General features: G+C 39.8%; 5 protein-coding genes and 1 pseudogene across 14 annotated transcripts; 3 read left to right on the top strand and 3 right to left on the bottom strand.

Moving 5' to 3' along the window:
• The first annotated feature begins 24,767 nt into the window (after window positions 1-24,767).
• Window positions 24,768-25,854, top strand: si:dkey-246e1.3. Its single transcript, XM_039613956.1, has 3 exons — window positions 24,768-25,002; window positions 25,084-25,180; window positions 25,348-25,854. Exons 1-3 carry the CDS (start codon window positions 24,897-24,899, stop codon window positions 25,685-25,687), a joined length of 543 nt encoding a protein of 180 aa, XP_039469890.1. The 5' UTR covers window positions 24,768-24,896; the 3' UTR covers window positions 25,688-25,854.
• A 124-nt stretch (window positions 25,855-25,978) lies between these two features.
• Window positions 25,979-37,414, bottom strand: xpnpep1 (X-prolyl aminopeptidase (aminopeptidase P) 1, soluble). 2 transcript variants are annotated; one of them, XM_039613955.1, is made up of 20 exons: window positions 37,259-37,414; window positions 35,886-36,010; window positions 35,495-35,558; window positions 34,947-35,051; window positions 34,442-34,534; window positions 33,516-33,659; window positions 33,132-33,227; window positions 32,575-32,656; window positions 32,017-32,227; window positions 30,797-30,886; window positions 30,652-30,702; window positions 30,161-30,219; window positions 28,509-28,586; window positions 28,335-28,406; window positions 28,187-28,247; window positions 27,980-28,049; window positions 27,208-27,381; window positions 26,730-26,806; window positions 26,455-26,553; window positions 25,979-26,259 (listed from the first exon to the last, which is right to left on the bottom strand). In XM_039613955.1, the coding sequence occupies exons 2-20, from the start codon at window positions 36,000-36,002 to the stop codon at window positions 26,140-26,142; spliced, it is 1,863 nt and encodes a 620-aa protein (XP_039469889.1). In that variant the 5' UTR covers window positions 36,003-36,010; window positions 37,259-37,414; the 3' UTR covers window positions 25,979-26,139. The 2 variants fall into 2 exon arrangements, with proteins under 2 accessions (XP_039469889.1, XP_039469888.1); XM_039613954.1 differs by lacking the exon at window positions 37,259-37,414 and adding an exon at window positions 36,375-36,634.
• A 1,414-nt stretch (window positions 37,415-38,828) lies between these two features.
• On the bottom strand, window positions 38,829-56,173 carry cusr (Copper-only SOD repeat protein). 3 transcript variants are annotated; one of them, XM_039613916.1, is made up of 11 exons: window positions 56,082-56,173; window positions 48,927-48,980; window positions 45,310-47,374; window positions 44,695-44,794; window positions 43,261-43,335; window positions 42,979-43,083; window positions 42,045-42,177; window positions 41,810-41,924; window positions 41,456-41,580; window positions 39,655-39,735; window positions 38,829-39,408 (listed from the first exon to the last, which is right to left on the bottom strand). In XM_039613916.1, exons 2-11 carry the CDS (start codon window positions 48,964-48,966, stop codon window positions 39,293-39,295), a joined length of 2,955 nt encoding a protein of 984 aa, XP_039469850.1. In that variant the 5' UTR covers window positions 48,967-48,980; window positions 56,082-56,173; the 3' UTR covers window positions 38,829-39,292. The 3 variants fall into 3 exon arrangements, with proteins under 3 accessions (XP_039469850.1, XP_031583323.2, XP_031583322.2); XM_031727463.2 differs by lacking the exon at window positions 56,082-56,173 and having other exon boundaries at window positions 38,829-39,383; window positions 39,654-39,735; window positions 48,927-49,131; XM_031727462.2 differs by lacking the exon at window positions 56,082-56,173 and having other exon boundaries at window positions 48,927-49,131.
• A 112-nt stretch (window positions 56,174-56,285) lies between these two features.
• On the top strand, window positions 56,286-159,766 carry add3a (adducin 3 (gamma) a). 6 transcript variants are annotated; one of them, XM_039613386.1, is made up of 16 exons: window positions 56,286-56,445; window positions 74,174-74,211; window positions 124,113-124,357; window positions 136,869-137,007; window positions 137,594-137,745; window positions 138,595-138,675; window positions 143,063-143,212; window positions 143,651-143,794; window positions 144,645-144,743; window positions 146,295-146,471; window positions 148,338-148,595; window positions 148,829-148,933; window positions 149,681-149,767; window positions 151,241-151,364; window positions 153,964-154,056; window positions 156,719-159,766. In XM_039613386.1, exons 3-16 carry the CDS (start codon window positions 124,163-124,165, stop codon window positions 156,967-156,969), a joined length of 2,055 nt encoding a protein of 684 aa, XP_039469320.1. In that variant the 5' UTR covers window positions 56,286-56,445; window positions 74,174-74,211; window positions 124,113-124,162; the 3' UTR covers window positions 156,970-159,766. The 6 variants fall into 6 exon arrangements, with proteins under 6 accessions (XP_039469320.1, XP_031583317.1, XP_039469321.1 ...); XM_031727457.2 differs by lacking the exon at window positions 74,174-74,211; XM_039613387.1 differs by lacking the exons at window positions 56,286-56,445; window positions 74,174-74,211 and adding an exon at window positions 62,409-62,427.
• LOC116310628 lies at window positions 102,117-102,235 on the bottom strand (annotated as a pseudogene).
• A 33,192-nt stretch (window positions 159,767-192,958) lies between the features above and the next one.
• mxi1 (max interactor 1, dimerization protein) lies at window positions 192,959-224,687 on the top strand. Of its 2 annotated transcripts, XM_031727455.2 has the most exons (7): window positions 194,633-194,648; window positions 195,291-195,430; window positions 195,574-195,676; window positions 199,653-199,682; window positions 216,792-216,906; window positions 219,431-219,629; window positions 220,685-224,687. In XM_031727455.2, exons 2-7 carry the CDS (start codon window positions 195,358-195,360, stop codon window positions 220,846-220,848), a joined length of 684 nt encoding a protein of 227 aa, XP_031583315.1. In that variant the 5' UTR covers window positions 194,633-194,648; window positions 195,291-195,357; the 3' UTR covers window positions 220,849-224,687. The 2 variants fall into 2 exon arrangements, with proteins under 2 accessions (XP_031583314.1, XP_031583315.1); XM_031727454.2 differs by lacking the exons at window positions 194,633-194,648; window positions 195,291-195,430 and adding an exon at window positions 192,959-193,353.
• Window positions 224,688-273,319: the final 48,632 nt, after the last annotated feature.

Below are 273,319 nucleotides of genomic sequence, written 5' to 3'. Positions count from 1 at the left end.
TTAGACGCTTTCTCAACAAAGGGGTTTTTTTCTTCTTCTTTGAACAGAAATAGTTGTTATTTATCTAAATAAATTTGATTTGAATATACAAAGACGTGAAAACGATGACAAAGATTTTAAAAGGCAAAGATTCAGACAAACACACAATGAGAAAAAAAAGTGAATAAAACGCCACTCAAAATATAATGGAATGAAACAAACGATCAGCAGCACTGGTGCCAATTATTTCTGATGGTACATCTTTACATTAGTCTATTTTCCCCTTTTTCTCTTAAAAGTTTTCTCACTGCCCAAGATGTTGTGCTGCTACTAATGTTTCTGTCTTTTAAAACGATGCTAAAATGCTATTTGGTTCAATAGATGATACTGTTCTACAAAATAAGCCATTTTTAAAAACATTATTATTTCAAAAGTTTTAGCAGCAGCACAAGGCGCAATGTTGTTCTTACCTTTAGCAGAGGCACATTTATTCATGTCTAATATAAGTGGTTCTTCAGCAGATGTTTATTAAAAAATTATCTGATGACAAAGATTTATGCCAAGTCTCTTTTTCAGACTGTGAAGGAGCCAAGTTTGATATCAAAAGTATTAGCATTTGGATTTTTTTTTTTATTTTTTCTATTTTAAAAAGTCACTTAAAACTAGATATATAGACAGGGCTGTACTGCAAACCAGATAGCCAGCTGCTGATGGGCGGTAATCAAGAAGACAGACTGCAGAGAGGTAACCTGCTCCAGACAGTCATTCATCAAAAGGGTAGAAACATCACGACACTGTATCCCATGTTGAAGAGGTGGGCTCTGGTTTATGTTGCACACATAGAAGGACTGGTATTTGAAAGGAGCAACAAAAGAAACTGGAGCCACCCCCAGTTTTAGTCTTTACTCACTTGAATCTGCAACACGGTGTAGTAAATTTACATCACACCCCCAAAAGGAAAAAGACAGAAACCAACTGGCCCTAACAAGCAACTATCCTCCAGTGTGAGGTCCACAGGGTCCTCATTTAGAGCTTAAAAATGTTTATCAACTCAATCAAATTAATATTTTTGGACAACTGTGATTAGCAGGATGTTTTATTTTCTTACTACAGTCATGCAGGTTGTTCGGGTGTGTTTGCACGGAATGCACGAGGGTCTATACGTAAGTGTGTTGATTTAAGCGATCCTATCTGAGTCTGCATGTTAGCTTGATTGGATTTGTGTGCGTGTGTGCATGTTTGTGAATGTGTGTTTAAGTATGTGCTCTTGTGGGAATTGTTTTTAGTAGAATGAGAGAGGCAGGACAAACACTGGGTCTAGTTTATCTAGTATAATTAACGCTGCAGGAAATTTAAGCATGGCAACGAGAGAAGCCCAGTGGCTCATTTCAGTGTCTCCACTAATTTTCTCACTTTCATTTCAGCATTATTTTCATAATGTGTAATCCTGTGATGTGGATTGCAAAAGACTAAATGTGTGACACTGGAGCCCTATAGATGTTAAATGTAAGCGGATTTAATTAACATAAATCAGTAAACAAAGAGTAAGAAAAGCTATAGAGAGACAGAATGCAGAGCAAACCTTAATTTCCCCTGGGGTCTTCAGTCTATCAATGCATCTATTGTCTGTCTGTAGCACTGGTATGATGGATTTGACATGCTTATGATCTACAGATAAGTGGAATTTAATCTGCCCTCATATTCCTGTCCTGCAGGCTGCATGTCCAGCCGTTATCTGTCACACCACTATTGCCTCAGATTAAGGTCAGTTCAATGTTGGATTTGTTATGACTGCCAGGACAGTGACCAGCTTAGGTTTACACTATGGAACAAGTGATGTTAAGTGAGCTATCTGAACTTATCTTTTTTCCGTTTGTCTGTGTTTGGTTTAATTTAGACCTACTAATGCCTAAATGATGGCATTCTGTGAATCTGGAAAGCCTGAGTAGCTCAGTCTGTAGCTCAGCTACATCTTGAGTCAGATGTAGCATGTGAGCACCATGCTACGTCAAACTAAGTTAGCTAGTGAGAACCCCCAAATCCCTGTCCTGCCCAACTTGATTTCACCTGATGACCAACACTAAGAATATCCTGAAAGGTTTTCATTTGCACTTTGGCTGCAGGCATAACAGATCGTAAATCCGACTCATTCACCAATAGAAATAATGAGAATGGAGCAAAAATATTTTAATCTTGACAGTCAACATAGACACAAAGACCCACTGGAGAGAGAAAGAAAATTGAAGGGATGTTTAAGGAGGGAAGAAATCCCCTTTGTCCCATCTCATCATTTGGAAATGCACCTGCAAATAATGATAAAATTCTGCCTGGTGCAAAAGAAACAGCTGCAACAGACAGCTTCTGAGTTACCCCTGACCACCTGGGAGTGTCTGTTATAGATGTTACCTAGAATGTGCGATGAGACAGGGCTAATATGTCTTGCATCAGCTACAGCATGAGAGCTCCTGGCATGCCAAACTACTGTCTGATGCGGGACTCAGGGCAGGGGAGATGCTAGCAGTGAGTGGCCACAGGAAAGAAGATTTATGTAAATCTAACAAACTGTGATCTATAAAAAACTCACTGAACATAAAATATATTTTTTAAAATTTATTGTCTTTCAGCTCTTGCTAAAAAGTTAAGGAGCCCATCCATGGAGAACAGAATTTGAAAATGCTTCCAACAGCTGTCTGTTGACAGCTATAATTTTATTATAATTGTATAAATAATCTTATTACTGCTAACAAGCAGGTGCAAATAGAACCATAGTGCTTTACATACCTGAGGCCGTTGTGCTGAATAAACATGGCGCTGATTATCTTCAGCTTCCTGCCTGCTGCCAATTCAATCACAGCATGCTGATTTTCATTACAGGGGCAATTCCTCTTATACTGCAGCTTAAATATAATATTATAAAGTAAACATTCATTTTAAAATCCCTTAAGGTGAATATGTTTGGAACAGCTTTGGTGGAAGTAGTATAACAGGAACATTTGGAAACATCACCTCATTCATCCTCCTCAAGAAAGAACCTACAAAAGGAACCTTTAGTACTCTTTAACTTATTCCAGGTTTCAAGGGGGAAGCCATAGTACCACAACCAGCTGTTTTTTAAAAGCCTGTTAACCATCACTAGTGGGCTTGAGCTGAAATTGAAAATACCTTGCAATTTCATCCGGATAAGTGCAGCTTTAATTTGCTTTTATCAAGGCCTCGCCTCGATTAATTGTTTTCTCTGAGATCATACCGATCACAATTATACCTCTATAATAATCTTGTCCGTTCAATTTTATTAGCAGTGCCAAAAGGGTTGTGTAAGATTTACAGTACCAACCTTGCCAAAAGTCCAGCTGCTTTTTATTTCTCTGTCATGTCGGTTTTGTTTTGAAACTCAAAATACTGCAGAGAATAGTGAAATCAATACCTTATGGCCAAATACCGTCGTCATTAATGGTCGTGTTGTGTTCCTTCGGTGACAAAAACAAGATGTTAGAGGCAAACTGGGGTCTTGCACTTCTGGAAGACTTCAAGACACATTGGGGGTTACTTTCGGTGTAAGGAGACAGCATGAATCTGTAGCAGCCCATCTACGGTCTCAAATGAGAACTGCTAATAGAATCGCTCAAGCCAACTGTCCCTCTAATGGCATCTTCAATTACTCTGATAAGGAAATAATTAATGAGCCACTTTTCCTCCCTCTGAATTGTCCACATGTCTGTATTTAGGCGTGGAACTAGAAATGGGACCCGCTGGAGTACCAGGTTACACTGTAATTGAGCAGAAATAATAAACCCTCCTCAGGTTCGCAACTCCAGCCAAGATGCGGAGGTGGGTGGTGCTGCTGGTGGAGGGGTAATAGACCCTGCGCTGCATGGGTCTCCGCACTGACAAGCTGATCACGACATTCAGCACAAACGATTAGAGCAGTGCTTTGCACTTCTGAGGCATGCCGTGACCAAACTCTCAAATTGCCTGCTACAAGCTTTCTTGTTTTTCTAGCGCTAGTGCACTTTGAGCGGTGCGCTTGTGTCTGAAAGATGTGGTGGGAGTTAGGCCCTCAAAGGCCCAGGGTCAGTTCTGTTTTATGTTTGCCCAGAAGTGCTTGTGTAGGCCCCACTGTATTCAGGAGAGGTGAGGATCCATCTGTCTGGCTACTTATCCAGGGTTCATCATGTTTTATTATCCCTCCCCTTGTACCTACAGCCATTTGTATTTGTATATCCCGGAGACACATTTTATAGGTGCTTTCCTCTTCTTCTCTGACAATACAGTGACACAGATTCATGGCCAACCTTTATTTTCAAAAATGACTTTTGCCCTGTCTGGCTATGAACTCGTGGTGGAATTTTCCTTCTGCAACCCCATCTTTGACCTCGGCTTTTTAAAATAAACTCTCTTAGTGCAGTTAGTCATTATTTAGGCCTGCAGCAGCTCCGCACTTGTTGTTTCAGGTAAGTGTGAAAGGAGAGCAGTTGAGGCCAAAATATTCTCCTTTCACACAAATGCAACTGAGGCTGCATATTTATGATCATATCAACCAGATATAAATCTGTTTAATGTGCGTAAGCCATTTAGTAAAAACACCGGGCAGGTGATCTGACACACTGTATACTCAGAATTTCTCCCACTTAAACAGTTTCTGCCATAAAACATTACTGTAACTAAAATAAGTTTAACATGTTGGAAAAATAAGGAACGCTGTGTTGCTATAATACACTATTAAAGGTTTACTATTATTCAACATTAGTCAGGGGCATGTCACCGGTGCGCTCTTTTCATCTTTAAGCAAAGAAGACATTAGAGAGCTGAAGAACCCAACTAATGTAATTTTAAAAGCCAAATCTTTTCCAGTCCTTGTTTTATATGGCTTTTCAGCTGTTCATAAGTTGTGGTCATTGTATTTATTTATTTATGTACCTAATCATCAAATCTTTAGTGGGTGGCACTTCTGGGTTGCAGACAGGCCTAAGCACTTTGACTGTGTTGCTGCCTGTGCCATGCTCAGGATTCAGTGTCACCTGGTCCGGCCCTAACTATATGCTTTAGCAAAAAGGAAAGTTTTAAGCCTAATCTTAAAAGTAGAGATAGTGTCTGTCTCCTGAATCCACTCTGGAAGCTGGTTCCATAGAACAGGGGCCTAAAAACTGAAGGCTCTGCCTCCCATTCTACTTTTAAATACTCTAGGAACAACAAGTAGGCCTGCAGTGCGAGAGCGAAGTGGTCTAATAGGGTGATATGGTACCACAAGGTCATTAAGATAAGATGGGGCCTGATTATTTAAGACCTTGTATGTGAGGAGCAAGATTTTGAATTCAATTCTGGATTCAACAGGAAGCCAATGAAGGGAACAGGAGAAATATGCTCTCTCTTTTTAGTCCCTGTCAGTACTCTTGCTGCAGCATTTTGGATTAACTGAAGACTTTTCAGGGAGTTTTTAGGACATCCTGATAATAATGAATTACAGTAGTCCAGCCTAAAAGTAATAAATGCATGAACTAGTTTTTCAGCGTCACTCTGAGACAGGATATTTCTAGTTTGAGAGATGTTGCGCAAATGGAAGAAAGCAATCTTACATATTTGTTTAATATGTGCATTGGAGGATATATCCTGATCAAAAATGCATGGTGGAGTTTTAAGTTGCATTTGTGGATGCAGTGGAATGTGTTTGCAAACAATAGCTTCTGAAGTATTTGTGTTCTTCACTACACAATCATGTCTGAGATTTCATCTAGGGTTATGCACAATAGATGTTGAAATACCCTAAATCTTATATTATAAAACACTGTGCTCAAAATGTTGAAGATTTGCAACTTCTCCCCATCTTCACCCACTGTGTGTCTTTCAGACAATCATTTTACTGATTGAACTCATTGGGAAATGTTTCCAACAGGTGTTTTATTTTTAGCTTACACATAGTTTATATTGTTTTCTTGCACGTATCCCAGTGTTGTTGGATTTAAAATGTTTCCAATTAAAGATAGGGTTTAAAGAATTTGTAAATTGGGGCAGTACTGCGGTGCGTTAGTTAGTAGACCTCACATCAAGAAGGTTCTGGCTTCTAATCTGCTGACTAGCTGGGGCTTTGCTGTTGCATGTTGCACATTCTCCCTGTGCCTGTGTTGGTTTTCTCTGGGTACTCTGACTTCCTGTCACAGTCCTAAGCCATACATGGTTAGCACTCCAACACAAATATGCAGTACTTACCCCACCTCTCACCATCAGAGATGGGCAGTAACGCGTTACTTGTAACGCGTTACTGTAATCTGATTACTTTTTTCAAGTAACGAGTAATGTAAGGGATAACTATTGCAAAAACGGTAATTAGATTACCGTTACTTTCACGTAGGAACGCTGCGTTACTGCGTTACTAAAACCGTGATTTTTTGCGAGAATGTCTCATGACAGTGAAGTAAGCGAGTGCGACGTTCGTGACAACAGCCTGCAGATCAACTATGGGATAATATATCAAGTACGGGAGAGAGTATGAGCATGCAGCGTTTAAAGCGTGGAAGTACTGAACTTACTTTGAGTTTGATTCCATAAAAAGTGACAAAAACATTAGTGTCCACTGTTCACTGCGTGGGAAGAAAACTTCTTTTAAACCCCAAACTTCCAAGCAAGCACCGAAAAGTGCGCTACGACGTAATGTGAAATTCACAGAGAAACTCGCGGATTCTTCTATTGACCGCTGCGGCACACCTGCACCAGGGTAAACCTCCGCCTAACCCCTAACCCACTCCTGCTTTATAGGTGAAAATAGAGCAACAGGACCGCTAGTCTTTGATTTTATTTATTTTCTGCTGTGTTTTACTTGCATCTATTTGAAAGAGTGAGTGTAAACACAAGAAAATATTTTATTTTATGTGCTGGAATGTGCAGAAAATAGGTTTAAATGTTAAACAAATTTCTTCCAGTCAGAGAATGATGCATATAATTTAATTTTGCTTGATGCATAAAGTTAAAAGATTAAAACAAGTTTTAAAAAGAGACTTTTCCATTTGATTACATTTTGTATGATGAATTATGCAGAAAAAGTAGAATTGGGCTGAAAGATCTATCGCTTTATCACCTATTCAGGTTGTAAATCGTGTTTTTAAAAAGTAACTAAGTAAGTAAGTAACTAAGTAATTAATTACTTTTGAAAATAAGTAATCAGTAAAGTAACGGGATTACTTTTTGGGGGAAGTAATCAGTAATTAGTTACTGATTACTTTTTTCAAGTAACTTGACCAACACTGCTCACCATATCACAGCTGGAATAGGTTCCAGCCACAGTTCTAAATTGGATGACTGGAAGACAATGGATGGATGGAAGACTCCCAGCTATCTAAGGAACTATCTAAGAGTTTATCCAAACAGTCACAGACAACAGTAACAGTTATATTATGAGTTGTAGTACATTGATCCTATTTGTTAAAGTTCTTTTTAGGTACTTCGGTGTTTTCTGTAGATGTGTACTTAAATACAAAGTGAGTGGCATACCTTTTACACCGTTTTTCTAGCTATTGTTAGAGTTAGATTGTACATATAAATACAAGGTTAGTTTAGAATTCATAATGGTTTATTAAAGGTATATAAAATAGGGATAGGTTACATGCCTAATATATCTATTACTGCTGTTTTAGTCCACTAAAGCACCAGTAATAGATGTGTAATACACCAACATTGGCATTAGTTTACCTTTCTTGATTTGTTTTCCACTGATGTGTCATCTCTGCAGCAGAAAAGCATTTACTGGCACTCTGGAAACACAGATTCATGTTTCAGCAGCTGTCATCACAGTGATGATTCATATCGGTGGTAAATTTTCCATGAAGACAAATATGTGTTTGAGCTGCAGCAATTCATCATCACCGATTGTGATCAGATGAAGCACTTATAAAGTAGGATGACAACAGTGACTGTGATGTAATGGGAGATTTAAAAGGCTTAACAGAAGTGCCTCGTTAGATCTCTGAGGTATTCTTTTGCTAAAAATGTTGCCCTTTTAAATGACCTTGATGAATTAAACAGTTAATAATAACTATGTGAATGAATGTGTATGGAAGTGATATTCACATCCCATGTGTGTTCTGTTTTTCTACTGAGAAAAATTGCCATAAATCAATAGGAGACATCTTCTCTTTGCAGTTGACAGTCTAATTCGTCATCACTGGCCAGATGTGAGAGTGTGATAATGTGCACCTGGGCCTGGAGAAAGGATGATATAATTTGCTATTCGGACAAGTCAACCATCAAGTTAAATGTGGGTGTTCCCGTGTTAGATATGTTGCAAGCGGACTTGAACTACGACATCTACCACTTATACAATAGGCGGACAAACATTATTCGCTGAAGCCTAGATCATACTCCACTGTGGGCATGGATGCAAACAGCCAGAGACCCAGCAGCTGAGAAGTCATTCCTATCCACTTAAAGTTCGCATGACACAAGTTTCAAAAAAACTGGCAGGCAAGTGAACTTCCATACGAACAATCCTGCTCACTGGGATAATGGTGAAATTTACGTTAATTGGACCCGAGTAATCCCATCTTAATCAAGGCAAATAAAATAATATAATACCACTCAAGACAGCACAAGCTTGGTAACAGCTTATTAAGCAAACTGAGCCAACATTCCCCTAACGGGAAGTCTATTGCTTGTTTATTATAATACTTTTTTAAGATCTACCTCTACCTTCCCATTTGGATATATTACTTTTCGTATTCCATGTAAAAACTTTTAATATTTTAACATAAAATAGGAAATAATTACAAACACACAAAGTAAAATTTATGCAAATATTCCTGAAAAACAAAAACAATCAAAGGCAATACATTCAAAACAGTAAATTTATTATGAATATACTCTGGTTGTTTTTTGCTATATGTATTTTTCAATTTGCCATATATATATTTATTTATATATATATACACATACGTGTGTGTGTGTGTGTGTGTGTGTGTGTGTGTGTGTGTGTGTGTGTGTGTGTGTGTGTTATAATAGGTGACACAATTGCAGCATATTGTTACGCTTATCTAAGTTCTGTGCTGGTCAAAAGATGGATGTTGTGGCTATTTAAACTTGTGATTGAATTAATTAAATAACTTAATGAACACAGTTAATCATCTCAGCAAAGCCTGATTTGAAAGAGGCCCCCTCAGTTTCTCAGTTAGCAGCCGGATCTCCCGGAGCTGGAGCTGGGGAGCTTCATCACAGATCCCAGTACAGCTGGCAGAGACCTCACAGCCAAAGCGCCTCCAGTGTGTCTGATCTCTGGGGACGCGAACCTAATACCTCCCTCCCTCAGCTCTCTCCACGCTTGGGCGAGTACACATACTGTACCATGAGCCGCAAAGTATGCGATTTCACTGTTTGAGTTGGCTGCCGGCACCAAAGCTGTCTGCGCCTTAAGGAGGAATCTGCTGGCTCCTGTTAGAGAAGACAGGCATCACAGAGCAACTATTTTAAAAACCTTGTTTCTTTTGATGGAGCTACACATTGTGTATTCTGGTACAATGGAAGCATAGTTCACAACAATCACTTTTGTGCTGAGGCATTTCATATATGTTATGTCATGTGGTGCTGATGTTTATTTTAAGTTCACAGCTGTATTCAGTGAATGCGGCACTGAGGTCAATGTGTAAATGGGGTCATAGACAGTCTTTGTTTATGAGGTGTTAGGCCAAACACTTAAAGCGACGTGCTTGTGGTTTTGCATGTTTACTGCACAGTTCAGAGAATGCCTACACTCCAAAGCGATCCAGCGTGTTACGTTCATTTATAATTGAAAGATAAAAATCATGTAAAGACATGGAGAAAACTCTGTATATGCTGCTATAACGATTTGTTTTCATCTGTATTTGCACACTTTACTTTTTGTCAGCTCATGAAAAATAAAACATACTTTACATCTAGTGTTTCCACAGTGGCCCCCAAAACTACAAACTCTAAATAAATGTAATAAACAAACCAATGAATCTATCAATTTGTCTTTTACCACAACTTATTTTGTTTTCCTTGATCTCCAACAACATACTCTGCAATGCAACTGCCACATGTCTGAGCCTCCACGATGCTCAGACTTCCAGTGATCAGCTCATGCAATGCAGAGCTCGCAATTATTATGCATGTTATTTATCTTACATCTCCTTTTATATTTTATTTTCACAGGACATCTCAATAAGTCATCTGTGCAGCATGCTTCTTTGCCAAATGTCTGGCTTTGTGATTTACTGTTATATTTTATATATTCAGACTTTTTGTTCATAATTAACAGCTTCTTTACAAATTGTTTATTTTTATCTCCTAAGGTCAAGAGTCACAATGTAACTGGTGCCCAAAAATCTAAAAAGAAGGCCTGAAAAAAAAATCCAGGATTTCCCAAACTTCATGCAAATGATGAGCTTGGATGTGCGCTGGATTCTTGCTGTTTTCCCGTGTCCATCCTCCGAAAACAGTTGACAGGGGGAAAGCTAAATTCTTCTGACCGTGTCCATACAAGAAATCTGTATCTATTTTTGGGTACAGCTTCTCCATCCCACACATGTATGATTCCCCCCAGAGTGTCTGGTGACATCTTTTTCCCAGCGAACTCTGTATACATGCGTCCTGGGTCATCTTTATTTGTCATGTGGGTACTCCAGGATCAAGCATGTGGTTCCCAGAGAAAAAGTTTGCCAAGGCTTAGCGAGAAAACCAACAACAGCATAGTGTTTGCCAAAACACAAATCAGGAGGATTTAGCCTAAGACATCATGAATTTCCTTACCAGGATAGTTCACAGCAAGAATTATTTAGCAAATTAACAACAAGTCTTAATTGCGGAAATAGCATAAATTCTTGGCCCATTTTAAATTTCCACTGTAGTTCCACATCATGTCATATCGAATCATTTTGATTTGATGCTTGCTTGATATTGTCTCTAGAGGATAATAGTGGAAAGTTTCCCAGAAAAAAGCCTGGCTCTTCTCTAATAACATCTTTTGTTCTTCTCCAAAAATAATCATGAACTGTCAGACTGTGTTCAGCGTTGCAAAACGCCACAGAAGTGTCAGTAGTGACCACACTTTATGAGCTGTGTGAGTGCTTTCTATTAACTTTTTGAACAAATCAATATTAGCTTGTGATGTGGGCCAATATAGCAGAAAACAGTGTTCTTAGTTTGAACCTGCTTAGTGGAGTTTGTGCATTCATTCAGTCATGTAGGTCATGCTGACTATTAATATAAGAATACTAATGTAATATAATTAGCTTGGCCTTCATCGGTGTAGTCACTAGTATAGTTTTATTTCAGAGTGGTTCTCTCAGTTTTGCAAGGTCACAATGATTCAGTTGCTTAAAGCATCTGATTCAAATCTCTCTTTATTTGCACCTGAGAGACATTTGTCTTATTCAGTTGCTTGAAATGCTTTAAAGCATGTAGAAAAACATAAATGCATCATGCTTGGAATAGGTTTAAGAACTGGGTAGCAATACCTCACATTAGCACATCATCTTTGTTCTCCTTAGTTTCTAGTTTGCTACAATGGTGTTTCTGCATAAGATATTTGACTAAATTTTCTTTCTTCATGAGGTATACCCTGGTTTCACAAGATATCCTCAACAGCCAGCATGACCTTTGACTCCTAGAGTTAAAACTGACATTTTGTTTTAGGAGTATTTCATACAGTCACAGATGAAATATCTGATAAAATGCAATGCTTACATTTTAGTTTGGGCTTAGAGCCACCTGCATACAGTACGTTCACCGATACGATGATGTGAAGCTCCCCGCAGCACTGAAAAACAGCCTTCTGACGTCTTTCATTATGATAGATCGCCTATATTTTTTAGTACTGTTGCCAAAATCTGTTTTCTTGTCTGAATAAAAGACGACACAACTTAAATTTAAGCACTTGAAGACAGACATGTAGTTTTTTTTATAGATGTACAGATAATGATTAAAACAGAATAAGTGACTGACCCACATAAACAGTTTGAGACTGACCAAACATACTTTCCACTTTTTTTCCCATTAAAATATAGCATTTCAAGTTAAAGGTCATGAAAGTTTCGACATTTTCTTCAGCACTTCGTTGACATATCAATACATCATCTGCATAGCTCTGAGGTAGTCAGTGAGGCAGCAATAGATATATCTTGGAATAATCTTGATGAATGGATGTTGAATTTAAGCTGTAGCCAAATGAATCTGATGCCAAGTTGCTCTAAGAAAACCTTTTGTATGAGACGAAAAAAAGAAATCATATGTAGTTTATAAGAAACAGAAAATGCCCAGGCATTGATCTATTCATGATCTTTATGGTGATGAAAGAGGTCAAAAATAATTTATTGTTCTTTAATTGTAAATAGGAATCAACCATCGATTCTTTTTTACTGATTATTATTATTCAAGTTAATCTCCTGTGGGCAGAGTTGAGGCTTTTATTCAAAAATAGCATGCATTACACATTACTTATTCCTTTTTATTAATTACTTATTTACCTGGAAAAACCATTTTGTTACATTACTTGTCTGTTACTCAATAATAAATGCATCGTAACATAATTATTAAAGTTAACAGTCTATCTGTGCAAATGCCAAAGAACTGACGTTGTGTTAGCATTATAATGCAGTCGCCTCTGTCCTGGGTACCATCATGCTCTTGGTCTTTCGTGCAATAAACATAAAAGTTATTTTCATAATATTCATATCTCTACTCCTCAAAAGTTTAAGACCACTCCACCATTTTTATTCTCACTGCATTGGAACTGAAATCAGCTGATTGTAACACAAGTGTGGAAAGAAAACGCAGGGTTGATGTTTTTGTTTTTGTGTTACATTACTGCAGTACAGAGAAATGTAACCTGATTACTGCAATGCGCTAGTTTGTAGATGTATAGAAGCTGTTTTCAAATGTATGCCGTAAATGTATTATTTACACCCAGCTGTTAAGCAACAAGGCAACAGTTAAGAAAGAAAATATTTTCTCATATTAAAAACTCTGTAAGAATTTCATCATTTTAATGTCCATTTTCAATGCAATTTTCTTTTAAGAGACTGGAGTGTTTCCTCTCTTTGATTATTTTTTGTTCAAGAGGAGATTCATGTGTTTAAAGATATAATCTGAGCAGTAAATTGTCTGCTGGACGCATTAAATTCCTCCCTGCATTTTACAAACTCTTTAATTCCTTTAAATCATTAAATCTGACTGGGATAGCTTTTATAGAGTGCTTGAGTCTTTAGGCCAGACGAGCTGGAGGTCCTGGTCATGAATACACCCACTGGTTGATAAGCAAGTAGAAAAGCTAAAAGAGACACCCTTTATCCTGTATCATATTTTGTGTGTAGTTTTTTTCCTATAAATTAATAAGATGTTTAATCATTATTATCCTAATCTCATCTGCTCTGGTGTTTGTCCCTTTGTTTTTAATCTCCCTCTAAAACTTTCCAACCACATTTTTGTATGCAGGCATGGTGATATCCACAATTTCAAATTTGACAAACCTAAGATGATGTGACGTTACAATTTAAACATGCTGCTACATATTTTTTTCTTTCTTGCAAGCATTCATTGGTTTCCCATTCACGTCCACTTTTCTTTTTCACTAACTTGAGTTGCAATATCCCCATCCAGACAACAAGTTAGAACCTGAATGGGGATTAGTTGGGTCAAGTGGTATTGACCTCTGCTGAGTGTGAAACCTTGCAGAGCTGTCAGTCTTGCTGAACACAAAATAATGACACTGATTTACTCTGTATTTCTAAGGAGACGTCTGTGGCTTTCCAGTCAGGATTTATTTCTTGTCTCTAGCACCTATTGAAGTAATTGCATCTACTGGTGTAAATTCAGCTGTTGTGGAAGGTATTTGAAAGACTTCCAGCGTAACAATCAGAACCATAAGTATCTGACACAGAGGCAGTTACAGACATGTAGGGAAGTACATTTGTCATGAATGGTCATTTAATGATTTTGATCAAAAGTAAGAAACCTGGAAAATAGCAAGCAATAAGTATCGTGGGGGGAGAATTGTACATTTTCCTTCAATCTCAGACAGTAGTGGTTTTAGCTGAAGCCCTTGCCACTGAGTCACCAATCATAGTTTGACATTGGGCGAGATGCTCTTTTAATGCACTAGTGAGATGACTCTGAACATATTACAAGCTATGCTTCAAGTTTAAAAAATGGTAGTGTGAAGTAATGCAGAATTAAAGTTGTATATTTGAAAGATGTAGTTTTTCATCAAGTTATATGGATTTTGTAACCATGAAAGTTTAAAATGATTAAATTTAGGATTTCTATAGTTAGATTAATAGAAATTGAGCTCCCGTTTTTAAGAGCTATATTCAATTCAATTATATTTTATTTATAAAGCGCCAAATCACAACAACAGTTGCCTCAATTGTCGCCTATATTGCAAGGTAGACTCTACATTAATACATACAGAGAAAATCCCAACAATCATATGACCCTCTATGAGCAAGCACTTTGGCGTCAGTGGGAAGGAAAAACTCCCTTTTAACAGGAAGAAACCTCCGACAGAACCAGGCTCAGGGAGGGGCGGGGCCATCTGCTGCGACCGGTTGGGGTGAGAGAAGGACAACAGGATAAACGACATGCCGTGGAAGAGAGCCACTAATTAATAACAAGTATGTAGCATGTTAATAGAAAACCTGGGTTAGAATCAAGGTTAAGAAAAGTAACAACTACAAAGCAACCAACAACTAATATGCCTGCTCCAACTTTAGTCTAATTCCTCTCACTTTGGCCCATGTTTTATTTAACTTCACATGGTCAGCGTTTCTTTAGACGTTAAACAGGTTGCTGAAAGGTCAGCTGCGAGATTCAGCCGACAGCATATTCTCTCTTGGAGTGCACCGCTCATTCATCTTTCTCCGCATTCATAATAAATGTTTTGTTAACTTAAATGTGCGATGTTATTTAGATTGTTACTTCATCGAGTGACAAGAACACCACACATTTTCAAATACGTTTCCAAAAGTCATCTCATCGAGCAATCATTCAGAACAGATAACACAGATATTAGACGTGCCACGCCCAAGGAGATGTTTAAGTCTGAGACAAATATTTTTGGAAACCTCCGAAAAATGTAAAGAGAAATATCACAAGCAGGAAAAAGCCGTATCCTCTGTCACGCTTGTCACATCTCCTTTTGTGAAGTGCTTATATATTACTCTAACATGTTAGAATCTAAAGTTGCTTTGTCTACTGTTGTTGCCTTCCTATTCTCTGCTCCATGGGATGGCTCTCTGGCCTCTGCAGCCACTCTAGATCAGGCTGCTTTAGGCCAACAGCAGCTTTGGGAGTAGCAGTTAAACTACCCTCCCTCACTGCTTTGTCACACATACAAAGATAAATAGATGTCTGATGGGGTTTTTTCAGATAAGAGGACTGACTCAGTGAGACCCTGCAGAGCCTACACATAAGTGAGTGACTGGATGCCCGGATCGCTAATAGACATACCCACATTAAGGATGAAACTACACTGCACACTGGGCAAGCTGTAAAAGACCACACAAGCACTTTGGTCATTAAGGTAAACTCATGATAATGACAAGAGTTTGCTTTAAATATGATATTTTATTTGGAGTAGAACTCTAAAGTAGGCTGAATAAGGGTTTCCGACACTGACATTTAGCCCAGCTGGATCAAATGCAGCAGCACTTCCTCAGCCAACACATGCAGTAAATGAAAAAATACCTTTTTCTAGTTTTAATAAGCCAACTAAACTGAATCATTCACATACAAACCTTAACTTTGGTACATATTCTTCTTCTTCTTTTTTATGTTCACTTTTTTTAAAAAGCATTTCCCCCCATTTTTAAAAAGATTTTGAATAACTTTATATATGCCCATCAGTTAAAAATGATGATTTAGTAAATGACCAACTCCCCCTCGTCATCTTTTACCTCAGTCTGTTAAACATGACAGGATATTTATATTGCAAACTCATGTGCAGTTTTGCAATCCCTTTTCCCACTGTGCGATACAGGCAGAGGGAGAACGGGAGTTCATGGGAACTTTTTTCTTTCTCTAAACTTAATATGTGACTAAATTAACACAAATGGCACAATATGGTGCAGACCATATGACTAAAATATACTAAAAATAAATCCCCGCCCTGCTTTTCAGTTATGATTGATTAGACAGCTGGAAAACGTCCCTCAGACATTACAGTAAATAGAAACGATGGGTTTGATGGATCTGAGTCACTTATTCTCATGTTACATGAATCAGTAAATCTCTATAATTCAGTTGTGATTTGCTCTTCTATGACCTTGAAACAAACGCCCGCTTTTATTATCCATCCTCTCCTCTTGCCATACCTCCCAGAAGCAGTGCTTTACAAACATTAGCAGACATTTCCTTCCCCTTTGTGACAAATACTTAAATTCATTCAATCTTTAAATTAAATTGAGACAAATTTCTTGTCATATTTACACACTAAATTCCCTCCTGTTGCTGGATATCCAGGCTTTTTGCTGATCCATAATAGATACTGAATCCGTTCAGAGAATTCAAAAACCAACACAAAAAGTGTCTTGCAGTTTCCAAACAGTCTCCAAAGTCCATTTGCCAAACTGTATTTACTCCTGGCAAGCAAATGATTAGTGCTGGATATTCTCAGAGATACAACAGGCTCCTGGTGTCCAGCCAACAGTGTATTGAGGTGGGATGAGACTAAGTAATGAGCCGTGGGAGATGGACTGTCCATCTCAGTAATGCTGAATTATGAGCTTGGCTTGGTGATAGTTCCTGATTTGAGTGATAGAAGTGAAATGCAAATGGTTGTTCAGTGGTACTCCCATGGGATTTTTTTTTCAAAGGCCTCGTATAAAACTACAGAAACTATTCTCGGTTACTTGGTTGCATCATTCCAATATCTGCGATATCTGATATTAGCCTGATAGATGCATAAAAAGTTAGACTGGCGTTCATATTGAAGTGATCACTAAACATTGACAGCAATGTACCAGCTGATAGCAGGGGAAGTAACACAGCACAGAGGAAACTACATGATGACAGCAGGTTTTCTTTGCATGTTTGCAGTAGTTTTTAGTTCTAATAGTAAAAGGTGGTCAAGTAAGTTGATGTAACCAAAAAGCTCTGACGATTATGCATTTTCTGGACTCTCTCTCAATTGCCTGCTGTGAATCTACATGATAAAAACTCACCATATTCTAACTACATGTGTAGGTCTTCTCCACACATAATCTTCCTTTATTTCAGGAGGTGGGTGCACAGTGAGAGCAAGGAAGGAGACACTAGCCCAACCTTAAATAGCTGCAAATGGAATAAGTGCAAATGAACAAGGTGACTAACGTACAGTTCATACATCTTTTTATTTTCCCTTTTTTTAATCTTGGATGTTTTAATTTGTTACATTTTGTTTTACAAAGTCTAAAAAGCGGGGTTTAAGTGAAGCCTGATACTGCCTTAAAAATAAAAGAATGATTTTTAGTGTCTTCCCCACAGTGAGGAAATCAAAACTGGTACTGGCCTTGTACTTGGACTCAGCAGGTACACGAAGCCAAGGTATTAGTATCATAAGTCATAAGTAAAAGAATGTTGTAAGCCAAAAAACAATGTTGAATAAGCAATTTTTGCAAGATGTGTAACATTTTGCAAGAAATCAGACGGCTTACAGCGAGCTGATCGAAGCTTGTTTTCCGAACAAGAGATTAATGAGCGTCTGCTGTATGCTAATTTTGTGTAAAGCTAAAACACATGGTGCGCACAGGTGTTTTCATTTGTCTTCTGGATTACAACACTTTGGACAGAATGGGAAGCATATTTTCCCCTCACATTTTTCACAAATCTGACCACAGGAGTCTTTATTTACTTAAGCCAGCCAACATATCAAGAAACTATTTCTGTATTTTCCCCGAGTTCTCACTTGTTTCTCTTCTCTTTGCCTTGTGTTTCTGTGAAGCAAAATTATGAAGCCCCAGAAATTTACCAAATCTTACCCTTTGAAATGGTAAGAATCTGTACCACAAAACCAGCATCTCTACACCCGGCTTATATCTCATTAGACAAAGTAAGTAAAGACACCTGTGTGCACAGGAACACCTTAAGACTCATACAAAGAAATGTTTAGAGAAAGCACTAACAGTCTTTAAAGTCAAATATGAAACCTGTTACAGATAAACATAAAAAAAAAAACTTATATGTAAACGAATCATTTCTTCACTGTTGATTTTGTTTGATTAAATTTTGATTGAAAACACACTTTTACATAATGAGAAATGTGCAGACACATGCCATTTCTTATCTGGTGACAGGTTTTTTTGCTCATTCTCATGCTCCTGCTGGCACAAGCTGTAGCCTCGCCTGAGTTACTGCGTGATCATCAAACCTTTGACCGCGCCAGGAGCCATGCAGACTTGAGAGCAACAGATCCCTGAATTAAAGTGGAGATTTGTGGGACCCTTGCATGATATTGTTAGATATTAAGAGATTACATACGGTTTTATGGCCAAATCTTGTTTTATATAAAAGAGAAAATAAATGATGGAGAGTAAATCTCTGTTGTAAATCTTAAGGTCTTTAAGCATGGAGATTGTGAAACTTAGAGATTACTAATACTTTCTATTACATATGTTTTTCTTCTTGGTATTCATTACAAAAAGCCTGTGTTTCTTATTCTTCAGTCCACTAATGTCTTTGTTAGCTATTTGTAAACAAACTGAACTTTGTTGAACTCAAAGCACATTTCCTGCGTAGTGCAGTAGGGGGTCAAAGGGCAGACAAGGTCAAGGAAATAGTGTGTATGTAGTTTTATGACTCATGCACAATTCATGACCCTCTCTGTGACACCACTTGGTCAGTTTCACAGACGTCCACTGAGGGCCACGGTATCCTGTATTCAGCTTTAATTGGACAAAACGGTGATGACAGCAGGCATCTTTAAATCACACATTTAAAATTCAGTCTCCAGTCTTTTACATTAGTATGAATCTAACATGTGTTGTAAGATTAGGTTTGATTAGGTCAGGTTGTCTTTGTTTTCCTCACAGTCAAAACAGGTTCTTGCTTCATGCCCAAAACGGCTATCACAATAACAAATTTGGGCTCAAATTCAACTTTCAACCCTTTTCACAGAACAGTAAAAACATCTGACAGCATTGCTGTTGTGTTTGTTTTGGGAATGATCAAAAATGAGCGTCAGTATTTGGCAACAGATTATTTCAGTTCATTCTTAATCAGCACAGACACTGAAGTATGACCCAGGACTTCATGGGAAACAGTTCTCATGCTAATTGACTGGACTCATAAATTGTAAATCAAATCGACATTAACAAAAACAGCTCAGACTGAAATAATAAATACACATACACGTCTTCATTAAAATATCTACAAATTTTATGCTCTTGTAAAACTTACATTAGGTCAGTATTTAAAGTTATTAACTACTAACCACTATATCGATCATATTTGACACTAAATCACTTATAATTTTAAGATTTTAGATAGATAGATCGATAGATCAACAGGTAGAAATATATATTCTTTTCTGCTTGTTAGCGTATAAATAAAGACATTTCATAAACCAATGTATGCTATTGAGACTATGAGCCACATATTTTTACTGCAATTTTACTGTATGCATATGGTACACTTTAACTAAAACTACATGACATAGAACATTTCCTCTCCTAAGTGATGATCCATGAAAAAATACAAACAGGATTTTTTACAAAGAATTTTAAACGGTGAGTCTTTCACCATGTACAGAAGTCATCATACTCAGTGGCATGACCACTGATTATTATCAGAGATATAAAAACACAACCAGCATACATTATTCAGCCTCTGTGCATTAACGTGCACCTCCAGAAGTTTAACTGACAAGTGTAATAAATCAAGTCAGGACCTTCCCGCTGAACCACATCCAAAAAAATGGATCAGGCTAGAACGCTAATTCCCCACCAACCTCTGTATAAATACTGAGGGGGAGGAGGCAGAGGAGCACAGTGGGTGAGGAAGGGTGAGGAGGAGTGAGGCTGGGTGATGAGGGATGGTCAGGAATTCACCAGAAAGAGCGGGGAGAGTTTGACAAAGATTATAGGAGAGATGATTGATTGACTTGGATGAATTTTATGAGTCAAAGAAAAATATGAAACTCAGGATTCTACTGAAAAGTCCCTCTGTTTAAAATGTTAACCTCAGTGGATCCACAACATAAAAGCATTTTTACAGTCATCCTGGGCCTTAATAACATAAGTTCAGCCAAAATATAATCTAATTTTTGGCAATCAATAAGTTTAAGAAAAGAAGAGAGAAGATAACCAGTGCACAGGGGGGAGAAAAAGAAACGGGAGGAGAGGAAATGAGTAAAGGGAAAGGGCAACTTATTATGAGGATGTTGGGTACAAGCCAGTGAGCCTAATAACTACAAGACATTCAACAGGAAGGTCAAAATCTCACCTGCTCCGTCTCTGTAAGCTGCCGGGGTTAGAAATGCCAAAAAGTCAGCTAATGATAAGGGAACTTTAAGCGTGGGGGAGTAAACTTTCTGATGTAGAAAATGAACAGTGTGCTGCAGTGATAAATGAGGTGGTGGTACTGGATGGCCTGTGAACATGGGAGAAACCATTAACAGTGACATTAAATTTTTTATCCACTCATCCTTTCAGATATATGCCCTCTATAGCGCTTAATTTCTGTCTAGTCTAAATGCCATCACTTACCGTCGATCTGCCTGATGTGGCAAAGGCCATGAGTGTCTAAGGCAGCGCGCTAACACAAGTGCCTTATAAAATGAAATGGATGGAAGAATGCATTCAGGAAACACAACTCCTTGCATGCTTTTACTGACTGAGACGTGAGCGTTTATTTTTTATCAGAATCTGATATTTTTTTGCATTTATTTGTATGATTTTAATCACGTTTGCTTTATAGTCATGATTAGGTTACTGTCTTGTGATTCATGTTTAATCAAGCTAACTGTATGTTTGTTTTGTGCGTTTTAAAAGGTAATTTCCTAGTTAAAAATGTTTTATATGGGCAATATAAAATACTTTTGAGTAGTTTTAACAGAAACATTACATGTAAAGAGTTACTCAGGGATAGAGTTGAGTGCTATTTAGTTTGTCTTTCTTGCTGTTGATCTGATTATGCAAAAACTAACAGGATGAATTTCATGAAACTTGCCGGAGGTGAAGCATGGACGAGGGGAGAGCCCATGAAAATTTAATGCAGATCTGGATCTCTTTCCTTAAAAGTACAAAATAGGGCAGCGGCCTTGACAGAGGATGCGTTCTCCAACTACCCTGTACTTGATTATTTTTTTCCCTCACACATCTCTAAAAAGGACAACAGGCCAAGAGTTTAAATGAGACAATTTTAATCGGAAATCAGTTTAATAATGCGCAAAACAAAACCAGATGATTCACGTCTCTCTTTGTTGGCTGAGCATTAATCTTTAATAACTCAGGAGGCTTTTCCAGCACTCCAACTCAAACCAAGCACACAAACTCATCAGGATCATGCTATCATTGAATGCCTGGATTTTGCTCGACTGTGATAGACAGATTATTTAATTAGTAATGTTTGCCCTTTTTTGCAAACGCTAACAAAAGATGAATTTGTTGAAATGTCTCCTGTTTATAAGAGTAAGAAAGCATGAAGAAAGTATGAAAGTATCCTTTAACAAATGGAAGTTTATTTTTCACATAGCTACCCAAAGGTTAGCAATAGCTTAAAACATAGATACATAAACACACATAACGTTACACAGACATTTGGCGATATCCAACTTCTGAATTTGCTTTAGTTAGTCAAAATGAATGTAATGCATATAAACATCTCTTGTGAAAGGCTTTAAAAAACACGAACATCACCCCCCATCTGAAAATAATTTATTAGCTCAAAACTATGAAAAATTTAAGTTTTTTGGGTCGTACATTGTTACCAAATAGAAACTACATGTAAGAGGTATATGATATAATTATAATATAAATTACAAAACAAGCACATATCTTTAATATAACCTGAGTACAATGAAAGAAAAGCATTAAAGTTATTTTGGTAGTTATTCCTAACAGTTTCCTCCACAGTGTTAATATAGTTGTTCTGGGTAAAAGTGGGAAATATTTAGTTGGTATATTCCGGGCCTTATTCCCACGATAGTCACCACAAACAGAGTTAGCTGAAAATTGCCTTGCTCAAATAAACCATACCAACTAAATGCCACCCACATGCCCCTTAAATCAAAACAGTTAAACCCTGGAAAAAAAACTAAAATGGATGTGAACATTAAACAGACTTAAAAAGGAGGCTAGTAAACACATATTTGAGCCTCTGTGTCATGACATACTTCCTAATCAGTTAAATGAAGTCTGGCTTTGTTTTGCTTTACTGTGCACTGACTTGGAATATAAAGACCACAGCTGTCACTCAACCCTAAACTGCCAGGGCCAGTCTCAGTAAGTGATGTGACTGCAGGCTGAAGTACAAACAGACAGGCGAGGTCTGACACCTGCTGGAGAAGACGATCAATGCAGGAGTTCGTGGTTAGCCCATCGTGGAAGTACATTTTTTAGAATTCAAACAATGGGAACTACTAAATGCTACAACGCTGCCCTGAGCCCTAAAACACACAACTATCTAACTGTGTGGATGCCTCAAAGGCAACCTCTTTCCAGCAGAAATTCTGCTGATTCACCTCTTTTCAGCACAAGGTTCTGCTTCTTTACTCTTTTCAGCAGAAATTCTACTGATTCACCTCTTTTCTGCAGAATTTTCAGTTTTTCACCTCTTTTCAGCAGAATTTTAAGCCTTTTCACCACCTATCAGCACAAATCTCAGCATCTTCTGCTCATTTCACCAGAATTGTCAGTCTCTCCATATCTTTTTGTCTTGAGAATCAGTTTGGCTCAGTGAGATGAGTATCTGCCTTGAGACCAGAAGGCCCCGGTTCGAATCCAGCTCATAGCAACATTTCTTTTTACCTCTTTTCAGTACAAATTTCTGCTTCTTCACCTTTTTTTCAGCAGAATTTTCAGTTTCTTCACCGCCATACAATTTTTGCAACTTTTCATCTTTTTCAGCTATTTTCAGCAGACAGCTTCAGCGTTACGGCATCCACACAGCATTTTCGCAGGAAATGCAAATTTTTCTAGTTAATGTATTAGGACAGCAGCGTTTGCATGAAGTCCTTGTTTGACAGTGCAAACTATCCACCATGTTTCAAATACCAATAATTTCTTGTTTAATTCGATATAGCACGTTACTATATTTCCTGAGAACTAATATGCAAAAAGATTTCTAGAAAGATCATTCAAAGAAGTCAAATTCTCAAAAAGTTCATGTGGCAGATCGTCTCATCAAAGAGAAAGAAAAACTGTTTTAATTGGATCCTTGGCTAATTGCATGATAGCTCCCATGGCGCTGCACGGTGAAGTGAAGCATAAGAAGAATGCTGTCTTTGTTGCGTTTTTGCTGGCTTTGGCTCTGAAAACACTTTGGAACCATTCTGCCGTGGATCCTGACAGTTTGTGGAAACAGATTTTAGTTTAGTCTAATTGGAGTGTCGTGTTGTACTGTACTACCGTCCTCGAAACACGCAAAGCCAGGAGTGACAATACGTATAACAGACAACAAGATAAGGAAATCAGTGTCCCTAATTTTGGATTTTGTCTGAAACGTCGCCTAATTGCCACTCCTAGTGCTGCTCTGTCTTTGCTTGACTGCAGGACTGGAGCCGGTTGTCTGGGCAGGTGCCCTGCGTCTGATCAAAAGTACCACAGCAGCACAGGATCACAGTCATCAAGCCTCTAAAAATACCCAGCTCTGTGCCGACCACCTTGCCAAGCTATATTCACCTCGAAGGATGTTGAAACATATTTATGTTTTCCTTTTTTCCCCACTCCTCCTGTAGACTTCCTCACCCCCACTGCATGGGGCATCCTAGGCTATCACCATCCCAGCACAGCCTGAACTTCTCACCACCATCTGGATTCAAATAAAATACTTATGTAATCTGACACCTGTTCTCTGTAACACTAGAACTCATTAGATTCTGTACCTATACCTCAGAAGCACTAAATGTTCATTAACCATTGAATGTGCAGTGCTCCTCCGTTTCTGCCCCATTGTTATGGTGCCTGCTTTCAAAAAGCAGACATGGTAACAGGAAAAACACTCGTTTAACTTTTAACAACCAGTGGGTGGCGCCATGCATCTTTTACATACAGTCTATGACGTGAACATATCTTTACAGATTTAATTAAAAGTAAGATGGAATTTCTAATTTGCTAATTATTGAGAGAGCGTGATAAAGAGAGGAGAAAGTCAACAATTTCCTCTCTTTATATTATAAAAAAAGGATTATCTTTGACTTTTGAAGGTAAGGAAGGAGTCTCAGAACTTTGCCACTATTTCTGTGACTTTTTATGGTCTAAATGCTTACAAATTAAAGCTAAATGGATAACAAAATGCAATTTGAAACACGTGCAATATTATATAGTAAAAACTGTGAAGCACCTTTTGTATAATAATCATCCTTCCGCAAAGGAGCTATATATATTCTGCTATAAATTACCATGCTTTCACTGCACTGCACATTTAAAAGTTACTTCATTTGCTTAATTGCTTTGCTTCCTCTTTCAGTGGTGGAAGCTTGAATCGTATAAGCTCACTGGTTCTGGGTCATCACCCAGAGCTTATTACAAACAGTATAAAGGGATCAGCATCTCCCTCCCCTCAGTGTCCCCCAGAAACCTGAACAGAATAATGAGCAGTAATCAGGGGAGTAGCAGAGAGGCAGAAGAGGGGGTCTCCAACTCAAGGGCTGACAAAGAAGGGGGGTTCTCCACAAAGACTCAGTCAAGCTGTTGCAGTCACATGGGCAGAGTTTTTTTCAATAAACCAATGAAAAGAGTTTTACAGCACAGCCTCGAGTCCTTGTTTTGGATGCCAGTGGCAGCAACATGAGTGAATCTGCACAAGACATAGTGCAGACGGCAGTGAGCCTCCACCTGAACGGCACCGCAGCTTTGGAACAGCAAGACGAGAACATGGACTCCGACCTGTTTGGTATGTAACGTTCTTCTGTTAATTTCTCAGAACTCTTATCATACAGTTTAACTGTTTTCCCCTTTGCTTTCTGCCACCCAGATATCAAAGTGTTTAACGTTGTGATGATTACTTTGGCCTTTTGTATACTTGCCATCACTGGCTTGTACTGCATTGCCGTCTGCCACAACCGTTCCAGGTGAGGCTAATGGACTAAAGCATGTTTACAGATATGTGCAACTCCTAGCTTAATGGAGGTAACAGCTGAATGAAACTGTATATTTGTTTAAATTAAAACTGATAATCTTAAAGAGTGACCAAAGTAAAGTTACATGTCAGTGTAATTGCTACTGCTTTGTTCAACAGACAGTCAAAAAGAGCACAATTATACGAGAGCGCAGTGACCCGAGGCGAGCCGCAGAACCCCGTGGCAGTCAAAGCAGTGAAGAGATCAACGAGTTTCATCAACCCTCTCACCTTCTTCAGGAAACCAGAGGCACCAAAGGACAACTCCAGGATCTATTACATCTACAGTAACCCGCTGCCCGTAGGAGGGAAGGACGAAGATGAGGAGGGGGCCAGTAAACCCAGTGGGGTACCAGAGGCGCAACAGGTGCTGTCATTGTCTCACTCGTTTCAAGAGTTCGCCAGTGATCCCAAAAGTGGCGTCGTCCTGGACCCTCCCATATTTTACATGCAGCTTTAGAGGGTGGGAAACAGTTCTAACAAGATTAGCTAGAGGCACCTGACTCAGTCTGAAAGGTTTGAAGTTTGACACCTCCAACTATGTACAAACTACATCAGGGCACTACATCAGTTGTACGACCTAGATTCAGTCGTCTGAGATACACTCCTCAGGACTACTACTACTGTAGATTTCTTTTGCTCCAAAAGAGTCTGAATAATGTATTCCACATGTTTCATGAACATTCGGTATATGGTAATAGTTCATCAGAAGCTGTTATTTCCCCTCACAAAAAACAGTAATCATTTAAACTGCTTTTCACTCATCTTTAATAAAACTGCTGATGAAATGTGCTTTACAAAAGAAGCTGGGTGTGAGACTTGGAGAAACATGAGAAAATACAAACGATTATCACTGCAGAGCAATCAACAGTAATCCTGGGCAAAATGATTCGTTTGCACAAGAGTTGGTCCTCAGATGATCGGCTGGGTCTCTCTGATCAGCCAATCCAATGCCTCCTGCCTACCCTGCCTCTCCAACTCTGCTCCAACCACCTCCCGACACTTCCTGTGGTACTCATTCACCCAGTCCCGCTGCAGGAGAGGAGAGCCAAGAGTCAAACCACATATACACGGCATAATGTAATACAGGATTTCAATAACATTGTAAGCTGAGAATGTTCATATTCTTCCTACAGAATAAAAAGCTGATAATACTGGATGTGCAGAATTTGACGTTTTTACCACATACATATATAGATTTTTGTAATCCGAGTACCAAAGCCTTACCTCCTTCTGAGTGAGAAGCTCCGTATTCATCATTTTCACTTGGATGGGAACCAGAGTGAGAGGCTCAAATGTCAGACTACCCCTGTTTCTGTAGTTGTACTGCACATACACACAGAAAAACGAAAACATCATTAATTCATATCATTATTTTGCTACAATGAAAGTAAAGAACATCTTAATGCTTATAGTGATTATAGATATTTAGAGAATGTGTAAAAAAATGTGTTTGATCCACTGCATTTCTGAACATCCATTTGACCTGTTTTAACACCTACTTTGGGCTTAGCTGGTACAACAAGGACCACATTTTCCAGACGAATGCCAAAAGATCCATCTTCATAGTATCCAGGTTCTACAAAAAAACAACACACACAAATTATATACATCTACCAAAGCTCAGTTGGCTATTTGCATATTTTTTAAAAAGATTTCCTTTGAATCTCTAGAAAAACTACAGATTCCTCTTTAAACTTGTGCACTACTTGGATAAGCAGATATCTCCAGAGGAGATGCAATGATGTAGCAGTTTTTGACTGAAAAAAAATAGAAGGTTAATGGAAAAAGTCAATTAATTATTGACTTTTGTTTCATTTCCAGTGCACTCGTGGTAGTTATTGTTTTAGCTCTTTCCTGAAATTGCTGCTGGGGTTTCTCTGAATAAATGGACATTTATTAATAGAACAACCGCTCTGTAAACACCGTAAATGCAACCGATTCTTGATTTTATGATCCATTACATACAGTAGATCATACCATCACTGACAATCATGCCGGCCTCCAGCGGTTCATCTGCAAAGGTTTTGTAGCTGATGCCGCAGGGCCCCTCGTGAACGTTGAGGAAACAGCCCACCCCGTGACCTGTACCGTGGAGGTAGTCCAGCCCAGACTCCCACAGGGCTGCACGGGCAAACGAATCCAAGAGGTGGCCTGGTAAAGGAATAGAAGTTTGGATTGTTTTCTACATTTCAACACAAAAATTCAAAGGTCTTTTACTTCTGTGCTTGTGCATGCCAGAAAGAGTGTATTATCATAAAATACTGGTGGCAGCCAGTGGGAACTCTTAGCCTCCTAGTAGAAGCACCTAAGGTATGAATTTTGAAATCCTTGTTTTCCTGTTAAGATTTTCAGAAAACTTGACCTTTGACCTCTAACCTTGAGATCAAGTTCAGTGATATTTAAACTTATTTGAGATTTTTAACAGATGCACCTATGGCATCAATTTAACCTTCCATGTCGCCTGGCAGGGTGACAGCTCATGGCTTTTTACGCAATATACATGATTGTTCTCTTCCTTTAGCGTAACACAGTTCAAGATCACATTAAAGAAGCTTGATTGTCACTCATAAACAAAGTGTTTATCTTGTAGAAATAAAGCATCTGCATTCCTGAATAGACAGAACAAGTACTAATCACTGTGAGTCATCTAGACCTTTGTTTGTCATTTTGGTGTAAAATCGTCATTTTTAACATCAGTGTACTGAAAACAACATCAGCATAGTCTTAAGGACAGAGCTGACTGCTGCACCTTTTGTTCCATTGGGGAAAATGGCGGCACTGACAGCTATGTGTCCCTTCAGTACGTAGGTAAAGCATTCCTAGGAGGAAAAGAACACACATATTACAAAGATGCATATAACAGTTATTATAAATTAAACAGTACTGAGTCAACCTAAGCATAATTCAATTCAATTAACCGGTGACAGGATTATTTTAAGCAATCACCCAAACTTACCTTCTCAAAAGCAGACGGTGTCCCGAAGTGCATGGTGCGTGTGACGTCTGTTGTTCCATCGCTGCAAAACACAGAAGAAAGACGTAAAGAGGTAACTGATTATCGTAAAGACATCTGCTCTGCAGTACTTAAAAACAATCTTACTTACACGTATTGAGCTCCAGAGTCGATGAGATAAACTTCATTTACGGTGAGGGTCCTGTTGGTTTCAGGCAGTGGTCTACAAGCAAAAAATAATAATAAATCACAGATAGAAGCTAAAATATTAACAACTATGAATTAACAAAAATGACACAAATACAGTTTTTATTCACCAACTGACCTGTAATGTATGATCGCTCCATGTGGACCAACACTGGAGATTGTTGGGAAACTGAGACCCACAAAATCTTTCTGCTGACTGAAAAAAAGACCAAGAAAAGGGTAAGCATTAATGACAGTCATCATTATATCATGAGACATATTGTAAACGAACAAAAGAATATACTGAGGCCTGTTTCTGTTTCTTGATGACAGCTTTGGTTTCAAACGGTAGTCACATGGAATAGTTTTTAATTACTAGTTAAGTGTTGACTGACAAATTTCTTCTTTCTAATGTGTTTGAGATCATCAGGTTTTTTGTTACACAGCAAACAGCAACATTTTAATCAATAACAACTTCTCCACCTGCTTCCAGCGCTTCCTACTTGCACCTCGGTGGGAGGTTTATATGAAACACTGTTTGCCATATTTGCACTGTTTTTGCTTACTATAGAAAAGGCAATTGTGCCATTTATTAGTTTTGATGTCTTCTACACTGCAAAAAGCATTTTTTAAAGAAATATGAGACTTTCGCTTTTTTTTCCTGCAGAAGGGATAAAAATATTGCAAAAGCTTAAGCGGATTAATATCAGAATTTCAGTACACTTTGTTTTCCTCCTATGTCCAGTAGAGGGAGCTGTGACCAGTCTGTGCTCTGCACACCTTTACTCTGTTTGCAAGTTTAGACAGAGGGCTTCAAACAAAAAGCACACAAAACACAACAGAAATAAAAAGCAAAACAAAAGGCTCACAAAACAAATACACCAAACCCTCACAGAACACAAGAAACGTTATTTTTGGGAGACAATAAAGTGACGGACCAACCACGGAAGTGATGAGCTCACAGTAAACATCTAACTTTTATCTACACCATTACATTAATCTTGTGATTACAGCACACATTTTCTCCCTCGCAAAACCTCCGCTTCTTTTTAGTATGTCACAGTGCAAACCTTCACATTTTTGGGCAATTTCGTTTTTTCCTTAGTGTTCCTTTAGTGCGCTTTTGCAGCATTTTTCTATTTCTTGCTGTTTTCTTACATTGGTTTGATCTCTCACGGCCACCGTAAGTTTGCATCAGTAGAGGCTCACTAACAACATTCAGTGAAGGTGCATCTGTTTTGCGTACTATATGGGTTAGGGGATAATCTACAATAAAGGAGTTCATTAATGCAATTTTTTTCCACAACCATCTCATTAAAAAAACCCAAAAAACCCAAAATGTTTAGTGTAAATTTTGCCCATATTTAAACATGACTTGTCTTGTTTTGAAAGGGCTTCATATTGTGATTAGATTTTACTTTTCCATAATATTGGCATTTATAGGAAAGGATGAAGAATTAAGAGAAGTGAAAGGAGTTTAGATTTTAGTTTAGCTTGTAATTAAAACAGAATTGGCTCAGTTTCAGATAAGTGACAATAACTGATCTTAATCCATCCATGTGATGGTAGACAGAGCCTCCTCTTTCTGTTAAAGAAAGGTTTGTGCTCTATTTTTACTTTACCATTTAATTAAAAACTCTTTCATTTGCACAGAGTTACACTTGAGGGAGGATGCAGATTGGAACTGGACCAGCGTCTCTTAAAGACATCCTTTCCGAGAAAGAAGACGTTGAAGCTAAACTGGATGAGCTTGATCAACGTAATTTAAACAAAAAGCAAAACAAAACACACCTACGTAATTCTTCTGCCTTATCAGCAGCAGATATCTCAGTCACAGTGCCTTTTGGAATCTGTAAAATAACAAAACCAACACTTGTGAAATTTAACAAGGAGACAATGAGGAACAGTTTGCAGCTAATAACAAAAGAGCATCCAACCGCAGCCTTCCTACACTCACATTGAAAAAAAGAATTGCAAAAAAAACGTGTGTTTCCTGGAAGATAAGTAAGTGAATTGTACTATTAATCAAAAATACTGTGAAAACCTATATTATAGAGGGTCTTTACCTCACAATATAAAGCAACCTTGAGGCTGTTGCTGTCATCAGGCGGTATATGAATTGAAATTAACCGAACTGAATTGAAAATTCCAGAAGTGTATGAATGAAAATAAAAACAAACAACAACAAAAAAAAACCCTTTCTTTCAAGCCCAGGTAATACTCTTCATTCACAGACTGAGGAATTTATTCTGTGTCTGTGCACAGAAAAATAATGACGATACCTCCTTTTCCAACCAAGCGAAGAATTCACAAAGGGCCACTGCATCCTTGATCTGTTGGTTAAAGCACAATCAAACGGTTTATAAAAATATTATAGCCATAATAATATGTTGTACACTACATATTTCAAAGGTCAATGATTCTTACATGGGCCATTTTCATGCCTTGAATCTCTGTGGCATTTTTCACAGCTTTGGCGAGACAGAGTGGAGTGTAGGGAATTGGAGTTCGGTGAGTCTAAAAATAAAAATTAAAAACCCATCAGGAGAAAACATTACATTAAAAAAAAATGCATCTCTTTTACCACTTTTAAATATATTTATACTAAATGAAAAATATTTATTGTGTTTTGCTGTATTTTTATGAATGTAAAGAACCAGTTTCATATAGGCTAGAGCAGATTCATGTTACATATTAAGAGTTGTTAGTTTTGCTAAAGTTACAGTGTATTTTTCAAGTTTTACTTGCTAATGCAGCTGAGAAAATGAGTATTTCTACCAGACACTTAAACGTCTGTAATCTTATAGGTCTCTGTCCTCTGAGAATTTGAAACAGCATATTTTCAAAAATCTGACCCAGTAATTTGAGAATGTGTTGTCTGATAGGCACAAGGAAACAGACAGTGAAATCTGACAGACAACATCTCAACTGTAAAAAAAAAATAAAAATCTGCCATTTACAAATAACTACTGAGTCACAAAGTCTTCAGGTATGCCATCAACCACTATTTAAAGCAGACACTACTTCTTCATACTTGTGTAAACGGATACGGGCTAGATACAGTCCAGTTTGTTTTGTTTTTTTATCTTCATTATCTTCTTTTGTGAACACCAGAAGTCAACTATTAGCCTCTAAACATGAACCATTTATATATACAGTGAGGAAAGTGCTGAATTTACGAGATGAAAGTGCTTCACAGAATGTCAAGGACAAGACTGTAGACCTGCTTGAGGCTGGAACTGTTGGTACGATTATTCAGAAGTGGACGACATACAAAATGACCATCAACCACGCTCTGTCTGGAGCTCCATGCAAGACCTTGCCTCAGGGGGTGAGGATGATTATAACAAAGGTGCATGGCAAGGATGTCTTACTGCAGTGCCTGGCAACAAGGATTTCTCCACCAAGTACTAAGTTGTGTTTTGCTTGAGGATTGAATACTTATTCCACTAGCTGACACGAAAATCAATTTATAACTTTTATGTAACGTGTTTGTTTTGGATTTGCTGTCGATATTCTGTCTCTTCCTGTTCAGATGAAACTACCACATGAACTACAGCATGTTCATTTCTTCATAAGTGAGCAAACTTACAAATTTAGCAGTGAATAAAGTAATGATTTCCCTCTTGATTAATCATTTCTCTCACCTTAGGAATGACCTGTGTGAGAGCACAACTGGCTTTATCGCAGATCCACACTTTGTCCTTCGGGCCAAGTGCAGCACAGATGGCCTGGAGCTCAGTGTAGACTGACTCATACGGAAAAGTCTGGATGCTCAGCTCAGGTTTGCTAGGGGAGTCCAGCTGCAGATGCTCTCTGACTGCAGGGTTAGAAAGACGCTTGAGGTCCACAAAAAACCTGCAGAGAGAAAAGGGTTGTTGAGTGAAAAAGTGAAATGCACAGGAGGAAACCCTGTTCCTCTGGCTTTGGGAGGTGTAATCGTGCCCTCGACTAGGTACTCCATACATACAGTGTACATATCGTAATACATATAGTATAGAATCTGTTAGCATACAATTATTTTTTAGATGTTTTAAGTGCATTGTGCAGTATAATTTATTAGCACTAACAGATGTGATTGCACCAAACACAATGTAAATGCACAATAAACTTTTCTCCCAAATTGTACAACTACTATCTAAGTTTTACAGTAAAGCACTGTTTGTTCAAATTCATAATTACTGATGCATCATACTGGCCATCACCTTATTGTATTCATTCCCACAATGGTATATGCAAAGAAAACTGGGTTGTACTCAATGTCTGCCCCACGAAGGTTGAAAAGCCCTGAGAAAACAAAACAATAAGACAGACAGATTTAAAAATTAAACCAAACAAAAGAAAAAAAGAAACAAACTATTCTTCATTCTATTATGATGCATCACATAGCAATGAATACTTTAATTCTCATGAAACAATGACTCAGTATGAAGTGGGTGGTGTAAAATATCATTGTTATTATTAAACTGTCATTCATCCTTACAGGTTTCATCCCTATAATCTACAACTATAATCAGCTGGTTGAAGCCATCCAGCTTAAATGCTACCTGATGACGATCAAAATAAGTCTTCAGCTAATAAACAGGACAATCAGAAACAAGAGCAAATGAAGCACAGTGAACACAGAGGCCCTCGAATCTAGAGGGACACTCGCACATGTGTCCTCGTGTATCAAAAGTGCCCACAGTGATATTTAAATTATGCAGAGTGAAGATCTTAACTGAACTGCACTCAGAAGCAGGATAGGAAAACTTAACCGTACAGGCAATCTCATCCAGTGCTGTTGCAACAAACCAGGTGATCTTCCTCTCTGACATCTTGGCTCGCAGCGCTGTGATCTTGTCTTGCCAGGAAATACCTACACAAAGCAGAATTAACACAAGAAGACAAGTTTGTTTCATTTGAGGCCCGTACATCTAGCTACTGAAAACTGGAAACGTGATTAAAAGGGTACAGTCGCTATTAAACCTGTGTCCAGATTATGAGCATCAGTGTTAACTGCAATATTTTCTGCACAGTATTATAGTGCAAGTGGGATTTCTAAAAATATTACACAATTTGTTTCAGACAAACACCTAATTAGCTACTATTAAAATAAAAAAAGACTACATGTAAAATGGTTTTAATGCTATTTAATTGCACTAACCAGTGTAGTCTAATCCCAGGCTGCGGAGTTGTGTGCTTGGTCTTTCTGGTCGGTCCGGCCAGACGGCATCGATAAGGTTATCCTGCACTGCTACCAACGAGTGGCCAGCACTGGACAGAGCCTTGAACATGTTCTTCCATTGGTCTGAAACACAACAGCAGATTTCGTAACATGCACAAATACCAAATAAAAAACAGAGTGTTACGTCATGGAGGCAAAAGTGTCACACTCTGCAGTAATCCCAGCAGATCAGCTGATCTAAATACTCGCCAGCATTCATACAAAGCTACAAATCCAACCGGCTAATCTCATATAGGCCATGCTGCTTAAGTCGTTTTAGCCTACGTACAGTTGTTGTCCATTTGCAAGCTGCTTGGCAACCCACATCCACCCATACTTGTCCTTTCATTCTGTTTCTGACAATTCAGATAACTTCACTTATCTCCATGTGGGCATTAGATAATATCTTATCTGTTGTCAACCATGCATGCTGTTCTATAGTGTGCTGTTAATACAAATTTGAAGTTAAAAATAAATGACCATCAATGTAAACAATATTCTTCTGATTATACAGATCCTAACAGAATTGTAATTTATTACCAGAAAAAAAAGAAGCAGTAACGGCTGATTTGTGGGTCTGAAGTAGAGACACTGCAGGATGCCTGACTCTACAACACAACGCAAGTGTATTTGTCTGAGAGCTTACGAATTCCTCCATTTTTTGTGCAATGCAAGTTAAAATCTAATAAGATGAGTTGGAAATGTTCAAATCACACTAGCTCTATATTCATGTGATTTTAGCAAGACATGCACCCTTGTTGCATAGTGCAATATTTCTGTTTACCTGCTGCAGCATGAGCAGTTTTCCAAGTAAAGCTTGCAATGCTAATTCACTGAACTAACATGAATATGATGCTGTAGCCTACCAGCAGCAATGATCCAAGGATCTACTCCCACTTTTGAGTTCTCAGGAAGAACACTGATCAGCCAGTCTTCCTGTGAGGGTGTCTCCTTCAGCCCTGTATATGATTATTAAAATCAGTTTATGACACCTTCAAGACATGCAAATGTATAATATAAATTACTCATACCAATGTGAAACACAGAATACTTAAATGTATGTGCGTCCACACTCAGTGCAGACACATAGTTTCTAAACTCAAGTTTTTCCAGTCTTAAATTAGGAAAAAAAAACAGTCTGACTTATTGTCTAGCTGTGATTCAAGCCTTATTACTCATGCTGTGACAGATCTTAATGTCCATGTTGTGCCTGTGCAGCTGCTCCATTAGAGAGTCTCAAACTTTAGAAGCACATACAGTTAACTATACCTTTTAAAATGAGAAAAAAAACAACGATCAGTTAGTGTTTCTACTTTGTGTAAATTACTGAGAGATATTTTTTCATCACTCAAACACCAAGGTGGACATTACCCATCTTCATGAGGGTCCAGTTGTTGTCCATCTGCTGGCTTGCTTGCAGGAAGTATCGGCCATCAGTCCACATTGCAGCATGCTGCTCTGTAACGATGGCTGTGCCTGAATGGCAAAGTATGCAAGAAATTTTGTTCAGCACTTTCTTTTGGCAACTTGGTTTTATTTGTACACTAAGCATATCTATTCATTTCTCAGAAGCAACATATAAGGTTTATACCTCTGAGATGACAGCAGTGAATAAGCAGCCTGAGAAAGACTGAATTCTTCTTCTCTTGTGTAAAACTGTGGTTATGTCACGGCAGAAGGCTAGATTTCCAGTGTTTTATTACATTAAAAAACCACCTTCCTTGAAAGTTCACAGCCTTTAATGTGAAAGAAAACTACTTTGCAACATGAGACTATGTGCATAGTGTTTTTTTTGTTCTGCTTTACCCTTAACAAACTAGCTTAACAAGCTGAGTTATCAAATGTTCCAGACTATTTACAGCGAAAATGATTGATAACACCCACACTTGCACTGGGAATCATGTACAAGCAATACAAACCTGCAGAGCCGTCGAATCCAGAGATGAATTCACGTCTGCAGTCACACGGTGCAATGTATTCACTCTGAAAGTCACAGGGACACAGGAGAAATCAGCTTCATTAACAATCACTGTGAAGTGGCCATCCACCCAACAAACATTTTAATTGCCACCAGTCCTGTGCATGAAGAAGAAAAGGGCAGGGTTAGGAAGTGTAATGAGCAAAGAGCTACAATCAGTTGCAAAGGTCACACAAGACCATGAAAAGTGAATTAAGAAGTGAATTGAGTTCACAGTGAGAAGGGAAATTAGAGGAGTGAGAGAAGTAAGAGGAGCAGCTGAGAGATTTTCCATGTGTCTTGCTCACGGGTCATGTAAACATATTAATTGTAGTAAATGCGATTTGATTTACCTGATGTGCATCTCCAGATGGGATTATGTAGGCCTGTATAGGCTCAGAGAAGTATTTACAGTTCTTCATTGCCTGACGGAGCTGCCTGAGCAGTTCTCCAGTTATCTTTGGAGACATGGCCTTTTCTGAATGGCAAAGGAGATATGTTTGAAAGAAGTCAAGAGAAAACATTAAAATTAAAAAAAAAAAAAAATTCTACCTGCACAAAACCTTTACACTGGTATTCTTAAACATATTTTTAAGTGCTACCACAGACCAACAACAGCCTAACACCAAGGTCTGAATGAAAACATACATAGTTTAAAAAAAAAAAAAAAAAAAAAAGGAATCTCAAAATGCATAGGTACATCTGTTAGGCTCTAATTTCTCGTCAAAGCACCGATCAGTGTCCAAAAACACTGATCTCAAGCACTGACACACCAGTACTCAATAGGTAAACAGATATGCTGGTACAATTCCAAAACACAGATGTGGTTCTTTAGAGATTACCTGACTTTTCGGATGGCATGTTGAACTCAGAAGACTGAAACTCAACAGACTGACGACAACCTACCCAACTATTCACGTGGAGCTCAAAGTCACAGGCCACACCTGGACCTTTATTCTGCTGCAGTATGCTGAATAAGCAACTGTTACTGAAGTCAGAGTTAAATATTAAAAGAATAAGATGGCTGGATTGAGGTGGCATTTGTGTGACCCTTTGCACTACAATAATCACCTACAGCAGTGGAATCCCCCATCACGCTCCACATTCAATGTGAGGCTGTGTAAAAAGAGTCCACAAACCGACCAATCAGGTAGCAGTATTCTGCATTGATGAGGTCTCCTATTGGCTAGAAGCTCAGCGTGCGGTTGTTGTTTACAAGTTGACATGAAATCAATCAGCTGCATTCAGTATCTGAACCACTAGCTAGTTAATTTTCTCAATAAAACCCAATTATTGTATCTGACTGTGTTTTTAAAAAGTAATAAAACAGACAAACGCAGAGTCTGTGGCCGAGTTTTCCATTGAGGCATCACTTTTTTCCCCCTGAAAAGGCCAAACAGAACAAACAAATAACTAATTCATTCCGAGTATCGGCGATGGATTTACTTGTGGGTGTGGTAGCACACCAGTGGAATACTAGGAAAGTTGCTAGCTAATTATCCAGCTTTACAGCTGAAAGGAAGCGCTTTTCTCGCCGCTTTCATAACAGACAAAATACTACAGGCGTGGGCGGACTGGTTTTCCTCATTTTGAAAACAGTCCACAGCCTTCTGTACTCGCTCTGAGCCGCCTTGAAACAAAACGCTAGCATTTCAATCCGCAGCTAGCGACCATAAAACGGTAAAGTAGCCCCCCACATGCAGCCAGTGAAATGCTGAATACACACCCGGTGGTTTCGCCTTGAAAATGCAACACTCAGATTTAAAATCGAAGCACTCTTTTAACCAGCTCGGACCTTGTGTTAATTTACAAAACAGGAGGCTGCCATTTCGTTGTTGACGTTTGCGGTCACGTGACTGTGGCTTCTTCCAGTAGACGTAGCGGGATCCAGACTCGCCTCTTCCTCTGTGAATAATTCATGCACTCTCTACTGCAAACACATAAACGAAATACCATTTCATTAATATTTAAGACCGAGTCTACGCAGTAGATCTCTGAGAGTGCGAAAAGAAGCAAAGTATGTAAAGTAAGTGAAAGGCTACATGTGAGACAACTGAATCCAGCACACAAATATGCACGACATAGTTGATCAGCCTGCATCTAATATATCATCAGCTCACGTCATTTCATTTCAATCCCTTTGGTTTTAAGTTGTGGCTTTAACATGTGTATTTCTTTATTGCTAGTTTTAAAGATTTCTATTTCCGTTAGGGATTTAAATTTATCGATCTTTATCATTTTTCATATCTTTGTACAAGAAAGTTGAATGTTGAATAAAAGAGTGCGCACAGGGTGGAGTGTTTGCAGATGAATCTCAGGGGTGATTTGTGACTGAAGAAGAAAGAGTGATAGTGGTGTTTTACAAGGACAAGACTAGAAATGAGTATATCCGAGGGACAGGTCAGGTTGAGTGGTTTGGAGACAAAGTTGTAATTATTTGGGTATGCTAAGGATGGATAGTGGACATACTGGACGAAGGATGTTGAATATGGAGCTGACATGCAGGAGGAAAAGAGAGACCTCTGAGAAGATTCATGGATGTAGTGACAAAGGACATACAGAGGCTTGGGGTGACTGAGAACAGAGATCCTAGGGATAGCGTGAGGTACTGTCATGAGATGCAGATGATCAGCTGTGGTGAGCTCTAAAGGAAGCAGCCAATTGAAGAAAAAGAAGAAAATCATTTTTACAGTCTTGATGCCTTTTTGTTTATTACATTTTCTATTTGTTTACTTGTTTAAGTCTGTCTATCGATTTAGTGTTGCACTATATAAATATGTCCTGCTACAAGCTTTGTGTTAGCTCATGCTTTGTGCAGCATGTGTGTGTTGATATAATGTATATTATTTTGGTGCAATCTTTTTAATTTTTTACCCACATAGATGGAAAGTTGAGGTTGCTTGTATGGCCTTTAAACTGTTTAATATATATATATTTTTAAAAAGTGTCAGCTTCTGCTCTTTGTGTTAATCATCTTTCAGTTTTAGTAGGAATTCATGTGGTTTTTGAGCCAGACAGTTCACGTGACGCTCACGTGTTGATGTCTGTAAACAAAAATTCATCAAAATGTGGGAAACTTTCTGAATGTGTGGAAAAGGGTGAGGAAATGGGTGGAAAAGTGATATGCACTTTACCTGGACACCATGTTGATGAAAGGAATAACACTGCAGTCTATTTAATCTAATCGTTAGACATTTTGCAGCTAATTGGTTTGTTTTGCTGGAATTAATTGAAAAGGTTTAAAAATCTTATTTTGCAAATCTTAACAGAATTACTGAACAGCTAAAAACTGCATCTGCAATTTAAACACATTTATTCTGGAAACTGACAAGGCATCCAAACATTATTGTATTTTATTCACAATTTTCAAGATATACACAAAATTTCACATGGATATTTGGAGAGTGCATACATGAAGAACAAAGTCTGGAGGCCAGAAGATACAATAAAACCACCCACCCATTTAAGAAACCAAATGACATAAATAGAAAAAAAATCTAGTTTGCAGAAATTTCTAAACATTAAACTCTTACTTGTTACCTAATAATTGTAGGTAACAAGGCTTATTTTTACATTTATATTTTATATTTTTATAAAAGTAATGAAAAAAAGGAAATTCTTCATTGACTGAAAAAAAATGTCAATGTAACAGATTGTGTTTATTCGCTTGATGATCACTGTGCCATTTGACATTCTATTTACAATCTTTTTAAGGTCGTGTAACCCCACCGACGGTGCAAGGTGTGGCTGAGTCTCCGAGCTATAAATAAGTTGCTGAAGGCAGCAGACAGGCGAAGGCGAACATCAAGCCACGAAGAAAAGTCCATGGCATGAGGGCTGGACTTGCACTTGGACTTGGAGTCGGACTTGTACTTCCTAATAAGAAATTAGAAAGGCATTCACAGGTTATTTGAATGACTAAGAATGATCACTGAAAACATGAACTGCGAATGCAAATATTAGATTTTTACAACCGACAGCAAAAAGCAAAGATGAAAACTAGCACAAAGAGACTTGAACAGGCAGAAACTGTTGGCAGTCATGCATGACTGCTCATCACTGCTTTTGTTACCTCCTAAAGTTCAGGTTTTCAGGTTATTTGCTGGGCTGGTGTGCACTTACTTGTACATATGTCAGACTCTCTGAAGACGCCCATTTTCTCACTGGTTTTGACAGAGCTCAGCAGGTCAGTGCTCACATTCCCTTTAACATACAGAAAAAGTAGCAGTGCTTACTTACACATATACTAATGTACTTAGCATACTTAGAGCTTCACTGTTTTGTTATACTTCATAGAAACTGCTGGATCAATGGGTTATTATGAAATGTGAATCTCTGACAAAAGGGATGCCCTTTCAATATTTTGGCTTGAATCAGAAAATAATGCCATGCGAGCAATTTCCGTAAACCAGTTGAAGAAATTAATCTTTTTATTCTAATAAAAATGATCCAGTGGTGGCCTTGTGCGGAATTTTTGGAATAGTAAACTCTTCACCTTTTAGGAGACCTCGGAGAGTATAAATGCCTGTCCTGTGCTATAGTGTGTGAAAGCTGCCTACAAATTCTCCTCTGTTACTCCCTGGGACAAAGGAAAGGATAGAAAATGAGACTCCCAGACAGTCAACTCCAGTCTCAAATTACTTTTCATTATTCCAGGTTTTCTGAAGATTTTCAATACCCATTATTGTTCATTGTATTGATGTCCTGACAAAAAGCTTGGCCAGCCTAAAGCACCTGAACATGGATGCTGTAACATTCACACAAGACTAACATTAATCATGATAATAGGAGCAAGGGAACACTCGGGGACAGAAGCATATGACTCACACTGCCCCCTCATATATATAATATATACATATATTATAAAATTATAACATATATCAAATAATATCAGCTAAAAATATGAAATGTATTATGTATCTTAACCAAACAATAACTCAGGTTTGATATATCAGATATTTACAATAAAATATGATTAAAAATGTACATTTGCAGTCTGACGTTTGACTGTTTGAAGCACGCAATGCTATTTGGACCAAAATATCTTCATTAAATTTTCAAAATAATAAACGTGCCCTGGTAATTAGCTGGCCTGTTTGATAGTTGTCCATCAGCTAAATGTCTCTGTGGTCACAATAAAGCAGGGAAAAGCGTTTCAGCTTTTTTATTCTAAATCATCTCATGAAGCAGAAGACGCATGTCAGGAATTCCCAGAGTGTGGCTTAGCTTTCCAGGGGAACGCCTGCAAAACATGATTGCCAGATAATTCATAACAACCAGGAAATGCTTTATACTGCATTTGCATAAAACGCACCACAGATTACTTCTTATTTCGTTTTATTTACAACCGTCATGTTCTGGCTAAGGATCGAGTAACTGTTGGTGCGACACCGAATTCCTTCACGATACACAAGTCGGGTATAAATCAAAAATAAATGCTAGAAGCACGTTAATCCATGATTGACATTGTCAATCTTGGAGAGTCTGACACACATTGACCCAAAGTATTTGAATTAAATTTTCAAAATAGTAAAAATGCTCTGGTAGATCACTCTTATAGCCTGTTTGAAAACATCAGCTAAAGTTCTCTGTGTTCATAATAAAATAATCATTATTGCTGTGGGGAAAAGTTACAGTTTGTCTTTATTTCAAATCGTCTGATGAAGCAGAAGACATGACAGACAGATTTGAATTCCTAATATACCTTGCCAAAGACACACCTTTAAAAGACAACTGTCTGATATTACAGCCTACCAGAGACTGTAGTGTGCCTTGTATTTCTTCAATAAACTTTAAATTTTTATCAATATTCACTGAAAAATTTGTATTAATATTGACATTATGACATCTTCTCACATCATTTGTGTTGTTCTTTTTTTTGGTTGCCAAAAATGGAATTTGGATTACATTTTTTCTGCCTTACCAGATATCATGAAGTTGACTTGCTGACATGTTCCCCCAGATACAGATTGAGGAGATGTGGGCAGGATAGTAACTCTTGCCAGGTTCATTTGCAGTACGTCAGCTACCCTGTTTCGGAAGTCATACCTGGACATAAAGACACCGACATCCACTTTAACGTCATACAAACACTTGAACTCTACAACAACAACTATTTAATACAGCATTGATGAAAGTGTTATATAGTGCACTGTTTACAGAACAGTTTTATAGAACGTCTACACAAATGGCCTCCAGCAAGCAATTAAAGTGTCTTGAGTGATTTAGGATGACATGAAAAGGTATTCATCATGCAGTATGTTGTAATTACACTCACCGGCTGAATGTAGTCACATTGGGAAACGTCTGCGCTGCTGATGGGGATTCAGGGAGGATGTTGGCACAGGCTGTGATGTTTTCTCCATTCTTCAGCACTAAAGATCTGAAGACCACTAATAACAGACACAAAACATAACGAATAATTAGACTTAACAAAGTAAACTCACTTCTTTGGAGATTTTGAAGTTTTGTATTTGCTGTTATCACTGATCACATATGGGGACTCATTTCACCTGTGCTGTCTCCGGAGAGGCGAATAATGCTGTCAGTATAGAACTGTCTCTGTGTCAGGCTAACCATGCCGTGTCTCACCGATATCTCCCCCACCACGCAGCTCAGTGGGTTTTCTAAAGAACAGGTGGAGTTCTGCAAGTGGAAGCGAAAGAAAGAAGTTATTTGCACGTTTACCACAATTTTCGAACAGTAACCACAGCTGGTTTTGTTCCTGGTTAGGAAAAACTTGAACACTGCCTTTTCTACAATGAGTCTGAGTCTAGTGTTGTGTATATAGTATAAATACACAAAAAGGACTCTAGCAAGTGTTTAGATTTGAGATGAAGTTGGAGGAAGAGGAAGAGAGACGTTAGCAATATTCTCCAGTTACTGACCAATTGCATGACTGGTCCCAATAATGTTCATATTATGTCTTATACATATATTATATGTTCACATGTAACCATTTGGAGAAAAACATGTAGAGATTATTAGATGCACACATGTCAATCATGTTAGGATTACAATTGTTTAGGCAGGTTTAAGTTTAGCATGATCCTTTGCAAAATCTTTTTCATATAAGCCAATAATTTGGTCATTGAGATGATTTATTTTTGATAATAAGTGCAGTTTTTAGTGTATTTACACTTTAAACTGATCATCTTCAGGGCAGCCTTTGAATCTTAAATGCAGTGAAATTACACGTTTTCAAACTGAGGAACTAAAGAAACTTGTAATTAGACTCAGACTGGCCCCTTATTGCAATATGTGTCCCCAAACCGCCAGGAAACAGACACGCTTCTGGACTTCCTTCAAGTAACTTAAGGTCAAACTACCTGGCCAACCCCTTTCTTCTTCCACTTTTTTCCTTTCAGTTTCTCATTTCTTAAGCGTGTTGTTTCTGTTTTATTTAGTTTTTGTATCCTTTTTACACAGATAAGATTGTGATCTCACCATCGATGTCATGTTGAAGGGATTGAATGTGTCTCCCACACTGTTGCACCCGGTGTCATTGGAGCCAACCCGATTAGTTGTGATGAACAAGGACGCTGTAGATTTCTTCAGTTTGGGATAAAATACAGATGTGAGAATGATGTCATTCAACACATCTATCCTATTAAAGGCTTAAAGAGAGTTTCACACTGATGGGTGGCAGATGAACACTGAGTTTTGTGATGATGGCCAATAAGTTTTTTTTTAGTTGCATGCATGTAGATTATATAAAGCTGTACTTACTTCCCCTGCAGATGACTTAAGGTTCACCTCCAGAGTAACATCGCTGCTGCTCCCATCGAGGAACACCTGCTGTCGCTGGGATGAGAGAAACAAAGTGCTTCAATTAGAAAGAAGGAATCTCATAGTTCAATCACAATTAAACACTTGCTTTGGTGAAACATGAATGCCGTTAAAATGAACCGAGTATAGATTTGTGGATATTGCTGTCCACCTTTTAGTGTAAAGGCATTTCACACTTTCACATTTCATTTCATTTTTCTTTTGATTCACAATGAAACCACTCTGCTTTGTTGAAGAACAACACTGATTACTCAAACTGCCTACTTCTCTTTAATCATATAGGCTGTTTAGAGATACTACAATCTCTTCTCTCCATTAGTGTAGTGCAGAGCTCAGTATGGGGCCTCTGGAGGGCAGCTGCCAGAGACAGCTGTTCCCTTGGTGAGCTTTTTAGTTTGGTGAAACCGCACGTACCATTAGCCAGCGGATAGATGCTAAGCTAATGCTCTCGTCCCCTCTTCCTTTTGCTTCCTGGTGCAAGCCATCGTAGGCATAATGAATTCTGTCCAGTGCAGCAGAAATACACTGTCATGTTTTTGTGGCAGCTTGGCTCCAAATAAGTTAGCAATGATAAAGAAACAATTGTTCTGCTCTTAGGCTATCAGATATATTATACCACGACTCATTCACTCATCTCATTCAATTATAACTTCTTTTTTTTCCTCTTTCAAACTGGTCTTGATACAGTATTTTACACACTGCTAGTAAGATTAGCAACCTTTTATAAGTAGGTAGCAGTTAAATACACTGCTTTAGATGTGGTGTATAGATGTAGATAAGAAAAGCTGCTGTCTTTCTAAAAGAAGGAATACATGTTTTTACATTTCAGCCTTTTTTGTTTTTACAGAGAAACTGGAGAAAAAAAGTTTAATCCTCTGTGGGAAATCCTGCCTGTGATGTCATTTGAGTCAGTATCAGTGTGAGCTAAAGATTAGAAATGTAAAACCTTTTGTTAAAATGTAAAATCCAAAAGAAGGGAGCTCATGAGATTAAAATTACATGTGCCTCACCTCATCTTGAAGCCATTAGTAATCCAAAGGAATGCAGTGTTAAATGAGTGTAGTACACACTCCCTAACTGGTCTGATTAGATGGCAATTGATTGTCCAATATCAAACATCAAACTGATTTTTTTTTTTTACATTTGTTGCAACACATAATTGCATGGTTTTGTTTTTTTTCCCTTCAGATATGTTCACTTGTTAAACACTTATTCATACAGTAAATCGGAGATTTGTAGCCATTATTGTTTTGTGAGGAACCATTTAGTCACAGAAAAATAGAAATTATTGAAATTAATAGACCAAACAAAAGAAAGAAAGAAGATGAGAAACATGAGATGAGTACCAAACACTTTATCTGTAATGATTCTTACCAGTCTAACTGTCCCGGTCACTGTACCATTAAAGACAGCCTTGGCAATAACCCATTCACCATCTGTGAGTCTATCAGCCAAGATGTCGGCACACCTAATTCTGTAAAAAAACAAAACAAAACAGAACACATAAACAAAGAGAAACACAATCAAGGTAAGAAAATCCTATCATGTTCTGACATCTAGGAGGATCTTCAACAAAGTATTTTGCTGAGTAATTCTCTTTAACTGAAGGTTATCTTTGTCATGGCACAAAACAACAGGAAGTTATGTCCTTAACCGACATTTTACGCTGGTGTCCTCAAAAGACTGACACCTTTTTGTTTCTGTGCCAGAAGTCGGTCTCTCAACTTACATATCTGGTTATTCTGCATAAGGATTTACAACTAACACGACCTTTCACTTGTTGGAGTTGTCCCAGAAGATAAACACTTCCTTTTTTTGCAACAGATACCAAGTATTTAAAAATAGAAGATTAGCTAACAATTTTCAGAAAAGCGATGATGTGGTATCCTGTATATGACATTGTATTTTTTTTTCCTCTTAATTTTGTGCTGTGTTATGTTCTTTCGTTCTCTCTGCTAAGAACACAAATAGTAAAGTACACATTCTCACCTTGCTCCACTGACATTGTGAACCACCAGTGACCTTCCCAATATGCTGTAGGGTCCATTCATCGACATGTCAGGGTCCATGTATACAGCTCCAAAGTTGTTTTGATCATTAAGCGTGCCGAACTTCCCGCTGATGTCTCCCATCTCATACTGGTCCACAGTGCCAACTCCAGGAGGGGGGGACTGTGATACGTTCCAGGCTAGTGGGTTGAAGTGGCCCTGGATGTTTGCATTTGAACAGGGCTCTGCACTGCCAGGTATGAGGGGCAACACGTGAACATGATAACCACTAGCTATGGAGTTCAGGCTCATTAAGGAAACATTTATAGTTGTGGGACCTTGTGGCACAGCCCGGGAGAAATCCACTTGTCCATCAGAAACTCCAGGGCCAAACCATGTACCTAAGCTAGCTTTGGGAACTTGCACCAGTGTGACATTGGCACAGGCTACTCTTGGCCCGCCTCTTTCTGCTTGATGGATGACCACAGAACGGCCAATAATGCCGGGCTTGGGCACCCAGGAGGTGACATCAGTGAAGAAGTATTTTGCTGCCACTACCGTTAACGTGGTTCCAAGATCAATGGTACTGTGTTTGCTGGCGAGGTCTCCCACCTCACAGGATAGGGGACCAGATGGGTTACAGTTGAGGGAATAGCTGGCATCGATGCTGACGTTGAAGGGGTTCCAATGACCTCCTGTTGTGGTACAGCGGCCTTGATCATCATCCCTCTCTGAGCTGATGGGGTAGACGTGAACATGCCAGTTGTGGTTTTTGGTTGGTGTTGTAGGATTTCCGTATGCCAAATTCACAAAGATGGATACATCAGAGAGGGGGTTGTTCACCAGCTGTGTGAACCAGACCTCACCAACCACAGGGCTTGAAAATATGGCTCTGCCTACAATTATCTCGCCAGGATAACTGATACTCGTGCAAACATACCTCGAACCATTTGGTTGGTGAATGACAACTGAGCGACCTACAATGCTGTTCTTTCCAAAAAGGGGAAGATTGAAGTCTGTGAATGTCATGTCCACCATATTTTTGCCTGAGATGTTCCCGTGCTTGGCACTGAGGTCACCCGCCTCATACATGTCATGTGTTGACCCTGGGCCTTTTGGGTAAGTTGGGCTACTTCTGTTCAAACTAAATGGATTCCAGTGGTCACCTATACTATCATTTGAACACCGGTTTGTTAATGACCTGACAGGAAAATAGTGGACATGGTAAAAGGCAACTTTGCTCTGTAAATTGGTCAGATTGACACTCAACAGTGTGAGATCAAAAGGGGAAGCCTGACGAAAACTGAAGTATCCTTTGATCCCATTCATGTTCACATCAGCTCTAACCTGTTTCACTGCCACATTATAGATCTGAGCACACCTGAAACTTGACCCCACCTTAAGGAAAAGAAACCCATTTGTGGTTTGGAAGCTACTGAGGTCCAGACGGGATTTCTGGAGCTGCATAGGGGTCCCGACCTTTATGGAACCCAGAGAGGTCAAAGATGCAGTATCTAAGTTTCCAAGTAGAATATCACAGTTTGCAGCAGTACTTGTAGCTCTATAGAGAGTGACATTTGTTTGTGAGGCATTAACTTGACCAATTGTCACAAGATCTGCAAGAACCCTGGAGCTGGCATTATCCATGTTATAACGGATATAAACGTTACCCGCGATGGGCCCATAGAACCTGGCCTGACTAGTTCCGAGGGTCTGACCTTGACTTACAACTGTGCATACTTTAGTTGCGTTACACGTTTGCAACGACAGTGAGAAGTCATCAAGGTTTGGTCTTTGCGCAAAGAGGCTGGACACATTGATGTTAGAATTTGAGGCAAGATCAGCCGTAAAAGTGAAGATGCTGGAGCCGATATTTTGTTCAGAACAGGGCTGAGCAAAGTGGCCATACATGACGGGAAACTCGCTGAGGGAAATGTTTACTGAACCACAGGATCCAGCCCCAGACACGCTGACAGTGGCCATTTGAGAGGTTGAGTTAAACTCCACCATCCCAATGACTCCTCCCATGTTCAAAGGTGCCAAAAACTGAACACAGGAAATGGAATCTGAAAAAGAAGACAAGGGGGAGCCAATTGCCGTGGCATTACTACACCTGTCAATGCAAAGCACTGAAAAAACAGTACAAATATCCTTAAAAACTTAAAAAAGGATTAAAAAAGAAATCCCCTCAAGACATATTTCAACCTTGACACGACCAAGAAGTTGATTATTTAATATACTAAGAAGTCAAGTTTCTAATCGGTCTTTTCTGAACTGTAGACTGGGCCGCATCTGATTTCCAAAGTAGCAGAAGATTTTTCATTCATGTCTTACAGAAAACAACCTTGGATAAAAGCTCCCTCTTCTATTACAAATTCGAACACAAATTCAGTTGTTGACTATAAACATGTGTCCGCCACGCTGACCTTTCACACTCTCACATTTTGTCATACTATAAAAACATCACACTTGTTCTGTATGTGCATTAGACAGAAACGAATATTCCACTTAAGGCCAGATTGTCTGACAAGGGTATGAAAAAAAATGAAAAATATGGGTAGATAATTTTGTTGGGAACATAACATTTGCTTAATATGTAGAACAAATTTTATATTCCATTTGTAGCAACATTTTTACCATATAGTAGAGAACTGCTTGATAAAGTGTTTATAGGTTGGTGTGCATAAGGTAGAAACACTGGTTCACATTTGAGTTTCTGTTCCCGATTATCTGTTACCACCAGCTTTCATTTCTTTAGTGTTATTCAGAGAGTAAAAAGTGGAAATTCTACTTTTACAATGTGGTGGCCTGGTATGAAATACCTTCTAGTAGCCCTATTTTGATTTCCATTTAATTCTAATTTTAAAATGACACTATATTGATTCACAACAAAACAAAATCACCCTCTTTATTAATTTTATATCTATGAGTGTAATGGCAAAAAACTAAAGGTGGAACTTTGGTGTAAAAACAAAGCTTCAAGTGAGTAGAAAATCTCCCATTATTTAGATTGAAGTGGTAAAATCTTACATTAACTGTACCATAACTAGTTAGTTTTAAGGTGTAAGTGTTGATATACCAGAGCAACAACAGATTGGGGTCTTTTTGCAAACCCTCTAAATATGCATTAAACACCTTACACCATAAGTAGGTAATCTTTTTGTCTGGATCACCATCCTGCTGTGACAAACATCTTGTAATAAGCCTGATTTTCTTTTGAAAATAAAGCAAGTGATAAATGGGGAATATGGTTAACAAATATGTATGAGTAATGTATGTAGATTTCTAATGGAAAATTTCATAACTAGTTTCAAGCAGTCAGAGTTTCACTTTAACATCCCCTGTAAGAGATGCAGCATACTAAGCTTTGATCTTGAGCAGCTCAGATATCTACTGGATACTGACTTAAATTAATCATTACAAACAGTTGCTGTTAAATGATAACTATTTTGCAACGTACTTCTAACGCAACACCTTTCTTTGAAAAACACTCATAAGAATACAATGTGCAGATTCATTAAACATGAGTTAAAATAAACACTAGGTTGCTCAATACATAAATCATTCGTAAAGCCATTTTGGCCTAACTGGATAAGAAGAAGATTAAAAATTACTCACCAAGCAAAAAAACCAGCAGAGTAGCCCTGAGAAGGGACATGTTGTCAGATGTGTCTAAAACACACAATAAACAGAAAATATTGAAAGTGCAGGTTTGGGGGGAAAAAAAGGTAAGTCACAGCAGAAGAAGTTCAGCAATGGTAAATTAATGGACAGACTCTTGGTATATGTGTAGGTGTGCTTTCTAAGAGTCTGTCATATGTGACTGGTTCTCAAAAGCATGCAGCCTCCCTTGCACTTCTGTTTATAAGCTGCAGTCTGTGCTCTCCCAGCCTCTGATTGGTCCTCATGTAGGGAACAGTGCCTCGTGCATGTGGGTAGGGGAGGGATGTCTGGTAGGATGGTTGGAGGCGGCTCACTTGATGATGTTCATTTCAAGCATAAATACAGGCGTTGGAAAGTACTTAATGGCCTTACTAATGTATTTCAAAATACAATAGTAAGCTCAAGAACTTTTTTTGAGACTTAAAATAATAATCTTTCATTGTGGACTGAGTTGAAAGTCTCTTAGTCACAGGATCCATTACACGTTGCTCTTCGTAGCATGCACCATAACATTTTTTAATGTCTCTACCTAAAATCATAACAAATAAATGCAGAATGAAAGAAAACAAAAAAATGCAGGAGGTTAAGCAGTTTTGTTTTATGTTTTTAACTGTTTTTTTTTTTTTATCGTGATGTGAATAACTTGAGCAAGAACAAAGGAAGTTTAAAGTGCCCAACGTTAAACTCACAGAGAAACTTTGAAGTCTAATCTTAAATGAGAACAACAGCTCTTTGAACACGCTACTGCTTCCACATTTTTTCTTTAAAATTCCCCTTTTGCACCTTATTTCTACCTCTTCCCTTTTTCTTCTTAAAAAGTATACAAAAACCAAAACTGCTACTCTGACAAAGTTCAGGGGAAAAACTGAATAGCAGAAAATAGCAACTTTATTTAAAAATAGCAGCTGAATGGCCCATCACTGTAAACTGTTACACTATGTAACTCTTTAAATATGTATTTTAGGGCCTTTGAAGTGGTTTTGGTCAGTCTCTTTGCTTGTTTAAATCACTGATTGCAACAGAGACCTGAATCACAACGTGGTTCTGTTCCACTCTCCGCTCATACTGTACACACAGGCGTGTCATTTGCACATGGATTCGCATGCAGAGAATAGGTAATCGTAGCTCAATATAGGCAACTGGAAAAAAGTCATGGTATTGTTAGTTGCAGTATACGCAGAGTAAGGTGAACTTCCCCACAGAACTGCGGAAGAAGAAGGAGAGTGAAATAATATATTAGAAGAACTTGAATAAATAAAAAAGTAATCTGTATCTTTCCTCTCAGTTAGCTCCATTTACTTCTGTGTGAAGAAGCTGTCTTAACTGCAAAAGGCCATGATGGACATGATTAAAACATATGCCACAAATAGCTCCCCAGTTATGTGTAAAAGATGATCATTTTGAAGCAAGCAGAATCATAGTGTTATGGTTTGGATTAGGCCATGGTTTCCCACTCAAAGCACTTCAGATTCATAAGACGTGCTACAAAACATGGATAAAGCTTTGAGAGCAAATATGCTCACTTGTGTCACTGACAGATAGAAATGATCTTAAAAAAAAGACTTTTTGCTTCTAACAACTACTTTACATGAACGTTACCTAATTTTATCTGTTCTACACACCTTAATATTTGTACACACACAGAAATGTTAATTTCTAAATTAAACACACGGAAGCTAACATTTCCAAAGGTAAATTTCCAAGAAGCACTCAGATACCTCTAAAAACATGTGGTGTCACATGGATGTACAGGATCTGGCACTAACGTGAAAATGACTTTGCAATCACTCTGAGAGTTCATTGTTACGTGCATATGATGGCATGAGGAAACATCTCAATGACACAAAGCAAGTCAAGCCTGCTTTAGATATGTTTTTAAAGCTATAATTGATTAAGCCAGCAGTTAAGCAACTGAGCCTACATTATTCACACCTCATTCATAAATTACTCTAGGTGGATGATGATGGATGACTGCTATGTAAATTTGGATGGTTAACATGAATTTACTGTCATACATCAAACAATGCTTTATATTTGGCCACAGTGTTCATCCACGTCAGAGCTCACGTGTTTTCTTGCACCACATGTTGGAAAAATTATTTTTGCAAGCCTGATCCGGTGTCCCAATGAAACAAAGTCACTTCGGATCATTTAGCTGGTGGTCATGAAATTACTGGAGGTAGCCATGAACGTTAGAACCAGACTATTAAGAAATCTGGGATGGATATGTTCTAATGGGAGTACAGGCTGTTATGTAGAGTATTTTTCAATTGTAAATTGAAACCGCAAAGTTCATAAGACTTAGTTTGAACATGCAAAAAAGGAAGCATGGATTACATGTAGGAATGTTGCAAATTAAAATTTCTAGGTTCTCCACATATAATATCTCCAACTTATACCATATCTTGTTTAAAAAGTCTGTTATTATAAAAATAAACAATTTCAGCCAGAACTATGATTTTAAGCAGGCAAAAACATGCAGGTCTGAAGAAATTTATGTTGTGTTACATTCACACTTTGTCAGTTTATGGAAGGATGAGGTGAGCCGCAGGCCTGCAGAGGAACCTCACAGTTAAATATTTCTTGATGCCACAGATCTTTGATTATGTTTATAATTCCAAGATAGATTAGTTCTTTTTTGACAGACTTGAGAAACAAAATAAAATAAAATGGCAACATCGCCTAAGAATGGTACCCCGATGTGGCAGGCCATGAGCTCTTTCGTGTACTGGAGGGCCTTTGAAGAGGTTCACTTGGCTTGCTTTGGTCACTGATTGCAGCAAAGGCTTGAATCACGACATGGCTTTGTCCTTTATACACAGGTTTGTCACACTCACACACACATGAATAAAATAAATAATGGCTACTAAATATAGGGAAAACGGAAAGAGGGCAGTCATAGCAGTTACTGTCATAGCAGCAGAGGATGGATGAGAGTGCAGTAACAAGTTAGAATAGCCAGAATAAAGAAGGATTCTCTATATCTCTCCTCTCACTTGACTGCAACAACTATACTTGTTTTTTTGTTTTTTAATTATAAAGAACTTTTGAAGAGTATATGAAGTTTTTTCAGTCCAGAAACAGTTCTGTGTTGAAGATCAGATACTCACTGACATGTTGTTGTAAGGAACATTAATATTAAAACATCATTCCTCACTCAAAAATGCTCAAATTCTGACACAAATAGAAATTATTAACACTGATTATGCTTTTGGAGGAAATTAGATAATTTCTGTAAAGCATTGTCGTGACTAACCTGAATTTTCTGAAAACATGAACATTGCCCAGTTGTGACCATCATACGCTAAAATAAATTTAAAAAAAAAAAAAATTATAACACCTTAGCAGGTGTTAAAATTACATCAATACAACTTCAGATAAACTACAAAACACTAAATGTATTTATATTAAATAAATAAATATCATATAATTATAAAATCAGAAGTACCATGTGCAAAAATCTGCCCCCTGACACAGTAGCTTGTAGAACTACTTTTGAGAGCAATACGTTTAGGTAACATCCATATTTTCTAATTGTTTCTTAGATGATTGTGGAGGAATTATGGCTTCACTCATCCCTTCTTTACCCTTCTATGCAACAACACTTGCTTCTCCAAATTTTTAAACATTCCCTTTAAAATTAACAAAAATATTCTCTCATAATAGAGCCCATTGTTAACACGCTGGTAAAATGCCATCATGTTCTAAACAATCTCCCAACTTCCTGTATGACGGGTACTCTTCCTGTATGACGGGTACTCAAAGTCACTTTCAGTATCACTGTGGTTTTATGATGATTGATTGACATACAGCGTTGTTTTGCTTAGTATGACAATGACTGGCAACGAATGGCTTTAGATGACTTAACAGATTTTTTTTTTTTTTTTGGTTACACAATGTGCAGCATCACTGTACTCAACTGCAAAGAACTGGATCATGCTTAGTGTCTTATGATTTTTTTTAATTTGCATTCGTTTCAATGCCTTATGAAGATTAATTTGAAAGCTTTTTATTTGTATCATTAATCCAGGGATTCTGAATGATTTAATAACAGTTTCAGTAATCCACGTTCTTATGCCATAATCGAAATTATGACTGAAATGTATTTTTCTTAAAGCTTTTCTCCAAATATTTCAAAACTGAGCTAGTGTTTAAATATCCAAAATGCATTTATGTGAATCAATGATCAATTAATATTCCAAATTACTAACATCTGCACCCCCAAAACTTTGCATGTTTTCACCGTGTTTTTTCTTAAACACACATGAGAAACATTTTTGACATGGAGGTCCATTCTGTACTCTGAATGTAAGTATCCTATTTGGATTGATGGCATGAAAAAGTGAAACTATATCATATGACTTATGGCTGTCCCCAGCACAAGAAAAATGTTTCTGCATTTGAGGAATTGAGAGTAATCTTTAAAGCTTAGATCCCACTTAAGGTGGAAATAAATATGGAAGTTTCTGGGCAGCAAACGGGTCTGACTGGAGGAGAATGATAGAAAGCGACATCTTTGTAGAGGTAGTCCATCGTAGAGGAAATAAAGGCTGGACTGTTCCTCAGTTTTGCATGTTGCCGTAGTACATGCTTAAAATTTGCTTAGATGCATAGATAGATAATGTAAAATTGAATTCTGACATTTGGAAAATGCAGTTGTTGAACATACAAATTGGCACTGAAAACATTATACTTAGCTAATGACACTTTACACCGGCTAAACTAGGAATGATTATGATGTTTTTCTCCTCTGTTGGTGCTGTTAGGTTTTATTTTTTTGATTATTTTTTCTCTTTGGGCTTTTTTTTAATTTTTTTTTTACCTTTATTCTGTAGCAGTGAACAGTAGAAAGAGGGAGAGAGACAGCATGAAGAGACATGCAGCGAAATACAAGTCAAACTGGAACCTGTACCTCATGTGATTCAGGCCTTTGGCCAAAAGTTAATTTAAAAAATATTTTATTCATTCTAGTTATAATAATACATGATGGTTCAGTGTAGACCCTTCTACTTGCCGAGAGAGCTCACAGTGATCACAATAATAGCAGTTTATGTGCCGCCGCAAGCTAATGCTAAGTCAGCCATGGAGCTACTCCAGCGCTCCACTAATAAACAGCTAACAACGCACTCGCACTGCGCTGTGATCGTGGCAGGGGATTTTAACCACGCAAACCTGAAATCTGTCCTGCCTGGATTCTTTAAAAACGTGAGCTTTCCGACAAGGGAAAACAACACACTAGACCAGGTCTACACCAACATCCCAGATGCTTACAAGGCCACCCCCCTGCCTCATCTCGGACTCTCTGATCATCTCTCTCTGTCCTTGATCCCTGCTTATAAACCTCTAATTCAAAGACAAAAACCATCTGAAAAATCAGTAAGAGTGTGGACCGTGGAAGCCACCACGGCCCTACAAGACTGTTTTGATAACACGAATTGGAGTGTATTTGCAGAAGGATCAGACTTGGAGGGCCACACATCTGCCGTACTCTCAAACATCAGCTTCTGTACTGAGAGTGTAACAACAACAAAGACTGTTAAAGTGTTCCCGAACCAGAAGCCATGGCTCCACAGTGAGGTGAGAGCCCTACTAAGAGCACGTGACAGCGCCTTCAAATCAGGAGACCAACAAGTCTACAAAGAGGCACGCCAGGTTAAAGCTCAGAGACATCTATACTGGCAGACTTCAGCAGAAAGCCAGCATCATCATCAAATACCCCTCACACCCTGGACACTCACTTTTCCCCCCCTTCCCTCAGGTAAACGCTACAGGTCCATCAGGTCAAAGACAAACAGACTCAACAGAAGTTTTTACCCACAGGCTGTCAAACATGCCCTACCTCCACCCTAATTGGAGGATAACTGCACTGCCAACACTCATGGACATTACACCTTATTTATAAATCGTATTTCTGTTTATACTTCAATGCAACCAACATTCCTACCTCTTTAAACTGTATTTATTATAACCTTATTTAGTATAGTTGCAACAGCACCCGCCCACTCAATGTGCAATATCATCCCCCCCACACACTTAATGTGCAATATCGCTGATCACACTGCACCTCTCAATGCACCTGCTAGTTAGATGGCATGTATGTGTATGCATATAGATGTAAGTGTGTGTGTATGTATGTATGGATGCATATATGTATATATACATATATGTATGTATGTGCGTGTATGTTTGCAGGTGTATGTATAACTTGTACATATCTTTCTTGTGTAAATGTAAATTTGTCTGTTATTGTGTAAATACTTACGCTATTGTGTACTTCACACACATGGAGAGATGCCAAACTGCCTTTCATTGTTCTTGTAACAGTGACAATAAAAAGCTATTCTATTCTATTCTAAACTGCTGTCGTGCAATGAGAGAACCAAACCAAAATTCCATCCTACTATATAAAATGACAAAAAGATAATTAATTCATTTAATCCTTTTTGCTTTTTGTCTAGAAAGAAATGAAGAGTGGCCTTTGTTGTTTGTATGTGTGTGTGTGTGTGTGTGTGTGTGTGTGCTCATGCGGGTAAAATTGGGAGCAGTTGTTTTACATTGATTTTACCAGTAGATGGAGTCAGCGTAGCATGAGTTATGTGTTTTTTTCTGCTGAGGTTACTGTTTGCTGAATAAGTTTTCATCCCATACATCAGACACACAGAGAGACAGACACCTATAGCTAATTAAGAATCACCAGTTAAACTAACTCCAAGCATATCTTTGGACTTTGGGAGGAGGAAAACATGCGAACTCCGGCTAGCGGATACAAACTTAGGACTTGCTTGCTGTGCGGTACTCTAAACCCAAGTACACATCATCATCATCATCAACTATCACGATAACTTAAACAGCTCCACGCAGAGTGCCAAAGGCAAGCTTAACATTACAGAACAGTACCATTTAAGTATATCCTACACACAATAAAGAGCAAATAAGTTACGCCTACATGTAACAGTATTCCCAAGAGACATTTAATTTGTTAATGTAGTATGCATGCAGCATGCGAATAATCTACAGGCACTCACAGCCTATTTAAACGTTCAAAATCTATTTTAAAACTAATGTTTATGTGATTAAACCGTGAACTGTGAAACAGCGTTTTATATTCACCTTCTGGTTGAATCAGGTCAAAATATAAATACTACACGTCAACAACAGCACGCCTAGATCACGTGCGCTCAGTCTCCTGCGAGGGATTTGCAAAAAAATGCACTGCCTACTTCAGCGCACGAGATGTCACTTCCTGCTATATTGTGAGCTGATGTCGTGTTTCCGCTTCAGCCGGCATATGAGCTCCACAGCATGCGTGCTGCCTGCTCTACCCGCTGGGAGCGGGTCAACACCACCTTACTGCCTGAACGTCAGTGAAAGTTACCGGACATCTGCTCGTTTGAGCTGAAGCTGAGCGAGTCGGGGACAAGTGCACGTCTGCAGATCTACTGGCTGCTTCTAACGCGAGACCTCCTCATTGCAGGTATTCACGTTTGGTGTATAATACATGTACCGTGGGTCTACACAGCTTTTCATTTATTTAGTTGTACAGTTGAAAACATTCTAGCTTGGGAGCCCTTTTATTGACCTTTTATAATTGTGATTTATAACACTTTCATTTTTCAGTGAGTTTTTAAAGTTGAAGGTCAAGTATGCTATAGTAGTACCTCCTGCACCTGCACTCAGTGTCCTGTATCTGCTTTACTATTAGGGTTGCACTAGTGTAAAAAAAACTGTTGAAATTACAACAACTAACTTATTCATTTATTAATAATTTATTGTTTGTTTTCTTCCCTTTTATTTATGCCTTTTATCACTTCATCGTCCAACATCCAGCCAGCTTGCAGCTGATGCGACATAAAAGCTTTTAAAACAAAGAAAGAACCCATTGTCATCAGTTAATCCAATCCTGATCAGCTAATTTCGGTCAACAGAGCCAATGTCTGCCATATGTGGAGCATCCCCAGTTTCAACATACAGTATGTGTTTTCAAAGATGGCTAATGCCTGTCTACACATATTTAGCATTTAGCCGGTTTCTAATACTTTAAAAGCGTACAACAAAATCCTTGTAATCAGGATTTTTTTCTTTTCATCTACAAAACGTTTCACATTGAGTCTGACATCTCCAAATCCAGAATGCGTAAGAACATTAAAAACAACTGACCTCAGGAACTACTTTTGAAAGCATTGACCCAAAGGAAATACCATACAAGGCCTGTTGTGTTTTTGTGTTTTTTTTTGTTTTTTTTAATTTATAGCTTAAAAAACAAGAGTTGTTAGCAAATTTTCATCAATCAAGACTTGTGGTTCAGAAGCAAATAAACCTTTTTTTTTTTTTTTTTTGCAAAACTGAACTTTTGCTCTTTGGATGTAAGTGGAAACAACAAGCTTCAGTTTTATTATAACTGGGAGTACCGCTTTGCCCACAGTAAAGCCTTTTTTGAAGTCTAACTGGGCAGCTCCTTCTCCTGCAGAAGCGCAGGATAAGTAAATATCGGCTAGTAAATATCTTTTCATATCTGGTTTATTTAAATAAACAGTGAATATCACTCACTGTAGGGGCTGTTCAAAATACCTGCCCACAGCCAATAACAGCCTATGTCACAGTAGCTGTCATGTGGCGAGGCTTGCTTGTTGAAGGGCAGTTAAAGGGTCAGCAGCTGACTTTATATTTCATTGCTCGCTCTCATTTCCCCACATTTTCCCCCATATTTTTCTTTTCCCCTTTTTTTTTTTTTTTTTTTTTTTTTTTGTTATCCTCAGAAGCCTGGAAGAAAGCTTCCTCCATCCCTCTCTCGCTTTCTTTGGCCCTTTATGTCACCCCATCTCATCAGCACCTCTGTGTATGAGATATTTCACAACCTGAAAAGGCTCTGTAAGGATATTTATTTCCACACCAAAGTCTGGTTGTCCGAACCTAAAAGGGACCCACACAAATATGATAATTGACTCCAAAATGCCTGGACTCTGACGTGCTTGATGTCGGGTTTTTTGTTTCTGTTTCTGTTTCTTCCCCTCTTTTATTTTGCTCAGTGGAGCTCTTTGAAAAGCTGTGAATGTTTGCCATATGGACCTGAAATCTAAAACGGTATTCCCCTCTTTCTCTGATTTACTCGGATCGAAGGGGCCCTACTTCAAAATCCTTCAGGGACTTTCTATAACTTAGCTATTTAACCCAGACCAGTGACTGCACAGAGGGGGGAAAAGCGAGCATATTCCATATTTATTTTTACTCCACCTCCGCACATCCTCTCTGATGCAAACTCCATTTTCTCTTGTGTTTTTTACTCCAAGTGTTTCATAAGGTCCTCATGAATATTGCAGTTGCTGGAGACTCGAGGGAGGGGAGATGGTGAGGTTTCTGTCTCGGTTCTAATGTTAGTTGACTGAAGAAGAGGAATATTGCAGATTATTGGGCTTTGACAGCTTTGCTTTCACACAACTCGGTCATGCTTTCCTGATATTGTTTTGAAGATTTCTGTTTTTCCTCCCAAATTTCCTTCCACCAGCACATCTACCTTTATTATCATATGGCACTATACTGTATGCCCTTCCTTGTACGGTGTTATTGGTGCAACATGGAGGTGATCTAACTTGATTTCCCCACCAATATGACTTTCAGTACTTCATGACTCATCGTGGTGGCTTCTGTCAAATGAATATGGGTAAAGTGACGTAAACCAGCTAGTGCTAGATAGTGGTGGAAAGCAAATTGGAGCTTGTTAACTAAACTTGCATTGGATCTGAATTAAATTCCTATGATGTTTACCTGTATTCTGCACACACAGTTACATTTACGTAGAACCTTTACGAACCAAGCAGACAGGAGTCTTCGGGTTCAACACAACTGCTGTCTTTCTGTCTGAGCTGATCTCTTGTTTCTCTCCTGATGAATGGTTTTATAATAACACAAGACATGACTGAGTTGAGTTAATCTTCAGATGAATGCTCAGGCACAGGAAGTACACTGTCCACTGTGGCGGGGGACTGGACTGACAGCCTCATAGATTAAGTGACTTAATAACAGAGTGGCTGTGACTGGTTGAGTGGGTGCAGTCTGTAGGGACCGTTAATGAGGCGTGTCTATAGTAAGTCTTGATTGCTTGGGAATGTTTTGTGGAAACAAGGAACAGAAAAACAAGGAGGCGGATATTAAGACTGAAGGTAATTGATGAATGTTTTTTATGTTAGGAGCTGCTTAGTGAGCACATGTTGGTGCACCTTTATTTCCTGGCCTTAATACCTCCTGCACACCTCAATGTTTTATGCAGTCTTTTTATTGCGCAGAACTACACAAGAAAAACGTATACGTGTTTGTGAGCCCAAAGCTATTTAAAATGCGTACAGCCCAGTGAATTTGAACCTGTCCAGAGGACAGAGATGACTTCATCATTACCTCACCCTGCTCTGCTAGAGGACTTATCAAAAACATGTGGCTCCACTCTCCCTTCTCACTGCAAATTGATTGAGTCTTGGACTCAAGTGTTTTCCTTTTGTTGGGGAATGTGTGCGTTTGCGCACATGCTGGCTTAATTTTATCATCTTGGATTTTCTTTTCTCTCTCTGTCATTCATTTGGCATGTTTCAGCGAGCTGCTCTGGGTTTGGTCAGACAGGATAGAGGCCCACAAGGTTGGAGAGGATGAAACGCCATGCCGTTCAAGCATGTGTATGTGTGTCTATTACAGCCAATGAGACAAGGTGGCAAACGTATTGCGGTGGCATCTTAATTTGACTGTATTGTTACCCAGGTGAACAATAAGGCTTTTTAGACTTTCAATCTGAAATTTAAGGCTTATTGTTTGTTTTACAGAAATTATTATTATTTGAGCTACAATGCTATCAGAATGGAAAATTGTTTTGAGTAGGACTGAGTGATATGATCAACCAGCCTCTCTGTCTAAAATCCAGTGTTATTTAAAATATATTTGTAATACAAATGGGTATTATTTTAAATCAACAAGATGAGCTTAGACAACTTTGAAATGACTAGGCCATTAAATACACAACCTTTAAACCTTTCAACTTGGGATATGTTTGTGTGTTGGGGGGGGACTTGTGGCTAGCTCAACTAGCATGAGTAGGCTAGTTTAATTGCAAGGATATTTGTCAGATACAGGAATTTCCACCCTAGTGCTTTGTTCAAGACTATTTGCCATCAGTAATACGAGGCCAAGTATCCATGGCAGCACATTCACTAGTCATGCTGATGAAAATGTCCCATTGATGTCTGTGTACAAATCTCCACTCGGTTTCAATGCCCTGTGGTTCTTTTCAGCAGTTGAACCTTATACGTTAAACATTTACTGGGTTACCACTTTAGGATACACACCAATAAAGTAGCAAAGGAAAAAGACTTAATGGAAAAGGAAAAAATGGCCAGCTCTATTATGGAGCAGGAGATTAACATTATCCTCTTCCATTCTCGATTTGACCTACTTTCCTTCGAGGGTTAACGTAAACAAAATAGCTGTTTTTTAGTCAATGACATCAATTTATTATCCAAAAATAATTTGCAAAGAACCCGGCAAACTACATTTTTGTTACGCTCAATCTCCGGCCTCAGTCTTCCATATTTTTATTCGTCGATTCCCGACTCGGAGGTCTCAGTCGGAGCCAAACAGTTCCTTGTTTTATGCCTTTGTGCATCCACTGACGTTGCTGTTTGATGAGATACGCATGTGGGCTGGGTGTTTAGATTGCACATTTGTTTGGTTGCCAGAAGTCCCAGCGGGGTGGGGTTAGAATAACCTTATTATACACTTGTGGGCGGATGAATCACTGAAAGCATCTGACCCAGCGTGGAGTCGAAATGACTTCTATCCAGCTTAGGGGAGGTGTGTTTATTATTATGTGCATGCGTGTTGATATTTACAGCATTAGTTTCACTGTATATTTTCTTTTGTGTGTATGTGTGTGAGGACAGGCTGGACATGGGGTCAACAGTGGGTCTACTGATGCAGTTTGAAAGAGTTTGCATTGATATTAGAGTGTAGGAAGTATGGCAACAGGGCCAGACAATGACCACTGGTGAAGGAGACTTTGAGCCAAATGAACTTTTGGGGCTCCTATGAACCACCGCCTGGTGGTCGCTTTATTAAAAGTCTCTCTATACGGGTCAAGAAGTTTCAGATCCCAAAAGTTTGCCGCTGGAAACTACCAAGAACCAAGATTCAATAAGTTTATTGTCATGTACACCGTAAAACACAAATGGTTACGCATAGCAATGAAATTCTTACTTTACAGGTTCCCTTCATACAACTAAAAAGAAACTAATAAATAAGTAAAACAGTGCTTTGTAGCACTTGTAGATTATGTAGCTTATGTGTGGGTGCAATCGGAATTTAAAGTGCAAGTAGTTGCAACACTGTCACAGAACCACACTGCTGTTTTCATTGGCTTGAGTGTGCAAGGTGTGGGGGTGTGGGCCATTTTCCCATTACTGTGCCCCCGAGGTTGTGCATGAATATGGAGATTAGATGAGAAATCTTCCAGGTCACAGAATCTACTCAATTAACAGAGTGTCATTTTGCATATTTACTGACAAAGGGAAGAAAATGACATGTCATCTGAATCCATTCCTCACAGCATGTGCATGTCAGCCTAATTGGAGCTTAATCTATGTGTGCGTGTGTTTCCAGTCATGTGAGTAGCTTCTATGGATGCCATCATTACGGGTGTTGATCCCCTTGCTGCCAGGGGATCTGGATAGGATGCAGTAGTGCTATTTCTGAGTATGACTAATAGCTGAAATTATGTTTTCACACACTGTGTGGAAATTCTGGGATCCAGTTAATAAACAATGTTTGTGTTTTTCCTGATGCAAAAGGTCCAACAATTATTAACCTAAACAACAACCTCGCTATTGGCCTGACTGGTACATCCCCATAACTCCTGTTCAAACAGTGCAAAATCACACAGTTCAGGCCTGTATGCAACAGAGACAATCGGATGATTTATTTATGTAGCCAGTATAAATATATATATATATACAGTGGAATTTGTTTCCCAGTTACCAGCTTGGTTGTTTCAAAGTCAGTTAGGTAAATTTTGGATTTTTGGACCCGTTATGAACTTGTCACTTTGGCCACTGTATTTGAATGTGGTATTTTTGTGGGCCATTTGGGTTCTGACAGTTTTCTTTAAATTATTTTTTGTTTATTCTTGGATATCATTTAACTTGTGACTTCTGTACTTTTATTTAAAAAAAAAAAAAAATGAAGTGAAAGTAAGTGTGTGAGAGAGTGAACTCTGGTTGGCCTCGTTTGTTTAGGAAACACACTTTATTGCCTCTGTGACCAAACAGCTACATTTACCACATCATCTGCTAGGCACGCCCTTGGCTTAGTTCCTCCTTGTGGAAACACACAGGGGCACACCACGGTATTGTCATATCACACACTGTGACAAATCACAGTAGGAGCACTGAGCTCAGCTAGCTGCAGAAACCTGGTGTTGGTGTGGGTATGTACTATACTGTGCTCCTCTGTCCTATCGCTATCTGGGTCAGCTTGTTTACTAAACTCTTGCGCTCGACTAAAATGCAGTGTCAGCACTGTCAAGTGTGGCCTTGAGCTTGTGTTTTGGCAACTGTTTGTTATTCTTAGTCATGCTTTAGTTTGCTATATTTGCCTGTGTGTGACAAGATGCGACATGAATCTGAATGTCTTCTTACAAAACAGTGCTGACGTTTATATGGCATACAGTGAGAGTTGTTATTGTTTTGGTTTTAATGACACTGAGAACCCCACACAGTCAGCACTGTGGTTTTCCTGCACCTGTGCTTCCCAGGGATCACTCATCAGTCATTTGATGTTATTTTAAGCACATGTGCAAAGCTGGTCTTAATGAAATTTTGTATTTAAAGGTGGCATTGGTGACAGACAATGAAGCAAATCCAAACTGGAATTCTTCTCATGCTGGATTACACATGGCCATGTCAGCCTTGTATGCATGCTGCATGATTGTTGTAATGTGAATTCAAAAGTGGCCAAAGAAGGCAGACGAATATTTTAAACTGCAGTATGCTTTCAGTTTGCTGGATCGATGATGCAGTTATGTAGAATTGTACTCTCGAGGTCTGACAGTTGTATAACTAGGTATAGTCAGATGTGCAACAACCTTGATCACATTATAGTGGTATTTACTCCAGATAATGTTTCAAGAATCAGGTCAGAAACCACCCAAAAAGCACCCAAATGACCCGTCATAAGGTGTGACGCAGCGGTATCAGCAGCATGACACGGAGAGAAGCTAAACGAGGAAAGGAGCGATATTAGGAGGGGTTGACGGATATGAACACAAAGAATGGTCACTTCATTTTTAGGAGTTACCGATGTTCAGGTTTCCCATTTTCTCAAACTTCTGTGTCTAACGTGTAACAGTGGAGCAGCATCACAGTATTGCAGAAGCTGTATAAAGAGTTTCCTATATTCTAGATATGCTGCCATGTAGCTACAGCCAAGGTGACTGCCACTTCTAAGGTGTGTAACATAGCAACAGCATTACGACATGTAACCACAACAGTTGCATGTTATTAGTCACCAATGTGACAATGGGGCGATCAACATAATTTCTGAAATGTTGCTAAGATGATGTCTTTCTTTCTTCCAACTGCTAACCAAGCCGTACATCGTTGGCTCCGTCACTTCAGATCCGTATTGTACATTTGTGTAATTTTACAAGTCTGCAATCTCCACAATTTAACTTTCAAACTCAAAAGCGGCATCTACCTCCACATATTCCATTGTCTGCTTGGATTTGCATAAACAATGATAATGTATTTGCTGGTGATGTCACTATGCCGAGCTCTATACTCACATTTATTTATAGGGTAGGTTGGGCATGCAGGAGTGACACCCGCTACACCTGCTTGTTTGCTGTGAATTCTCTGCACAGTTGCCAGCTCTGTTCTCACATGAGTTTAGCTGAACCTCATACACACTTTTTGCTAGGGATCCGGCAGACTGTTTCTTTTTCTAGCCGACTGTGTTGGACATCTGCCTTCTCGCAGGTAAAGTGTCGAAAAAGTTCCCACGTAGAAAAATCCCCTGAATGCCGAATGCATTGAAACAATGTGTACACGTCAGATAGCTATGAAAGGACTCACTGAAATTTAAGCAACAGCATATTTTTGCGTGTTTAAACCCTGGTGAACTGTCCTGGTGTAACTTGATGGAGGAAAAGAAGTTGAAGGGGAGAAAAACCAGTTGCATGTACAGAGGCACGTAGCTCATCACCTGCACTCTACCTTAAATCTGACAGTTTCCTGAAAGCGAATACTCGGTCAGCTCAGGCTATCATTAAAACAACTTTTAAGTTTGTGCCCCACAGCTCCAGTACGAATACAGTATAACATTTCAGAAGGTTTTATGTGCGCTTTGACGTCATTACTAAAGCTGGGACCTTACCTCATTCTGAACTCCCACCTCAGTCTGGTATCGAGGTCAATGTTTCTGCAAGACAAATCACGGTACTGTATGTACAGGAGCAGTGCGTTTTTTACACTGTGCTGTTGTTGCTCTGCATTAGCTTTGCTGGAGGGCTGCTGCATGTTGTTAGTGATGCATTCTGCTCACTAGCCCCGACAGCATGTTGTTCGGGTAGCTTGTGTGTGCGCATGGCTTGTGTGTTTGTTTGCACATTACACACTTGTACATGTTTGTGTATTTGAACAGCACATTGATGTGTATACACCTGGGCTCCCTTTAGATTTCATTGAATTTAAGTAAACTGCACATTTTTATGTTCCTGTTCTTGCTGCTGGTGCTTCTTACTTTTTAGATGCTAGTTTTACATCTTTAATTTTATAATTTGTCCATGGGTTTCTGAAATGGGTTAATACTAACTGAAAATTAAAAAAGCAAACAAGTATATGTATCTGTTGTGTTGCAGCACAGGCTCACCAAGTATCTGTTGTAGATCTTACTGGTTGTGGGATTGTTTGCCCGTATTAGTCTCTTAGTCATTATAGAGGGAAACCTCTTGAGACGGAACAGAAATAAACAGGCTGTCGCAAGATAACAGATTGCACTCCATCACATCCAGTGTTCGCTATATCTTATGAGTTTAAGTTACTTAAGAAGCAATATTGCATAATATCCTGTGTATTCAGATTGCAACATTGCTCTTTTATAAAGAAAAGATCCACCCTAAAGTCGTTAAGCAAAGATCGAGGAAAAGCTGCATTTATATTTCACAGCCTGTCAAGTCATGTAGATATGTCAATTTAGATTTGTGAGTTGCCTTGTTCTGTTTTTCTTAGCACAAATTTTATTTCTCATCACTAGCTAAGCCAGAATTATTGTGTTGCACCTTCAGTTTTAAGTATTAGTAAAGAAATAAGGATGACCAGATACTGTTTAGATTGTAGAAATGTCTTTCAGTAATAACATACAAAATCCTAATTTAAGTTGAATCAGTGATACTGGTGCAGAAGATGCATGATGATGTTTTACAGGTGGCTTTATCATTGTATCCATTATTTATCCAACACTAGCTACTTACTTTACTTAATGGCTGCCTTATTATAAAGGGGTTTACACAGCTTGTAGCTCAGTTGGTAGATTTTTATGGTGGATGCCCTTTATTGTGCAACCCCCAACGCATTTGTGTCTCCTCCCTGGACACAGTCCCTTGGGCATTGTGTATGCTAGGAGAAGACACTATATTGTGTGGTATAGATTGTGGTAGCATTTGGACATTGTTTTATAGTATAACTTTTTGTAAAGGGTTGTTTTTTTTTTTTTTTTTTTTTTTAAAGGTAATTTTCAGTTCAGCTTTTTACAGACGTAAAGACAAACAGACAGAGCACATGAGAGGAAGCATTTGGCGACAGTGGGAACGACAAACTCCCTTTTGACAGGGAGAAACTCTCACAGCACCAGGCTCAGGGAAGGGCCGCTTGGGAGTGAGGGACGGAAGATGGACTGTTAGAGAGCCAGAGAGTAACAATCGCTAATGAATAAATGCAGAGTGGTGTATAAATCAACAGTGAGTGAAGAAGACCTGTTCAGTGCAGCAAATCAGGGTGACCTGAACAAGTTTTATCAAAGTTGAGCCTAATCTGCTCTCCTGAATCCAAACTGGGAGCTGTTTCCATAAAAGCGGGGCCTGAAAGCTGTAGGCTCTGCTTCCCATTCTACTTTGTTCTTGTGGTTCCTAGGAATATTTTTCAAAGTACTCTGTTGGGATGATGTGGTTTTAAATCCGGTTTTAGGTTTAACAGGAAGCCAATAAAGAGAAAACAATATGGGGCAAAGATGCTCTTTTTCTAGTTCCCAGCAGTACTCTGAAGTAGTCCATGTTAAACTTTGATTAAATATAAAAATAATTTAAATAAATCTGTTTTTCCTTTAAGCATTTTAAACAGATGACAAACCGTTATCAGTTCTCACTCTCAGACACTGTTTCCACTGAGGATGTATCTGTTGCGGTCGAGAGGAGATACCCTATCAGATGTATGTGGTGTTGTGTCACATGTTTTGGACTCTTGTCACAGGATGGAAAGTATGGGAATGTTGTATTTCCTTTACCTCAGCAGAGGAAATCTCTGGCAGGGATCATCTTTTGTTCCATCCTTTCAGGATGGTTACTGATATGTTTTGGGTGTGAGGTTAAACAAACACAACACGTTCGTGTGATACCCGCAAACTGTGTCTCTGAGCCCTTGATGGGCCGGTAACACAGTATGGGGTTTCAAGAACAATAGTTTTTAACTTGCACAAGTGTCATTTGTCTTGTGCTCAAAGCAGTGTTGCTAGAGTTGTTAATAGTTTGAATCTCAATCTGTTTTATTGTTCCTGAAAAGTCTGTTTCATGGCCTGTGGAACATCACAGTAAGGGGAAATCATGACAAATCGATTTGTGACACATCTGTGTGGGAGTGAGTTTAACTTTTCAAGTCCAAAACATTTCCATCATGGACATAATGAGAGCACCAATAATTTGGTGGATGCCAAATACTTGCTGGAAATGACTTTCGCAAGAATCTAGAGGGGAAAAAGTTTTAAAAACTATTTTAATGCAGTTTAAAGTCTTTGATTATTTAGTGCAACAGGCTTTATGTTTTATGTATAAATGTGCTTGTAAAATTCCAGATTGTTTGGATATATATGTGGTGGCGGGAGAGATCAGGCTCGGTCATTTTAGTGTTGAGTTTTACTGGAAGTCTTTTCATTAGCAGAGCTTGAAAGTCTTGAAATGAAGTGTGTTAGAATTAGGAATGTCCATCTTACAACAGTCTTCAAAATAAAATCAAAAGCACATCTGCACACAGGCTGTAAGTTGAAGCTTAGTTGAACCTATTAGAGATGGGTAATGTTATAATGTCATGGAAAAATGCATCAATATAGTTAACTCATTGATTTGTGGAGAAATAATCTAATTTTGATGGAGCCAATATGACGCAGATACCTTGACTTTGGGTATCTGCTGATAGAGAAGACTGATCTGGTGCCAGTGTTAAATTGATGAACTATATTCCTCATACTGACAAACCGGCTGAAGGTCATTCTTTTCTTTTTAAGGGAACATCAGGCTTGAAGTTACTGTGCTAACTCTAGAAAATACATTTGTAACAAATGTATCCAGGAATATAAATTTACCAAAATGGTATTTAGTGGCTAAAAATGTACTAACAAATATTTGAATACCAGTGACAACAGACCAAAGAAATTCAGTGGAAAAAATACTGAAAAAGGTATTATTGTTATTCACCTAATTTATTTGCACTCTTGTTAGTGTGAAGCAATGAAGCTGATATCAGATGATATAATGATATTAACTGAATTGACGACAGCACATCATGTCCCATTAAATGCTTGCTGACAAGTGTTTAATGGAATATCAGCAAGAGTGAGAGCGAGCAAGAGCCGGCTCTGAAAGCATCATTAGGATCGGGCTTTCATTTTGGGTTAGCCAACTTGCAGTTTAGCTTCAAAAAGAATCATTCATACAAAGAAAAGCTGTTGATGTAATAAATATGAAGTATGTCCAAACTACTGATCCTTTGCAACTTCCTCCATGCTGTCGTAGCTGGTGCACAGCTGCTGATGCATGGCGTAGTAAAGACTCAATAGACCTGCCAACTTAAGACGGATATCTGTTCCAAGTGTCAGATCAGTGTTTTAACCAGAATGGCGCTCCCATTAAGTACTGTTTAAATGCCCTTGTGCAAGACATCGCTGTGTTTCATTTGAATGCACATCAGCTTCAGCTGCTGCACGGCCGAGCCTGACCTCTCGCCTAAACAAAGCGGAGAGTTTATCTTCTGGGATTAACAGTGTATCGCATTTTGGAGTTGTTATTGTTAATAAAATAAACTGTAACAAAAATGAGTGCTTATCGGGGTTGTATGCAGGATAGTTTTTGTCATGTACTTTGCCTGAACCCATCTTTCAGCATGACTCTCTTCCTGTTAAAGCAGCTGTCTGATCTGTTCAGATGGGCTTTGTGAGTGTGGCTGACTGCCAACAATGAACACAAGATGAACCTGAGCGAGCAACAGAGGGCTCTGACACTGCACAAGAACAATGGACAACATTTAACAATATTAGTCTGGAAAGTTTATCTTTTAAGTACATGAACATGATGATATCATTGGTCAGTGAGTTTCTTATTGAATAAATGCTGTTGTCGAGTCTTAGTGATGAAAAAGATGTTATTTAACACTGCATAAGCTGTTACGGGTTTGTGGTGCTAGTGTTTGGAGCTGTTTCGTAGCCCACACAGGATTCATCTGATGCTTAATGAAAACTGGTTTGCCTTGTGTTGAAGGAGAACTGTTTCGTTTGGGTGGGGCATGTTTATTGATGCGAGCATTCACATTATTCATTTTGATTAGTCAAATTACGAAAAGCATAGGTGTAGTTTAGTATAACTTCACTCTAGTATTTAGTTTTCATATCTATTTAGATTTTTTTTGAGGTCATGAGTCAGGGTTGTATTAAACTGACAGAAACCAAGGGGCAGCTGTGACTCAGGAGGAAGAGTTGGTTGTTTACTAATCTGGATATTCCTCCAGTCCTCATGTTAAAGCTTTCTTTTGCAAGATACTGAACCTCTGAAAAACACTCTGGGAAGTTTGTGCATGTTTGATTAAAAAGTATATGTAATAAACAGCAACAAAAATGAATGTGGGTTGTATTGAAGAAGTGCTTTCAGTGTTCAGCATGAGTGGAAACACATTTTTATCTGTACACTTTCTAAGAGTGGACTAAAATATATTCTCAATCATTTGACTAATGGAGAACATAATATCCAAAACAAAACACTGTTTTGGCATGTCTGATGTCATGTTTAGATATTGCTACTCCTGAAACATTTAAAATGGGCTTAAGTGATTTTGAAATTTTTACTTTGGTCAACATTTTAAGGAAGAGTGGGTTTCAAAAAGTACTTGTACTCTATCGTAGGGACAAGCATGAAGGAGAATATACTAGAGGCAAGGTCTGTAGTGAGCTGGGGTAATAGAGTTGGGTGAATCGTAGAAGTATTTTAGTAAATTCCTAAACTTTAAACTCATAACTCAGAGTGGGAATCAAGATAACACGCCACAAATTGTTTGCACATCTGATGTTTACATCAGGTGTGACGTTTTTGCAAATAGAAGGTGGAGAAAACTGTTCGATAGCTCAGGTTTTTTCAGCTGAACAGATTGGAAATGAATGACTGGATGTGATAAACGACTTTAATTATATATTTATTTTTTTTTCGTTTTTAAATGTCAACACAATAGTAGCACAGCTGTGGAAAAATTTATCCGTAAATTTATCAGTAAAAAGCAGCGTCTACAGCTGAAAGCTTCTGGGGCTTTCAGAATGCAAGGCAGCACAGAGGGACTCGCACCATCTGACAAACTGCTGTTGGAACTCAAGGAGAACAATTAAGAGTGAAAGTTAAGCAAGCTAAATGTAATATGTCTCATCTAATCTGATTTCCAGTGATTTAATTTGAGAATACTAGAGAGTAATTCAGTGTACTGTAATTAAATCAGTTGTAGAAACTGAAGAAAAGGTAAAGGCTTGCGTACTTGTGCAGCTTTGTTAACTGACTGTAAGTCCATGTGTGTTTACTTGGATAAATGGTTTTATGTCTTACATCTGAATAACATTTTAAAAACGATCATCTGCTGCTGCATCCTGCTGAACGCGCAGAGTTCTGACAGCCTGCCTGATCAGCCATCTGTTCTGAGACTGATGGTGAAAATAAATCTTAAAGCATGCCAGCATTTCCTTTAGGTTGTCCTCAGGATTTGACAGTTTTTTGCTTTGTTGTGTGCCCTGATCTCACGCTGTCTACTCCACTCACTCTTGGCGTTTTTTAAAATGTCAAACTCCCAATGTGGATAAATCGGGTCGATAGCTGTAGAGGGAACACCTGTCCTCTTCTTCATGAGTCTGAATTTAAAGACTGTCAGACTTTGAGGTTTTCACTCATCTCTCTAAGCCCTTTTGATAAAATCAGAGTAATGAGTTGTTGTGTAACTGCTGCAAAACTAACAAGTCTGCAAAGTTCTCTCTCATCTTGTCCATTTTTATTTTATTTTTTTAAGTAAAGAGGTCTTTGTAATAGTTGATGACCTGGAGGTGCTATCACTCCATTAGAAGTGACCTAAAAATGGTTAAAAACATCATTAGTAACCTCCCCTAATAAGGCTAAAGCAGTAAGTGGTTAAAACGTTGCATTTAATTTGTCTGGACTTTATGTAATAAGGCTAAAGGGGGTCATGCTGCGTGGTTGGACAGTCACATCCTCCTAATCAGTAGGGCCACCACAGTGGTCAGCAAAAAACGGTTATGTAACTGTCCCTGCATGTCGCCCAAGGAAAAAATGATTAGTATGTTAAGTGCAGTGCCGGGCATTGTTAATGACTTGAAGCAGTTCTTTCTGCTAGTTCCATTTCTCTAATGCAAATTATTATTTCTGCTGACGGTGTGAAACTGTGGAAGCACAATAACCAAGGTTTAGGTAAATCATTGGCTTTGCTGCTCTACTAGAGTTAGGGTAGATAAATACCGAGGTCTGAATGGAGAACCCTGGACTTCTGTCGTATCACTCAGCCAAAGAACTCGGTGGTCTGCTGACTTCACCATCGGAGCTGTGAAAGAGTACAGACTCTCTGTCAATGCTTCTCACACTTCTCATGTCAGTCCACACCTGAGAACTGGAGGAAAATTCCTTTCTCCACCTCCACTAACACAAAAAACATTTCAACCAGGTGGTTTCAATTCCTGTTTAGCCAGCCAACCTGGACAGATGTGTTTCCATAACTACTGTAGTAGTACTGGGGCTTTTTACATTTATACAGCCTCATGCAGTGCTCCAACAATACATATTTCTAGAACCAGCTGAGAATTCCAATCATTGTGTCCACAGTTAGGTAATCTAGACAGCAGGAACTCCTCTTCTTCATCTGAGACTGACAGTCCAACATTCACACTCGTGTGAGGCAGTGATCGACTCGCTGTATAAAATTTAACTTCCTAGGACCTGGCGTCTACATATGTGGACATCACATTTTGAGTTATTTAGACCAAAATACTCAATTTTGCTCTACAAGGGCCTGATATCCACTTACGAGGACATTATACTGCTACTGTTGTATTTTAAACGAATAGCCTCATATGCCAACACACTTGCGTACAGAAAAAGCCAACCACACATCATTGAAAGGCGATGATGCTATGCACAGGTCAAAGGCCGAATGGTTTTAACTGAACAGTAAGAGAAATAATCCAAGCAGAGATCTCTAAGAACTGTCCTTTACCATTTAGATTTTTCTGGAGCCAAACATGGCCATATTTAGACTAGAGGATAGAGCTGTGTTTCACAACCTTTTGGATGCACAGCACATATATTTCACATTAGAAAAATCATACGGCACACCAAGAAACAAAAATCTCACAAAAAGCATTTTCATAATTTTTCCTGAGCACCAGGTATTGCGGAAGTCCCCAGTATACCTGTTGGTGGTGTTGGTGTTGGTGGTGTTTGTTTGTTTTCTTTTGCTTTATTCTGACCAGTATTCATGGTAGGTCCTTCATCTGGATCGGAATTTTCCAGGACCCAGATCAGATCAACTACTTTTTCTTTTCAAATATTTATCTATTGCAATCTTCGCACAGTGGTTGGGAAACATTGGGATAGAGTACTAAGTTAGCAGTGCTTTAGTATAAATATTACTTGCAAACTTAGTTGGCATATAACACACAAACATGGGTACCTGTAAAGTATTACAAAGTAACTAGAACAAAATGTTAGAATTTCATTCATCAAAGTTGAAGAAAGACTTCTTGGATGGCCTGTACCTCATAGGAGACCATACTATTGGGTAAATAATCCCATACATTTAAAATTAAATTAAATTAAAACATCTTGATGCATGATCAATCATCCAGGTAAGGAAATTGGGGTACTCTAAAAGTTATTCTCAGGCCTACTTTAGTTAGTTACATGTTGATCTAAATAAGCACCGACCAAGCCTAAATGTTCCCAATGTTTTCGCACTACCTTGTTCCATATTTATGTTACACTTCTGTAATGTTTCTGATGTGATATTTTGCGTCACTCCCCAAATTCCCAGTAACCAATTGTCATTGGAATGGAATTCAGGCGCAGCACTTAGCAAAAACACATTTAACATGCTGTCAGTCTGCACTCGCGTTCTTCTACAGTGACCCGTGCTCCCCGGTGTTGACACAGTTGGTGTTTATGCAGATGACATAGATGTCTATCAAAGGCAGACCGTGTCCCTCAGGCCTCCTGCTGCTTGGTGTAGCCGCTATTACAGTACAGAGGTACAGCCTAGTCTCCATGTTGGAAACTGCTGACCGCTGTGACCTAGAACACACACTGAGAGCAGTGCAATTGCTCATACATGCACAATGAGTTCTAAATGAGCCACATCCAGAGATGGCCAGGGTACTACTGGGAAATGGTAGTGAAGGGATAATTAAAGTACACAATTAAACGTTTGTCAAAGAAGAGGGGGAAAAAACATTTAACATTTCATTTGTAGGGAAGCTAGTTAGATACAAGGTCAGGGACGTCTAAGTATAAACCTCTAAAAGCATGGAACGTAAACAGTCACCACAGCCAGCCGTGATATTTGACAGATAACTTTAGAGTATTTTTAATTGAATTATCAGCATAAAAAAAAGTGCAGCGGTCCAATTCAGTGTGAATTAATGAAGGTGCAGCCTTCTAGATAGCAGTTTACACGTGTCACCCGACACAGTCATGCCCTTAACTTTAAGCATCAACTGGATTCAAATCGGTGAATAATACATAAAGGCAACTCTTCATGGGCTTGAGTAAATTCACTAGAGACCCAAATCCATTTTTGTACCAGACGATAAAAGTATTAAATTCATGCATGGAGTTGAGCATTTTAATCGTAAAGTCTTTGGGGATCAATTGGCTTTTAAGGGCAGCCTCAAGTGGCCGTTTTCAGCCCCAGATGTTATCCCTTGCTACTAAGGCTGCTAAATCTAGACCAGGGGTCTCGAACTCCAGGCCTCGAGGGCCGGCGTCCTGCAGGTTTTAGATGGGTCCTTGATCCAACACAGCTGATCTAAATGGCTAAATTACCTCCTCAACATATCTTAAAGTTCTCCAGACGCCTGGTAATGTACTAATCATTTGATTCAGGTGTGTTGACCCAGGGTGTTATCTAAAACCTGCAGGACACTGGCCCTCGAGGCCTGGAGTTCGAGACCCCTCTAGACTCCAGAACTAAACTAGTTCTTGTTCTTCTTATTTTGATAATGTTTGAACTAGTTTAACAAATTGTGGCCATTCCTGTTGTTTTCCTGATGGAAGTCCATGACACATTTCAGATTTTAGCTAAAATTAAATGTCTTCTTTTTTTGTTTGGATTTTTGGAAGTATGTTAAATTACTCAGATGGGATAATGAAAAGGCTTCAGGCTTGAGGGGAAAAAAAGTAGACTATTACTTTATTGTGAGAGCTGTCTACCTTTGATTTTAGGTTTCGGTTTCATTCATTCCTGGCTAATTTGCTGTATTTGTATTTCAGGATTACAGACTTCATAAGCGCACAATGAGTAAATGTTTAAACCAGTTGCATGCATCAGCCTCTGTGTCAGATGTCCTCACCGCAGACTCACAATGTTTTTACTGAGTTTTACTGAACTTGGAGGTAGAAAGTAAAAAAAAAAAAAAAGTTTTTGTGTTTGTTTTTGTCCTAGTTGGCGAGACGTCATTACCTCGGCCAGTCCCCAGAGAGGTAAGAAATTTGACATCAGCATGCACCATTTAAGCTTCTGCACAAGCTTTCGCAACACCTGTTCACTGCATAAACACCACAGCGCTGCTTTGAGTATTATTTTACAACAGAACAGAGGATGGTGAATAAAGTCTCAAATGTAGTGTTGAGTGAAATGGAAAGTTCTTATTTTTTTTCGGTCTGTAGTCCAGATGTCTCCACCCTCCTCTATGGTTTTATCAAGGACAAAGGAGGTACATGGAGTGTAATACTGAAAGGTTTGTGGAGAGCCTTGACTTAATAACACAGCTTTGGTCAGTGGTAAACTTGTGGCCAGACTTTTTATGTGCTCAAAGTCATTCTTTAGAGAAAATGGCACCAGACCTTTCTCTTCTGCAAAGTAGCTCAAATTTTAATCGCCTTTAATGTGCATTTAGGCTGTTAACACATAGGCTGCTTCCACTTTTGGTGACTGATATTTTTAAGCCTATTTGTCACTCTTGTTTTTCTACTCCAGCGCAACTTTTATGTCAGTACCAGCTTTATAATGGAGACCTTGTGTTTATTTCGCTTCTAGAATTTGAAAATCTTACAACTAATACGGATGATTGCATAGGCTACAGTGCTAAAGCTTTTGCACTTTTTATGAAGTGGTGCTATTTCTTTTAGTTTATAACCAATATTGTTGAATCTTTTATACATTTAATTTCCCCAAAAAACAAAAGTCAGTTTAAAAATGTATTATTATAATTTTTTTTTTAATATATACTAGAGATGGACCGATCCGATATTACGTATTGGTATCGGTCCGATACTGACCTAAATTACTGGATCGGATATCGGCGAGAAATAAAAAATGTAATCCGATCCATTAAATATCAAAAAAGCAGCTCACAAAACTTGCGACACGGCGTAACTCAGCTCATAAACCGTAGCACGTTGCAGCAGTATGCGTCATGTGATAGAGCGGCTGTGTGTATTTGTAGCCTTGCTACCAAACCAGCATTTCATCTCCGAGGAAGTTATCCCAGAGAGAAGTAAAGCAAGTGTGTAAGTTCATCTCTGAATGTTTGTAAAGCATTCCCGCATTAAGCTTAACAACCAATATATATGGGCGACTGCCTCTCTCTCTCTCTCTCTCTCCCTCTCCTGCCGCTACTTCAATCGTGAAACTGCTTAACGATCAGCTGATCGGCTTTTTTGTCGCAAGTCCGTCTCTCTTCTTTGTTTTTGGCCCACTTTGCACCAGAAAGAGGAAACCAGCGGCTGAACAACAGCAGCACGTTTAAGCTTGATAAGCTGTTGTTAGAATTTATTTAATATTACTTTCTACACCAGGATCCTTTTCACGTAGCTGACGGCTGGTAACTGTGCAGGGGCCGATCTAGCAAAGTTTAGCCAGGGGCCCGATAGGGCATTAACAGGAAAAGGGGCACAAAGACATACTTTTCTTTCTTATTCTCATTTAAAATGTCTAGCTTTTAATAAATAATTATCTGAATCTTACACCCAAAGTTTTAATCTGATGTAAAATGTATAGAAGTCCATTACTGTATATAGTAACTGTTAAGTCTAATATACCCTAGTAAGCTATAGTACTTTTCCTTTGGGAAGGTACCATCTGTGCAGTCTGCAATTCTGTTGAAGAAAGATGTTGAATCTATTTAATTATTCTTGAAAAATAATTTATTTCTGTGCATTTTTTTTCGCCCTGCATCAAATTAAAGTTGATTACATCGATTAAGCATCATGAGGTGGAGGGTGGGGGTGGTTCCTATTTTTTTTTTTGCTGGGAAGTTGCAACCCTATTAGTTAGGTTGCTTAATATTTCTGCTAAGTACTCTTTAAAATACCAGAATAGGGAGGATGGAGTAGGTTTAAGTTTATTAGATTGATCAGTGTTGCTGAACTATGAAATATTTTGGGCGCAGTGTATTTTTTACATACAGGTATAACAGAATAGCTTTAGTGTTGTTGTTTATTTAAACTTGAGTATGAACTTATACAAAATGCAGCAAGATATTAAAAAAAACAGTTTTATTGATTAAAAAAAACACACTATATCGGATTCATATCGGTATCGGCAGATATCCAAATTTATGATATCGGTATCGGACATAAAAAAGTGGTATCGTGCCCTCTCTAATATATACAACTGTCCACATACTGAACACACGTTAGAAACTTTTCAGATTTTCCAGTTCAAAACCTTAAATATGATTCCTGGTTATAAATAAAGCTCGTGGTTGGTGGCTGCCGTTCTTCTGTTTTCAAATGATAATCTTAATGTCCTTGAATTTTGTTCTCTCGTTATCTCGAATAAACTTCCACTGTCCACAGAAGCCCACAGAACCCTTTTCCACTGCAAAATGGGTTTTGTTCAGTTTGGTCAATAATTCTTCAGGATGTTTGACCATCTTCAGAATTTGAAACTACAAGGCTTTTTTCCAAGTCTTCTGATGGAAGCATCGTGTAGTTTGAGTTTGTGGGTACCATATGGCAGTATTGCTTTTAGTTTGAAAGCCAATCCTGATCCAATAGTCACCAAATGCAGCTGCATCACAGAAACACAATAACTACACTGTGCCTGCGGATATGCCTGTGCCTGATATCGGAAACATTTTTGAATCTTTAATATTTATCCTTAAGTAAGGAAACCTTGATGCAGTTAATTACTTGGTGATTGAAAAACTAGAATTCATTCAATTCTAGGATTTTGACAGTACGATAGTGGATCAGATATCCGTCTGATACTGACCCACAAAGCTGGATATTGGTGACATGAGATGATCCATGATCCGATCTATTCATTTGAGTTCTTTATTCTGTATCTATGTCATCACTCAAAGCTGATGTAATGTGGAGGAAACTAACAGCAGAGCAGCAGTTTGGAGGCATTTCTCCAAATCCTAAAGATATTATTGGATCAGAACCAGTAAAAGCTGATTCCAGCCATCCATATCTAAGACAACATTTTTGTGTTTCTTGTTAATTATATTTAAAACATTTTCTTTGGGCTCGGCACTGTAACACTGTTAATCCGTAGTATGTTTGTGACTCATTGAATTTTAGGGAACTCCCATGAGTTTGATCTCCTAGCCAAAGTCTGATTCCTTCTTATCTGATAAGTGAAAGGATCTTTTTCTGTGTTTACAGCAGTGGTGTGCTTTCTGTTTTGGGCCCTTGACGTACGAGTGACACAAGATCTCCCTCCTCTCACTCTCTCCTCTTTCACTCTGTATGTCTTTACTTGATCTGTCTCTCGTTATGCACCTCACTCTTATCTTACCCTGTCACTCTCCCTCTTTCTCTGTCAGATATTTTTAAAGGATCTCTCTCAGACGTAGTTGGGCAGATTTCCCAGGGCTTGTGAGGTCAGAAGAAGTCAGCGTAGCTCTGATTGCTGGTGTGTCTCAAAGTTTTGCATACCAAGTCGTCTGCTGCTCACGTCTTAAGTGACACTAGCACTTGTGTCTAGTTCTTTAAATCCTGTATGAGAACATTTCAGGTCCCAGCAAGTTTAACTGCAGACACAAAAGTGCTTTAGAGTCTGTGCTTATCTCTGAGCACTGCTGGAGTCAGACTCTTGGATAATATTATCCACTATTATCCTTCTAAAACATGCATGTACATTTTGTTTTACATTTGCTTTCCCAAACCCATATTCAATGTCCAAGCAACATTTTGAGCAGCGAAAACTTTGTTTTGCATTAAAATTTGTTTAAACCCCCCCCATTGGGATAGCTCTTTTTTTCATTCTGATAATTCTCTTGTACCATCTGATTTAGTATTGTTCTTGACAAGGATTCAGCTCCAGTGGGAATCCGTTGCTGACAGCTTTGTGATTTGGACATATTTGCCATTTAAAGTGCAAACTGCAGCTAAGCCATCTGGCTAAGCTTCTAATGCTCCATTTATAAATTATACCACAATAGAAAGTGGATTAACGGCTGTCGATGTAATCCTTTAATGAGTTTCGTAGTGCTTTCTGCGATTTTGTTTATCCTGCAGCAGAAATTCAGAAGTAATATACACTATTGAACTGTATTCAGTATCTTTGTAATTGCATTTTCTTGTAATAATGAATCTGTTACTCAAACAAGGCTGAAGTCCAGGTTTTTGGCCTTTCCTGTTATCGAGCACAGAAGTTATTAACATTTTTGGCCTCTGGGGAAATCCCTCAAGGAGTAAACACTGGCATATTCCCTAACGAGTAAATATGGCAAACGTGTGGCAAAAGTACAAAATGTTACTGTTCTGTGTGTTCTTGCTGCTGAGAAGACATAAGCGACAATTAGCGTGCCTTTGGTGACGTATTTATCATCAGAGGTTTTTGGCGCCTCCCAGCTTTGAGGGGGAAAACGCAGCTTTTCAGTGATGTAATAAAGGAGGATGTAAGATCACTAGAAAAGATGATTAAAAAATTCAGCGATGTCACAGCACACGGCAGAGGAGACGAGCTATGAGAGACACTAGCCTCGTTTAAATTCTTGCAAATGTTAATAGAGGCTGTTGTGAAATGGGTGAAATGAAATGAAACTAAGGAAAATGGTTTTTAACTAATGTTTCTTGCTCTTCATTTGACTTATTTGTGCAGCAACTTTAATGCCTTGAGAAGTTTTTTACATCTGTCCTGTCTCTTTGTAAACCAATCTAATATGACTGTTTCTATGAGTGGCTGAAAGTCATAGAAACAGTTGGCATCTCCTAATAGTCGAGGTCTTTGTAACAACAATGACAGAAGTATAAAACCCAAGCTGCCCAATGAAGGTGAGTGTCAGCACAGAAAGGTTGATAAGCTAAGTAGCTCAAAAAAACAAAGCACAAGACCCGAGTATTTATAGGAGCAGTAATGCTAAGACTGAAAGTTTCCATGTGGACGTGGATTGACCAGTGTGCTGTGAATGGCACTCGTCTCCAGCAACATTTGATCTAAAAACATATTTTTGAAGATTGGCTCGTCCAAGAACTCATTGTCGTTTTTGTGTTGTGTTGTCATCCATCCACTTCCCATTTCCTCCTTTACATTTCCTTCAGTAAAGAGAGATGTACTCAACAATGCAGAATGGTAAAGCATGAGCAGCTTTGGATCAGGAAAATCTCCTCACCTTCGTGCGGTGTTCAGGCCCATCTGTGGTGCCTCACCCTGATCACAAAATGCACTGTGATATATTAGTCTTAGATAATTTTGCAGGGGACATGTCTCTCTAGTGGCTTGCTTAGTTCTGCGTTCCCTTTTTTTGGAAAGCCTTGGTCCACTGTCCAAGGATCTTGTAATTGCCCACTAAGGTTCAAGGAAGACTATACAGAAATATGGTTTAACAGCCTAACTTGGTTTTAAAAGTATTCCAGTTACTTTGTATTAATTTTGAGTTTTGTAGTTTTGGTTCATAAATATTGATCCAAAAACTGGCGAGCCATATACACAGACACCTACATTTAAATGATTAGAATTTACATTTAAATCCATCGACTTTTAGGGTAGAGTGCTGTAATCCTTACTTTTCTGCCAGCGATTGTAGCCGTCAACATGAATATTTTTTTTTTTTTTTTTTTAATTTGGACTTTGATGCTTAAAACTATGATTTCAAAAGCAAACAACACTTTTTTTGCTCTATTTAAAAAATGTGTAATGACACATCTCCTTAATGATGGACAAAGTTGAACACACATCCATTCTTTTTCCATTATTTCTGACACTTTCCCAGTCAAAGACAAGTCCAAACACATGCTAAGCTGGGTTCAGTTTAGAGAACACTCAGTGAATCTTCAGGATAAAGGAGGTTTGAATTATATGATTTTAACAATTCTCACTGCAGAGATGACCAGCTGTTATTGGGCACAGGCAGGAAATATAAACCTGCAAGCATTCAACCAAAGATGGATTTTATAAATGGTGGAAATTAAAAACCCATGCAGTTCTTGAGCTTTCAGGGAGAGTCTTTGGTGGAAATCACAAAAGCCTGGGCATATCTGACATGGATAATGATATAATGATGTTCAACCCAGCCCTACAGCATAGCGGGGCAGAGCTTACTACAATCCTCTTTTGGTGGAACTGTGTATTGATTTTTGAGGTGCTTGAATAGGTTTTGAAGTTGAGTGAAAAGACATTGTTGTAGTAGGTAAGAGATGCATTTTATTTTCTCCCTGTGACTTGCTGCACTGTCTGTTGGCATGGGCAGATTTGCGATGACCACGTTTAACAATATTAATCAAAAATGGTGTTTCCAAGGACTTGACACGCTGATTTATGGCTATGAACTGTTTTAATTATAATCAGAATGGGTGTCTCCCTGATGAATAACAGCTGTCTCTTCTGTGACTCATAAGTCCTGACAGCAGCCAGAGGAGTTGGTTGTTTTACTGTGTGTTTGTGCCTGTGCCTGATTGTGCATGTACTCTATTTGAATTGTTTCACAGCCAAATTTGATATGATTAGATAGCATCTGCTTTTTTTTTTTGCTTCTTTTTTTTTTTTTTTTTTTTTTTTTTTTTTTTTTTTTTGGTGCTAGTTTTGCTAAGATGGAAGAACAGGGGTCTGGCCTGATCTGGTCTGGCAGCTGTAAATGATCAGATTTATGGATGTCTGTTTGTGTGCCATGGTTTTGTGGTGCAGATCTCTGGTTTAGAGCCACATGATAGGTCTTGTAATCATCAGTCACATCCCAATGAAACGCAGGCTGGGAGTATGCGGCCACATCTTGACCGCATGCACAAATGCACATAGGAAATACAAATTAGCTGCCGTCAATTTCTTCATTATTTTGCTCGTATAGATACAAAAGCAGATATTTCACCAAGCATATAACACAGAGTCACAAACTGACACAAGTTCTGCTTTCAGCACTGGTGGCCTGTGGGGCTTTTGTAGTGCAACAAACAGCCGCTTTGTGCTTTGCAAGGATGGGAAAGTAGGAGCGCACTGACGCACACTTAAAAACACAAACACACATTCGTGCACGCGCACGCTCGCACACTGTGGAAGTGTCAAAGGCAGAGTGCAGTTCTGTCCTGCACAATGGGCTGTTTCATTAGAGCCCCCTCATGACACTAGAGCAGAAAATGGACTTGCAGTAAAGGGCGGATGAGGAGTCGGGAGTGTTACAGCTCAGCGCTCTGAGGTTGACATGACCTGACAGTGGTCAGGTCCATATTGGATAGATGGCTTCACTGACCTGACAGTCGATTGTAAATGGAAAAATGCATCATAAAATGCTTTTTGTTTGTGTGTCTTGATTAATAGATTCTGTAAACAGATGCATTAACACTCGTCTTGACCTTACTTGACTGGTAGCTGCCATCTTTTGTAAAATCATGTCAATTCCAGTGCTTCTAAATTGGGGGCTCTCAGTGTTTTGAAGCCAGTATAGCCTCCAGTGTGTTTCAATAGTAAATAGTTTTTTAATCATTAGTTTAGTGGCTGTTGCTTTTCTACTTGTACAGCTGTATTTGTCAGTGTAATTGACGGTCATTCTGCTGTGATTGCTAGAACAGAAGTAATATAAGAGAATGCTCCCAGGGTCTGCTTCTGTGGTGCTTTTGTGTGCCATGAAGCGTGGGTGGATGAAATGTATAGTACTGCATGTGGTCTTTGTTATGCTGCTGGACTTAGAAGATCTAGTACTAGGGGTTTCAATTTCTTTGCCCTAGTTCTGTTTTTGAAGTGGATTTGGTAAACAGTCAGATACTTTACGTCTCTCTCATCTGAAACTTTTTGTTTTATTCTTTGAACTGAACAAGGAGCGGACCTCCAAGCTGACAATAAATGTTAGAACTCTTTACTTTTACAGAGTCCAAAAGTAGAGAATTGCATTACTACAACTGGCTATAAAAGTACACCTTCCAAAGATGTTGTGTGTGGTTTTTTTTTTTTACTAGCCGGTCAATCCAATAGGCTCAAATTTAGAGGGTAGTGAGAGCCACAATTACAGATTATTGTCCACAACAGAGCCATACTTTTAAGTCATCGTACGTAAAACATCTGAAAGTGTTCAATCCAGTTTTTTTCCCAATAGCTCATCCGAAATTAATTTACAATGTGGGACAGATTTTAAAATGAAATAAAATAAGAGGTTGTTTTTATTTAATATTGTTGTTACTGAATCTGGCAGCTGGCAGTGGAAATGTGCCGTGGAGTGGGTGTTTTAAGTAACGATGTTTGGCAGTGCTCTGTGTTTGTCTGAATCTCTCCCTTCGTGTCGCCGTTGGAGTCAGACTTGAAGGCTGGGCCTCTCAGTCTCAGTCCTTTCAGTTATGGGTGAGATCTGCTTCATGTCAGAACTGCTCCCTCTGGACCGCACTGGGAGATGGAATTAAATTTTAATATTTTCCAGCAAATATTAAAATTTATGGGTTTTTTGCTATAGCTGACATTTTTTGACAACATGTTAAAGTATGTTTGCGTAATTTCATGGTAGTAATACATGTTTAACCGATCTGGTCTGTTAACAACATAGCTTTAGTGCTATTCTAAGAAGTCGATTAAACTGAGGTTCACGCTGTGGAGTTCAAGCCCCCGTCAAAATGTATCTTTTGACCGTAATATGCACCTCCTGACCTTGTGCCAGACGCGGACTCATTAGTGAGTCACCATGTTTTCTCCTGTCACATGATGTTGAAGTCAACGCAGGGAACTAAACGGAGCCCCCCAGTCCCTACCCCACATAGACCAAGAGTCTCCACACCTCATTCAGGGGGAGAAGGTTGTCTCAGGACACGGTTCATCTGAGTCTGTGAACAAACAAGGGAAAAATACATCTGGGTGATTAGTAAAGCAGAGTGCCTGGGGCCTATTTGTCAGCTTTAATTATAACAGTTATAAGACAAAAGTAATATTTTACTAATGAATAATTTATTAAAGGGTGCCGACCATATATGGCTAAAAGAGAAGAAACTTCATTGGCTTCTTAGGCGATTATTTTATGTTAAGCGATTATGCTGCTGATGCTTGTAGTATGAGCCCTTTCTATGCTTCGTTTTCTTGCCTGTGAAAACAGTCATACACAGATAATATTTTCCACTGTAGATGGCAGCTTTCTGCATTAATTATCCGAGTCGTTTGACAACACACGCCTCATATTTTGCTACGGCATACACAATAAATCCCTGTAATAGTCACTGCTTCGCTTTTTCTCAGCCATGCTTTATTTCTAATGTTGGACGCAAGCCAGTAGACCACTGCAGACTCTGCAGGTGAATCCTTGCACTTCCTCTGGGTTTTTCAGGGGATTTAAGCTTGCGTCAGCACTTGCGTTACTTTGGTACCCTCTTGGGTTTGCAGGGAGTAGAATGGGTTTATTTACTCAAGTTAAATTCTGGGTAGAGAGGTTCACTTTTTTTCCCCTTCTCTCTTTTTCTAGGCATTTAATCTGATTTATATCCATATTTTGTACTCGTTTGAAAAGAATGCATTCTTATTACATTCAAAGAATTTCTTTGTGATGCTTTAGTTATGCCAGTAGTTTGTACAGCCCTTGGCCAAAACTGTGTTGTTTTTGATGAGGAAATGCTGCATATTAGTCACATGTAGCAGTGGAAAGAACTGCTGATCATATCCAAGAATCATTTATTGTGGCTCAGGATGGAACAAATGGCAAATATGGCATTCCAGGACAATGTCAGCAGTGTTCTCAAATGCAAAATAGTGGTACAGATTAGAGAGGATGAAAAATCCTGAGAGTAAAAGCTTAAGAATACTGGTGGTGGACCTCTGATTGTGATGTTGGCAGGAAAAAAATGTTGCCGGTTTAATTCGATGCCATCAGCAGGTTTGTGAGAGAATTGTTAGTAGAAGGAGAGTACTGTCTGTTTCCTCTTTCTCTGTTTATCAAACAGTTGCTGTTAATGAGCTTTACATGTACATATCAAAATGGAGATTAATCTTCTCTGACCCTACAGGGTTGCTGGACTTCTGTCCCAAATCTTTTTGTGATTAACTGTGACAAAGTGAGGTATGCTTTGTTTCTCCCTTTTCCTTTAAGTGTAGATGGAGCCCTTGAAATGTGTCTCATCTATGCTCGGTCAGTGAGGTGAACTATTAGGATCATGGACATTCATGTAAACACGCTTAGCTGTCTGGTGGTCGAGTCTGCAGTTCTGAGCTGAGGAATATTACGTGCTAAATCAAGATTAATGGACTGATACGGACAGCCAAGCAATGTAGGGTTGGTCAGTTTATATGCACAGATGACAGATGTGCAAACACAGATACACACCAGCCTAGATTTACACCTTTATTCCCATGTTAGAGCCGTTCATGCTGCTTTACTCATGAGTGCTTAGTAGCAAAATAGCATTCACAGAACTAGCCATCAATCCCATAAATAAGGTAGATGTGTGCCCCTTTTTTTTTACCTACGGAGACTGCCGGGTCCTTACACAAGTGTTCAGCTCCCGCTGTGTTGTTTATTTTGGTGCGGGTACGTCCAGTCTGAGAAAGTTGTGGTGATGGATGTGTGGCTTATTGTGAGAAATGCGCATTTTTAACAAATGCGTGTATGAAGGCGTTCATTGCAGAGAAATGAATGCTGAAGATGTTTCTGCCACATGAACCATTTTAAACGCACTACTCCTTAAAAATGGTTTCCAGTGTGGGGATTCACTGCTTTCAGCCATGAGCGATTGATCGGCTCGTCCGATGCACAGTTTGACAAACGTAAAACCACACTCACCGCACAGACCAGCAGAGCAAGCAGGGAATCCCTGCCACAGAGACTGACAGCTGCATATACAGTAGCTTGCTGGGGCTGGTTCTCCCATAAATCCCATGCTCTCTGCTTGAATAATTGATTTCAAATTGATTTATAGGCTCAACTGGCTCATTTGCTGGACTTGTATTTTTGTTTCCTATAATTATTGTCTGCCTGGGTTTGCCAGCAATAAGGCCAAGGTTTTACCCTCCAAATGGAAGCATTTTCCACAGAAGCACCAATTAAATATTCATTTGGATTTGTTTGTTTCTCTGACAAACCATAAATTAGACACCCCAACAATTTCCTATACATGATGGAAGTTGAATGTCACACGAGGCCCATTTTAGCTCTGCTGTGCAGTCCTTAGAATTCGTCTCATGCATGATGCTTTTCTACAATATATATCTTAACAATGAAAGTCCTTAAAGGGGACAGATTAAGCATTTCCTGATTTTATGTCATGTGATCACTTTTAACCATTTAAGTGCAAATAATCCCAGTGACCCCAAAACTCAGGTTTTAGACTGCTTTAAATGCACTTTATGATGTGACTGAGCGGCTATCACAAATGGCCAACATGGCTCGCCAACCTCCCAGTCAAACTTTCTGAGGAGTAACCATTTAATAGGAAGTTAAATGGATACTATTATACTTCTGTTAAATCAGTGCTGTAGGTGTGTCATGACGTCAAACTCTTCTAAAGCCATATCATATCCTAAAGTGCACATCCTTAGAAATGTATCTACACGTTGGTGTCATTGCAGCCTGCACAGGTATTAATGTTTGCAATGGAATCTTCAACTTGTATAGTCTACTTTGTCGGCTCTATATGGATTCACCATAGAAATGAAACAATAAAGTGAGGAGATAAATGTTTTTGATAAAGAATAAACTGCACAACAGTCCAGTGTAACATGCTTAAGGGTTGTTTTGAACTGTCGATCATGCAAAGCTAAAATAATTGCGATGAAAAGGAGCATAATGGTTCCGTTTTAAAGATCTGTTGTGTGCAGTACATGGGAATGCAAATGCTCAGTGCAACAGATTCTTCACAGTCACGGAAGTCAGGATAGTGTGATGGTTAAGATGAGTCCTCATTTGCATGGATAACCCTGCCAGGGTGAAGTCAGAACATGAGCGGTGCAGGCACAGTACTTGTTGTTGTTGTTGTTGTTAACATCTCTCTCTGTCTCTCGCTCTGTCTGTGTGCGTCATCATTAAATATTAAGGATTTTACTTGCTATCCAACTATTCATTTAAAAGCCAAGGACGATTTGGCGCATCATTGTATTTCTAAACTAAAAAGCCATTTCTAAATGCCAGCTCCTCCCTCCTTTCTTTATATGATCAAATGCTCCTCCAAACTCTTTTGTGTCAAAGGAGATTCCTCACATGAGGAGGCAGTTGAGCTGCTATCAGAGAAAGTGCTGGATGTCATCAGGAGGATTAATGAGGAGGAAGGGAGGGACTGTGTAGGTGCAGGAAGGGGGAAGATTTGGCAACACTGGAAGTATAGGAGAGAGACAGTTGTGAATTAAAAAATAAATACAAATTAGTGTTTTAATAAGTTTCAAGGAAGTTAAATGGGGACTGGGAGGAGGAAAAACGGAAGGAGTAAGCTTAATTTATTGCACAACCATCTAAAGTTTCCATCTTATGGATTACTCACTTTGTTATCAAGTTCCAGGCTATACAAATGTTTGAAAGAAGGGATGGCTAAAAAAGCACCTTTTGGAGGTCTTGGACCTTTTTCCACAAAAGATCTCTGAAGCACCCCTGGGGGCGAATGACCCTGTCATCTCACCCCTCCCCCCCTTCCATAATCAACCCCTCCGTTGCTATCAGCCTCCTGCTGAATTCACAGAGCCCCCTTCTCTCTGCATGCTGGCCAGTCCTCTGCAGCTCCTGCAGCAGATGCGTCGTATTTTCTGCCAGATGTACCAGAGTGCCTCCTGCTTAAGTAGGGAAGAAAGAGCAACTCCAGGAAGGGGGGAGAAAAAGATGCTGTAGGAGGAGCGTGAAAGAAAGAGGGCAGACGACGCAACAGTTTTACACTGCATTCGGCTTGAATGGGAGAGGCGTGTTAGAGAGAGGGAGAGAGCAGTACCGGCAGCATACTCGCTGGAGCGCAGGTGGATCGCAGCTGTCTGAAGAGAAAGATTTGGCGGCAGCAGGTTTGTACTGAAGATTCTATAAAACTGTAGCTTTTTATTCCGTGTTTTTTGCACAGCTTTGTATGTTCTGTGACTGAATGGATGCCGTGTTCCCCTTCGTAAGAATGGCTGTATCACTGCTGTCCCTTCATGTTTCTGCTCTGCAGTTCTGTCATTCCCTAGAGCTGACCGCCGCAAAGGAAAGTGTGCGCATCAGTGTTAAACTCATGTTTTTGTTTCGTTTTTTTTTTTTTTTTTTTTTTTTTTATTAAGTTGAGGCATGCACTGTCCTTCTTGGTATCTTGTTCACAAAAGTTCATTACACATAAGGAAGTTTAAGAGGTATTCAGAGACTTGTCCGGCATGCTAAATGAAATAGCAGAGGCCCGATTCCCTCCTTTCAAATTGGGAGTTCTTTTACTGCGGAGAAGAATAGAGCTGGGAGCTTTGAATGCACCCGAGATGGCTTTCTGTGTGCTTAAGAGAGGTGCCGCCCTCTCAAGTGTCAGCATGCTTATGGGAAGGTGGTAGGGGGTAGGCTCATGTGCTTGTAGTTTGTAGAGGGGGCTGGGATTTTTGCATCTGGGCTGTATTGATAAGGCATGAGTTATTACCTTAGTCTCTTACATAATATGAAATTTTAGTTTAAGGTTAAGGATTTAAAAAGTTGCTTCATTTTCTTGTGGTTCCTTTTTCCCTTGAGGGGAAGGAGTGATACAGTCAAGTGCTCTCGTGAATCTCTTTTCATAGATATCTGTTTACTGTCGACTGAGCAGCGATAAGGAGCCATTAGGAGCTGCTTGTTTCTATTTCGGACTGTTTTTCCGGGTATTGCTATGAAAGGCCCCCTTTCATGGTTGGATAAATGACTGACTGACTGGGAAAACCGGTGGTTTTGTTGCTCTTTGCTCACTTTGGGTTTTTTTTTTTTTTTTCTTTTTTTTGTCTTCCCTGAAATTTCTGCTTACATTTGCTTCACTTCATTAGATTTATATAGCTTCAGGCATTTTCCGTGATCAAGGCATTGCCTTTTATTCCTCGAGGTTATGGACCATTTCTACTTGTTTTCTCTTTCTTCTCAAGAACTGAATCACAGAAATCTGTACACCATTTCAGATCAACAGTCTCTGATTTCAACACAACAGATTTTTTTTTATTTATTTTTTGCTCAAATGCTCTGCAGCTTATCCAAGAGCTCTCACGCTGTTTGTGAAGGAAATTTGGGGCCAAATTGAGTCATGTTTGTGCTGCAGTTCTTTTTGAGCTACGGTAAGATCTCAAGCTACCCGTCAGTGCTACAAAGTGTATGCAAATGTGAACTTAGATCTGCGTAGGTTACAAAGCTTAGAACTGACCTGCGTTTTGTCTTGTCCCTGACAAGCACAGTGACTTGCTGTCACATTTGTCTTTCAGTGCCGAAGTAATAAAGTCTGATTTACATCAGGAACACACCTGCCTCTGTAGTGTTACTGCATACAGCCACTGACTGTACGTTTCTTCACTAATCTCTTCCTGTTGTCTTCACTGTGGTACTCATTGCTTACATAATAGTGAGCAAATAGTCCTCACAGGTTTGTCTTTGTTGGCTGCCTCACCTTTATCGTCGAGGATGAATGAAAAATACTGTAATCCACACTAGGTGCAGTAGTGCGCACTGCATTGCACAACCTCAGCAGACAGTTTGTTTTTCGAAAATCATACATTTGGGGTGTCAAATGCTCTAATGCTTGATAACGGCCAAGCATGTCAAATCTTGCTTCTGCCAAAAAGAACATTTTATTCTCTTGGATTAATTTTTTTTTAAATTATTGAAATTGGTATTCATCCTCTCATCGAGCCTTAAACCAACATCAAAATATGCATTTTTAAACTTTGACTTAAAATCTGGTGAGTTCTTGATGATGAGGCTGAATGTGCACATACAAAGCACTGCCAGCTGCAGTTTTACATGCTGTTACTGTTGCTTTGTGGAGGTTTAACAGGAGCAGAAAAATGTTCTGCTCTGAGATTCACTTCTTCTGCAGAGGAGATTATTAGGTGTGTACACATTGTACTTGCTGCCATGGCGATGGCCTTGGTGCTCCAATGAATCCTGAAATGTCCAATCAAATATTTGTGCAGAGTTCATCTGCAGAAAAAGCAATAAAAAAGGACCCTTGCTGCAGGCTTTGTTTGGTCTCCTCTGAGGTTTCTCATTGTTTCAGGAATGACTTTGTGTGCTGGGCCCTTGAAGAAAATGTTGGTGCTTCAGGCCGAATGATTTGCAGTCCTTCTGGCCTTGATTTCCTCTCCCGAGGCATTTTTTTTTTTTTTTTTTTTTTAAATAATTTTTTTTTTTTTTTTTTGTATTCACATGAACTTGACACCACATGCCTGCTCTCAGGTCGAGGTTTTGAGATATAACTTGGTGGAAAATTGAGATTGATTTCTTGGTGTTACATCTGACTTATTGTGCTTTGACCATATAGTTCCCAAAAAACTATCGAAGAGAATTTATCCCCCATTGCTGAGGCTGAGGGGGTGAACACGTACTGTTAGCGAGAAGTATTTTCCTGGTCTCTCAATCAACCTCAGCGACCTCACTGGCTCTATTCCTTATGCTCTCTGTAGTGTACGTGCACGTGCGTGTGCATGTGTGTGTTAGTTAAAAAGCTTGGGTATTATTCCCACAATTATGTCATACAACATGGTTTCCAGCTGTTGGTGTCAGCTGAACTTAATTTTGCTTTCAAGAAATTCATCCCCAACCACAGTCCATGTGTTGTGTGTTTTTTTTTTTTTTTTTTGTTGTTGTTTTGTTTTTTTTGTTTTGTTTTTTTTAGGGGGTGATTTTGTGCATGTGTGCCTGGTCTGTGTTTTGTTCCTTTTTTAAAATCTTTGCCTTAACTGTTTATATGAAAGTACACACTGAAGGTCTGTGTAGTGTCACCTGTTGGCTTGCTCCATAAAGAAAATCAGATTGTGAGTAATGGAAGCGCTGAAGCTTTTTGGTCTTTTTGGAGATCATGATTAGGGTCTGATTGAATACTGCGTTCCAGCTCTAAATTAAACCAAATGTGTTTTGGGCTGGGTCCCACATAGACGGGCAAACACGTGAGCTGAAAAAATGGCTTCACACATTTCAGCTTGAATGCAGGTGCTCATGTAGTCTCAAAGCAAAATCATCTTTGAACCAGAAAAGTAAATGTGAATTTTTTTTTTTTTTGTTTGTTTGTTTACAGTCGAGAGCATTTAGGCACCACTGAGGTCTTTCAAACATTACATTTACATAGACAAGGCTTCCAAATCCTCAATTTCCCCCCCAGGCTTGAATTTTGATCTGTTGGATTTTGTTTACATGGGACTGACATTTAGTCCTCTCTCTCACATCTTCATTCCTGTTGCAAGCTTGTTACTCAATCAGATTGCAATAAACGCCCCCCAAAGAGAAAGATTGATGCCGTGTGGTTTGCTGATTTGCTGCTGCTGTTATTGTTGGAGTCATGCATGAAAGAAGTCCAAAGCAGAAAACTGCAGCACTCCAGCCTCTGAGTAATCCCTTAGATAATGACATCAGTTAAGTACCCTAAATGGGTTGATCTTTGCCCAGCAGTGGCTGGACCCCACTAACCCCAGGCTCCCATTTTACCCTGGCCACAGTGAGCTGAGTCTTGTGGGGTGAAACCAATAACTATTTAGGTTCTCCCAACACTTTTTTTACAGACTGTGCTAGTGAGGTCAAAGTTCATGGGAAAGGTTTCTGAAGTTGTCTTCACCAAGCAGCTGCATCCCCTGGCAGGTTAATATTAGATCTCATAGTTAAGGAGCCATATGTTACAGGGAACTGAAACTTCTGTAGTTCATTACTTTATAGTTGAGCCTTTGTTGAATCCTTACGACTTTTAAGAGTTTAATGAGCTACATTATTGTGTTTATATGTTCTGGGTAGTATTTATGTTAGCCAAAGAAATGCGAGGACAGAATGCAAAGCTGTAGCTCTCAGGCACCCGGGTTATACTGGCGGTTCTGAGTCAACCTGCTTTCTTGGTTAATGTGTGCGCAACAGCACAAAGAGTTCAAAAGCTGTAATTAAAGTTGATAGGTTGGCATTTAATACATTCAGTCATATTACTGCTCTTACTGTCACAGTTGACAAATAGGGCAGGTTTATATTGAACTTGAACAAATAACAAAAATATTGCTGTTTATGAATCCATCGATCTTTCTTCTCTCTCTCACATTGCAAATCTCAACATACCACAAACTACCATGAATGGCATTTTTGCCATCATGCATTTCAGTGCATAAATAGACAAAAGTATTGGTTAACTTACACATTACACCTACAGGAAACGCATGCCATGATGCTCCCAGGACACAGCTTTTGTGCTGATAATAATGCCAGAGGAGATTTTGGACTCTGCAGTTATTGAGTCAACAGAATGTTGGTGATTTTTATACACTGTTAACTGTCTTTTTGCACTCGGTAACCAGCCTCTGTAACTCTGTGATCTCTCACTGGCTGAGTTGCTGTGGTTCCTGCAGTAATAACACTTACGGCCGATTGTAGAATATCTATTTCACAAACTGACCTATTGAAGACTGGCATCCTATTACAGTACCGCACTCAAATTCAGTGAGCTCTTTAGAATGACCCCTTTTTTTTCATATGTTTGTAAAAGTAGACTGCATCCCCATTGCCACAGGTAAAATCAAAAGTCATGAGGTGTAGCTCAACACTTTTGTCCTTAAGCCTGTGTGTGTGTGTGTGTGTGTGTGTGTGTGTGTGTGTGTGTGTGTGTGTGTGTGTGTGTGTGTGTGTGTGTGTGTGTGTGTGTGTGTGTGTGTGTGTGTGTGTGTGTGTGTGTGTGTGTGTGTGTGTGTGTGTGTGTGTGTGTGTGTGTGTGTGTGTGTGTGTGTGTGTGTGTGTGTGTGTGTGTGTGTGTGTGTGTGTGTGTGTGTGTGTGTGTGTGTGTGTGTGTGTGTGTGTGTGTGTAGCTAGCTAAATTTGTGCTTCCTCAGTTGACTGAACCTCCCACCCGTTTGTGCTTTGATTTCAACCACATTCACTCTGCTTGGTGCCAAAGTACCTCACAGATGTGCAAAGCAGAGTGCTCCTTGTGTTTCCCTGCACAGCCTGTGTGGCCTAAAACTGTATGTTGTCTTTGTCTTGTGAACCTGATCCCAAGTGCAAGTATTGCAGCACCATCCACAACCGTCTGGACCCACTTAAGCACTGGACAACACAGAAGTTTAGAGGCTATTGAAAGAACACGAAAGAGCATAAAATACATTAAATACTGAAAGACACTGAATAAGAATACCTTTTTATCTTTTGTCTTTCTCAGGCTTTTGGAGATGATGTGCATCACAACATTTTTCCTTTTTGTGCTTCCTTACCACTGTTGACATCAGTTAGCTAATTTTGGCTTGTGTCATTAACCTTAAGATATCCCTACTTTTTTTTTTTTTCTCCTTCCATTATATTTGCTGACTGTATGAACACTACTGCCCTTTTGACCTGACATGCCTGATGAACAGTTTTTGTAGATATTGCTTCCCCCCCCCCCCCAAATCTGATAACTGCAGTTTATACAGAACATTTCTTAATTTTCTCTGTTGGCTGTGATGGTGATAACAGATTAAGGTTGAATCACAAGGACTATCATGTGTCTACACGTATAAAGCTAGCTTAGACTTGTATTGGTGTTAGTAATGCTGATCTTTAATCAGGAAGCTACCACTTGGTTTAAAACCAAAGCCATTTTTCTTTCTTTTTCTTTTTTTCCTGTGGAAAAAGTCAACCGGTTGAAAGGAGCTTCATTAACTTTTTATAGTAATGTTTTATGCTCTACTGACTATCACCATAATTGTTTACAAATGCCAGGTAATAAGTACTAATTTCCCAATACAGAATCCCTACCCAGAATAAAATCTCTTTACAAATTTGTCTTTGAAGCTCTGAGAACAAAGTGTGAATTTCACAGGAAAGGAAAGAGTGTTTTTTTTTTTTTTTTTTTTTTTTGACAGGTAGTTGGCTCTCCACATGTGGTGTTTGTCCTAGGATTTACAGCTGAGTGTAATGTGATGTGTGGCAGGTTGAGGAATTAGAAAAGATGGAGTGGAGCCCAAGAAGAATGATTTATAGATAAAATAGTAGCAAACAACCAGCACAAATTTATGAATAAATTTGCATCATATCCTAGGGATATGATGCACAGCACCCGCAGGACCAATAACTTGGACAGGACTCCAAAGCTTCCCACCATAAAACTGGTGGGAAGCACTTTTCTACTTTGAGCATTCAAGGCTCTTTACACAACTTGTCTCATTTACCCATTCAAACGAGCACTCTTTCTACTTGGGGTTAGTCGCTTGCCCAAGGATGCAGACTGAAGCAGCCAGGGATCAAACCGCCAACCTTCCAATTAGCAGATGAACTGCTCTTCGGTCCCCTAGGTGGGTGGCAGATTTGAACATAAGTTAATTGGTCATTCTAATGGTGCATACCGAATTAAGCTGGGAGTCAGAATTTGAGTTTCCAGTCGGAATTTTCAAATGAAATGCCTCTTCAACATGGGAAGTGAGCGCAACGTTAATGTGTGTGTTGATGTGTTAGCCCTGCGACAGATTGGCAGCCTGTCCAAGGTGTACCCCGTCTCTTGTCACATGGCAACTGAGTTAGACTCTAGCCTAGCCATGGCGCTAATTTGGATAGGCAGAAGAAAAATAATGGATGGATGAGTTCTCTGTCCTGGTAGATTGGCTCAGGACTCAGCCTTCCCAAGTTCCTTATTAAATCCTTTTTCAGTCTTCTTTCTGACCCTTTTTCCTACTTTTCTGCTTCTTAACTACAGCCTGGAAGTCATTTATAAAGTCAGGATGGGGTTTCTCCTGTCCAAAAGTGGATATATGAGTAGAGCACAGAGGGTAGAGACTAAAGTTTGATGTCCCACGCCTCCCATCAAGGGGATTGTGTCAGAGTGGAGCTAAAGAGCTCCGTGCTGGAACCAGCTGTGGGTTGATGTTTGGCTATAACCAAACTTGGTACACAGTCTCTGCTTTAGTAACTAACATCTGGTTCCAGCACTTTTTAACAGTGCGTGCACAAAAGTAAAATAAGTGGTAGTTCAATGATGTTGGTGTACTGACACTACACTTGTTTCCCATCCTTAGTGAATCCTGTCAGTCTTACCTCAGCTGTTAGTTTCTTTCCTCATATTCATTTAGTTTGTTGTAAATTAAGATTGGGAGATTACTGTGTTATACTGTCATTGTGCTTATTCATACTCTCTTCCACTAAATTATTAGAGGCTCTGCTTTTACGCTTTGTCAGTTCATGTTGGTTGTGGCCCAGGAGGTAGTGTCTGCTGTCAACCAATTGCAAGGTTAGTGGTTTGGTTTTCTGACAAGATGCTAAACCCCAATGCATCCACGTGAGCAAGTGAATGTTAGGGTAAAAATGCTTAGGCATATATAATGGCATTTCTTGTAGTAAAAACGTACTTCGAGTGCTCAAGTAGAGTAGAAAAGCACTATGTTTGCCATGTTTTAAAGTTTGTATATGTCGATATTTTTCAAACCAAAAGAAGTCCACCTGTTTCGGGGATATCAGAAAAAGGCTCAAGTGTTTGTGAAGTTATTTGATACAAATGCAACACTTTTATACATGCTAAACAATAAGGAATCGGCAATCCTAAAAGTGAAAACATTGAGGCATAAAGGTCCAACATTACAAGCCTGGGGGAGTTCTGTGGGTCCACACCCTAAAGACTACTAGACTTGAAGACTTAAAGTTAGAGAAGTTGGAGAACATATCCCAGATTCCTTGTGCGTGAGAGAGGATGGGGTCCTGAGAGGGAAAGGGGGGGAAGAAACCAAATGTGCATGTGTGATTTTTCCTGAATTTATGCAAGTATCAATTACATGGGTCAAGGGTTACAAACTTGGAGATGAAACAAGTAGAAGTGCAGATGAAGAAGTGGGGTGGGAGGTTGAACAAGTTAGATGGGCAGGAAAAAAAGACCACTTTGGCACGCATAGAGGGAGAAATTAGTGAGTGAGTTGGGAGCGTGGGTAGGTGGGAGGAGATGTTATGAATCTCCCCTTCTATTGTCATTTCCTCTGCAGCTGGTCCCGGGTTGAGAGGGAAAGAAAAACACAACTTGGAGGATCTGAAATCTAAACAGCGATCCTGCCAGTGGGCTGGGTGTTCCCCGCTGCCGACACATCTGTAATAAAACACATTGTCTGATTTTGTAATGTGGTGTTAATAAAGGTGTAGAACAGGTCTGACAAGCTAAAGATGTAACAAAAATCTGAATAATGAATAATCCGTTGTGCAAAGGAGAATAAATCCTTTTTAATAGATTAAAACTTCCCGATTTGAGTTCATGTGGGAAATGAAATTGATAGTGTAGAGTTCTTTATTTTGTGGAGTCATTTCATGTATGTACTCACAATTTTTGTGCTTCTCACTGTTTTAAGTAAGTCTCAATATTTAGTCTGGGAAGACAATTTCCTTAGATTTATTGCCCAGCCCGAGCCCTTCTCTCAGGTCAGGTCTGTGCAGCTCAGCCTGACGGTCTATGGTCGTGGCCCCTTTAAAATATAGCCATTAGGGATTTTATTATCTCTCAGTTAGCCTGTGGTGGTCTTTCACAGTAACACAGTTCTATACAAATCATAGTTGATTGTCTGTACACAAGAGATCACAGAGCAGAGTGAATGGATCAATTTAAACATGGCATTTGTTGAGACACCTGCTGCACGTCAAAAATGGCTATAATAACAAATCCTTTCAGTTCTGAATTTAATTTTTTTGGTCGAACTTTTTACATATTACTTGGGGATTTTTGTGCAGGTGTGAAAAATTAAAAACAAGCAGGATTTATATCTCTTCCTCTACAGCTATCCTTTAATTCTTCATACAACTGATTCTGTCACTTTTTGTGATTACAAGTGTGCTTATCACCATAAAACTCTGAGAAGACACCAACCATAAATGTGTCCCTTTATTTCACTTTGACTTTTTAAAGACTCTCAAAAGAGTCATCTATTTTGTGCACCAATGTTTGAGGCGGAGGAATGTAGCTGCAAGAAGCTGTTGATCGATGGGAGACACATAGAGGTGCTCTCTGCAATATTCCTGTTAGCCAAATGTTGAACCGACCGTTTTAGCACCGTAACATAATTTGGGGATTCTTATAAGAAGGACTGCAGGATTATGGGTCGCTGCATGCTGTGTGCCGCTCTAAAAAGTCCTAACCCTGAGCAATACACCGGGGCATTTAATATCCCCTTTACCGTTTTGATGCAGTACTTTGTTTATGTTTGTGTGGCGTAATACGAGTGTCCTAGCTCACATTTATAGCTTTTAAAAAAATCTGTTCCAAAATGTGCTGTTTCTCACACTGTATACTTTTAGCTCATGGATTTGTCCTTTACAACATCCCAGACTGGTTTCTTTCAAAGCTTCTTAGTGCTTCAAAGGATACTACTTGGCTCAGCCTCACAAAGCTCGTCATCAGTGCCGCTAAACTGGCTCGTTCAGAGTCCGCCGCTTCCCTCATGCTCCATGGAGTTTGGCAGGTAAAATGGCCAGAATTATGGAAGTCATTAAAATTCCTTGGGAACATGTGGACCCTTGTTTATTTTTCCGTCCAGGCGGGAGGGTGGAGGGCTGCCAAGATGCTGCACTGTCTATCTCTCAACAAGAAAGTGTGAGAGAGAAGAATGACCTGGTGGAAGATGAAGGAGATGAAAGAGGGGTTAAAGAAGGGGAGGAGGTGGAGGACACACAGGTGGTGGAACTGAGGGGATGGATGGAGAGCAAAAGTGATTTAAAGAGAGAAATGTAGGCGGGACAGTGAGAGAGAGGAGGGGGCACAGTCCGACAGCCTGTACTGGACGCTAAACAAAAAGTTTAACAAATGAACGCTGAGGTTTCAGTGAGCCGAACAGGATGAGGATTAGAGACGGATGGATTCGCACACAGGCTGCAGGCAGAAAAGCTGAGACAAAGAGGGATGTAGAAATCAAAGTAATGGTGGAATCTACCAAAAAGACACACAGGGGAAAAAATGTGTTTTTCTGTCTCCATGACACTATATATGAATTACGTGTACGACCTTGATAAATCCTTTCATTGAGCTTGTGTGTTATCAGGGTGGGAGGACAACTCGATGAGTAAATATGTACATTAGCACATTATCCACTGTGCTAATTCTTTTACAACCCAAACTAACATGTTTTTAAGACTATCCCTCACTTAACAAAAAAAACAAAAAAAACAAAAAAAAAACAAGTCTGGAAGACGGGTGAAAAATGCCTACAGCAAACTGTTAACTCTCACAAATCTCAGCTCAGTGTAAGGAATAACAGGAATAACCAGAAGTTGCTCCCTTTTAATTAACCCAAAGTATCATGGGATCAAATGGGAAGCATCATGCTTCAAATTACCAGAACTTTTACTATTTGTGTCAATCAAATGTGGTCCAGCTGCGCCCACAAGGCCTTTTTTCTTTTTTTTTTTTTTTTTTTTCTTTTTTTTTTTTTTCAAATAAAAATATTCTTATTTATGTTTTAGCTTACCTTCTGTTGTATGTATCTATACACATACACAGAAATGGTTATAAAAGTTTGACGAAAGCAGATGACCAGACCATCAGATCATCTCTCCCTTCAAATCCTAGACTTGTCATTCCACACCATTGTCTTCTGTTAAAGCCATATAACATTGTGGGTTGTTAATAAGAGACCTCAGATGGTGTCTCGTTTTCTGTGACCGGCTAGTTTCTCCGCGTGCAATACCCGGTCAGACTTATATCGCCCACCTACCAGTCATAAATCTTCTCTGCCTTCATTTTAAATGTGGAAATATCCTTTCATGCTCGTGTTTAAACACCAGATCCAGGAGGGACCTGCTGTGCTGGTGGGTGTTTTCTGTGATTGGTTAAGCAGAGAGGAAAGATTGAAAGGGATCTTGGTGCAAAGTGTTGCTCAAGAGTAACTGGCATTGCAATATATGTGTTGAGATAAAAAGAGAAAGGACCAGTCTGTATGTTCCATCAGACACCTTGTAAATGGAGTCAAGTCACTGCCGCATTGGCAATACTTGTCTTTTTCTGGTTCAGAGGTGCTACTTGGTTTTCTATCTGGTGTTACAGTGGTTGATCGTTGGGGATACTCCTGTATCCAGTTGTCTATATAATGGTTTAATAAACAGAGATGATGTTTAAGGAGTTTGGGAGACACCACATGGGAAGAAGGGTATCTGCTATAAGTCTCAGGGGATAAAGAAAAAGAAGGGAGTTGTGGAATTTTTCAGTGCATAGCTGTGGTAATACCCTGTGCAGCTGAAAAATGTATCAGTGATTTTTCTCCCCTGATCACTGGCCAGGAGACTGAGAGTGCAGCAACAGGCAGTCAGTGAGGTCACTCTCCATCTCCAGTTGTCTTTTCTTTCCCCACCTAACACAGGAAAGAAAGTGTCTACCTTCCTGCATTTGTTCATTTTTAACTGGAACTGACACAGCAATGTGGACCCTGGGGGTGATCCATGCATTTACCTGCCTCACCGACAAATCGGTGGCTAATTAAGTCGTAACATGAGAACTTGTACCTCCCTCCCTTTTACTTAAATGTCCTTTCCCAGAATGCACTGGCCTTTGACATAGATCCAGGTCTGGAATTACATGTCTGTAATGCCAGTTTAAATCATTACGTGGCATGTCTGCAAAGCTGACATCACATCTAGACATTGGTTCAGCTGCATTCCTATATAGTAAAGACATGAAGTAGATTAAAGTTGACTACTATACAATTTGCCGAGGTTGCCCTGAGCATGGGAATCATTCAGAAAATGTAAATAAATGTAATGATTTGTGGATAAATAATAATCCACATGTGATGATGCCCTAATCATCAGGTATTTCATTGATTTCATGAATTCATTCATGTTGAAGTGATGATCTCAGTTATATTTTAATGGTAAAATTAAAAAAAAAAATGTCAGTGTCTCGGTGAAGCCTGAGACTTGAAGCTAACCACCGAGTAACTTGACTTGAAGCTATGTCCACCTCTTTGTATACAGTCTTTGTTCATGACACAGGGACTAAAATAAAGGGTAGCCATGTCAAGGCTATGCCATTGGGCTTTTCATTTAGCTGTGAAGGGTAGATATTTGAAACTGGTATTTATGCCTTTCCCAGTGTTTTGAGCTTTTACTATTCTGTGATGCTGTTCACATATGGCTGCTGATACTAGTACTTAAAGTCTTTGATAAAATAATTTTGTCAAACAAAGTGACTCTTAAAATATTGGTCAGAGTCTTTTGGGGGCAGCATCTAATATCTCTTAGGGAAACTGACGTAAAATTCCAAGACAAGTGAGCTGAGCCAAGTGAAGTTGATGCTGATGCACAGTGACACTCTGTAGTTCCTGGTAACCATTAGCCCACAGCAGTTTTTCTTGAATTAATGTCTCAGTAGTCTTTATCCTAGCAGGCAAATAATCAGACATTTAAGTCTCAAGGTTGAAAAGATAATCCCTCATGTTTTATGATCCACCATCAGTTGTGTAATCCTTCCACTGCCTGGTTTGCTGTTGTTCTGCCATGCACACATCTACAGTGGCTTTAAGATGGCTGTCATTCGGTCCAATGGAATGCTCCCTATCTTTGTCAAGTCGACACTGACACGTGTGGTAGTGTTGCAGGCATGCTGCGAGTTGGCAGCATCTAAAAACCCTTATTTCAAGATGTGAAGCAGCTTTAAAAAAAAAAAGGAGAATTAAAAACACACACACACACACACACACACACACACACACACACACACACACACACACACACACACACACACACACACACACACACACACACACACACACACTGCCTTCTTGTTCAAATTTCCATTAGCAGAAGAGAATGGATGGATATCCCTCATTTCACAGACAAATATCTGTAATATCACCCATGAATGGAGATCTTTATATCTTTATCTTATACCAGGCTTTGCTTCAACCCTTCAGTTCGTCTACCATCTGAAACAAGCCATTTTTTTGATTGGTTGACCTTCCTTAGAAAGTTTGAACAGTATGTGTGTTGATCTTCTGTGCTCAAAGACAGACCTGTGCATCTGGGACAGGGAGACAGCTCATTTTACTTGGTGGGCTCCACACAGCCCACTTTGATCCTGAGTGCACCAGTTAAACTAGTCTTTCTGTCAGTGTAAACACATTTAACTAATCATATAATCGCTGAGATATTTTGCTGTTGGAAAAAGAAGTGCAATGTTTTTTTTGTTTGTTTGTTTTTGCATAACAAAGAAATGCTGCTGTTGTAAATGAAAGAAGAGTGTTGGTAGGACTCTACAGTTAAAAATCCCAAATCTCTGCCCTCCCTGACATTCATCATGTTAGTCCAGTGGGCCGGATTGGAGTCTTTGCTGGGCCAATTTTAGCCCCCGGGCCTTATGTTTGACACTCCTCATCTAGAATGACCATATTGGGGATATCTTGTTTATCTGTCTATTCTCCAACTTATCAGGGCCCTGGGGGAGCTTGAGCCTATCCCAACTACCATAGGAGATAGGCTCGCCAGTTTGTTGCAGGGCTCTATATATATCTATATAGAGTTCAGAGTAGACTGAAGCCTACGCTTTATGCTAAAAACTATTACACATGTAATGGCTTCATTGTGTGAAACTTTGATCAAAGTTTATTATGAGCATCCACTACTATGATACATCCCATTTAATGTTCTGGGCCATTTTAACAGTTCGTGGAACCACAAGGTTTGCATTTGGAAAAGCAGCCATTGCAGTTGAAGCTTAAATGCTCCTTCAAACCAAACAGTATTTCCCATAACATCCCCTTCACACAAAAAAACTTCTAAATCAGAAGCATTCACCCACCACTCTACGTGAAAAGTGAAAGAGAAATTACTTGTGGAAACTGTGAGAGAACTTGTAGGTTTCCCAAATGTACTTTAAATGGTTTGTTTGAATTTTTGTGAAGTTGTGTGTGGCTCGGGGAAATTGGAGTTTCACAGAAAGTTTATTTCAGCCCTCGCTCGGTTCACGCTTGCTCCAAAGTTTTCCTTCCTGATTGCATCACTAGGTCTCGGTCTCCGTGGTGACTGTGAGTCATGTAGGACACTGGTTGTCCGGAACAATTGGATCCTAAAACAATACAGCGCTTTTCTTTCAGCATCCTTTATGCTCATTCTGACGGGAAAGGATGGTAGCTTGTGTGTGAACTGGTATATAATTGGAAGCGCGAAGGGCGTGTGAGGAAACAGCTGGACCTACTTGTGCAAACACAGAGTAACGCTCATCCACATCCATAAAGCTGAAAATGACTGAGATCGTTTCATGTGAGCTCATGTGTTTCTGCAGAAAAAAAGTCCCTTGAAATTTTGCCAACTTAAATAAAGAATGTAGCTAAAATTGGATTAATATCCACTTTTTGAAATTCAGTTCCTTAAGTTACTGCCTTGTTTGCTGTGGCGATGTCTTTCTGCTATATTTTTATGACCTAAAAGTATGTTTGTGCAAATGAAAACATCATATGAAGCTGCTTGGGACATCATGTGAGAGTGGGGTTGGAAAAGTTGCAGTGTTCTCTCTATAGCCAGAAACCATAGAGCTTCTTCTGATGATTATTTTGGGTTTAAGCAAAGTCTGATTTCATAGTGAGTATTAATCATAATATTAAAGTCCTTGGTGTGTCATGGAAATGGCCCCCCTCTTTCATCCATCCGCTTCCGCTTACCCTTTTCAGGGTCGCGGGGGGCGCTGGAGCCTATCCCAGCTCTCATAGGGCGAGAGGCAGGGTACACCCTGGACAGGTCGCCAGTCTGTCACAGGGCCAGACAACCATTTGCACTCACATTCACTCGCACATTCACACCTAGTGGCAATTTGGATTATCCAATTAACCTATCCCCACAAGCTGCATGTCTTTGGACAGAGTACCCGGAGTGAACCCCGGGAGAACATGCAAACTCCACACAGAAAGACCCCGGCCTGATGGTGGAATTGAACTCAGGACCTTCTTGCTGTGCGGCAACAGTGCTAACCACTGTGCCACAGTGCTGCCCTTACAGCACCTGGTATTCCCAGGGAGTCTCCCTTACAAGTACTAACCAAGCCCAACCCTGCTTAGCTTCCGAGATCAGACGAGATCCGGCGTGCTCAGGGTGGTATGGCCGTAAGCAGGCCCCCCTCCTTGCTCTTATTTATTTTTTTCTAGGCATTACTTTCTCGCTAAAAAAAAAATTGTTTGGAGCGTCGCAAGTTGTACACTGTTTGCTGTTTGTGCAGATAAGAGCATGAACAACAGCAAGAAATAGAAAATTCAGTTTGAGATAATTGAACATTGTTGGAATGATGTGAGTGGTGACTGTGAGGAAGAGAGGGCATCTTTGAGGCCCAAGCTGTGGACTATTTTTCTTCCGCCTTGGTGGTCTAATTATGCGGACTCCCTATAGACCAGTGAAGCCCTTTGCTATGATTGAGTTGCAGGATAGTCGCTGATAACGGTCATTTTCATGTTTATTTGAAGTCGTCCCAGTGAAGCTTGTATGAATGAAGGCTGTGCTACAGTACGAGCCTGAAATCTCTTTGATTTTGGAGAATTTCCTACGATCAGCGACATAGCTGCAGTGAAACGAAGTATGCTCAGTGGTCAGAGCAATTAAGATGCGCACAATTGCACATGAATGCGTGCACTAGAATGAGACGCCCGCACACACAAACCGTGCCACACTCGGTCTCAGCAGAAAGTTATGACTTCTGGCCGTGTGTCGCTGTCCCTCCGCAGGACCCCACCTCCTGACAGGAAGTTTGTCCTTCCTTCACGCTCATGCACGCACACACAAACTGTATGTGTGACAGCAAGACGGGGAAAAGGGGAACACACTGAATCACTGCAGGCTACTCATATGGGCAACCGGAAAATGACAGCGATAAGGAAACGGAGATAAAAGGATGAATAGATTTAATTACACACCACAAAAGTGGGAAATTACAGATTGAGTAAAGATAATGGCTTCTAAGATTTTCAAACCCACGTGAACTTGATTTTTTTTTAAGTTGATTTTTGGGAAACTGTACAAACCAGAAATACTTAGTTTCTTTTTAAACTTGATTTGGTTCCTAATCTGCTTCATAATATTGTACAGGATAGCTAGCAGGTTATTCCCAAGTCCAGCAAAACAGCCACTGCTGGAATACCATTAAAAATCATGATTTTTGTTTGAAAAAGTGCCTTTTTCTTTAGTTGCTTTTTAGCGCACACACACTTTTTCTTGTGACAGCTACTCCAAATAAAAAAACAAAAAACTAAAACCCCTAAAAACCTTTTAATCCTCTACAAAGATAAACTTCTTTTATCTTCTTCCATGTTTTTGGACTCCATTGCATTTACGCTCAGATTTTGTTGACAACACTAGGAAAGGATCCCAGGGGCCGGTGCAGCAAGATGCCTGACCTCCTGGATGTCATCAGCACCCTTTGCTCCTGCTTTACTTTTCATGATGGATGCTTTGTATGACTTTGTGTCGCAACCCCTGAGGCTCGAGCTTGACAAGGCCGGAAACACTGAGGGACTCATGAACAAATACACACTCCAGAGGCTCTCTCTTTTTCCTCTGACAACATGTTATTGAATCGTTTGATATGATAAAACGGTTCACAAAACAGTGACAGTGGCTCACACTGAGAAGAGCTGCTTGTTTGCTTTCCTGCAGCTGGTTTCATGTGATACTTTAGTCTCTAGAGTGAGACCTTATCTTTATGTTTATCTTCTATATATAATACCCTAGGCATGTACAGGTTTGGTGAAATGTCACCCTTCACCTCCTAACCTTTTACCTTTTACCAGAGTCAAATGTTCTGTGATGGCAGGATGGACTTTGCAAAACATGGGAAAATGCCAAAAGTGGTCGAACTTTTTCTTTTCCTTTCAACCAGCAAAACATCTACATGTAAGGATTCTTTTAATCTGCGGATGTGGGTGTTTTCAACCTTGACTGACCTTGGAAGTTGCTAAGCCTCAATAAGTGGCCTTGACTTGAACACAAAGCAGCGTGTCTATTGTTGGTGTGTTCTCTTTCGTGTTTCTGGAGTTAAATGAAAATGCCTTTTGGGAGGCTGGTTGATGTGCGGTCTCTGTGTGCTCTGTCTTCGACCTGTGTGGTAGGATAGCATAAAAGGCTTTTGGGATACTGGTGGGACGAGGCTGTTTCACAATTCCTCAGCCTTCTTGTGAAACTCAGGCTTTCCAAATGACTTAACAAGAGAATCTGGTTTTAGATGTGGAGCTCTTAAGTTCTGAGAGTAGATTTAGCATTATGAGAATATGATAAATATAATTTAAGCGCTTTTATGTATATATTCGGTGCAGATGCTCCTATGAATGACACTTGGGAGCTATAAAGTGAAGCATATTTGACTGGATGTTTCATCTCACTTTCTATCTTACTTTTACTTCTGTTTTTGCTTCTCAGTCTTGGTTTCTCCCTTTTTCTTTCTGTTGGGGTGGGGTCACCACATGCACCGACTGTTTGTTTGGAGTTGCCATAGAAACCCGTGCGAGTGTGCGCCTGTTTGTGCGCTCATGCTCGACTGCATGTGTGTTTGTGCTGGTGAGATGGGCCTGCAGTTCTGCTCCGTGCATAATGACCTCATCCAGACACAGACTCTGACATATCGAATCTGTCTGCTTCCTTGGATTGTGTAATGGATAGTCCCCCCAGAAATGCGCGTACACAGGCACAGCAGCTCTGTGGTCGACGCCCACTCAGTGTTTTGCCCCGTTGCTTGACCACAGAAGAGTCATGTGGCTCTCAGCGACAATGGCGCAACTCCCTTTGACAACAGGAACAGTGCATAATTGCTTGATAATTCAATGCTCCATCTGTACATAATGAGCTTTATTTGAATAGACTTCAGTATCACATCTCTTTAGAAAAGGAGAAAGTTCACGAACTCGCAATGAACTCCTGAACTCTACTTCTTCTGATATATAATTGTACATGCTGAATATTAGTGTTTTAAGCTCTACTCCCACCTTATCACACGGGGTCAAGCTCCTGACGTGCCACAGCTGCTAATCTCTGACGGTGTGAAAATGTGGAACCCAGCCCCAGTGTTGCTGTGCGTTTATTATAGCTGGGAGTTAAGTCACTGGTAAGAAATCTTTTCCGTGTGGAAAAGAATGCTCCTCTCTGTGAGCGGAAAAGCTCTGCTTCATTTCACAAAGATTTCTGGAAGATGTATTTTCCCCTGAAGCATAAACGTACGCACTTATTAAAGGCCTACTTACTGATTTGCCATGTGACTGTGGCCTTCCATGAAAATCCTGTATTCACTGTCAAAAAGAGCTCATTCAGTAGCACTGCCGGGGTGCATTCTCTATGTCATGGATATTTGCTTTTATGTCGCTTGCTTAGTTTTTCATCAATTTTTGACTTTCGCCGTTCCTCCATAGCTGTTTCTAATAAAGCACGCAAAAATAAATCAGCCGCAGTTTGACGCACATGATCACAAGTAAGATTTAAAATGTTCAGCTTTTCATATGGGGGGAAAAATAGCTCGAGTTCTTCTCTGACAACCCTGTGAAAGATTGCCAGGGAATACACCTCGTATGCATCAACTGTCCATGCAGCACAGAAATGGTGAATAAAATCCCAGTTTGTTTCTATATGTTCATTCAAGCAAAATGTGTTTAGTCACCTGGTGCAGACAAAGGATCAGTCTGGTGTGAAGTGATTGGCTTAGAAAAGATTTGCATTGAAATTAACTGCTTAGTTTAATAGCAAAAGCACATTGGTCCACTTTACTATAAAGCACATTCAATTGATTTATCTTTGTCATGGTCTTATGTAATGACTGCTGTCAATGGCTGCTGTTACTGTGATAGCGAAACGTTCCTGCTCAGTGCTCCGCTCGGTTTCCCCTAAGACTGCCACTTCAAAAAAAGCTTAATTATCCGACTGAAATCCAGGACACGAGTATATTCTCGTCTTCTGCAAGGAAATCTATGTAAGCTACTGCAGCACAGAAAAAAATCTATTCAGCTGCTGTAAATATTAAAGGGGTGAAAGAGGATACAAGATGGTTTTTACATCCAAGTTTTGGTTTTATTGCCGTTTTCAATTTTTAAATAATTGGATATGTTTTTTAGAAAGCATCAGTTTTTTCCATGATACTGAAGCTATTTTCATGCTTTTGACCTAATCCTGCAGGCTTTTATGTGAGAACTGGAATATGTGACGTAGTCGCACTGACCATTAAACACACTGTAACCTGCCAGTTCTGTAGAACCAAGTCTGTGTTATGGCAGATTATTGCAATGTGAACGCGACAAGGTGGTGCAGCGGTTAGGGATGTCGCCTCATAGGAAAAAGGTCTTGACTCTAGTTATGCAGCACACAGTTGGAAACACTTTACACAAACCTTGTTGCCTCGTTTATATTATGAGTGTCGTAGCCAATTATTGGGGGAAATATGCAACGTAGCATACTACGGATACAACGTATCCCCGTATGAGCTTAACTGTGTGCTTCATCAGAGACTGGACACCCTGCAGTCGATGTTTGCAGACAGGCTAGTTTCCTGACAAACAAACAGGAGCAGTAAATGATAGCTGGAGGCCTCAGAACCGCTCTAGTGTGACACTATGTGATAACGCCACATAAGCGCTATATTTATTATCTAATGTAAATGTAAATAGATTTTAGTCATGTCACACAGCCCTACTAGAATGGTTGTCCCTCTCTGTGTTAGCCCTGGGACAGATTGGTGACCTGTCCAGGGTGTACACTTCCTCCTGCCCTGTGACAGCTGGGATAGGCTCCAGTCACCCCATAACCCTGAATAAGATAAGTTCCTCCAACACTGTCTGAACAATTGTATGTACAAACAGCTTTATGAATAGTATAACTAAGCCTGTTGACAGCTTTGGTTTTAGAACTGTTTGTCAGACCCAAATTTCTGAACCTGATTTTTTTTTTTTTTTTTTTTTTTTTTTTTTTTTGTAACCTTAGAAATCCAGAAATGCGACATTCACACACATGTAGTAGTTGACTGTGAGCATAACCCAAGTGTAAGGTTACAAAATGGAACGCTTGCTTATAAGGTATATTGGATTTGTCAGCTGTGTTCAGTGAGTTGGGGAAAAAGGGCCACATGAGAAATGTTAACATGTAGTTAAGATGTCGTACGAAAAGGCAGCTGCATCCTTGAGTTAATCATTTAAATGAAATGTGAACCCTGTTCATAAGTGGCCATAGTGCGCTGATGGAGCTGAAGCTGTGTACCGAGATTCGGTGAGTGCTGTGATTTGAATCCTAAGCAGGGGCCATTTATTTATAAAAAAAAAAAAAAAAAAAAAAATCTTTGTAAAGTGAATTTTGTTTTGAAGGCAGCAGAATCAGACAGTCCAAACAGTTTTGCCAGTCCCCCTCAATCAGGCATTGATGCCAGCGAAAGCTTTGAGAAAATGTCAAGTAATTCACACTAAAACTAATTCAGTGCACAGCTTGTGTTGTGTAGCCATGGAGCAATTCAGACCACTCTGCTGTTTAGCCTGTGCCCAACTATAAAGCCAGTGTCTGGCGGTGAGGACATACGGTAACAGTTAGCAGCTGAGACGCCCGGCCTTGGATTGTTATTGTTTGTGTGGGTGAAGCAACAGGGGCCCGTTAAAGTGTGTCTGTAACTCTGTCATTACCAGCTATAATTACAGGGTGATTAGCAGTCGTGTGTGTGTGTCTGTGTGTATGTGTGTGTCTTGTGTTATGGATTACCTTAATTTGGCATGTGATCTGTTTTTCAGAGGAATCGTACAGCATCCAGATTGGGATTCATTTATTTAATGAGATAAACTTTCTGTTACACAGGAACCAGTCGAATTTGTGACTGGCTGCAACACAATTAGGATGATGCTCATCAAATGCATTATGCACCATGCATCTTATTTTTATTGTATTTCTTGTTTTGTAAACAGAAGACTGTATGGATGAAAGAGAAAATGAAAAGCGGACCAGTGTCCCGAAAGAAGCAGCGGAAATGTGATTTAACAGTTCTGATCACAACTTTCAGAATGAAATGACGTTGAAAGCAGGATTGAGTGATTTGTGCTGAGTCCTAGCCTTGAATTAAAGTGACAGGCTTTGTATCCAGGGAGCTATTTTACTGCTGATTGTATGAGCATAAACTGAGTGGAGAGATGAATGAAGCTTGTGATTCTACCCTTAATGATTTTTTTTTTTTTTTTTTTTTTTTTTTTTTGACACAAACCTATCTATTGTGTGTGTATAAGCACAACTTTAAACTTAAATAAAAGACCCCGCTTTGGCGGCAGTGTCTGCTAGTTGTTATGCTTGAGGATATGCGTGCACACAGTGACGCGCATGTCCAGGTTTGAAGGTCTTTGTCTTCTTTCGTGTGACATGCATCACTGCTTTCTGTGCTAAAGGTAAAAGTAGGTGAGCTTCTTTTACCGTTTTCATTCAGAGGAACTGTCTTGTGGGATGTAATACTACAAAGCACCTTTGTGTCCCTTTAAAAGTTTGTTTAAGGAGCAGGATGTTGACTTCTATGTTTTAGCTGACTGACAGTCTTTGAATAGTCATGCTGCTGTGTTTGAAAGACGGTCTCCTGAGGTTTAAAAATGTAACACATGCTTTCAACCTGTTTTGACCTTTTTTTTTTTTATTAAATACATACAGTAACTAATAAAGTGTCTGCTGAAATTAAGAAAACCATTTAGAAACAAGCACCAGGAACACAACTATTAATCTCTGAATTCAACTGTATTTTATTGGTCCCCCCCAAAAAGTGGATTGCGCTAAAGTAGGGATCTCAAACTCGTGTTACATGCAGCCCCCTTTGATCCTGAGTGGGCTACACCGGTGAAACTCCCCTTTCTGTCAGCGTGAAGAGGTTTAACTAAGATCTATTTAAAATAAGAAAAAGATGAAATTTCAGAAGCATATGTTGGTTTTTCTTCATGATAAAGAATTTCTGCTGTTGCAAATGAAAGAATTGCATTAGCATGATTTAGACTGTAAGAATTTAAAGACAGTTTCTGTTAATTCACAGAAAAACACCCATTTCTATAGTAGAGTGTGGGGAAAAAACAGGAACTCTTGTGCTACTTAATTACTGTGCTACAGGTGGAACGTCCATGAAGTGGGTAAGCTGTTTATCAGGAGGAAAAGCTGTAAAATTTAAAATAAAATCAGGTCTATTATCACCCCAGGGCCTTATGTTTGACACCCTTGCTCTAAATAATTCAGATTTTACATAATACATAGAAGTCAACATCCTACATTCACTTAATTTCCCTAGGGATTAATAAAGTATTCTGATTCTGATTTTGAGTGCGGTACTGCAGTTGGATGCCACTGTTGAAAGAACTCAATTTGTAGAATTTATTCCAAGATATTTTACAATCGAGTGTTATTATTGAAAACTGGAGGCCTTGAATCTGCAACCTGAGGTTACAAAGTGGGGAAATGAATGCTGAGGCAACCAGTGTGTAAAAGTCAGCAACGCTGTGCTGACTCAATCACTGCAGAGTTTTAAACCTCCTCTCGCATTAACATCAGCATAAAAACAGTGGGCCGAGAACTTCATGTCATAAACTTTTATGGCTTAACGGCTCCTGTAATGTGTATGTAGGGTCAGTACTCTTATCCATATAGTCTATGTGGAAGCTCACATTTAAGAGGTGACTATATTCCATCCATTCATCCTCCTCCACTTATTCTTATCAGCGTCATGGGGGTCTGGAGCCCATCCTAGCTACCTTAGGGCCAGAGTACACCCTGGACAGGGAGGTGACTATATTAATACATATTTTTTCTCCTGTAGTGTGGATTCGAGGTGTGCATGGCATTTTGTTGTCAACAAGGAAGGGAAGATTTTCATGCGTGTGGATTTGAGGTAATCTGATATTCTGTGACTGTTAAGAGTGACGACAGTACACGGGAATGATTATCGCAAGTGTAGAAGCCCCAGAAATGTTAAACAGAGATAAAGACTGCATGCAAAGATATTACAATGCACCTGGTTGTCAGCTGGAAACTTATCACCTGTGCTTCTCACAGGTGTTACTAACATTGCTAAATACTGTAAATCATGACTAAATTTAAACTCAAAAGTAGTTAAAGACTTGTTTAGATTTCAACGCAGATGCCAGAAATGCTGAGACATTGAAATATGAGGCAGCTTTGTTTACTAAGGTTAACTGAAGTATTTCCAGAATCACTCTACAGGGAAACAAGAGTCGCTTTAAACTTAAACATGAGCTTTGGTTAGAAATGAGGACAGCCGAGCATTATTAGGTAAAGGAGGAAATTACCTCCATGTTCACAGTAGCTAAAGTGGCCATAACAACGTTTTTGTTTTTTACGGTCAATTCATCGTGCAAGTCGCTGATATTGATACGATCTTTTTCTTCAGTTAAAGTCAAATGTTTTGCAGATGACTCACACTGTTCATCTGGACTGAGCGCCTGTGAGCAGAGATGTAATCTTATCTGTGTGTTTAAATTTCCTCCAAACACTGAAGCTCCTAAGCACTCATGCTGTTCTGCCGTTGACCCGAAATAGCACATTTGACAGAGGTGATGCCTGGGCGGTGACTTCCCATTGTTGCTTCTAGGCCACGTTTATCCCTGTCAGTGGAGGAAACAAACTCCTTAAAATACACACACGGGCCCGCTGCTTCCTTGCTCGCCCTCTCTGCCTCCACAGAAGTTTGTCTCTACCTGAACCTTGAGGGAGAAGCAGGCTTCCCTGTTCACGCTCGAGTAGGTTCGTGCATTGGTGTATGTGCGTGTATTTCTTCTCTGTGCTAAATGACACAGCTGCTCAGACAGGCACAGCTTTGTTACCAGCGAGGGCTCCAGGAAGTGAATCTGAATGTGTCTCTCTATGTTAAACATTAGCTCTGCTCTTAATGCCTATTTACCCTTCAAACAGGGATTAGTGACTACTTATTATGACTCCTATACAAATGTAAAACTAGACTAGGGTTGCATAAACATGCATGTGAGTGATAACTTAATGGAGTTGTGTGTGTGTTTGGACACAGGTGACATAGTTTTGTCAAAAGTCTGTGATTCCAGTTTCACTCATGGTTGCTTTTAATAAGATGAATGTTTGTAGCTCTTTATACAGTGTGTAATGTATCCCATTTAATGAGTATAATAATGTGACACTTTTGGTGAAGACGTGAGATTAATGACTGGAATTTGCAGTTTGTGTCATCCTGCTGTTTGGACTTGTTTGTCAAAATGTTTCCCTTCAAGATGAGTATCTGATGTTGCACAGGAGCTGGCAAGCAGTAACTGTGAAGTAGTTTTGATGTTGTCCTGTGGCTTTATGCTTCCTTTAAGGAATTAATTTGAACTTCCTGACATGTGGGCAAATGGCATTTGAAGTAATGTCAGGGGGGTTTCCTTGTAACCATTAACTGTCTTATTATGTTAAGAAATTCCACATCCATCCTTTTCCCTTTGAGGAGTCTCCACATTAGTCTATTTCTATTTTATTGTGTGTGCGTGTGGTGTCTTTTTTTTTTTTTTTTTTTTTTTTTTTTTTCTTCTCCCTGGTCATGAGTTCAAATGTTTATATATTCTCTGGTAGTTAACAGCAGTGAAAGTGCCCTATTGCTCCTCTCCTCTTACTGCTCGCCGTTTGGTGGGAAATGCTGACAGAACGCTGATAGCAGGGCTTTGGCTGTAAATGGATACCAGCAAGCATTCGGCCCAGCAAACGGTCGGGCCCTCTCCTCTGTTGTGCTCCGTTTTTGTTCACGGCTTATCGCAGGATTCAAGGAGTGGATGACTTCAACAAAAAATGTAGGATTACTTGAGCACTGTAGTGTGCAAAGGACTCATTAATCTTTAAAGTTAATAACAGTTGTGTGGAGTGTGTTAGAGCATTAAGCGTTCTTTTAGATGTATAGGATTAGTGCAGCTTTGTTTGTCATGTCTCACATGACTGAACCAGAGGAAATAACAGTAATTTTGGTGTCCACACGGCCATAATTAGATGTTGTTCAGAGACTAGCCTGCTCTCATCACCCAGTGAGACATGTTGTTGATTGGGCAGCATCTTGAGTCTGTCCCACCTGGATGGTTCCCTCATTTGTACTCAGTGAAATGACAAAACAAAAGCTGTTTTCACACATGCACTGCAGCCCTGAACTTTGTTACCCGGTGGAAGTGCATTTAAGAACACAAACGTCCAAACAGTATAAAGCTGTTTTTAAAATGCCAGCTCCCTGGTACAAAGTCTGTGTGATATCCAAACACACCTATAGGGCATTATCCAGGCAGCACCGTGATCTAAATAAATGGATACAAATGATTAGATACCCATGCACGCCTGTCTGCTAATGACCAAGAAAGCATCGACAGACCACCCAGGACCTTCTCAGGCTTTTGGCGGATATGGACAGCCTCGTCAGAGGGAATCTGGAGACGGCGATTTCAGAGATGCTAGAAGTGAGCGCGACAACGTGCTATGCTAACGGCAATGTGAAAATCCCTTACATGTTAATGACTAACACGGTGTCTGTTTTGACACCATTGTAATTATGTTTAAACTTTCTTATGAACAATATTATCAGCATTCTGTCTGAATGACAGAAAGCTGATAACAGATTGTTTAAGCCAGTAGTCACAAGTCTGAAAAGATTATCTTCTGGTTTTGTAGTTAATCTTTAATAGTTGTATATTGTTGTGTTAGAACTCTGTCAGATACTCTCAGTTTTACTATTAAAGTAACTTGGATGCTTTTAAGCCTTTAATAAACTGCTCAAAACGTAAGCGTGTCTCTATCTGTAGTATACTGTTATCTTTATGCAGTTAACTGTTTGGGGTTTTGTGTGAAAGTGGCTTTATTCAACATTGTGCACAGAGCTTTTTTTTCACAGAGTCAGCTGTCTGTGCGCGTCCGTGTGTGTGGAGTTTGTAAAAGTGCTGAGTGATGCACCGACTTCCAGAAGGAGGGGTTGAGAGGGATCAGTCTCCTTTCTGTGCCAGTCTATACTTGGCATATTTACCGCACTGCAGAAGAGAATGCTGTCTTGGCAGTGTGAATATAACTAACATTTTACCAACTGGAACTGTTAGTATAGAGTAACAACATACAGGATAGTGCAAGGAAATCAAAAGATTGCAGTGAGATCCTTGATAAGGAAAGAAAGGGCCATTTTAGTGCATCTTTAAGTGGTTTCTTCAGATGTAATTTGCGAGACGCAGCTTTTTTGTCCTTTGCATATTCTTCTAGCAAAAGTGCTGCAGTGTAACAAAAATCTTGCTTGTATAGAATTATGCATATAACAGATTATAAATGGATAATACAGTTGTATTAAAGGATTTACAGCTGTGTACAGAGATGCCCAAGCTGATGTTGCTGCACTATTGTTGCAGTGTTACTTTCTCTTGACTCGGATTGCTATAAAGGTGTTTATTACTCTTAAACACTTTCTTTTAGATGAGCTGCGAAGGATTATCCTCAATCACAAATAAAAGGTCCCCTCCAGCTGCTGCATGCTAATAAAGGTATTTTCTGTAAGCCTTCTTCATGTTTTCTCACAGACCAGCATTGCAAAAATGTCCCCAGAGTACATTGTTGTTGTTCTTTCTGTAGAAGACAGTTTGTTGGGGAAAAGAAACTGTTAGTCGTGTGATGGCTGCTTGTTTGTTGGTGTAGGCCAGCTGCAGCCAGTTGAGCAAACACTCCAGTGATTTCTTCCACATGTATCTGATGCCATTTAAGGGAATCTGCCTATTATTACATGGCCAGTGGCAACCAGACACTGTGAGGAATATCTATCAAAGGGGGGGGGGGGGCAATTAATTTTCCCATGCGATCACATGAGAAACTGGGATTGTTGGGAACTGTCGAGCAGAATTGGGTTCAATAAACTGGATTCATTTTTGGTCAGTTTTAATTTTATCTCTGTATAAACTGCTCCTGGCAAGAGTAGATGCTAGGTTTGAGCAATTTGAACAAGTGTGTTCGGTTTAAGTCTGGTTTAAATCTGAGGTGGAAATTGAAAGGCGAGCAGACAGGTAATCCTCGCTGAGAGGTAATCTGTATATGGATTTGTTAAACTTCGTCACTGAGAATGTTTGTTCACATATGAAGGTAGATTTGAGAGCGAGAACGAGAGAGGGGAAAAACAAAAAAACAACCTTTTGTAGAGGTGTAGAGTTGGATCATGTTAACAATCCATTAAAATTTGGCTTGCATCCAACAAGATCCACAAAATCATCTTAATCATTTATTGACTGAAATTTGACAAAAGGCCTTGAGAAAACCCTCTGGTGTGTATTGTTAACAAATGCTAACTGTATAAAGATTTAAAATATAATTTCCCATTTGACCTCTGACCTTTCCTTCAAGGGCAATGGATTGATCTGAAAAGTCAAAGTGATAATAATGCTATATAAAGGTATTTAAAAGACATGTTACTCACTGCTATTGTTTGAATTGACAATACAGACATATAAGCCACTTTTCCATAAGTACCAACTCGGATTGACTGGTTTTCTATTACCATCCAGTACTACCTAATGAGTGTTGTTGTTGTTATAGCAACACGTCCGGTGACGTAATTAATATGCCACACGAACGCTACAACAAAGGGGGTTTTTTTTTCCTAGCCATTTCTGTCATTGCCGGGGTTTTTTTTTTTTTTTTTTGTTAAAAAGAGGGGGGGAAAAAAAGGGAATTAAAAAAAGTTGTTGTTGTTGTTGTTTTCGTTATTGTTGCTAGGCAGTTCCTGTTGCCTAACAACCGCGAGAGTAGCAGCTACAGCTGTGGTGGATTGCATGTTCGAAGGAAATGCATAAAATCTTCATTTTATGTTTGACTTTTTTGACAGCCAACACCACAGCCATGCGCTTAGTCCTTTTAGCCAACAACGATGCCAACTTTAGCTAATAAACAAGCTCATGTGACTAGTCTCATTTTATTTTGAAGGTACAACTATGACAGAATTTACATTGTAGATATTGTACTCTATATACTCAGTGGTAGAATTTAACTCTAATGTCTCAAATATTACATGTCAGTTAAAATCCAAGGTATCTATTTCTTTTTCATATCGTTTATACCTGTGAATGTCTCGCAGACAAATAATAATTGATGCGATCACTGTCTGAAAGCTTTAGTTAGTGTATATTTAAGCTTTTATGTTTCAGATAAAATGCAAGTCAAACTGATGTAGCAAATATTCTTTAATTGGATGACAAATTGTACAATATAATTTTCTTAAAATGTTAAAAATAACAGATCATTAAAGAGGCTGATCTTTTTGGGTCTAATAGGAGAGGGATGATACAGAAACATGACAGCCTTATAAAATACTTAGTTTATGAATGTACAACTTGTATTGAATGACAATAAAAGGATTAGTCTTCTTGTAATGGAAAAGGGGCTGCAGGAATGAAACATGGGGATTCCTTCATAAAATGTCTTATCTTTAAAACTGTCCATAAAATTCAACTTTCTTTTGTAAATGTTGTCAATACAAACAAATGATACTGATATATGGGTATTCTAAATATCACAATATAGTTTGCATTCAAATATCATGTCACATTTGACCTCTGATGCTCTCATTCAAGTTGACCCCATAATGCATTATATCTTTAAAGAAATTGCTCTAAAGCTTAGTAAAAACTCCTCCTTGCTTTCAAAATTTTGCTTGCATGACGTATACTTTTTGTTTAAATCCTATTTTCCAATGGACCTTATGGTTGGATACAACCAATGCGCCGGATGTTGCTCACAGGCCATACCGTGCCCAGGTCTGACCCATCTCGTACTCTCCACTGTTGTTGGAAAGATGGAATGAAAGATAAGTGCATAAATGGCCGATGCTGTTGATGCCATTTATGCTTGTACTGGTGCAATTAGTGTTCATTATTATGTGGTGTTTTCCCACTGTTTTATATGCAGTGCCAGCCAATGGAAACAAAACACTGGGACTTGTTTCCCTCATGGACCCCCACTTTTTTGTGGTCAGGCTCTCTTTTTTTTCTTTTTTTCCCCCTCTTTTTCTTTTTTCCAAAGAAAAAGAAAAAAAAACGTATTTTTCTACTTCTTTGTTCATTCCCTTGTGACCTAAAGTAGTCGGGAATACGCAGGAAGAATCAAGGGTACTGAACAGGCCAATCACAATTGGCCTGTTGCGGGCTGCGTCAGCACGATGTGTACTTGCATTTCTAGGGTGGTGCAAATCAAGTTACGGTGTAGGATTTCAGACAGGTGTGCGATTATGACGTACGTATGATGGTAGATTTCCTGGTAAAGGGTAATTCCCCAGTGAAAATAATGTATTGCACATGTCACCTTTTGGTTTTAAATTCAACAATAACTTGTTGAGATGCTTGGAATGTATTACAGTCTTACTCACAAATATTAATAACTTGTATACATTTAGCACATTAAAATTCTTCCCCTGTTTCTTTATTAAGCACATTTATTCGTTGTGCAACATAAACAAGCACCACATTTTCACCACTTTGTGGTGTGGTAGGCAAAAATTGTGCTTTAAAATGAAGTCTGGTGTAAAATCAAGAGGAAATTCTGATGTCACAAAATAATGCAGGGCTTTCATAAAGTTATCTTGTGGCAATTTTCCAGCTGTGAGATATCAAGTGGGTGTGGCTTGGCGTCTGTTGCAGCAGTGTTATCACCGTTACTCTTGCAGGAGCCTAAACAAAACTCCATATCATCTAAGCCATCAGGCGATCACAGCGAATGCGTACTATAGCCCTTTGTTACTCTAGGCCTCTCATGAAGGAAACTTCATGACATTTTGCGTAATGTGTGAGTTTTGTTATGATAGTGACACACTTTTGCAAGACTCAGCTGGTACTTGACGTGCCATTACTCTACCTTGTAACTTCTGCTGCTTTGTTGAAAGTTGATAGGGAATGAAAATGGTTATGATGCTTAACAAATTAATGTTATCAGCCGTTTATATTAATTAGCTAACAACATGTTAAGTGTAATGACTTGTAGATTACGCGTGTAATCCCAGAATGATGATGTGAAGATCAGGGCTCTGTGGGGGCCATGCCATCTGTTGAAGAAGGTCTTGTTCTTATCTTGAGGATGTGTCCTTATGACCCTGCTGTGTGCTTTGGATCACTGTTGTACTTCTGAATGACACCTTCCTGAAAGTGTTGTTGAAAGATCAGTCTCAATACCTAAAGTGCCTAGAACTATTTCAGTTTCTGTATATTATTCATATTTTAGGATTTTAGCTTCAAATGCATGTCTTCATTTAACCATACCTGATGTTGAGTCTCTCAGCTTATCTGCATCATCACTATGTACGTTCTTACAAGGTTAAATCCAGAGTAAGTGTGTGTAAAGGATCCATATGTAAATTTGCATTTGATGTGAAGCGTTGATCTTTTAGCAAACATTAGAATGAACGACCTGGCTGACAAGTTGTTGACATCTTGGTTGCCTGGATTGTTTGTTTATCTTCTGCATGGATGGCTTGTGAATTGGACTGTATTCAACTATTGCAAGAGGAAATGTGTGCCATGTGTTTCTCTGGTGGTTAAGTCATCTGTGGCTTAGCTTATTCCCCACTGGGAGGTTGAGTTTGTGGTCTGTGTTTTGCAGTTGTACAGCTTTAGTTTATTTCCTGCTTTGATTGCTCAACAGGTACAGAGCCGGGAGATGCTCCTTCAGCTGGAGACTGTGCTAATGTTCCCACTGTATAGGCTGGTAAGGTGTAGCGAAAGGCAACATTTGTCTGTTTTCTTTTCCATTTAAGACACATCTGTTTATCATTCTGCTAATCACTTTTCGTCCAAATGCTTAGCAGTTGTTTTAAGGCCAGATTTTTCTATTTTGTTCAAGTTCATAATCAGTATTGGTTTGCCACTTTGTTAAATGTACCTTTTGTGGCCAACCATCATATCAGTGTCTTCAATGGAAAATAGAGGCAACCCTGACAGTCTGCTAGCGACCAAAGAAATCACAAAGATGTTTTTTGTTTGTTTTTTTTCTTTTTTTGTGGACCACCATATACCTCTTTGTGACCAGTTTCACGTAACGACAGCAGTTAACTTTCAGCAACCACCCGCCAACTCATTCAGTCACCAACTGGGCGACTGATTGGAGTCTATTACAGAGTCTGCCAGATGTCTGACGGTGCTAATATGAGAATAATGTAGGGAAGAGTCGATGAGTTCGTAAAAAGTGTACGGGTGTATTGTGAACTTCCTTTTGCATTCTTACTGCACACAGCACCCACTTTAAAACTCAAAACACACCATCTGATGTTGTGTACAACCTGTTACAGTGTCCTAACCTGATTTTTTTTCTTTCTTTCTTTTTTTTTTTTTGTCACATTGTTTGGAGTTCATGCATGAAAACTGCTTTGGTGATAAAGAGAGACGGAAAACCAGAGGACATATTTTTCATATTCCTCACCAGCATAGAGTGAAGAAAGAGAAAATGCTTTGAGTGCTTTTGAGCAAGTTTAGGGAGTGTAGAAATACAAGATGTCGTCATGGCTTCAAAAATGGCTTTAAAGATACAATGAACAGCAACAAGTTTTAAAAAAATGTATAGGCGAAATGAGTAGGGCCTTAAGCAAGACCAAGACTTGCAGAGAGCTGTCATGTGACTGATGTGTTGACAGACGGATGACTGAATTATGGCATTAAATGATACTTTTTAACAATGTTCTTTTGTAAGGCTGTTGGTATTTGATTTTATCAGAGGGCCAGATAGCATTGATTCAATGGGGCAGAAGCGACAGTGAAAGGCGAGCAGTTTGTGCTGCAGCAGGTTGTGCGGCTGCAGTTATACTGCTTCCAGCCAAACTAATAAACACTGACCTTTAGTACAGTCGCCCAGCGAGGGGGGAAGGACAGCAGTGGGTGTGAATGAGAGACATAAAAAGAAAGCGAGCGAGAGCGGATAGTGGAATGTGAGGGATGTGAATGGATCAAAGAAAAAAAGAGAGGAAGAAAAAGGCTAGACTAGATGGAGAGAGAGAGAGAGAGAGAGAGAGAAGGCAGTGGAGGAGGGGAGGTGTGATTAGTGTGTGAGCCTGAGCTCTGATTGGTCAAAAAGCCTGTATGTATGCCTTTGCCTGATTCTGTGTGTGTGTTTTTAGCCAGTGGGCGGGGGATTAAGCTTGCATCACGTGGTCGCTTTAGCTTCTTTTCCACACAAACACACGCCCTCATTCACTGAGGGCACACACACACACACACACACCCTCTCACATACACACTCACAGCTGTTGATACTTCTCTATCTGATGAACGCTAGAGCAGCCAAGACGGGGAGACTGTAAGAATCTGGGAGAATCTGCTGGCAGCTTCACCGAGGAGCATTTATATGGAAAATCTGCAGGGACGCGTGGACAGACTGGTTTTCTGATCGCCGCCTGGCTCGCAGTTTCTGTTATTCGTATCCCGCTCTTTCTCTCTAGTCTCTCCCGGCTTCTTTCTGGGACTCACTGGTGGAATTTGTGCATGGGCACCAAGCAGCAGTGAAAAACAGAGACATGTGTTTTGCCTCAGCTGCCTACTACTACTCCCCATTCTCTCCCATTCACTGACCAAGTAGGAAATAAACACAAGGTTGGTTGTGCTTGCATTATATTTGTGTGTCGGCTGCTTGTGTCAGTACACCTGTTTGCATATTTTATATGTATTCCCTCTGTCTTATGGACGGATATGTTTTTGTTTCATACATCTGACTTGAGATCTGTTTTCTGTTCCCACTAGAACCGTGGGCATGACTCCAAAGATTACTATCCAAAAAACCGATTGGCAATTTAAGGGGAATTCCATGTTAGTGTGGCTGCCAGGGCGCTCAGGCATATATACCTCTGCACTGTAAACACGTCTGGCAATAACAGTGCAGTGAGTGTGAGCACCAGAGAAGATTAGCTCTGTGAAGGAAGACACCAGGGAGTGTTTTAGAATCCGTATAGATGAAGTATAGAGAGAAACCTATTAGTCTGAATATATTTGCAAGTTAAAATGCATCCACAGTCACTAGTTGTTGCTCTAAATCAAGATTTCATAAGAAACCATCAGCTTAAACTGATAGCCAGGCATTGCCCTGTGTCATGGGTAACGCTTGCTGCTGGCACAGTGATGGATTCAAGAGGAGCTTTCCTCATCTCATAGCAAAGCTGCTGGAGGATCATGTAAGCTGCTGAGCTTTTGGCTCAAACATTGTCCTTCAGTTTCACTGCTAGAGCTCTCACGCAGGCGTGTTTGGACAGGGAACGCACCTCCTTGTCTCTGTGTGTTTGGGTGTGTGCATTAGCAAAGTTTACGCTACAGGTCACTGTGTGCGTGTGTGTTCGCGCTGCTTTTTGCAGCACTCGGGGATATAATTAGCGGCGCACAGATTCTTTCCTAGTATTGTTGTTATTAGGTTTGTAACACAACCCAAAAGGTAGTTTGTCTATTTTTAGAGGTGGCAGAGATGTAGGCAGGCTTGCTTTGAAGTCCATCTGCCCCAGCACGATAAAGACAGTAGCTGCATGTGTGTGTGTGTGTGTGTGTGTGAGTGGGGAGCCCAGACAGTGTCACTCAGAATTTTAGGGAGTTTCTGCGAATATATATGTTTACTCATGGCTTTTTGCTTTGCTTCTGCCTTTCTAGTAAGTTTGCATGTGGTATACAACGAAACAGAGTGAGATGGATAAACGTGAAGCAGAGCAGAGTTAAAGGACTGGAGAGAGGTCTGTGTAGGCTTCTAGATTAGCTGGCTGTCATCAGATGAAGATGGAGAGTTATGCCTCGTCTCAGGCACTTGCTCTCCATTTCCAAATGTCAGAAGTATTAGTGTGTAATGGATGAGTCCTCTGTCTTAGAGATAAACATTGAGTTCCACTAATGGAGGTTGTCCACAGAACCAATTCAAATACAAGGAAGTGGTCAGTTGAACTGCAGCGAAAAGTCACGAACATGTAGGCATCCTTAATTGTCCTTTTTTTTTTTTTTTTTTTTAAATGTTTGCTGCAGAGAACCGATAGACGAGAACAAGTATTTTCATACTACACATAAATGAGCTTTTACATTAGGATGTAACTAACTGTAAAGAGTTGCTTTGATGTATTTTGGCCAGATAAGATATTTCAAGTCATTCTTTTAGCACTTTAAGTTACTTTCTGTCACTTTATACATGAAATAACATATTAAATACAGTTGTATTGTACAGTTGGTTTTTATGCCTGACCACTTATTCTTACCTGATAGTTAAGGCCAAGCTTTTTACTCTTTTTACTCGCTGCATTTGTTATGTAACTAACTAAAGTCACATTGAGCATTCTTTGGTTCGTAGCAGTGATTCGTGGCACTGTTTTATAAATGGGAGCTTTTTCATGGACCGCTTACCCTCAGATGAAGACATGTTGTCTGTTGGTGCTTCTAAGTGTGCAGATGGAGAAAAAGAGGAAGGGTCACTAAAGGTCTCGAGTTGAGAGGTTGTGCTCACCTCGGGTGCTGCGGTCACAGTCTAGTGCACATCAGTAAACGCAGCCCACCTCATTTATCAGCCACAGATTTGTGAAGTTTAGATCAACTGCAATACAGCGTTATCACACAATGCCACACTTTAATAGGCGTTGCCTTTGTAAATTCCAGTCTTTCACTGAACAAAGTTCAGTATAAACTGGCATCTTCAGTGGGCTGCATTCAAAAAGTGTAAGCATCTGTCATGGAGCATGAAATTAAGATTATAAATGTTGCTGGTATAATGTGAGGATCGGGTTTCATTCTTACTCTGAATAATTGTGCGTTCTCTCAAATGCGCACACACACAACCACCACCCCCACTGCTCCAACAACGTCGATTCCTCTGGATCTGAACAGACTGAGATGATTCGAGATGAGGACAATGATCTATTGACAGAGACTGGGGGAGGTGGGGGTGGGGTGGTGGAAGTTCATGCTGGGGACTGCTGAAGTTGTGACACAGCAGGGATGGGGTGGTGTATTCATGCATGTGAGTGTGAGTGGGGGGGTTGGGGAGTCGTTTTATTTTGGTGAAACTACAGCTGTTGCATTCAGCCATGCAGGGATTCCAGTCGGCAAACTTTATGCGTGAGCTTCTACTGTCAATCACACCTTCCTTAAATGCATTTCTTCTTTACACGTCTGTCAAGTTTCTCCCACATGGTATTCCTCAGAATAACTCCAGTAGAAGATATAGGAAAAGCTGTGGATATAAAGCACGGAACAGGACAGAACAGCAAATGCATCTTTATATCTAAGTCTTGCTCTCAAAACCTTTTGTCTTGGGCCTTTGTTGATCAGGCCTGTGTACAATTGTTCAGTAAGCAAAACAGTGCGGGCAGGAGGATGAATTCAATATCATGTTACATAACTCTGTGCTGCCCAGCTGCCTTCAGTTAAAGAGGATTTTACTTTTTGGGAGGCTTTCATTTGTTTTCATAGTATAAATCACAGCTATGGCAGGGAGATCAGGCAGACAAAGAGTGGTTTCCTGAGTTCCCAGTGGATTCTCAGAGGTAAAGACATATAGGAAATACTGATGTTTAATGGATATTTGAGTAAACGCACAAATTGGGTGTTTTTTATTTCAGCCTAGAGGTTTAGGCTTCTTCCTGAAGAGAAAAACCATAAATAAAGGCTCTCAGTCACACTCCAATGTGAGTGATGAGAAAGGAAAATATTGGTTAATTTGCCATCCATGTGTGAGGAGTTCGTCAAACTTTGTTTTGTGTGTGACTCTTCTATACATTGCGTTGCGTGCGTCTCATCTAATCTCAACCACCATTTTAATTGGCGTTTGACCTGAATGAGTGGCTTAGTGGCGTGTGTCAATCCTAATCACCGCTCAAACCCTGCTGTTTCTTATAGTATTAAGCTAAGATGACAACGCTGAAGTTGACTCGGTGCTGGCACAGGAACCTATACATTTTAATTCTGGTGCTGTCAGATGACTACTGGATTTAAAAAAAACAAAAACAAAAAAAAAAAAACAACTTGGGATCAATTTCCTAACCTTTTTTTTTTTTTTTTTTTTTTTTTGCTGTCATTCCTCTGTTGGCCAAGACACCATCTGGTAGCGATCCCATAAGCTCCGCCTCTTCATGATACACCAGCATCTTACCCTTTGGCACTATAACTGCAGCTGCATATGCTGACAAGGGCTCCTGGAAGATGCAGTATTTATTTATTTTTAAATCTCTGCTTGCATTTTGTTTTTTAATCTTTTGCATTAGTATTTTTGTTTTGACTTTATTGGCTTTGGCCCTTGGCCTGAAAGCAAAACGCTGAGGTCATTTTCTATTGCATTTACCAATTCCTGCATCCTGCAAAATGCTTGTCATGCCAGTTGACCTGAGAATGAACAGTGGGCGTAAACCACCTCAGCAGTCAAGGTCTTGGATGTCAAAACAAAATTCCTCCCGCCCCCGTTTGTATGCTTTGTTAGTTGATCTGTCAGTGCGACCTAACCAAGACCTACATGTAGTTGTGACTCAGCAAGTGAATGACATGAACTTCAGGATAGAACTTTTATTTACATCAAACCGTAGTAGAGTAGCACCTCTATCGTATAGAGATAACAGGGACTTCCTTTTCCTGTTTATGATACAGTGTGCCTCTGTGTGTTTTCATCTGATAAAAGAGAGGTGGTAGGCATGCCGTTTTCTTACTCATCATTGGTCTCATTTATGCTACGTGCCTTAAGCTGATTTTAAACATGAATGTTTGTTGGCATTCAACTAACTTTCATTGAAAAATATTCATGTTTAAGAGCGACAAAAGTATAAATCCTGTGATCGATACATTGGCACATTTGAGCTTTCGCATTTTTCCTTACAGACTAATCTCACTTAGATCTTGATGCTCATTTTATTTGCATGCTACAGCGTTTTCCTGGTATATTACCACCCTTCATTTTATGTGCATAAAAACCACAAATCACCTGAACATATATTCTTTTAAGGTAAATGTTAAACTCTCCTTGCTTGCCTTTTTTTAAAATTACATGATACGTGTCATGTAACATGTCAACCTTTCTGCTTTTCAGGTGACAGTCAGAGTGGCAGCCATAGAGCAAGCAAGTGAGGTGAAACAGGCATGAGTGCGGACAGCCATCAGGGGGTGGTGACCACTCCTCCTCCGGCTGGTGGAGGTAGTAAGGAGCGCTACTTCGACCGGGTCAACGTGAATGATCCGGAGTACATCAGGGCCAGGAACATGTCTCCCGACCTCCGACAGGACTTCAACGTTTTGGAGCAGAAGAAACGTGTCACACAGATACTACAGAGCCCCGTAAGTTAAGAGGAAAACGCATAATTTTGTTTCTTTTTAAACATGTTAATGTTAGTGACCCCTTAGTGCAAATTTAGATATTGAACAAACATTTTTTAACACGTTGAGGTTTTAAAGGCATTACTAGTGTACGTTTACCTACTGGGGGATACTGACTATAGTGTCCCTGCAGGTTTTAGATCTCACCCTGGGCAACATCTAGATTCTAGATGGATAGACATGTTGAGAAGGTAATTTATCCATTTAAATCAGCTAATCCCATCTAAAACCTGCAGGAAGTAGGATTGTATATGTTAAAACTTATTAATCCCACTCCGAGGAAGTGTATATGTTAAAACACAAAAGATATGTCACAGAGGTTTTTTGTATGTACATAAAGTCCAGTGTGACTAATAATAGATACACTGAATATTTTTTTTTTTATTAGGTATTTATCTTATGTAGGGTACTGTAGTGTGCAGCCTCCACTGTCTCATGCAGGTGATAGGTGTTGTTGTCCGTGAAGGTTATTAGCTCAGGTAACATCAGTCTCTCACACATCACCTCTGTGGAGTTGAGGAAACAGAGCTGGCCTTATTCACCAGTTTGAGTCGTTTCTGATCCTGCTTCATGTTGCCACCTACTCGGCAGACAACTAGATAAAAGATTGCAGAAGCCACAGCTGTGTCATAAAGGACCTGCACACCCCAGAAGACTTCAGCCTGCACAGAAGATGGAGCCAACATTGGCCCTTCTTGTACAGAGCTCAAGTGTTTTCCAACTGTTAAGCAGGTTGTCACCCAACACCTTAAGTGGCTGAATCCTCCTTTATTCAGTGCAAGGCAAATGTGGTGACCAGCCCATTGATGCATATTTTTGAAACGGATAATACATTTCAGGTTGCTAACTTGCTGATGGGCCTGATTGTGAAGCATCATGGTTACAAACAATGTTTGTAGTCGAGGAAGCTTTAAGCTGCAGGATTGGAGAATCCACTGACTGGCAAAAATATCTGCCCATATCTGCATTGTTCTTTTTATTCTAGGTTTTCAGATTTCTTGAATGCGCTGGCTATTAGTCTCCAAGGGCTGCTCAATTAATCGAATTTTAATCCCGATTACGATCTGGGTTTTCAACGATCATTAAAAATGACTGAGCCGATTATTAGCACCTCCCTCGTGCTTTACTCTCGCGCTGCTCCGTGTGGCAAATCGAGCAAACCTCTCTGCGTTTCGAACACGCGTCACAACAATTAAGAGGACCCGAGGGAAGCTCGGAAAGCTAAGCAGAAGTTATTTGGAGAGGAGAGGATAATGGCTGCTGAAGAAAGAATGCCGTTGGTTGAAAAGAGAGGTAAAACGACTTCAGTGGTGTGGAAACCAATGTTCCCTCTAAGCTGCGCACGTGCGCAATTGCGCACTGCTGGTACGGTCTCTGCGCACAGAAAATCTGCGTTGCGCACAAAAAAATCTAACCTGAATTGAAATTAAAATTAAACCTTTAACAATTCTGTTTTGCAGTGTTAGTCAGTAAGTGACTGGCTGCTCCTGTATGGGATTAGAACGATGCCACCTTATCCTATAGTCCAGCCAATAATGCGATTCACATTCGTATATACGCAGCTAATCAACGTCGTTGACAGGCTATGACAGCGTCCTTATGTGCCGACACCGGTGTTTTAGCTAGCAAAGCGGCGTGGCTGATGTGCAGTGAAGCCACATTAATGACAACGTGTACAACCATTGGAGATGTGAGCAGGACAGACGGAACAATTGACGGGAAAAGTGTGGACTTTATACCAGATTTTAAATTGTGTTGATAGGCCACGTAAAACCAGAGTTATGATAAAAATATGCAATGTTTGGTTTTCTTCCTGAATACTATCGTTGTTTATATTTATTGCGGGAAGAAACGGGAAAACGGCGTTTTATAAGGAAAACGCTCGAAAGCACTCTCCACCTGTGAGCAAAAACAAAACCAAAAAACCCCCCACCCTTTCCTATTGGTCGAAAAAAGTACCGTGTCGACCAGTCAAAAAATGATATGGCAACGTGGCATCTAGTTGTTAAGAAACGGGGGGAAGTTTTAGGAGTGACGGCGGTGTTCTGAGATGTGAGAGATTTGAGACGTTTAGCGCAAATCTTGTGTAGTTAGTGTGTAGTGTAGTTTTGTTGTGTGTGTCAGAACAATGAGGCGGCTGCTGAATGTTACAGGTGTTACAGCAGTGATACATCTCCTGTTGTCAGGCCTGCAGGTATCAGGCTGTTCTCTTTTATCTCATAGTGAACAGAAGTTATTTTTGGAGTGGCTCAAATAATTTGTGTGGCATCAGATTTGATGCAGAACAGCTGATTGTTCTGTAAATAGTTTGGAATGTTTATTTAAAAAAACGCCTTGGCTGCATTAAAAAAAAAAAATAGCTGCAAAAAACTTTGTTGTTTGCCAAACTGAGTTACTTTTTTGAAGTAGTAACTATATAATTAATTGCCCAACATTGGTCATTACATACTGTATTTTGCAGACAGAGTTACAGGACTCTCTCCCAGACCACAGACTCATACTCATAATACAAGTGGTCCAAGGGATCGCTCAGGGAGTTTGTGTGTTCGCTCAGACACATGAAATATTAGAGGGAACATTGGTGGAAACATTATGGGTTCGCAGAGTCAGACGTGGATCAAATATTGTGCAGTATTTTGAAGTTCACTAAACATAGATGTTTACATTTTTCATTTATTTTTTATATTGCAAACATTTGCACTGTAATCAGTATTTGCACACTATTTTATATTATTTTTTGACAATCTTTAAAGCCATTATTCAATATATTGTTATTGTTAAATAAATATCGTCAAATAATCGAGATCTCAATTTCAGTGAAAATAATCGTGATTATCATTTTTGCCATAATTGAGCAGCCCTATCTCCAACTATAAACATGAAAGTAGATGTCAGCCTATTCATATTTCTGTGCCCCCTGATAAATGAGCTGTCTGTTTTACCTGTTTGGTGCTTGCTGGAACATCCTCTTGCCTCCCACAACTGTGAACAAGATAAACGGATGTATTAAATGTCTAATACTTTGCCGAAAAAGAGTAAGTAATGTTTTTTTTCCTCCAATTTAATGGAGAACTTGTTTAAGCAAAGCAAAGGTTTCACCTCACTGACTAAATGTTTGTGTAATCGGTTCCCTTTTTTCTCCTTTGTGTCAGTTATTATTCCCTAATCAAGGGGTTTCAAAATAAGCTACAGCAGTGAATGCATCACATGTGCTTGTGCGTTCATGCTTGCCTTGGTATTATGACACTGGCCAAAGAATCACAGCAGTCAGCAGCTGGCTTTGCTAAAGCTTTAATATAACCACAAGCTGCCACACCCTCTTTTAAACTTACCGTTGAATCTCTTCAAGTGCCCTCCCACTAAGAGCACTCATGTTAGGTCAGGCTTTTTTAAGTAAACAACTCCTTGACACAAATTTTAGCTAAGACAACTAATGTTATCTGATTTGCTTTCCCTGGAGGTCTGAATTCTTAAGAATTACTGTTTTATAGTGCAGTTAGAGCTTTGAGCCTCCTGGCAATCACACACTTCATTTTATTTTTTTTAAATAATCGTTCATTGTTCTGGAAAGGTAAAGCACCGTGATATCTTATCTGTGCTGTATTTTATTGTCAGCGCCAACTTCAAAATGTAGGGTGAAGATTGTGCAACACAAGGAAGCATTCAAAAAGTTCAGAATCACAGAGAAAGAAGTCGTCTTTTTTTAGCTCTATTTTGCACGCATATATTGTTTTGTGCATTTTTGCGCATGAAATTTGTATGCAAAAATATCCCAACCGTCCTTACTGAGAAAACACAAGTTCTTGCAAAGACAACACACTGTTGTCCTATCTTGCTATTTGTATTGTGCCCTTTGAACAGTTGCATCACTTTGTGTGGAGATTTTACAACAGGGCCTTTCAGCCGGCACACTGGCGTTATTTACTTTGCGATATTGACTCAAGGCTGGTCTTTAGCTGAAATGTTTCACACTGTTTACGGTGGGACGCAGGTGCAAGGTGTGTACATGTGTCAGTATGCATTTGTACTTGGGATTACTTTAAAGTAACAAATGCACTTATTAAAGAGTCAGCAGGCACAGACAAATGATAAGGCTGGGGACAGGATAAAGTTAGACATGGCACATGCAATGAATGATGCAGATGCAAAACAACCTTCTAGAGAAGGAGAGTGATTGTGCACAATCCAGGAAGTGTCTTACCAAGCTGTTACTACCCAACACTGGGTAGTAACAGCTTGGTGGTTTGACCTGTACTTTTTTTTTTTTAAGCTTTAAATTTGATCTACATTCTGCACATGCTCAGAGTGGTTTTCTTGGCATGCCGTATTTTGTGACAGATGTCTGGAAGGGCAGTATCGCTGCTCCTGATTCAGGTTTCCACTTGATCCTCTGCTGGTATCGTGTGTGTGTGTGTGTGTGTGTGTGTGTGTGTGTGTGTGTGTGTGTGTCAGAGAAAGAGCGGGAGTACCGCAAGTAAGCTATAGGAGAGAAAATGACTGTCTACTTAAAACAGGGCCCTTAAATGCAGACGGATGCTGCAGGGCATTCTTGATCCAGAGCCGCTCAGGCCTTTTTGTGGTATGCCTCTGACTTCACTGCTGATACAGCCGCACTGATTTAGATTACTGAATTAATGGAAGAGGAGGTCAGTGAGAGAGCTGCCTGACATTATAACACCAGTGCAAGGCAAAACTAAACTCTCTAAACTAAAGGAATCTACTGTGTTGACATTTGTATTTTCAACATGTCTCTAAATGCTTGATTATAATTTTCAGCTATTTTTCTCATGTGGACATTTTTACACCAAATACTTTTTAGTATCAATCTTGAAAAGAGAGATTTTTTTCACTTGTAATACTTTTTATTATTTAACACCTGGACATCACAGGTTACCCTTCACTATTATTTTCAACTGCATCTAACTGTGGGTGTATGTACTTGTAGCTCTGCCTGTGTGCTACAGTGGTATGTCTGTACGGTATTCCTGCTTTATGCGGTTTTGAATTTGAGCCAAACAGCTTTCAGTCAGCAGTGACAGGTGGCTCCCTTTGGCTTGTATAGTGTTTGCAGCCTGTACATGAAGACAGTTAGTCTCTCAGTGCTTCTTTATTCATATTCAGCTGTAACAACAATAAGAAGTGTGTGTGTGGCACCAGCTGGAGACAGGCTTATCTCCATTTCTGTCTTCCTTCTTTCTCAGTTTGCACTTTTTCATTCAAGTACAAAAACCAGCTGTACATACTTTTTTTTTTTTTTTTTTTTGCTGTCCTCATTTCTCTTTCCATTTTTCTCTCTATTTGTTTTCATTCCAGTGTTATGGGTCTAGTGGCTGCTCCAGATTACATGTTTGTATTGCTCCAATGGCAGGTTGTATTTAAAGCTGGACGAATATAGACTAGGCAGGTCTGAATCAACTCAGCTGACTTGATCCACTTGCCTCATTCATTCAGCTGTGTTTACATTTAAAGTCTAAAGTCAAACCTTGAGCTGTTCAACCTATCCAGCTATCTACTGCAGAGCTACAACTGTGATTTTTGCTTGTGTGCGACAACGACGGGCATACCAGCAGTGTGACAAAACGGAGATGGCTGAAAAATGACTCGTCCTGTTGATGTGATGACGTGATATTTAAAGCACTTAAAGAGAGACACTGCCAGGTTTCGCCAGTAGCCTTAAGATAAACAGTAGAACATGTTTTTCCGCTATAGAACTTCTTGTTATTGTGTGTCAATCAGCTGAAGAGGGAATTGAAAAGGAAGATCTTTTATACTGTTTTTTTATGATTTACTTAGTGTTTTCTGTGACATGCAGTGATTAGAATTTGCCCCGAGGTGGCCTTTGAGGCGCCTTGGGGTGGTTTTTCTGTTGTGTATGTTTGCAAGGAGGAGTTTTGATTTTGGCTGCAAATCCACGCTTCATTTTGTCATGGCAGTAAAGCCTCTGTGTTTCCCTCTAACTGCTGACAACTAGGTTGGCATGACTTTATTTCCCGCTGTTGGCCCAAAAGGTTAAAATGCCATCAGAATTATGAGATTAAATCAGACCAAATTGAATTGGAGTTGTGCCTTCACACGCTGCTTCTGTTTTCATCGTCATCGCCTGTCTAGTTTCTCTTGTGTTAATTCTTTCCCCTCTCCTTTCATCTTCCCCCCCACTTCTCCACTTCTCTCCATCTTGTGGCACAGACTGTTCATCACCTGCAGAAATGATTTACTGATGCCAAGTGGTAAATTTACTCAGCCGTATTTGCACTTGTCCTGTGGTTTGCAGAGGAAGTGCAATCCCCTACATGCACTTTCCAGAAAACACAAGTGGATAATTTATGGTGCTTTAGGTTCTGCTGAGAACCCCCTCGTGTGAAGCAAATGTCATGCCTGCTCTCCATTTTCCCCTTTTCTTGTTGTAGTCCTGAAGGTCTCATTTGATAGAACATTAGTGGCTGAACTCACTCCAGAGACTCTTTTAAAAACCACCGCCTTTCCTCTCAGAGCCGGATCTTGGCGGCTGTGTTTCAGTTTGGCATTTCACAAGATCTTTTAAGTCTTGAACTTAGCAAAACTTCCAGCCGTGAAGCAGCGCCCTCAGGATTACAGAGCAACACGCTGAAGTGTTACATCCACTTTGTGTAACCTCAAAAAGAGAGAAAAAATCCTTTCGGTATAATCAAGTTTCCCCATATGGCAGCTTAAATCCATATATATTTTTTTATTTAGAATCAGATAGAAATGCTCTAGTCAAATTATTATGAAATAGTTGCATGATACTATTTAAAACTAGAGACGCACCACTAATAGTGATCTTATGAAGCTAAATAAAAGTGGACATAAACTAAAAGATTCCTGTTCTATAGTTATATTCTTCAGCTATACTAGAGTAGCTTTGCATGATTCAACTCTTTGTCCATCTGCTGTCTAAAACGAGCTGTTTTGGCTCCATTCTCTTTAAGGGCACCTTCTTTGAAACCCAGCTGTCTTCTGATTGGCTGCCCCTTGTAAACAAGATTGGACTGCTGCGTTCAGAGCCAGAGACTGTGCAAAACCTGTTTGCTCTAAATGCTCGGTTCCAAACTGAAGACCGAGTTTTGGTTTTCAAATAAATTTGTGAAAATTTGGTTGTATGGCCTTTAAATAAAGTTTCTTGGAATAAGTTGGTCTAGAATGTCTTTACGTGAAAATTACTGCAAGGGGTTTGAGATTGTGTGACGTTGCGCTTTCAGGTGATTGATGATATGCTCCAGGATATGTTCTGAGATGGCAGTTTATGTATTATGAAAGAAGCTGGATTGGGTACAGAAATTGTTATCAGCAGATCTTTTTAATGCACAGAGGATTAAAAAAAGACACTCAAACACTATTCATAGTTGTTTTCATACATCGATAAACCACCTTGTTAGATTGCAGTCACTATAATGCATTTCCTCTTCCCAATGTTTATTTCGCTGTCTGCCAAGTGTATCATCCAAGAAAGAAAGTGAGGGGTTTATGCCGAGTACGTGAGAGAGATGTTGCTGCCGTTGCTGTTGGGGAAAAATTTTACTGGTGCAGACTCAGAGGTTAGATGAGGAGGAATCAATAGCATTGGCAAGCTTGCAGGCAGGCAGCTGTATGCTTTGTAACACTGTCACGTTGGTGGCTTGAAGGAACAGCATTGTGCTGACATAACTGTAGAGGCTATGTCTGAAATTACAGGCCTCACCTGGCCTGTGCTTTTCTTTTTTTTCTTTTTTTAGATGGATGCAGTTTATTGCCAGCAACCCTGAAATTGCAGGTCATTGTGTTCTTTCAGTTTAACTGTAATGCAAGGCTTTTTATTTTTTCAAGGTGAACGTAAGCCTAACCTGTGACGGGGAATGAACCCAAGACAGTGTTTGTTGTTAATAGAAGACACTACACTACTTGAAACTTAATGTTCATCTTTTAAAGTTTGCAGTGTGCCTGATTCAAGCTATTTGAAGCCTTGTTTCGTGATGTTAATCCAAGCAATAACCTGTTTCGTATTGCACTCAGTTAAACTGTGTTGCAATGACTCATAGCAAACTGTAATTTTACATGAAGACATGAGCGCGTGTGTGTGTGTGTGTGTGTGTGTGTGTGTGTGTGTGTGAGTGTGAGGTAATGGTGAAACTATCGGGAGCCACACAGATTTCTTTGAGCACAAGCACAGACGTGCAAGGTCGACTTTGCTCCAACACACTCATTAAAAAGTCCCGTCTGTCTTTTCCACAAGATGACATCAACGGTTTAAACGTCACCTGCATCTGCAACGCCAGTTTTAACAGAAACGGTGGAATAACAACAAAAAAGTCTTTCTCTACTAGTCTAATCACACAAGAACACACAAGATCCTATTTAAAGAAAGGGGGGAAAAAAACATCCCAAAAGAACATGGTTCAGTCAATCTGCTGAAATATGTGCATGAAAAAGCACGATATCAGCCAACTGTCTTCGACTAATATAAAATAAATGCTAAATTAACATAACAGAGACTGGATTCTAAAGATCTGAAACTCCATTTGTGTTTTCCTACAGATACTTACGGATTGATTTTTATTTTTTTTTTTATATTCCCCACCCTCAGGCTTTTACCCTTCCACTGAGAAACTGGCCGAGCTCCAGCCCTCATGTCGACTTAACATTCTCAGGAGCGCTGCAGTTCAATTTTGAAAGATTGGCTGTTGGCATTTTGGAGCCGGCATGAAAGCACCTTCTCATTTCTCTGATTGGATCATATTTTTTTGTCTCTCCAGTAAGTGGAGAGACTTTATTTGCCTGGTTGTCTGTTGGTGAGTTTACTGAACCGATATAATCTTATTTTTTCTTAGGTTCACCTGACACTCACTCCCCACATGTCAAGGTTGTCAAGGTGGAAGGTGTATTTAAAAGATGAGCAGGTAGAGCTCTGTGGCTAAAGGGGACACTTGACATATGATGGTCATTTAGTTGTTGTGGAGATGTGGAGGTTTTGCTGAATATTAATGATACGATCCACTTTTGGTCCCTGGATTATTCTGTGGGAATCAAATCCCTGCTGTCATAATCTTCTTGGGAATGGCGAAGCATAAATTGTAGTGCGTGCGTGCGTGTGTGCGTGCGTGCGCGCGTCTTCTGCCACTTGATTGGCACAAATGTTTCCCATTTGAATCTACGTACTGAACAGGTAATTGTGCTTGTTGTAAATCTAAAGCAACACAAGAACCATGACTGAACCATGTTCTTTTGGGATGACATTTTTCTTTTAACAATGAATAGCATGTGGTTCTGTGGTTTCTTTGTGGTTCCAGTAAGCTCTATGAAGCTTTTCAGCTTGTTGTTTCTTTTGTTTTCTGGGTCTGCAACACTCTCACGTCTCTCTTGTTTCACCTTGCTCATTGCCTTGGTCTACATTGCTGAACATGATGGTGCATTCAGCTACTAAGGAGTCACACGGAAACTGGTTGACAAATTAAAGGAAAAACCAAAGTCCTTAACTCCTACAGTGTGTTGATCTAGCAGCTCTGTCATGAGAGGCATTTTGCTGGAATGTTTTGGGTCTGCCTGTCCCTTTAGAGGAAAATCATGTTCCTGGAAATCATTGCAGTGTTGGAATGATCACCTTTACTCTTTGAAAGAATTTGAATCCTGTATCCTGTTAGAAGTGGTCTCAAGGACCACTGCATGGATTTGATGATCAAGAAATGATGCCAATCGTATTCTCTGCCTTTTAAGCTGTGTTCACAGTGGAAGTGATTTGCAGTGAAATGTTGACCAGGGATCACAAAGCATGCGTTATATTTTGTGACTTCAAGTGACTACAGGAGAAATGACCACCGGTGACCCAAAGCGGGCTGGAGATGAGATAAACTTTACTCAACTTCCAGGCAAGCGATGGAACCAACTATCAATGAGAGTGCAGGAAACAGCTGATTAATAAATGACCTGGTAGTAAATATGTTAGAGCGTTACCTAAGCAACTGAAGACTAGCCGTCAGCTTCAAAGCAAAATGCAATGAGTGAATTCCACTGTGGAAGCATGTATAGTCAGTAGAGTAGAGTTCAACTCTGTATCTTTTTAAAATGGAAAAGGTCAGAAATGCAGTGTACTGGACTTATTATCAGCGTAGTGTCCAAGCACACAACTCTGGTGGGTATGTGCCAAGTGTTTAAATAGCTAAATGTTAGCCACTTCTAAAGAACGGTAGAATGTCAATGTCAAAGGTTTAACTGTACCAAATGATGGGATTTCTGCTCATGTTATGTCATCAGTTTCACAAGAACAACTAGTGACAAGCCCGCAGTTTGAGATTAGAGAGAACTTTTAGGCACAGACTGAACTTTGTAGTTGAGTCGGGAACACAGATTCTGCCGCAGTGATAAGTTTCTGAGCCATGGCTCTAATTTACTGTAGCTTTAGCACCATGACTCTAATGTCAGTCTGATTGCACAACAGTGTCCGAAACACTGACACCCAGAACAACAGCAACTTAAAACAAAGAAGACCCACCACTGTCAGACATCCGCAGCAGACCAGTTGCCCCAGCAACCTCACCACCAGGGATGGAGGAATGTCTGGCTGTAGTTCAGAACCAGCAGTGTCCTGACGCGGGGGGTTGATCCACATTTAACAAAAAACATTCGCATAACACTAATGGACCCATCCCAGTGTGGTGACTGAAGGGGAAAAGAGGAAGTTAAGTGTCAGTGATGTTTTTGTGCACTAATGCAGCTCCACTGGGAGTGTGTGGACTGTTGCATAAGTACTGAAATAAAGGTATCAATATTGGATGATTTCCTACTGGAGGTTTCATTGCTTGAAAAAAGGGTTTGTGGATTAACTACACTTTCTTGCGGTGCTCTTTTCTTTCCAGAGATTTCCACTGGTGTTAAGTTTCAATCAGGACTTTAAAGAGGCTTCATAGTGTTGTTGTTGTTATTGTCAGTGATGACGGCAAGGTCAATTGATTTACCTGATACACGGAAATATAAAGGTGTATGAGATGAATAGATGATGAAAACAACTAATTGATCAGGACAGATGTGTTTAGAAGAGACTCGGTGTTGAATGACACACACACTAAGAATGAATAGAAGTCAGTAAAGATGTGTCAAACATTTCTGATCTTTTGGTTTTAAAATAAGTTACTGCCCAAGTTATTTAAACCTTAAATCATACATGTTAACAGTGTCTGTGATTTATGATAATCACTTGATGGTATATCAGTAACAACTTGCCTTTTATTTGCAATTACCTACCTACAACACCTCAATGATGAGGCTATTTGGATGGCCAAGGTGTACTAGGAAAAGGTAGAAACAAAAGTTGAAACCAAAACAAACTAAAACACAAAATATGTTCTTGCTGATCAAATCAAATATCTCAAACTCAGACTGTCGGACTTTACCTTTCGTCAGCATGTGCTGTATACAATAAGAACATCACGTGTGTTTGAATGCCGAAACCCGCATGTACTGGTCACAGCTTTAGTAACGTCAGCAGGTAGAGAGGTGAGAAAGCCCCCGGGGAGAGGTTAAAACCTTACAAAGGTTATCTGGAGATAGAGATGGGTTTATTACTTCATTACTTTTATCTATACAGCCTAGCTGAATATTACCTGCAGTTTTAAACACCATCATATTTCAAACTCTGACATCTGCAAGAAGATTTATGACTCTGTCTGAATTTTTGATTTGTGAGCACTGTGAGAAAAATGCTGTACCCAGTAGTCCGTATTATGTCACTTGATCAGCTGTGCGTTTATGTGGTCTGCATAAGAGCTTGTTTAGCATATACTGTATTGTCTGTGGACTCAGCAGATGACTGTAGTCTGGACAAGAGGATTAGCTACAAACTAATTCTCTCCCAGTTACACCAAGCAGCCAATCAAAGCACAAGCAGTGAGCTAACCAGACGAGCAACCTTTCCGGAGCTTGTTGTGTATCTAGCCAATCTGGGCCCAGCTTCGTAGAGCGCTCTTAGGATGATTCAGATTGACACCCAAGTAGGATGTCTAATCTGTGATTAGCACGTCTCCCACGATCTTCCTGTCTTTACTCACATTCTTCCTGTCTCTTTGAATGTTCCCACATCTTTTTGCTCTTTTATCTCTCTGTCACTACTAATCCACTCCTTTCTCCTCCCTCCTATCTTCATCTGTCTCGCCATAGTCTTAGTTTTCTTTGTGATATTGCCTCACTTTGAGATTAATGCACCTGAAGTTCCAGTTTCAGTCAAATGTTTTGGTTTTGTGTGTGTCTCCCAGTTAAGCTGCATAACACCTGATTAAAGGCTCGTTTTCATATATGGGATAATATTTTTTTATTTTTTTTATGCAAGGCTTGATAATGTGCTAAAAGTCGCAACATGAAGATTAACCCGTAAATCCTTTTTACTGTTGCTTTTCTTAATTTGAGGGTTAGATTTGTAGTTCTTGACACATTACTTTCTCAGTTGGCTTGTGTCCCCTCTCAACCTTTTGTCTTTCCCTATCTTTCTCAGGCTTTTAAGGAGGAATTGGAGAGCCTGATCCAAGAGCAGCAACGGAAGGGGAACAACCCCACTGGCCTGCTGGCCCTCAGGCAGATCGCAGACTTCTTTATGGCCAGCACAGTTGCCGGTTTCAACACTTCCCCACTCAGTAAGTGGTCACTGTGCTCGTTACCCCAGACAACCAGACACTAACGCATGCCATCCGCGCCCAGGGTGCAATAACTTTGAACTGCACTGAAAAACAAAAGCACAGCCTCAATATTGGAATATAGGAGATCTATACACAAACATGAGCTTTGTGTGCTTAAGGGCATAAATACTCTTAGACAACCCAGCCCCAGACTCCGGAAAAGCCGTGCATATTTCCATGGGTTTTGATCCTTTGCGATTTCTGTCCAAGAGTCCCATATGTGAAGTCAAAGCCTTGGAATGCACAACTAATGCTAAATTAGACGTCAGAAACTGTGTAGCCTTTTGGTTTAGCTCATTTTTAAATATTATAATTAAAGACAACAAAAGGCATTAAAGGACTGAGTGCTGCTTGCATCACCCCACTGTGTAAATTAGGATTCTCATGTAGAGTCAGATACACCATTAGATACAAATCCAGATGCTAGCTACAGATGTCTGGTCCTGAATGGCTGTCACTGATATTAATACCACCTGATCCACAATCTGCATTTTTAACATTCCTGCTCCCCCTCTCCTTCCTCTCATCGTCCATGATCATTTAGGCCTGGGGATGGTCACTCCCATCAACGACTTGTATGGAGTGGAATCCACCACGATGGTGAAAGGCGAGAAGCTGACACGTTGTAAACTGGCCAGCCTCTACAGACTGGTGGACCTGTTCAGCTGGGCACACTTTGCCAACTCCTACATCACAGTAAGACACTACTCCAAAAGCACAGATGTACTGGAAATTCCCTATTATCTGTCTAGTTCATAAATTTAACAGTCTCCTGTATTATTTCCAGGTCCAAAGTCTCCCGTACTATTTCTGGGTACAAACATTGAGGGTCTGTTTGCAGAGAAAGCTTTTATTGTCATTTCAAGGGTGTTTCAGTCTAACAGTAATTGTCTCTAGGTTACAAAAAAATCTTTAATATCAGAACTTAAATACCTGGCTTGTCATTCACAACAAAGATTATTGTATCCTTTGACTTTCTACAGAAAACCGATACTACAGTTCAAAAACTGTCCACACAGACTTTCGTAATATCCTCTACTATTCTATGCCATTGTTTAAATGCTATATATTGCACTATTCTTTTTTTATTTAAGTGCCGTGCAAAATTCCCAAGAAAGTGTAGTAGTGATGACTTTACAAAGCCTCAATGCATTTTGCAATAATTTCTTTGTGACCACATCAGCTGATGGCTCAGCTGACACACTTATACACATACAAATGGCTGTCTCATATAAGGCACGCTATCTGAGCCACTTTAGACTCCCCATAGTGGCTGGATTACGGCAAACCACTCTGCAGTCCACTTCCACCCAAGTTCCTCCATTTCATGCTGTATCTGACTCCCTGTTGCCCACAGAAATGTACAGGGAGGTCCTGGCATGCATGTTTTAATTGCAGATATGACTGTTTAGTCCATATTTCAACTCTTCCTTAATTCTTTGTTATTCTAATGCAGTCCTGACTTGGGTCTGGTTTATTTTTTTTCTAACTAAAAGTAACCTTTAGTCCTAAATCGGTGTTATTCATGACCTTCTTTTCTCCTAGGGCCGAGTCAGTAAAGAGCAAGACCACATCCTGATCATCCCCAGAGGACTCTCATTTGCTGAGGCATCTGCTTCAAACCTGGTAAGAAACACGAGCCACTGTGGTCTCAGCCAAACACAGTTTCTTAACTACAAGTTCTGCCTGTTGATTTAATTTCTTGCTACAAATGAAATGCATCGTAAATGTCTGCGTCAGCATCCTTCTCTGTGTAACTGTACCAGCATTACATTGGATGGTAATGGCTTTGCATTTGCTTTTACTCAACTAGTGCTTTCCCATTTGGCTTAATCAGCCATTTACTTCCTTCACTCTGAAGAGGAAATTACCAGATGAACTTTGTTTCCAGTGCTTTTTGGTCTTCTCTGTGCATGAGATCCCACCGTCTCTCTCTGACTGTCCCTTTTGTGTACGTGTTTATCATGTTCTGTGTCACCGGCACCTCTCATGTTGACATTAGCCGCTCTGTTTCTCTGTCAGCAAACACTGTAGGTGGTTCAGTCTGTCTGTCTCTCCAGTTTCAGCTCTGCTCGACATACCACGGCGCTAAATGTGCAATAATGTGTATAATAGTTTGTTGGCAACCTCGTTACCTCCCTCTGTACATTTCAGCTCCCTCTAATTCACTTTCTATTTCGGTTTGTCTCTCTCTGTTTTGTTTTTCTTTCTGTTGCTCTTGTCTCATCCTTGTCGGACTTACTTCTGTTTATTTCTGCTTTTTCCATTTGACAATTTTAAAATTATGGAATTGAGAAAAACAGAACCAGGGTTCGCCTCAGTGTTCAAAACAAAATGCAAAAGTAGAAAACGAACTCATATCTTCAGTCGTTTTTTTTCGTAGCTTTGTTGTACTCTCCTACTTTGTCTTCGACACCTGTGCAAACAGATAAAATCCGGGATAATATACTGCAGGTGTGCTTCTGCAGCCAGATAGTGAAATCTGTCAGCACCTCGCTGACAAGCTGATTTCACTTTTTGACCTGCGAGAGTGGTTGGAAGGTAGTGATATAAATCTCCGCGCCTAACTTGCTACTTCCTCATAGTAAAGCCTCGTGGGTGGCTGAGTGGTTTGAACTTGTCCTTGTTGAACTCAGTCATTTTTCAGTCTGTTTTTAATTTAATAGGAGTTTGTTTGTCTTTTTTTGCTTTAGTTCAGCACAGACACTGTAAACTTCCCCCGAAAAGCCGCTTTATTTTCTTAAAAGTGAATAAAGTGCCAAAATTGCTGATAATAATTTCAGACAATAAATTCTCTTTGCAGTACAGGCACGAAACAAGCGTACCTACCTGAAACAGTCAGAACAGATTCTCTTCACTAGGTTAACTTTGCTGCCTCTAAAACCCGTCACTGCAATAGTTAACTAGTTCAGCAGACATGGACATTGACATGTCTTTAATTAGCACACAGTTTAGTACTGCAACAAAATAATCAGGTTAAAACTTGATATTTATTTATTTACCAGTAGTGCACAATATTTCCACTCACAGTATTTGGTGCAAACTAAACCATCCACTGTTTTCCAGGTTGCTAAATTACTTCATAGTAAAAAATATAGCTGCCATATATATATTTAATTCATTATTAAATTTGAGAAGCTTGCATTAATGTCAGCTCAAGGCTGATAAGTCCAATCAGGCTTGTTGGTTGTTAATCCTCCCAAGATGTATACTTTTCTGTTGTTCTATTAGCAAAAAGAAAACTGTAACCTTTGACGATGTTGTGTTAGTCTTAGTTTTAGCTCTGTTACTGTACAAAGTAACAGATGATACTCTTACCTTCTGTCGCTGGCTCAAATCATTGTAAAGTGTAATTAATCATGTCCATGATTGCAAACTCAATCAAACTTACTAGCCATAACTTTTACTAGAAGCCACAGAATCCTTAAAAGCAGTATATGGCAAACTCATTCAGCTGTGAGTATTTTTAGTTTATTTGTCTGGGCCACATCCATCTATCCTGTGGTCGGGCAGTAAAGTCGACCACAACACTGCATACGCTGAAAGACGGAACAAATTCGTGTAACCTGGCACTTCCAGATTTTCCTTAGTGTTTGTGTTTTGATGCCAGTCCGTCACTGCTTTGTTTATATCCATCCATTTAATCTCTCTCTCCACTTTCAGCCGACTTTGTCTTAGTAAGCTCAATAGTTACATGACTAAGTTCAAGAGTTTAGAAAGGCAAAGAAATTGATTAGGAGGAAGTCATCCAGAATAAAGTGTGTCAAAGGTTGTGTTGGGGTCAGCCTGCTGTAGCCTTTAAGAAAAGCTGTAGTGCAGTTGGCTTTGGTTAGTTTGCATCTGTCTCTCCCTGTCAGTATTACTCTTTGAGCTTTGAGGTGATTCTGAGGTCAGTTTGAGTTTGGAGTTGAAAAGAAAAAATGTTTGGTCCATCTGGTTGTTTTAGTTTAGTCTGAAGTCACAGCAGTTTCCTATTTCATGTCTCTAAACTTGTTATTGAAATTACTGTTGACTACCTTCACATCAGAGTCAAAAGGTGAGACAGTTACTTTACTCTTTACTTTACTCTTGGATTTGCTTAACCTGAATCAGGCAACTTTGAACCCTTGAAGGAATTCAGAGATTTCCTTTTCAGTTTCAACTGCCTGCTCCCGGCCCCACTCTCCTTATCAGCTTCTAATCCCCTCCCTACTATGCAGCTGCATCACATTTCAGATTCTTTGACACGTCCTTTGACTTATTGTTAAGATTAGAGGTGCTACACCGGCCATAAGGGCCTCTCAGTTAGAAGGGCTGAAGTTTGAAGGACGTGACGGGGGTGATCCAATAATGCACCAGCCATGTGACGTAACGGTGTTCGATCACACGGCAGCTGGCTATGGCTGTCAGGAGAGGGTGTGTGGAGACATAGATGGGGTTAGTTACTCACGCTTAGCTGGTGCCATTCACTTTCCTCTGCTGGAAAGATCAATAAATTCATCTGCCCAAACATCCATATGCCTTTTAAAAGTCTGAACACCACTCAGAATGCGTCTGACGATTTTCAGCCTCATTTGACCCAAAGATCGGAAACAATCTGTGGACTCTCTTAAGGTTCAAAGGAAAGAGACGTATTAACCAGTCGAGCTGGTAATTGCTCAGGCGCTGTATTGGCCCCGTGCCAACACAATATGGTTAATTTTCGACAATATTTTTAGTCATATGCAGTTTTCTGAGGTTAAATATCTTCTTTTACTGAATTTTCTTGTTTTACTAAAGAATGAATTAGTAGTGACCAGATCTAAAAGGATGTAAAAGGAAATAGACTGTAAACTATCCGAGTAGTTATAAACCTCAAGCAATAACCAAGTAAAACAAGAGTAGTGGCAGGTTTCCCATGGTAACACTTTGGTCTTACTTTAAAAAAAATCTGTTATATTCTCAGTGATTAATACTGGGGTGTCAAGCTTTCTGTGAGGTGAAAACTTACAATCCACACATCTCCAGTAACTTTGTGCAGTTTGTTTTTGTTATTTAATAGTTTTTTTTAATCCTAAAATACAAATGATCTGTTGCTACCAAAGCTAATGAGTAGAGGGACAGCTCTGAAGAAGCCGGGTGCGTTTTTAGTTTGAGTAAAATGATAATGAGAGATTAAAAACAGAGTTTGAAGGGTTGTTTTTTTTTTTTTTTTTAAATGTAATTCCTGTCCTTTAATTTTGGAAGGAAATAGTTTCCTGCTCCATGAACATTTTAAGGACCAAACCCCACACTTTTGAGCTGGCTCAGTTTGAACTGGGTGTGTTTCATGAGCCTCGGACTGGATGATGGATGCCCCGTTCCTGTTGTGATAACACACTCTTGGACCTTGTGTTTGAGGAGGGGGGGTCAGAAATGTGAGCAGGCTCCTTCTGGCTTGTATCACAGAACAACATGTGGTTAGAGTGATGCCAATTTTGTACAAGGTCTGCAGGCAAAGTTGTGTTTTCGGTTTGTTATTAGGTTTTACTGTGAGGACTGACATCTGCACTTGATTTTACCATTGCTCTTCCTCCAGGTTTTATATCACAGTCTCTGTGTCCAGTTATCAGTCTTTTTTTCCCCCCCTCTGGTATTGTACTCGCTGTCCCTCCAAGTCCTCTATATATCTTTTGCCTCGAATGCTTTTCTCTCCAGTCGTGTAATCAAATAACTGTTAACCAATGTTATGTTTCCTGGTAAAGCGTAAATTCATTTCCCAGAGACGAGCATACAGAAAGAAGGAATTGTTGTAATGTGATTTCTGTGCCATCATACTCACAGATGTTGGCTTATCTTTAGGCCTGCTTAGTTAACACTGCAGGGTTATAACCTGCTTGTGAGCTAGTTTTGTCTTGGGCATATTTGATTTCACTGATGTTGTAATGGTTTACAGTACATCGTCTCTCTGTGGCCCCTAAAGCCCTGCTGTATTCTCGGTACTTATTGCTTAAGTTAGTGTTTTTCAACCACTCAAAACAGATATCCTAAAAGCACCCTATCCTTGCCTCACCAGGTGAAAGTCAACATCATCGGGGATGTGATCGACCAGGGCTCCACCAACCTGAGGATCGATCCCGCAGGTTTCAGCCCCCATGCTGCCATCTACTCCATGCGTCCAGACATCCGCTGCATCATACACGTGCACACTCCTGCCACAGCAGCTGTAAGTTCACGTTACCACACGTTATATTATACCCAACCTTGCAAACCTCTCTGTAATGATTTCCCTGCAGATTGGTGCTTGATGCTTATTTTTTAAGGGGGGTGCAATTTCAATTTGAGAAGAGGTTTTTCAGGGTGGATGAATTTGAATAGTGAAGTGATATCCCTTAAAATTACCTTGACACCTCGACCAAAAGGGAATAATTATCTTTAAACGACTCTACAGCGCAGAAATGAAAGTACATTTTGCAACAACAAAGAGGCTCGTCACTGCAGTCATCAGAGAGCGCCAGAGTTTCCAAGCTTTCTTCCCACAGGAGCACCAACGAGAAACATTTGCTGCTGAACGTTGAAGAATAATGCAGCTATACAGCTGTAATCCACCTGTCAACGTTTCTCATTGCTGGCATGCCTCCTTCTCACCTTTCTCCTGCTTTAGGTGTCATCTATGAAGTGTGGTATCCTGCCCATTTCCCAAGAGGCGCTGATCTTAGGTGATATTGCCTACTACAACTACCAGGGCAGTCTGGATGAGCAGGATGAGCGCATAGAGCTACAGAAGGCCCTGGGGCCAACAGCAAAGGTAGGAGAAGCAAGGAAACTAAACATTGTGCAACATCTTCCATCACTTTTGCATAATTAGTTTGATTTGAAGAAAGGTTTTCTACCAGTATCTCTAGCTTCAGACTGGAGTGTGTTTGTCCCAGAGGGTTTGCTGATCTCTGCAGTCTTTCAGACAACAGACCAAAACTTTTAGGGACTTGGAGCAAATTAGGCCTATATGTTGGGGTAGTTCAAAATAATCAAGCCTGTTTTGTATCTCATCCCTTTAACCTAAGACAGGAAAACGATTCAAATACCAGGGTGTTTATTTCTAACAAGGAGCAATAGCAGGGCAGTCAGGCTTGCACATCCCGTTGAAATGTCAGCTGTAGTTCCTTTAGTTAACTTCTCCACGCCCTTATTTTGGGTTTTCTATTTGTCTTGTGTGTATGTCTTGCTTTCTGGCGTCTTTAAAAGAAATCACCGGTCAATAGAATTTAAACTGGAAAACATTCAGGGAATTCAAGGGAGTTTCCACTGCTTGTCTGTTGCCAGGTTCTGATGTCATCACTGAGTGGCCAAGCCCTTGTTGATACATAAAATCATAATGATTTCAACCTTTATCCAAACAGAAAATAAAGCTCTTGAAGCTCTTTTGTCCCCTGGGCTAACATTTTTTAAGAACTAGAGAAAACAGAGCTTCTGGACTCAAATCAGCATGAGCATGCGCATTCTCCATCAGTACTCCCATGACTTGGTTACTGGCTGAGTAAAGAAACTCTAACACCATCTAACAGTCTCATTTAGGACAAGTTAGAGAAATGGACCTGTAATGCCTCTTTGTGATCTGACTCTTCTGATGTTTACAATGACTTTTTCTGTGTGTCCAGGTTTTGGTGCTGAGGAATCACGGCGTGGTTGCTCTCGGGGAGACCATCGAAGAGGCCTTTCACTACATCTACAATGCTCAGTATGCCTGTGAAATCCAGGTACACATTGCAGAGCCAAGTGCTGCTGGTACCCAGTACATTCCTGCCCGACACACACACACACACACGCTCACACTCACACTCTCTCTCTTCGGCTTCCAAACACACGCATTAGTCCAGGAGGGCGGTAGCTTTCCTGCTAAATCTAATCTCCACAGCTGCTTTCACATTTCTCCCTCTCTATTTTAAGAACACTCTAACTCATAATCTCTCCCCATGTGGAAAATGTTGGCCAAACACAGCTTTATAATAAGGCTATTAGGAGTCTGATGAAGGGAGTAACAATCTGATGTGTTATTGTTGATGCTGGTCCAAAGCAGCATTAAGAGAAGGGTGGTGTTCTCCGTGGTTTTTTTGTTTTGTTTCTCATTAGTAAAGCTGAACAGAAGGTGATACATAAGATTTCAAAAGGTGAGAATTAGGCAGAATAAATGAATGTTTATTGACTGCATGTTCATTTTGAGTTTATCTTAAGTGTATATTCATATTTCATGTAACGTGTCGGTCTGTGTAATCTTTTCCGATAAGATGGCGATAAGCCCGGAGAGCGGTGGCGCGTTTGTTAGGGATTGTGGATTAGCTCAACTTAGCTCCAGCAGCATTTGAATTGGAACATAAAAATTTTTTTTTTTTTAAATCTCAGTGGTCATTCAGCTACTTCTAACTGCCGTGTATTTATCAGGGTTTGGATCTGTTTGTTGTGCACCCGTTAACACATTGCCAAACGTCCTCTTTAAGTGTCCTTTGGTGTCGAGCAGTGGATTCTTTGAGTCCTGTGGGTTGCAGGATGGTGGATCTTTTACTGGTGTGTGTTGTAGTGCACTGCTGGTGGAGGTCATTAGTGAGTGTCATTGACTTTGGTGTGTGTGCTTGGTTTGCAGCATCGATTAGGTGGGTTCTGGATGTCAAAATAACATCCACGTGAATGGCAGTACCCAAGGTTTCTTGGCAGAATATCAAACTGTAACAAGCAGATAAACACTGCCTACTTTCCTTGGTGGTAGTTTGGTTGTTGCAGCTGACTGCTGTGCAGCTGTTTCCCTTTTGAAGGGGCAGTTGTAGCAATAAGTGAAAATACAGCTGTGTTGGATTTCTGTTGTTTTGCTTTCTGTTCTCGCGTGTCTTCCTGTTCATTGGTAAATATGGTGGATTTTAGAGATGAACGGCTGTGCCCCGCCGCTCCACTGTAACAGCAAACCAAATCTCCTGATTGACTCTCTCTGGTCAAGCAAAAGAAAACATTAATCCATCCTGCAAAGCCCAGCCCAGCTTAATTTCTAGAAATAAATCCCCTCAAGCATGTTTGCATGTCATCTACTGTAAATTCAATGCCGTGGTAGCCGGAGGGGTCTCTCATTTTGGTTTTGCTAAATGATGCTTTTAGTCTGCAGGGGAAATGGTCAGGAAATTTGTTCCTGCTTATGCTCCTTTTAGATCGATGATCTAATGCCACACATGTATTATGAGGAGGAGGAGGGTGTTGTTTATTTTTGTGTTGCGTAAGCCACCAGCCATCAGTAGAAGCTCACGTCGGTCTCCCTCTGTCCTCAGGTTAATGCCATTTCTTGTGCTGGAGGTGTGGACAACCTTATAGTGCTGGACCAGGAGAAGTACAAATCACGAGTGTTCACCGTCGCCTCGGCGGCTGCTGTCAACATGGCTGGGCAATACAAGTGGAAAATCGGTGAGCTGGAGTTTGAGTCGCTGATGAGGATGCTGGATAATCTGGTAAGTGTATAAACAAAAACCTAAACATCAAAAGTAAAAGTTTTGTCAGTTTACCACACAAAACCCCTGAAAAATACACAAAGACCTAAATAAACACTTGCATAGTTATAAAATAGATATATATGACACAAAAAAATGCATAATAATCATATTAAATGATTTTAATCTTGTTGTGGCTTTGTGAAATCATAAGTGTAATCATTTATGGTTAAGTTAAAAAAAACCCATCTTGGTTTCACTTAACATGAGAAAAATCCCTGCTTCAAAACCAGGAGTAGACACAAATCCCTGGTATTGTGTGAGGAATGGTATCCAGTATGAAAGCTCTCTGTTACTGATTTATAAAACAATAATAACTGGCCTATATGGATTTCATCAAAGTGTTACATCTGGTGTTTAACCACTACGACACACATTCGGTCCAAGATTCGTTTTACTTCACCTTTCTGTTTGTTTCCTTCTTATTTCTGTTTCACTGATGATGGAGAACTATCCAGCTACTAGCAGTGGTGGCTAGTGCGGGTGAAACAAACAAAACTGGAAAAGGGCGCCACCTACAGTAAACTAAACTTTTAACGTGCAATGCAAAGAAAGCAGTACTGATTCCAATGCTGATCGCTGGAAAGAACAGCAAATGAAACTTAAAGGAAACGGAGGAGCGTTTTGTTACTACAGTGATAACTTTAAAAATCTGTAGTGGTTCAGTCCCTGGAGATATGCTGAATTCTTCTTCCTTGTCTCAGATTCTCATGCCTTTTGTCCTCCTTGCATCTCTATCCGTGTGTGCTTCGCTCGCCTGCTTCACCCGACACTTTTCACCTTTCTCCATGCTTCCCTCCCACCTTTCTCTCCCCTTTTCCCCCTCCGCTTTCTCAACGAATCACTGCCTCCCAGCCTGTTGCAACTTTGAATAGTTCATCTTTGTCTCCCTTCCTTTCCTACTCTCCCCCTTTACACACTTCATAAACGGCATTTGTGTCAGATAAATTCTTGGATTCAGGACAGGACCAAGGCACATTTGTGAGAAAGAGGGAGAGAGTGGGAGAAAAATCGAGTAGTTATACTGTGTCTCGCCAAACTGCCAGCTCTGAATATTTAGAAATGTCTGAATATAAAGCAGAATTTTGCAGGAGGAGATCACGCCAGCTCAGTTAGGTTGAAAGGTCGGTATCGACTGAGATGTGGGGGCTGAGATGAAAAGAAAAGGGCGAAAGACAAAAGAGCGGGACCTCGCTGTCAAGCCTGGTGTGGAAAACCAGCTGGAGTAAAAGACTGCACTGAGGGACAGGCGATGGGAATGTGAGAGAAAATGATGGTTGGGGATAAAGTAGAGAGAGAGAGAGAGAGAGAGAGAGAGAGAGAGAGAGAGAGAGAGGGAGAGAGAGAGAGAGGGGAGAGGAGAGGGGGGATGGAGAGAGAGAGAGAGAGAGAGAGAGAGAGAGGAAAGGAAGGGGATGGAGGGAAAAGGGTGAGAGAAAAAAGGGGTCAGACAGGAAATGACTCTAACGCTGTCCTCTGTGTTGCCAGAAACCCTGCAGTCAAAGCAGTCTTTCTTTTCCATGTAACTAACTATGAAACTGGCAGACCAACCAGCATTACAGGAATCAAAAGTCCAAGAATCAATGCTCATTTCTGTTGTTCATGTACTAAAAACGAAACCGATTGAATGTTTATTCATTTATAATGTCAGCTGAAAGGTCAGCTGTGAAATCAGTGTCATGATACAAAACGTATTCTGGAGCAGTAGTCATGGATTATTGGGGAGGCTACTGCTAGATATGACAAGGCCTATTTAAATGTATGGATCAGCACAAACCAGATAAAAGAAAGCAAACCCTGCATGTGATCCTCTGCGATGCCTTTTAGGGCTACAGGACAGGCTATGCATACCGGCACCCCATCATCCGGGAGAAACCGAGGCACAAGAGCGACGTCGAGATCCCCGCCACGGTTACAGCGTTCATGTTCGAGGAGGACGCGGATAGCGGTGCAACACGGCTGCCCTTCAAGTTTCTCCAGCAGCGGCAGCAGAGGGAGAAGACACGCTGGCTCAATTCACCCAACAGCTACACCAAGGTCAGCGTAGAAGGTGGAGAGGAGCGCTACAACAGCCGGACAACCACGGTGAGCAGTGTGAAGTTGGCAGGCAAAGTTAGTATGTACATACCCACAGTTACTGTGGACTGCTGTGTTTTGGCTGCAGTTGCAGCCCAGTGTTAAGAACAGATTGTACTAGATCACCATCTAGTGGCTAAATTGTGAACTACTTGGGGTTCATCATCGTCATTATTATTATTATTATTAATATTATTATTATATTTTTTGAAACAAAGTTTTCACCGGTCTTCTGTTAACAGTGGATGAAGGCAGATGACCCAGGAACCCCAATTCGTATCGAGGATCCCAATCAGTTTGTCCCTCTCAACACAGATCCCACTGAAGTGCTGGAGAAGAGGAACAAAGTAAGTAAAACTACCATTTTTAGCAGACGCTTTATGTTATCAACATGACGAAAATCTAAACATGGAGGGATATAAATTGTAGGATACAGTTTACTATTTTGTGCTGGGTTCTGTTTAAAAATGTGAGGATAATGGCACTTGACACATGATTAAGGATTAAACAAATCTCTATCATAGCCACATATGTTTAAGGAGGGCATAACGGCCACGATGCTACTTTGAAGTATCAGTTTTAGCTTTTTTTACCTTGCTGAAAGCCAAATGTGAGCATATCTACACCAGGGGATGGCTAACTAATGCTTGGTTAGAGCCATGCTAAATAGTAATAGTATTAATTTTACTATAAAGGTAAAAATGTTTCATTAAAGATTATCTAAAAATCACCGAACAAGAAAGCAGAAAACAGTCCAAATCAATCATTCAGATTAACAGCAGTGAGAATTTACAGCAGCCGCTCCCCTAAATTTAACATTTATAGTATCCAAGTAATTAGTTATAAAAATAATTTTAAAGAGTCATCTACTGTACTATTGTTGTCAAGAGTGTCTTGTATGAGTCGGCGTTTCAGTGCTTGAGAAAACGGCCACATTTGAACTGTCACTAAGAGCATCTTACAAAATCAGTACAAAATCCAGGGACTGAAACGTCTGATTGTATCAGGCATGTTATCCTGATTCCTGACAGAATGTTTGTGTTCACTTGTTTGGGTTATTAGAGTAAGTCACTGTGTGTTTCGTCCTGTTACAGATCAGAGAGCAGAACCGGCTTGATGTGATGTCATCAGGGCCGCGGTCTCAGCACCTTGCAGGCATCCCTGTCGATGAACCGCGAAAGGTGAGAATTCCCTCTTTCTCGCCTCTAAACCTCTTGTGTTCTGTGGAAACCCTCATTTTTAGAGAGATGATCTTCAAAGAAGAAAGTATCTGATGGTAAACTGCAGATGTGTAACATCTAACATCTGTTTTAACAAGACAAGTTTTCACAAAAAATGCATAAAGTTTAAGCAGTTAGATGCTGTCACTTAACAATAAATACTTTTAATTCCTCTTAAAAGGCACACCAGGGTACATGAAAAACAGTTTTTGCAGGATATTCTTCAATTAACAGAAAGTCATTAGATATTTGACGAAAATCCAGAATAGCTGGTGTTGATAATGATATAAAAACAGTTGAGGTTTGCAGGACATCTGTATCTAACTTTACGGAGAAATTTGAAGGTGTTCTCAGTTTTTCTGGCTGTTTAGAGATTTGTTTTTTGTGATATGATAGAGCTTTTCTGCATATTACCAAAATTTCCTAATCTTAATGACTTAGTAAGAACATTACAAAAAACTATACTTTATCCAAAATTGTTGGATGACTGCCAGTTTAAGCTACTTTAATGACATCTCTTGAACACTAGGGGGAGACAAGTAAACACATTTTTAACAGATGAAATGAAGCTCTTGACAGTTACACTTTACTAGCAAGGATAGAATGGAAACATACAAATTAATGGAACAAGTGAAGTAAAAATGTCTCAACTAGAAGTTGTGGTGCTGATGGTTTCGTGGTTTAATGTTTTGTCTTGAAGGATCTGGTGCAGATAAACGTTCTGGTAAATACCAACGTATGTTTTCCTGTCTGTGGTTGTTTTTAGTTTTTTACATTTATTTTGTTCATTTTATGATTTTAACACTTCATCACTCGTTCCGAACAAAAACCACTGCATGTGTCTGTTAGAGTTTTACTTTAAAATTGACAACTGTTTTCAATGCATTTGTTTAAAGTAAACAAAACTGCACTTATTTGTGAGAGTTGTTGAAGTGTGATGATTTGTTGGAGCATGAGTCTCTTTCTGACATTTTTAGGCACAAATCTTAGCAGAGATTTAAGCTCAAGTGCGTTGTGTGTGTGTGTGTGTGTGTGCACGAGTGTGAGTTTTTGTGTTATTTTTCTCTGGTAGTGTCTTATAAACACATCTTGTGTGGAGTTGATTAGATGTGGACTCTGTGATGTGGTTTTATCTTTACAAGAGCTGCCTTAGTCATCCTCTGAATGATTGTCATCCTCAGACACAGTGGGTGTTTGTGCCGTTTTTAAAAAAAATTATTTTTCTTTTAAGTCGGTGAGTTCAATCGTGACTAAAGAGACAGTGTTGTTTTCTCTGTGTGTGTGCGTGTGCATGTTTTTTTGGTATGTGTACCTTTGGTGTGTGTTAGTACATGGTTTGTTTTTTAAATTTCAGAGTGTGTGCAAGTGCCTCCTGACTATTTTCCTCTGTGTACGTGTTTCCCATCCTCACCCCTCTGCCTGTCTCCTCCCCAGCCATACGTGCCCACAGAGGAAGAGCAGATGGCTCCCCTGCCTCCCAACCCTTTCAGTGAGTTGTCAGAGAAGGAGCTGGAAGAGTATCGCAAGAACGTGGAGAGAAGGCAACTGGGCCTCAGCGGTACGGCACATACGCTCACGAATACACTTCTGTTAACAATCATCAAAGCTCACGCACACATGGCGAGATGAACTCGGACCCAGAGTTTTCTTTCCTGCTGCCAGCTGCAGACGACCTTACCAATCTGTGAAGGTTCATTAAACAACAAAATATTGAGCCGGGGCTTGAAACAAATTGGATCAATAATCAATATGCAAGCCACAATTTGAGCGCACACATCAGGAGATTAGTTTGAGCCAGCAAGAGGAATTGTCATCTGCTTAGCTGGATGCTGGCGTCTGTTTACTCCGGTGCAGGAAACTGATGGTCCTTTTCTTTTAATTTATCACTTATATCATGGTTTTGATACACAACAAGTACATAAAGTAAATAATTTTTTAAAATGCTGTTCTGTTAACCATCACAATCATCTTTAACAACCCTGAAGGAAAAACTAAGACCTCAAGAAAACTTGAATTTGAATTTATCCGGGTCCACTTGTATCTCTTGAGAGCTGAGTGAAATCGGTTTGTGTTGCCCCTGGATTAAAAGCTCATCAGCATCTAAAACTACCGTTGGTGTTTGAGTCATTAAAGGGGTTTTTTCCACGTTTTAAAAGACTTTAAACTGTGGAAAAAATAAGACACTAACTGCCAGATATTCACAAGTCCTTAAAATAAACAGCTGGAGCAGATTTCAACTTGAGCTTAAAACTAATCAGGATTTCTTAAAATTGGTTCTGCAATTACAAAGCCGTCCCCTTGGAGACTGATTAGTAAACAGCTCAGATTTTCTTTGTGCCCTCTCAGCACTCTGGTGGTAACAAAAGATTTAAATGATCTCGGTCTGTAGCACAGTCTCCCACAGCATGCACAGTACCAAGGGCACAGACGCACATCTATATACCTATACGTCTATATCTATATGCAAGGTCCATGGCTGCTTTCAACTGTGTTAACCTTGTACACACACACACACACACACACACACACACACACACACACACACACACACGTCAATGCTAATCATATTAGCCTTCTGTCCTATTATCTTTCAGAGAGGCAGAGGAAAAATCAATAGCGAATCAATATCTGGGGGGCCTTCTGTCACACTGGAGCACATTGAAATGTGTATTGTGTGTTGTGTATATTTGGGTAAGGGCATGTGTATGGATGGTTGCAAATGTTCTTCTGTGCATATGAAACATGGTGTGCCTGTATGTGTGTAAGGGGCCAGTGTGACTAAGATGGCAGACCGAACAGACAGCAGGTCTTCACACCCGCCACATGATCAGAGCCCGTTGCTATGACACTTTTGCCCCCATAGCCCCATGAATCCCCGGTGACCAATCTGGAGACAAGCTGGAGACCGTCTGGAAAGGCCTGATACATGCTCGGCCCGAGGACACACACACACACACACACACACACACACACACACACACACACACACACACACACACACACACACACACACACACACACACACACACACACACACACACACACGTTTATAGGCTTAGCCTGCGATTAGTTGTGACATGCATATTGTATATATTGATCATTTAAATAAACAGATTGATTATAATGCGCATTATATAAGAGAACTGATCAAATTGATCTATATGTGACATAGATATGTATGAACATATGTACAGATGCATATTATGTGCTATATGTTTCACATGAGGTGAAAAAAGCTCATGCAAATGACTACACACACTGAGATCATCTCATCTGAGGCTCGCACGCATTTTTATCTGTGTATATACAGAACACGGAGTACTATCACTGCACAGATCAGGCTGTTATGCAAACACGTCCTATACGCTGTGCTTGTAGGAGTTGTGAATGATTGTGACGACTGCCAGCTCAATGTGTAAGTCCGAATGTGCTAATGAATGTGTTAAAGTGATCTGGGAACGTCTTTCATTCAGACTAATCGGTGTTTAAAATGAAATTAAGCTACTGTAGCTAAGCTGTGTGGCAACACTATGTGCTCCTTATGTTTGGATAGAATTGTTTAAGAATCTATAGTTCAAAGGGGACGCATTATGCTTGTTTCTTTATCCATTTTAAATAAGAATATAAACTTTTCTTATAATCTCCTTATTCTATATAAGAGTGACTGAGATTTTTTTTTCTTTCTTGCCCTAAACTTCATTTTTCTGTATTTAAATGTCTCACAATACAAATACTTCCGTCTATGTAAATTATACGTCTCATAAAAGAAATTTTAAACTTTGGTGGTCTAGCTAGCAGTCGACCACAAGTTACCATCAAGAGCATTGTCCGTGTTAAGGTTTAGCAAAATGTTACAGTGCGTGCTCAGCCACCCACGGGCGGGGCCGGGGTGGATTGATGGCACTTTGATAGCTGGGTGATCGGCAGACAAGGATTTTGTAAATTTTGTTGAAAAACAGCTGTGCATGGCCTGATTCTAACATGTGTGTGTTACCACTAATCTGTCAACCTCCCCACCCCGTCCCCTCACTCCCTCCGGACCCTTCATCCCAAATCCCTCCAACCTCTCATCTCACTCACCCCTGCTGTCTTCCCTCTACTTCCACCCCCTACACCCTGCCACAATCCTCTCATCCAACCCCCCACCCTCCCTGCAGATGGCGAGCACGAGCTAACCTCTGACGATGGCTCCACTCTCTCTCAGTCTCTGTCTGTCACCCAGTCCCCACAAAGCACTTCAGCTAAAGAAGGTATCACTCACTCACAGACTGAATTGTTTCTCAGAATGATCTTCACTGTCTCGCTTTTTGACTTTAATGTCAGACGTGTGTTTGTGGACGAGCATGAGAGTGTAAATTTAACTGAAATAGACTAAATGCTTATTATGCAGTGCCTGAACTAGTTCATGCTGTACTAACTATTCTTTCATGTTAAAACATGGTCGTCTAATTCAATGAAACTGCAACAGCGTGCCCCATCACTATATTTAATACCTCTCTGGCTTTTTTTTAACAATACAAATTTATATTGGGTTATGAAAATGCAGCGTTGCCTCAAAGGTATGAATTCATATTTTATACCCTTATTATTATTTTACTATTGAGGGAGGTTCAGAATCAGAGAGACTTTATTTATCCCCAAGGGGCAATTAAGATACAACAGAGCAGTATGACGTTAAAGATAAGGACGGGGCATAAACAGGCAATAAGAATGAGATAATAAATACACAGAATATACAGTATATACACAGTTTTAAAATTAGCTTGTCCAAAGTTTTTTTTTTTTTTTTCAGAGCATTGGGAGAAGACATTTTTAAGGCCTTGAAGTCTCGTAAACTTATGAAGCATTCAGGGATTTCTGTGATTTCACAATTGGTCGCCAGAGAGTAGCTGCTTCAAGAAATGCTATCAATTTTGGCATAAACACTACTAATAGGCAATGTTTGCGTCCAACCTATGTGCAGAAGCAGAGAAGGTAAGGAGGTAAAAAAAAAAAAAAAAAGTTGGTCTGAAAACTAAATGTGAAGATCATTAGGGACCTAAAATGTAAACATTTTTACACCAAAAGCAAAAATCAGTAGTTTGATGCATAGTGAAACTATTTCATGGTTATATCAGCCCAGCACTTTTCTCTCATTTTATTGCTAAGATAAACTAACTCCCTGCTGATGAAAGCTCATACTTCCATTTTCTGCCAGTTATCTGGGTCTTCTACGGTCTAAGTAGTGATGCCCAGACCTCCCTCTCACCAGACAATGCTGGAGGGGGGGGGGGGGTTAAGCTGTCTACCGTGTCCTGGTCTGCCCAGAGGTCTCCTCCCTGTTGAACATGCCTGGAACACCTTGCCTAGAAGGCGTCCTGATCAGATGCCTGAGTCGCCTCTCCTTTTGATGTAGAGGAGCAGCATCTCTCCTCTGAGCTGCTCACCCCTATCTCTAATAGAGAGCCCAGACATTCAGAGAAGGCTAATTTTGCCGCCAGTTAAATATTCTTTTGGTCACTACTTACAGCTTGTGGCCATAGATGAGAGTAGGAACATGGATCAGCCAATAAATTGAGAGCGTCATGCTCTGCATCACTTCCTAATGATAGATACAAGACGGTGTTGATTTTCTTACTTGGCACATTCAGTGTTTTTTTATCAAAACTTCAGGGTTTTGTCGCAGTCGTTATAAAGACTTATCAAGACTGAATGTTCATTTGGTGTTAACATCACAGATCTGAGGGATTGGTAATGGGAAGTGTCACATCACGGGGTTTCTATCCTGTTGCTGCCCTTTGAATGTATTTCGTCTGTTAACACGCAAGTTTGACATTTGAAGCCATTTGGTGTGCCGCCAAGAAACGGCAGGATCATAGAGGTCTCTCTACAAGTCGTAAATAATGGCACTATGGGATTGGCTTCCTGTCCACTTCCTTCCAGCGCAAACACGCAAAACCACACAATAACAATTAACCTACAACGGCGCGCTCACTCAGGGGACCTATATTTTCTGACACAGTCACCATGAGGTCAGCTGTTTGTTGTGTTAAAACCAGGTCGATTGTTGTACAGCAAGCCTTTTAGTACAACCATCTGGTTTTTATGCAATGATGAAAATAACCTGAGAGGACACGTTTGGTGCGTAACATGAAACCAGCGCCCTGGATTGCTTAACCTGCATTTGCAGCACAGAGAACGGAGAGGTGACGCTTCCCGGCATGTTACGTGAACACCGATTAAGGCAGTGTGCTGTTTAAAGCTCCCATTCTGTTGGGTTGAAAGGAGGGCAGACTCTCTGGGCTATCAGGTCACTGGGGTTTTTACGCAGGGATATTACGAAATATGTAGAGCACGGGGACACTGTGTGAGCGCGTTCAGCTCAACAGTTAAATGGAACTGGTGATTAGTACATCCGACAGCAGAGCCTCGCATTCGGCACAAGAGGACATCCTGAGACACAATAAGACATGAGACATATTCAGTCTGAGAAAATATATTGATTTAATCAGCCATTTCTCCAATATGATAACATGAACATGCACCTCAGTGATGCTCATCCAATAGACACACTAGTTATGAGCTTACCCTTGGTGGACTACCACAAGCTGAAGATTCCTATTGGTGGAAAATGACTAGAAAAGATCCAGGGCTTTAATGAACTCCGTTTAACTACCAGATAATAGCTTGTATGCCAAAATGCATTGAATTTTTTTTAAGCTAAACATGATCGTGATGTAAAAAGCCATAGAATATTTTATTTTGAAAGAGAATGCCTTGCAGCTCATAGATTTACTCTACATGTATCCCTTCCAAAGAACACTTGAATCCAGGGAGCTCTTCTTTGTCGTGGGAGAATTTGTCACGTCTTGCAGATGTTGTGCCAGATGTTTCCACCTCTAACTTGTGTCTCGCTAATTTCCCTTCCCGCAGAGAACCACACAGGACTGATGAATGGTAAAAACGACCACGGGGACGTGGACGAGGAGCTGTCAAAGCGCGTGAGCCAGCTGACCACCAGCGTTGAGAGCGTGGAGATCACCGTGCGCTCCGGGGAGAAAATCGAAGAGGCCCTGTCCCCCGAGAGCTCGCCCTCCAAGTCGCCCAACACCAAGAAGAAGAAGAAGTTCCGCACCCCATCCTTCCTGAAGAAAAACAAAAAGAAAGAGAAGACGGAGGCCTGAGAGCGAGCGGGCAGCAGGGGCGAGGCAGACGGGGAGATCATCTGCATAGAAGAATGAGGGGCAAGCAAACCCCCGTTTTCTGTTTAATAATGTCTGTTTTTATTTTGTTTTAAATGTCCTTTTATGTTTTTAATTTTAATTGTTTTTTTAACAAAAGGTTTTATGTGCATAAGGCAGAGGAAACGAATTAACAAAAAATCTGTTTGTAATAAAAAAAAAAGTTTTCTCCTTCTGCAAAAAGACAAGAAAGCTTAGGGGTTTGGGGCGGGCAAGTGAGGCCACAGATTAAAACCGCAACAGATGTGGGGTGGCTAGGGCAGGTGGTGGGCTGTCTGCACACCTGACCTCCTGTGCAGAACTTTAACAGGGCTCCTTGGAAGTGTCATTCAAGGCTGTTTAGATCCTGAGTTTTTGGCTACTCCTGCGATTATTCCCAGGTTGAAAAATGGAACTTGAAACCACGTTGTTTTTTTCTTGCTTCAAATAATTGGAATGCAGCCTGAGTGTTGTAAAACTGCACACGTTCAAAAGAAACACTTTTCCTCCCCTTCTAAGACCTTCCAGCCCTTTTACCTTCTTCTTTTGTTTGTTTTTTTTACATCCCGGTCACCTGACTCTGCATACGGAACAGAGAGACCACATAAAATTTCAAGTCACACTGGAAAACTGGTCTCAGAGAGAGAAAGAAAACAGCCACAGGGTTTGTGTTGATTTATTTACTGTGAGGGAGGATCTCTCACGCTCTTTAAGCTACTGTAGGCACAGGCTTCTGACAGAAACCTTCTTTTCAGCTTGTTGTGGTTGAACTACAGATGAGTTTTAAGAGTAGAGACGGTGAGGCTGACAGTCTATCACAACTGTTATCTGAGAATATTTATGTAGCATTTTTTTCATCTTGTCCTTTTCATCTCAGTGTTGTTGTTTTTTTTTTTTTTGCCAAATTAATGGGAGAAAAAAACAATCTCATCTTAAGGAAGCATCTCTCTATCTCTAGTTTGTCATCTCATTTTTACTGAACACAAATTTGGTATTAGTTGACTGTTTTGTACTCATTTCTAAGCTTTTACAGAGAATACAGATGTTATGCACGATTTCTTTTTTTTCCTCTTTATTTTTTTGCAGCAACTGAATTTATTTGGCTGTCTTCTGTAGTGATGCCTGATTTTATTTTATTTTTTTCTCCTTTCAAATTATATTCTAATCTTCAGAGTACACAAAGTTACTATATAACACAGATATATAAAACTGGATATGTTGGCTATAGATTTTTTTTTTTTTTTTTCTCGTTAGCTATATATTTTTTATTTCATGGTGCAGCACTTTTTTGTGGTATATAACACATTTTATTTGCAAGTGGTTTCACCAGTGAGGAGGATCGTGAAGTAATTTGGTAAAAGTCGTGCAAGTAGAAAGCGAGGCATGGTGTCGGGGAGTGGTCAGGACCCAGAAAGTGAGTTGAATGAAGACGGACAGAATAATCTTTCATTGGTGTCACACGTGAGAAAATATTACCGCGCTCAAGCAGCGATGAGAATCATGGGTCATGGAGAGTAGAGCGGTGACGTCTTTTTGTTTGGTGTGTTTGTGCGTGCGTGTGTGTTTTTAAGCCATATTGTAATTTTTTTTTTCTCCATTATTTTAATAAGACAAGGGTTGTGATTCTTATCTGCCTGCTCAGGCGTCATAGACCCTAACAAGAACTCTGTTAAATCACCCCAGTGACTGCATCGACACCCCTCAGGCGCCCCAAAACTTTATTATTATTTTATTTTTTAAATTTTTTTTGCAGTGGCTACACTCACAGTAGCTACGCCTCCTTGCTTAATTTGCTTTATTTCCTCCAAGAACTGGAACATCATAAGGAGGTCATAGGACGTTTTATTTTATTTTATTATTTTGATTCTTTCCCGAGCCCGGTCATTATTTCAGCTTCTAAAGCCTTCCCTCCTGTAATTTCTCTTCTAAACACGATCCTGTTGTAACTGGCGGATGACCCACAGTTGAACTCAGCAAAGCCAAGTGTGATGGGTTGCCGCATATCCTCCCCCCTGCAGTTTAACCAGATGTACCAATATCCCAGCTAGCAATGTGAAGTATTGGATTTGGAGGGAGTGCGGGAGGGTTTAGGGGCACATCTTTAGCTGCGTTAAACGATAGCTTTTGGCTCCGGGCGAAGAACTGAGGTCACACAACTGAAAGATGGAGAAAGAGAGGTGCGAGTTTGGAAATGGAAGTGCTTATGTGTGTGTAGTAGACAGGAGCGGGGGAAAAGGACAACCTGATACTAACACACCATGTTTTTACCACTCAGATGTTTTTTGTTTTCTTTGATACATCGCTCCTCCAGGAAATTTCTGTTTTCATCCTCCATTTGTATCGCAGTACGCTTTTTTTCTTTTAGTTTGCAGAACGCATTAGGTGTTTTTTTTTTTTTTTTTTTTTTTTTGTTTTGTTTTTTGTTTTTTGTTTTTTTTAAATTAACCTGTTTTTTGCAAAATTGCTTCCAGATGAACTGAAATTGCATTGCATCCTTTTTATTTTCTCATCTGTTTTTGACTGTTTGCGCCTTCCTTTACTAATGTCTCCACCTCCTTTTTTTTTTTTTCTGTTCAAAACAAAAAAAAACAAACAAAAAAAGCAAACAAACAAAAAGAACGAGTTTTGCTTTGGCATGCCAGAATGAGCCAAGCTACTTTGTGACCTGTGAAAATCCTATATAAATGGTTATCTAATGGAGTTGCTTTTAGATGTAATGCTAATCTGTGTAAATTCACAAATAAAACTGTATTTTAAGAACCCGATGCTCATTTTTTTTCATGTTTGTGCTTCACAGTCCATATCATTCTTCAGCTTTAGTTTGACATAATCCATACACACTCATTTTACTTTAACATTTCCATGAACTTAGTAGTTCTGTAAGCTTAATGCTGCATTTTCATGAGGTTTCAGTATTGTAGAACGGCCTCATGGAAGAGGAAGACCTGTGCTGACATACAGGACGCTGTGTTGAGTGAGCATGGGTGGGGTGGGGTGGGGTGGTGGTGGGGGGACTCTGGTGCCTTTATCTTTAATCAAGGAGTGAATTAATATGAATGTATTTGTGTTTATAGTTCAAACTGAAAAATATGGCACTGAATAAATGTGCTTACAATGTGATAATCATCAACAGACCCAGGAACTCTGGAAGGACAGAAGTCATGATGAGAGTAAACACATGCATTGAGTCATGATCCCATGGCTATATAAAGCAGCATTTTGTAAGGGTTGTGTATAAGGAAATCTTTCCGTGACAAGATGTTGTGGTATGAATAATCCTTTTATTTTCACACGTGAAGTCTTATTACAGCGGATTTTTAAGGTCGTTGTTCCCAACCTAAGGGCGAGGTGATCTGTAAGTCACATGAGTGAAGACAAGTAATTTTATTTTGACTGTTGTAATGTTTTCCTCAAACTGGTCAATAACCATAACTATGCATCCTTGTAAATGCATCACACTGTCCAAATGCTTTTCCCTATAAAGACGATATTTGACGACCCGCCCTGTGGCCTTAATGAGTTTTGACCCTTCGGTGTATATGAATAAAAATGTTGTTTGACAGCCATTAAAATAGTTTCCAGGTTTTTCCAAAGGTAGCTGCAAAGGCAGAGACCACCCTCACTATCTTCTGATGCACACCCAATCAACAGAAACTGCTTAGTTCAGAAAAGGATTTGAAGGGCTTACTCCTAGCAGGCTGTCAAGGGGTAAAAAGTTAAAATAGCTTTATTATTCCAAACACTCTTTCCCTTTGAAATAAAAAAACAAAGTAGGTACACTACCTCCAATTCAAGCCAATACTGGTCAAGACTTTGAGAAGGGCTAGGGCTGCACTAATGTAAAAAACTGTTGTAATCACAACCCTACCACACAGATCCAGTAGTAGTGGTATACTCTGAGTCTGAATAATAAAGCCATTTTAAACCTGGATTCTGACTCATAGCCAGCAGTGGGTGAGTACTTGCATAGAAGAAGATGCAAGTGGACTTCTCACTTAATATCTCAGTAACTCTCCCCTCTCCCCTTTTATTGTCTGTTATTTAATAAAGTATAGTGTTCATATTGTAAACTACTTTTAGAATAAAATAAACAATGGAATAGGGTCTAATTTGGTGAAGGCCTACACTGTGATTAACAAGCCCTCAGACCCTCAGTAAGATTGGTCATGATGTGTAGGAGTGGGTGATGTAATGTGGCTACGGCCATCCTTTATATACAGGCTATAGCCTTTTTCACATGTGACCTCAGTTTGGGAGATTTACTAGAGTTTTTCTTTCATATGTATCATGCAGCATGAGATAATTTGTATCAGTTGCATTATCACTTCTGGGCATGCTCAGTTTAGGTGACAGAGTTGCCCAAGTAGTGTGTGTGTGGGAGGGAGGCACAGGGCACGTTTCCAAACAAATTCCCTTCACTATTCTAATAATTGTGCACTTTTAGATTTGAACTGGCATGTTTAAAAAAAAAGAAAAGGGTTTAATGTCTGATCCTGCTGTTTGTAACTTGTGTGTTGTCATACACATCTTTAGATATTATCTACAACAGTTCAGAGCTGCTCTAAATTTTTTGGCAGTGGCTTATGATTGGGAGTAATGTATGATATCATGGCCATATCTCCATAGCGTAGTGGTTTGCACTAACAAAGTAAAAGGTTGCTGGTTCAGTTCCAGTCAGAGACACTAATTCCCTTAATTCCCACCTGATGTTGTTGCAAAAGTCTCACCCTTGTCCTATATCCTATAAACTGACTTAAACGTCTTTAAATGTGTTCCTCTTCATGAAGTTAAAAAGGTTGGGAACCACAGCTTTAAAATGTGTTCTGTGTTGTATCACTTCAAGTGTTTGTATCTGTATGAGTTTTTTTTTTTGTTTAGGATGATTTGTTGTGTCTGCAAAACCTCATTTTACTGTCAAAGTTTTTTTTTTTGACACTTAAAGCCCAACTGGACCGTACCACGGCAAAAAGCCCGTCTCACGTTGGAGCCAATCAGTCACTGCACGGCATGGACTGTCAAAGCCACTTTGAGGGTGTGTGCACATGAGCAGCCACTGTGCCTTGACTGCATTTATATTTCAAGATGCAAACCAAAATATGCAAAACTAGCATCACAATAGTGTGTGCTAACTTCCCCGAAGGATGTCTCTCGCAGGTTTTTGAGAGTCTGCACATCTTTATGTAGACCTGGCAGCACTTTTTCCTCATCACCCCCAAAATATCCTTACTTTTTTTTTTTAAAAAAAATGTCTTATTTACATTTTTTTTCCTGCAACCTCAGATATTTTACCCAAGTTGAGGGGAAATGTATAATTTTGATGCTCAGCTGCTATAGATTGTCCACCCTGGGCTGCCCCTCACTTATTATGATGTCTACAGCTATTCTGCTTTTCAACACTTTGCTGGGTTTATATCAGCAACGTGAACTTCTCTGGGGAAAACATTACTTAAAAAAAATATACACTTGTGATCAGTGCTGGTTTACACTTGTATATTTGAGCCAGGTCGTTCAGTTTGGCACTTTAACGAATGTTTGAATGTTTCAAAAGAAAATCAGTTTAATGTGATTTCTGTGATGGAGAACTTTGAATGAAAATTGTTGTGTTATTCCAAGCAGGCTAACTCCAAAACTAAGACTCATCATGAACTGAATCTTTGCATCCAGAGAAGCCCGACAAAAGACACCAATAAGGGAGTGAGTTTGGTGTATGACGAGGATAAGACGAGGGAAACCGGACGAGCCGTAATTTCTTTTATCTCATGTCCTCTGTCTGTTATCATTTATATTTTACATGTTGCTGGCTTCCATAAAGAGCATTTAAAACCACTGTAACCCTGTCTTGGCGTCAGTGAATGTGAAACCAGTATACAGCACTTTATCTGGCAACGTTCCTGTTGTGAACAATAAATCTGTATGAGCGATCCCGTGACACTGCGTGTTTTTGTGTGTCTCGTGGTGGAGATGACACCATCTAGTTACTTCAGAGTGAGGTAATTGTTTATTCTTTACTTCTACTGAAAACCAGTGTAAGTGATACAACCATTGAATTTTTTCCGGAAAAATAGTCATGCATCTAATTTAACTCATTACGATAAGTAGAACATGTATGCTTTTTTTCCTGTAATGGGGAATATATTCTCTGAATTTCATTGCATATTGACTTTTCTTTCAACACAACCTTATAAATGTTGTTTGTTAAGAAAATAGGGCAAAACTAGAGCACTGATTACAGTGATGTAGAAAATTGACTATGATGTGTTATTGTAGGAGACTCTGCACCGGCACAGCGTGAGCTCAGAGGAGAGGAGGTGTTTAATGGTTTATTTTTTCTTAAAGGAATTTCCACTGACACGGCTGAGCTTAAAGCCAAAATGAAAACAATCTATAAATATGACTCCTCTAATAAATCAAATAAAGGCCCTATCAACAACTTACTCAAATAACAGGAAAGGACAGGGGAACATAGACATAAACACCCTGCAACAAACAAAGGAAAAGGACTGAACAAGTCTGATCTAGGCTCTTTTTTTAGTTTATGTGTCATCTGAATGAGAAGAGCCTCGTTCCTTCTGCCCCACTTCCCACTGCTGTAGTTTCAATAATTAAATGTTTTAATTTAATTTCAAATAATCAGTTATCCTTTTAAGTTTGTAAACCAGCATGGATACACACACTCATACATTATACACAGACCCATCCTGCTACATCGTGTTCAACACTGTTAAAGAGGTGAAGAGGGCTTCTCCTCTCCTCTCCAGACTGCATCCTGCTGTGAGTGTCAAAACAATGAGACTACTTGCGTCCAGATGGATGCTCTGCTAGGGGAGTGCGGTAACCATGATAGGCCTTTTTTTTGGGAGCACAGCCCACCCCATACACACTGACAAACACACATGCACACACAAGCACCCACCCCACCACAATATACCTAGCTAGACACCCTACCACTCCAAGCTTCACACTGACGACAGACTGCAGTAGTACCCAGATGCCACTGGGATGAATTAGCGACTGATAAACAACATAAGGGGTCAGTTAGGGCTGAGTGCAAATGCACACCCCTTGGGACCACCCACCCACACAGAGCCACACAGCTTCTGCAAACTGGTGTTAGATTTTCTCATGCAAGATACCTCTTGTATGCAACAAATTGTGACGATTTTAACTTTCTGACAAACCATTAAAAAAAATCACAATTTCTTATTTTGCAGTTTTTTCTTGATACAAATGCTCCATATATGCTTTAAAATAACTGTCTTTAGCAGGGTGGCCCAATTTCGAATTAAACGACATGTTTTTTGGAAACACAGTAAGAAGAAAAGGCTAGTTTCTCACTCTTCAGTATGTTTTCATTATATTTACTTGTGGTTATCATAGACGAATAGTCGGTCTTGCTGAATACTTCCTCATCTTCTTGGAGGATACATAATGAAATGTGGTTAAATGTCACATTAAATGTCATTGTTATAGTTTTATATCCATAATTCTGAGTCTACTTGAGTGAAGGTGACACAAATTTTGTCACGTTTGTGATACTTTGCATGCATCGTCCATGCAGAGGTCTTGAAAACAGTACAATAACAACAGCAGGTGCAGCCGTCTCCAACCTAGTCTTCAAGTAAATCTGGCCCAATTCCAGTCTGGCTCCCACCCCCCTCTTTCTTTGCTTGTGGAGGCCACACGAGAATGCTGAGAACTTCACACGAAATGCAGACCATTTAACCTTAACTGCAAGTGTGTTATAAAGTCCTCCAACACTAGGTCTTTGCCAATAAAGCCTCACTACTCACAGTTTGTAAGGGTGCAGTAACTGTTTCATGTTGAAACCTCTTGTCCTTCCAGATACCAGGTTTGCGTGTCAAACAGTTTGCTTTGAATTAAACACTTTGTAATGGCTTTCAGGAAACTTGAAAGAACAAGAAAGAAACAAAGAAACAAGTAGAATATCTCATGAAACAGTTTCATTCTGTTTTGTCAATGACTGGAATTAGAAGTTCTTCCTTCTGTTCATGTAAGTAAAAAGAGGCCATCCCAAAACTTAAAAATTTATACCCTAAGCCTTAATTCAAAGACCCGTCGTTAACACCAAGTGTGTGTATTCCACGCCCAGATAGACATCTTGGCTGTTTGTTGGGATCACAAAATTTATTTCACTCAGATGCAAGGGATCCATAGCATACTCGCAGATATAAAAAGTACCACACTCGCTCTAAATTATAGCTTGCAGTTGCTAAACTTAACTCAACTCATGTGACAATACTCCAGGAAATCACTACAAAAGTTTGAGATATAGTCTGGGACATAACCTCCACCCAAAACCACAAATTGGTGTGTTTACATTTGGTCTTCTTAAACAAACAAGATATAATGTGTTCATAGTGAGATAAAGAAAGCCGGCAGGCTGAGTTTGTTTTCCTCTCTTTCCAGACTTTTTTTTCCAAGATAAGCTAACAAGCTACTGGCTACACTTTCATATTGATGAATGTGGTGGTGGTGACAACATTACCATTTATCTTTAAATGTTACTGATTTTAATGCTGTTATTCAGGCTGCCAAAAACAAAATGAGTGGTCAAAGCTATCATCATAATATTTAGGGCCAGATTTAGTAACAGACAGCGCCAGTGTAAAAAATCTCTGTTGGTATCTAAAAGCTACTGTTGTAGTTTACCAAAAAGGCAGAGTATCAATTTTGTGACTGGAAGCCACATGGCTAATTACCTAATGATACCTTCACAAAGATCCACCTTTGGGAGTCGAAGGTTATATTGTTAATAGATCTTTCTGATCTACTACAGTGTGCTAATTTATATACAAATATGCAGTCAGTTCATTGCAATAATTACCCTGCAAGAGCAGCACAAATTAGTAGTAGTATCAGTAAGCTGGGGTTTTACACGGGCTTCTCTCTGAAAACAGCATGGCAATTAAAAAAATGACTAGAGGCTGAAGGAGAATCAATATGTTTATCATATAAGAGATAACTCTTCTGAATTGCTTGGGACTGTGTGCAGCTCTGATGACTGAGACTGAGGTGGAGCCCAGAAGTGAGCTGTGTATAAATGCCAGTCTGTACCAAATGTAGAAGAACAGTTAACATTATTTAGATTTTGAGCCTTTTTTTGTAGGCTGTGTAAGGTATTGCAGGTATTTATTAAAGTCATTATTACTTAGTTTCAGAGTCATACAAATTGACACAGTAAAAGAAAGAAAAGAAACAACATGAAAATTGCTCTGTGAGTGCACTGCTGAGAAAAAAACATCCATAGGCATTTTAAATATGTATCAATCTCTGTGTAGAAATGTAACAAAAAAACCCTAAAAACTGAAACAGTTTCTGTTCAGTTCTGCTCAGTTTCTATGAATACTTGTATTATTGAGGTGCAGAGAGGGACTCAGCTCTCAGCACTCTGGGTGACGACTGAGCGAAGAGCTTCAGAACAGAGTCAAAGTTTTGGCACTGCAGTCACAGTCACAGCTTTGAGTCATCCGCACGTCACAGTTAAGTTCTATTCCAGATAACATTTCTCCCTCTCATTACATTAAATGAAAGCTCCAACTATCACAAATCCCACAACTAAAGTAACACGTGGTTTTTTGTTAAATCTGGCATTAAATTGTGTGCCGGAAACATTAGTTTGTATTATTCCTGTAAATCTTCCAAAGTTTTGTGCTATGAAAGGGAAAGTCCAACAAATAAATATGCAAAAATAAGTGTGTCCACACCTTTCAGTCACGATACTGCACATCTTCATTAAATCCTGTAGCTTTTTGAAGTGAAAGAAGAATTTGCTGTGGTGCATAGTTTAGTAAATCTGGCCTGTGGAAACCACAAATCCCTTTCATGTATCTTTGTAATATACAATATTGAAACATCTGTGAAAATGGTAGAATTCATCGATTAATGGGACTCAGAAAGATTGGAAGTGTCTTAGATTACTGTCTGTATGTTACAGCATGTAGCGGTAAGTTTAATAAATAGAGATCATTATCTGGCAAACAGAAAAAAATAATGATGAAAACTACATTTATGCACATGACGCAGAGTCTAACTTCAGACGGATCAGATCTGAAAGTAATGCTCTGTGTTCTCCTGCACACCTACACATCTGTAACTCTGATGTTAACCCCGTGAAAAGTGGTGGAATTCAAAATTTACCAAAGAGTAAGTGAGGGGGGTGAGATGGCTTCAAAGTTAGAGAGAGAGAGGCAACTATCACAAAAGAAAGAGAAGCACATGCAGAGCTTGAGATGTTCTTAAATTCAGTCTAGCATTTGATCGCTTCTGCGCAGTTTTATCTTAATAATGTATGCAAACTTGTGGTGAAATTGCCTTAGAAACAAATAACTCAAAAGTGTGTGTGCATGTTTGTGCGCATGAAACCGATACTACTAAAACAAATGGCCCAGCACCTCTGATTAAGATGTCTATGACCTTTAATGAACTCCTTCTGCAAGCACAGATTCACTGTGATGCGCACGGTCCCAAAGGCCTCTGATCAACAGAAGTAATAAAATCTATTTTTCTCTACAGAACTGAGGTAGCTAACTAATCAGAGCTCCAGCAAAAGCATCCAGTGAGCAGCTACTAGATATCTCGATGAATTATACTGTAATTATATTGCGCCCGTGTTATTTAGCTTTTGGATTGAGTGCGTACACTAATGGTCCCCCCATAAAACTGACTTCCATCAGTGAGTAGGTTAAAATTGCAAATCAGTGTGTGTGTGTGTTTGTTTACTGTGGGGGCGATTATTTTGTGAAGTCACCGTTATTGATCAGGTTCTCTGTCAAACTCTTGAAGATGTATTATGTTCATTTTGCGCTATGAAGCAGTAAGGATCTCACTTATTGCCCCCTAATCTTCAATTCAGTGGAGCCTTTGGAGGGAGATTATAAATGTTGTTTGTGGAAACCAAGAAAAGAAACTCTGCTGAGGAGTATTATCTTGGTGTTTTATCATTGCTCATCCAACAGGAAACCCAGTGCCATTTTTATTATCAACATCCAAGAGTACGACGACACAATGTCGAGTCCTTGGCAATGGTGTGATAGTTAGGCACGCAGGCTTCTGTGGTGGTTGATATGCTAATGATCTTGAACTGGCTATGATAGTAAGGCTCTCCTTCCAGAATGAGCAATAAAGCAATAAAGATGAATGACAAAATCTAGGAGAAAGTGTTGTGGACCAGAACACGTCCCCAGAAGCTTCAATGCACCTTACACCCTCCCACAGATGTTCAGCTGGGCTGAAGTATAGTAACTATGATGGCCATAGCATATGAATCACATTATTTTAATATTCAAACCACTCACTGATCCTTTGTGCCATAATGGATGGAAGAACTCTCATCTTGGAAGTGACCACTGCCGTGTGAATAGAAGTGTTTCAGCAGATTGCTGCTCACTCACAACAGCATTGTATTGATTCGCAGCAACCCTTCTCTCGTGCTTGCTACTGGATCCCTTCACTGTAGGGGTCAAAAGTTCACATTTTTCCTTTAATTTGTCATTTGTCCGTTTCAGACTCATTAGCTGTCAAATTCTCTCATTTTTTACACTAGCTAGCCATCAGTCGTGCTGAGGACACGGGGCTCAAAGGTTGTATAGCTTTTTATCTATAAATGAGAAGCTGATTGGACTGATGCAAGCCAATTAAATTACTATTTTTGGCTGAATCCTAGCAATGCTAAGAGAGACGATCTTCCTGAAAGGTAATAAAGAACAGGACTAAAACCTATAGTTTTAAAATCTATGGCTTTTTTGCCCCCAGATGAATAAAGGCAAGAGCTTGGTCATACATATGTTATAAATACAATTTTAAACTCAATTATGAATTTCAGTGAAAGCCAACGAAGGGAGGAAAGAATAAGGGTGATGTGTGACCATCAGATAGTTATTGTTAACAGCCTATCTGCTAAAGAAAAATTTAATAAAAGGGTAAGTGGATACTCTCTTATATGCTCCTCCCATTTTGCCCCTGATGGAAATCTAATCCTTCATCGGTGATCAATAGCATCGTTTTTCCTCTTTGTTTGTTAAAGGTTTAAAGGAATAGTAACATGGGCTGGACTTCTGATCGGTATTTTTTAAAAGTCAACTTTTATTCAGTGCCAAAAACACATACTATGGGTTACTTTAAAGAGCATATAGTATTTCTATTAATTTGACCATGCACTGACCTCTGAGTACATTGATTCGTGGCAGTGCTATGCACTCAGCCATTCGTTAATATTGCGATAAACATCAATGTACTTTTACAAATGGGATGAGAGGAGGGAATGTTTGTGCATCTTCAGCAAAAAATGAAAGGAAGGCGTAGGGCTACTCATTTTGATCTATACTCCCTTGTCAACTACATACACCCATTACATAACATCCTTATCACAAGAAACCAGGGACACGGGAAGGAAGAGAAATGTGCTGATCTCGACTTGGCTCGGTACAGTGTTGCCTCGCTATGTAAGTTAAGATGAGGAGATTGAAAATGTCCCAAACTTAACTGGGCTGCACTGCTGGGTTGGACAGAAGTGGGATAAAGTCCAATCGTACTGAGTCTGACAGTCAGTCAAACTGACCCTGAGGGGGCGCTGGACTGGAGTAAATGCTGCTTAACTGGGCTGGACAGGACTACTGCCCTGGGAATAAAAAGCCTACTGTTAATTTATTGAATTATTGCTTATTTATTTTAAAGCTACCTGTTAATTTTATTATGTCTACCTGTATCTTTTTTTTTTTTTTTACCAGCTACGTTAATATTCTGAATACACTTAATATTCTCATTTATTTTACTCTTTTTTTCACTATGTGACTGTTTGTCTGTGAAAAGCACTTAATAGCTACATTTTACTTACTTATTACACCAAAAGGGACAGCCAATCAAAAGATGAGGTTAAATGATTATATGATCAGAGCTATAATGTTTACGATTCTCTTTAAATCACATGATCAGCTTCTTTTGAATCAGAATCAGAATCAGAATCAGAAAGACTTTATTTATCCCCAAGGGGCAATTCAGATACAACAGAGCAGCATGACGTTGAAGATAAGGACAGGGCATAAACAGGCAATAAGAGTGAGATATTGCCTTTTTATTTGATGACACAAGATTTTTTTTGTATAATTATGCACTTTCTCCCACAATAAGTAACTGCCAAATCTAGAAAATTGTTTCCAAATAAAGGATACAGAGTTTCTTCAACTTTTTAACATGTTTTAACATGTTCTCTTAAATGTAAAGCATTTTCCAAAGCAGCACTTTAAAGAAATAGTGCAGAAACTGTTAAAAGCCTCTTAAAGCTCTCTTTCTTGGGAAGTAATAAAGAGGTGTGCATTTGAAAGAAATTATACTTACTTAACTGATATGTTTGAAACACATAAACAACAAATTATGTGTTTAGCACAAATGATTGTTAATGATTGTTCCTAGAAATAAATTTTAAACCTCAAACAACTTTCCATCCCGCTCTTTCTGAAGAAACATACTGGCCTAGATTTAAACATATTCCAGATGTATTTTAATAATATGTTTTGGACATAAAGTCTCCTTAAACTAGAAGTTTCTGAGCTTCTGATGTAACTTCAAGGAAAGTTTTCCCTGCAAGAACTTTGAGGAATATCTTCTAATGATCTGTGTGGACTAAGATTTACTAGATTTGACTTTTACATTCTGTTTCAACCCTTTCGCTCCTTTCATACCCAGATATTCTAGAAATTAGACTGCTCCTCCTAGATAATTTGAACATGTGCAGCGTATATGTTGTTTGTCGACAGGGATATATCACCTCTGTGCTAAACATCAGGGTTAAAAGGCATCCTGGAAAGACAGTGATATACATGTTTCTGACAATGCCTTAATGGAGACACTGCATCATTTTCTTTTTGTCCTCCCTTTTCTCCCATCTTTCCTTTCTTCTTTCTCTATGTGCCACACCCCAGTCGAGAGAAGGGTCTGGGGGAGGAGAACAAGAGTCCTCTACAAAAGGGATGCATCTTCCATGCAGAGGGTCAATATGGTGCAACCAGGCTACTGTGAGTTGTGTCTTGTGGCCTGATCCTCCTCCTTTGTGTCAGCTACTATCTCCACAATGGAGCACTAATGGGAGGCTTGGATTTCCCTAAGTGACACTGATTAATGGCTGAGAAAGCAGGCACAGATCCTTCTCCCCCTTATCAGTATGAGCCCATACTTATCTAGCCTTGAAGTATGAAGTGAAGTAAATCTGGAGGAATGTTTGGGGTTTTTAGAAGCTGAGTAAAAAAGTCCTAAGAAGAGGAAAACTAGCTGTAAAAAGTTATAAAACTGTCACTCTGTGAAGTTTTTTAGTGATCCTGAGAGCAAACATCTGCACATTTACACACGTAACAGTGATAAAGCAGCATTAGCATTCATTTGGCGTTCAGCTTCTGGCCACCTGGTAAATGTTGTTTCAGTAGTTGTTCACATTTTAGGACAGTTAGGTATAGTTTTGCATTCAGCTCCTGAGGATAATATCTGCAGTCTGTAACCTACAATTTCTGTAAAGTGCTCCCTCTTTTTTCACCAGCTTGTTTCTAACTATGGTTGGACAGGTTTTCTAAACTTTATCAGGAAACAAAGCTGTCTGCTGGCCTTCAGCAGGTTGATGACAGGAATCAGAGCGATCTAAACCAATAAAGTCTTGGACTATAAGGCAGAAACAATGGGCTGAACAATGGTGAAACTCTCCATAGAGATGAGGAGCACTCAACTCAAGTGATGTGACTTTGTAAATCAAAAGACACACCTGACATTGCACCGAGTCATCCGACTGATCGCTGCAGCTTATCTTTACATTTCAGGGCCGGGGAACTGCTCATTTGTCTCGCTGGAACTTTGTGAAAGGAGCTTTGTAAGAGTAAAAAACCTTGTTCGTGTTATTCATCTCAGTGAATATCAATGGTGGCATTACTGAGAAACAGAAACTGTGAGGGTTTCATAATGCTATTCATTTCCAGCATTTGAGATGTGTGTTATGTACACACAGACACGATATCGTCCCCCTGGGAGCCACCAATCGTTTTGTCTGGCCTGGATCCCTCTTTTGTGTCTCTCTCTCTACACTCACGCACTCTTACCCTCTCCCACCCCCTTGGTCCCAAAACCTGATATTAAAAACGGATTACCGAAAAACAACATGGGCAATTTCCTGCCATCCTGAGAACTATCCCCCTGTTGAGAAGACTCAACTCTCCTCCCTCCTGCCTCCCCTCTCTATCTCTATGTGTCTATAGCCTGCCAGCAGAGATTTGGAGGGGTGACAACAACAGTAGTGGGGGATGGTGGGGTGAGTTTAGTGGAGAGGTACAAGTCTATTTCTTTCTATCTGCCTCTTTCGCCCCATCCGTAGTCTGCCAGCAGAGATTTGGAGGGCAACAACAACAACAGTGGGTGATATCGAAGGGAGGAGGGACAGAAGTGTGACTCCCCAGCGAACAACTCTCTGTCAAGAAGGAAGAAGGGAAAAAAAGGAGGGTGAGGATGAAGGGCAGAGGGGAGGAAATGGTGTTGCAGACAGAGGGGAGATATGAGAGGTGGAGAGAGGTGAAAGACTGCAGACAGAGGAGACTATGAATCAAGATAAACCTTCTGTCCAGTTGTATCTTCACGCTAGAAAGGAGTTTGAAGTTTTGCTTGAAATAAGGGAAGGGCATAATAATATGTATACCAAAAATCTGGCTCTTAAAAATTAAAAACGCAATATTGTACTTTTACATTGCATATAAATCACTCTAAAGGTCAGCTGCTGTAAAAAAAAAAATTTGTAAATGTTTGTGATTTCTATATTTATTGTGTCAATTTTAATACTTGTATGTCTCACAATATGATTTCCTTGTGAAAAGTCGCCGCTTTCATATTTTGTCATGGAAGTTTAAATTTTAAATTAAACACCAATAGTTTCATTCTTAATTTATGTGTACATACAGATTTACAATTTAAAATACATTTTTATTTATTCTTTTTCACATGGGAAGACTTAATGCTAAAATAAAAAGGCGCCATAAGATAAAAGGTTCAACACCATCATCCAGATGTTAGATTAATATATGCAACGTTCATTGTCTATTGTATTGAATAGAAAAAGAAATTATGGTAATCACATTTGCTAGCAGAATTTTCCCAATTTCACGCTTCCCACAAGGGAAATCATTTTCATTTGCCGATGAGACTAAAACCTCTCCACACAAAAACCGCTGTGTTTGATGTGGGCTCATGCGCAAGCTTTCAACTCATATCTGACCTATCATCCGCTCTGTTCACTCCGAGCAGTTTACGACACACATTAAACTCAGCGTGGAGCACAGTCACAGGTCACTTTAGATGTTGACCCTCATACCAACACCCTGGTCACTGCTGTGACCTAAAAGTGGAGTCAGAGTCTGCATGTTTACTTTTACATTGTTTTAACCAGACTTTAAGTGTAATTGCTGCTATGTCATGCTGTTGTTACAGTGCTTACAATGCAGTAATGCACTACAGTTATTGTAACTGCACATTGTCACATCACTTAACTGCAAAAACTTTACCCATTAGTCTGATTTACATTCACGAAGCAACAAACACACATGTAACTGCTGCAGCTGGTTACAGAACACTACCCCTCTGCTGTTGGTGTTGTGTGTGTAAGCTGTCAAAAAGTAAAAAGCGTAAGGGAAAAATGTTTCTATCATGTTTTCCTCTCTGTGCACTGCTATTCGGGTCACACTGGCCTCCATTCACTGGCTACAAACGAGGGCTCTGCGACTTCTCGCTGTCAGGCTACGCTCGGCGACTCTACACACACTACACGACTATAACGTAAAACCTTGTCTCATGCGCTTCTTCTCCTTTGTCCCATTATACACACAATGTTTTCATGCATACAGACTGAAAAACAATCCACCCTTTATCCCTCTCACTCTGCAATGCACACATTCATGTGCACAAATGCATACCGAATCCACATAGACTGAATAGCACATACTCAGAAATCTGGGTAAGTATGCATAAATGTTTAATCTAAATGGGCAAGTCTTACTCTTGTCTCAGTAGCTGGTTTCAAGAAGCATCAGACAGCCACGTGTGCACTTAGGCATACTCTAGTATTTTTATACTTTTGAGGATAATTGTTAACATACTGTATCCTAAACCCCAATGCCTGTTCTAACCCTAATCTAAACATCATTTTAATCTGAAACTAAGAAGTCTAAACTCTCAAACATCCCTTTTAAATATGGTTTAAAATATATTAAACCACACACTCACAGGTAGACATTTACACAACAGGGTTCATCCTTTGACCAATAAACAATTCCTTGACTTGCCAACAATCTTCTCTCCCTCCCTTCTTCTTCTATTAACACTCACACATCTACTATACTTTGTATACAGTGTATGGGGCAGCTGCCGTAGCCCCTGCATACATCCCACTATCCATTATAATGCACACATTGTGGTCAAATCCCCCTGGATCAGGAGTGGGCTGACAAGCGCCACTCTGTGCCTGAGGTCCCTCCAGTTAAGCCATTGTAAGCCTTTCAGTATCACAATATAGGCTCCCCCTTAACAAGGCAGGATATGGGTCATTGGGTCAAAGGGACTAAGTGCTGTGTATTACATAGGAATTATGAATTTGCCTCCCACTCCTCGTCCCTATCTACCACAGATAATCACCTGCAGATTATCCCTCACCGAATCCTGCCCTTAATCAAACCCCTCTTAGGGAAAGTAGACAATATATGTTGACATGTTTTTGTGTAGCCTAAACATGAGTGGGAAGGTCTCACTGTTAATCAGTATCCCAGTGGACCCAGGAGAGCTCTGTGAACCGAACAAGATGTCTGAGGTGGATTAAATGAACAAAACAAGGCAGCCTACTTTGGGTCAAGTTAATGAGGGTGACTGTGACACGAATAAACATGAAAACAACCTCCTTCAAAAGATAAAACAAGTATGTGAGATAAGAGTGAGGGAATGATAACTTTGGCTTAAATAGTCCCCCTTTTTCTTTCTCTATCGCTTCATCTCTGTCTTTGTCACTATCTGTGTTTAGCTAACCGTGGAGCTCTTGATTTTTGTGATACGTTATCTCTTCTGGAGGTTGGCGTCAGTTTTTAAAGAAATAGGTCAACATTTTGATTATTATTCTGATTTGCTGTCTTGTGAGGGTTAGATGAAAAGATGCTTACCACATGCCTCACGTCTACGCTAAAACCAGCTTAGCTTAGCTGTGCATAATGAATGGAAAACGGGCAAAGCAGCAAGCACGGCTTGGCCCAAAGCTGACTAAGTAACATGTAGCAAAAAGTCATCCCATCTATGCATTCATCCATGCACGATCACCTCCTCCAGGTCTTCCAGTGACACAACGGCGGCATTTCCAAACCAGGTGAGAGACCGAAAGATATAGTCTGATGTGTCCCAGGTAAACACCGGGGCATTCTCCCAGCTGGATATGCAAAATAGCTCACGACACACTAGTAGCAGTGGTAGCTCTATTCTGAACACCACCTTATCATGTTGGAGGGGTTTATTGTGATCCCAGGAGCAATTTGCCCTTGGTATGGTCTCCCAAGGCAAACTGGTCCTGGGTGAGTAGCTTGATAAAGTGCAATTCACAACACCTCTATGAAGGAAACACCAATGGATTGTGTTGCCTCACCTTGTTTGGTGTTACCAGCACTCCATCTTGGAGCCAGTCCTGGGAGAGACCTGCACATGGAAGAGTTTAAAAAACCCAGCCGTCCAACAGTTACAGTTACTTGCATGCATAAATCTGTTATTAAAGGGGAAATGAACTATAGAGACCTTCTAAAACATGCATTACATTACAGAGTGCTTCGCAGCTGAGTAAATCGCATGTTAAGGATAAGAATACATGTTCAAGCATTTAGACACACAGTCAAACATATGGTCAGTTAAGAAAATGCTAACCTTTAAAAAATGAGTTTTCAGCTTGTGGTCATACAAGCCACACATTCAGCTGAGATGATGGGCTAGGCATTACATCTCAAAAGTGGGATTCAAAAACAGGATTTTGAGAATTTTTTGAGGATTTGAGGATTTAAAATTAAGAGTGTGGAACAGTTAAGAGACCCTGATCACATCAGGTGTCAGCAGAAGCCTGGTCATTAGGCATTTATTTGTTATTAACAAAAAAGATTCTGAATTTCTCTGGAAGCTAGTGAACAGGTGAACTGCTAGCACAAGCTAGTTTTTGTTAGCTGCCTAGCTGCTATGTTGCAAACCCACTATGGGTTAAGGATGACTGAGACAAGCCCTGGAGCCCTTTTTTAAGCACATGCAAAGTGAGTTATAAATTAAGGTGGAATTAAAATTAAAACTTGTACTAAAAGTTCCAAATAGTTGATGTCAGAAAAAAATAATACCAGGGGTTCTTAGCAGATGCTTTGATACTGATGCTGGTAGGAGGGTCAATGTCATGACTGACATCTTTGGAGAAGCTTCTCGTGGCCAAACACAAGAGCCTCCTTTTTAATATGGAAGTCTACAGACTTACTTTTAGAAGCTAGCTTCAAGTGGCCACTCTAGGAACAGCAGTTATCTTCACTTCCACGTCAGCTTCTTTTTAAAGCCCTGGAGGTTGCTGCTTTGTAAAACTGCACGCCCACATGTCTACCCATCTTCCTGAAGATAATGACAGTGGATATGCTATACTCATTTTGTCAATTTTTTTCTTTACATTACAGTACAAAATTAAGATAGCTAATCTCTGTTAAACCAAACTGAGCACAGTCTGATCTCTTTAACTTAAACCGCCCTTTTTTGAGTATGGCCAGGTTGGCTCAGTCTGGTTCTCTCCCCCCTCTGTGCTTTGGCATTCCTCCTACCTTCCTATGTGACATATTGAGTGGTAAGGCTAGTGGGCCAGTGGTGAGTGGGCGTTGGGGTGTTGAAGAGGAGGTGAGTTCAGGATCTCTAAAACCTTCTTGTTATAAGCAACACCCCCCCCCCCAAGTCGGCCGTCTCTTTCAGTGGGGAACTGAAATGAACTCCATGGGAGGGCGTGGAGCTCCATTGCGGGCGTCTGCTTGCACCACCCCACCCCAAAGCTGGGAAGGGCCAGCCATCTGCGCCTTTGTCTAAGAAGGGGGGATAGCTACCCATTTCTTCTCTGCACACCCCTTCACACACATATATACAACCACAATTAGGACAGCCCGCAAAGGAGGGAGCGAATTAAAGATTTTCTTCAAGGTGGAGGCAATTCAACCCCTTTCTGTTTATCAGTCAATTCTACTCATCCTTTGCCATCTTACAGAAAGAAAGAAAGAAAGAAAGAAAGAAAGAAAGAAAAAAAGAAAGAAAGAAAGAAAGAAAGAAAGACAGAAAGAAAGAAAGAAAGAATTAGAAACAGTCATTTCTTTTCCTCTGCAGCTGGCTCTGTTCAGCTCTGTCCCTCCTCTCAGTTACACAGTATGGCATATCAACTTTTCCCTCTTCTTTCTTCTCCGCAGTTTCTCCCATCACACTGGCACACAATGGCAGGCTCTGTTTGCCTGGGAGTTGCCGATTGACTTGCCGAAATTGTTCACATAGCTCATTGTCTCTGCCCAGACTTTTGAGAGAAAAAGACCAGACACCCCTCCTCAAAGATAATGTTTGAATTAATCAGTGGAGCAATAACTTTCCATTAAAGTCAATTTTCACCAAAAAGTGAATCAAGACTCACAAATTTAAATATCAAACGTAAAGGCAAAACGAAGAAAGGAAAGTAAAACTTCCATATAGTGACAGCTGCACCTTAACCCATAATTCATTTTAATATCAGCGAGGAGCAGAATGGGCAAAACAGAGGAAAAAACGTGACATCTGACATGTAATCAGCAATGGAAATGGGATACTAAAGGGCCCATTCAACTTTTTTAAAAACCTCTTTGGGAGTAAAATATCACAGAGCATGGTTCATGACCAGAGAGCTGAACAATACACATCAAATCACCATTCAGAGGCTATAAGAGTGGGAGAAGAATAGAGGCGAGCCGTTTGCTTTTGATAAGGCGCAGATGTCCAATGGGGAGACATATTTAGACTGCTGAGGAGCCACAACGGGACTGCTCATCTATACGGCCTCCTGTCTGTGCTCTCTGTTCTGCTTATGTAGATGGGTTTGTCATTTAAAAATAAGCACAGCACATAAACACACACACCTTAAATATGTGCTTGCCTGGCACCAACAAGCTCAATGTGGCCCTAAAGTTCTGACTCACTTACTTCTCCCTCACCCCCATACGGCCCCATTGTCTGTGGACAACAACTCAGTGAATGGAAGACCTAGTTTTGGCTGTAGAGGTTGGAGGACCCCCTCCACTGCTCTTTCCCCTTGGCTCCTATTGTTTGGCTGGGCCTCTGCCTTGCTTGAGGCCCATCCTGGACCTACTTACCCAGAAACAACCAACTGCTAAGGTCACCCTATTTCCATTGCTGGTCAAAGGGAGAAAGGGGACTATTTTAGTGACAGATTTCAGTTTTCCAATGAGTTATTGAGATAGTTTTGGGGGTTTACCCAAGTTTTGTGAAGAACTTGCCTTGGCGAGATCATAGAAGTTCAGTGCTAGTACAGAAGCTTTAACATTAGCAGACTTTTAAAAAAATGTGTCATTTGCCAAACTAGAATGTGGAAGAATATATGCCATAGACAGCACGAAGGATGGCTGTAGGTACTGATTTGTCTTGGGAAGTCAGGTCTCAAGATGAGCATTTTCACAGTCTCTTCTCTGTAGATCTGATTGGTAAACCACATGATCATTGGCTGATGACTTGGAAATCATAAGTAGCCAATGAGCATATTGGCTCATAATAATTTCCTCCTTTTTATATAATATAATCCTCCTTTTTCACATTTAGACAAAAATTGTATAAATGGACTTACTGTTTTGCACAGTATTGATACCATAAACTCAGTAGCAGTGTTTACACAGAACCCAGGAAAGGGGACGTTTTCCCATAGACTTCTGTAGGACAGAAAGTCTTTCTGCAACCACACCTACTGGTAAATGGTAAATGGTAAAATGGCCTGTATTTGTATAGCGCTTTACTAGTCCCTACTGCACCCTTGATGGCCTTTAAAAAGAATGCAGATTCAAACTGTTTCCCCATTGGCCTAACTTTTTAGACAGTCTATGACGTTGCCACTCTATTTCACAAACATGCATTTGAAAACTACAATGCTCAATGCTGAGTCATTAGCAGCAGCACAGCAAAGTGAAGTTTTGCTTAGCGGGTGTAGTTGGACAAACCTGCAACCTAAAAATGACATATCTCACCTGCTTAATTTACACCTGGGTTTAAAATATAATCTGCATATGTTATCTGCTTAAGGAAAAACCTTGTTCGTGTCATGTGGAAATTACACTGGAAATGTGAAAAAGTAATCACCTCAGAATGATCATGTTTAGAGGTGCTTTGCATTTTGGCTGTATCTCAGTCAGATTTGAATATAATACAGTCTGGCATTGCAGGACAAATGTGAAAATGTGAATTAGCCTTTAACCCAGGGGCCCCCAACTCCAGGCCTCGAGGGCCGGTGTCCTGCAGTTTTTAGATGTGTCTGTGATCCAACACAGCTGATTCAAATGGCTAAATTACCTCCTCAACATGTCTTGCCGTTCTCCAGAGTAATGAACTAATCATTTGATTCAGGTGTGTAGACCCAGGGTGATATCTAAAACCTGCAGGACACTGGCCCTCGAAGCCTGGAGTTGGGGACCCCTGCTTTAACCTCTCAGTTCAACCAATCAGTACAATCAAACATGTAAAGCAGTGCCGAGTACTGCAAAAAATGTAAACAGACTCCAGCATGCAAGTTGGCATTTGTCCTTAATGTAGCTTTCCCTGCTATTTTAATTTGAAGAAATCCTATCAGTATACAGGTACCTATGAGATAACAAAACATCTGTTACTACCAAGTGAAAAAGCAAAGACTAAATAGATGTTGTCACCCAGCTAAAAGTTTCTGAACATTTTTTCTGAGACATTAAACCAAAACAGGGAGCAAAAAGACTCTAAAATACTCTCTAAACATGAGTGGTTCCAACTTTTTGAAGGCAAGGGTTTTTTTCTTTTTGTTTTGTTTTTTTGTTTTAATCAAATTTAGCCTTTTTTTCTAAAGTGATATTCAGACTGAGGAGCAAGCAATAATACATAGGACACTTTCATTTTTGAGTTTCAATTCTAAGTATAAAATTAAAATGTGTTTGTATTTTAATTAATAATGATTTGGAACATCTATAAAAGCGTTTTGATTTCAGGTCTTGCTGGGCAAAATTAAGTATCAGTTAAACACATTACCTAACCCTACGGGAATGAAAAAAAAAAACCTCATGAGGATTGATGACTGTGGTTAGTAGTGACACTTGATCCCAATCTCTATGGTTACCAAAAACACAACAAAAAGCATGTTGCAGTCTTACGTCCAACTGCATTACTCCTCTTTCATCAGCTTGTTTTCAAGTCCATGCAATCCCAGGTTTTCTCAGGCAGGAGTAACACAGCAATAATGGTAAATACATCTCCTCTGATAACCTGTATGATCCAGGTTTTGTGTAACACCAAATTTGTGGCAAGAAAGTCATGTATTTTACTTACAGTGACACTGAAATGTTAGACTTATTTTAGAATTTGGAAGCTGCAGTCATGTGTTCAAGGGTCTGTTTGTGCCAAAGGCCATTACAGGGTCTGGTGCGAACTACAAAAACTCCTGATCTAACCAAGACTTGCAATATTTTATCTAGCTGTAAAGTCCCAGTGATCCTGTTTGAGATTAGTGCACTGTGTGTGACCAGATTTTGTAAGATTATACAAACTACTTGAAGAATATTTAGCTTTTTTTGCACATCAAGCTAAAAAAACTGTAAGAGCCGCAGACTGTAATCAGTTGTTTCTAGACGCCTGGTAACAACTGTTAAATAATCCCAATAGGATTTGTGAAGTCAGCGTTTTAATTTACAATGTAGTAAGAAATCTTATGCATCAGCTGATCCAACTCACCACACTCCTTTGAAACCTGTTCAGTACTATGGAGTACAGTTATTCATTTCTACATTAAGTAGACTTTACAGTTAGGTTCATAAGTATTTGGACACCAAGTTTTTTTAACTGTTGTGAAACCCCAAAGTTTCTTAAGGCAAAGAAATGGGTCCATGGTCAAGTCAGTCATCCTATTTCAACCCAGTAGAGCATGTCTTCACTTAGAAAAGACCAAAAATAATGCAGAAAGAGCCGCAAACTTGCAACAATGGGAAGTGACTGCAGTAAAGGCCAGGCAGAGCATGGGCATGTAAAAATGGCTGTCCATTGTTGTAATGTTCTGTGAAAAAAAGTGCAAATCTTGTGTCATTGTCCAAATGTTTGCAGACCTAACTGTATTTTATTCAAACATGCACACTGTTTTTGAAACTAATTGGACATTAAGGCACATATTCAACTGGATTTCCACCATTAATTATATTTATAAACTAGAATTTATAATCAAAGCAATAGAATAAAGCAGTTTCAGTCCAGATACAGTGCTACTGTAAATAATATGGATTGATCATTATCAGAAGCCTTTTACTGATGTAGCAAGTTAACTGCATGCCATTGAGCCCTAAAAAATAATCGTTGTAGAAGTGTAGTAGTACTGGAGAGTTTTGGAGGACTCCTCCTGACTGTAGGCCTCTGAGGCATGGCAGGAAAATCACAGCCCTCACCTTTTGGTGTTACTCCAGGTGAAAGTTCATTGTGTTCATTGTATTAGCCTTACACTTGGTCACGTGTATTCAGACCATTCCTTAAGCCATATAAGTATGTGTATTATTTTCTGTCATCTTATGCTTCTTAAGGGCCTCATTGTCTTTCAGTGTACCGCTTAGAGACAGATATGGAAGCAATGTTTCTTACAGAGATTGTAGCCAAGTGTCTGCAGTTTTCACAGAAGTATTAAAAACACTGAGCTACACCTCAGCTACTGTGCCAGCCAGAAGTAATTCAGTCATCCGCTAAAGAAAAAGCAAAATAAAAAGTGTTGCTTTGCACTGAAGAGAAAACTCTGATTAGTGTTTCTTTAGGCATCATATTGAACAGACTGAGAGTTTTATCTAATCATTGAACTAAAACCCCTGTTGTCCCCCTCCAGTTTATGCCCAGATGATTGATGGATTTGTAAAACAAGTCTGAAATGTGAACGGCTTAGTAAAAAGTCAAGGGAACAAAACAGACGGCTGAACATTTCAGCAATATTTTGCTTATACACGTTTGGTTTATGTTTATAGTTTTTTTATTTTAGATTTTTGCAAATATTAGCCAATTTTAGATATTTGTGGGTGGGTCATTATAGTGGGGTGGCTAAATTTTTCGCCCGTTATATTTCATGGCTCTCTACCTTGTTCTTCCATTCAATTTAAATGCACAATAATAGTAGGAAGTGCAATCTATAGGATTCCAGTAACACATTCTTTGAATGTGCAAGTCTGTGTAGCTCTGTGATTTACATAAGAATGCAATGTGACAAAATCACTGGAGTTGTACTACCTCTCATTCTCACTTGATACCTTTATGTGTCATCTTTCAAAATCAAATACTGGATTTTATTGAGAGATGTTCCAGCAACTAAAATGCTTTGGCTCTGTATCCCTGTATCGGACTTCTGCATAGAATTGTTTTACAGATTTGCTTACATACAAATAAGTCACGTGCAGAGAAACACACAAAATTAAATCTGATGAATTTATGTATGTCGTATGTATATTAGGGCACAAAAAAGGCATAGTGAACAGACTGAAAAAAATACAATCAATAAATGAAATTTAAAAACTATATATATATAATTAGCTATTACCATGAAATGACAGAACATAGAATGGTGATTAAGTGCTTAATATAGTACATGCAGATGTATATAAATATAGGTGTGTTTTTATGGATTATTTCATGTGAACAGAATTCAATGATAGCATCATCCCAACAGAGGGCTTTGCTTACAGGCTGACTTGTGGTTCTTTTAGAGTGTCTAAAAGTGGAGTTTGGATATAGACCAATAAGGAAAAAAGTCCCAGCAATTTTTTTTCTGTCAGCTGGTACTGCATATAAAATACTGGCACAGGATGTTATGGTAATTAATACGTAATAAACCAGAAAAGCATAAATGCCAGCACAGGTTACATTATAGGCTCTACAAAGATCTACAAAGAATTCTAAATCAGGCCTCAGTTTATACTGCAATAGACTAATAAGCACTTCTTTTCCATTCACGTCTTCATTCCCCAGCTCAGGTGTTTATACGGCATTACTGCAATTCAGTCAATTGCATCTTTTCTCAACTATAGCCTGCACTTTGTCCTATCTCCCTTTGCTCTCCTTTTTTCTCTTTTCTTTCTGCATGCAGCAGATGGTTCTGCTGGAAGTTTCTTCCTGTTAATGGGGAGTTTCTCCTTCCCACTGTCACCAAGTGCTTGGTCATAGAAAATCTTCTGGTTGCTTTCTGATATTATAGGATTGTTACCTTACAATATAAAGCACCTTGCGGCAACTGTTGCTTTTAATTAATTCATATAGAATTGCATAGCAATAGCAAATTCATGCAAACTGTCTGCATCACTTTTATAGTTGCTTCCAGCCTTACTTAGCCAGTTCAGTGTGAAAACATCATTTAACTGTTTGTTAGCTGACAGTATCACAAAATGACAGTAAATATAGTGATGCTCATTTATGTCAACTCACTGAAAATTGCCTGCTAACTTTGGGCTTCACCATGCCTGACTGAACTCAGTAATTCAAAGCCCAAGTTATTACATATTTGTGTAGCTAATTTTGAAGAATAACAAAAGTAGTTTATCTTTTATTCGAAGCAACTGAACTGACAAATTTCAAAACTGAAACATTTACCATTTTAAACCCCTGGCAATCTGGCTAAATACAGCCATGCTTAAGTTCTGTCTTTCATCCTGTGGGACACCCACAACACACACACACACACACACACACACACACACACACACACACACACACACACACACACACACACACACACACACACACACACACACACACACACAGACTGACACCCCCAGGCAGCGTGCCCTCTCCTGCTGGGCTCCGTCTTATCCTAATGGGATTGCCATGGTGGAAGTCTCCTAATAATGAAAATAATGAAATCAGCAAAGACCCAAAGTAAGGTTACTGCTCCTCTCGCAGGCAGCATACCCAGCCAGACTGCACCCCCTCCCCACCCTCCAACAGCCTCAAAAAACAGACGAGAGGGGGGGGAATGGAGGAGATTCACAGACAGACCCCGGGGGGAGGAAGGTGGAGAAGTACGAAGAAAAGAAGGGAAAACACAAAAAGCAAAAAATAAGGGCAAGTATGTGAAGAGAAGATATGCTGTGCTGATGCTATCTTGTTCAAGCATGGACAGCTCATCTGATCAGTAAACGTGAGATGGATTTTATAAACAGAAAGGTCAGATTTAGCATACACATGTAATAATCAATGTCACCCCTTTTTCCTTTTTCTTTTCACCCCTACACTGGATATGCTTATATCTCTTCAGCTTCCCTGTTGGAAATGTGCTCCATAAATGAAGCTGGCTCGTCTGACACAGAACCTGAGAATGCCAGATATGAATTCAGACGAAATTACCACAGGTATTCAACCCAAAATAAAGATGCATTTAGCAGACCAGGCAGGGAAATAAACACAACCAAAGATGAGAATTGTGGGATGTGCAAGAAGAGGAATAGAGGATTTCCTCTGGGACAGGACACAAGAGCAGTGACAACAGGAAATCAGTGTGAAAATGACAGAAAGAGGATTCCCACAGCATGCCTTCCCCTGCCTCCTTCACTGTTTTCTCATTGCTTTTCTTCTCTCCTCCGGCTCCTTTTCTCACCTCTCCTTTAGCATCTTTGAGTGCGTGCCACCGTCTGGTTTCTCCAGGGATCTGAGGTTACTCATCTACAGCTGAAGGAAAGATGAGACCAATGGTGTTAACTGCGCCTCCTGTTTTGGAGGAATTAGACAATGCGTGTGGTGTTCGTAGTGTTTTAATTTATAAATTAATGACCTAAAACAACAACCGGGATAAAGGTTTGTGCTTGACAGATAATCTGCAGACAGCGTTTTAGATAATCAACGATGCTGGAACGTTTTTCATGGATGATAATTTACTTGCCATATGCAACAAAAACGTTTTTTCAGTTACACATTGATAAAGAAATGGTAACAAAAAACATGTCATAATACATAAACCCAATTACAGATTAGGGAGCGTTGAGTAAAACATCCCCCTTGAGCCAACAGGTGGATCTCAGAAGGAGACATAAGAACATTTTGGAGCTTAAATAAATCGCCAAAAGTTGGAGGATGTGTTTGGTGTATGATGTGAGGAGAGTAATACGTGTATTGTCTGTGCCTGATATTTATGCCCTAATATCTTCATAATTAGAAAGGAAAATTCTGTATTTAAAGGATAATGTGGGCGCGAAGTCACTGGTTACCACTGTGACAAAGAATCTGTAATCAACCTACTGTTTATTTCTGTTTGAGTAACATATAAAGAAACTAATAAACCAATACACAAAGAATTGGCTTTGCATTTTCAGTAAAAGTATAATTATCAATTTAAACACTGTTAGGTTCATTTCTGGAATAAACTGAATTTTTATGATTGTTTAAATTTGAACAAAAGTGGACGAAATAATAGTTTTTTCTGTGTTAACTTTATATAACACAAAAGAAACAGAATGTAGTTCGTGGTCCCTAGAAACCCACGGATGGTTTCTAGGAAGTGACCAGGAGGGAGTCATCACTACTAAGATTCCAGTAGCACCTGCTGGAGAGCACAAATTAATGCTATTTTGCCATTTACTAGTATAATCAGGCTAAACAAGGAACATAGGATGAGGTCATGTCTCTTCCTGTTTCTCGTCCTGTTTTTCCATCGACTTGTTTTGCTCGAGTCCCATTATTGCCCCCCTCCTATGCAAGTCATTAGCTCTTTGATTCCGCAGTCTCTTTCTCATTCTCCCTCTGTCCCGCGCACACCCTCTTTTTCTTCTCTTCCTTTGCTGTCTCTACTCTCTAATTTGCAGAGGAGACACACTGCCCCAAGGTCCCCCTGGATAATTTGGCAACATCCCACATCAGAGAAGCAGGGTAAAGGCGGGTGGCTATAGGGAAGGTTGTTTTAATATCTTCAGGGGCGTACGATGCTGCACCTCCAGTGGAGTCGCAGAGACAGCAGTCTGAGGCCCCTGTGGATAAATGACAGCTTAGCATGTGAAGTATTTTCTCACTGGTCTTCATTCCTGTTCTCACTGACAGCAGAGAATGAACATGTTGGAAGTGTGTCATTCCCCCCTCTCTGCCTCTTTGTCTATCTTTCTACTTAACTGGGTAAAAAGATCTGCGAGCATGTGTATGTGCTCTCTGTGCAGGTTTTATGTGATTCCCTTAAACTCTTAATGAGCATTTACCATCAGACTTCTCTCTGCTATACTTTATAGGGCGTTGCACAGGATGGTTTGTAGCAGTGTCTATATCATTCTGTGTATCTCACCCCTCCCATCGCTTGAATTCATGTCTGTACAGTGTTTTTGTTGCTTCCTCATCTTTGCGTGTTTTTGCACACAACTCAGATTTTGCCCTTTGTTTCAGTTCTTCGTGCAGCCGAGTTTGTTTGTTTCGCTCTCTGTTTATGCTGCCTGTAAAATGTGCAACAATGCATCTTTGGATGTATGCGTAAATGTATTTGTTTATATGCATTTTCTCATGTGGGCACTTGCTTTCCACTTTCCTGACTTTCCTGCTGTGGCTATTGTCACCAGTTGTCAGTGCCTGGGAACGGAGGTGAACAATGGTCATCAGGAGGTAAAGGGCAATTGCCCCTGGGAGGGGAGACACTAGTCTGTTGTCTGGTAGGTTTACGTTCCAGTTGTCAGTTCATCAGCATACTTGTGAGGGAAGAGGTGCTGTTAATGCTGCGTGTGTGTTCTCTCTAGGAGTGGCATTTTAAGATGTGGTCAAAATGTGCCCAGGGAAGAGTGTTGAGACAGGAAGTGAGAATTGAGACTGAGAGGTGTAGTAGTAGCTGCATCAGCATTGCTGATTTGAGGAAGAGGGTGGGGTGGGGCTGTATAATGTGTTGTTTTGATATTGTATCACAAGGAAAGGCTGAAAATATCCTGAAATGGAGATTATACCCAGGAAGCTTCCCCCCAGTGGCTGTATGGTTTGAGCAAAACAAAGGAAAGGCCTGACTGCAATTTTGATGGAAGACTATAGTATCTTGGCTAGAAATCCCTGACAAAGCAGAGAACCCCACAGCTTGTGGCCCTTTGGTAAATAAGCTCGCTGACAGTAGCATAGCCTGCAGTGTCAACATGAGGTCAGTAGAAGAAGCTCCTGAGAAAAAAAAAATGCTTTGTCACCCACACCCAATCATTTTCCTTGAACAAGCACTTGCTCTATCTGATGGACGATGTTTTGTGCAGGCAGCAATTATAAATGGGCACCTGTGCTAGCTGGCTTTCTGTTTGCACAGTGAGTTTTGTAAATAGATGTAACTGAAGCACAGAGATAGCTATTTGTTATGTAACTACGACAATTCAGCCCGGGATTTGCTGACTTGTGTGTGCGCGCGCGTAAATGTAAAGATCCACCATAGCTGGAGCCCATAAATTACAGTAATTGATCTCTGAAGGGGGAAAAGACAGCAAGGCACGACATGTATTTAGTGTTTGTGTGATCAGGCTTGACCTCCCATGGAGAACAAATACCTATTGTGGCTGATGAGGAGGAGACACAAAGGTTAAGAATGAGGGGCTCTGTCAGAGGTCTTGTTAACCACAGCAACAGGCCAAAACAAAAGAAAAACGATTGATTTAGGTTAGTGTTACACTTCCGCTCACACTCACGTTCTCGCCTACCACTCTCAGAAAATACCATGTTTTTTTATTGTTAGTATTTCATTGTACCTTTACATTCGACATACTTACAGCACTCTGCATTTTAGCCATGCACGAGTACTGTGTATCTTCCAAAACAGTTCTCTTCTGCTTTACACTTTTACTCGTGTGGAAACAGCATAGGTTGAGCTCAAATGGCTTCCCTTTGGTGAATAGGAAGCAAAGGGATGCTTCTGGTGTTTTGGAAAACTAACCAGACAAGAACACAAAGCTGTAAAAAGGTCAGCAGTATGAATAGCCACTCTTTAAATCTCTCAGCCCCAACGCTAGAACAAAAGTGTCACTCAGGAGGGCCGTGCATGTTCATTGTGAGGAGCTTCGTTTATATTCTCTCCACTCTCACATTGTCATTTGAACAATTTTCTTCCTCCTTATATTACTCTATGTTATTTTTTTCCCCTCTTCTCCACCAACTCTTCCTTCCTGAGTGCGGAGGTGCACATAGTGGATGTTGTATAATTACCCATGAACACCACTACCAGAAGTGGTCCTCCGAGAATGATGTAAATTGGTGACATTTATGAAAATGTCAGTGAGTTTTCATGGGAGCAATAAAGGGTGAGAGAGACCATTATGGTGTATCTTTATTGTGGCAATGCATTTAGCTTCCTTGTGTTGTGCATTTGAAAGATTTGAGAGTTTCATTCGGTCGTGTGCTAATATTACTTCAGTCCACCGAGACTCGGCGGATGACGTTGATTCGGAGATGATGCATAATGACTGCTGCAAAAACAAACTCTGAAATTTGTCCCAAGGCGAAGCGGGATTACGTCAGTGTTCAATATGCCTCAAAGTGTTTTCACATCCTCTGAAAACATAGTTACTTGTCATAAATTTTAATCATAGATTGTCATCATTGCATCATTGCATTTACTTTATCATCATCATCATATCGCTGTAGCTCCTCTACATTTAAATTCAGAATGCTAGTCCTGAATCAATCAACTAACTACAGTCAGCAGTTCACGCTTCTTCATAAGTAATTTCTCAGGTAAAACTTAGCTAGCAGCTCTTTGAGGCTCAGAGTGGCACTTTAAGCTTTTAATGCTAACGTCAGCATGCTAACATGCTCCCTGAATTTGCCATCTAAAGGCCCTTTAAAACCTCGAATATGTAATATTGCTGGCTTCATCAATCTGTTAAAGTGATAGCATTCTGACATTGAAGCAAAGGTTGGGATACCGCACTATCTCGTGCTGCTGTCTCATCAGTGTATGGCGATGGTGGGATAGAGAAAAAAAACAAAGGAGTCACTGAAGAAGTTGTTTTGATCCTTGGGCACATTGCCAGCATGTTCTCTTCCTGTCAGCCCCTTTCCAGTGTTACTTTTAAAATGTGTTACTTTGTCATTCTGTGAAAGATGAAATAAATAATGAATAATTGTAAATGGCCTGTATTTGTATAGCGCTTTACTAGTCCCTAAGGACCCCAAAGCGCTTTACACATCCAGTCAACCACCCATTCACACTTTTCTCTAACCACTCACTTTCCCATGATTGTAGGCTACATTGTAGCCACAGCCACCTTGGGGCGCATTGACAGAGGCGAGGATGCCGGACACTTGGCGCCACCGGGCCCTCTGACCACCACCAGTAGGCAACAGGTGAAGTGTCTTGCCCAAGGACACAACAACCAAGACTGTCCAAGCCGGGGCTCGAACCGGCAACCTTCCGATTACAAGGCGAACTCCCAACTCTTGAGCCACGATCGCCCCGGTATTGTACCAACACTGAGTTGTCTAACTTAGTATATTTCAGTCAATTTTCATTCCTATACTAGCAGAAGTTTTAAACTAGGAGCAGAGCTATCTTCTAAAGGTTACAGAGGTAAACAAGCTGTGCACTGTAGAGTCATTTCAGAGCACTTTCCTGTTTTGAGGAGGAAGATACTATTGAATGTCTCGTACTGAAAGACGTTCTTGTGCACCGACATGCCCACCCACCTGCTCTGGCCGGTCGCAGGCCACAGCAGACTCATGTTGCTTGGAGAAATGCACGCTTATTTGACTGGCAGAGGCAGTTCACATTCAAGTGGAAAGCAACAAAATTAGTATTTTATTCAATAAGCCTTTTACCATGCAGAATATACTGGCATCTTATCATTTTGTAATCACTAACATTTTGACAATTCTGTTTTTTCCATTTAGCTTTGTTTATATATATGTAGCTATATATATATATATATCTTTATCTTGTAACATAACGACCCTAAAATAGGAGAAAGACAATACCGATAATGAGATAATGCCCTGTCTTTAAATGCTTTCTCAGGGGGGGGGTCTATGTAACTAAGTAACTGTAATTTAATTACATATTTTTTTCTTAGTAACTTTATCTCCATTATATGTAACTAGTAACTTCCCATCACAGTCCCTTGCCTCTCCTAATGCCCCTAATTTATGAGCTGTGGTTTGTTCCTTAGCCTCGTAAAAATGAGTGTCTCTTTGAAAATGCCTGACCTCTGTTCCTGTCTCTTCTCTTGATGTTTATAGTTCACTACGTCTTATTTGGTCATAGGTTCTACCTTTAAAGTAAAGATCACGGGGTAGCCTTTAATCAGAATAATAGCCAGAAGAGGAGTGGTTTGAGTGTCTGTGTGTGGGGAGCTTCAAACAGTATGTCACAGGACGTACGTACCCCTAAGCAATAGTCTCTTTTCAGTCTTTACCTTCTCGCTGTTACCAGTGTTTCCTACTGGGACACATGACTCCCTTCTGCTTTGCAGCTCTTATCCTTCCCTAGTGCACGTGACCTGAATGGCCCAAACCTTCCAGAGGAGGAAAATATTATTATTGCGTCTGGAGCTTTTGATGCTATACTTTTCATGTCTATTGCTATATAAACACTTTGCTCACTGACAAAAAAGTTGCCCTGGAGCTATGCACTTCAGGAAGCAAAGACAGCATGAAAAGTAAAGCCTACAAAAGTAGGCCCAGTAACCTAAAATGTTAAAATCGGTCCTGAAATCCCAAAGAGGTTTTGCCAAGCCCTTTTGAAAATCCACACATTTTGTCATGTGCTGGCGCTGGCACCTTTCAAAGTCCAATCAGGATCCCTCTCAAATGGCTTTCTTTCATTCATAGCTACCCCTCGCAGAGGGTAAAGAGGTGGTGGGGCAGGGGAAAGGAGGGACCTTCAGAGATTCCCCCTTGTGTCGGACTTTAAAGTTTCTGCTTCTGTGAACTTTACATCAAACGATCACGGGCTGCTGCTGGCTCTTTGAAGTGGCAAAGTGAGGGGGTGTATCAGGGCTTCATACAGGCTTCTGCCTCGACATGTTCTGGTTCAAAATGGACTCTGCGGCAGTATAAAAACATCTTAGCTAAAGGTCTACTGAAAATGGCACAAGATCAAGGCTAAGAACTTATCTCTCAGTTACCCTTTCTGTCATTTCAGCGGGATCAGTGTTATACTAACACAGTTCTTCAAGCTCCTCTTTCTCACCTCTCTTTAAAGCTCAGATTTGGGAATTTGTGTGTGTTTTTATAGTAAATTCATCTTAGCCTTATCTTCTTGCAGGCCTACAATGCTGCAAACATATGCATGTTTTTAACATTAAAGAGTTAGCATTTATTGTAATCCCCCACTTCACTACAGTGTAATGTTTAGGACTATGGTTAAAAGACCTGGAACAATACCAAGGGATATAATGCAGAACTCAGTAACCAGAGGCAGTATGGCCAGCTATAGATAAACATGCTAGTTTGAGGGACATTTGGACATGTCATGTGGTTTGGTCTAGAGTGAGGGACCCAAATGCAAACTTTAGAAGCAAACTTGTAAGAACAAAAGGCACAGAACACTACAGATTTCAGGAATGACTACAATAGCTACAGAGGGAATATGCTAAGGAAACTGAGCAAGTAAACAGTATGATGCAACAAAGAACTGAGTCAAACTGAGGCCTTAAATACACATGAGGTAATCAAGAAACGTGGACATGGGAGGGTGTGGGGACACAGCTGAAGCTAATTAAAACAAGACCAGAAAGTAAAACTAAATATAAAAGTCAGACTACTTAAAAGTAAAACAGGAAGTGAGTCACTGAAAAGAATATAGAAAACTTGATATAAAAGGGAAAACAAGAGCTTATAGAAAACAAACTGTAATCAAGACTCAAAACCTAATGGGAACAGAAGGTGCAAAATACAAGAAAATACTGAAACAATTGACACAAATAGAGACTAATGAATAAGAGGAAATTAAACCCGGAGATACAACTAAATTAACTAAACTCAACTACAAAAAGCAACTGCAGCCAAACAACAACACGATTGATTACAAAAGAAACAAAAAAGAAACAAGAATACAAAGGAATAAATAATAACATATTTAATAAAAAGTCTGAGAATTCTGAAATCCTAGGCCATTGACCCGGGAAGATGACTAGACATGTTTGAAGCCCAGTAATCTCCAGTACTAATCTTTGTTTGGATTTACAGATGGTAACTTTCAGTGGGAGGTTCAGTTTGAAGTATACGTTTCGTCTAAACCATCCAAGTATCGCATAAAGATCTGGTAAAAATGCTGGTGAGAAAACAGTATAGGCATGATAAACACGCACAGAGCCTTATTTATTAAAATTTTTTTTTTTACCTTTTTATTTGCTTAAATAGCGTGGTCAGTTAAGAAAATAATAATTTCCTACTTCTTTGTAACAAATTAAAACAACAAAAACTATTTTTACCTTCAAATCAAGTTTTAAATGTGTTCTCATAGATTGACTTCTGTAAACAGCAGTAGAATACAATAAAAACTGTTAGTCCCAGCCCTGCTGCTGCTGTTTAAACTCAAGTTCTACTTATTTTTGTTTAATGTGATGCCATATAAAACAGAATTATGAAACTCTTATGTAATGTTGACATGTAAATATGATTGATTGGTAAACTGTCCATGGATGCATTATTCTGTATTCCTTTTAAGGGCGGGCACAGGGACCATGCGGAATCCTTAGACTCTAAGGGGCCGGGCTCCCTGTTTTCCCATGCACCATCATCTACTGACATTGGCCACTGCTCCACATTAAACACCCTGCATTCATAAAAAAAAAGAAAAGAAAGAAAGAAAAGAGACACCATCTGACAAGAGCAGCGTCCCCCAGAAGCTGCCTCACTGCGTATTGCGCTCAGCTCGGAAGCTCGGAAACTAAGAGGGGGGGAAAATGGCCAAAAGTGAGAGGCAAAGAAGAAGTTTGAAGAGTGAGGAATTCTTTTTTGATTCCGATGCGTCTCTCTTGGATCAGCAAGATTTCGAGATGTCTAGTTGTCCTTTCAATGACGTCTTCAACTCCAAAGACTCCCACATGGAGCAGATCAACACTTTTCTGAAAAATGTACAAGTTTTGCTGGAGGCTGCTAGGTTTCTTGAGAGCGCCGAGAGGAAGGACGGAAGTGAGTTTTATTTGTGTGCTGCGTTTGATCTTTTTTCCCCTTTGCATCTGAATTTCAGGAAGGAAAAAAAAAAAAAGAGACTTCACTGTCAACAGATTCAGACAACAAAGGGTTGAGTTCATTCAACTAAGCACCGCTGCCTGCAGTAAACACAGAATATGGAAGAGCACCAGACTGATTTAGGTGACCTTACTTATCGCAGTTACGGGAGAGGAGAAAAATATAAGCTTTCGTAATTTTCCGGACTATTTTTACCTGCATTATCTGCATTATCTTCGCGTAGAGCTATGTCACTCTCCACAACTCCCAACACAGGGATCTGTAATTTTTGTGCCTCCGTGCTGCATAGACAAAGCAATATGACATAATGATTAGGTGTGTGGGTGTGAATGTTGGCTACGATTCCGTTATAATAAATCTGACCACATTGCAGCGCCCTCCAACTCAGTTTAGGATGATGTCATTGTGCCCCCGCAGACTCGATCGGTGAAACAAACTGAAACTTTATAGATAAACGCCACGGCTATAGCTCGCGGCGTTGAATCGACCTTTTAGAAAATACCCGACCTTGCATGTTTATCACGTTATAAGAAATGATGCAATTATAGATAAGTTGGCTGATTGCAGAAAGCACGATCATTCAGATGGGTATTGGATTGGCACGTATCCAAGGTAATGACACGTTATCTGGGCAATGCACTATTAAAAACGACTCTTTATGATCATTTTCATGCTTTCGCTTTCATCTAACTCGTGACTTTAAAAGACCGAAAAGACGAATTTGTATATGCATTTTTCCGTGCACAGCATTTTTCGTGCAGAAAGGTCGGTCACGTTGGATGAAACGCGCTGCGAAAGCCTTTGAAGTGATATCGACTATAATAATGTAACGTGGGAAATTTTCTACAGAGAGCAGTTCTCTCGATTGTTTGCTTCCTGCTATTTTGGGGGGCGTGTCGCACTGGCTTCCACATGGCGCAAGGCTCCTGCGGTTGGCCAGAAGCGAGCTCAACCCTCGCCGCCTGTCAAAGCCTTTCCCCAATCGAAGTCACGCTCGATAGCAACGTCACGTGTTGCTGGGCCTGGCTACAGCCGACCAAGACACTCCTACTGTCCCAGTGAAGCATGGGATTTGTAGGGCTTTTCTGTAGGACTCGTAGTCTGGCAAGAAGATGGAATTATATGGATATTTAGTAATTTAAATATGAAAAGCAGCCCTAATTAACGACTTATTAGTTTTTTGTCATACAGTTATGACGTTGTCATGAAAAGGAGCAACAACGTACCTAAACGTCGTAAGAACAATAGTAAACACAATTTTTTTTAATAATTTCTGTTGATCTGTGCACTGGAACTCTGCCAGATGTATGTATTAATTTAAACTGACCTGTTGTAGTTGCAGTTGTAACATTATTACAATCGTGAATGATTTTCCAATCGATATATGCCAGTAAAGGTAGGCTAAATTGTGAAGTTCATGGAATGTTTGCGTTTGAGGTAAAATGGACCACATTCACCAAAATACTCGATTTCCCAGAATGCATTGCACTTAGGCCGGCCTCTCCCGCCGCTGGGTCCCCGCCTCTCAGCTGAGCAGCTAAGTAAACAAACAGGAAAGGAGAGGAAACGAGCTGCAGCACGCACTTTGCTGGTTCAGGGTTCCCTCGGGGACGTTTTATATTGTTTTTATCCAATTTTTGTAAAAATTTGATATCGTGTTTCGTAGAAACTTTTAAATATTTTGATACGCTTTCTTTTTCTAAGAGTGAATTCTGGCGAGGATTGGCTGTAGCTTGCTAGCTTGCGAACACTGGATTTTTTTTTCTTTCCTTCCCTTTTGGCGAAGGCTGCTCATGAGCCAGCAAAGGCACGGAACAAGGATATAACACGTCAGTTTTAATAATAACCGATGCACTGTCTTCCCTGTAATTAAAAAGTGAACGGTCGTTGCTGCTGCTTGCAAAGCTAGATTGCAACGTCCAACACAGCAAGCCTCAGGGAAGAATGACGGCTGTTCAGCTAATAAATATCCAGCGGTTACTGGAAGCAGCAGAATACATAGAAAGGAGAGAAAGAGGTAATAACGTTTCCAAATGTCTCAGTTGGCAGTGACAACCCTGTACTGTTTGTCGGCTCAAAAAGGGTGATTTTCGAAGTAGAAAGTGTCCCCCAAAAGAAAAAAGTGGCTAGTCAGTTAACCACCAGTTTTTCTTTCAACAGAGTGTGAACATGGATATGCCTCGACGTTTCCATCAAATCAGAACACAAACTACCAGAGGCAAAGGAAATTCCGAAATAAGAAGTTCAGCAGTAACCACAATAGGTAAGACACTATTCTCAATCATTTGTGTCATTGCTGGGGAAAAGTGTCTGTTTTCTTCTTCGTCTTGCTATTTATATGCCAGTAATGAAAGTGAAGTTCTGGGATGGATGACATTGTTGCAGATAGCATGTGATCCTAAACTGCTGCCAGCGATTTATTGCAGCGTTTACGCTTTTCGGATAAAGGGGCTTTCTATGTAAAGAGACACTGACATTTGAATAACAAAAGATCGATCCGCGAACTTGTAGAGACATTTATAGTAGCTACGTGCACGTTTGACCGTCAACACCGCTGGTTCGGTGGATTTGATGGGGGGCGGGGAGGGGGCAGCAACAGGGGCTCTGCTGGCTTTTCATCAGCTGATTGTCAAACGGACTGCAGTGGTCAAGGTTAGGGATCGTGGTGAAAGTAAAGACCTTTAAACGAAAAATGTCACTTAAGAAAAGAAATGTTGCAGTGACGTCTTCTACTTCTTCTATTTCTTGGCTAAACAATGCACAGACATTTTCCCGTGATTTTAAAATTTAGTAATTTCTTTTTTTGTGGTTGACTTTCTACATTTCCCCCTAATATGCATTCTCCACTTCACTGTGGGAGAAAGTGATATTTAGTCTTATCCCCTAAAGAGGAAATGTTTCTATTTATGGCATGTTTTATTTGCAGACACCAAAAGATGGATATCTGGAGCCTTTTATAGGATTTATAATATTTTGTATAATCACTGACTTGCTGGTTCATCTTTAACTCCATATTCTATTTAAAAAAACAAAGGTGCACAGTTTGCATAATTTCAAAGCTACTGGTGATTGTTATGGAAAATATGCTTAGTAACACTCACTGGTAATGGCTGCCACATAGATTAAGGCCCTTGTCAAACACATTACTTTCACTGATGGCAGGCACTTGTATTTAGTAACAGGAGTAGGGAGGATCTCCTAAGTTAAGACCCATTGGGTTTGTGTTTTTTGTTTTTTGTTTGTTTTTGTTTTAAGTTAGGCTGCTTACATTAATCTTTCCATCGACAGTCATACATCAAACACAAACCCCACTCGTACTCTTGCAGAGCTTTTTAATATTAATGTAAGAGAAGGCCACCAAACAGGAACTGCGCATTACTCATTGTGAGCGCAGAATGCTGCCTAGTTCTGCATGGCAACAGTCACGATCAGATATATTGTTAGTCTGACACCGTATTCATAACGTTTCATAACATTTAGTCTTGTGAGAAAATCCATAAGGACACATTAATGATGCTTAATGTAAAGTTGAATGCTAGAAAAGCCGTAAGCTTTCACAATGCATGCTTGTTCTGAAATCTGCTTCTAAAGTGGGACAACTTTGAGAGTCTGTAATCAAATTGTTTACGTATGCAGGAGAGAAAATGGAAGCAAGTGGCAAAGAGAAAAGATTTGGTTTTTAAATGCTTCGAGATGTGAAGAAGCACTACCAATAAAACTGCAGGGATAGTGCTTGTTGTTCCTATTCACAGAGCTATGTTCACAACTCGCCTATTGCGTTAACACATTTTGTATTAAACACCCATTCACAGCTTCATATTGTGATGTGGTTTCGTTTACTCCCATGGGGAGCTGCGCATCTGGTAAACTAAAAAAATAAGATCATTCGATGGGCCTCTTTCATTCAAAGATCCTGTATAGGACAGAAGCCGAGTGAGCAAAATACAGGCATGGTGCATTAGCCAAAGAGATCTACAACTCAGCCATCTTCTGTGTCTGCATTTTTAATGACAAAAAGAACATCATATATACCTAAGCTTCAGTCTCAAACATGTTCTTGTTTATTCCTTACTTATAAACACTCTAAGGACCCTTTCAAAATTAATGTTAAGATGACATCTTAGAGAATATGCTAATTTATTCATTATAATATTTACATTAATATTACATTTTATTTTAACACACTCTTAGTTGCTTGGTCCAGTTATATCTGCCTTCTCGGTAGCGTGTTGAGGCTTAAAGTGATGGGCTTATCTGAATCTGTCCTCTCTTGCCTACCGTTTATAGCAGGGCAGCTTTATCTCGCTGACCCACTCCCTGCATGCATATACATGCACACACATACGCGTACACATACATGCATGCCTGCCTGCAGAAGGAAGCATGCTGCTGTTCTGTGTGGCCTTGCTGTCACTGTCCAGACATGCAGATATGGGATTCAGGAGGCAGGGAAAAAGGATTGTGATGATAAAACCCACGTAAGTTGACTTAGGCCAAATGAAAGGCCATGCTGAGATATAGTGTGACTGTGTGTGCTTGTATCAGGGCTGACCTGAAACCTACCTCATTTTCAGTATAGTGAAATAGATCAGCTGAAGAGATTTCCCAAATGTAAAAAAAGAAGTTTGGGTTCACACAAGTTCCTTGGAATCTTGAATTTTAACATTGTTCCCTAAATTCGCTTTTTTTTAAAGGGAACCAAATGAAGATTCACATTTTGGTAAAACATTCAGAGTTTGGAAAGGTTACAAAGCAGGATGTTGGTTACCAAGCAACACAGATTCAGTGAAACCACTGTGACAGCAGATGACGCAAATTATGCACTCCAAAGTATTAATCTTCTGTTAGCATAACTATTGATCTGACTTTACAGATCAGACAGTTACAGAAATAAGCGGAGTTGGAGACAATGAAAATAATTACATGTGTGCAAAGAAGTCAGCTTTCAACACAAGACTGTGGCTATTCATTTTCCCAATAAAGAACTAATTGTGTGGCTGTTAGCTTATTTTTTATGACATTTATGGAGACCATCATTAAACAAGAAGATATTATGCTGTTTTAAATGCACCAGTCATATGGTTTTAGTTTGTGTGGCTGGCCTGGTGAAGAACACAGCCATGCATGACTTCAGGGCTAATATAGTATATAAAAGATGAAGGCATGCATGTGAGCATGTAGGCTCCTTCAGGTTTTAAGCAAATGGCCTGCACTGCCTGGATTTTGTTGTAACAGTAGCTACTCAGCCTGGTCATAGACCTTGTCATGTCAAATCAAATATACTGCCACAGTTGACTTACCATACTGTCTAGCATATCCAGCTAAATAAACAGTAATATATTCATTAAAAAATGAATTCCTCTGAGTCTAGGCCAATTTTTACAGATGGAACCGCAGCATTGGACAGTCGGTATTCCCTCTGTTCTGTTCTTACCTCTTGCTTGGTCCATATTTCCTGCATGCTTATTAACAAGATGGCAAGAAAAAAAAGCGTACTGCAGTATTGATAACCCACACTATAGAAAAGTGCTTGACCAGGTTGCATCCAACAGCACTCCCCTACCCCCACCTTTTTGCCCCCTGGGAGGAGGTAGAGTGCAGTTTGTGTGAAAGGGAACTTGGCCATTTAAAAATCAGGAGGAGGCCTTGTCTCCTTTCAGTATGTTTCCACACACAGACACTCTTAGGGACGAGCTGATTCACTTTAGATTATTAACAGAGCACTGAATCCTGGCTGCTTTTGTGTATTTGCATGCGCATGCTCCTACTTTACCAGGCACACACACACACACACACACACACACACACACACACACACACACACACACACACACACACACACACACACACAGTGTGAATATAAGTGTCTGCAGTGTCACATCCTCCCTTGCATTATTGAGGAAGAGGCACTGTACCACAGTGCATTCCTGGATGTCACGTTGACATTTGTTTGTGTAAAAGCTTCAGTGCACTGAGCCTAGAATTGGTCTAGTTTGAGATTAATTAATAAATCTGTTAATCAAATTTGACACTCCAATTCACCATTCACTTCTCAGCCCATGGTTTTCTAGCTCATACATATTTAGTATTCTAATACTACCCATGTAAAGTACATTGTTTTTTTCTGAAGGTGCCCTGTACCTTTATTTTGCTTGCTCATTAAAGCAAAATTGTACATTTGTTCTCGTTTCGTTTTTTTTAACAGCCTCTGCTTTTTGTTTTTTGTTTTTTGTTTGCAGGTCAACACATAACGAGCTGGAAAAGAATAGGTGAGTTGGCAGTACATCTTTAAAACACATTTCGGATTTAATCAGACCACAGACTGCAGGCTCATACATGCCCTACCCACATATAGCAAGTCTGTTATGACCTACTTCTTCATTTCCCCTACAAGGTTATGGCCTTTTAAGTAAACGCTTATTTTTCAACAGGTCTTTAAAGATAAAAGTACTTGGGTGGCCCAGTTGGGTTCATGAATTCCTCCTTTTCTTTTCACCTTACCTATTTCCACCTCTAATATGCAAAATCCTTCCACCTTTTTGTGTAACAGTGAATCATACACAGTTTCCTTCTCCACGTTTTTGCATATAACTCTGTGGGTATGTGTGACATAAACTTCTGTCTGAGCTCTTAGTTGATATTCAGTAATGGTTGACCAGTCTAGCAGTCAGAAAAGGGTTAAAATCTAATGAATGAACTTGCCATGTGACGATATTGGGCATGTTTGAGCCAATCAAAACACATTCTTTTGTGGTAAGCTACATCTTACTGAGGTTGTAACATAAGCATTTGTTAGTACTGGCAGGCTTTTTTTCCTTGCACGTTTATGTCCACACCCTCGTCCAGATTGTGGATACGTACTGCTCAGTTCAAGTGATTATATGCCATTTTACTCTGGCACAGCCTAGATCCATTCATTTTCCAGATCAAAGTATGGCAAAACTGTGCTGGTTAGCAGGGTTATGATCTTACTTTCCACCTTGTTTGTTACTAACAGAGAGGCATGATTTTGAAGCTGCATCTCTGGCTAGGCTTAGATCTTTGGACTATCATGTTAATTATTGTAAGCCTATTTTGTTCAGTCAAATAAAATACGGGTGCTTTTCTGTTTGCAGTCCAATGGTTGTGTGCAGTTTGTGTACACGCCCTGCAATTTTAGTGTGTAGCAGACATATGTTTTTCCTAGGGTATGATTTAAAAACTTAAGGTGAAATGAGATTTAATAAATGTATTATGTAGAAGCAGCAAAAATTTCAGCCCTATATTTTCATCTAAAGTTTCTTATGTTTCTGTACTGAATTACATGTCTGCATTTAAGTTGGTATCTGCAGTGTAGGAAGTGGTGCATTTAACCAGACTTTGGGTTGGGATGGTTTACCGCTAAGAGCAACACAGCACCTTGGAAGCCCTTATCAGATTGAGTTCACTACTAGGGTACTTGCTGGTGTTTATGCTCTTTATTCCATGCAGAGTCAAGCACTAGAGGCTTTTCTTTGACACCATAAGTAACAGTGGCCAGACTTGCAGGATTTATGGTAAATATATGGAAAAAAAAAAGCATGCCTTCCATTTCATTATCTCTGAGCGTGTGGGTACAATGAAAGGATGCGAGAGGCTGGATCCATTCAGTGTAATTACATATCACCTCAGCCTGTTTTTTCTCGCCATTCTCCCTGGCAGCCTTTTCTGAAAGGATGGGAACATTGGAAGGAGAGCCGTCCAGTGATCTAAATATAGACAAGAGTTGATGTCTCATCTTGGTGCTCATATACAAAGCCACACAAGGCCGGCCGGTCGACTGAATGGCCTCAGCAGATTGCAGCACCCATGCGGAGTTGCATTTTTTTTTCTTTCAGCGTTCCACCCCCACAAATACATTTCAAAGGGAAATAAAAGGTGCCAACTCAGTTGTTTGTTCCTAAAACACAGTGTGAAGGATGGATTTGTACATTCTTTGGGCTGATCTTGTAGTAAGGCTTGTTTCGGTGGCCATGGTCATTCAGAGCAGACTTGTATAAAGCCTATATATGACAGAATCACTGCTAACTATAACAGGAGATGCAGAATAGGCGTACTTTCCTATCCTTTTTGCTCTAATGCTTTTTTTAAAGTTTGAATTAGATTTGGTGATCTATATCTGTGTGAGTTTTATGTTTGTCCATTTGCTCCGATGTTTCATACTCCATGCTATCTTCTGTTTGCATCATATATTACTCCTCCAAAAAATGATTACTTCATAAAGTAAGCATCCTAATTGTGTCACAATAATGCTTAGTTTGGATGAACAGGAATCTTCTGACTGTGCTGTTTTTGCTTCCTTTAATTAAATGGCACAGTCTGTAGAATCCTCTGAAAAACAGCCTACTTTCTGCAGAGTATTGAATCATTAGAGATGGTTTGAAGAAATGCAGAAATAAGTTAACTTGTTTAAATGTTAAAAACGATTGACCATTCATTTGTGCATTTGAAAGCATTAGTTAAGTCTCAGTGTGTTTTCATTCGCAATACGTGCGTAATGTCCAGTGAAACTTTCTATCCCGTCCCTCCTCTTTTTCCTGGCTCCACTTTGCAGTCTTAGAGAGAGATGCAGCAGCAGAGCAGGCCAAGAATAAGCTGTCCTGTACCAAGTCCGGATACTGACACCATGTTTTTTTTTCTCTCTTCACTCTTGTCTTTGTTTTCAGCTTGACACAGTTAGAGTGGTGTTGCAGCTTAGTAGCAGGCGAATATGAGACTAATTCATATTTCCATTTGCAAAGAAAGAGAGTAAAAATTGAAATGGTAATCAATCCTTTTAGAGCACACTTAAAGTCAGAATCATTTATAATCCCCCTTTTTTTGCCAGAAGCTAATCCAATTCCCTTTAAGGACATGCCCCAATGTAAGTCATATGTATCGAGCATAGTTGTTCATCCAAGTGTGTCAGGCTTATACCATGATCGTGCAACAGAAGCAGCTTTCGTTCGATCTCAGCAGACTTCCAAGTCCTGTAAATTGGAAGCAGCTCCTTTATGGTCCAGCCTGGGTGGAGCTTTTTCCAACACTTATCAAACTTTTGTATCTACTGCAGGCAAGATGATTTGCATTGCATGGCTACCGCAGCTCTTGATAACCTGTGAGGCTTGTAGACTCAGTATGACAGCAGAGACGTTAGGACACGGATAAAAGGCACCGAAAGGGGGGAAAAAAACCACGCACATTCCAGATACTTACCGTGGGACCAGATAACGTGGTGACTCTGCCGCTTTGATCATGTACCTTCTAACAGCCTTATTTCACTTCCACATGTCACTGCTAAATTACACTCCCTTAGTAGGATTTAACAGTAAAAGGCTTGTATGACTGCATGTTGTGGTTCGACTGCTTTGATCTCATGGCCTTATGGTTATTAGTCATTTTCTTTAAAACGTGTTGATTATAAATTCAAAGTGCTCAGGTTAGTTGGGGATTTATTGTTGTGTAAAGCATGTGCATAACATTAAACAACTAAGAGGTTTTTTTTTATGGCTCAGAGTTGAATCTGTAGAGGCTCGAGCAGTTGTGGATTTATTATAGCTAGTAAAAGCTTGTTTTATTGATTAATAATAAAGCCATCAATCAAAATGTAACAAAACAAGACAAAACAAGAACCATTGCTTATCATGTGAGTTCCTCCTGAACTGCCACTCATCCATTTTTAATATAGTTCGTTGAGGCCAGGTCTGTAATGCAGTCAGAAAATTTTCCCAGGTAGTAAAAGCAGTGTTAGCGTTTCTTTTTGATTTGACACTGGGAGCTGCCTAACGCCGTTTTTATGCTCGCCATGTGGCTTGTGTCGCGGGTCTCTGGTGAGAAGTTTCACATCACATCCTGTGTTGCAAGACACAATCTTTGTGGCACATCGGCCAGTCTTGCACTGATCATGAGGGTTTTTACGGCCGTTATAATGATAATCCTGCACAGAAGCTCGGACACATACAAATACAAATGTTGGAGAAATGTTGGAGTAATTTGAAAACTTGAGTTTTTGGAAAGAACTTTGCAAAAAAAACCCACTTGCCAAGTCTTGGCTTCCGGTTTTGACATCTTCTCCTCCTTATCAATATGTATGACGTGATATTGTCTGAGTAGAGACACCTATCTTTTTGGAGAATACTGCAACGGCTTCTTACAACTTAATGGCAGTTATAAATGGCTCCATCTGTGCGATGATGGCACAGCGGTGAGCAAAGCGACCACTGCAGAGGGTATATTAGCACCTCAAAGAATGAGCTAAACACCTCTGAGAGTGATTCTGTGGATATGTTTATCAGAAACACCCTTAGCCATTAGAGGTTGGCCTGCCTGGCATGTAAGGAGTGTTTGTGAAGTCTGAATTTGTTTTGTCTAAACATGTAGTGCCTCATTTGCAGTCACCTTTTGTTTGTGTATGCGTGAAGTGTATGAACTTGTCATGAACTTGGTTGGATTTGCCTTTAGCTGTTATATAAACAACACCTATTATGACAATTTTCAGGCCAATATTTTATTCTCAGTCTCTAGCAGAGTGGGATCACATATTTCAGAGTTCAAAGGTTTTTATTAATGCAGTCCCCCAGTTTAGTCCCTACTTTTAAAGCCAACTTTCTTTTCAGAATATGCAGACAGTTACTGGCCAACAAAAAAACTGCTAGATCGATGACAGTCATGTGAAAAAACACCTTTGCTATCTCTGCTGTAAATTTTATCTGACATTGACATTGAAGGTCTTAAAGCAAACTGTAAACATACTAAATCATATTCATCTGCTCATGTCTGGGCACAAATCCAGTCCAAAATGTAAAAAGCATGTGCGGCACAAAGTTAACTGTGATTCAGCTAATCACAACCCATACAGCTATATTTTTCTCTATGTGTTCAAACTTTTCAAAGCTTTTCTTAATTTTCTAGTAAGGCTAGACTTAATTTCACTCTAGAAGGGTGTCACATTTTTTTAAATGGCACATAGCTTTGTTGCCACTGACTGCCCTCATTCATTTCTGGTCTTTTTAACCAGTGGGCTTGAAACACTGCACTGCTGTTCCAGCCTTTGGGTTGAATGAGCAGTCAAACATGAATAAGCCTGGGTTACTCTGACTGTGCTGATGTTCCTTGAAGAAAGCAATACTGCTTCACGAGTCCAGGGAGTGCTGCCTATTATCAGGCCCTGCTGCAGGGTCTAAAACTGGGACCATTTGTTCTGACCAACGTGACGACTTGTAAGCTTTTCTTGGCTCAGAAAAGCAGCTTAAGAGACTTGATCTTTGGTCTGGTGAGCCCAGCTAGAGCATGCACATGTGTTGAGGCATGTCACCTACCCTCTCTCTGAAGCCACTCAGACCCAGTTCTGAATAGTCGAGCTAAGCTTTGGTTTAGCCAACGATGGTATCTCAGTACAAGGAAGTTATTGAGAGGCTGATGGGATGAGTAGAGAGATTGGTCAAACACACCTGATTAAGGGAGCCTTAAGAAGCACGCAAGCCTTATATAAACTCTCAATGTGTGTACAATGAGCATTTCTGCCCTGTCAGTAGGACATAAGCCTGTACTCCGTTGGCAAACAGTCAATTTGTAGCTCTGGCTAGAAGTCTGCCTGCTCTACTGACTAGTGTGGAGAGTTCCCAGCTGCAATGAAGATGTTATTTTCTCTTTTTAAAATTATAGTTCACTCATAACACGATGAAAGAATCTTCACTCTTAAATCGTGTGTTCTGGAATGTGTGTATTATTTTCAGCCAACTATAAGACAGGCTGAGACGTTTGCTTTTTCACTTGTGCCACATTGGTAGCATAAGTGAACTGTTCTGAGTCAAGTGGAAGGAGACTGGATTAGGCTTTTCTGATTTACATATCAATCGCACCTGCTGCTGGGTTTCTGATGGTTCTGACAGTAAAGCGTTTTTGTAGTTTGGCATTCTTAGCAGGCCAGTCACATACATCTTTTGGGGGAGCACTTACCTTTTAACATCAAGAATTTGAAAAATCCACATGGTAGAGTGTTTTTTTTTTTTCTTTCTTTCTGTCTTTCTTTTTTTTAATAGATAAATGGAACCTTTTTACTGATAAGGAAACAACAATGAAACAAAGTACTGTTAAAATATGAAAAAAGTTTGCAAACATTTGTTATCACTGGCATGCTGCCAATGTAAGCTTGATAACTGTTGTAGCTGCTTCTTTAAAAGACTTCCTGGTCAAAAGAATAACCAGTTTGAATTATCTTATTACATGGGGTGCTATAATTATCTCACACCTTTATTACTATCTGTAATGTTCGTTTGCCATTGTTTCAGTATCAAATAATGCCTGATTGAAAGCAGGTCTGTAAAGTGCCATGGTCATGTTCTGGCAATCCTCACTGGTTTGCCGTCAGATAAGACCGTAGATCTTTGTTTCGTCCCGACACAAATGTTCTGTAGACAGGTGTAAAGAAGCCCCATACAGAGGATTATATGTAGGCACTTGAAGGCTTCCCCATCACTCACATCTTGTCTCGGCTCTTCTGACCCTTGATTCGTCTTATCTGGGCTCCTTCTTGTTGTGCCTTTATCCTGCAAGAGTACATATACACAGCACTCTGTGGAAGGATGGTGTGACCAAAAGGAATAAAGCTGAACGGATATAGACGCTTAGTCAGCAGGTTTAAGCCATCAAGCTATCCCCTCTCTGACTCAAAACCTGGTTTAATTTTCAGTGATTAAAATAGAAACATTTTCTTTTTATTAGTTTGTAGGTGTTCGGTCTTGTTATAGTACAGACTGTGTGTACACCCTGTTCTATAATACTCTGCAAAATGTTCCTCCTACACGTGTGTTTTTTGACCCGTGCCATTAACAAAACTGTGTTGGGCTGCTTGATTAGGCCACTTTGGAGAAAATGGATGAAGCTGGGGTTACATAATGTTCCAGGAAGAAATGTTCCTGCTTCCCTTCCTTTTTCCTGAAGAAGCTTGTTAAATGATCTGCCTGGTGACTTAGGATAGAAAGAGGTAAAAGGGGATGCTAGCTGAAAGTGCAAGACACACTCAGGCTAAATCTGACTATTGTCTCTATTTTTAGCCTCACAGCTGGGGAAAAAGGGGGAAAACACCACTGTCTTCTGACCAATCACAGAGGTTAATTTTTCACCAATGAGAGCAGTGTGATGGAGATGCGTAGGAAAAAAACGTCTCCGCCCTTTACTCCCTCAACAGCTGCCTCATGTAATTTCTCATCATCAAACCTGCACTGAAAGTCATATGAAATGCACATGTTTAAAACTAATGCATAATTTGAGTAGAATTGCATGCCACTAGCTGGATTGAGTGACTTTAAGTGAATTTAGAGAGTGAATTAAGCGAGAGAAACATGTACATTTTGCGCATTAAAGGTTGATGTAGAGCATTTGGCTGGCACAACTTCCCCCACTCTCTATTGGATGTATTAAAGCACATGAACAACTAAGGGCGTTGTTGTTTGACAGGACCCAACCTGCCCCCAGAGCCAACATCTGGTTGGATGTCCCTGGCTTTACACTAGGCCCATTTTTGGAGAAAAGCCATACTGGAGTCTTAATCCAAAGCTTTTGCCCTCACCCCTCCACTGACAGAAGGCTGAAGGGAAACTGAGGGTTGCCGATGGGTCAGTGACCGTGTATGCCATTGTGTCCGCAAGCCGAAGAGCAGACAAATGGAAAAAGAGGTGGGCTAATTTATTCTCTAGCTGTTGACATAGAGTCTAAATCTCCACATTGTCACTTTGAGTCAGTTATTATTGTCCACCATCAAGCCAAAGCCCAAATGCTCCCCAAAAAAGAAATGAAGGAATTTAGGCCATTTGCCAAAGACGCATGTATTGGTAGTATTTTAGATCAGGTGGTATCACTCTTTTAAAGTACACATAAAGGCAGGCCCTGCCCTCCATCTCCATCTCTCCATCTCTCTCTCTCGTCACCTCTGACCCGTCAATTACAACCCCCATCCCTCCTTTACCGTCCAACTTTGGCTCTGTTTCTGTGGCCATTTCGTTCAGGCCATCTAGTTGTCAGTTGCCTTCTTTCTGTTTCTCTCTCTCTACCAACCTTTGTCAGTGGACCAGATTAAAAGGCAGTGTGCACGTGTGAACTAATCCGTGCGTTAGTGATGGGTTACAGCCCCAGAGTCTCTTGGCCCAGCCACACAAAGAGCGCATCGCCCTCTCTCTATTCCAGCACGCTCAGCACGTGTGTGTATTTGTGCGTGAGCACGTGTTTATGTCTGTGGTTGCTGCTCGAAAAGGGTAAATTGACGCATTTTTTCTTTCATCCCAGTTCTCTCAAAGTGATTTGTTTCGTATCCTCTGTTTTCAACCATTTCAGCCTGTCCTCCATCTCTCCTTTGCCATGTGTCATGAATGTGTTTCAGCAAGTTTAGCATGAAACCAGCTGTGGTCTGGTCAACTGTGCTCCATTTTATTTACCAGTTGTGTCCTTTAGATTTGTGTCAGGGATTCTGCAAGTCTACAGTGATCTCTTTATGCATTTTATTTTTTTATTTGAACTTCCATTTGCATTTTATTGCCCTCAGTTTCCAGTCTCGTTTTAGCTCCGAATTCATATCCATATATACATTTTTATTGTGAGCTTACTGCCATTGGAAAAATTGTCTCTCTCTTTTCTACACCCTGAATCTCTTTTTTTGGGATTGAGGTCAAAAAAGCCTGAATGCTCAGAAGTTTTATTCCCACCTACCCACATGCAGCAATGCATTTTCACACCCTCTGCATTTAAAAAAAAATTGTTTTGTTTTGTTTCCTGTCATCTAACCAGACTATCGGTCCTGATTTGGCATATTTTGCATGAAGTTACAATTCTTTTTAATTATTATTTAACTCCTTAGCTGAGAAAAATCTTGCTGTATGTGGAAATTTTACGCAATTCCTTTCTGTTTATCAAATGCAGTGAAAACCTGCGAAAAATCAAGCTTGCTCGTAAGGCACTGACCACATAAGAAACTTTTCTAGTTAGATATATATCATAGACTCAAAATCCTGTTCATTGTGGCAGCTGTGCTTTTTATATATTCCCTGTCCTGTGAAAAAGAAACGGCTCCAGATTTTCCTACTGTTAAAACTTGAAGTGACCTACTGTCACTGTCCAACTGGGCAAACAAACTTTTCTAATACCAACTGGCTAAGATCAGTTAGAATCACTTCATATTTTTCTAACAATTTTGTCTGTCATAATCCATCAGAGATTATTGTTGTGATGCTGTGATTTTTGTCTATATTTACATAACGATGATGATCACCCAGAGAGAAAGTTGGAAGCAACATAGACGGTGTACACCCTCCTAGATAACAGACCACAAGAACAACATAACTCCTTTTCCAACAGTTTATTCACTGGTTAACAGAAAAATAACTTACAAATCCAGATATTAATTCAGTGAACTAATATTCAGGTTCAGCTCTTGATGCCACATGTGCGTCCAGTATGTATGTTCATGATGAATTTTTGGCCTTTTGTTTTTTGTTTTTTTTTTTAAAAGTACTTATATGGATGATCAAATTTAAGTTGAAAACTTGTTGGAAACCGAGTAGGTCTTAGTCATCTGCCATCACTAAGCGCAGTTGAATTCCACGTAGACCGCCGCTCGTTTGTGCCCATGGCCAGTTTCTGGGCAGATTACATACCTCCCCTTCCCCCCCTCACTCTTTATATCCCTCACCCTTGCTATCTCACTCTGACTCTCTACATTCATCCCATCTGTCCATGTTTCATAGAGGAGATGAGGAAGGCATCAGGCTTTCAGAAAAAAAGAAAGGAGAAAAAAAGCCTACAGTTGCTGTAGAGCAAGGATTGCTCTAATCTTGTGCGTGCCATGTTCGTGTAGAAATGTGGTGAACAAGCGCACGCATCAGCTATGGATAAAATATAACTTTCAGTCCACAGATCTTAATTTGTCGGTTGTGCAGTTGTTTCGCTTTGTTATAACCTCACAATCATATAGCTTTCAAAAATTAGTGGCACCAGTGCATCGTCAGTAGCTGTTAATGACTTCGTAGCACATCATGGACGAGCCATGGGCAAATGTTTAAACCATCTGTAAAATCATGAATCAACACAAGTTTTTTTTTTTTTTTACATTTAAGTAAAACCTTAAATGTAAGCTCATCTCCATCTGCACTTCTCATTTCCTTAACTTGCCATTTATAGCTCAGATAATAAACCTGTAATTGGCTAAAGCACATACAGCAGGCTCCAGTTTTGCAGCCAGGCTGGTGCCTCTTTGATTACTGTTCCAGTAGTTAAACTAGTAAATACTAGTATTTCGTAAGGTGCACTGTTCTGTAGGGTCAGACATCTGACCTTGGCTTCAGCTTGACAGCAGTCATGTGAGAGAGACAGATGATCCCACCTGAACAAACAAAAAAAGAGAGAAAGCCATAGATGGCATAATAGACAGAGAATACTAGAAGAGGTAACTTTAGCAGAAAACACAACCGTGGCCTTTGTGTTATTGCAGTAAAAGCCAATAAACAAAGGTGGTGAACAAACACGGAGAACAGCAGAGAACTGTTGTTCCTTTTTTGTTTTGTGTGTATCTGTTTGTATAACATTAGAAATGCTTGTGTTGTTGAGCTATGCGGGACACAGTTATTAATGTACATGTTAATGCAATATATTGTTTATATCTATTTGTTTTTAAGGTAAACTCCAATGGAACCAATATATCAGTAACATATACTGGTGACCGTAGTATCAGTAATCGACCTAGCTGACTGTTCCAGTGGTGGTGATGACATTGGACACCTTGTTCCTCTGCTGTGTAACATCAGTTGAGCACTGGGCAAATGTTCAAAATTAGTAAAATGAAGGGCTAAAAAACAGTTGATTAATGATAATGAAAAGTTACTTGTTTCTTTTACACAAAGAAAGGAATAAATAACAAAAAACCTAAATGAACAGACAGGAAAATTGTGTGTACCTGTGTCAGGCTTTGGCTAAAGTGTTCCAATTTTTGCATTAGTTGTTTAAATCTGTTCAGTTCATATAGTTACACCAAAAGTATCATGGGACAAATGTATGTCCTGCCATTTGATTAGAGCCCTGCCCCTATTCATTTATATTACATGTCGCCATCTGTGGTGTGGACCACGGTGCCACATGTGGTTTCACTCTGTATGCTCTGTGAGAAGGAACCTTGCGTGTGATTTGCCATAGTGGCTGGGCTGGGTAGCTTAAGCAGTAAGCATCTCACATTTGCTATTTTTAACCACGAAGTAATGGATTTGGAATGTTCTGGAAAATAATGTCCAAAGCACAGGAAGGGGGGAAAAAACATCTGTGGCCAAATTTTTTTTTTGTTTCGATTTAATTGCACTCCCCCTCAAAATAGATAATTTACTGTTGAAGTTGATGTAGTTCCTCAATGAACATGGCTTAGTCTACTTTAAATGAGGCTTTGCATTATAAAATACTGTAATCACTTCAGTAATCATTGACATCATGTGAATCACGATTTGTGGCTGCTTTAAATGAGTCTTGACACCGCAGATGGAGTAAGGAACAAAAGAATTGCCTCTAAGTCATATTTTTCCCCCTCCTTAATAGGGTGTTTAATGATGTCTTAATTTCCTTTCTTATGTCACGTTAAAAGATTTGCCACTGAGACAGTCAGTGGCGACGTGTAATTAGTGTAATAACTGAGCGAAGGGTCACATCCTCTCCCTCCACATGCACTAGAAGTAGGTCAGATTTTGTGTGTGTCTGTATGTGTGTTAAGTGGGTTTCAGAGAGTGGGGGATTTGCAAAAGAGAAGTGCATTGACTGGTGTCTGGGCTGGAAATCTGACACTTCCTTTAAAAGCATGTACAATAATTATGTCAGACAACGTAGATGGCCCGAGAAGTGATCCATTATTTACGTATTCACAAGTTTAGAATCTAGGGCAGCTACATTTTTCCCTCCATAACTCACACTTTGAGTAACTGTGTTGGTTCCAGAGGACTTTAAATGAGAAATAATCAGAACCAAAAGTGCACCTTTGAGATGTCATATTACAACTCTTTGCATTCAGGTGTTCAGTCCTTGAAGATCCTAGTTAAAGATGTGAACATTTAAGGTTTCATTAAAGATTCCTGTGTTTATTGAGGAATCCATGTGGTTAATACAAAGTCTATTATTTAATTCACATGCCAGTCTCTGCTGGAACTGAGGATGTGTTTAAAAGAGAATTTTTACTTTCAGATCATAGTCATAATATCTTCACACTTCTCTCATACATTGTTGAAACATTTCCAAGACACTGCAGTTCTGATTTCCTCACATTGCACTTGTCGTGTTAATCGTGTGGGAATAACAGGAACATGTCAGAATACGAAGGAAAGCATGCATACGCTGCAGTGTTTGTGCCCTTCATTGCTGTTCCAAAGGCAAGTGTTTTCTGCACGTGTGTTCCTGCATGGATGATACAAGAAAAAGGGAGGCGAGTGCTGAGCTACTGTACATAGGATGTGCGTAGGTTCTGTAAGAGTAATGGTGGGCAGCTCTTCCATACCAACGGGGAGCGCTTCAAAGTGGTTCTTTAAAAAGAACTCTGCTTCAGTCACATTGGAGGCAGTTTGACGCATTTTGACAACATGCGAAACAGCTAGAGGCATATAAGGAGAGCAGTGCAGAATTTTAAAGTATAAATTCTCATCTCATCAATCATGAATTTAATTCTTAATTTGCAACAATGAGAAGCATTTAAATTACACTCGGAAGTGTTGTTAGCCCTTATAAATAAAAGGTAAGTCTGTATTAAACTGAACTAAAGAAAGTACCAAAAAAAGAAATTAAAGTTATGTGATTATTAGGATAAAAAGGCAATGTTGTGCACGCGACTCACAGAGAAGCTAGATTTTGAGGGGTGCATATGAAAGAAAGGTGCAGTGCAGTGACCCAGGGCTGCTTGCTCACATGCCAAAGCCAAAAGGCAGAGCTTGTGCTTGCCTGCTTACCCATCTGGGGTCCTTCAGGAATACAAGACACAGTTTATACACCCAGACTTCCAAGCATGACAAACTTACATGCATACATCCCATGGAAGTGCATCACTGTCTCCTGAGTTAAAGGAAAGGCTGGCTTTCTAAGTGTTTAACCTGCAAGCTTTGTCTCTTAGGATTCGTCATGGGAGTGCATTCATATGAATGTGGATATGCATTAGAGGATATATATGTGTTGTTGTTGTTGTTGTTGTTGTTGTTTTGATTTTTTTTTTGATGATTTTTATGAGAGAGTGTGGCGGAAAACTCACTACCTAACTGTCAGTTCTCAGAAATTTCCCTCTATTGGACAGAACTAGGTTGTTTTGCTTACTGTCACTGAGTGATCTGATATCCCTCCTCTGCGTGACAGTTTGTACCACAGGTCCTGGTAGCCACGTGTTAATCTAATCCGCCACAGATGGAGAACTCTTCATTCAACCTACACATCGCCATGCCATTCATTAAACTCTGGAAGTGCAAAGTAGGGAATGATTTTCTTCGCTGGTTTTAGTCTACTTAGACATTTTGTCACTTAACAGATATCTGGAAAGATTCACAGTCACACAGTAGATCTTGTTAGTTGTTGTTCATCTGTTGTTTGTTGAATGAGATGATTATTTTTTGTTCGATTGGATTTATTAATATCATAGCTTGATTAGTCCATGTAACAAAAACAAGCACTCACTCTTCTGTACAGATATGGAAGCCTTGACTTTACCTTCATCTTACCTTAACATTATAAAATCTTCTTTTATAATATTACCCACACATACAAAGAATGACCTCAACAAGTGGTCATTCCTCTCAGGAGAGCTATTTAAACCCCATGCTCTTTGACCAGTGATTGCATATTAATGATCAAGAAACTGACCTCACAGCCCATTATAAGTTTATAACCTGCAGTCAGCTGAGACTGAAGAAGTCATTTGGATGAGTGATGAAATGTTTCTCCCACTGAAAACGCTACGTCCAAATAAACAGAATCAACTTTTTGTTATTTAACCCCCCACTGAAATTGACTCCACATCAGTCACCACTGAATCAGCCTGTGATCCTGTGATGTCATTTCCTTTAACCAAATGTGTTTAAGCAGTCCTTAGCTTTAGCAGCAGAGGACATGAAGTTATGGGGCTACACAGTAAATCCATAGCTGTTTATGTAACTGGCACCGGCCTTTTCTAAGAACTCTGGAAACAGAAGGCTCTGTTGCTGGTTACATGGCTACAACAGGGTGGAGGTGATACTGCCTGCAGCAAGCAGGTATTTATGGTCACAAGCCTGCACTCATATTGTAAGCTGTAAATGGCCTAAGCTCTTTGGCTGCTGGTCTACATGATAAACAAGCCTTTTTTAGGGATTAGAGACCTGCTCTGTTAGGCATCAGCAGTAGCCAGGAACTTATGACCTTTAGCCTCTAAATAAGACAGTTATACTTTATCCAGATTGACACATTGATGCAGAGGTCCTTCTGTGTGGGTCAAGCCACATTATCGCACCCTTCTTCAAGACCAGCCTCTTCAACAGGGCTGGTCATTGCAATCAGGATTGGAAATAAGTTGATGACACTGACATTCAAAGGTCATTTAGCTCTGAATTGAACACCTTGTGCAGGGACTGCGCCATATGCACATCTGCTGCCTGGTTAGGCAACATGGACTAACATGGTGAACCTGTCTAACATTATCTTTGCTTGCCTGTGGCTTTGGGGACATACTGCACAATCATTTTTGACACACTTCCCTGTCGAGGATGACACCTCCAGTTTGGCTTCCTATTACCAGCCTGTCCAATGTGATAGTGAAGAATTACACAATAATAACCCTTCTCAGTTTTGATTTTCACAGTTACATACTGCTCTTCTGACGCTCCTTGTTATGCTTTTTGGACTTCTTTGCCATTTATAGTTATCGGAGTGCTGCACAGTAAAGCATGTCATCCACCCAGAGATAAGAACACATGCCACACAGGCGTTTCACATGCCTGTCTATCAATAAGAGGCACAGAGAGGGTTTTGAATGCTACTAGCGATTGCTGTAGCTCGTGTTGAGTACATTACTAAAGGTGGTTATAAAAAGGTCAGAAGCAGGAAAGGACAGTGATGAAATAGGTGACAAACTGTTTCTCATCATCATCATAATCTCTTCCTTTGGTGTTTGAGGTTTTACGCTGTTTCAGAAAAAAATGTGATTTAGCAGCCAGACCAGTGACAAAGTGGTTTACATGCCGAGAAGCACAAGTTCAGTTATATCCAGTGATAGAAATGTGGTGATTGTGGTCAACAGAACAGTTCATGGTTTGGTTTGGTTTGTTTTTGTTTTTTTTTTTGGGGGGGGGGGGGGTTATTTTCATGTCAGTGGGTCAGGATGAAAGAAGGATGGAAGGAGTAGAGACTGGTTTTAAGTGGAGGGTTATCTGGGCTTGTCTGCTAAGATATTTTCATTTATCTCTCTGGGACTGGAGGAGAAAACTGTGGTCTCCGATGTCTGGAGTTTGTTAACTAAATGCCTAACAAGCCAGACAGACAGACCCACACATCAGCACTGTGTCCCGCTCTGCCCTCACCGCTTCTTTACCAGACAGCCGATGGCCATCTGTGGAAAAATGTTTGCATATAGACTAGGAAAAAGCAGTGAATGAGACGTGCTTACAAGTGGAAAAAGAGATAAGGTTTTAGAATGAGACTTGTGTGTACATGCATGAGGTTGGTGTAACGCAAATTAATATTTGTGCCAGCTCTTCAGCAACAGCTCCCTGATAAATAATATATTAGCATATCAGCAGAGCTGAAAACACACTACGCGCATAGCTCAGTTGATTTCAAAATGGTTCGACTGCAAACATGGCAAATTACGCTTAATGCCTTATTTCCACATAATCCAGTAATAATCCTGATTATAGCTTTGAACAAAATACACTGAACTCTAATCACTCTCAGAAATATTCGGCCATGTTGTGCTTTGTTGTACATCCTCGACGTCTCCCAGGTGCAGCTGCGTGTATCGCTCAAGGCTGCTGTAAACGAGTAGCATGTGAATAAGTGACAACTGATGCAGGTGCAGACGAGGGTTTGAGATGAGACACGCAGATATACATTACACAGATAAAGAGAAAAGGTGGGCTCTGCTTTGTCCTATGAATAGAACTGATTAAATGGACAGATGTCCTGATAGTCATCATGCAAACTCCCAGAATAAAAGGCTGTGTGTGTCTGCGTGTGTGTGTTGTGACTTCCTAACTTTTACTTACACAGCCTGAATCAGGGCTCCTCCTAGTTCACTCCCCAAACATGCAGTGTTTGTTGAAGCACAGACTCACGCACACATTACTGGCATAATGGCTGTAATGGCTTGCTCTTATGTTCTTATCAACACCATCCACACTGACCCCCACCCCTCACCCACACAAATACACATATGCACACAGACAGATATACTCTATGTAGCACTTACATGTATCAAACAGTCTTAAAGAGCATAGCAGAGAGCTGTCTAGCCCATCTTGCAACTTGGTGGAGTGAAGCCCTGCTCTGGTCCCTTCAGTTTGTCTCCTGTAAGCGTCCCAAGAGATCGTTTCTGAGTCTTGGTCGCTCCACTAAGTCTACTGCCTCCTAATGTCTCTCCACCTTTCCCTCCAGGCTAGCTGAAAGACAGCCCCTGCTAATGGAGCAGTGATTGTGTTATAGCCACAATTATCTCTTTTTACCTCTCAACTCGGGTCCATTAGCAGGATAGATAGTACCTGGGGCTTGTCTTCAGTCACAGAATAAGGTACTGTCAGGATGATGGACTACATGAGCTGAGAGAGGTCCTGGAAATGCCATTATACCACCACCATGCCTTTTATCGCCAGGTGAAACTTTTTGTAATGTAGGCGAGACAAGTATCCATACCTAGATATATTAAATACATACAGACGATAAACCATCTCGTTGTTGACCCGTAATTTTGAGATGAGCAAGACTCGAGCCAAATCTGTCACGGGTGGAGGCCGACACCCCAAAGACAACAGAAATACTGCCTACATCTAGTTACTGAAGCAAGGGTGTTACAGACGCAAGTCCATTTTTGGTTGCTCTTATTGAATGTAAAAGGAGACTAATTTAAATAGCTTGACATCACAAGTAAAGAGAGATGCCATAATTTATTTGTTAGGGTGCACTGATCCTCTAAGAGCTTTTAGACCTTTGATACATAGTTACAATGGGCTACACATTCAGTGCTTTGTTTAAAGAACTCCCCCAATCTGCATGAACATGCCTGAGGCTATTGAACAAGACAAATAACAACCACACTGTATTTCATGTTTTGCTGTACACACAGCCGCCCTGCCCTATTGTTCCTTTTTTATTTATCTAATTATGCTTTTGTTTCCTCTTTGTTACTTTTTCCTTTGTAGACGAGCTCACCTGCGGCTGTGTCTGGAGCGGTTGAAGGCCCTCATACCCCTGGGACCTGACTGCAGCCGCCACACTACCTTGGGCCTGCTCAACAAAGCCAAAGCACACATAAAGGTACATATGATTACCCAGCTCTTAGCTAAAGCTGGTCCTGTTTTTTTTTGTTTTTTTTGATAAACAGAACAGAAAAACTGCAAGCTTTAAGTCATAAAAAAGGACAAGTGGTGGTATTAGAAATAAGACTATCATTAAAATACTAGTGGTGGTGTACTTGACGGTACATAAATATTAGGCAACTTCATTTCTTCAGTATTAGATGCCTTTCTGAAGGTTTTTAAATTGAGTGGTAACCAACTGACTATGAAAACCTTATTATTCATTTGGTCAGAAAAAAACGAGGAGAAGAAAGGGTGCAAATTACCAAAGACTCACAAGTTGGTGCCTCATGATTTGTTTAAAAATATGCGAAGAGAGATTTTTCAAAGGTTAATGAGCATCAGTGCTCATGCAGAGCCAGTCCTGTTGGTGTCCTCTGAGAACCAGCCCCCATTTAGACAGATTTCTGAATGAGATGTCAAATAGTGTTGTGCGGTAAAGGATTTCAGTTGAACTTGCCTCACAACAGTCAGTCCGTTATGTATTTGGCCCCAGTAATGTGATATTGTCTTGGGTTCAACATCAGGCTTCTCGTGGTGTAACTGGTTCTAGACTGGGCACTCAATTACCGATCAGTGAGAAAAAGGTATTCAAAGCAGGTGCCAGAAAGAACCTTTTTCCAGTTGGAGATGCACTTAAAATTAACCCTGAAACACATTGCTAGTTTCTGAAACATATTTTCTTTAACCATTGGCTCAGAAAGACATCTGCATGTTTGAAAAATGCCATGATCAGGAAGGAAAATGGACCATCACACACTTTCACATGCAAAAGGCCTCAGAAAATGACCGAATGTTCACCTGGTGTGAAATTCTGTTCAGAACTTGTGGACTGGAGATAGATCACTGAATAATTTGAAAGGTGAAAGTATTAGGACATGTTGTGTCTATGTCATTCGTTACACATGAAAAAATATTTTGCTTGGAAAGACCAAACTCGTGTTTCCCTTCAATATTAAAACGAATCCACAGTAATTGTGCATGCAGTGTAACACTTCACACTTTGTTATCCACTTTAAAAGCAGGCATGTGACTGCCTGAGAGTGAGCAGTCTGTAAGGGGAAAGCGAGGCATAGCATGCATTCACGTAACAGACAGGGCATGTACAAAGGCGATATTGTTGTTGAGGTGGGCCTCCGCCAGCTCTGCCGCTCGCACTTCTGCTGCTGCTGTCAACTTGAGTCTCTTCATCGCTTATTGATGGCCTATTGTTTTGGTCTGTCGCTGGGAGTCACGCTCATTAATGTTGGCACCCATGACATAAGGCTGCAAGGTTACATCACAACGTGGCTGTATCGGGCCCTGCCACGGCCTTCATTTGTATCACAATGGTGCGAGGCGTAAACAAGCCGACACGGTGTAAACAAGACAGGTGAGGAAAATCATTTAGGGGTGTCGTGGCTCACAGCAGGAAAATCCGAGGGGACAAACTTGTTTAATTTGCTGAATACTAAAGAGCTTCTGGGGCATTGCCCATGTGTTTGTAGTTTCACACCCTTTTACGGAGGCTCGATGGCCATGAATTCTCTGGACAATTACCTTCTCTGTTCTCCCATGGGCTCAATCTGACACCACAGAGAGTTTGTGGGGCACTGGCGGAGTAAAGTCCGTTCAGTCTGTGCCCATTGTTTCTGTTAAGAGATTTTTACATTTACTTACTTTGATAACTTTTATTTTGCTTAAGTATAATTTCTTGTGAGAACATGATGTGCCTGCAACCTACAGATTAAGGAACAGAAGCATGCGTGACGAAGTTACAAAGTAACACACTCTCAGGCAGAGACAGTTCCAACCTGAAGCTAATATATCAAAAGATACTAGTTCCTCTTGTCTTATGGATAACGGCCACTCATGCGATAACCATATCTAGAGATGTTTTTCTATTACGTATGCTCCACCTAGAGATGCTGCGTAATCTATTCTCTGCTATAAAATAAAGAACGGACTGAGGCTCTGCGCGACTTGCCTGTGTCTTGCCACGCAGTAAGCCTCACCCATGTACATGCCATAAATTGAGTTTGTGTTTCTTGCTTCTCTAAGGTTTTTTCCTTTGACAGTTTCAGACATTTGTGTTCTCACATGAATGTATGAAAAAGGCCTGTTTCTTTGCTGGCTATTCATTTGTCTAACCTCTTTTCTCAAAATTATTTTTATGAGGCTTTCCTCTTGCTTACACACTTAACCCTCCTGTGCATTCTCCAGGGTATCGGCAAGCAATTAATTCATTTCCAACATAGTAAGACTTCAGAAAGTATTAACAAGCATCGAGTTTCTTTTGCAAAGCAGCTGAATGTCTTTCTTCCTTCCTGTCATAGACAGTAAAGTTTTTCATAACCAATGACCCCTAAAAGTCATGAATATGACTATTTAGCACCACACAATGTCTATAATGTCTTTTGGTGAAGACCGCTAATGCCCTGTCTATAGGTTTTGGTAACCACAGTTAACCTTTTTTTGTCTCTTCTTCTCTTTCACCTGACCAGAAACTTGAAGAGGTGGACAGGAAGAGCCAGTACCAGCTGGAGTCTCTGGAGCGCGAGCAGAGGCACCTTCAGCGTCAGCTGGAGTTGCTGAGTGGAGGCAGTGGTGCTGCAGCCCAGAACAGCCCAGGGGAGGGAGAGAGGATACGCATGGACAGTGTGGGCTCCACCCTCTGCTCCGACCGCTCTGACTCTGATCAAGGTATGTAAGGTGGCAGGCAGGATTTTTAATTAAGCAGCTACACGGCCATCAAAACATGTTTTCACACATGTACTTGGTACAATTTCAGGAGATTTTTTTTTTCTTTACATGTAGCACGCAGCAGAACGTACTCTGTGGTTTAAGCAAAGGAGCCTGGATAAAATGTGCAGCATGCGTGATGCCCGTTTGTTAGGGATAAATCCACAAGGATATTAGCTGCGCTCCACTATCTGCCATCACAAGGACTTTACAATAGGGGCCCAGCAGGTTAAAAAACAGCTAATTTCTAGTATGAGTACACTTGACATTTGTGCTCTCACGTGCACCTCTGTCATGACTGCAGTGCATGTGTGAAAACACCTAGAGCCTCCAGCTGCTGTCGGTCTAATTTTATAGCACTGAGGTTGGGTTGGTCAGAGCTCCTCTGAGACTGTATGTCGAGGTGCTGATGAAGGAGATCAGATTTAAAATGCAAAATGTTTCCTCAACTGAAGCAAAACCAACATTGTGTTCATCTGTTTGTTTGTAATGATGTCAAGTATGAGGCACATGTTTTCCTTTTTACTATATGTTAAAAAGTAACCTAACAGAGAAGCATTAAAGCCATCATTAGTGTATACTGTGTCACCCTGGTTGTGAGATGACAATTTTAACCACTGAAAATGAAACTGACTACAATCTCCTTTCTTTCATATTCAGTATTTTTGTTTTCATTGAGTGCTGTAGCACAAGCCGGACAACACATACTGTGTTGTCTTGTGTAAGATACTGTGTCATCATACACTACAGCATGTTGCTATATAAGTATGCCTATCTCTAAGATATTGCATCTTTAAAAAAAAAACAAAAAAGCCCCCAAACAAACAAATTTCTGGCACCACTGTTATCCAAAGGAGAAAACAACATGGCAAACAATATAAAATTTGAAAAGTTTCTTAAAACATCCAGAAATAAAGTATCAGCAAAGGATGGTTTTCTTAATAATCTTAAATAAAAGTGGAAATATGTTAAATTGATCTGTTCTTCTCCCCTTTCCTCATCTTTCCATCCTACAGAGGAGATTGAGGTGGACGTGGAAAGCACGGAGTTCTCCCATGGAGAGCTGGACAGTGTGAGCACAGCCAGCACCAGCGACCTGGACGACCACAGCAGCCTCCAGAGCATGGCCAGTGACGAGGGCTACTCCTCCTGCAGCGTCAAACTTGCCTTCTCCTCCTAGAGCCCCGCCCCACCGACGTGACCACCACCACGTTCCTGCCAAACTCGCCCGCCCTCCCATCTGTTATATCCATCCAGCCATGCCTATGAAACACACACATGCCCAGTCTCATCTCCGATGACTGGCACGCACCCAACTGATAGTGTTCCCCCTTTTGCTCCCAGCTTTTTTTTTTTTCTTTCTTTTTTTTGCCCCACCCTTCCCCTCCACGATGCTCAACCCACTTTCTGAGGCGTTCCAGTGAGAGCTCTTCCTCGCCTCTGAACTTTGAACCGCTCCGACCAACACTGACACCAGGTACCCAGACAAAGACTGCCAATTGGTTCAAATCTTATTTTAAAAGGAGGAGCAGAGACGTAGACATCTATGAAGTTGGAAGCCACAGCATAAAATTAACTGTTGATTTTTATGTCTGCTGTTTCCACATACCTTTAAATCCCCAAATTTGTTTAAAATTACACAGCCCTAAATTTGACTAAAATGCTCTTTAATTAATATAATTGTCTGTTTGGTTCTGTCTAATGTGGGTGTTTGTCTATATCTTATTATTCTGGTGTTGGGCCTGGCTAAATCTGGACACTGAGGCTGAACTTCGCCATATCTACACAGCTCGTCCCCGCAGCCCTGAAGTTCTTCCTCGTCTTATCGAGGGTTTTCTTTTCTTTTCATATTACCTGTGCTCTACACCGCAGAAGTTCTGACACTTGAATTGGTGCTATTGTGAAAGAAACCCCCCAACCAACCAATGGGGGAAGCAGATCAGATCCACCACTATGCTTTTAAAGCGAACAAAGCGCATCTGTCGTGATTGTTTCCGACCACACACGGAGGAAAACAAGCCACAAAAATGGAGGGAAAAAAATAAGAAAACATTCCTGTCGAATGTGGGTGCTCAGTGCATTTTCAAAGAGTGGAAATTGTAACTTTATGTGTGTGTGTGTGTGTGTGTGCGTGTGTGTGTGTGTGTGTGTTTTGTTTTGGTTTCTTTCCCCTCGACAAGCAGCTACTACAAGCTATCCTGCACTTATCTACTTTAGAGCTGTCCATAGAAATGGCACAAACCAAGAAGGAAGAAACACACACAAATACAACAAAACAACAGCAACAAGGGAAAAAAATCCAAACAACAAGCTTTGGAACAGATGTCCAACTTCTTTCCAGCAGTAACAAGCAATAACTCGTGTAGTTTTTTGTTTCGTCATTTTGAACTCCTTCCCTTTTTTTCTTCTCCCTCAAGACTCATGTGACCGTCCACATTTTTTTTTTTTTTTTTTTTTTTTTTTTTTTTTTTTTTGTACATACAGATAGCTTAATAAATAAAACTTTAAAAATGAGTTCAAAAAAAGTAGAGCTTACACATAGAACTATTGCCTCTGTTGCTGTTTGACCTGTGTTTATTGTGCATTTTTAAATTGAAAGTTTGGAACCATTTTTATCCTCCGATAAAATTTGCTGATGGAAACGTTCAAACGTTACCCTCTCTGTCCCCGCTCCCCGCCCCGAGGAGGTAAAAGGAACGATATCCCCGTTAGAAACAGTAGAATGACTTTCCATCCAGTTGTAAACAGCGATCCAAAATGGCATTTGTTGGAAAATGCTGACTTTGTTTGGCACTGTTTTTTTTTTTTTTTTTTTTTTATCAATTAGACAGTTTTTATTCTCTTGTTTGTGAATGGCGCTTTAAGTAAAAAGAAAAAAAAATATTATATGGCATTCCAATGGTGGTCAGGTGATCTGTAGAGGGAAAGTTTGAAGTGTTGGAAAAAGAAAACGGGTTGTATGATGTCAATGTACTCCACCCCAACTCCACCGGCATTAAGAATTGCACTTCGGCTGCAGTTCGCTTTGTTTTTCTTTACCACTGTCGTGTTGCGCTGCCAACCATTATTTTGTGTGTGAGAGAAAAAAAAATATCAGAATATGATGAATATTTATTCTGCAATCCCTCAAAGAACACAAGCAGTGGGGAAAAAGTTAACTTATTTTGTTTCTGTCTTATTTTACTCTTCTCTTTGATGCTTATTCCTCACTCCTTATTTTAAAAAAAATGTATATTTTATGGATTATTGTTAAGGGTTTTTTTTTTTCTTCTATTTTTTGCGGGGTGGGTGGGAGAGGGGTTAAAAAAATGTAGCCATTTTTTTGTGTTGTTTTCATTTTTTTGCTGTTTTATTCAATGGACACTTGAAATGTAATTGGCCCCTAAGCTGCTCCTAGTGCTGAGCCTCGCCTGTTTAGAGTCACCAGCCTTGTCCAGGGCTTACTCCCCAGCCACACACCAGGCCTGTGAGGAGCATCACAGACCTGAAACAGCAGCACAGGTTGAACCTTTATACCCATTCTGCTGTCGCAAGGTGACATGCTCTCGACTTTGTTTCCGGGTCTGTGCTGAGGGGAGCTAATTCTGCACAAGACTCACCCATAGCCAAGACTTTACTGGCAAATATTGAGCCGGCTGCTACGTAATAAAAGGGGTCTAAAACTCCGCTTTCCTCTATTAGGAGGATTGTAGTCTCTATTAGACTTGTTTTAGTTGACAAAATGTGTCTTACATTAACAACTCCTCCGACTGAGGATTTAAAGAAATAAAAACACAAAAGAACAAAACCTTTGGTTTCTCTGATGGACATCGTTATGGTGTAGAGTTTGACATGTACGCTCTTTGCGGAGCTCTGTTGAGGTTGTTGGACTTGGCACTAAATCAGAAAGTCACCACTTTTGGTGCTCAGACATTTAAAAAAAAAAATGCCAAAACCACCTCAGAACACCTCAGTGTCCTCTCTCTTTATCTCTTTCTCTCTCTCTGTGGGGGACAGTTTACATTTATTCTGCCCCGTTTTAAGTTATTACCTTTATCTGATCTTTGTTTCTGCTTTCTTCTTCTTATGTTGGTTTTATGAAACTGCACTGCTGACACGACAAAGGTCTCAGTGTTTTGCGACAAATGAATTTCTCTTCTTGTTCAGACCTCGATCAGTTCTTTGCAGTGTTTTAACCTGCTCACACAGTACACAATGTTGTGTTTTACTATGATGGGACAAACTGAGTGTTTATCACAAAAATGTGTGTCATTTTGTCCCACGTGGTAAAATGCTCAGATGCGAGATGATTCCAGGACGGGTTAAAAAAACAAACAACTAAAAGAACTGGTTTTACTGAGGCCAGGTCTGTCCTCACTCATGTGAGTCTACTGTGTGTGTGTGCATGGGTGTATGTATGTGTGTGATCGCTGTGTTCTTACTAAAGCTGAGCTTTAGAAAGGCACCTAGTCCATGACTAGTCTGCACAGATGTCAGTGGGCTGTTTGCCACTTTGATACTCAGTAAATATCACACTTCTGAAGGCTGTTTGTCATTTAAAAAAAAAAGACAAGCTCTCCAGTGTAAGACGCAAAAACAAAAGATGTTCAGTCCAGTGCAGAATAGTCCTGGATCAGTTGATTGAGAGGTCTGACAAAACATTTCTGGCCATGCTGCAACTTTCATTAGCATATCCTCATCACAAAATTGTATTTTTACTTCTGTGTTTAAGGTTTCAGTGGTGGTTAGGGGAGAGCTTGGCCAGAAGTGCACCAGCCCGGTGAAGTGGAAGTTGCAGTGTCCTTTGTAAAACCCCACTCCACTCTGGTGTCAGTCTCTCAGGGGGTTGATCTGAGCAAACGGGTCCACGAAGTCAAGTTAGCCCAACCAAACAAGCAGTCCCAAGTGCAGTAGGGAGCCCTCCTGTTGTTCTGAACCTGTGGCCATCCTTTGTAAAACATGCACTCTGATGATGATTCTAGCTGTGTAAGTTGATGATGCAATACTTAAAATAAAAACACCAAGATTTTCAAACCTGAAGGACTGAACCGAGCTTTTAATACTGTGAAATGTATCACTGCTGAATGTATTGTAAAGCAAATGGCTTATGAGAGGTTAAATACATGTCACTCCAAAGCATCATATAGTCAAAATACCTTTAAGCTTTGATACATATACATATATATCACCTGTTAATCACATGATTCCAAATGACCAAATGTGCACAAATCTTGACAAAGCAGCAATTTCTTCCACAATTGATGTGTCATTTTCATAATGAAAGAATGTCTCTTAGATGTGACTAAGAACATAAATGTCTGAAGCCCTTTATTGGGTGGGCAAATGAGTCAGAAGATGATTGTAGCAGCTCATAAAAGAGAAAAGGTCTTCTACTTAAAAGCATTTCTTTTAGATTTCTCTAATTGTATCTCTCTTCCATCCATTTAAATATTAATCAAACATCATAAGAAGCAATGATAACTCTGCTCGAACTGTTTATAGCTGACAGGCAAACAGGAACCCTTTGGGAAAAGGTTGCAAGAAGATTAGTCTACAATTTAATGAGTCACAAGCCGAAACTGACACAGCTCATTCATCTGCGTTGAGACCAGCTGAACCCTGAGCACTTCTGTTAAGCCGAACTAGATTATGTTGTCTCATAATCATCCAAATCAAAATCAGAGGCCTTTTTCCCCCCATGAGATTTCCCACCTTCAGGTTGATTATTTTCCTTGATAAATAGTCTAATTTGTAACTTGACTGCTTCTGTGTAGTAAACCTAATAAAATAGCTCTGTATATAGATCCTTCATAAAGCCTTTTATAAACCACGTCAAATTGGATGTCTTGAAATGTGCGACAATATTAATATGAGCTCTCATCATGCGAAGTGATTTTTAACAATAACTGTCAGAAAGTAAACTAGTTCAGTGATGCTGCTCAGCATCTCTTTTAGGGGCCATGTTTTTCCAAACTGTAGAGCCAGCAGCGTACATGTGTTATAAATCTGTGACATGATGTCCATGGTTTCACAGGAAATAGATTATGCCCCCCATCTGTAACACACCGCACTAACATCTGCTGCATGTATTATTATTCTTAGGAGATTAGAGCCTGTAAGAAACTATTCCGAAGCACGACTTCCCAAGATGTACAAAAGCACTGTGTAAATGTGATAAGAAGACGTTCTCATGAGAAAGTCTCTGTAGCTACAGATAATCTGGGTTTTGATTAGAACTCCACATCAGCGTTTACTCCCGTCGGCAGCGATGACTGTGTTATAGAATATAAAAGATATTTTAAAGTCAAACAACAACCTGGAAACTGTTGATGATGAAAGGACAAGTGTGTCTTTGACAAAGTAGTCAAATACAAACTCTTCACTTGCAGGTTTATTAATTTTTTTTAAATGGCTTTTGTAAATGCATGTTGAAATATAATGAATGCAATGCGTTTCAGCTGGTCTTGCATCGCAGTAAAGCTCATAGTTATCAGGCACAGTGTGTGTCACAAGAATGAAATTACAAAAAAAGAGAAGACTCATGTTTCTGCCCATCTTTTGAAAGACAGAACGTCCTTTCTGTCCTCCTTAAAGCTTTTGAACTAATCTGGAACATTATGATAAAGCCATTTTGTTGTCAGTACGGTATCTGAGAGGGAGCTATCAGTTTCATATTGTGGAAAATGCTGCCACCTAGAGGATAAAAGCTCAAAAATAAATAAAATTTCAAGTTCAGCTTTCTGATCCTTTCATTACACAAACAGATAGAATATATAATTTTGTGAAACAGCGCCAGTGCTACATATTTATATGACATTACATATCAGCACGTACACTAAAAACATACAACATGCAATGAACAGTATTATCTACTAACTAAGACTTTTTTTTTTACATTTAAACTTCTTTTCTTTTTTAAATAACTGGACGTGCGTACACAGTGGATTTTAAACCACACAGTCAAGATGTGACTGAAGTGAAGACTTTCAGCTTTAATTCAGGGTGTTTTGCTTTAAATGTTTACAACATATTAAAGAAAAATAGGACGATAATGGCCGACAGACACTACGGGCAAATCAGGTATTTATCTCATGTACGCATTACAGAGGTTACAGTGATGGCAGCTCATTTTAAAAATGACCAAAATTTCAAATAAATGAAGTCAGCCTAGAGATCGCAGTGAGCCATAATCTTGGGCTATACAGACTCTTCAGGCACTATTTTCTACTCTTGGATATTTATGATGCGGTTTAAACTCCGTGTTTGTGAGGGGCAGCCAATCAGAAGAAAGAAGACCCAGACGCTGTATATTATATTATGGTCAAATAGAAGCATGAAAAAAACAGCGATTTTGAATTCAGTGAAGTCGAGCATAGCACCAACCACCTGGTGGCACAAGAGGCTTGAAAATAAGCAAAAACATGGAAAACGTGAAATAGCAGCACTGTAACCTGTGGTTGCAGAGTTGATTTAATATGTGTGTTAATAAATGTGCATTGTCCCTTCTTTTAACAAATAAATGTATCAAAGAAAGAAAGATTTTATATCCTGTTACGCTACTTTCCGGCTTTTGTTATTTCTCTGGACCCTGGTATGGCCTGAATCTGCCTCTGCTGCTCTCTGTTTGATTTCCCTGCCTGTGACTTGAATGAAATAAACCTTCTTTGCACCACCATGCATTTACTCTTCCCTTTAGGTTAATAAAATAGTCCATTTTTAATAACTTTTAGCTACTAAGTCATTAGCTGTCATTATTAGAATATTAGTGAGGCTTTTGCAAGTCTTCTGGTATAAATGTTCTTAAATTTCCCAGCTTCTTAAATACCATCCACCAAGGTTAAAGGTCACCTTTACTTAACTATTGTCTCTTGTGCTCTTATTGTCCTTTTATTTTTATTGTTGTACTTCTGTTTTACATTGTTCCTTTTTTAATGGCATTTTCTTATTGTTAAGCACTTTGTGCAGCATGGTCTGTCTGGAAATGTGCTATATAAATAAATTTGACCTTGACCTTGACCTAACTATGACAGTGATGTTTGTAATGTCATTTAATATAAAACCTTGTGTATCAAAAGGCAACATTCTTACTTGCTACAAATTTTGCATTTCAGGCTTTAGAGTTTAACTTTCTTTTGAATGTAAACTAAAAACAGGACACAGAGAGAGCCTGCAACGAGCCTACAGTACTGAATCAACACCCTGAACATACATGTGTTGTTTCTGACATTGCTTTTTTGAACCACTGGGCTGCACTCAAGTATTAGCTATTTCATGAATGAGCACTTTGAGCCTCTATGTGAGACGAGGGCTACAAAGACTTTCTTTTACTGTGTATGATGGGGCAGTGTGTTGTATTTTCTGGTCTGATCTGCAGTAAAAATCACAGATTAGAGCATTTCTGAATCGATCTTCTTCCTCAGTCTACTTCATATTCTCAGGGAGATGATCTGAATTTCATCCTACACAATTTTCACCATAATTTTTGTTCATCAAAAGCAAAGTGACACCTTTGCAAATGATAATACAGTCCTATCAACTGTCATATTTTTTATGTTTAGTGGCTGCTAGTAAAAAACACTTAAATAGTTCAGTCCTCTATGCCGACAATCAAGAAACTAAACTTTACTTAAAAAGACAAAGCAATTGTGAATCAAGAATTAAAACTCAGTAGTTCTCAGCTCGCCATCGAACGAATATCAAAAAGCTGACTTTCCACTAAGACGAGGGTTCAGCAGTGATGAAAGATATCACGACTCAGTCATTATGTGCTGCACTTGAATCTAGATGGTGCATCAGATTTAACGGATTTCATCATCTGACGTAGTAGCCCTGGATGGTTGACCAGAGACTGATTACACCTGAGTCACCACGTAAAAGAGCCGCTGGTGCCGACAGTTTTCTGTCGTTCTGTAGCTGAGACTGAGTTTAAACAGTCTGTCGAAATGAAGCAAATATCCCAGAGACAGATGCTGGAATCTTATTTTCAGCCATTAACACCAGTTTGTCTAACATGTGAACTGTACGCTTGTGAATTTAAAAAGTGTGACTTTTGGAAGGCGTGGTTTTATTTCCAAGTGGCTTGCACTTCAGTCAAGGTCACGTCTTACTCCCGTAACACCAGAGGTCCTTAAATTCTGTGGCAAGACATAAGAGAGAAGGGTTGTAGTGAGGAATATCAAAGGAGGGGCTCTGCTCCACTTTCACTCCCCTCATGACTCATACTCTGGACCTCATCTCCATATTGTAGTTGTTCTTCACCCCACCACCCCCTCTTCCATTGCTGAGAAGCAAACCCAGGCAACCAATTACTGCACTGAGAGAGCACCAGTGGAAGTCCATGGGGGATTATGAGGAGGTAAAAGCAAGAAGGCCATCGGGGCTGAGTGTGTGGGGATATGTTGGGGGAGGGGTTGCGGAGGGGTTCCTCCGGTGATGAGCATGAGTCATCATCCCCACAGCGCTTGGGCTTCTGACATCACAGCAGCCTTATCAGAGGAGGAACGCAATTCCCCACAAATGTCTTTCACAGCTGATGGATGAGGCAGCAGGGGGCTGATAGCAAAACAAATTATGCATCATGTCTCTGAGGCATGCAGTCAAGACCTGAGGTGCGCTATAATAAGGAGACAGATGTGTGCGTGTGCAGCAGAGTGTCTGTGACATCCGTTTGACAGACAGTGAGGGAAATTGTAGTCGCAGGGAGAAGAACTGGTTTCGAGGCAGGTCGACGTCATGCCCAGACCAGGCTTCAGGGCACCCAATCACGACAAGCCCCTTTCTCTCTCTCGCTCTCTCTGTGCCTCTGCTGTGGGTTTATTCATGCCATCAGGATTAGGAGACCCAACAGGCACGTAGGTCCTTCCCTCAGCTCACGTAGTCCAGTCTTTTCGGTCCTCGGCCAAAGAACTGTGAAAAGCCTGAATGGAAAATTTGTGCATTGTGACCTGTGAGTCAGCCAGACAAATAAAATCTTCAAAAGGTGTCACAGAGAATCTCGCTAAGAGCTTGTTGATCAGGTAGATGAATCTGTGGGACGAAAAGAAGCTTTGACACACTGAGTGGGAGTGTGGATAGATTTCTGAACCGTGGCTGAACAGGAGTCAAGAAACACCACGAATCCTGTGATCCAAGCTAAATTTTCAGCACCGTTTATCTCCTGCAATTTTTAAAATGCCATATGTCAACACAGATCTGGATCAGCTCGTCTGCTTGGAAGCTAGGCTAATTGCTAGCTCTGGTAATAATAAGAAAACGATGAAAACCCATAACTTATGAACTTTTCTGTTTGCTAACAACCAGACAAACCAAACGGATCACATGGAGTGGAGGTAATAAATGTGAAAAAAAAGTTTCAGTGCAGAGGTGGAGCAACTAAATAACTCAGAGACTCAAAGATAAATAAACTTTATGCTTAACAGATGGAAATGCCTGAGAAGATGTGAACTGTCTGTAAGGCTGCTGGTTATACTGGGATTTTTAAAAAAAAGTTTCTTCTTGAAGGAAATTTACTTCAATTTAAGGTTTATTTGCACCTTCAGTGAAGAAACTGCAAATGGGAATTCTCTTTTATTGCGACTGCAGAAGCTCCAGAAGGGCTTTGTTACCTCTAACCTGATTCTGTCTCACTAACAGCCAAACATGAGAAACACTGCACTGAAGCTTTTTTTTTTTTTTTAGCAATTCAGCAGGTACTTCAGAAACCGTCGGGCCTTGCCAGCAGAAATCGAAACGAGAAGTGACAGCTGCTTCCGTCTCACCAGTGAAAACCTCGTTAAAGTGGGATCGTGGCTGGTGGACATAATCAGATCAGTCATCGATTTAATAACACAGAAGAAATGATCATACATCACTTTCTGGCATAAAGTCTCTTTTATTACCAGCCAGACTTGTATATGAATGCTTCTATGGCTCTTTGTGTCTGCTGAAATTTTAATTGAGAATGGCCTTCGCTTGAATTTCAGCACAGGAAACTGAAGATGCCTCGCATGCTTTCACATGTGTGAGACGGTGTTTTATTTCTGGTTGCTGTCTTCGTTTTCATGGAGCAGTTTAGAGAAAAAAAAGGTGGATGGAAAGGACGTTGTGGGGAATTTTCCTATCAGCGCTTTCAAACCTGCTGTGCTTTAAAAAACAGAAGGCAATCCAGAAATGTAAATATGCACCTATCACTCGCTGCATCACAAAGTAGAAGTCCAAAACTGATTTGTTCAGTTTCCTGTGGAACAAAGCATTTTCTAAACTGACACCAATATCATGTCAGTGTGTTCATGTTAAGAACTGTTGAAATATGAATCTGTTTTATGATATGATGTGCACACTTTGTTCCGGAATTAAATATTCATATTATCTCTCTGTCTCTCTGTTGCGCTATTTGTCTGTTATTATTGTTTTGGTGTGCATTGCCAGCCTGTTCTCGCTCTCAATGCAATTAATGCTGCTTTATGTAAGTGACAGAGCTGCCTCATTTAAACAAAAGGCAGCTTTTAATGCACCTGGCTGTAACATTAGTGAGATGGGGCTCTCACTCCTGACTTGTGATTTTTTCGGTGTGTGTGGTTAGTTTTGTAGTGTCTTCTCCTGAGCCTAACCATGTCCTGCTTTTGCCTAATCTAAAGCAGGGAAGAAGCAAAGGTATGAATGGATTCAATGAAAACTAAAGAAGTGAAAAGTGGAAGAAAAAAAACTCACAAAACACAAAGATTATCACAAGATGCAAACCTACAGTGGCTAAATAGCAATCTAAGCCACCATCATCAATCTGACTTCCTAACTGGGACTTTGTAGATCTCTAAAATTCGATTTTCCCTCATTGCAACCAGATTATAGTGGCCAGTAAGTCAGCCAGTGCCGAAGGATACCTTGTGTGTAATAGGGGGAAGCAAGTGGCAACTGCATAACAAAATTGCCTTTTCCCCCTTTTTTTTGTTAGATGCTAATCATACACCCCAGGAGTTGCCTAATTTTGAAGATGCTGGGCAAAGAAATGTCTGCATCATCTTCTTTAAGTTCAATAAACGTAAAGAAGTCCGGATGCTTTCCTTTCCAACCTCCTTAGACCAGGGGTGTCGAACTCCAGGCCTCGAGGGCCAGTGTCCTGCAGGTTTTAGATAACACCCTGGGTCAACACACCTGAATCAAATGATTAGTGTATTACCAGGCCTCTGGAGAACTTCAAGACATGTTGAGGAGGTCATTTAGCCATTTAAATCAGCTGTGTTGGATCAAGGACGCATCTAAAACCTGCAGGACACCGGCCCTCGAGGCCTGGAGTTCGACACCTGTGCCTTAGACTACGATGACCTGGATGACTGAGAACCTTCACATCTTAAATGTAATGAAACCAAATGACACCTGCCTCGTGGTGCTCAAAACTCCCAAAAAATAAAAATTAAAAACAGAAAAAAATGAAATGTCTCTTTCCAGAAATCATGTTATGAGCAGTTTCATGCACGAGCTATTTTCTTTCTACCAACACCTGCCAACGAAAATTAAAATAAAAAGCATTAAAGATAGATAAAATCTCATTTATCACAGGGAACATAATGGACACATTATGTGGTGGAGTGGACACAAGGTGAAAAATTGCACTTTGCAGCTTTAAAAACAGATCCTGGTTCAGTATTTGCCTTATGAGCATTTGTCCTGTCAGTGCAGTGTTGCTTCTATTCACGTCAGCTATCCGCCATCTTTGTCAGTGTTTCTTTCTGTGAGACTTGTGTCTGGTCTGGACTACTAATGCAGAGAAATGTAAATGAGCAGCAGAGGCTCGTGCATTATATGTACAACAGCTACCACTCAGTACCTTTATTTCTGTCTCACAGCGTGGTAGATGGGCAGCAATGACAAAGCTCCTCCTGTTGTGGGTCAGTAGGAAAGTCTTTGTCTGCTGGTCCCCGTCCTCCTCTTAACTCTCCTCTACCGTCTCTGTTTTGCTGAGCATCATCTCTTTAATGGTGATTGTTGCAAAGTAGCACTTTGCTGATGGAGTGATGTGTCATTTCCACTGCTGTGCCCCACACACAGGCACACAATTCCACATCGCTAACTACCACTGACACATGTGGGTGACACGCACACACACACTGCGCTGACTCCTTCACAATGTCACACAGACAGGCTGCCCTTGTTGAACACTCAAGGTTAGGTGGGAGTATTTTTGTCAAGCTGTCGTTACAATTATGTAACGGCTGACTGTCGCTTCTTTTTGCACCTCTCTATAAATTTCTTTTGCAATCACCTCATTCTTTTCCCCCCATCACGATATGTTCCTCATGATTTGTTCCTCTTGCTCTTTCACGTCTTTGTCTCTGTGTCATGTGGTGTGACATGTCGCAGTTTGGAGCCTCTGGTGAGGTGATGGCTTTTGGAGGAAGACTACAGGGATCCATACTCCCTGCCTGACTTATCCTTGACTGTGTCTCCTCGCCTCTCATTTTTACATTGCTCCTAATCCACCCTAAATGATTTGGTGACAGTGAAGCCCAGCAGTAAGTTGGGGCGGCTGCATAACATTTAAATGGGAAGGTCAGTCTTCCGTTTACTATGTATATGTCAACGAATACATTTGATTAGGGTTAGGTTTAAAGTTAGCTTAGCTTAGCATGGCTACATGAATAAGGGTGATGCGCAGAGCTATAGAAGCTACAGAGGGATAAAGCTGATGAGTAACAGTAATAGTATGGCTTCATGCCAAGAAAGAGCAGTGAGGTGTGTGGTTGGAGTGATAGATGGGGTTAAAGTGGGAGTGGATTACATCAGGGATCTGCTCTGAGTCACTTCCTGTTATGGTGATGGACAGGTTGACTGATGAAGTCTCTGTGGACTGTGATTTTTGCAACATTGTGATCTGTAGTGAGAGTAGGGAGTAAGTGAAAGGGAGCCTGGACAGGTGGAGGTATGCTCTGGAGAGAAGAGGAATGAGAGTCAGTTAAGATAAGATAAGATAACCTTTATTAGTCCCACACGTGGGAAATTTGTTTCCACGTTGAAAGGAATGAAAAGGGAGACAGTTGGAAAGGTGAACATGCATGAGTTTAAATACCTGGGGTCAAACATCCAAAGTAACGGACAGTGCACAGTAGAGGTGAAGAAGAGATTACAGGCAGGAGTGTGTGGAGACGAATATCAGGGGTGATTTGTGAGAGAAGGATAGCAGCAAGAGTGAAAAGGAAGGTTTACAAGATAGTAGTGAGACCTGCTGTGATGCATGGTTGGGAGACGGTGACACTGACAAAAAGCTGAACATGCTAAGATGCTAAGATTTTCATAGGGAGTGACCAGAATGGACAAGACTGGAAATGAGTACATCAGAGGGACAGTTTAGGTTTAATGGTTTGGAGGGACAATTAAAGAAGAAAGGCGATTATGTTTTGGATATGTGCAGAGCAGCAGCAGGAAAAGAGGAAGACCACAGAGAAGACTTGTGGATGTGGGAATACGGTGAGATTTGGCAATCCCTAATGGCAGCAGCTGAAAGAATGAGAAGTAGAAGGTTGAAATAGTAGTAGTAGAAGAAGAAGCGGAGAAGACAGCATAGCTGGCAACTTACAGTGTTAATCATACATGAGTTGAGTTTGGGTGCTTTAGTTTCAGGGTTTTGCCGTTGTGCCCGCTCACAATCAAGCTGCCGTGGCTGTCTGCGACACTGATACAAAAAAAACAGGGTTTTCCCACCTTGACAAGTTAAAATAATATAATATAGTTTATACATCTGCCAAAAGGGAAATTTTTCAGTGGGGAACTTTACAAAAACTGTTTAAAAAAATTACAGATAACCGTGACTAGTTGTAGTTCCCCTTAACTGTCAAGGGACTGATCATATTGTTCTCTAAATCCAGTCCTCTACCTGGTTAGCCCACACAACAGTCACATGACAGTGGCATCAAGCCGGTAAACAAAGCAGAGTACTTCATAATGCGCTGTATATGAAAGACGGACTTAGCTACTGGCATGTCACTTGTAGGCTTGTGAACATCTTTAGCATTATGTCCATCACCATCTTGTTTTACTGGAGCCTGATGTGGCCATATTTGAATGAGAGCCCGGGGTGCTAAGTTATAAGTTAACACTAGCAAGCTTGGTTAGCAACGTGCATCAATAGATGGTGGCATCACACACACATAAACACTCATATGTTAATTGGCGTCAGCAAATAGTCGTGGAATTAATTCACCAAACCTGGGGCATAGTTATGATTTTATTTGCTTTGGAAACATGGTCAAGATATCCAGGTAAGCAGCCATCACTCACCTGTAAATAAAAGCAGGCAAACCCTTAATAATGAATTATTTATAGGCTAATACATTTTTAAACAAGGAAAATATAAATTATTCATTATTTTTTCATTTTATTTTAAAATTATTGTTTTATTTTATTTTGTTTTATTTCATTTGATCAGTTTTCTGCTGTTAGTCTGGGTCTGGAGCCCAGACTTCCCTCTCCCACCTCCTCCACCTCCATGGGGACACCATGGTGTTCCCAAACAAGAGATATCATCTCTCCATTGTGTCCTGGGTCTGCCCCGGGGATCCTTCCCAGTAGGACATCCCTAGAACACCTCATCTCGGAGTATGTGTTCCAGGTATTTTATTTTGTTTTATTTTATTTTATTTGGGATGTAAATGTGTTTTTTCTGCTATAGAATTGGGCATGTTTACATGAGCGACTACAGGGACGGAGCCAACCTTGAGCGGACATTTGAAGATCTGCAGTTTCTGGCACTTTCAAACTGACTGTTTTTCAGCCCCTGGAGATTTCTGCTTAATGAAGACCAAAAACAGAAGTGAAAGAAAAGTGGGGAATATTTGGCTTGCATAAACATAAATTCACGTGAATGCTAAAGTCACTCCCTGTTTCGGTGTAAATGCACAGTATGGACAAAAGCACTGGGACACCTACCTACCTGCTCGGCACTTGCCATGAAGCTCCCAATGCACAGTTGTTGTGCTGCTCTTAATGCCAGAAGAGGTTTATAGCTCTGCAGTTACTCGGTCAGCAGAGTGTTGGTGACTTTTATGGACTCAGCACTCGGCAAACCCGCTCTGTAACTTCATATGGTCTGCCACTTCCTGGTTAAACACTTCCACTTTGCAAAACTGTGACAGCTGATCGCGGAGAATCTAGGAGGGATAACATTTCACGAACTGACTTGTTGACGTTTGAATTTAATGAGCTCTTAGAACGATCCATTCTTTCACAAATGTTTGCACCTTTTTTTTTAATTTAACACAAAGAACAAAATATAAAAAAAGTACAGCCAGTCTCCTGGTCTGTGTGCTTTCATCTTCTTTTTGTGCGACTGATGATGGACGGATTAAAACAATCAGTGTGTGTGTGTGTGTGTGGTGGTTTCACTGTGTAGGAGTGGGATAGCTCAAATGGACAAAAGTCTTATAGTCTTAAAGGGCAAGGCAGGCAGAGAGGACCGAGCCAGTTGGAGCAGCTGCCCTGGAGATGTCTCAGATGATAATCATCCACACTAGTGTTGTTGACTCAGACTTTTGGGGCTTGGCAGGAAAATTGTGCAACCACAAGCCAGTTTGGAGAGCGAACAGTGCATCATATCACACAATTTCTACTTTCTGCTGAAAGAGCGGAGATTATACACATGCTATGTGTTTTGTATCATTTTGCTAAAGTTGCATTTGTAAAATTGCAAGTGAACAACCTCACGAAAATAAATTAACAGGATTCACATTTCAGATGGTAAAACTGTTTTTGGATTTTCTGTTAATATAATATTAATATAACAAACTTCAGACTATGCATGGGATTGAAATCCCTGAAATCCCCCACAGAAGTTGATTTCTATTAAAACCACAAAAAGCTTAAACTTGCTAAAAATGCAAAAAAAAAAATTTCCACAGTGGTGATCACTCTGCTGCTACCTCACACCTGGTTCTGCTGAGGTTGATTCACTGGTAGTGCACCTGGTTTGATTTTAATGAAAACATTTCTATGAATGCAACTCTGTTTGCGGTGCAGTGAGTGAGTGCGGGGAGGTCTGATTACACCAGCAAATATGTCAGCACTGAGACAGGAACACATCATGGAAAGCGTCAGAAACACATCATCCGTCGGCTTCTGGATTTTGTGTGTGTGTGTGTGTGTGTGTGTGTGTGTGTGTGTGTGTGTGTGTGTGTGTGTGTGTGTGTGTGTGTGTGTGTGTGTGTGTGTGTGTGATTACTCATACGATGGGGACATGAATCTGTAGACACAGTCACATTGTGGGAACTCTTTTCACAATAGAAAATAAATAAATAAGTGATGACATTTCAACATAAAGACTCTGGTTTAAGGTCTGGACAATGTTAGGTTTAGGTTAAGGTGAAGGTAAAGGTTAGGTAAGTATTGTGAATGTTTCTGTTTGTGTATCCGAAAGATATCCAGGAGCAACAAAACGCATGTGACAATGCCTGAAGAAAGGATGTGGAGAGAGGATGCTGATGAGTCACCAATATTGTTGGTATGTATGACAAAACACACCAGGCACCCAGTCATGTCTCCATCTGCCTATCTCACTTTCTCTCTGTATATCTCTATCTCTCTTGCAGCTGGCTCCCAGAACCACTACACTCCAGACTGATTCGATGCAAGAGTAATGCTACACAAGTATAAAACAGGCATTTTCAGAGTGGCGAGCCATTGTCACCAAAGTACTGATGGGGCTTGCTATCAAATGTAACCTCTGAGGTTTTTATTAAAAGTCTCTAAGTATTATGGCAAAATCTATGATGGCTACAAAGCATGTTTTGGTAGGACTAAATAATTTCACACTATTAAGCATTAATAAGGTATTAGCAAGTACTTAATTCATCATTTATATAGCAATATTCCTCCTTAGTATGCCATTTATAAATGTAGATATGTTTATCCATCTGTTACTGTTGCACTATGTGTCTATCACTGCCACTACACCACTGTAATAATTATAATCATAGTCATAATAATATATCTCTAGTTATACTAAGGAGGTATATTGTTGTATAAGTGATAAATTAAGCACTTGCTGATATCTTACTAATAATGCTTAATAGTGTGACATTATTATGAAGTGCGACCCATGTTTCTACTATCAAATGCAGCCCAAACCAGATTTGATAATGACCTGGTTGTATTTCATTGTGGTTCAACTTTACTTTAATATTGCGTAATGATAAAAAGTTTAATTCAGCTGATATAACTGGCCCTTCCCAAGCTAATTTACCACATAGGACATCACAAAAAGACAGCATGACTGACTGATAACCTTAAAAAATGTCCCAAAAAATAAAACAACAGCCTAATGCTACTGTAACTTTAAGAGTGCCATGTTCAAGGCACTTATGCAGTCGCTTAATGTTAACAGCACAAGTATACTGGTAGAAATTAGAAGCTGCATAAATGGGTAATGAGCTCAATGCAATGAATGCAGCGAAGGTACAAACAAAGCAGAAGTGGATTCGGAGTATTGTTCAGTTCAGCGACATATTAAAAAGGTCATGTAACATGAGAGTGCGATTTTCCCCGAATAACAAGTCTGGGTAAAATAAAGTGCACTGTGTTTTACATCAGCTTTTCTGTATTAAGTTTCCTTTGGATATTAATTTAATTTGCGAGTTACAAAACTTCTAGTGATTTAGTCCAAGAAGGTGAAAAATTCTAGTGAGCAGGTTTTTATAATGGAAGATTCATGTTTTTTGTTTTCATCACGTTGTGCGTTAGGTCCTTAAATACACTCACAAGACACTTCACTACATACGCCTGTTCAGCTGCTCATTAATTCAAATATCTAACTAGTCAGTCACATGCCAGCAACTCAGCAGCATGCAGGCCTGGACAGGAGGGCCCGCTGAAGTTAAAATCAAGTGTCAGAATAGGAGGAAAGGTGATTTAAATCAGCGTTAAATGAGATTTAAATGAGTCGTTTGGTACCGGGCTGTGAGAGTTGAGGCTCGGGTGTGAAATTCATGGTTTTCAGGGTTTTTATCTGTTTTTAGAGTTATTTTTTTAATCATTTTTATCGTTTACTTGGTTTCCCTGGGTCTTTTCCCATGTGTTATGAATAAATCTTCTTTTTTGGGGTACTGGTACTGGTTTTATTTTGTTGTATTTATCTGCGACACCTTAAAGGCTGGTCCGTGAAAATATTGACGGACATAAACCGGTCCACTGATTTAAACGACTTTGAAAGTGGTGTGGTTGTTGGTGCTGGACTGGCTACCCTGCGTATGTAGAAACAAAATCATCTGTAGGGTTTACAGTTCTCGTTGATGCCAGGGGTCAGTGCAAAATGGACAGTCTGCTTTGAGCTGAAGCTGTTCTTAGCGGTCAACCAACAACTAGAAGCTGAGACTACGATTCACATGGGCTTCCCAAAATTCTGTTACCTGTCTAATGGATATCTGAGATATCTTGCCCTGTGACAGATTTTTGTCTAAGGAGTTTGGAAAGAAAAGTGTGTGGACTTCTGTAAGTTTCTTGAAGACGTCTTACCTCTCTAATCCAAGAAGCTTCCTCAGTTCTAAGAGCAACTGGTGTGGAGAGTCCCAGATCCCAGGGCTTAAAATCTGGGACTCCACCAATTGCTCTTAGAACTGAAGAAGCTTCTCGGATTAGAGGTGTAACGTCTTCAAGAAACTTCCAGATGCTTTTCCTTCTGAGTTTCAATGACCTGCATGACTGAAAACCTTTGCAGACAGAATGGAGAGTTGAAAGCTTGAAGCCATTCTCCCTTATATGAGCGGCTCAGGCTTCTGATGGTGGTGTATTGGTGTGGGGGTCATTTTCTTGACACACTTTGAGCTTCTTAGTACCAACTGAGCATCATTTAAACACCATAGTCACCACAGACAGTATTATTGTTGATCATGTCAATCCTTTCACAGCCACTGCCTACCCATGTTACCACAGTTTACCCTTTCAGCAGCATAAGGTGCCATATCACAAAGTTGAAATCATCTCAAACATGGCAGCAAGTTCAGTGTACTAAAATGTTCTCAATAGCCATCAGCTATCAGTTCAACAGAGCACCTTTGAGATTTAGTAGAAGAGGAGATTTTTTTATTCATGGGTGTGGAGCTGACAAATTTGCATCAACTGCCAGTGCCAACATGTTAATAGTGACCAAACTCTCTGAGGAATGTTTCCAGCAACTTGTTCAATTCATGGCAAGAATTAGGGATGTTCTGAAGAAATAAAGGTGTCCAAAACAAGATCAGGGATAAATAAATGACTGGAAAATAAAGAGAAAGTTGTAAGTTTTAAATGTAAATTTATGGCTGTACTTCCATAATGTTAACTTGATGTCGCAACAAAGAGACAACCTATTTATTTCTTACTCTTCTTATATTTATTGTTGTTTTTTGCACTGAATGGAACTGGAGCCTTGTCGTCTCGTCTCTCTATATACTGTATTGTATATAGCAGAGATGACAATAAAGTTTACTTTGACTTTGACTTAAATTCCAAGTCCAAATTGTTCCAAATTGTTGTAAATGTTCAGTTTTGTCCATGACAATTACCCAAGAACTGCTCAAAAACAAAAAGTAAAAAGAAACAGAAAATACCCCAAAATATATAAAAATATTTCAAGACAAACTAAATCAAATTGAGCAAAACAAGAACTGGAAACTAAAAAACACAATAAAACGTATTTGGCATCACTACAAAACACTGAAGGTAACTTAATGAGACTAAGAAAAGAACAATTATAAAATAATATAGTAACAATAATAATAAACACCACAGTGCTAAAAAATGTACTGGAACAATCTTTGATTTTTTCCCAGCGGATTTCTTGAGTGAGCTGATGCTGGCAGTGTTTTGCTTCACACAGAGGAAGGAGGAAACCGCAGGAATTCACCTGCTGTGGAGCCACTTTCAAATATTTCATCTTTTGTCATCTCCCACAGTCCCTGTAAGTGAAGGTGTCTGCCTTTATCGGCTGTATCGCAGCTCGAACCCCTCTATTAACATATCTTCACAGCAGATGACTGGTATGATGGTAGAGATGACGCTCATGTGAGGATAATGACTAACTCTTCCTCTTCTGTGCACTTAATCCTCGTGGATTGGCTGTAATACTGGAGCACGAGAACGATAATTGCTACGTCAACGCCACTAGCAGCAGCACCCCCACGCCACCACCGCTTACTGTAGAGGAGGGAACCTGTGAGCGCAATACAAATTCAGTGAGGCGTCTCTATTCACTACAAAGCCGCGAGTTTGTGGGTGTGTGTTGTGTTTGCACTTTGTACTGTATCTGTGTGTGAGTGTAGATACTGTACAACAGTTACTGTGTAGGTGTTTTACAAAGCGCGTGTGCGTTAGAGAACAATTGCATACAAACGACCCTTTGTTTGTCTGTATTTGTGTGAAAGAGCATCACAGACATCCCTTTGTTGTTTCGTCTTTCTTCATCTCCAGGCTTCTCGGAGTGACCGTGGTTCCCTCAACAACAACATAAACAACAACATCCTGTCGCTAGTCCAATTAGATGTGAGACTGTGACAGTGTAAGATTTGGCATGCCTGGCACTTGGCGTCATTCACACTTTATTATATCACACACTGCAACTAATGAGAGCACCTCGAGGGATGGGGGGCTGCATTCATAAGTGTGAAGGAGTCACGTTTTCATTTCCTTCATCTGCCTCTGATCTGCAGCGGTCTGCTTTCTCTCCGCCTCGATGCATGTGGCGCTCTGTGCCTCCCTGACTCTGGTCAACAGGAAATGAGGAGGGGTGAATCACACTGGGTGTACTGCAGTCTCATCATCACACGTCTTACTGAAGGCTTTGTGACAAGACTTGATCTGGTTTCTAAGAAGTCGCCACCACTTCATATTGGATAAACAAGTAGAGGAGTGACTTCTCATCACTTCTCTTTTTCTTAGGTCTTTTTATATTACTTTGCCAGCTAACTGGTGCACTGAGTAAGATCTGAGTAAGAGTAAATTGCCGTATATTGTGTCCAACAGAGCACCGGTTATCACAGTTATTACAGAAATGCTTTCCATATTCTGGTCATAGTTACTGGTCAAAGTACATTCAAACCCTCATATTTGGTCCTGAGTTGTGGCTGGTGATATATATTTGGACATCAATGAGACTTTTAGGTGTGTCCAACTAGAATGTGTCCAAAATATCGAAACAGGTCCAAAACATGGTGGAAAGATTATGACTCTCTGGCTAGCTTTGCTTTGACTGCTTTTCCTGCAACCCAGACTTGGATAGGTAGCAGGAAATGCCCTATACTTGACATGTATAGGTGTTATGTGCCCCATTGAGTACTAAGGATGTGGCACTTAATTGGATTCCAAAGGGAGTTTTCTCAGATTCTCATGTCCTATTAGTGATAGAATTTAATGGTGTCTTCAAATAGAAAGTGAACCAAATTTTCACCTCAACTCAATTATAAGAGTGAGACATTTGAATCAGGAAATTGGCCAAAACGCAGCATATCACCTAAGCTAATAATGAACAGATGTTTCCTCCATGCCTCTCCTTTTTCTTCCAATTTCTGTGTGAATGTAAAGCAGGTCCATAAAGCTGCACATGCATGAATTTTTCACACTGCTCTCACATTTTCAACTTATGCAGATGCCTTCCTGCGTCATCACCGTGCTTCTACTCACATTTGTCTTGTGAGCCTGTATGTAAATGTGCAGCATTAAAAATGTTTCTGACTCTATACACATAAGTACGCAGGTCCAGTCATCTGTTTTCCCATCGTGAGAACATTCATTAAGTAGCAAATACATAAAATGTCTAGATATCCATTTTTTCTGTGCACACAAAATGTTGTATAGTCTCCAAGTGCAACAAAGCAAGCAAGTAAGCTCACACTGCACTGCACAGTGTTTTGCATGGAAACAATTTTTTAACAGAAATGAAACAATTCTTCAATGATTTCAATGATAATCTTTCCTGTGAATATCTGTGGGAAGAACTGAACTGTTCACGTGCATTCATCCTGTTGTGTCTGATTACACAAACCAATATTATATCATTGATGATGTCACTGATATGATAATATTACCAACATGAGGCAAGCACACTCAGTACATTAACATGTTTAACATTTGTGCAATGAACTGTTTCTAAATGAGTTTTTGTTAAATTCACGATGGATCTTGAATAAAACCTGAACTCTACGTCACTCCTGTCAGATATTTTGATGGTGTTTAGCAGATATTTTGATCAGGTATCAATAAATGCTTTTCACTTTGTTAACAAGAAAAACGGCTACATTGACACTGAGATGACCCTGATATCCAACTGAGTTCAAAAAGTAGGATCAAAGCTGTTTTTAGGGGAACATTTTTGTAAACAGGAAAAGGGGGAAGATGAAACAAGATGGTATGCTGAGAGAGGAAGAAGTGCAAAACTGAAGTAGGGTTTTTAGTCCAGTGGGTGCACGCTGAGAGCCAGGTAGTGATTTTGGATGATCGGCTGAGTGGGTCACATCCTGTTGCATCAAGTCAATATGGGGTTGGTCGGCCAATCTGCCGTCTCAGTCCCCAACAGCCTGCCTCCTTCATCTGGTGTGACATCTGGAAGTGGAGTGACATACAAATGTAGCCTGTGTGTGAGTGCGTGGACATGCATGTGAGTGTTTTGACAAAAGAGTATGAGTCATAGCTTAATTATATACTAAAGCTTCTTCTTTGTGTATGCTGCTTCTCCCCTTTATTCTGTTTCTTTCACTGTTTCTCTCTGTCTCTCATTCTGCTTTTTATCTATCTAATTGGCTTAGTGTCTTTTTGTCTGTCTGAATGTGTGTCAGTGCCTACAGGCTTGTCACATTCACCACTTTTCTTTTTTCTTCCTCCATCTGTCTCTCGCTCTTCCCTTTTCCATTGTATTTGTGTGTGTGTTTATGCCTGCAGGCTCCTGTCTCTTCCTCAGTGCGTGTGCTTGTGTGTGCCCCTGCAGGACCCAGTATGTTTCAGTGTGTCATGATGTGTGAATTAAATACGAGATGGGGCAATAAGTGTATTCCATGGAAATGGCTGTCTGTTTTGATATATTTGGAAAAGTAAACAGTCTTCTTTGGAGCAGTAGCCAAAGATAAAAGTGGTATTGAGAAGCCAGCGTGGGCTCTTTCTTCTTTAGGCATAATTGTCTACCATTGTCAATTTTTATCTTTGATTCTATTCAGAAACAGAAACAGTTTTTAAATATAAGCTGTTTAGTGTGTGTGTGTGTGTGTGTGTGTGTGTGTGTGTGTGTGTGTGTGTGTGTGTGTGTGTGTGTGTGTGTGTGTGTGTGTGTGTGATGGAAAGTCAATATCTCATTAAAATTGATTTCTCAAATGACGTCATGATTCAGCTGTGACTTGATTTGAGGCGATCAGTCGCAAACAAAAGGCCTCTAGAATTAAAATAAGAGGCTGGGCTTTGATGCCTTCCTGGACTTGTCATTATACTTGCTAGTATACACTAAAGCGGCCGTGGGCAGGTGCACTACAATGCTGTCATTGATGACTTTGCATCAGGCAAAGTGAAGCAGACAAAGGCAGCGGTGCGGCTGTCTGATGCTGGCTGGTGTTGAATGGCTGCAGGGATGCAGCTGCTGGTGGGTTTGAGTATTCCTCATGTGGCAGTCTCCAAAGAAAATGTATTCTCACTGTCAAGAAAATATGTATTTGCGTCACCAATAAAATATGAGAATGAACAACATATTCATAGTATTTTCAAAACAATTTGGTAGTTGTAAATTGCTGAAATATGTCTGATTTACACTGTTTCCAGATCTCTGGAAACATTGTCATGCAACTGTTCTTTCTGATGATTATTCATCAGGAGGAAAAAAACAACCAATGAGGTCTGTTTAGGAGCAAAAATGGGGATTCTTTATGCTGGATGGAGCATGAGAGACAATACAGGGCCTAATTCTGTACCAGACCCTTTTACGCATTTTATGCCCCCTCTCTATCTCCACACCTTAGCTATCAAGCAGCTGGGGTGACCAAATCCCATATATATGTGGGGTAAAGTATGTCTGTTTGGGGTATGTTATTAACCAACCCAGTATCACGGCACAGTATGTAATAGACACGCTGGTCCGCCACATCAAAGTCACGCTTTGCCTCTCCTAACTGTGAAATGGACACCCATGCAGAAGTTGCAGCACCATCAGGGGGAGATGACATATTTAAAGCTAGTGTCGCTAGACGTAGGCTCCTACGTCAGGTAAAATTAAGCTAGGTGGCTAAGATGTATTTACAAGTAAATGTGTTAGTAATATATCTTTAAATGTTTGTTTTCTTGTTGGTTTGAAATAAAATATTGCCCGCTGGTGGTATTAAAACTCACTGCAACTTACTGCAACCTACTACAGCTTCTCCATTTCACGCTAAACAGATATCCACACAGTGGACCAGCGTGTTTATTACACACTTTGCCATGACATCGAGTTGTATTAACACAAAGAAACAAAGAATAAATCCAATTTAAGTAGCAAACATGAAAAACTATGTAGTTTTTCATATACAGTGTTCTTAATTTGAATTCAGTTTTCAGTTCAATTTTATAAACATAGCAGAAGCTGTGGTCTCGACATCGGCTGTGGTTCTGTCTAGTAATTAATTTCTGTGTTTCAGTTCAGTTCAATTCAATTCAATTGCAGCTATAGCACTTTTTGAGGTGTATTTCATGGGACATGTTTCCTTTTGAAACACAGAGCCAATCAAAATGTGGCACAATGGAGGAAAGGTGAATAAGGGTTCCAAATGCTGTGCAGACCCAAGTAAAGAAGAATACCAGGTCACCCTGCCTTACACAAAAACATATATGTATCAAGTAATCTTGTATTCACATCATCCTGGTGTGGTCCCATTTCCTGATTTTGTTGTGAGTTTAAGTCGTGGAAGTTACACATTATATTGCTGATTTGTGTAAAAATGACATCTAAAGAAGAATTTTCTAACTAAAGTCGGTCAATCGTGATATGCAGCATGTAAACTGGCTCCAGTAATCAAAAGTTTTTGGAAATCAACCAGAGTTTCACTTTCATTCATCATGTTGTTGTTCTGACTCGAGGGGGCGTTCGTATAAATTTTCCCAGTGGGGAACTAATTATTTTGAATTAATCAGACACCACATTGTTGCACTATTATTTTTTAATCAAAAAGAGGTGAAGTGCAAATGCTTGAGCTGACTGACAATAACATAAGTGGGTCTGCCACTCAATCGCTTTTTTAGAGGAAAAAAAGAAAGAACTAATGTTACAAACTGCATTTGTACTCCTCTTACTACCTTAAACATATCCCTAGCTTAGAGGTATCTGAGGTATGTAATGTGCTCAGATGTTTTCAACCTTCCACGTCTTTGTTTACAGCAAATTCTGGTGACGTTACTATGAGCTATTTACTATGGTATGTGGTCAAGCAGCCGGTATGTCATTGTTATTGTTTGTGTTTTGAAATAAACATTTATCATGCAACTTACGTAATGAGCCACACAAGGCATCTACTTAAGTGGTTCTTTCCAATGCTGAGGCGTACTGGCTCCACCCTGAGCCTCTTCTGAATGTCCAAGCTTCTCACTCTTCATTATTCTTTCCACCTGTGCAGGTCTGCAAGGGTCTACTTAGGTCTGAGGGAGCATGAGGGTGATTGTCAGTTTTTGTTTAACCATGCAGACTCATCCGGTGAGAATACAGATTACCAACTACGCACACGCCCCAGATGGTGAATTTCTAGCGAACTTCAAATAAGTATAACAGGAATGACAACTTGGTTTCTTGGTATCACCAGCTGTCTGTGTTTGTGTCCTCAACAGATTATTATCGAGGCTTAAGAGCGAGCCTATACTCTCTTTCAGGAAGCTCATTTCTGCCACATATATGTTATCTAATCTTATTTTTGTAGCTACCTATAGCTCTTGTCCACAGGTGAAGTAAAGAACAAAGATGGAGCAGTGCTCAGCTAGCTCTTCTCCACTACGGACCAGTCTCAGATATGTCTGCAGATGCTATAACACTCTCTGTCTTTCAGTGTCCCACTCCATGCTGCCCCTAATCATGAACAAAATCTCGAGATGCTCTAAGTCCCCCACTCGAAGAAGCAACTTATCCCCAAACTGGAGTAGGCTCTTCCCTTTTCAGGCTGACAAACGCGGCTAATTCACATTCCAGCCACTTCACCTTCTGCTGCAAAAAACCCTGGTGCGCGCTGGTAGTCACGACTCAATGAAACAAACAGAACCAAAGCATCAAAAGCAAAGACAATATCCAAAGACCACAAACCCAGAAACCATATGATAGTATAACACGAATAATGTAATCAAGATGATAATATGTGAATATATTCCAGCATAAGCACCGTGCTAACTAGCTTTCTGATCACAGCAAAACATCTTTTAAAACTTTTGTGCACATTTTTGGCTTGTGTATTTTCAAACAGGGCTTTCCCTTTTCATCACTAAAAGTATATTTAAGTATATTTTAAATGATCATACTTTTAAAAGGCACAGAGGATCCTTCTGAACCCAGCAGCGCCTGTGTCTGATGTCTGTTGCTCACTTCATATATCGACAGCGCTGGCAGGAATCACACCCACGTGTTTGAACGCACACGCAGTTTCTCCCTCTTGCCACTCTCGCACTCTATATTACACAGACTTATATACGTGACTGCAGAGTGGTTTGAACCACAGGTAAAGCAGAGAATATGTTTAGTGGTGTGTGATTCACCCTTCAATGAAAAGGAGAATGCGTATGTGTCTCTGATTAAAGCCTCTCCTCCTTCTCTTTGTCCAACTCACACCACCAACTTAACACTGCTTTTACACCTCTATACGCAAGAAGGAGCTCAAAATAACACCCCACCCTTCATCTTCCACTCCTTAAAGGCCGCCCAAGGCCTCGTGGGAGGTTGCAAAGCAGTGGTGGTGACGACTGTGACCTTAAGTGAGCTTCTCCAAGGAGAGGCTGAGATAACAAAATCATCTACCCAGCTGGAGGCAACTACATCTAGGTTTGAGTCATCAAAAGTTCCCGAGGGAGAGGGCTGGTCCCTTGGGGTGGCAGGCCAGATAGTCAGTGTTGCCAAAGACAGCACTGAATAGCAATGGCATCAGAATCTGAGGGCGTGCACTATACACACAGTGACTATACATAGAGTCATGGTTATGATGTTCATAGAGCTCACAACATCTGTGGTGTTGTTTTAAATCTCACCCAGCTTTGGTCATCCAGATCTGGAAACACAAAGCGGTTTCTCTGAAACGTTCATCTGCCATCCTACGTCCCTTCATTCAAGTTTGTCCCTGTATGCTTCTCCTAGACACATTAAAGCTGTATGAAAGTATGATGAAAATGAAATCGGTAGTCACACACCGAGCAAGTAAAAAGATAAAATCAATAAAGATCTAAATTCAATTTCAACTCAGTGGTATTATGTAAAAGTTTTGATACGCACAAAAAAGAACCCTCACACTTTTAAAAAAAAAATGATTTTTTTAGCTATACAAGAGCAAAAGAACACAAAAACATACAAAATATGGCACACAAAGTATTTAAAAGGGTTAATGTGACACAAATCAAGGTTAGCAAAAAAACACAAACACAGGTGACTCACAGAGAAGCCATGTGGATACACAACCGACACTGTATGAACAGGTATTTGATGGACACTCCTCTATCTTTGCTTCCGTATGCTGACAAACTTGATTCAGTACACGTGGCACGCCATTCCTCTCTTTTCCACTCTAGCTGTATTAAAGGTGTTTACTCACACCAGTCTGGAAAACAACTCATGACATCAGAGACAAAATATTCAGGTGTGAATATTTTCTATTAATCCACACCTGACATTACATAAAAAAATAACATTCCTTGGAATGTTTTTGTTGCATTAGAGTGTATAATGTAACAAACTTAAACAAAAAAGGCATCAGTAAATTGATGACCTACTCATTCTAGTAGGTCATTGGAGGACTCAGGGGAAAGAAAGGTATTTTCTAGAATCGCTGTTAATGGCACAAGGCTGTCACGCTGAGTCATGGATCTCAGCCTCGCCTCTACGCAGCACTCCCATAGCTTGTTATTGAAAGTGTCATCGTTTCTGCCTGCTGGGCATGAAAATAAATACCTCATGTGAAACTGAATTACTTCAGTGTTTATTTAACAGGAGATGTTGGCAGAGTATCTGTCCTCTTTCCAGATGACAGTCTCACAAAGTTTGGAGAGATGAAAAATATGGAATTAAATTTGGGGAAATGCGTATTTGCTGTTGGGTCAGCTGAATGATGAGATTTTTACCTCGTGGACCTTTGCATGCTAAATTTAAAGCCGGAGCCCAGAGTCATTTAGAGTAGCACAAAGATTTGTGTAAAAAGGTCGCTCTAATCTTTGTAAAGGTAACACTCAACCAGAACCTCAAAAGCCCACTTAACAACAAAGAAAAATTTACTTGTGATAAAAGAGTCCACTGTTGAAGTGCCTTAAACATGAATTGTTTCCAATGCTCTGAAGGGGATATACCATTAGGGGGAAAGAGAGGTCGGACTGTACTGAAATCTGTGAGGAAACAACCCTTGGCTCCCTTAATCTATGACCTCTGTAAACACCTTCCTGCACTTTACTGCTCTTTATCACCAGTTTCAAATATTACTGGATATAATATAATGTTAATTTTTTTAAATACTGCTAATAAAATAGAAGGAATAGTTTTCAAGGCGAAGATATTTCAAAGCTCTGGATGTCTTTTGTTACATTATCTGTCAAGATAATCCAGTACTGCTTCAATAACGTTAATTTCCAGGCTCTGAGGAGGCCAATCCACGACTGATAGTTTTCCATTGTGTGTTTTTCTGTCCAGGCATGGTATCTGCGATGAATGCAAAGCCACTGTCAATCGGTGATATTGCATCAAAATCTGTCTGTGCTTTTCTGTATTCATAATTAACCCCAGAGTCTAAATGAACTACTTCTTGTCCAGGAAGAAGTGAGAGCAACACTAAACAAAACAAGAACAAGCAGGATGGCATGCATGAATAAGCAGGGGGCTCGGCTGAGGTGGGGAGGTTTGAATGAATGCAGGCTCACCTGTACTGACATTTGGTGAGTAAAGCCTCAAAGAATTACATTCCTCATCCAGCCTGTGCATGACATGTTACCTAGCCCATCAAACACCTTCCTGCCCTCTTTGCTCTTGGAAGGGCATGCTCAAGCACATCTCGAGCAGGTGCCTGAAGGCCTTAGGGGATGGTCACTACTGGGTGGTGCCATGACTAGGTCCTGAAGGCATTGGCTGGGATCACTGGCTATTTAATAACAGCAGACGGGTGTCATTGCACTCCCAGGAAGCAGATTTATTAAGACAGGAGAGTAGGCGAAACCACAAAATAGAGTACCTGCAGGCCTACTCTATACCTCATAGACTGGCAGCTAATGGTCGATCTGGGATTGCTGGAAACAGATTTGAAGAGTACAATAATATTCGGTTGTGGTAGGCATCAGAGGTTATACTGCCACTGATTTTCACTCATGTTCTCGTGTAATTTGGCACATCTCAGCCAAATTTATACTTAAATAATAAAAGGTCAGTTTTAAGTGGATTAACAAAGAAAAAAACCTTTCTCTGAAAATGGTTAGGTATACGAACTTGAGTGAAACTGAGTGAAAAGCCAAACTTTGTGAAGAGTCTGACTCTCAAGTAAAATATAAGGAAATGAGGGACTGTTTAAGACTTTTGCACAGTACTACTTTTACGTAAGTTAAACTAACTGGACTGTTAAATGTCGCAAAATTAAGATGCTACCATTTTTCAGGCATTTGGCTGAGTTGTATCAGAAGTGGTTTTCCTTGCTTTCTGTTGCCACTGACGAGCTCCCCAAAGAGAATTTCCCTTGGCAGGCAGGATGTCAAGAGACGTGACCTAACCAGCACAATCTGCTCTTCCATCAATCTCTTGGCAAGAAAGTAACAAAGCTATTTCCCAAAAAGCAGAACCATTGCTTTAAGGCCATGGTTATGGCTAAGTAAGAAAAATAGAGCTCACAGAAACCTCAATGACAAATGTTTATTTCATGATTTCAACCTGCCAGACTTGAAACTGGAAACTTGCTACATCTCACCAAACCCAGAGCACTGTGGCTATAATTGGAAGAATGACATTTTCCAGGTGCTTTCCAGTGACTCCTTCACTTTCATGCTGCTATTTCCTTGAGCTTAACCTCTGTATATAGTTCTCCCACTTCCCAGAGAGAGCACATGTTTTATATTTTAAGATATCAGACTTGTAGAAAATTACTTTCTTAATCGCACCTGGTAGCTGCTGCAGCATAACCACATCCTGTGTTATTCTCGGCCAGTATTGTTGTTGGGTACATATTCATTATCCCACTGCAATCACGAACCCAGCATAAACAGTTCAATTGTCAGGATAAATTACATAAAAAGCTTTTTCCTGTAAAGCTAAAGCCTCACTGGAACACCAGCCAGCACTTCTCCACAGAAGGTAATACATTTGCTGCTGTATACCAGCTTTGTCACCATCATCCTCACTGACACTAGTCCCTGTTAACATCATCCTCGCAGATCGCACTTAGTTAAACAGCCAGGTGGGCTGCGTGCGCACACACCACACCACCCTCCCGCCCGGCAGCTCTGCATGACGCGAGTTGAGCTCTTGGCGCTGGGTTGCGGCCTGCTGGGAGGAAGCAAAAGCCAGAGGAATGGAGGAACAGATTGGGCCAGATTACTCACTGTTGTCTGACTCTGAGGCAGGCCTGTTTGCGCAGGATGTTGGTGGGTAAACAGGGAGATTCGAGGGCTGCGAGTGTTAGGGCAAGATACCCCACACCATGGCTGCTTCCTTCCCACCAGGATCCAGACAATACGACAGGGAGTGTTCACTATGTAATATGTGAATCAAGTCAGCTACAGAAAGAAATACACAGAAGCAAGGCTAACACCAAAAAACAATAATACATTTTATGTCACGTCTAAAGAAGCTCCCCTCTAAATGGTAATCGTATGGCATATCATGTCAACATGAATTCTCTCACATCCATTTAGGATAACAAACTTAAAACATAATATTTCATACCATAAGCCGCATAGGTCAAAATTTAAAATGCAAAGAATATCTTCATGCATAAAGAAATGTTTTTTACACTATGAAAAGTCACACACCTGTGAATTTTCACACTGTGTGACTTTTCATAGTGTGTTGAACCTGTTAGCAAAATGTTCACAGACTTCTTTCACAACACTCCTATGAACAGCTTTGCTCTTGCTCTCCCTGCTAATTGCAGTGACTCAGTTCAATCCACGCTTCCAATGAAACAACTGCTTCAAATATAATTTTGCAATTAAGCAGTGGTATTATGGTAAGTAAATAAATAATAATGATAAAGTAAGTTTTCCTAAAAGTCTAGTTTGACTGACAGTTTCAGTGAAACAGTGTGTTTTAGAAAACTATCCTCACTGATCCCTACACAAACAAAGACGTGTTTGTCTGTCACTATTTAATACCTACTAATTCTAAAGAAACTCAACGACACAAACATTAGGAGCATAAGGCTACAAGCCGACATACTTCTTACTAATTTACTAATCACACTGGTTTTTTCTACGCCCACGGAAACCTCATGCACACTCGTGTGAACTCTAATAGACGTTTTGTTGTAACAGTCACCACAGTTTTAGTCATGTTATAAATGGGGCATTCATATTTAACAACACCTTTTTATGCTGGGAGGCCCTGAGCTTTACATGATTACATAAATATACCCAGCAACCTCCAACAAACTCGTGAAAAAGAGTTTGGTGCTAGATTAGCCAGAGAGCACTGCGACTGTTGTGACTGATATTTAGGTTTCTTGCTGTATCTTGTCAACTGTGTGGCACAGGAGGTGGGATGTGGAGGACCAGGAGCAAAATAGAAGCGTATAAATGACCTACAAACAGGCTTACTTTTATTTAACTAAAATTCTTATTTATTTTTATTGCATTTTTAAGCATTTTTTCAGCTTATGGAACTATGCATTCACCCAACTATAAATGAAGATCTCAAAAACAAAAGAAAAATCATTTAGTGCTTAGTGTGTCTCCCAGTTTTTAATAACACAATGATTGATAACATTGTTTTAATAAATCTCTTCGGTGTGCATATTGAAATCCCTACTCCCCTTGGCAATCCAATATTAGTGTTAAAAGAATTATCTGCTTGTGTCACAAGACTGGGAAACATTGTTTATGTGTATGAATGTGTAACTTTTTAATATCAAATGTAACAAATTATTGCATCTCAGAATATAAATTCATATAAATTTAAATAAACTTAGATGGAAACAGACTCGGGATCAATTAAATTAAAATACTTTTTAAATGTGGTGATATTATTCATCTAATGTATTTATACTGCTTTTAATTTGGATCAAAGTGAGTCATATCCTGCTGCAAACTGCTGTCATTTAGAGTCAGTAGTTTCTCTTTTCTTTCTCCCCACACACAGGTGCGCAGCTGACAGGAAACAGCTGAAGTGAACATAACAGTTAATCCTGTTGACAACGAAACCTCTTATTACCGTAGGATAACAAAAAAGTTTACCAGGTAAAGAAACCAAGTATTACATGGTTCTTCTAGCTTCTCAGATAAGATCTCAGACCAAACACAATTAGAGCTGAAGTAAGCTAGCAAGAAAGAGAGACAAAGCATTGTCCTCAGATCCTTTCAGTACTGTCAGCTCAATTTGAGACACAGTTTGTAATTAAGTTGTGGTTTTTTTAATGGAAACAGAAGCTGTTGGTGTAATGTCATAAAATATGCTGACATTTCGCTCTTAGCTTCCTCCATGTTATGCTAGCTCTGCAGCAACTGCTGCAGTTCTCTTCCAAATAATGGATCAGTGCATTCTGAATGCTTTACTATATTTCACTACATTTTGGAGGTAAAAATAACGCTTTTTAATTCACTACATTTACGTAAGCGCTTCAAATACTGATTACTTTTCAACAGGGTGACCAGATACCAACAAACTAGCTTTGGGTAAACTAAGTGTGTTTGTCGGACATCTAAATGTTTTTTTATCTGACTTGAAAATACAATAACCTTTACATGATACTGGTCATTTAGCATGCACGGGCTAAATATATTTCCAATTGTCATGCTACATAAAGACAATAAGTATAAAGAAAGCTTAATATTGTTCTTATAGTCTTATGGTGCAATAGTTTTTATATACTTCTACATTCTTTTTTATTTGACTGCTCAGAATATACTTGCACTTCATTTTATTTAAGGTATTTTCCATCAAGCAGATTCTGCAAAACCTTGGTGACTTGTAAGTTTCCCTGATGAATAGACTGTCACGGTTCTGGGTCCGTCGGACCCAGTATTTTGAGTTTATTATATTTTGGTTTAATTTTGCATTATGGATTGTTTTCTTATTCTCTTGTAGTGCTTGTGTTGGTGGTGGCGATGATGGTGATGATTATTATTATTGGAGTTTCATGTTTCTGTTTTCGTGTTTTAGGAATTGTGGTTTCACTTATAGTTCAGTTCCATGTGTCATTTTCTGTCTGTCACTCTGAGTTCGTGTCTTTGAGTAGTGTTTCATGTTCCTGTTTTATTGTGAAGGTCTTTGTCTTATGTTAGTGTGTGCAGCTTGGTTCCCCCGTCTCGTTAGCCCTGATCCTCCCCAGCTGTGTCTCCCTCCTGTTGCGGATTCCCTCATTACCACCCTGTGTATATAAGCCCTGTGTTTTCCCATGCCCGGTGTCGCGTCGTACCCTCAGATTATGCCTGTGTGTTTTTGGTTTCTGCATTCATGTCATGTTTAGTTTTCACGTCAGCAATAAAGCTGTGGTTTTGATTCACAATTCTATGTTCGAGTCCTGCGCTTGGATCCTCCTCTCCGCCTGCCCGCACACAGAGCCCTGACATAGACAGGCTAATCTCATACTGATGATAATAAAAAACTTTCATTAAAGCGTGCCACTCAGAACCAGTCACAATGTGTGACATTGCCTTAAAATTTGGGACAGGGGGACAAGGAATAAAAAGATTAAAAATGCTGTGCACTCCCACACAGTAGTGGTTAACATGTAAGCCTTACATATAAAAGACACTTGGTTGATATCTGGGAGGAGACACAAACTCAGCCTTAGAAAGGGTATCTGGTGTTTGATTGTTGGTTACACTTGCAACCTGGACTGCATATGCACATATCACTTTGCATTCCACCTTCCTATCCACCACATCTTGGTAAATAAAGAGATCTGCACAAACCACTTAAAATTTCAATCAGTGTAACTTACTTATACCAATCATCACCAAACAAGCTTTAAAAACCCCATTAAAGAACAAACTCCACTAAAGAAGTCCACACCTGACCCAGTTAACTGCCATGAGACCTTTTCCAAAGCCCAGGGCGTCATTATTAGCTTAACAGCAACATACCAGTCATAGCTGAAGAGTGCGTCCCTTCGGGCGATCTGCTCTACCACCTGCCCTGACAAAGTGGGCCCGGTTTCCTGCTGCAGAGGAAGTTCAGTGTCACTTGCGGTGAGGACAGGAAGAGTACACTGGCCAACAGGAAACAGTCCCTTCAACAGGCTAAACAGTGTCCAAAGCAATGTTTGGACGACCTTTCTAATCTGCTCTTTGTTTGTGCTGAGTCCACAGGTTTGTTTTACAGATGGAAAGTTCCGAACAACTTAATCCTGTCAATCATTGTTAATGTATAAAAAGATTCACAGCTTTCCATCCTGTAGTGTTTTTTCCAAACAGGAACATTGAGCTGTCTTGTTGCTTTAAAGTTCTAAGCTGTCTTTAAAGCTGTGTTCAAACTATTTAACTGTATTTTAGGAGGCACTGTTTATTTTATATTATGTGAAGCATATTTTCTTGGAGGGGCCAAAAGCAAATAGGTTATTTACAAAAATTCACAACTTAAGACACTTTGCTTGTTTAATGCAGTTTACGGTGTTCTGGTCCTGGTTTTGTTCTTTTTGAAAAACATTACATCAGTTTTCACTTCAGGGCAATTCACCATCAAAAAACTGCCACTATTTTAGTACAGAATAGATATCTATTAATAGAAACTAAACTAAACTGAACTGTAGACTCCCATTTATTATTTATAATTGCCTTATTGTTAATTTACAATTTATTTATTTGCAGCCGCTGCTCTCTTGCGTGTCTTTATAGCAACTCAGTTTCAGAGTTGCCCGAAACATGTCAATAGCTATTTTTTCCTTTATTTAACAATTGTTTTTCTTTCTTTTTTCTTTCTTAGGCCAGGGTGATAACCAAGGTTGAATTCGGATTGATCGAAGGGTTGGCTTCATCCACACAGAGCACAAAGAAAAAAATCACAAAAACAAAACAACACAAAGACGTAGGGACAAACGCCTCAGACAATGGCCGCAGTTGAGATTTTTAAGTTCATGTAGTCAGATTATTATTACCATCGTATTCTTTTAATTTGGTTTCTTTTAATCACTATTTTCTCTCATCAACATTGAATACACAAGTCTTGACCAATTAATCTTCTCATTTCGACTAACAAGTCCTCCAACGTTGTCCAAAAGTTTTAAGTAGACTGTATCTAAAGGGCATTGCATTAAAGACAAGGTACTTAATCTTCCTCATCTCATACATTTGGATGCTGTCACAGAGTCACTAAATTCTCCCACAAGCCCGCCTCCTCAGCGGTGAAATCACAGTAAAAATACAGCAATCAGCTCACTGGAGTTTCTCCATGACCTCAATCATCACCACTGAGGTCAGCAGCATCATTACCCCTGCTGACAATGGCAGCTGCTAATAAGAGTGTGAAAGCAGGTGGGTGTCAGAGGGTAGTGACTCATTCGGCAGTGCCTTATCCCAACAGCCAGATGAAATGGACACCAGCTAAAAGAAAGCCTGGTGCGTGAGTGCCTCTGTATGTAGACATGAAGGTAGAAGGCTGCTTGCACGTGGAAGCAGCCACATCCGAAGAAGAGGAAGAAAGAAAATTAACTTATGCACTGTGACGTCGGGTGGAACTGACAGGCTCAAAAGAGGTGGAGCACACAGCAGGTGTGGATGGAGTGAAACAGGAAAGGTCCCAGGTAATAAGGGAAGGATATTTGAAATATGAGAAACAAAGTTCATTTTGGGAGGATGAATCAAGAGGAAAGGTACTTGCCATAAATGGGATAAAGTAGGCTTTTAAAGCCTCAGCTGTTACCGAGCAAGTGCTTAGTTTGGGGGGAAGGATTCAGTCTTCTGACTCACTCACTTTGTTCATGTATAAGGTTTTCATCTGTGCCACTGTAGCCCACTGTAGTTTGGGTGTATGGACTTTTTTTTTCTTCTAATCATCGCTTTCATATATTAGTCAACCTGAAAGTCACATTAGTGTCTCGAGGTGTGTGTGGGGGGGTATTTGTGAACGATATGACTATGCTTCAACGTCATCTCCTGCAAAATGCATCCGCATTAGCTACTTTGTATTAGTGCTGTTATTCACTGGCAACATTTAGTACCAAAACAGGAAGCACTGTGATGTTTATATACAGTAATGGTGATGACTACTTTCCAACAAGTCCAAGCAAATGATTTGTCATTGCTTCTTAAATGACCATGTTACCCCAAAAAAGCAATATGATTCATAGCAATCATAGGTTTAGGCACAGAATTACTTGGTTGGAGATCGGATGGCTATTTCTAAACTGGTGGAAGGTTGAATAAAACCTGAGATGTTTGTGGACACCTCCAATAAAAAAAAAATGTTTTGATTTTATAATGTACTGTTTTTTTTCTCCTTATTTAAGGCAGAATTATCAACATTCTCAAGAAAAAACAAAACAAAAAGGGAAAACAAGGAAAATCTAAATAAAAATGGCTTTTAAACATTATTATACGCAAATGTACATTTTTACAAAGTCTTCCATAAATGTTTGTCAAATGGTTTTAGCTGCTGTATCAGCAGATCAGTTTTAATACTTCACATTTTAAATCATAAAATAAAAATATCCCTTGCTAATAGTTGTCAAACATTTTCCTAATTTATTGTAAAAAACTAAACAAAACTCAAAGCACATGAACTAACCATTGTATGCTAAGTAGTTTTGAGATGACTTTGTTGTATCACTTTAGATGTGGGTTATGTTTTACTTGCATTTGTGTAAAGCATTTTTGAGTCTGATATACTAAGAGAAACACAGACTAAAAGGGAGTTTTTCCTTCCCACTGTCGCCAAAGTGCTTGCTCATAGGAGGTCATATGATTGTTGGGTTTTTCTCTGTATGTATTATTGTTGGGTCTACCTTACAATATAAAGCACCTCGAGGCGGCTATTGTTGTGATTTGATGTTGTATAAATAAAATTGAATTGAACTGAATATCTATAAAGATGCCTTTATGTGGCAAACTGTGAAACTTAATGGCTGTTCGAATAGTGGCAGGTGCTGGTTGTGTTTGAATACAAAGTTTCTATTTCTGCTCAAAGCTAAACTGTTGAAGAGCTGTCCTGTTTTTTGCTCAATATGGTGAAATAATAGGGCAGAAACTACAATAGCCTGCATTCAATAGATATTCATGCAGATATCTGATCTATATATCACTTTACAGCTGATTCAGGATTTTACTTACGTTAAAACTATAAACATAAATTGGGATACCACTGACCAGCCCCTTGCTTCCAGATCTTCTCAGTGAATTCCAATCTCAGGGTAAATTACCTTGCTAGCGTCTCACCCCACCCGTCTCCTCTCAGCTGGGAGATGTCTGCCTCCCTCGTCCCCTTTCATCAGTGCCAGAGGTCTTTGTGATAACAGACTTTAGCTCCGTCGCTGATTGAATTCAGGTGCACTGGCTCATTTCCAGGGCATTGATCGCTTCCTTAATGAACAGACACCAAGGAGCCTTTTGTATAAAGACTCCGAGCTTTACATTTATAGTGGTAAAACTCAGACAAACAAAGAACAACACTAACCTAGAGTAAATAGAGTAAATCTTCCTTAATTCACATTAGGAACGGAAGAACAGCAAAATGCTCAGAAGCAAAGGTAGATTATATGCCCATTATCAGGCAACTGGGGCTTGACTTTCAGGGGAAAGAAAACAACTTTCTGATCTTTCTTTCTGATTTTGTTACTATTGATATTGATCTTTACAGCAAGAAAATGAACAGCTGATCATTAGTTTGCTGTGGTTAAGGAAACTACTCTTAAAAAAAGTTCCCTTTTCTTTAGATTACAGTGCTTAACAAATGTATTAGCATACCATTTAATGTAAGGTTTATGCCTCATTGTCCTAAATTAATTGTATTTGTATTTACCAAAACAATTTTTATGTTGCTGTAATGGTTAATCCACCATTATGTGCAAGCTCTTTATTCAAAGTTATAAGTATTTTTATCTATTAATTTTAAAAATATATTGTTTTACAAAAAAAAGAGAAAAAATAGTAAATCAGATTATTAGGTTTTGATTAAATTTCCAAATTAGAGTTATTTACTTTCATCCTGAACAGAAAAATTGGTTTTAATGGTTAAATGTTATGCTTAATTAATTTCTGATGTCTCAGAGAAGTCCAGTGTGCCAGCTTAAATTTAGGAACAAAACGTGAATTCAGTTTATTATTTGCCTATTAAATAACAATATTTTTTAGTTTTAAACTCATTTTTGACAGACATAAGTTTTTGTTGTTTTTTTGTTTTTTGTGACAGGCAATTTTATAAATTTGTTAAGCACTATAAACAAACAAATGAGAATGTTCAAACATGTCAGCTTAAAGGTACAGCAAAGAATTTTGAGGTTATTTAATGGGTAATAATAAGATAGTGAGACACTATCTTGAATACAGTGTCCAAGATGCACATCCACCTAATCTTGTTTTATGCATGTGGGTCAAGACCAGCATGCTTATGTATTCCCGATAATGTTGCAATTTCTTATAACCAGCACATTAGCTATGCTAACCTTCTGTCTCTGGACAGCAGACAAGGAGGTGGCTAAACAACAACATCAGCTGGTTATAAGCTAACACTGGACAAGCTAATTTTATGTTTTTATGTATCCTAAAAATCATACTTTCCCTCTGATAAACAGTCTGATTACATTCACGCATCATATGACAGTTTATTTGTATTTAGGTGTCCAAGTCCAACAATATTAGATCCACTTCAAAGAAAGTTCCATGCTATCACAAGCTAACAGCAGCTAACGCTGGCAAAAAGATTAGGATATCCTCAACAGCTTACCCCAGCATTGCTGTCATTGGACAGAAGTGAGGATCACTGTCTCTGCTACTTGTACCAGACTCCTTATAACCTCTTCCAGAGTAAATAGACATGAACATGAGGTAAACTGACTGATTGCCTACACTCCTTACAGATAGACAGATTGGACAAATCTACTGATGTCTAGCTGTGTGATTTTCCAGACTTTACCTTTAATGTTGTGTTGAACCTGAATTATATAAATTTAGAATGAAACACTAGAAACTAAAGTCAGATATATTTTCTTCTTTTATGGCTCAAACAGCTTCAGTAGTGCTACATAAAAAACGTAGTGTGAGGCTGAACTGCTAGCTAAATTTCACTTCACTTTGTCCCATTAGTGCAGGTAAAACGGAAATACAAAGTAGACAGAGACACAATCCCACCTGACTAGTCACTACTGTGATGACACCAAAGCTGCATCTAGATGCTATTCTCTCATCCTGCTACAAATCAATGACTCAGAATCATAATCATCACTGCATTTCTCATTTAAAACTTCATGTCATTATATGTCAGAGGAAATGGGATAAGGGAAGTAAAATACATGACTTTAAAGGAGGTGAACAAAGATGACGGGATATTTCTTTGGTACAGGAAGCCATGCTCCCTGTAATAATCAAAGGATGCTCCCACACCATTAGTCACCATCATCCATGCTCTACAGCTTATTTTGTAAGAAAATGTTGTAAATTAGTTTTTTATGAGTGTCTTCTTTGTGTAAACTTATCTCACTGTTTTCTCCTTCTGTCAGTGATTTTCAATCTTCTCCAGGAGGTGAACCAGACTTTTTTAGGGAACATGCCCAAACAGTTTTTGGTAGAGTGGTGAGTAAGAGATCAAAATTTAAATTAAATCTATGTTGCAACAGATACACTAAGTGAGAGCAAAAGTTTCTGGTGTTACCGCAAAAACCTATTACAAAAAAACCTTTGATTTCTGCTGGACTGGCCCAAACCCTTTCTTCTTAAACCTCAAAGATAGGCCAATAATCCAGAGGTGCGTTGCCCAGAGTTTTATAATGCACTTTTCCCTCTGTTTCTGAAATCTTTTAGCTACTGGTCTCTTCTATCTTCTCTCATATTAGAGGGAGTCTGTCTTCTCTGCTACTGTAAAAAAGGAAATGACTGTGAGGGTATTCCCTAAAGACCATTCTGCCTCAGTCTCTACTGGTTTGTGGGGGTTGGTGAGCTTTTTTTCAACCAGCTGAGTCATCCGTGTCATTTTGATCTCAGTTAACCTGTTATGAACCTGCTTTAAAAAAAAAAGGCTGGCCTGTTTGTCACGGTCAAGGGTCATTTTAACAGCTTCCCATTAAAAGTATGTGTCTCACTTTGGAGAAAAAATTTAAAAAACAATATGTCCTGACAGAGACTATCATGACTTTTTGTCTTTTATTATATGTTTTCTGTTTTATCCCCAAATGATTAATTTGCAGCATAAAAGACACAGTATGTGCAGAATATAGCAGCTCGCTTGAATTTATTACAGGACATGTCCTAATCTATTTGTTAGAGTGACTGTTAACCCAAAGAGCTAGCCTCACCATTTATGTAGAAGAAAAATGTCCCACTAATAGTTCGGTTACTAAAAAGGGGGATAAAACACCCTTGTTTTTCTAAAAATGGTTTTAAGGTTTAGTACAACCTTCTTGAAAATAAGACTACTAAAGAACAGATGGAAGCTTATATTCCTTGTTGTTTAATGTCCACTGGAACACACCTTGCTTCATTTTCTGTTGGAAAAACAGGGGTTCATTCAGAAACTATAATTTATCAACAGTTAAGTGATTTGTGTGTATACACTTTTCATTAGGTTAGCCTTGCTAGTACTGGATTAGTTCCACGTTTACCTTCAAAACAGACTTAATTTTCAAGGCACAGATTTAACAAGAAGCTGGAAACATTCCTCAGAGAGTCTGGTCCATATTGACATGATACGATCACACAACTGCAGATTTGTCGGCTGCACATCCATAATACAAATCTCCTGTTCCACAGTATCCCAGAGGATTTCTGCTGGATTGAGACTTTCTGTCTATGGAGGCTATTTGAGTACAGTGAACTCAAGAAACCACTTTGAGATGATCTGAGCTTTGTGAGCTTAGATAATCTCAAATCATTTGGTAAATTATACTGCTGGAAGCAGCAATCAGAAGATGGGCACGCTGAGGTCATTATGGGTTGAACAAGGTCAGCAACAATATTCAGATAGGCTGGAGAGTGTAAACAATGCTATACTGATATAGCTCATCCACTTTAATGTTTTATATAAAGAAGAACATGTTGTATAGTCTGCATACCTTGGCTGTAACAAGTGTAACGACTAAGTTACTCTTGCCTTTCTCTGGCCATTCGCCTCTGACCGATGGCAAGGAATCTTAACCCATCAAAAACCTACAGCAATTCTCTTAGAAACAAAACGTTAAATGGTGCATAGTAATGATGGGCGGGGCAATGAGGCCTGGGTGGGATAATAAAGGAAATGAGGGAACTACAGCAAGACTGGCATGGATGTAATAATGAGCAACATTTTCTCTTATCATGTTATAATGAGCTTACTCTCTGCCAGCAACGATGTAACCAGATGCTTCTAGTCAGCCGGTAGCTAAGCAGCTAATGAATGAGACAGTTATTGTGGAGCATGAATGTTTGGTCCTGTTTTGTTTTACTATTATGAGCACATGACCATAAATGGAATTTAATTCCCCTGCAGCATCAGTCTTACAGCAATGGATCAACAAGGAGCAACCCTCACTGGACAGCATGAACAGATGATTTATTTTATTATTTACCTTGGAGAACTTTTAGAGAAACATGTGCTGCCAAAATGAATATACTAGCACGGATGTCAAGATGACCTCCATCTTTACGGTTTGTTTGTTAATAAAATCATGTGAAACCTTTTGTGTTTCAGCATAACTGAGAATCTTAGGTGCGATGTGGCCACTTGGCAGCTGTGATGCTTACGTTGTTTCTTCTTCTTCCTCTTGTAAATTGCTACCGCTACCACTCCTCATACTTCTCTGACCCACTACCCCACCCACAGTGTTCTCAAGAAGCAGCAGTTCCTCATAATTAAGGAGACGGGTTTACCAGATAAAAATAGCCCCTCATTATATCTGATGGAATGATGGAGGCCATGGGTGGGGGAGGGCCACAGTGATATAGGATGCTATAACTTTCATGTCGTCTCAAAAAAAAGGCTTTCCTTGAGTCATTTGGTCGAGGTGGCTCCCTTGGGAGTTCCAGCCAATATGAAAAGTGGAAAAAAAGAAAAATTGAGAGTCAAACATCCCACATTGCTTCCTCCCGCCGTCTCTGATTGGGGGTAGTTAGATGGAGACAGACAACGTATGAGTCACCAGCCCAGCCCCCACCTCATCTCCTCTGTGAGACTGTAAAAGAATGATATAGAAAGAGGAAATATCACAACCCAGCTGCCTGTCAGCAACCCTGATAATTCCACCAACTTCAGTGTAATGCATCGCGTCAGCTTAACCACAAATGTCACACTTCTATAAAAACTAAGCAGAATGGCCACATAATAAGCATGCATTATATTTTTGTGTATGCGTTTGTGTGCAGCGGCATGGTCCACCTTAAGAGATTATATTGTACAGTTCTCACCCACGCACTGATAATCTGTCACTGCACATTATACTAGATGAAATATGCTCCTGGACTGTGTTTTAGGCAGTAAGTTGCTGATAGTTCGGGTCAGCTTCTTATCACACACCAAATTTCTGTGTTGATGTGTACATAGTGCTCTTTGCACTTATGAAAATACTGAATAGCTATGGCAACCTTAATCTTCTAAACACTTCTACCTTAAAGGAAAACAAATATGTTGGTAATAAACATATTTGCATTCTTTACAGCTGTACTTTTCTTTACTGGAAGGAAGCTAACAACCAGTCAGCGATGAGAAATCAAAATGAAGTATGATAGAAAACATACTTCTTCTTTTTTTTTGCATTAATATATCAACAGCTATGTAAGCAGCCCTTTTTCTTAGTAATGCTTAATGAAGTTTTTTGTTATGCCACCATGATTAGTCCTTTTCCTCTGCCATTATCAAACTTATAATGCACAGTTCTTTTGTTATGTAGAAACTGATGCAGCAGAAATGGTGATATTGGCTTCATCTTTTTTTATTTTACTTCTCCTTTCTTATCAAAAACTGGCTTACATTTTACCCAAAATGCAACAGTATTGTGCTAGTAGTGACTCATATACCCTAGAGCCACTACAGCCTCAAGCAGAGCGTAGGAATCCGTCTAGAAAACAGACTGTAATTTGAGGCACAGTCTAGGTGTAATAGTGTAATTTTCCTTTAAACACTGGAGGTGCAGAGCCACAGCTGTAACCAACTGGGCGCCGGTGATGTGGATGTTACCGAGCTATCATCTCACCGTATTCAGAATAAAGACAATCCTCCCTGCAAATTTTATTTTGTTTTTTTATATTTTGTATTTCTGCGATGCATTGACAGCTGCTCCCAGTGATAACAGCCTGTGTTGCACTGATGCTTTATATACTGCACTATGTGTGTGTGTGCGTGCATGCATGGGAGTGTGTGTGTGTGTGTGTGTGTGTGTGTGTGTGTGTGTGTGTGTGTGTGTGTGTGTGTGTGTGTGTGTGTGTGTCTGTGACGGTAATGTCCATACCTACTTCCTGTGACGTGGGCGCTCCCCAGCCTTCACCCACTCCCAGCGCTCCTATCTACATCTTTCCATCCCTGCCTAGGTTTTTCCATCCGCTGAGCATGCAGGTGCGTGTATATGAGTCTGTGTGTGTATTTAAAGTGCAGAAGTGCTATGTGTAAGGTCCCGGTGAGTTTAATTCCAGCTGAGTGGATTTGGCTTTGTGCCTCCCACACAGGTGATGAGAGAATAGGATGGGGAGGCAGAGCAGAGTGAGGAAGCAGGCTGGACAACAGGGGATGAGGAAAGATATTGGAAGTAAAAGACAAAAGGGGGGAGACAGATGGAGGGGAGAGTTTGGGAATGACTCCTAAGTAAATGAGAAAAAAAACTGCACCTGTGAATGGGAAGACTTCAGATATTGCTTCCTATGAAGGTCAGGTCCTGTTTGCTTCTATGATGAGCCACAGTTCTTATGCTAACACTATTGAAAAGTAAAAAAACACCATTGCAAGGTTAAAAGGTTGCTTTGTGTTCGCTAACTTGTATTTTTCCAGTGGAATAACATTTGTATGTCTGAATACTTTCTATTTATGGTCGTTGTGTGTTTATCAGTGTTGTAATTCCATTCAAAATCAATCACAGTATTGTATTAGATGTGTTATTGTCAGTTTGGGTGAAGCTGACAATTTACTGGTCAGTCTGCATTCCTGCCTTTACCTATGATCATGAGCTACTGGCAGTGACCAGAAATATATGGCTACAGTTAGAAGCAGCTCAAATGAGTATTCCCCAAAGGGTGTCTGGGCTTACCCTGCAGAGTCAGGGCATCGGTCCAGTGACTTCACTTCCACCGTTGTGGTGCTCTTGCAGAACTAGTTTTGTCTTGGTGCTTTTTTTTGTTTTTGTTTTTTGTTTTAACTCAGCCTATATTTCAAGAGAATTGATGGTTGTGTTGTTTTACATAACATGTTGGAAATGTTGAACTATAGCAATCCTCATGGACATCCCTTTATTAAGGCTTTTCAAACCCGTCCAATACAAGGAGACCCAGGGCCAGACACAAGCCTTATTGGATAAATTGTCTCTGAGCTGCTTGGGAATCCAGCATGTGGTGTTGCACTGCTACTGAGATTCATCTAATTGTGGTCAAAACCGCTAATTGCATAACTCCTGTACATGACTACTCAGATGCTGACCTAAGTTAATGTCTGAAATACAAACAAATATTGTTATAATGTAAACGGAGTCTGTTTCATGCAAAGAGAATGCCACAACATTACTAGTAATTTCATTTTTCCACTTTCCGCTCTTTCGTAATTACTGAAGTTTTACACCGATTCTATAACTCAGTGAAAAATATTCCTTCATCTTTGGTTGTCAGTGACCTGAGGCCTCACTGCTTGCATATCTACAGCTACGTATGAAACACACACTGAGCTGCAGGTGCAGACATTCGGTTTCCGGCAGGAATACGCTTACACTTGCAAGGAAACACATTTCCTAGAATAACAAAGTTTGTTGTCTGCTTGATAAATATCCAGCAGCAGAAGGCTGTTTTGCCAACAAATCTGTTTAATTTACAGGCAAAACAGCCTTTGTTAGCTGTAACTGTACAGAAGATATGGAAGAAGGCTTCGGCTTGCCTAAACAACGACTTTCACTTCCTCTGCACTTCAAAGCTTCTTGAAATGAGTAAATTTAAATGAGACTTGAATAGACAACTTTATTATCTGAAAGTGTTCTTAGCAATTTTTTGTCTTCCATGTATTATATTTCTTATCAGAGTGCGAGTGAAGGGGAACTCTGACAAAAGCACAGCCTCCTGGGAAACACTCTTAAAAAAACCTATGATATTAAAAGCTTTCTTCTGCTTTTCACACAACGCAGGTTCTTTTTCTGTATTCGCCCAGTGATCCAGCTGGCTGACATAGTGCCACAGGCTTACAGTGATATTTACTGCCTCCTCAAAATAACATTAATACTGTCAGGCTAACCAGCTACTTCTCAGTACTCTGTGTGTTTATTTTTCTTCTGGCTTCCTTCCTCTTTCTCTTCTGTGACCCACTATACTGACGGGAAGGGAAGACAGATAACAATATAGTGAAATATACAGTTATTTATAGATGCTCAAATGAGTTTGAACACAAAGCTGAAGAGGAAGGCTTTGCAGAGGTATTGTTTTATATATAAGGAGGATGTGTTCAAATGATGGTGAACAGCCAAGCAGATAGCTGCAGTGTACTTTGTACTATTTTCACTGATTACAGGCAGTGAGGCTGGGTTACTGTCATATTTCTGCCCAAATGCTCTACAGCAAATTCACAGAAAGGGGGCATAATAACAAATTTAGAAAGAAATACATGTTTCTGGCACAACAACAGAGATCAGTTTTCTTTTGCTCTAAGAAAAGAAAGAGCCGATACAAGAGATTGCTCTTGTCGGTGTTACAAACATAGTCCAAGATTATTTACTATTTCTGTTTAATGTGAACTGTAACCAATAATACACTGTGCATTTCTGATTTCATTAACTTTTAACTTTTTCCGTTCTATCTAAAGAAGTAATAACACTCACATTCAAACTTTTATTGCCATTATACATCGATAATGAAACTGCAGAGCAGCTACACCTCCAGTTGCAAAAGCAAAGAACAAACATCCAGTGATTTACACAGTAGCTAAAAACAGAATGTGCTAGATATGAAAGGTGCTAAATATAAAATGTGTATGCAAGGTATGGTAATAAGGTATTGAGGTAGCATGCAGTAATTCTAGACAGAGGAGTATTATTGAGGGTACAGATATTGCGGATATTAGTGCAAACTAAAAACAGGACCACCTCGCCTGGTGGAACAGTCTGGGAATTATTATCAAAGAGTCTCTTTATAATTATAATCTAAGAATTTTTGATCAACAGTTACAGTTTAGGGTACTTAGTACTTGACAAGCTTTGGCACAAACAACAACGCCAACAAGAGTCCTACAACATGACAGGTTAAACTTTAGAAACGGCAGAGATCATGTTTATTTTGGCAACAATACCCAAGACCAAGTTGACTTTCTATGGAGCAAACGCAGGTCAAGTCTGGAGTCTGTTTACAGCCCCCTGTAAAAAGACTCTAGAATCACCACTGAATGAGATAGATTTACAATTGTCCTGTTTTTATTTGTTGACATGAAAAACGTAGAGAATAGTAATCGCTTTGTCTTTTAACTCCTCTGGCTATTTACTTTAAACTTGCTGAAAGAGTTTAAAGTAATTTCAGAAGTGAAATAACCTGAACTTATTGAACTGACTTGGAAAAAAGGTCAAAGAAAGTTTTCCCTGCTCTTCACTGCACAAGAGAGCAGAATGCATTGATTCTGCAACCCATTTTAGGTACAAGAGGCTGACTAGTGCACAAGCCAAAACAGGAAATGACTACACCTTTTTGTTTGGGGACATATTACTTTTTATCACGTGTTCCTGTTTCATCTTTTCTTCGAGTAACTTACTCATTTCAGTCTAGGAAGTACAGATAATGGATTTCAGCGCAGTAGTGTGCTGGGTTTCATGTGAGTCTGTGTAAGTGTGAATGTAAAGCAGGTGAAGAGCAGGTAGCCAGCTTTCTTTGATTACCATCTGTTGTGGTAGCTTTCACAGGTCTGCTGGTGGGTATTTTAAGAGATGCAAGAAGTGTGGGCTCTGCTGTAAACCTCCTCTTCAATAACCAGGTCATGCTGTGATTCACAGTACAGTACAGAATGTAATTCTGCTCTACTTGGACATCAAGTTGCAGCATACTGATAATTGGGCGTTTTGTATGGACACTGTGAGTAAAAAAAATAAAATTATCAGTTGGGTTTGTTTTTCTTTGTATCTCCAGCGTCACAGAGTCGCACAATAAAACCCCAGGCACCACAATGAATTCCCTAAGTTCCCTTAACTCTGAAGTATGAAAAGGGCAAGCCAAATTAGTCACCACATGAAGCGTCAATTCAGTGGAAATTTCACAGAAGATCAGGAGTGATTTTTTTCTTTTGAACAATCATTAAAGGTAAATTAGTTTCTGCTTATCATGCACAACAATCTGTCTCTCTCTCCCCTCCTTTTCCTCTGTATCTCTCCCTCTCCTTCCATGTCTTGCCTAAGAGTTTGGCTTGCCTCAAAAAGTCATGATGATCGGTGGTGGGTGGAAACAGTGGGTGAGTCAAGACTTTGAAGTGTTTGTGTGTGTGTGTGTGTGTGTGTGTGTTCAGCATGTGTCATCTGGGCCATCATATCATGACTTGAACCCAGGAATGCCAAACATTTCTGTTTCATACTGAATTTGGCAGCCGCTGCTTTACTGGAGAACTGGATGTGATGTGATTTGACTGCATGGTTACTCACAACACTGAAATGTGTTGTTGCTGCTGACTCTGAGTATTCTCTGCATTAACAAGAGCCAGCATGTAATAACATGTCATCAGCAACCCCAGAAATATTTACCAATACCACTATTGAGAAATCCTTCACTGTCAATGCTTCTTGCAAATAAGTCTTATAACACTTTGAAGATTCCAGCCAAATATGGTAACACTTTGTCTGTCTTGGAAGAGGGACCCTCCTCTCTTAACTAAAATAAAGAATTTAATTGTAGAGATTGTGTAGCTTTCTGGACCTAATATGCCACTTTGAGTAATAGAAATGGGTTATCAAACTATTATTTAATTCCCTGAACATTGGTATTCCAGTAACAATAACATTGCCAGTTTCCCAGTAAAAAGAAATACAGAAAGCTAAAATATTATAAATCTAAAAGATTGAATAGGACATTAAACTGAAAGCGATTCATGCAAATATGAAGCCAAATAATCCATCCTAATTTAAAAAAGCCAAATACCGTAATCAGTTACCAAGAAAACCATAAGAGTTCCAGCCTGCATTAAAAAACAGTATAAAAACACAGTAGTATAAAAGCTAATTAATTGTTTCAGGTTTACCCAAACCTATAGATCTAAACGTAGATAAAATCAATTCAGAAGCCAACTCATCTTTTACTTTTTCTTTTTCTTCTTTGGAGGTCACCACAGGAGATCATCTGCCTCCTTCTCATCCTAGCCTCCTCTATCTCCTCTAGCCTCCTCTATCTCCTCTATCCTCCTCTATCTCCTCTATCCTCCTCTATCTCTCCCATCCTCTTCATTTCCTCCTTCACAACATCCATTAACCTCCTCTGAGGTCTTCCTTTTTTCCTCCTCCCTGGCAGCTCCATCATCAATTTAAGAATCCAAATAACCTAAACTTTTAATTCAAAAAGAAAACCATAAGATCAAAGCAAAAAAAAAAAAAATGTAATGTTAAGTGTCACTGATTTATCATTCAGCAGTCAGAAATCCTCAGCAAGAAGTTCTCACATTTTGCACCACGTTGACATTCATAAGAGACCAAGGTGAAAAATATGAAGTTAACTTAAGATGAGTAAATGAGATTTTTGGGGGGTACAAGAAAAAGAAAAAGAAAAAGAGTTTGCTGATGCTAATGACGATAAACCTTTAAACTTAGAGTACTTTTTACTGTTAATGATTAAATGCAGCAGTGGGGCATACACTTTTTTTGGCTTCTGAATTGAAGCATACCAGAAGAAGTTTGAGAAACACTAGTTGATTAGTTCATTGTGAAGGCATTTTTTAATATAATTCTGTGGGTGGCATTACCAGAAGTTACCCTATTAAATTTCGTATTTTAGATTTAGACAAAAGGCCAATCTTTTAGTCACTTTGCTAGAAGAGTGGAATTCCAACCTGCTTTACTCCGTGGTCATCTCAGGGGGAGGTGAGTAATGTGGGACTTATTGGGAAACTGCATCATAATCTGGAGCCTCTGTCAGCAAACCAGGAAGCACCTGTGGAGCCGAGAAAGGAGGAAGGGTGAGTGGGGGTGAGAGGGGTACGCGTTCCTGCGAAGGCAACCTATTGTGTAGGAGTTCTTTTTAGATGTCACGTGCAAAAAGGGACATTCTGAACAGGAAGTAGCTTACCATACATATGCTGTCTGGCCAACACTTATTGTCCAGGGTATATATAAAAAAAAATTCTTGTGCAAGCACAAAAACACACACGACACAGTTCCGTCAACAAATGATGTAAAGAAGCATTTCTAGATCCCCAATTTTGGATTAGGCCTCACCAATAAAACAGTAAGAAATCATACTCAGTCACACTTAAGCCAGTCACTCTTAAGGTAGAACAACTGTTTTCCCAGAGTCAGTAAATCACAAAACAGTGCGGTCGGGTTACTGTAAACACATAAGGAAGTGGAAAAACCTCAAACCTTAAGTTCAAAGTTTAGAAAAGCATTGAACACCATAGATTGCTGACATTTTAAAATGGTGTACGTGGACAGAAAAGTCTATCACTGTGAAGATAAACACAAAACCATATGCCTTAAATGTTTTGTATTTCACAACCAACAGTCCAACATTCAGACAAACTAAAAAGCTAATCTCTTCAGCAAAATTCAAACTTGTGTCTTTTTAAAGTTATAGTACTTCATCCAGACGGTGAGTTAGATGAAATAATAAGTAATTTGTGAGGAGGAGATGTTCTTTCTGTTTCTGTTCCCACAGGTCTTCTTATCTTTATTCCTGCATTTATATTAATTAGTTTGTGTGTGTAATCTATTTTGAATCCAATTTTGTTGACTGTAACAGAAGCACAGTAGTTGTGCATGCTTTAACAATTCAATTAAACCTTGAGCATCAAAATTAATTCCGATTATAGGTCGCTGTGCAAGCAACACTGTGGTTTAAAAGCTGCCTGCCTGCTTCCTTAATGTATTATCTATAACACATAGCCAATTATATAGTGAAGCAGTCCTATTAGAGTGATATGTATGGACATAGACCATCCATGTGAGAGAGCAAGAGCAGAGCGATGGAAGGAAAGAGATGAGGAGAAAGGCCTCAGAACATACATCTTGTTTACCTGGCTTGCATGAGTCCACTGTTGTTATTTACAGCTACTCTAACAAACCCCATAATAAAATGAGGGCTCGGAAACGGATGGTGGGCCTCCCCACTCATCAGCAGTGATGTCACAAGCCAAGATTAGACCAGACCATATGGCACGCTGCCTGCTGTCACCTCTAATCCTCTGCCACCATTCCAGCATCCATCTATCTATCTATCTATCTATCTATCTATCTATCTATCTATCTATCTATCTATCTATCTATCTATCTATCTATCTATCTATCTATCTATCTATCTATCTATCTATCTATCTATCTATCTATCTATCTACCTATCTATCTATCTATGCTAGGTCCTTTTCTCTCTGTCATGGGGCACATAGAGATAGTTTTGTGTCAGTCCATCTGTGTCTGCCACTGCGTCTGTTTCACTGTCTGCGCGTTTGTCATATTTCTGTTGTTCACTGATGCTCTGTTTTGCTCTGTTTGTTCCCACTCATTCATGCAGCAGACACAACATGATGTAACACCTATTTGTTAGGTTCATTTACCCAAAGAGGCTCTCAGTGTCCCATCTTTACATTATGTACGGCTGGTTTGTTTCTGGATTTAAAAAGCGATATACATGACACTTGACTAATTTCTATGCTTTTCTTATCTTTAGCGGATTCAGAAAAACACCAGAGTCACCAATGAACGTATTCTTCTCCAGGGTGTTGGTTCTTCTTTTGCATGTACTCATACACCAAGTATGACATACATTCAATCCAAAAAGGTTTCAGTTGGATTAAGGGCTGCAGACAGTGACAGCTACATATTGAAATCCAAATGTGCAAACGTAAACAAAACTCATACACAGTCCTGAGCTGTGTGTCAGGATTGTTTGCATGTCATGTGAGGGTAGGCAGTGTGACGTTTAAACTTGTTAATTCATTTGTGGGATTAGGATTTTAAGACCAGGGATGTTGGGAGGATATAACGCTGGTTCACTGGGCTATACATGGTACTAAGCGGAAGTTAGAGGTTGTGTTTGTCAGCTACTTTGTCTGAGCTCTCTGTGACATTCCCCACATTGCTGAATACTACATGGAAGATTATTCTCACGTAGCCTTTAGAAAAAAAAAAGAAAGCGAAACTCTTCTTTAGGTATTTACAGTAGAGTAGGTGTGGTACTCATAAACATGCACTGCATGAACCATTTTCTTTTGCTCTTGGTGTAAATGTTGTTACTTGTAAGCCTTGTGATGAGTTATGTGAATCTGTTTTGCATTTTTTTCCTAATTGTTTGGCATATTTTTAAAACTACATTTGAAGCGCTCAGCTCTAAAGACCTACTTTAGACTAAAGACCTACTTTAGAGCTGCAGTACTACAGTATACTACAGTATGACATTAATGGAATGTCTTTAGTACGTCCATAGATCTGCAAAGACCCCTGCATAATGTCATAAGTAATCAACACTTTAAAAAAGTACTTTGGGTATAATAGTAAATAGTAGAATAATTTTTAAATAATTTTCTTTACAACTTGTGAAAATGAAGAAATCATGCAGGTATAGTGTTGTAAATAAACATATAGTAGTAGTGTAAAAAAAAACAAGATACAGTAATATAACTTAAAGATTTTATAGTAACTTGCTGTCATCTATCTGCTTGTAAGTTACTGAGAAATTTACTGCAATTTTACTGAATGTTGCTTCCCCATTCAACTTTACCTACTGATAATTATGTTAGGTAAAAAACTACACTCAAAATCCAGAACAATAACATGGGAAATTTTGCCACATTACACGAAACCTCGTGGGCAGTGTTATGAAGTGCTACCTCTGTGTGATAACATTTTGCTTTGACAACATTTGAGATATAAGTTAAAGCAACTAAGAAGAATTCT

The sequence above is a fragment of the Oreochromis aureus genome, linkage group 6, assembly GCF_013358895.1.
Source record: "Oreochromis aureus strain Israel breed Guangdong linkage group 6, ZZ_aureus, whole genome shotgun sequence".
Classification (NCBI taxonomy): Eukaryota; Metazoa; Chordata; class Actinopteri; order Cichliformes; family Cichlidae; genus Oreochromis; species Oreochromis aureus.
Note: the sequence above shows the minus strand (reverse complement) of the source record. Positions and strands in the feature narration are given on the sequence as shown.

Coding starts and splice junctions, on each gene's coding strand:
- si:dkey-246e1.3 (XM_039613956.1), top strand. CDS start 24,897: ATGAGTGAATCTGCACAAGACATAGTGCAGACGGCAGTGAGCCTCCAC. Junction 25,003..25,083: donor CATGGACTCCGACCTGTTTG/GTATGTAACGTT, acceptor TCTGCCACCCAG/ATATCAAAGTGTTTAACGTT. Junction 25,181..25,347: donor GTCTGCCACAACCGTTCCAG/GTGAGGCTAATG, acceptor TTTGTTCAACAG/ACAGTCAAAAAGAGCACAAT.
- xpnpep1 (XM_039613954.1), bottom strand. CDS start 36,573: ATGCCACCTCAATCCAGCCATCTTATTCTTTTAATATTTAACTCTGAC. Junction 34,535..34,946: donor CTGGACCCTCATGAAGATGG/GTAATGTCCACC, acceptor AATCATATACAG/GGCTGAAGGAGACACCCTCA. Junction 32,228..32,574: donor GTGGGAATGAATACAATAAG/GTGATGGCCAGT, acceptor TTCTCTCTGCAG/GTTTTTTGTGGACCTCAAGC.
- cusr (XM_039613916.1), bottom strand. CDS start 48,966: ATGTCCCTTCTCAGGGCTACTCTGCTGGTTTTTTTGCTTG. Junction 41,925..42,044: donor CCTCTCCGGAGACAGCACAG/GTGAAATGAGTC, acceptor GTCTGTTATTAG/TGGTCTTCAGATCTTTAGTG. Junction 39,409..39,654: donor AGAGTCTGACATATGTACAA/GTAAGTGCACAC, acceptor ATTTCTTATTAG/GAAGTACAAGTCCGACTCCA.
- add3a (XM_031727457.2), top strand. CDS start 124,163: ATGAGTGCGGACAGCCATCAGGGGGTGGTGACCACTCCTCCTCCGGCT. Junction 148,934..149,680: donor TGCTGGAGAAGAGGAACAAA/GTAAGTAAAACT, acceptor GTCCTGTTACAG/ATCAGAGAGCAGAACCGGCT. Junction 154,057..156,718: donor AAGCACTTCAGCTAAAGAAG/GTATCACTCACT, acceptor CCCTTCCCGCAG/AGAACCACACAGGACTGATG.
- mxi1 (XM_031727454.2), top strand. CDS start 193,125: ATGGCCAAAAGTGAGAGGCAAAGAAGAAGTTTGAAGAGTGAGGAATTC. Junction 193,354..195,573: donor CGCCGAGAGGAAGGACGGAA/GTGAGTTTTATT, acceptor TTCTTTCAACAG/AGTGTGAACATGGATATGCC. Junction 216,907..219,430: donor AAGCCAAAGCACACATAAAG/GTACATATGATT, acceptor TCACCTGACCAG/AAACTTGAAGAGGTGGACAG.